At 40.0% G+C, this 288358-nt stretch overlaps 1 protein-coding gene across 7 annotated transcripts; it reads left to right on the plus strand.

Moving 5' to 3' along the window:
• Positions 1–36031: 36031 nt before the first annotated feature.
• Positions 36032–214562, plus strand: LOC126253642 (cyclin-dependent kinase 12). Of its 7 annotated transcripts, XM_049955141.1 has the most exons (15): positions 36032–36297; positions 58495–60181; positions 62658–64087; positions 68407–68688; positions 69211–69374; positions 73294–73490; positions 73604–73808; positions 76205–76476; positions 77271–77450; positions 77731–77772; positions 88300–88714; positions 96158–96296; positions 98464–98682; positions 205443–205599; positions 214429–214562. In XM_049955141.1, exons 2-15 carry the CDS (start codon positions 58500–58502, stop codon positions 214433–214435), a joined length of 5391 nt encoding a protein of 1796 aa, XP_049811098.1. In that variant the 5' UTR covers positions 36032–36297; positions 58495–58499; the 3' UTR covers positions 214436–214562. The 7 variants fall into 7 exon arrangements, with proteins under 7 accessions (XP_049811098.1, XP_049811100.1, XP_049811101.1 ...); XM_049955143.1 differs by lacking the exons at positions 205443–205599; positions 214429–214562 and adding an exon at positions 175109–175622 and having other exon boundaries at positions 36033–36297; XM_049955144.1 differs by lacking the exons at positions 205443–205599; positions 214429–214562 and adding an exon at positions 131460–131503 and having other exon boundaries at positions 36033–36297.
• The last annotated feature ends 73796 nt before the right edge of the window (positions 214563–288358 follow it).

The raw sequence follows: 288358 nt of genomic DNA on the forward strand, positions 1-288358 counted from the left end.
TTTACACAGATTCTGTTCATACATTTGTGTTGGTACTATTAGAAACTCATATCTGCTTTCCTAGTATCATTAATGCACTTTTCAGAAAATAAACACGTCCTCGGGCACGTCACCAGTTGTTTATAAGGCACACTGTGGACTGTCCGTACGTCTTGCTAAAAATCTTATAGTCACTTCTTGTGATGTAGTGGGAATCACCTGCTCGACCTTCAGCTTGTAGATCTACGAAGGAGGAAAGAGCATGAACACAATCTGGTGACCTACATTCCCTCCCAGTTCTACATGACACATCTCCCCCTATCCCCTCTTAACACAATTTACTCTTAATACAGCCCTACTGAATTCAGATGTGGTAGACACATTTAATATTTGTTTTTAACCCAGTTCATTTAAAGATAAACATTAATTTGGTACAATTAGAACAATATTTTTAACAATTTGTGATTTTTCCATCCCTTGAAATGCAGAAACTATTAGCCTTACAGAAAAATGAATAGGACAATCTCTGTAGGAAATTTAATATAGTTCACTTTTGTATAGGGAAAAATTTTGCGAGAAGCCATGGTTTTTGAGTTATTCGAGTGAAACATAAAGAAGTGACCTTTAAATGCACCCACGCTCCCACTCCAATGCTCACACCCTACCAGTCAGGTTTGTGACACTCCCCCCTAACACTGTGCAAAATTTGCGGTGACTACATGATTTCTTTCCGAGGTCGTTTTCAGTATTAATGGCACTCTGTTTACTGCTCATTAAGTATTCCAGAGAGGAGCTATCATGGCAATCCAATTTGATTAATTTATTAAATGTCATTGTCATGAGTGTGCAACTCCATTTGTATAAATGAACTCTTGGGCCAGTGCAGAACCAGAGGACATGAAATCATATGTGACAGGGTAAGAACTACATGGAGAAAATAAGTCATCACTTGTTGATACAGGTCTGGGAAGAAGACAGTATCTATCTCACATTAGCACAGCTGGAAGCTGAAACACAGAAGAGATAATAAGCCATTCAGATTGATCATCTCTGTAGCGATAAGCGAAAGGTTTTTGGAACTTGGGAAAAAGTCAGAGATAGTGACAAATAAGTGACAAGAAACACAGATGCAGAATTTTGGGAAAAAGTCAGAGACAGTAATGAATAAGTGACAAGATGCAGAATTATTAGAGAATACTGTACTATAAGTAATTCATAATATGTAGCTGACAAGGGAGTTCACAATTAGTCAGGCACAAGGAGCCATCACAGCAAAGTGGAAGATGAGGAGCTACTGAGGTGCCATTTTGGGGAGCAAATGACTTAGGTAATAGAGTCCAGAAATATTGAGTGTCTCTGTGTATCAGATAATGGTTAGAAGAACAATGGTAGTCAGCACTTGTTTCTGTAAGTTTATGTACATATGAGAGTAGACTGTAAAGTGTATGACCTCACAAAGAAATACATTTTTTCATCAAATTTATTTTTATTTTTCAACATTATCTCCTTGTAAGTCTACACACTTCTCCCAGTAATGCTCCCATCTCTTTAACCTGTCCAGATAATAGTGTGTTTCTTTATAGTTGTTTATGAAGGTGATTGCCTCTTCATTTGACAAAAATTTCCATACTCTGAGCTCAACTTTTAGCTGAGGTAATAAAAAAAAGTTGCTTGGGATTAGATCCGGTGAGCAGCTGAAACTGTAATTTGTGGATTTACACTACAGAAATCACTTAGGTTTGAGGCAGCGCATTGTCTTGGTGAAACAATTTTTTTTTTCTTTTGCCACTGTGATCATTTTTCCTCAATCTCTGCTTTCAGTTTGTCAAGTAATGTCACACAGTATGAGCCTATAATAGTTTTCCCTTTTTCTCTAGCACCATTTGGTGAACTTGAGCAATGTTATCATCAGTGGTTGCTGTTTTTGGCTGTCCCATCACAAATTAATTTACAAATTATGCTACATGCTAATCATTTATAAGTATTTTATAATAATAATAATTATTATTATTTGTTATTATTATTATTAAATATACAGATCTGAGCTAGTAATTCCTATCCACCACCTTTTACACATCACAATGATAGAAATTCTTCTATGATAGAAATTCTTCTATGGATTAGGACGGATTGTCAAGGAGAAACATTTTCAGTTTGTTTTCAAATTATTGTATGCTGTCTGTCAGAGACTTTATATCACCGGGTAAGTTGTCAAAAATTTTAGTTGCAGCAATGTGCACCTTGTTTCTGCTAAAGACAACCTTACTGTGCAATAATGAATGTCTTTTTTATGGTATTGTAATTATGTAGTACATCATTGTTTCTTTTGAACTGCGCTGGCCGAAGTGGCCGTGCAGTTAAAGGCGCTGCAGTCTGGAACCGCGAGACCGCTACGGTCGCAGGTTCGAATCCTGCCTCGGGCATGGATGTTTGTGATGTCCTTAGGTTAGTTAGGTTTAACTAGTTCTAAGTTCTAGGGGACTAATGACCTCAGCAGTTGAGTCCCATAGTGCTCAGAGCCATTTGAACCATTTTTTGAACTGCAGTGGATTATTTACAACAAACTTCAAGGGGGAGTAAATATACTGTGCACCTGTAGTCAGAATGCCCAACAGATGTGTACAAGATGATCATGGATGAGCACCACATATTATTCTTGCAGCACATTTTCAGGCAATGAAGACTTTCTTTCTTAGAGATGAGTCACCCCAGAATATTATACCATATGACATAACTGAATGAAAATAAGAAAAATATGTCAACCTACTGATTTCTCTCCACAAGATTTGCAATTTTTCTAAGTGCAAATGTGGCTGAACTAAATTGATTTAGGAGTTCCAAAATATGCTTTTTCTGATTTACATTCTCACCAGTATAGACACCCAAAAATTTTGAAATTTCCACCCTATTTATTATTTCCTCACCATGTGTTACACTTATCATTGGTATAGTATCTCTAGATGTATGGAACACAAGAACTGCCATAGTCAGACACAAGACCAGTTGAGAAAAATTTGGGGGGCAGAGTAACACCTTGGTTCACCAGGTCCGGGTGATACTACCTTATGGGGGTGGTATGGTAAAGACTTCAACAACAGTGAAGATGGAAATGGAGACCATCAGGATGGTGGAGCTGGTGGATGAAGCAATCCTGTGTTTCTGAGCCAACACCAAAATGGATAGAAGAGGAACCTCCTTTTTGTGGTTCTCAGTGGTTGTCGAGGTGGATGATATCATGCCAGATGGACCAGTTGTGAGAGCGCAACTCAGTGGCATTTTGAGTCAGTGACACGCTGTTGCAGTTGCAGTACTAGAACCTGCATGTCACATTTCATCTGAACTGTAGAGTCTAGACCAAAGATCATAGTGTGTGGGTCACTTCCTTGCAAGCTGTGATCCTGCTTGTGGGACTTTTTCCTGCTGTCACACCTTCAACTCAAGTCCAACGGTGATGGGTAAGGATAGTGGAGGGAGATTTTCAGATGAAACTGGAAGCCTCCAGTTCAGATCTGCATGTTGGCAGCAGATGTGTGATGATCGTCTTTCTGAGATCCCATGACTACTCAGGAATTTGGTCCTGCATCTGTGTTTGGGCAGGCCTCTTTAGGATTACTGCTGCCCACTCTGAATGGGGAAGGCCCTAGAAAATGTGATGAGAAGGATGTCCTTGTCACCAGGACTGCAAGATGCATTGATGACTGCTGGGCAGATCATAAGCTTCTTTACTGCTAAGCTTCTTTACTGCTGGTGGAGGATTTAGTCTGTCACAAACCAAAAGAATCCATCCACAATCTGCCCAGGCTGAAATTCAATACGTCTAAACTTCAAATTAAATCCACAGGTACAGATTACAAAACACAATCTGAAATAACCTGGCTAGTCATCCAGTCAGCGCTAACAGTGCTAATCAAGAATAGGCCACACTTCAGAAGGTCATTACCGAATCAGCTAAAGAAACAACTGGTTTTGTGAAGAAAAAAAGACATGACTGGTTTGATAAAAATAATGGAGAAATTATGCATCTGATCGATCAGTGCTAAACAGGAAGGCTATCTATCCTTACTTCATGATCCGTCTTCCAGTGCGAATAAATCACATATCATGGAACTTAATGGGAAATGCCCGGCACAAATCATGAAAATAAAGAATAACTGGTGGCAACAAAAAGCTGGAGAACCACAAAGATTATCTGACCTGCAAAACTTCTATGCAGGCATAAAGAAGATATATGGCTCACTCCGATCCTCTTCAGTAACACTGAAGACTGCTGACAATTTCATCACTTTAACTAAGAATTCGAAAATCTTAGAGCATTGGAAGGAACATTTCTCTGGGCTTCTAAATCATGGCTCCAGTGTTGCTGAGGACTTTCTTTGGATTATCGGTCAGCAAACCCAACAACCATGGATGTCACATCCAGAGGCTTTATCAAAGTACTCAATCAACTAAGACCATGAAAGACTCATGGTCCTGATAACATTCCTCTGGAACTGATACATAATGAAGGTAAACCCCTGAAGAATAGACTTTTTACACTGATCCTCTTAATTTAGAAAATTTGAGAAGTACCTGGTGACTTGAAGAATGCTACCATCATCACCACTTCAACAAGGGCAACAGTATTGTAAGTGGGAACTACCATGGTATATCACTATTGTCAGTTGTAAGTAAAATTCTTGCAAAGATTCTATTAAATCAGCTCCTGATTATTTCAGAGAGGATTTTGCCCAAATCTCAATGTTGTTTCCAGACCTCCAGAGGCACAACAGATATGACTTTTTGTGCAAGACAACTCCAAACAAAATGTGGAGAGCAACAAAAGCCGCTATATTTAGTTTTCTATGGCTTGGAAAAAGCCTTTTATACTTTCCCCAGATTACATTGTTTTAATTACTAAGTATAACTTTCTGCATTCTTTTGGGTAGGTGTCATTACCCATTGGTTGGATATACCATTAATTCCATAGAATTTCAGTTTGTCTAGGAGCACATAGTGGTCAACATAGTCAAATGGCTTAGATAGATCACACGATTGGATATTTGTGTGGAGTTTTCAGATAGTTCTTCATTATCAATATCTACATCATTTGCAAATAATCTGAGGTTACTATCAACAGTGTCTGTCAAGATATTAACGTGAATGACAAGCAAGGGTCCCAAGACATTTACAAGGGAAACACCTGAAATTACTTCTATGTAGCTGCTGACTTTCCATCCAAGATAAGATACTGCAATCTCCCAATGGAGAAATCCTCCACATAGTTACAAATTTAACTGATACCCCATGTGACCATACTTTTATTAACAAGTACTGGTGTGGTACTGCATCAAATGCTTTCTGAATGCTTTTTGGACGTAAAGAAATATGCTCAAATGTGTAAAAAGGTTGAGCTGGATTTCACTTGACTGATGTTTTTGGAATCTGTGCTGAGCAGCATGGTGGAGGTGAGTCCATATGAGATGCCTTATTACCAACATATACGTGGTAATATTCTATGGTGCCTACTGAGCATAGTTTTTTGTCTGAAGGATGTATGGTGTATTATAGGTAACAAAGGGGCCAATCCCACTACAAAATCTGTACTGAATCTGACAAGGATTCCAATGACACCTTATTTAATTTTTATAAAATCAGCTGTTTCTCAACACAACTGACTCTAATATGTACATGGCTTATCTTTACAGTGGTGTGAGAATTAATTGTGGAACTAATCCTGCTCCTTCTTTTGTAAAGGACTTTTTGAAAATGTTAAGCATTTATGGCTTTACATATGACCAGAATTTCATGAGGTTTTGGGAGAAGTCAGTCAATAAGAATCTTCTATGGTAGATATTCAAGGATTCACTCACTGCCCCTTTCACAACTAAACAGGATTCATTCAGCATCTCTTTTTTCTATTGCCCTATGCTTTCTTGCTTCCTTAGAAGCTTTTTTTACATGAAATGTATACCGTGGAGGGTCCCTCCTGCCATGAGCTGTTCTGCTACATACTAGTTCACTATGTAACATGATTGCTTATTTTGGGAATTATTATGAGAAAAGCAGTTCCACTGCAGCAGTATGTGACACAAGCACACAAGCACTGAGGTGCTGGTATGTGATTTCATAAACAAGCCTATATACATACCTCAAGGTAGCTAGGCTGAGCCATGCAATTTTGACTACATCACAGAAAAACAGTGCTACTACCAATGGCCAGAGAGGAGTGTCCACATTCTTCGGCCATGAAAGTGATGATCTGTACATGCTCGGAAACAAGGCATCTGCCCAACAAACATGCCATTAATCACTATAAATACCACGAGTCTAGCACAGTATGCGCAGTCTGGCAGTACCGTCAGTGACACCACGGCCAGACAAGTCTGGACCGTGTTATGGGCCAGTGAGCAGCCGATTTCGATCTGAGCAGCCATCTCCACCAGACTAGCTCTTGCGGCTATGTTTGCGCCAATGGAATTGGAGCAGTATAACACATGAGTTGACTCCAGGTTCTACACCAGCAGTTGAACTTCTGCCTTGGAGAGCAGCAGTTCACAGCCAGGGCAGTACCACTGCCATCCACTTGCAACAGGACAAGCTTCTCTTCCAGTAGGTGTAGACCTCTACGAGAATCAGGGCAGATGTTTGCATCACTGGCACTTCTTACTCACTGCCACACGATGCTAACTGGAGCATACACTGCTGAGCGAAGCAAGCAATGCCAGTAAAGTAGGACACTGATGTCAGACATCCAGCATACTACTTCTGCAGCTGATGGCAGCTGGCAGAACAAACAGCTGCAGGGAGAGTGTCTGTGGTATCAAAGAATTTCGAACATTGTAACAAAGTCCCAATTAAGATGTTTTGCCTTGTAGCCAAGTTGCTATAGCCAGCAACATTGCCTCAACACTCAACATCCCACCACTCCACCACCTCTACACCATATCAGCCCTGCTCTCCCCAGGTCGCTACAAATTGGTGTCAGAAGTATTTTGGTATCAGTAGACCTCGACTGGCAGCTGGTGCTACACAGTCTACCTCCATGCAGCATGGCTTTGCAACCACAGCACACAGTTTTGTCACACAGTGGGGTGAGTGAGCAGAATGTTGGTTTTTGTGGTTGTTTTTCCTGTTTCTGGGTAGATGGCATGGAGTCTAAGTGGGAGATCCACAGAAATTTAAGGGCTATGCTTGTATAGCCATTGGAACAGGCTGATATTTCTCACTTCCAAGGTAATACGAAGGAACAATATTTACAGTTGGTGAGATGTGGTCAGAATAATTTTCTAGGGCATTTTTCATCACATGCAGAATCAGTACTGGTAATTTGTGTTAATTTTCATAGGAATGACATATGGCTAGTCAGTGAACAGAGTCAAGATGATCAATGATAAGACATAAGATGTAAACGTTATATTGAGGTAAGCAACCTGTTATAAGTGTGTTCTCTGTTATGTGGTGCATATTGGAGATTTAGATTTCACAGTGACAGAGTCTCAGATACTGGTTGGGAGGCAGTTCAGGTGTTCGTTAATTAGGTAGTGCTACTGAGGGCATTTAATACAAACTTGAGTAATGAGCTTTCAGCTAGGAATGAACAGTTAGAATTAGCCAAGCAACCCAGCCCTTTACTAGATTTAGCCACCATCAGTTTGATCATGTCTTTCTCTGGAAAGTCAACAGCTAATGTAATGTCCTTTTTTGATGACCTGCAGTTAATAGTGAGAATTGTCAAAGGATGGTCAAAGGATCAGTTACTACTGGTGATGAAGTTACAATTGGTAGGGAAACCTGAGATGCATGTCAGATGTACGGAAGGACTAAATGGTGTGGAAACATTTGATAAATTGAAACAAGAGCTGCTACAAAAGTACAAGAAGCAAAAAAGTGCGAGATTTTTTTCACAAACAATTGAGTAGTCTGTCAAAGAAATTCAATAAGTCACTTGAGAATTTTGCAGATAGGATACTTAAGGTGAATGTGCTAACAAATCAATTAGGGGAGTGTGATAAGACAAAAAAAGTCATACTTCAGGAAGTGAAACAGAAAACATTGGATGCATTTTAAAGGGTTTGCTGGTTGATATGTCAAGAATAGTGAAAAAGGATACCACAAAGGATTTGTACTCTGCAGTCAGATTAGCCACAGAGTTTGATGAAACTGACAAAGCAACAGGAATGCAGGATAAGAGGGGAGTATTTTCTGTTAACATGAAGTGTTGCAGATCTGAGATGGCAAGATATGTGCAGAAGCAATGTCGCGAGTCCCAGTGTGATAGATGTGGTGTGGCTGGACACCACCAATGCAATTGTAGGGATCGTAAGGGGCTTACTGGACACAGGAGTGCATGTGTTGGTAGTAAATAGGGACCCCATGGGTCAGCGGTGTTTGAACCCCCCAAACTATAATTTTCATGGTGTTGGAGAGAGCAATGTGGAGTCTTTGGGTCCAGTAATAGTAAATTTTCAGATTGGGTGCAGAAATTTAAGCAGTGTCTAGAAGTAATGCCCCAGTTAAGTGAAAGTTACTGAATGGTCTTAGGGTTACATTTTCTGATAATACAGCATACCAAAATCAACCTTAGGTGATGTATAGTTGAACTTAGAGGAATAATGTTTCAGCTAGGGGATGCTGTTGCCAGTGAAGTAGTATTGCAAGATGCATCAGTCTTAAGGGGAGAACCACTTGAATTGTAGTCAACAACATTAAGGATTAATTTGCATGTTATTGTGCCACAAAACACAGGGAAGATGGTCTGGGTAAATGTGGAACCACAACAACCTATTAACGTATTGTGTTTGATAGGATCAACTGCAGAAAATGATGTATTAGATAAATCACACTGCTTTGTAAGGAGAAGTATTGTAAGCATACAGGAGAGGTGAGATGGGAAAGTAGTACCCACGATTTTGATAATTTTAGTGCTTACGGAGCAGAGCTGACCAAATGAATGCTGGTAGCTAATCTGAAAGTCCTGGATATGTTGACAGGGACTCAGTCAGAGTGCAACAGGGTAATATGCAGAAGTAGAGCACCTTAAGGATACAGACAGACTGGATATGCAGATGTTATGATTTGAGTTTGAGAATTTTTTTTTCGAGGGCCTTTACCTTTGACACCTATAACACATCTTACCCCTACAGGAAATGAGTCACCAGTACATCATACACCTTACTGCATACCTTAATATTTGCAACCAGTGTTGGAGAAATTGATTGATCAACTAGCCAGTAGAGTGATATACTACAGAGTAATAGTCAAAGGGGCAGCTGTGAGGGTTGTGCCAAAGAAGTCACCAGATCAGCGTAAGAGATATAGATTTTGTTGTGACTACAGACATCTGAACAGTAAAACTGTAACCAAACTGTATTGGATGCATGTCCAATACCGAACATCACTGTGACTACTGACAGCTAAGGGCAGTGCAAATACTTCTCTACCATGGATCTGAGGACAGGCTACCATCAGATAGAGAACCACCACAATACAGCACTCTCAATCCCTGGGCCCACTACCAATATCGTAGGATGCCATTTGGTTTGAAGAATGCTTTGGCAATGCTTCTGCATTTGTTAGATGGAGTGCTGAAGGGACTGACAAGCGGAAGGCCTCAGACACGGCCAACTGATTCGGCTCAAATTTGGCAGGTCGCTTGTGTACAACCTAAAACGAAGGAATCTAAGATATTTTGGGTCAACACCCCCGCGTTTTTGAGAAAACTGAGAAAATTACCCCTAAAGGTTATGACGAGCAATCGACTCAAAATTGGCGGGATCGATAGATAATTGTAAATAGAGCATTTTTAATCATTAGGTATGGGGTCCGAAAACACATAATTTTCCAGAAATCGAGGTAAGAAACTTTTACAACTGCCGCTTCTGTACCCACATGGTAAACGCTTTTCGCCGCCAGCACCGATACCGCAACGGCTAAGGTAACTGACTGGGAATTGGAGAACCTGGGTTCGAATCTCGAAGAATCCTAGTGGACGTTCTTCTTTTCTTTTGTATTTTCCCATATCTCAAATGATAAGGATAGGAGGGTTAATAAGGTAAGTAAATCAATAAGGAATGATAGTAATAAGGTGGGCAGATAAATTTCTCAAACCTCTTGGGATAGTAAACAACAAAAATGCTACTCCAGGTCACTTTACAATGGCTCTTCCAGTCACTGTTTCATGTCCTCACTTTTCTTCGAACAAATAGATGGATGGTACTTGTCATGTAATCATTCGAAACAAATGTACTCACGGCACCAAAACATCTAATGAATGCGATCTTTTGACAGCTACACTGTTCCTTCCAAAGAGTAGGTGGAAAACAAACTTGGTTAACATTTAAAAATATGTCTTTTTCGGGAATTAATTTTTATGCGTACCACGCATACAATATCATTGCCTCAAAAATCGGTGCTGAAAGTTGGTTATGAATTATGCGGTGAATAGTTATTGCATCTGTGCGAGTGTGCAATTCTCGCTAGGTTTCCAGAAGCACACTGCAATTCTGAAGCCTGGAAATAAAGTTTTTAACCTGGTGATAGATATAAACATCACACGGCTGGCACACAGGTGTGCAGTTTGACTGTATCACTTTTACTGTGCACATCGTTTGACCCTCGCCATCTATAAACATTGTGTCATACATTGTAGTATTAATATGTCCACACCAAGAATCCAAAATCAGACAAAACTTATCAGAAATGTATGGTTTTAAAACATTCTCAAGAAATGTTCTGTAAATCGCATTCGTCAGTTTCCCGGATTTGGAGCAGGTAATGTATCACCTCCTGCTTTGTCTTCATGGTATAGTACTTCATTATCAACTAAAGTCATTTCGTTCATCAGCTCCAAAAATCGCTCGACGATTGCCGCTCCTATCAATCTGGAATGCCAAGAAACGGAACTGCCTGCTTCCGGTAGTGCATTGATAATGCATCTGTCTTGCAACACTTTTACAAACCAAAACACAGCGTCGGTAACTTCCTGCTTGCCATTGCCTGTTACAGTCTCCCAACTACATATTACAGCACTAGTCGAAGGTTGTACATCCTCCATTATTCAGATTATGCACCTGAAAGATGTAACACGACAAACAATAGCGTTACTACGGCATAAACAGACGAGCTAATTACTACAAACTACATACAGTACTCTTCATATGTTACTTATGGAAGAACACTGTATTCATACGCAAAACGTATTTCATTCGGCACATTAACAATGGAAAAATCACTATATGTATCGGTGAGGTTCGCGGCAGCCTAATGATGGAAAACAACTCTTTCCGATTGACTTCTATAAGGCTTGTGCTGGACACCTTCACTCTTCCAGGTTCACGAAAAGGCAATCGGGGCAACATAACTCTCCCTGCTTGCATTCTGTCCCGTGCCTCACTGTAAACAAGTGTCGCGCGGTTGGCTATCTGTGATCCCTTGTGAGGAATTAGAAGCACTCTTACTCGGAGTTGTTTGTGTGTGACAAACCTTAAAAGTTTAATACTTTACTAACTCACGGCATTTGGGAAATTAGTTTGCCTACCTTATTATTGTCATTCCTTATTGATTTACTTACCTTATTAACCCTCCTATCCCTATCAATTGAGATATGGAAAAATACAAATGAAAAGAATAACATCGGCTAGGTTTATTCGAGATTCGTACCCGGTTTTTCCGAGTCCCAGCCAGTTACCTTGCCCGTTGCGCTATCATCGCTGTTGGCAAAAAGCGTTTACCATGTGGGTACAGAAGCGGCAGTTGTAGAAGTTTCTTACCTCGATTTCAGGAAAAGTTTGCGTTTGCGGACCCCATATGTGACGAAGAAAAATGCTCTATTTACAATTATCTATCGATCCCTCCAATTTTGAGTTGATTGCTCGTCATAACATTTAGGGGTGATTTTCTCAAAAACGCGGTGGTGTTGACCCAAAATATCTTAGATTCCTTCGTTTTAGGTTGTACACAAGCGACCTGCCAAATTTGAGCCAAATCGGTTGGCTGTGTCTGAGGCCTTCCCCTTGTGAGACCTCACCAGTGCATGGTATACCTAAATGTTATAATTGGTGTCATGAAGGATACGGCAGAATATACACATTTGTCAAAGGTTTATAGAAGGTTACAAGCTGAGCATGGAAAAATGTCACTTCACTTTAGAAGAAGTAGCACATTTGGGGCATGTGACTAGCAGTGAAGGAATTCAGACGGATCAGAGGTTGGTACAGGCAGTATGGGAATTTCCAATTCCTAGTAGTACTAAGGATTTATGACGTTCTTTGTGTTTAGCAAATTATTAAACAAAATTCATAAAAGTATTTGCAGATGTGGTGGGACCACTGTTAAGAAAGGGGGTGAAGTTCAATGAATGAAGGAATGCTAAAACATGTTTGAGGAGTTAAAGAGAACATTAACAACAAGTCAAGCACTAATTTTTCCGAATTCTCTGAAATAATTTGTCTTGTATGATGCTCCTAATCAAGTTGTGGGATGTGTTCTTAGTCAAATAGTAAATGGAGAGGAGCATCCAGTAGCATATGGCTCTAGGCATTTAAACAGAGTAGTATGATGTATGGAATCACATATTTCTTTATGGAAATAAGTTTCAAGTAGTAACTGACCATGCAACTCTTAGGTGGCTGCTGGGGCTTAAAGGCTCTTCTATTAGACTGATCAGATGGGCATTGAGACTGAGCGAGTTCACGTATGAAGTCTTAAACAAGCCTGGTAACAAGAACTACAGATGTGGATGGTTTAAAGCAAAAGTTACTGGTTATAGAGCCACTGGGTCATCGCCTTGCATACTGATGAGCAGCACAACACACTACAGCAGAATGTAAACTATATGCATCACAGTTGCAATTCACTGTGTGTGACGAGTTGTTGTGTAAGACAATGAGCTTGGGACTGCTTTGAAATTGAAAGAAGTGCGTGATCACATATTGTGGGGACATGAGGATTCTTGAACAGTGAATAGGAGAATAGTGGAATGCTACTGCGGGAAGTCAAAGAAAGAAGATGTGGATCGATATGTGAGATGATGTACACAATGCGCAGTTATAAGTCATAAGTTAATACTTTTGCAGGGATTACAAGAAGTGACGGAAAATTTCCAAATGATTGGGTTAGATATCCTTGGACCATTTAAGTGGACTCTAGCAAGGGTTGATTTGTGTTGACTACTGTTGATAATTTTTCCCAATATGTAGAAAAGGTTGCAATCTCTAACCAAAAAGGAGCAATCGTAGCACAAGAATTGGTTGACAGCTGGGTGCTCACATTTGGAGTGCCATAAATGATAATTGATCAATGGACAACGTTTACTCGGATTTGTTAAAGCAACTGTGTAATTTGTTAAAGGCTAGAAAGCTAAGTACTAGTCTCCTGCACCCACAGGCTAGTGCTCGGATAAAGAGGGTGCACTGCACTGTTGGCAGGATGTTGAGTCATTATGGGAACTCATACCATAATGATGGGACATGTATCTATCATTTGTTGTGGCCTTGAACAGTTCAGAGACCTATTTTGGATCAGGGTTGCCACCTTATGAGGTAGTTTAAATGAGGTGCAAGCAGTAGCTGTTGGACTGGGTAAGACCAAAGGTTGGCAAAGATGGGGAGTCTGTCAAGAATTTTGCTAAAGAATTAAGGACAATATGGAAGTATGCTCAGGTACCAAATGCCAGAGCTCTGGAATGTCACGATCAGTTTGGAAATTATGTGGACAGATTACCACAGTATAAAGTTAGTCAGTGGATGATGTTATCCCCGAGGAAAAGAATGAGAAGTTTGTACTTCTAGATATCAAGGGCCATATCATATAATTGAAACAACATCACCTTAACATCAAACTCCAATTACTGAATTGTAACATGGACGTTTATGTTGGGCACATAAAGCAGTTTCAAGGCGCTCCAGATGTGTTGAAGCAAATGTCGTCATTAGTCAAGGGTAAAATTACATACAGAGAATAGGAAGAAGGGGCAGTGCAAAAACATTTTGCAAACTGCAGCAGAGATTCAGTTTGGATTAAGGCATTTAGGGGTTAATGTAAAGCATAAATGATCAATGTATTGAGTGGTTGTGAGATAGAGAGAATGAGTTGACACTGAATACTTGGGCTGTGTTATGAGGCGAGTTGGTCAGAAGATGGATTTGTGGAGTTACAGGCAAATATAAAAGGTAAAGACGTGTTGAAAGGATGACAAGTGAGTACAGTAAGTTGCAGCAGATGTATGAACAATTGCAAGTGCAGATGCAGCAGATGATGGAAGTGGTACAGCACATGGATGGCAATGCAAAAAAAGGGTGATTAGAGGCAGTGCAAAGAATACTGAAAATTCTTTTTGGGACTATGGATATTGGTGACAAATGGGAACTAAATGGTAAAAGAGGAAGTGAGTGAACGTTGTGGTGAGGAGGAATAAAGCCATCATGGAATGGCACACTACACAGTTAACCAGTTTGAACAAGAGGTATTGAATAATGCACACACATTACAGAGATTAGCAATGTAGGTAACATAGCCTATGAAGAGGATGGTAAATAGAGTAAACCGAGATGTGGAAGACCTGGGGGGTACTCTAGATACACGAATGGCAGTAGTAACAGCTTGTGGTGTGCTTGGGTAGTGGTGACAGAGTTGCACAGTTTTACATTATCTACATCTACATCTACATTTATACTCCACAAGCCACCCAACGGTGTGTGGCGGAGGGCACTTTACGTGCCACTGTCATTACCTCCCTTTCTTGTTCCAGTCACGTATGGTTCGCGGGAAGAACGACTGCTGGAAAGCCTCCATGCGCGCTCGAATCTCTCTAATTTTACATTCGTGATCTCCTCGGGAGGTATAAGTAGGGGGAAGCAATATATTTGATACCTCATCCAAAAACGCATCCTCTCGAAACCTGGACAGCAAGCTACACCGTGATGCAGAGTGCCTCTCTTGCAGAGTCTGCCACTTGAGTTTGCTAAACATCTCTGTAATGCTATCACGCTTACCAAATAACCCTGTGACAAAATGCGTCGCTCTTCTTTGGATCTTCTCTATCTCCTCCGTCAACCCAACCTGGTACGGATCCCATACTGATGAGCAATACTCAAGTATAGGTCGAACGAGTGTTTTGTAAGCCACCTCCTTTGTTGATGGACTACATTTTCTAAGGACTCTCCCAGTGAATCTCAACCTGGTACCCACCTTATCAACAAGTAATTTTATATGATCATTCCACTTCAAATTGTTCCGCACGCATACTCCCAGATATTTTACAGAAGTAACTGCTACCAGTGTTTGCTCCACTATCATATAATCATACAATAAGGGATCCTTCTTTCTATGTATTCGCAATACATTACATTTGTCTATGTTAAGGGTCAGTTGCCACTCCCTGCATCAAGTGCCTATCCGCTGCAGATCTTCCTGCATTTCGCTGCAATTTTCTAATGCTGCAACTTCTCTGTATACTACAGCATCATCCGCGAAAAGCCGCATGGAACTTCCGACACTATCTACTAGGTCATTTATATATATTGTGAAAAGCAATGGTCCCATAACACTCCCCTGTGGAACGCCAGAGGTTACTTTAACGTCTGTAAACGCCTCTCCATTGAGAACAACATGCTGTGTTCTGTTTTCTAAAAACTCTTCAATCCAGCCACACTGCTGGTCTGATATTCCATAGGCTCTTACTTTGTTTATCAGGCGACACTGCGGAACTGTATCGAATGCCTTCCGGAAGTCAAGGAAAATGGCATCTACCTGGGAACCTGTTTCTAATAATTTTCTGGGTCTCATGAACAAATAAAGCAGGTTGGGTCTCACACGATCGTTGTTTCCAGAATCCATGTTGATTCCTACAGGGTAGATTCTGGGTTTCCAGAAACGACATGATACGCGAACAAAAAACATGTTCTAAAATTCTACAACAGATCGACATCAGATATATAGGTCTATAGTTTTGCGCATCTGCTCGATGACCCTTCTTGAAGACTGGGATTACCTGTGCTCTTTTCCAATCATTTGGAACCTTTCATTCCTCTAGAGACTTGCGATACAGGGCTATTAGAAGGGGGGCAAGTTCTTTCGTGTACTCTGTGTAGAATCGAATTGGTATCCTGTCAGGTCCAGTGGACTTTCCTCTGTTGAGTGATTCCAGTTGCTTTTCTATTCCTTGGACACTTATTTCGATGTCAGCCATTTTTTTGTTTGTGCGAGGATTTAGAGAAGGAACTGCAGTGCGGTCTTCCTCTGTGAAGCAGCTTTGGAAAAAGGTGTTTAGTATTTCAGCTTTATGCGTGTCATCCTCTGTTTCAATGCCATCATCATCCCAGAGTGTCTGGATATACTGTTTTGAGCCACTTATTGATTTAATATAAGACCAGAACTTCCTAGGATTTTCTGTCAAGTTGGTACATAGAATTTTACTTTTGAATTCACTGAACGCTTCACACATAGTCCTCCTGGTGCTAACTTTGACATCGTTTAGCTTTTCTTTGTCTGAGAGGTTTTGGCTGCATTTAAACTTGCAGTGAAGGTCTCTTTGCTTTCGCAATAGTTTCCTAACTTTGTTGTTGGACCACGGTGGGTTTTTCCCGTCCCTCACAGTTTTACACAGCATGTATCTGTCTAAAACGCATTTTACGATTGCCTTGAACTTTTTCCATAAACACTCAACATTGTCAGTGTCAGAACAGAAGTTTTGTTTTTGATCTGTTTGGTAGTCTGAAATCTGCTTTCTATTACTCTTGCTAAACAGATAAACCTTCCTCCCTTTTTTTATATTCCTATTTACTTCCATATTCAGGGATGCTGCAACAGCCTTATGATAACTGATTCCCTGTTCTGTGCTTACAGAGTTGAAAAGTTTGGGTCTGTTTGTTATCAGTAGGTCCAAGATGTTATCTCCACGAGTCGGCTCTCTGTTTAATTGCTCGACGAAATTTTCGGATAATGCACTCAGTATAATGCTAGTGTGGGCAGCTGTTTCCAGGTCTGATAATGCCGGATCAGTTCTTCGTAGGCTTGCGGAATGTGTAGAAGGAATTGTCACCACAATTAGAACTTGTTCCCAAGCCAGATGAATCAAACCTACCACTGTGTTACCCCATAGCAGTGGTTGAGATTAGAAGAGATCTAAAGTGATTGTACGTATTAGGTCAATTCTGGTTAGCAGTGAGTCAACCCAGTTCATGAGTTACACCCATACCTGTGACAGTGGTGGACCTTGGGGAAGTTTGTCCAACTTAAAACAAAAGAGATATTGCTGATTTCAGAGGATGGTGATAGTCATACGGTGATGTCACTAACCAAACTTCAACACTGTCAAAGGCGGAGGGTTACAATCTGCTCAACCCAGGTGGTGCATCCAGACACTGGCACACATGAGATTCAGATGTACTTAGGTAGGACAGAAGGTCAGGATTGCCCATTTGACTTCCTGCAAACTGCTACTTGCAGGAGCTAAACAGTTGGAATTACATGGGAGCTAATCAGTTGGAATTACATGGGAGTGGAATAATTATTAACAGAAAAGACTGTGACATGACAGGGCTGACCTGCCAGCCTCTGTTACAGGAGAATCTAAATTGAACATTACGCAGCTGTACTTGCACTGGCCAGAGAAGCCACTAGGGATACTTCCAGTAAGAAATCTGACTTGCCTAAATAAAACATATGAGCCTAACCAAATCCTATCCTTAAACCAGCTAATAGACATGGAAGAGGGATGGATTTCAGTTCGGAAAATATTTTCACACGTAGAGCAATATCGGAAGGAGTAGCAACACCACATGATCACAATTATGACTGTCACAGCAGAAGCACTGTGTTGATTCTGATTCAGATTTGTGTAGCCTTGATCTACCTCAGGCAGAGGGCTGCTTGTCAGTGTGACTCTCCAGTACATAAAATACCAATGCAGTGGTTAACTGTGCAAACATGAAATAGTACAAAGGGTGCAAGAAACTGAATAGTAGTGAGAGAAATTTGTTGTAATGTTAACGATTGTTTGTAACTAGGGGTGGGGGTGGGGGTACGGGGGGGGGGGGGGGGGGGCACTGAGTGATATTGGGACAAGTACTGTTGCTTATAGTATGAGACACCATAAGGGAGCGATTAGTGGATATTGATGTAAATTGTTATTAAATGTTTTTGAATGGTTAATGCTTATGTAGTAACTTAAACAAGAACAGAAGTTTTGTGTATTAATGTAAGGAAGGAGGGATGAGTCGATGAGCTGAGAATAGCAGAGTGAGTGTGGGAGCTCTGAACTTTGTAGCCCATGTTGCTTAATATTAAGAGGGAAACTGTAAATTGCTTATGTCATAATTGTGTATTTGAAGTCTTTTGTTGCAGACTGGTCATAGGTTCAAACCCGGGCTCCAGGTCTTTCCAAAGAGGGGAAGCACGTAATGGTATTGCTAATTCTGGGCATTACTGTGAGAAAAGCAGTGCCACTGTTGCAGTATGTGAGGTGAGCAGCCAAGCGCAGAGGCATTGGTATGTGATTTCATAAATGAGCCTGTTTGCCTACCACAAGATGGTCACGTCAAGCTGCGCAATCTTAGCGATGTCACAAAAAAGCAGTGCAACTACAAACCGGCCTGAGGGGAGTTCCCACACACTTGGGCTACAGAGCTGTTGCTCTGCGAAAGCTTGGAAGCAATGCATCAGCACAACAAACATGCCATTAACCACTATAAACACTCACTGACTCTAACACAGTTATGCACAGTCTTGCAGCATCCTCATGACACCATAGCCATGCAAGTCTCCACACATTATGGGCCAGTGAGCAGCTGATGCCGGTCTGGCAGCCATCTCCAGCAAACCAGCTCACAGGGTTAGGTCCACACCTGTGGACTCGGAGAAGTACAGTGGATGAGCCTTTTCCAGGCTTTACAGCAGCAGCAGCTGAACTTTTGCCTCGGAGGACAGTGGTTCACAGCCAGGGAGGTACAACCACCAGAGCCTTCTGCTGCTGATGATGCAGAGCACAGACCAAGCACCTGCAGGGGCGTGTCTGTGGCATCACAGCACTTTGATCATTGTAGCGCAAGAGTAAATAAAGATGTTTTGCCATGCAGCCAAATTTACTTAGCCTCTATAGATCAGGGGAGACTTACCAGACGGGATAAGAAGGAAAGACTGATTCTTGGGGACTACAATGGATGAGATTTCTGGGTGACTTTCCTCCAGTCCTTTTTCTTTCATGCATCTTCATTCCCCTTCAACTCTTCTGCCAGGGGAAGGAGCCACTGGCTCTGAAAGATTGTGAAGGTTAAGCCTTTTTGTGTATGTGTTCTCCTGCCACCACTTGGTGAGTAGTTTCTTTTATCTATCCATTTACATTATTTTGTCAATAATTGATTATTTTTGTTGTTTAACTACTTAGTACAGATTGTTTGGAAGCCCACTCATGATGGAAATACATTGTAGTTGTAATGTTCAGTCCAGAGACTGGTTTGATGCAGCTCTCCATGCTACTCTATCCTGTGCAAGCTTCTTCATCTCTCAGTACCTACTGCAACCTGCAACCTTCTAATTCTGAATCTGTTTAGTGTATTCCACTCTTGGTCTCCCTCTACGATTTTTACCCTCCCCCTCCAATACTAAATTGGTGATCCCTTGATGCCTCAGAATATGCCCTAACAACCGACCCCTTTTCTAGTCAAGCTGTGCCACAAATTACTCTTCTCTCCAGTTCTGTTCAATACCTCCTCATTAGTTATGTGATCTACCCATCTAATCTTCAGCATTCTTCTGTAGCACCACATTTCAAAAGCTTCAATATTCTCTTCTTGTCTAAACTATTTATCGTCCACGTTTCACTTCCATACATGGCTACATTCCATACAAATACTTTCAGAAACGTCTTCCTGACACTTAAAACTATACTCGATCTTAACAAATCTCTCTTCTTGAGAAACGCTTTCCTTGCCATTGCCAGTCTACATTTTATATCCTCTCTACTTTGATCATCATTAGTTATTTTGCTTCCCAAATAGCAAAACTCATTTACTACTTTAAGGGTCTCATTTCCTAATCTAATTCCCGCAGCGCAGCATCACCTGATTTAATTCAACTAAATTTCATAATCTTTGTTTTGTTTTTGTTGATGTTCATCTTATACCCTCCTTTCAAGACACTGTCCATTCCGTTCAGCTGCTCTTCCAGGTTCTTTGCTGTCTCTGACAGAATTACAATGTCATCGGCGAACGTCAATGTTTTTCTTTCTTCTCCATGGATTTTAATACCGACTCCGAATTTTTCTTTTGTTTCCTTTACTGCTTGCTCAATATACAGATTGAATAACATCGGGGAGAGGCTACAACCCTGACTCACCCCCTTCCCAACCACTGCTTCCCTTTCATGCCCCTCGACTCTTTATAACTGCCATCTGGTTTCTGTACAAATTGTAAATAGCCTTTCGCTCCCTGTATTTTACCCTTGCCACCTTCAGAATTTGAAAGAGAGTATTCCAGTCAACATCATCAAAAGATTTCTCTAAGTCTACAAATGCTAGAAACTTAGGTTTGCCTTTCCTTAATCTATTTTCTAAGATAAGTCATAGTGCCAGTATTGCTTCACGTGTTCCAACATTTCTATGGAATCCAAACTGATCTTTCCCAAGGTTGGCTTCTACCAGTTTTTCCATTCATCTGTAAAGAATTCGTGTTAGTATTTTGCAGCTGTGGCTTATTAAACTGATAGTTCAGTAATTTTTCACATCTGTCAACACCTGCTTTCTTTGGGATTGGAATTACTATATTATTCTTGAAGTTTGAGGGTATTTCGCCTGTCTCATACCTCTTGCTCACTAGATGGTAGAGTTCTGTTAGGCATGGCTCTCCCAAGGTTGTCAGTAGTTCTAATGGAATGTTATCTACTCCCAGGGCCTTGTTTCACTTAGGTCTTTCAGTGCTCTGTCAAACTCTTCACGCAGTATCATATCTCCTATTCCATCTTCATCTACATCCTCTTCCATTTCCATAATATAGTCCTCAAGAACATCGCCCTTGTATAGACCCTCTATATACTCCTTCCACCTTTCTGCTTTCCCTTCTTCGCTTAGAACTGGGTTTCCATGTGAGCTCTTGATATTAATGCAAGTCGTTCTCTTTTCTCCAAAGGTCTCTTTAATTTTCCCGTAGGCAGTATCTATCTTACCCCTAGTGATATGCGCCTCTACATCCTTACATTTGTCCTCTAGCCATCCCTGCTTAGCCATTTTGCACTTCCTGTCGATCTCATTTTTGAGACGTTTGTATTCCTCTTTGCCTGCTTCATTTACTGCATTTTGTATTTTCTCCTTTCATCAATTAAATTCAATATCTCTTGTGTTACCCAAGGATTTCTATTAGCCCTCATATTTTTACCTACTTGATCCTCTGCTGCCTTCAGTATTTCATCTCTCAAAGCTACCCATTCTTCTTCTACTGTATTTATTTCCCCCATCCTTGTCAATCGTTCCCTAATGCTCTCCCTGAAAATCTCTACAACCTCTGGTTCTTTCAGTGTATCCAGGCCCTATCTTCTCAATTTCCCACCTTTTTGCAGTTTCTTCAGTTTTAATCTACAGTTCATAACCGATAGATTGTGGTCAGAGTCCACATCTGCCCCTGGAAATGTCTTACAATTTAAAACCTGGTTCCTAAATCTCTGTCTTACCATTATATAATCTATCTGATACCTTTTAGTATCTCCAGGGTTCTTCCATGTATACAACCTTCTTTCATGATTCTTAAACCAAGTGTTAGCTATGATTAAGTTATGCTCTGTGCAAAATTCTATGAGGCGGCTTCTTCTTTCATTCCTTACTCCCATTCCGTATTCACCTACTATGTTTCCTTCTCTTCCTTTTCCTACTATCGAGTTCCAGTCACCCATGATTATTAAATTTTCGTCTCCCTTCACTATCTGAATAATTTCTTTTATCTCATCATACGTTTCACCAATCTCTTCGTCATCTGCGGCGCTAGTTGGCATATAAACTTGTACTACTGTGGTAGGCGTGGGCTTCGTATCTATCTTGGCCACAATAATGCATTCACTATGCTGTTTGTAGTAGCTTACATACATTCCTATTTTCCTATTCATTATTATACCTACTCCTGCATTACCCCTATTTGATTTTGTATTTATAACCCTGTATTCACCTGACCATAAGTCTTGTTCCTCCTACCACCGAACTTCACTAATTCCCACAACATCTAACTTTAACCTATCCATTTCCCTTTTTAAATTTTCTAACCTACCTGCCCAATTAAGGGATCTGACATTCCATGCTCCGATCTGTAGAATGCCAGTTTTCTTTCTCCTGATAATAACGTCCTCCTGAGTAGTCCCCACCCGGAGATCTGAATGGGGGACTATTTTACCTCCAGACTATTTTACCCAAGAGGATGCCATCGTCATTTAACCATTCAGTAAAGCTGCATGCCCTCAGGAAAAATTACAGCTGTAGTTTCCCCTTGCTTTCAGCCATTCTCAGTACCAGCACAGCAAGGCCGTTTAGGTTAGTGTTCAAGGCCCGATCAGTCATTCATCCAGACTCTTGCCCCTGCAACTACTGAAAAGGCTGCTGCCTCTCTTCAGGAACCACACGTGTGTCTGGTCTCTCAAGAGATACCCCTCCATTGTGGTTGCACCTACGGTACGGCTATCTCTGTCACTGAGGCACGCAAGCCTCCCCGACAACGGCAAGGTCCATGGTTCATGGGGAGGGATGGAAATATATTGTATCTAATAGCAACAAATTGGTCTCGGAAACTGACATACAGCCGGGAGAGTGGTGTGCTGACTACAGGCCCCTTCATATCCGCATCCAGTAATGCCTGTGGGCTGCGGATGACACAGCGTACCATTGGGCCTTCATGGCCTGTTCGGGAGGAGTCTTTTTTTTGTTTAATAACAACAAATTGCCACCCCCCTTGATGTTGTCCACAGCATAACTGGTATCTGTGACCATGAGGCAGCTGTAGCAACAATGATTTATGAAGTAAAAAAGGCTTACTAAAACAAGCTGAATGATTTATAGGTTCAGCAAACTAGATAAGGAGCCAGTAGTGTCGCATATCAGTTAGGAAACTGAAACATTTAGCTCTGGAGAGAAACAAGAAGAAGATCTGTGGTACAGATTTAGAATAAGAGCTGACCATGCACTTGATAGATATGTACACAGTACAGCAGTTCATGATGGGAAGGACACTCAATGGTGTACAATCATCATAAAGAAACATCTACAAAAACACAGGCTACTGCATAATAGGTGTAGAATCATAGCTAAGGGTTATAGATGGGTACCCGTGGAGGCCAATCAGTTGCTGATAGTGCCTGCACACGCTGTACATGGTACAGAAACAACTGGTTCTCCCGTAGCACTCTCCATACAGTGACGTGGTCAACGTTACCTTGTACAGCAGCAACTTCTCTGACACTGACATTAGGGTTATCGTCAACTGCACGAAGAATTGCCTTGTCCATTGCAGGTGTCCTCATCGTTCTAGGTCTTCCCCAGTCGCGAATCATAGGCTGGAATGTTCCGTGCTCCCTAAGATGCCGATCAATTGCTTCGAACGTCTTCCTGTTGGGACACGTTCGTTCTGGAAATCTGTCTTGATACAAACGTACCACGCCACAGCTATTGCCCTGTGTTAATCCATACATCAAATGGGCATCTGCCAACTCCGCATTTGTAAACATTGCACTGACTGCAAAATCACGTTCGTGATGAACACTAACCTGTTGATGCTACGTACTGATGTGCTTGATGCTAGTACTGTAGAGCAATGAGTCACATGTCAACACAAGCACCGAAGTCGACATTACCTTCCTTCAATTGGGCCAACTGGCGGTGAATCGAGGAAGCACAGTACATACTGACGAAACTAAAATGAGCTCTAACATGGAAATTAAGCATTTCCGGATACATGTCCACATAACATCTTTTCTTCATTTGTATGCGAGGAATGTTTCCTGAAAGTTTGACCATACCTTTTTGTAACACCCTGTATTAACGACCTTGCAAGACAACAGTAACCTCAGACTCTTGACAGATGATGCAGTTATCTGTAATAAACTACTTGCTGAAAAAAGCTGGATCTTGATAAGATTTTGAAGTGGTGCCAATAATAGCAATTTGCTATAAATGTTCAGGAACGTAAAATTTTACAATTCAAAAATGAGTATGCATAGTATCATATGGCTACTATATCAACAAGTCACAACTGGAATCTCAAAGCTCATACTAATGACGACAACTACATTCATCACTGCAAGCCATTGTGAAATGCATGGCTGAGGGTACATACCATTGTGTCAGTTTTCTTCCCATTCTATTCATGTGTGGAGCACAGGAAGAATGACTAATTGAATGCTTCTGTGCATGCTATAATTATTCTAATCTTGTCCTGAAAATCCCTATGTCAGTGATACGCAGGGGATTGTAATATAGTCCTAGAGTCATCAATAAAACTTGGTTCTTGAAACTTTGTCAGTAGACTTTCTTGGGATAGTGTACGTCATTCTTCATGAATCTGCCAGTTCAGTTTCTACAGCATCTCTGAGACACTCTCCCATGGATCAAACAAACCTGTGACCATTTGAACTCCCTTTCTCTGTATACATCCGATATCTCCTATTAATCCTATTTGGTACAAGCCCCACATACTTGGGCAACATTCTAGAAGGGGTCACATGAGTGATTTGTAAGCAATACCGCCCGCTGTATCCAAGACTGAGCCTGTGTCATTGTTTCACTTCATGTCCCCACCAAGTGTTACATCCAAGTATTTATATAAGTTGGCCGATTCTAACCGTGACTCTTTGGTATTATAATCATATGATAATACATGGTGAGTCACAGATAGGTGCAACAAAAAGACTGTCACAAAATAAGCTTTCGGCCAACAAGGCCTTTGCCAAAAATAGACAATAGACAGATACGCCCTCACAACCTTACACAAGCAACTCACTCACACATGGTCACAGTCTTGTCAGCTGCCAGAGACTGTGGTTTTTTTTTTTTTTTTTTTTTTTTTTTTTTTTTTTTTTTTTTTGTTGCGTGCTTGTGTGTGTGTGTGTGTGTGTTGTCTACTTTTGACAAAGGCCTTGTTGGCTGAAAGCTTATTGTGTAACAGTCTTTTCGTTGTGCCTATCTACGACTCAGCACCTCCGCTATATGCTGAGTAGCAACTATCCTTTTCATAATATTGTTACAGTCCATCCTGGATTTTCCATTGTTTTTTTATTGAATATGTAATACATTGTTGATATTCCCAAGTGGAGTTTCCACTGTTCTGTGCATTTTAGTTGCCCTTTGCACTTTGGTAACCATTGTCGCAAAACCGCGTCAGGGTCACCGATATCAATTTCAATATGGACATCCTCAAAGAAGTCAAGTCCATTTGTTGCTATTAGATCTAGTATATTTCCACCATGGGTGGGGTTCTGAACTGTTCGTTCTATGTAGTTTTCAGAGAAGGCATTTAGTAATTTAGGTATTCCGTATGCTCATACCTTTGTTAATATTCTGTAGTGGGGCACAATGTCAAATGCTTTTTGGAAATCTAGAAACATGGAACGTGCCTCTTGTTCTTCATCCATGATTTGCAGAGTATCATGTGAGAAAAGGGTATAGAGAATTTGACATGCTGATTTGTGGACAGAAGCTTTTCTGTCTCCAGGAAATTTGTCACATTTAGACTCAGAAGAAGTTCATGAATTCTGCAGCAAAATAATGTTAAGGATACAGGGTCCATTCTTTTGCTGTTTTTATATGCAAGAGTTACCTGTGCTTTATTCCAAACACTTGGGATTTTGTGTTGGGTGACAGATTCACTATAAGTGCAAGCTATGTAAAAGGCCAATGACATAGAGTATTCTTTATAAAAAAGAATTGGGATTCCATATGGATCTGGTGACTTACTAGTTTTCTGCTCTTTCAGATGCATCCTTAAGACAAGGATGCCTATTGCTATGTCCTCAATATGGGAATCTATCTGATGGTCAGTTGCAGTATGTCTGTATCATCCATGTGTGTGAACAATATTTTAAACTCAAAATTTAAAACTTCAGCTTTCCTTTTATTATGACACCAGACAGGTCTGTGAGTAACTGGATAGAAGCCTTCGATCTGCTTATTGATTTTATGTGGGACCAAAATTTTCTTGCATTCTCAGAAACTTTTTCTAAGGTATGATGGTGGTAGTACACTTCAGTATTGATCCTTTTATAGATGCATGAATCCCTACTAACTTTTGCCTGTCATCATTTGTGCATTTTCTTTTGAATATGAGTGCAACCATCTCTGCTTCCTCATAATTTTCTGAATTTTGTATTAAACCACGACGGATCTTTTCTGTCATTGCTCTTCTACTTGTCTCACATTTCTCCAGAGCCCGATTTATAGTTTGGTTAAACTTTGCCCATAATTCCTCTACATCCATCATACTGTAAGTAAATGATGTCCATTAATTCTCTGACTGGGATTCTAACAACTGATTATTCACTCTTTCTAGCAAAATTACTCTCCTTGTCTTCTTGGTTGATTCGTTAATATTAGTAACTATCATCACCATGATATTATTAATCTCAGTAGATATACTAACACTGTTGATAACGTCAGGCCTGTCTCTAGCTACAAGGTCTAAAATATTTCCATTGCATGTGGGCACTCAAACCAGCTGCTCAAGACAGTATTCAGAAAACGCATTCAGAAGTACTTCACAAGACTGCCTGTCCATATCCCCTGCAGTGCATCCGTAGATGTCCCAGTTCATACTCTGTAGCTTAAAGTCTCATCCAACTAATATTGCGCAATCTGTGTCTTTACATGCTACTTACCATAGATTTCCTTTGATTGATTCTAATACTGTTATAGCAGAATTGGGTGGCTGTTAAAAACATCCGACAGTAAACTTGATTTCATGTAGACCTGTTGTATGTGTCCAGATAACTTCACAGTCACACTCAAATTCTACCTCAATGGAGATAATATTTGTTGACAGCAATGAACGTTCCCACTCCAATGGTATCTAATCCGTCTTTCTTATATATGTACCATGAATTGCTAAATAATTCATTTCGGGGTAGGAAAAGACTTTTGATAGGTTGCTAGAAAAAATTACTCTACAGAAGTTTGTCCTTTATAGGGATTTGGTTAGTAAATAATATTTTTTCTACTTGTGAACCATAAACCTTGAAGTTGGTGGGGTGGCTTGCATGCCTCAGTGATACAAATAGCCATACCATAGGTGCAACCACAATGAAAGGCTATCTATTGTTAGGCTAAACAAACCCGTGGTTTCTGAAGAGGGGAAGCACCCTTTTCAGTAGCTGCACAGGCAAGTCTGAATGTTTGACTGATCTGGCCTTGTAACATCAACCAAAATGGCCTGGCTGTGCTGGTACTGGTGTAACTGTTCCCGAGAGTGTGCAGCTCTACTGTATGGTTAAGTGATATGGGCAACCTTCTGGGTAAAATATTCTGGATCTCAAGGAAGGGACTACTAAGGATGACATCATCATGAGGAGGAACAAAACTGGCATACAACTTATTGGACCATGGAATATTAGGTCACTTAATTGAATAGGTAGTTTAGAAAATTTAAAAAGGGACATGGATAGACTGAAGTTATAGTGACAGTGAATTTCGGTGGCAGGAGGAACAGGACTTCTGGTCAGGTGAATACAGGGTTATAAGTACAAACACAAATAGGGGTAATGCATGAGTATGTTTAATAATGAATAAGAAGATAGGAATGAGGGTAAGTTGCTATGAACAGCATAGTGAACACATTATTGTAGTCATGATAAACACAAAGTTCCCACCCACCACAGCAGTACAGGTTTATATGAAAACTAGAGAACTGAAAGATATTGAAGAAATAAATAATGAGATAAAAGAAATTATTTAGAAATTAAGGGAGGCGAAAATTTAATTTTGATGGGAGCTGGAATGGGACAGTACGCAAAGAAAGAGAACATATTTGTTCATATCAGTTTCAATGTGGACATTGTCAAAGAAGTCATGTCTATTTGTTGCCATCAGATCCAGCGAATTTCCTTCATGAGTGGTGTTCCGAGCTGTGTGTTCTAGGTAGTTTTCAGAGAAGGCATTTGGCAAGGTCTCACAGGATTTCTTATCATGCCCACCACTAACAATACTGTAATTTTCCCACTTGATTGTTGGATTATTAATGTCTCCACCAATGATCACAGCTTGATTGGAGAACTGAGGTTTCGTCTGAAGTTTTTGATAATGTCAGGAGATGAGTCTGGTGGGTAATGCAAGGATGCAGATGCCATTTTATGCCCACCCCTGATACTGAGTCTTGCGCAAACAATCTCACATGCAGCTCCAATTTCTATCTCATTGGATTTGAGTTTCTTGAATACTGCAACAGGTTTCAACCACCTCTCTGTACCTAGTATCATGTGAGCTTCACTGCTTTTCTCCCTATAGCGCAAATATAGGATGTACAGCCTAGCTTGACACAGAACCTTTGATGTCTCTGGTTCAGTTCTTCCACTTAACTCAGAACCAAAGGGCCATGATCAGGTCTGGGGATGATGCTGCAAATTGTGAGCTTCATTGAAACCCCTTCTGCAAGTCTGGTCTTCTGAACTTTCTCTGCCAGTCGCTGGAATGATCGAAGTATGACCTTGAAGCCAAGATGACATGAATCATTTGTTCCAATGTGCACCACAGTCTTGCAATTGGTTGTACCCTGTTCCATCAATAGCTGCCAGAATAGTCTCTTCAACATGTCACATGAAACCCCCAGGCGCACATACACTTAGTGCCTCTGGTGTCTTTTCCTATCCATTGCTGCCATTTCCCTAATGGGTGCCATCATTTGCTATATGTCTGAACTGCTTACAATTAATAAACCTCTACCCTTTGGCATTTGCCCCCTCTTGACAGCAGAGAAAACAGGTTTCCCCAGAAGATGTGAGTCCCACTGACTCAGCTTCAGTGAACGACAGCACCATGAACTTGTTGGTTAGGAGGATCCGTGTAACACCCTGATTCCTGGACCCCATCCATCCTGTATAGAACTACTAGATCAACAATTGAGACACTTCCTGCTGCCAAAAGGATGAGCAATGTCAGATCCCTCACTTCCTGCAGAGGAGACAGGATCCACAAGTAAGGATAGTGTCTGAGGTGCCTTTGGTACCTGTGCCACTGGTACATGACTCTCAGGAGTTCTTTGAACACACTGATTTGCAGCAGCTGCCAATTTTTTGATAGTAGTCAGGGTGATTTCCAATTGCTTACAAACATCAACCAACTCATTCTGTGTTCAAGAAGGGCCATCCACAGTGGGGCTGCATTTTGGCTGGTGCAATGTATTACAGGGCAGGGAGCAAATAATTTTAGACTAGGCCTGCTGATTATGAAACTTCCTGTCAGATTAAAACTGTGTGCCGGGCTGAGACTCGAACTCGGGACCTTTGTCTTTCACGGGCAAGTGCTCTACTGGTGGAAGTAAAGCTGTGAGGATGGGGCGTGAATCATGCTTGGGTAGCTCAGATGGTAGAGCACTTGCCCACGAAAGGCAAAGGTCCTGAGTTTGATTCTTGGTACGACACACAGTTTTAATCTGCCAGGAAGTTTCATGTTGGCACACATTTCGCTGCAGAGTGAAAATCTCATTCTGGAAACATCCCCCTGCTGATTATCTTTTAATCTGTTGAGCTAGAAAAATACTAATTGCCTATATGAACTGAACAAAGAACAAAACAAGATTTCTGTTAAGGCAACAGAAAAACCTATGGTAAAAATAAATAGTTTCCTAAAACTTTTTGATGTTAGTTATAGTTGTTAAACTCGAAAATGGAGTTAATGTATGAAAAATGTAGATCATACGTACCGTACCCATATTTAAGGGAAAACTATATGTAACACAATATGTTAGTTACTATATCTGCTACAGTAACTAAATCACAAACGCTGACTTACTAGAAATTAGATTATGCATAGGACAATGGTATCTTCTGGAAATTCTCAAAAATGCATGTTCATTTGCGTTGATGTACAATGAAATACCTGTTTGTAACAATCAGTAGGAATATAAAATGGAACAGATATGCTCCCAGTTGTGGGTAAAACATTTCAATTTATTGACAGAAAATGGGGGAAATGCAATTGGTCTACAAAGGAGATTGCTTACAAACCACTCGTCTGACAGGGGATATTGGATGTATTACGGATGATCACAGCTTTGTTTGACACATGGGAAATTGTCACAGAGAGGCTAAAGAAACTGACTTTGTAGATATTTGAAGATAGATGCAAACTATCCTGACGGAGCCTACTTACAAAGTTTCACTAACTTTCTTTGAACTATCAGGTCAAAGTAGATTCCAGAGGGTGCCGTTACCATTAATTTGCAGGTAGCCTCATTGCGCATACTGCTCATGAAACTGTAAATATCCCAATTGATTGTCAGATGACTGAAGTCTGCTTCAGTGATGACAGTATGATAGGGGCAGACATACTAATGAACTTGAGTTTTTCACTATAGTATTTGGTTAGATCAGTGGGAGAGACTGATGATTGATAGAAAGACATAATTAGAAGTTGTCCACTCTTGATACTGAGTCTTGTCGAAACAATATGGCATGCAGTATCAATTTTTATCTTGGTGGATTTGAGTTTCTTGCCTATAGTGAAAAATCAAACAGCTCCATTTCTGATTAGCCTATTCTTTTAATATCCACTTAGATTCATAACAAAATTACAGTTTTCAATTTCATAATGTACGGAAAGTTCTGACTGAGAATTTCGAATTATTTAGGAATAAAGGAGACGACTCACCAAAAGGCAGAAGCGCTGTGTCATCGACAGGTATACAAACAAAAGGGAAAGAGCTCGCTAGCTTTTGGAATAAAATTCCTTTTTCACGATTTTAGGAGAAACGTGCACAGAAACACACTCACACTCATGCATACTCCTGGCTCTCGACATTGTGCTCAGTCAGCTGCCAGCTCTTTACTGCCCCACAGTGAGTGTATTGGGGTGAGGTGGGGGTGCAGGGTGATTGGATGGTGGTACAAATTGGGGCAGGAATCCTGCCAGTCCCAATTCTTACCAACATCCAACTGTGACCTTCCCACACTCCATTCTAACCATCTCCTGGTCACCTTCCAGGAATTCCTAACTTCCAACCCGGCCTCACCATCCTTTCCCAGGTCCCTCCCTGAGAACAACAACGATTCTGCAGAAGAAAGGACTGCCCCATACAACCTAAAAGTGGCCAACATTATTGTGATGAACTGGAGTGACTACCTGGCAGAGGGCCTCTGTCACCTCCACCTGCAAGCTCTGCCAAAGTGACCCCATCCCAGAAGTCCAACGTAGCCTCCAATCACTGATGAAATCTTTAGGCCCTTCCCAGAACCTCTCCCCTAAATCCATCTCCCTATTCACCCCAACAGCCTGCACACCAACCTTCTACATGCTCCCCAAAATCCACAAACCAAACAATCCTGGGTGCCCCATTGTAGCTGATTACAGTGCCCCCAGTGAAAAAATATTGACCCTTGTTGACCAACATCTGCAACCAATTGTCTGAAACCTAGCCTCCCACACTGATGACACCAACCAATTCCTGCACCAGCTCTCCACTATGCACACCCTTACCTCCCGTGTTCCTACTCGTCACTGTACATGCAGCCTTCTTATACACCAACATCCCTAATGCCCATGGCATTTCTACGATTGAACACCACCTCTCCCAACACCCTGCAGATTCCAAACCCACCACTTCATTCCTCATACACCTAACCAAGTACTTCCTGTCCCATAACTACTTCACATTTGAAATTTGTGGCACAACCATGGGCACCTGCATGTCATGCTCTTATGCCAACCTCTTCATGGGCCAGTTAGAGGAAGCATTCATAGCTTCCCAAAACCCCAAACACCTGGTCTGGTTCATGTTTATTGATGACATCTTTATAATCTGACCCAAGGCCAGGACACTTTATCCTCATTCCTCCGCAATCTCAACACCATCTCTCCCATTCACTTCATCTGGTCATCCTCCACCCATCGTGCCACCTTCCCAGATGTCTATCTTCTTCTCTCAGATGGCTCCATCCATGTCAGTTCACATCAAACCCACCAATCACTAGCAGTACCTGCAGTTTGACAGCTGCCACCTCTTCCACACCAAAAAATCTCTCCCATACAGCGTGGCCACCTGACGGCATCTGCAGTGATGAGAACTCCCTTGCCCAGTATGCTGAAGGTGGCCTTTACAGACAGGCAATAACCTCCAAACCTAATACACAAAAAGATTTCCCATGCCATATATCCCCACATACACCTGATCCTCACATCTATCCCAAAAACCAGTCACAAAGCAGTGCCCCCCTTGTCACCGGACACTGCCCAGGACTGGAATGACAGAACTGTGTCCTTCGTCAGGGATTTGATTATCTATTATCATGCCCTGAAATGAGGGACACCATACCCAAGATAGTTCTGTCCCCTCCCAAAGTGGTGTTCTGCCACCCACCCAACCTCGACAACATCCTAGTCCATTCCTTTGCCACTCCCACCCCAAATCCCCTGCCATGAGGATCATATCCTTGTGGAAGACCCAGATGCGTGACCTGCGCAATCCACCCACCCAGCACCTCCTACTCCAGTCCCCGTCACAGGCTTATCCTACCCCATCGGAAACCAGACCACTTATGAAAGCAGCCATGTTATATACCAGCTGTGCTGCAACCTTTGTGCTGTGTTTTATATTGGTATGACAACCAACCAGTTGTCAACAATGATGAATGGTCACTGCCAAACTGTTACCAAACACAAGGTGGACCACCCAGTGGTAAAACATGCAGCAGAACACAACATGCGAGATTTCAATGGGTACTTCAGAACCTTTGCCATCTGGATCCTCCCCACCACCAACAGCTTTTCTGAGCTGCAAAAATGGGAGCTATCCTTATAGCACATCCTTACTCATGTAACCTCCCTGGCCTAAACCTAAGGTAACTCTGTGTGTGTGTTTTTCTCCTACAAGCATGAAAAGGAATTTCATTCCAAAAGCTAGCAAAGCTCTTTACCTTTTTTTGTGCATATGTCGACGACGCAGCACTTCTGCTTTTCAGCGAGACATCTCCTTTATTCCTAAATAATTCATAGTTTTCAATTTCAGGTTTCAGTCAGTTTGCTGTATTACATGAGCTCCACTGCTTTTTATTAACGCATTAACCATCAAAGACAATTTATTGCATTCTGCCAGTGAAGAAGTTATCAGTTTAGTCAAAAATCTAGCTCATTATCCATTATGATGTTTTTACTTTAGTAGATGTCAACTTAGTGCTGAATCAAATACTTTTGTAAGTCTAGAAACAGCAAAAGCATCTGGTTACTTCTGCCCGTAATTTCTAGACCATCATATAGGACATGAAATGTGGGACTATCATTTTTCACTGTTGGAGTTTACAGATTCCATCTTGGCTGCAATGGAGTTTGTCTTTTTGCTACAGGTAAGTCATTATGTTTGAACTGGGAATGTTCATAAAGTATGGTACTGATAGTTTAGGTAGCTATTTGTATGCTCCGTACATCATTTGTACAATTAATTGTTATGAAGTGGAACAAGTCATTTTGCATTCCCATGTAATATGATACAAATGTTCACTTTTTTTTTCCTTCAGTACTTTTGTTAACTAATTATTCTTGCCTGTCACCTTGAACACATTATAAAATTAGAAATTCTGCTATGGAATGGATGGAGGCATCAAGAAGAAACTTTTTCAGTTTGTTTTAAAACTTAACTTTGTTGTATGTCATACATTTTTTATCCCTGGGTAACTGATGAAAAATTTTGGTGGCAGCATTGTGCACCCCTTTTTGTGCTAAAGATGACCTTAATGTGGAGTAACAAATATAGGCTAATTTTTTTCTGATATTGTAATATATACATCATTGATCCTCTTGAACTATAGTAGATTATTTACAACAAACTTCCTGTGGGAATAAATACAATGGGAGGCAGTGATCTAAATGCCTACCTTACAGAGATGTCTTACAAAATGTTCATCGGTGAGCTCCATATATTATTCTTAATGTACATTTTTGAGCAATAAACACTTTCGTTCTTAAAGTTGATTCACCCCAGAAATATTACTGAATAAAAATACACAAAATATGTCAACACACTGATATGTCTCTCCCCAATATTTTCAATCATTCAATGTCCAAATGTGGCTAAATTAATTGTTACAAATTTTTACATTTCCATCCTAGTTATTATTTCCTCACCATGTGTTAATACTTGTATTTGGTGTACCACTATTACCTTTTTATGGGCAGAACCGAATATTTTGTATCTTTTTGAAATTGAGAGTGAGACTATTTACAGAAAACCACTCAATAACACTTTTAAGCACCTTATTTACCATTTCCTCTGTTTCCATATATATGTTTGGATTGATTACAGTCCTAGTGTCATCCACAAAAAAAGTAATCCTTCTTCTTCTATGTTAGATGGAAGGTTGTTTACATGTCTGAGAAACAATAGTGGACCTATGATTCAGACTTGTGGACACCGTAAGTGATTTCTCCACTCAAGAATCTCTCCTGCTTACATTGGTTGAATTTTTAGATGTAACTTTCAGCATTATATTAGTTAGATAAGACATTACCCTCTGGTTCACTAGTCAATCAATTCTATTCCACCCCAGTTTCTCTAGGATAGTATTTTATTTCACAGAGTCAATGATTTATGATACAGTAGTTAAGGATGCCTTTTTGCTGATGGATATGAAAAAACTGTTTTCCAACTAACAATAGTGATAAATTACAGTTAAAAACGGATGTCACACCCAGTGACCCTTGTCTCCACGTGCCCAATCTTCTACACCCGATGTTTTAGCTTAAGTAACAGGAACAGCTTTTAAGAAACACAGCAAACCTGTTATTGCTGTTAATGAATGTGAAGTTTATCACTAATACTTTACTTGCCTAACCAACTGGGTACATTTTTTGTGTTCTGGGTGCTACATCATGGATACCAAGTCACTAATAATTAAACTTCAGTTATGTGTTTGCTGGTAGCCATCTGTTTATCAGATCTTAGAGATTAATTCTAACAAGTGCCAATACTGGTTGCCAAAAACCATTAATATAGCAGTCAGGAAACAGAGTGTGTATTGTGTATCGCACTTTAGGAGTTCCGTACATCCTCCCCCACCTCTTATTCTCCCCTGTGACGTTTTTTCTGTAACTATTGACCTCTTGTAAAGGGTGAACTAATTTCTGGGGCTTTTCCTCATCAAGGGTTAATATAACTGTGTGATCTGAACAGCGATGGTTTTTCTTTCTTTTCAAGGATAGCAATTGAACATAAGAATTAAGTTACTCTACAGCATAAAATTTGTGCAGAGGCCTAAAGAAACCTACTAAGGCGTACAACTAGAATAATTCTAAATATGTAACCAACATATCTACATTATAGATGTTAGTTACGACGCAGCAAGGTCTACAATTAAAATAATTATCCCTGGACATTTACTATTTACCACTAGTGTGTTTTGTTGACGCTATTTTAACTGTGTATTTCGTCGTCATATGCACACGACGCATGAGTAATATACTTTAATGCCTACACTGATTTTTGCTACGGGCTGTAATAAAGTGCAAGATGCGCATTAAATTTTTCCAAAACATTTAATAATTATGGGCATCAATTCCCCATGTCTTCCGGCGTGCAAACACCCATGGAGGTAAGAATACCTCCATACAAACACCCACCCACATTGACTTGTTTCGTTTCCCCTACCCTACACTTCCTTCACGTTTATCCAGTGCATGCAACGTTTTTAATTGGTGTGAAAATGGACACAACACAAAGTTTTAATATTGAGAAAGATATTTTTAAATCGTAAAACATCGATAGGTCAACTGTGTGAGCAACACAGTTGGGTGAAATATGGCCACAAACATGCACTGTTCATTTTTCAGAAGACTTAGCTCTCGGTGCATTCACAAGGTTGGCAATAATGTTGACGTCACCAAAGTGACCAAATGGCTGTATCTAAGTTCACGTAGATGATGAAGCTGAAACATGAGTAAAGAATAATGTAAATTACGAACATAGCTCCAGAATCGAATAGCTGACTAGCAAGAAAAACTGACTTCAAAAGTCTAGATAATTTTGCATAAATAAAGAACGATACCTGAGAATATATATATATCTTCCTTTTTATCCTCAATTTACGTCGGGCTCAATGGACTGATGCCCTGTGTACTAATCGGATCGCCTTGATGAAGAATACGCAAATATGTACTGTCTGACTGAATAGTGCTACCCATCAGTTCTGGTGAGTACGCACCGTTCGCTTTACTTAATATATTTAATGATAGTTTCTGTGTAAATATCAATTTACGATACTAATTCCAGCGAATGTACCGTGTAACCACTTCTGAACAAGATGGCGGACAGGTAGTTCCTGAAATTATTTTGCTGCGTGTTTTGAAATCATTTTTAAAGTTTTCAGTTGTGATCACTATGTGACTGACATTTGTAAACACAAATTCTAAAATAAGTGTAGTGTTTTTGTGGCCGTAAACAGAAACGGTAAGGTTATGATGTCTTTGTGGGCTACATTGTGTATCTACAAATTAGGTTTTGTTTTCCTGGAATGATAAAACACCGTTGCACAGTGACGAAAAGTTGAACACCTAGCACTTCAGTTATGATGTGTTTTGTTTGCAGGTAAATGTCTTTTCGTATTTTTGGGCCTTGTGGAAGTCATTTCTAGTGTCATTGTGGTGAAACAGTTGTGCAGCGGTGCTGTTTCTATGGCAAGGGTAGATCACTGGCTGTATCTCCGGTGTAAAGAGATAAATTTTCTAAAAGGCGCCTTAAGAATGTTATCCGGATTCTAAATTACGATAAATTACTTTTGGTGCCAGTTGTCCGTTTCTCAGTGATGTCAGCTGGGTGTTTACGTTTGATTATACAGAAAACATTGAATGTTTTCTTGTATGGAAGAAATTTATTTCGTGTGAGTTTATTTTTATTAACTGTTACAGTTATGGACTACGTTTTATGGTTTGTAGAGTGTCATATTGACATGGTCAAATTATGGCAAAAGGTTTGTTGAGAATCAGCTGAGTGGTTATTCTTATTTGTATTGTTTTAGCCTCCAAATTGCGTCATTAGCTTTCTGAGTGTTTAGCCCACGCAGTTAACAATTATTTTTGGTATGCAGCCCTGTGAACTGATCCCTCAGTGTTTTTGAATCGTAGTGCATATTTTATACCCACAGTATATTTGAATGTTGTGTTGAAACTAGTTGCAGGATTGTGTTCTCAGGAAATGTTACAAACATATGAAGTGGCATTAGTTGTGCCTTTTTGCAAATTGATTATATATCCATCTTGTTCATTTAGTTATCTATAGGCCTAATTACTTAGCAGAATGGTAGCTGTACCTATATGAGCAGTGCAGTAGAGTGGGAGTATTCAAACTTAGTTATTAAGTCACCAGCAATTCATGGTGGAGGGAAATTACATAGTGTAACCTGACTCTTTTCTGAGAGCGAATAAATCTTTGCAAATTGAACGACTTTCAGGTGGTTTGGAATGTTACCGCCCATTGCCAGCCTTACCTATTACACAACACAACATACCGTAGCATTTTAGCAAGCACTGTTGATGCTGTTTATTCCAGTGTGCTGCCCTCTCTGTGAGAAAGAGGTGGGGGCTTGTTGGAAATACGGAAGCGTCCGATCCCGCCCGTCTGCTTTGACCCATGACGTCACAAATATGGCAGAAACAAAAACCAACACACACACTTTCCACAAGAAGCCTAATGACACTAACGGGACAAGCGCGGGAAATAGGCTGTTTTGGGTGGGGGGCAAACTAAATATAAACAAATTTAGATGCTTTGCGTAGCTACAACGTGTAAGTGAAGACAGCCATGCTCATTACCCACCTACCTCTCCAGGGGTCGTAACCCCTGCAACCCATAGAAGATACAGATGCTTCAGTAGCTGATTAGTGTTTTTTGTCTTAAAAAAAAAAATGTCACGGGATAGAACGAACAGATCAGAAAGATAAATATAATAAACTAAAACAGAAATTGGAGGAAACAGATAATTAAAATAAGTAATAAGTGTTTTTAAATAAAAAAAAATCTCACGAGATAGAACGAACAGATCAGAAAAGTAAATAAGATAAAACAGAACTGGAGACAGCCACACTCAAACCAAACTCCGCGCCGTCATGATGTCACACATGACAACACCCTTACATCACGGGTCAAAGCCGACGCGTAGGATCGGATGCTTCTGTCGACCCGGCTTGTTTCCCAACTCCTCTCATAGCAGCACACAAACCAGGGGACAATCATGTGCTTACACTTCCACCAACTACTGCAACAGTTTCAAGTTAGGTTTTGTGTATAGTAGTCATATTTCCGTAGTACAACAATGAAAATAATCAAATGTTAACAAACATGCAGATATTTAGAATTACTCACAGGTCCCTGCACATATTGCCCACATGACTTCTGGTCGATATCAGGGCCGTGTACAGATTCCTGCCTCTCCATTACATTCTTTCTGCACTTCTGTCTGAAGGAAAAAAAAAAAAAAAAAAGATTTTGCACCTGTGTGTAGTAAGATGATGTTGAACTCAAGAAGGTTAACATTTTACATCTCAAATCTTTGGCAGAGAGTTACCTAATATTAAGCAGTATACTACGAAAGTGTATGGCAGAGATGTGTTATTCTTGTTTCACCATTTCTTACTTTCTTTTATTTAGGTAAACCTATGCTGTTTGGTATTTTATTTAAGAAGGTGAGGCCACGACATTGGGATCACAGATTCACTTCAAACTGTGTACTCTTTTATTAGGCCATAAAAACAGTATAATGTGCAAGTAGTAAGGTGCACTACTCAGGCAATTCCAAGAAAATCACAAGGGAAGTTTTATGCTTCTTATTATGTAACTGGTCTATCTATGTGAAGGTGCCAGCAGTAAGAAGTCATTGTTATCAAGCGGTTACTGTTGGCGCATAGCGAAAGGCTTGTGGACGAGGCTATGGTTCAAATCCTGCCATCACTTAGTTTTTAATCAATATTTTTTTCCATCACTGGTCACATTATTGAATTTATATGAGTAACGTGCATTTTCATGAAGTCGTAGAGAATTTCATGTGTTATTTGACTATTTACTATTTCTAATAAAATTTTCAGGGTGGAGGGACAGGCTTGAAAAGCCAAGTCAAACCTCGATAAATAATTATGCGAACGACGCTATTCACAATCAGTAATACAGTAAGTAAAAATGTGCCAGACAACAAGACTAGTGTAAAATTCATTGTCAGATGTGCTCTCGATGTCACATGTTGCAGGATGGTATTTGTCATGAGCTAAAACATAAACTGAAAACTTCCTACAAATACACATCGTTTTTCTTTTGTTCTCATTATATTACATCTCAAATGTCATATAAATTAAATTAAATGACTAGTGATGAATGAAAAAGTAGATTAATAATTTTGAGTGGGAGTCGAACCATCACCTCAAACATGTATGTCTGACGAAGCTCGAACACTAATCACTTGATGCCTAATGAACTTTGATGTTCGACCACTATGCATCGATATATAAGGCACATAATAGACGTGTAAAAATTCTTGTGCGATTTTCTCTGAATTGTCAGAGTAGTGCACCTTACTACTTGTACATTATGTTGTTTTTAATGACCTACTAGAGGTGTGCAAAGTTTGAAGTAAATCTGTGAGCCCAACACTGTGGCCTCACCTTACAAGATGTATGCTTTAGGTGAACTTTTAAAGATGTTTGTTTTAATCACCCCTATTGTGTCTTTGACAACTCATTATATAGTTTAATTTCCTTGTGGAACACACTGATTTGAGTTTTTTTGATATGGTTAAGTTAGATTTGCCATTTGTTCCATGATAATAAATAGAACTGTCAGTGTAATAATTATTAGCATTAAAACCCCTAAGTCTTTAAACAGATTTTTACAGTGACTCCAATTACTGTTTTTGGTTGATATTCCTGTGTCCCTTTCTGTAATTTGAATGTTGTCACTGTATGATGTTTACTAGATTCCCCCAAAGAAACAATATTTCATGCAGTGATATCTGATTTCCTGGCCACAATGAACAGTTGATTGCAACTGTTATTTACAGTATTAGTTTTAATAATTTATTCATCCAAAGATCAATTCATAATGATATAGGATTTGTCAACTTAATACAGGGAGAAACATAAGCTAGATATACATACAGACTTACGACTATACATATGTTTTGTGATGAGAGGTCAGGTGATTTGCTGTAGTCTTATCTAAGGAAACATCATGGAATTTGCCTGAAATGATTTATGAAAATCATGAAAAGCCTAAATGTGGATGATCGAACTGAACATCTGCCTCCATTCTTCCAAATCACAGGCCAGTGTCATATTTTATGTATTCCTTCTTATATCGTTTGGCACAACACTGGGGGGCATGTCAAGTACGTTACAGAAATAATTCATACATATATGAAACAGATAAAAAGTAGGCTAGGGCAGAAAGTTGCCCATAGCCTTATCAATGGAAAAATCCCAACATTCACCTTAACAAGGCGGGAAAACCCAAGTCAGTATGGCTAAACAGGTATGAAACCTGCTTCTTCCAAGTGCGAGTTAAGTTCATTGACATCAGTTTCGCTACCTTGCTTGGGTACATGTATTCACAGTACGTTGGAGTGTACCTTGTGGATAAGTTTCTCTTCTTTGGGGTTGTATGATGGATCTTGTTTATTTTTATTATTTACAATGTTTCCTTCACTTGGAACTCCTACGCAAGTTGAAGAGTAGGAATGAAGATGTCTGTCATCAAATTCCTTCCTTTCTTCAGAAATTTCAGTGAGAGGCACAGAAAATGTACCTTCCAAACAGGTGATTACATAAAAGTATATTCTTTGTATAGAGGTGTGGGAATGCTTCCCAAACATACTTTACTTTTATGTCAACAGTACTAAGAAACTGAAGCTGTTGATGTGTCTATTTTATTGGGAAAGAACTAAATGAACCTGGACATTTTTTTCCTTTGTATGAGGCAAGCACAAAAAATAAGAGTACTCGATTTTTATATTTTTCGTAGAAAAGTGTATTTGAAAAAAATTACTGGATATTGTTGATACATTTGTTGACTATTTTTTCACATAATCACTCTCCCATTCAGTGCATGTGGTGAGCTTTGGTATGAGCTGCTTCTGCTCTCCTTGAAGAACTCTTCCACCAGTTCCTTCTTCCAATTTGAAACCACTTTTTGTACCTGCTCATCAATTTAAAATTTAATTCCACTGATGTGTGCTTTCAGGGAGGTGAAAAAACTGATAATCTGGAGGTGCCAAACTAGGGAAACATAGAGGGTGGTTCAGAACATCCCGACCAAATGAGTCTAAGGGTGCCGTGTTGGCTAAGGCTGTGTGAAGATGGGCATTGTTGTGCAACAAGCACACTCCTCTTTTGTTTTTAAGACTCCTTTTTAATTTTTTTAGGGTCTCAAAATAATGTTGTGCATTGATGTTCTCCTGAGGCAGAAATTCAAATGAAATCGGCCCCTAAACAGTAAGGTCATGATCCCCCCTCCCTAAAGATTGTGGTTGTGAATTTTTTGGCAGGTAGGGAATTGGTGTGATGCCACTGTGACAACTGTCTTTTCATATCAGATACATTTCGTCTCCAGTCATTCTAGAGCTCAGAAAATCCTTGCCCTGTAATTAAAGAAACTTGTTGGCACTATTGACCCAGTTTTTCTTGTACTGCTCTGTCAGCTGTTTTGGGACTCATCTTGTGCACTGTTTCCGGAATCCTAGCATCCTTTTAGTGTCTCATATAAGAGAGTTGTAGAGGCACTGCAGAAATTTCATCCGCTGACAATCAGCGGTTGTCACGAAGTGTTTCCTTGATTTTTTTTTTGCACAAACTCATCATTCAAAATGGGTCTTCCACTGCTCTGTTCGCCATGGACATTTGTTCTGATCCAGTAATCTCCCTGCACCATTTAAACACATTCATTATATATGAAAAAAATTGGTAGGTGTTATTTCTTCCATGAGTATGAAGCGGATCACAGCATGTGGCTTGCACTTGGCGGGATTCTTATTAACATTTTTCATGCAACTGGACACTGCAGTGAGAGTTTGTGTTCTACTTTGTTCATAGGATGCTGATTGTGGTCAGGGGATCCCCCTCTACCACTAAAGTGTTGCTAACTTTCAAAAAAACCACAGCTTGTTCTGGTCACAGTACACTGTCTTTTTGAACATGCTTTGTGTTAACTATTCATCTGAGATTTTTTTTTCTCCTAGGTGATCACCAAAAAGGAATTACCTACAAACTTATGCTAAAACTTAAACTCAACATAATGAATTAGAGCAATCAGAGAATTGTTTGATAAAGTATGTGTTAGCACTTTCTATGAATTGAATGACAAGGCACCTCATATTTTCACAGTGGTCTAAGAATATAGACATAATGTACTATAATTTACACAAAATTTCAGTAATGTCATTATTGACACATCACTGTTTTTAAAATGGTTGTCCGGTGAAGAGTTGGTTCATGGACTTCCCTTATTGTAGCTGAGCCCGTCTGTGAGCTCGTGCACTTTGTGTGTGCGCATATTGACTCCAAGGCAGAGAACTTGTAGTTACACTGGCTTGTAGAAGCATTAATTGTAACAAAAATGTATTTTAAAGCATTTTCACTTTTATACATCTTGCATAAATTATTCTCCCATTTTCAAACTAACTGGTAAAGGGAATATCATTTTGATCAATTGTATTGTCTTTATCTTTCATGTGTCACTGAAAAAATGTTTAGGAAATTAAATTCCCTTGTCTTTCTCTGTTAGTAACGAAAGAGAAATCAATAAAGTTATTGCAGAACATGCACTGTCCTCCTGCGTTCCCAATGCATAGCTGCACTCCCCTCACCCTTCCATCCTGGTTGCTGCTTTTCATTCCACTGCCATCTCAAGAAGTGGAATGCCTCTCCCCCCCACCCCCACACCCCCACCCCCACCTCCTCCCCATCTTCCATGGGGAGATAACTTCCAGGTTATGAACTATACGTCAGAATCTACATCTACATATGTACTCTGTAAGCCACAGTACAGTGCATGGTGGAGAGTACTGGATGGTGGAGAGTATCTTGTACCACTATTAGTTATTTTCTTTCCTGGTCCACTCGCAAATAGAGCAAGGGAAACATGACTCCATATGCCTTCATATGAGTCGTAATTTCTTTTATCTTCATGCTCCTCACGTCAAATGTACATTGGCATCAGTAGAACTGTTGTGCAGTCAGCTTCAAATGCTGGTCCTCTAAATTTTCTCAATAGTGTTTCTCAAAAAGAACGTCTCCTTCCTTCCAGGGATTTCCATTTGAATTCCGAAGCTTCTCCGTTGAGACATGCATGTTGATTGAATTTACTGGTAACAAAACTAGCAGACTGTCTGTGAATCGGAAAATAGCCACAGATTGCTGTTCACCGTGTCCATCAGATTATTTATGTGCATAGAGAATAATTGCAGTCCTATTACACTTTCCTCTGGGGGCACACTTGATGATACCCTTGTTCCTGATGAATACTTGCCGTCAAGGGCAGCATATTGTATTCATTAGTTAAGAAGGTTTTGAGCCCCACACGCACATCTGGGAACCTACTCATCTACTTCTATTGTCTATAAACCACTGTGAAATGCATGGCGGAGGGTACGTCCCTTGTACCAATTATTAGGTTTTCCTCCTGTTCCATTTGTGTATAGAGCATAGGAAGAATGACTGTTTGAATGCCTCTGTGCATGCTGTAATTATTCTAATCTTATCTTTACAATTCCTGTGTGAGCTATACAGGGGGGGGGGGGGGTGTGATATACTCCTAGTCATCTTTTACAGCCGGATCTTGAAATTTTGTCAGTGGTTTTTCTCAGGATAGTTTATGTCTGTATTCACAAGTCTGTCAGTGAAATTTCTTCAGTATGTCTGTAACACACTCCCAAGGATCAAACAAACCTGTGACTATTCATGCTACCCTTCTCTGTTTATGTTCCATATACAGCGTTACACCCAGGCATTTGTATGAGTTAACCGATTGCAATGCTGACCCATTGATATTATAGTCGTAGGATACTGCATTTTTTGTTTGTTTTGTAAAGCCCACAATTTTACATTTTCGAACATTTGAAGCAAGTTGCCTATCTGAAATCTTGGCAAGATCTGAGAGTATATTTACGCAGTTTCTTTCAGATGGTATTTCATTGTAGATAACTGCATCATCTGCAAAAAGAGTGAGGTTGCTATTAATATTGTCTGCAGAGTCATTAATACACAATGTGAAGAGCAAGGGTCCCAACACATTTCCATGGGGCACATCCGAACTCTCCATCCATGATAACATGCTGCATCCTCCCTGCCAAAAAGTCCTTACTCGAGTCAGAGATTTCACTTGAGACCTCATATGATCATACTTTTGACAATAACAGTAGTTGTGGTACTAGTCAAATGCTTTTCGGAAATTGAGAAATATTGCATCTATCTGACTGCCCTTATCCAAAACTTTCAGTATCTCATGTCAGAAAAGTGCGAGTTGGGTTTCACATGATCATTGTTTTTGGAATCCATGCTAATTGATGTGGGGGAGGTCTTTCTGTTAGAGATATCTCATTATGTTTGAGCTGAGAATATATTCTAAAATTCTACAACAAATCGATGTTAAGGATATTGAATGGTAGTCTTGTGAATCATTTCTATTAGCTGTCTTGTAGACAGGTGTGGCCAGTGCTTTTTTTCCAAGAACTACGATAGACGTTAGTTAGAAAAGGAGCTAACTCAGTCTCAAATTCATTATAGAATCTCATAGAGATTACAGTGGGCCGTGGAGCTTTGTTCGGTCTTAATGATTTTAGCTGTTTATGAACACCATTGATGCTAACACTGATTTCACTCATCTGTTCAGTGGTACAAGGGTTAAATTGGGGCAATTCACCAGGTTTACCTTCGTAAAGGAACATTTGAAAACAGAGTTAAGCATTTCAGCTCCTTCCTTGCTACCCTCAGTTTCAGTACCTGTCTCATTAGGGACAGGACTCATAACTTTTTTGATACTAATAGCCTTTAAATATGACCGAATTTCTTTGGGTTTTGTGAAAGATCATTTGACAGTATCCTGCTATGGTAGTCATCAAAGGCCTCACACATCACTCTTGTGACATCCAAACGAATTTCATTCAGCATCATTTTATCTATAGCCCTATGGTTTGTTTTTCACCTCTTATGCAGTAATCTTTGTTTCCTTAGAAGTTTATTTACAGTGACTTTATACTGTGGAGGGCCTCTGACATTATGAACTGTTCTACTGGGTATATTTCTATCCAGTGCATGGTCAACTATTCTTTTAAACTTGAACCATAGTTCCTCTCCATGCTCCTGTTCTGTGCTGAAAGATTCAAGTTCCTCATTGAGCTATGACACTACTGAGTTTTTATATAGTTTATTGAACATGTATAACTTTCAGCTTGTTTCAGTTGTTGTTTGTTCTTTGGTAATCATTGTTGCCCCCAAACAAATCATGGTCACTAGTACCAATTTCAATGTGGGCATCCTCCAAGATGTTAGGTCCATTTGTTGCCTTTTGATCCAGTACATTTCCACGATGAGTGGGATCCGAACGTGTTGTAGGTAGTTTTCAGAGAATGTGGTGCAGTGGGGCACTGTGTCTAATGCTTTTTGGAAATCTAGAAGCATGTAATCTGCCTCTTGCCCTTCGTCTGTGGTTTGCAGGATATTCCAAAATCCATGATAATTTTTGGACAGAAGCTTTTCTGTCTCAAGGAAATTTATTATATTCAAACTTAGCATGTGTTCAAGAATTCTGCAGCAAATCAATGTTAAGGACATGGAGTCAATTCCTGTACTATCTCAATATGAAGGAGTCACCTGTATTTTTTTCCAACCACTTGGGACTTTGCACTGGGTGAGAGATTCACTATAAATGGATGCTAAGTAATATGCTAGTTACATAGAGTATTCTTTATAAAACCAAATTGAGATTCCATCCAGACCTGGTAACTTCTTCGCCACTCTTTCAGTTGCATCTTTAAGACAAGGATGCCTATTACTATGTCCTCCATATGGGAGTCTGTGCAACAGTCAGTTGCAGAATGTTTGTATGATCCTCCTATGTGAACAATATCTTTAACGTGAAAATTAGAACTTCAAATTTCCGTCTATTGCCACACCGGCCTGGTCTAAGAGTGACTCGATAGAACTCTTCGACTGTTAAGCGATTTTCATAGGACCAAAATTTTCTTGCATTCTCAGCAAGATTTTTGCTACACACGTCTATCTTTTTACAGACACATGAATTTCTGCTAACTTTTTCCCTTCAACATTTGTGGGTTCTCTTTGGAACAAAGAGTGCAGCAGTCTTTACTTCCTCAGGGTTTTCTAAATTTTGTTGGTAAACCATGGTGGGTCTTTTCTGCCCTTAATCCACTTGCTTGGCACATACGAGGTCTGTTCAAAAAATTCCAACATTTGTAATTTCGTCCCAGTGGTGTGTTGGAGCGAAATATGGTGGCATCCCAGCACACGCGTTGTTTAATGTGTGTCATAAGTTCCATTGTTGTATTTCTCTTAGTTATTGTTCAGTGCTGTATAGAGTAGAATGTTTTGTTGCTCAGTTTGTGAATTTTGAGATGGAAGAATGGGAGGAGCAACACATCTGCATTAAATTTTGCGTGAAACTCAAGACAAGCTGTACAAACACACACCAAATGAGTGCAGGAAGCCTATGGTAATGAATGCTTAAGCCATTTTCTCAGTGCTGTGAATGGTTCACACAGTCTAAAAATGTCCGAACAGAATTTAAAGATCACCCCCATTCAGGACACCCGCCAGCATCTACCAATGACGCTCATGTCAGGAATGTCAACGAAACTGTTCATGTCATTCAAAGACTGACTATCCGAAAGATTGAAGGAGAATGTAACATTTCAGTTGGATCATGTCATGGAATCCCGACACAGCATCTTGGAATGCACTGTGTTGCTGCAAGTTTGTCCCATGGCTCATGAGTCAAGACCAGAAAGACTTTCACCTTGCAACCTGTGAAGAACTTTTGGACCCTGCAAATGAGAACAAGATGTTCCTTAATAGAATCAAAACTGGTGATGAGATGTGGGCCTACAGTTATAAAGTTGAGAAAAAGGTTCAGTCTTCATAATGGGTCGGGAAAGGCCAAACCAAAAAAAAAGCTCGTCAGGTCAGGTCAAATGTCACAGCCATGCTAATAGTTTTCTTTGAATTTAAAGTATAAAGTCATCATGAATTTGGGCCACAGGGACAAACTGTTAATTGATTGTACCGTTAGGACATGTTGTGACACCCGCGAGAAAATGTGAGAAGGAAATGGTGTGAAATGTGGTGAGATAATTCATATCTCTTGCATCTTGATAATGCACCCGCACATTCATCCCTGTTGGTGCAAGGCTATTGTGCAAAAAATGAAAGCACTGTGCTGCCTCATCCTCTTTACTCTCCAGACCTGTCCTCTGTGGCCTTTTTTTATTTCCAAAGTTGAAAGCCACACTGAAGGGATGAAGATTTGCATCAATAGGCAAGATAAAAGGAAATTCACAGTTGGTGCTTCGCGCAATCCAGAGGTGTACTAATACAGCTTTCGGAAATGGAAAAGATGTTGGGAGGGATGTATCAAATGTGGAGGAGTGTTTTTTGAAGAGAGCCTGCACAATAAGTAAAAGGCGAGCGTAGAAAAATTTTGTATTTTTCGAACAGACCTCGTACTTCTCCAGAGCTCAATTTACAATCTGATTAAACTTTGCTCATAATTCCTCTAAATTTGTCATACTGTAAATAAATTATGTTTCTTTGTTGTTTAAGTGGGATGCTAACAACTACTTATCTGCTCTTGCTAGCAACACTACTCTCATAGCCTTCTTGATTGATTTGTTAACTTCAGTAACCATTGACGCTGTGGTATTGTTAAATTTAATCTTTATAATGACTCTGTTGATAATGTCAGGCCTGTTTGTAGCTATGAGATCTAAAATATTTCTATTGCATGTGAGACTCAAACCAGCTGCTCAAGGCAGTTTCCAGAAAATGCTTTCAGAAGAACTTCACAAGACTGCCTGTCCGTAGCCCCTGCAGTGCCTCCGTAGATGTCCTAGGCTATACTTGATAGGTTAAAGTCTCCTCCAGCTAATATTGCATGATCTGTGTATTTAAATGCTACTGACCATAGATTTCCTTTAGTGAGTCTAAAACTGTTACGTCAGAATTGGGTGGCTGTTAAAAACATCCAACTGTTAAATTGGTTTCATGTACGCCTGTTGTACGTGTCCAGATAACTTCACACACTCAAATTCCACCTCAAAGGAGACAATATTTGTCAACTGCAATAAACGTTCCCCCTCCAATGTTATCTAATTTATCTTTCTGATACATGTTCCACAAGTTGCTAAATAATTCATGTGTGTGCAGGAAAAGGCTTTTGATAGTTTGCTAGAAACATATGACTCCACGGAAGTTTCTCCTTTATTGGGATTTGGATAGTAAATAACATTTTTGTCTACTTTTGAACCATAGACCTTGAAATTGGTGGGGTGGCTTGCGTGCCTCAGCGATACAAATAGCCATACCATAGGTTCAACCACAGTGAAAGGGCAGACTAGCTTGTTGTTTCTGAAAAGGGAAAGCAACCTTTTTCAGTAGTTGCCCGAGCAACAGTCTGAATGACTGACTGATGAATGGCCTGGCTGTAATATCAACATAAAATGGTCTGGCTGTGCTGGTACTGGTGTAACTTTCCCCGAAGGCGTGCAGCTCTACTACTGCATAATTAAGTTATGTTGGCACTCTTCTGGGTAAAATATTCTGGATCTCGAGGAAGGGACTACTAAGGATGACATTGTCATCAGGAGAAACAAAACTGGCATTCTTTGTATCAGGCCATGTAATGTTAAATCCCTTAATTAGTAACTACTTTAGAAAATTTAAAAAGGGAAATGGATGGATTGAAATTAGATATAGTGACAGCTAGTGAATTTCAGTGGCAGGAGGAATAAGACTTCTAGACAGGTGAATACAGGGTTATAAGTACAAAATCAAATAGGGGTAATGCATGAGAACGTTTAATACTGTGAGCAGCATAGTGAACACATTATCGTAGCCATGATAGACAATGAAGTCCCCACCCGCCACTGTAGTACAGGTTTATATGCCAACTAGAGAACTGAAAGAGATTCAAGAAATATGTGATGAGGTAAAAGAAATTATTCAGAAAATTAAGGGAGTCGAAAATTTAATTATGATGGGGAACTGGAATTCAACAGTAGGTAATGGAAGAGAAGAGAAAATAGTAGCGGAATACGGACTGGGGGAAGGAATGGAAGAGGAAGCAGCCTGGTAGAATTTTGCAGAGAGCACAATTTAATCATCGCAAACACTTGGCTTAAGAATCATGAAGAAGGTTGTATACACGGAAGAGACTTGGGAACACCAGAAGTTTTCAGACTGATTATATAATATGGTAAGGTAGAGATTTTGGCACCAGAAGTTTTCAGACTGGTTATATAATATGGTAAGGTAGAGATTTTGGAACCAAATTTTAAGTTGTAAGACATTTCCAGGGGAAGATGTGACCTTTGACCACAGTTTATTGGTTATGAACTGTAGATTAAAACTGAAGAAATTGCAGAAAGGTAGGAAATTATGGAAATGGACTCCTGATAACTTGGGGGAACCAGAGGTTGTAGAGTGTTTCAACAGGAGTATTAGGCAACGATTGATTAGAGCTGGGGAAAAGAATGCAGTAAAATACAAACGGGTAGTTTTGAGAGATGAAATATTGAAGGCAGCGGAGGATGAAATGGGTAAAAAGACAAGGCCAAGTAGAAATCCTTGTATAACACAGGAGAGATAGAATTTAATTGATGAAAGGAGAAAATATAAAAATGCAACAAATGAAGCAGGCAAAACAGAATACAAACGTCTAAAAAATTAGACTGGCCAGGATGTGCAAAATGGCTAAGCAGGAACGGCTAGAGGGCAAACATAAGGATTTAGAAGCAGATTTCACTAGGGGAAAGTTAGATATCACCTACAGGCAAATTAAAGAGGGCTTTTGAGAAAAAGCAGCTGTATGAATATCAAGAGCTCAGATGGAAAACTGACCTCTCAGTGTAATAAGCCATGGTTGAAAAATACTGACATGAATTATGTACAGACGAATGAAAAAAACTAGTAGAGGCCAACTTCCAACTTCGGGGAAGATCAGTTAGGATTCTGGAGAAATGTAGGAATATGAGGAAATACTATACCTACGACTTATCTTAGGAATTAGGCTAAGGAAAGACAAACCTATGTTTATAGCATTTGTAGATTCAGAGAAAGCGTTTGACCATGTTGACTGAAATACTCTCTTTGAAATTCTGAAGGTAGCAGGGGCAAAATACAGGGAGCAAAATGCTGTTCGCAGCGTGTAGAGAAACCAGACATCAGTCAAGAGACATGTAAAGGAAGCAGTCTTTGGGAAGGGAGTGAGACAGGGCTGTAGCTTGTCACCAAAGTTATTCAGTCTGTATATTGAGCAGGCAGTAAAGGAAACCAAAGAAAAATTTGGAGTGGGAATTAAAGTACAGGAAGAAGAAATAAAAACTTTGAGATTTGCTGACAACATTGTAATTCTGTCAGACAGCAAGGCACTTTCCATAAGTTGAATGGAATGAATGTCCTGAAAGGAACTCATCAGATGAACATCAGCAAAAGCAAAACTGAAATAATGGAAACCAACCGAATTAAATCAGGTGAGGCTAAGAGAATTCGATTAGGGAAGAGACACTTAAAGGAGTGGATGAGTTTCATTATTTGGGCAGCAGAATAACTGATAATGGCCGAATTATTGAGGATATAAGATGTAGACTGGCAATAAGTCTTGTCTGGAAGTACAGTGTGTACATGAAGCCCAGGAACACTTTCAGTTATCTACTGAATGAGAACCAAACTTTGTACAAATATCATACATGTAATTGTTGAATCCGGGGTACAAAGCATCCACATGAATGCATTGAATTTGAGCGTGATTCCCCAAAGGTAAATGTTTTTTGTGCCTTGTCACGTTGAAAACTGTATGGGCCATTATTCTTCTCTGAGAGCACTGTCACTGGATATTCCTACTTGGACATCTTGCAGCAATGGCTGATGCCTCAAATGCAGGTGGACTCTCCGTTCATCTTTCAGCAGGATGGGGCTCACCCCGTTTTCATCATGAAGTTTGTGGGTACCTGAACACGGAGCTGCCACATCGGCGCATTGGCTGTGCTACAGAAGGGGACAGCTGCTTCATGAAATGGCCTTCCCCATCACCAGATGTCGCGCCGTGTGACTTTTTTCTGTAGGGACACATGTGTGTACTCCCTCTACCACGTGATGTAGCAGAGCTCTGGTAGAGAATACGGGAAGCAACTGCCACAGTCGACAATGCCATGCTGGGATGGATATGGCAAGAATTTGATTACCGTATTGACGTCTGCCAGGTCACTCATGGTTTGCATATTGAATGTTTGTGTAAAAAAAAAAAAAAAAAAAACTTCCAGAGTTTCTCTTCAAAATGCAATATGTATGACATCTGTACAATGTTTAGTTCTTGTGCAATAAATAATTGAAAGTGTTCCCAGACTTCATGTACACCCTGTATTTATATATAGTCTTGCCATGTATGGTAGTGAAACATGGGCTATAAGCAGTTTAAAACAAGGAGAGAATAGAATCTTTCGATATGTCGTGCTACAGAAGAGTGCTGAAGATGGGAATGATAGGTAGACGAGTAGATCACATGACTAATGGGGAGGCGAAAAGAAATTTGTCTGTCGACCTGATTAGAAGAAGGGGTCAGTTGATAGGACACATTCTGAGAAATCGAGGAATTAGCAGTTTAGTATTGCAGGGAAGAGTGTGTGTGTGTGTGTGTGTGTGTGTGTGTGTGTGTGTGTGTGTGCATGCGCGCGCGCACGCACGCGCGTTTGTGGGGAGGGTGTTAAAAATTGCAGAGGGAGAACAAGAGATGACTGCAGTAAGTAGATTCCAGGATGTAAGTCGCTGTAATGATAAACCAGTCTTCGGACTGAAGACCACAACAACAGTTTTGATTTGCTTATTGTAGTTAAATGTGCAGTCCACAAACTTTTGACATGGAAATGTGAGCCTGACCTGTATTAAATTAAAGTGCTTGATTAATGGTCATTCCATAGCATGATTTTAAGATGATAGTCCACAGTTTTGTAACCAAATGCCTATATATTTCCCTGTCTCCACCTAGATGCACAATACAAAATCAAAAATATTAATAGGTTGAGTTCAGCTGCAGGTGGTGCACGTGACTATTCATGATGATTAATGATGTCATGAAGGTTACCTGACTGCGGAATTGAAATAAAAGCCACATATGCATGAATTAGCAGACAGTCCCGTGGTGGCAAGTCATCATTAGTTGTTCAGAAAAATTTGCTGCAGCATATGTCTTTGTAAGGCGACCCAGTAACAGAAGGCAAATCATGACAAACAGCAAACATGTTCAAGTAGTGAGGAGCCACATTTCCAAGCATAGTTGAAGATGTTTGCCTTGGAAAACTGTTATTCATTGTAGACATATCTACAAGCTGCTTAATGATGATACTATTATTAATATTATTATTACTATTGGTATTATTATTACTTAAATGAAGTGTATCCAGACCAGCCATCCTGATTAGATTTCCAAAATCATTCCAGGTATATATCAGGATAGTTTCTAACAACAGGCCATGGGTGTCACTTCACCAATTTCTTGCTTGTGATGACTAATTTAAACTAACATTTTATGCAACCATGTTATAGTAGTTGGTGTTAACACTTTGTACACATTTCTCTACCCAAGACTGCAGGCAGCCGTATGCTGTGAAACCATTAAAAGTAATTCTTGATGAATACAAATATCACTATAATTTACTAAGCATGATATTCTTGTTCACGGAGCATTACCAGAGTTAAGTCATGCTGGTTGATTATTTCACTATAATAAGTTGGCACATTTATTAAGTAATTGGATGTTTCCTGATATTTTAAATGTCTTAGTTTAATTTTAGAATAATTCCTCAAACCTTACTGTCAGCTCTAATGATCTTTCCTGTCCTTTTCTTTTTTACCAGAAGTGCTTCACGTGTAAAACACCTTGTTTTAATGTAGGCTAGAGTTGTTTGCGATATCAGTCCTAATTCATGATTTCCCAGTTCCTTGTGTTATTTGTCATATACCCTCTGTAATATGAGTACTGTTTGGAGTGTGATTCGTTGACTACCTAAAATTTTTTGTTGCTGCCATTGTTTTTTTTTTTAATTTCTTCTCTCTCCTTATTTATGAATATTTAAACAGTTATTGTTTATATTTTTAATGCATGTGAGGACATCTGATTGTGCCTCCATAGAGTATATAGGTGAACATTAATAAAACCAACAAATTGCAGGGACAGATTCCTGACTGGAAATGGAGGTAAAAGGTCCTATGAACATGTGTCTGGATTTGCATCGTTGCCATGTGGTAGATGGTTCTGATGAATGACAGTTTCCCTGACCACATGCCATGTGTTCCTTGTGCATTGCAGATTGTGTGTTTGATGCAGTTTACTTTAAGTAGCAGAATGGTCTGGTATTCATGTTGGGAACAAGCCTAGGCGAATTGTCATTTGACAGTGCCATGTACTATGGCAATAATGCATTTCTGGACACTTGTTCATAGGATCTTTTTCCCTCCATTTCCAGTCAGGAATCTGTCCCTGTAGTTTGTCGGTTTTATTAACGTCTGCACTGTATAGTGATGAAGTAATACAGTGCCGTAGTTGTTTTATTCAATTTAGTGTGTAATTTCCAGTTTAAATTGTTGATATATGATTGTATGTTGCTTATATGTAAGACCTGACATTGTCATGTTGCAGAGGTAAGCCATCTGATATATTTGTTACAACTTTTTAACTGTCTTGATTACAATAATATACAAATTTACAATTTATAAAAATATAAATAATGCATTAATTTACAATTTATGACCAATTGTAAAGTAATGTATTATTGCAATCAAGGCAATTAAGTTTTTTTTAAAAAAATATAGTGCTTAACTGAGTTTGCTGTTAATTCCATTGTCATATTTTTTGCCTTCGACTACATTACTTCCACTTTTGTGTTTGGTAAATATTTCTGCCATTTACGGTATGTCTAGTGGTGAAGTTATTAACATGTAATTTTTTGGACAGTATTTGTTTGTTTTTAATGCCCTCTGTTCTTCCATTTCAAACACTGTTGTTTGCCACGTTTTGGAATTCTAATCGTGTTTTGTGAATTCATCTGTTATTCAAGTTTGTTGATGAGAGGTTGTTACATAGTTGTATTGGCCTTCTCTTGTCCTAATATTTTCCATGGTGAGTAATCCATTGATGAACACTAATAACAGCGCTGTATATAATTCACTAAGCATGATATTCTTGACCACGGAGCATTACCATAGTTAAGTCATTTTGGGTACAGACTGGACTAACTGGAACATGCTCTGTGACATTGCAAGAAGTCTCCTTACACTGTAGATATCCTCGGGACAACTCCTGTTGAAGAATGGGACAGGCTTGGGCAGTATTGTCTCCACCATCTTGTGGAAAGCATGCAAAGGAGAATCCAAGCATATTACGATGCAGGGGCTGAAGTAACATAGTACTTTGGTGGCTTGTGGATGCTAGTATATTTCTGCCATGTTGCTTGTATGTAATGTCAGCAACAAAGTAAAAGCATGAAACCATGTGGTGCATTTTTTACACAGCAGAGTCACACCTAGTAAAAGTCAGATTCAAATCTTTCTCCAAAAAATCTTGGTGTCAGGGCCACAGTTGTAATGTAATTGAGCTTGAGACTTCTGAAGGCCTGATTATGCAGAGCATTATTGGTTGTTTTTGTAGAGGTAGTAGTAGCAGCAGCAGCAGCAGCAGTAGCAGTTTCTCTCCTTGAATCGTGTTCCAGTGTTGTCTGTGTTATGTAAAGTAAATAGATGGTTCACACATCCAGAATATAAACATGAACTGCTCAAAAAAAGTTCTGTACTGCTTGTATATACCGCAATTTGTGTGGGATTAGGCTCAAGGAGGGCAGAGAATGAAACAATAATGCTTACAAAAGCAAAGAAAAATAAATTACTATGAAATAAAAACAAAACAATAACCAAAATGAGCACAATCTGCAGAAAGTACTGATCTTTGAATATAAGTGAAATCAAAATCTGCTGATGGAAACATTTAATACTACGTTACTCCAGCCCTTGCATTGTAACATGCTTGGGTTCTCCTTTGCATGCTATCCACAAAATTGTGAAGCCTGTCCCATTCTTTGTCAGGAGTCATCCTGAGGTTCTCCATAGTGTAAGGAGATTTCTTGGTGTCGCAGTGCGTGTTCCAGTTAGTCCAGTCGATGCTCAGTTGGATTCATGTTAGCAGATACAACAGACCTTTCCATTCAGTTGGTTTTGCCTCATCAATAGTGGTTGAATGTTTTAATTATGCCACTGTACGAATTTGGCAGGCAATGTCTTGTGTCAGCAAACTACACACTGAACGTTGTACACAAGTCACATTGTCCCATTCATACTGGGAAACAAAGTGCACAATTTTACTGAATTGTTGTGAGGATTCAGGTTCACTTTTATTTCTGTTACACAGCAATTTCCTATGGTCAGAAGATTATTAATAAATGCGTTTTTGAAAAAAAAAAAAAAAAAAAAAAAAAAAAAAACAGAACAGTACAAACTATTCAATCTATGAGGGTGAGGGTGGTGCAATGAGAGGAAATTATATCTTAACCTTCTACTGACTTCATAATCATAGATTGGACTAAGATGGGTGCAGGCATCACTTGTACCTGTGTTGAACAAAACACCCTGATTTAGCATTTGCTTGAAGTGAATTAGGGTGCAAAGTAAGACTTTAAATCAGCATGGCAAGATGAGAATGAACCTTGCTCCTTTATCACTGTCAACTTGTTAAATTTGTGCATGATGTGGACCACACTGTCATATTATGCACTTTAAGATGATTAGTCTAATTACATTGAAACTTATGTTACTGTGGGGAAACTCTACATTCACATGATGTCAGTTAGTGTGTGTTTAAAAGTAGTTGCGACTTCTGACGTTTGGCTACTTGGAGGGGGACGTGACGCCGTTGGCTGGGTAACACCAATTGCAAGCTGGCTTTCCCTGCCACGCCGCCAGCTATTCGGCTGGTAAAGTGCCCCTGTTGCCACACTGTGTGTAAACAAACCCATGTGGTGTCACACATAAATGAATCGATGTTTGTCAGCTCTCATAGTAAAGTATTTCTGCTGTTGATGTGTTCTGTATTCGTCAGGTATTGTGAACACGTGTTTTGTGTTGGCAATGCAGTAATGACAACAGTTCTGTACATCTGAATACGAGATTTGCAGTAAAAGTGTCGTCCAAGAACATGTTCATTGGCCGGGAAGATAATGTTCTGCTGCAAGGGATTCCTTGGAATTCGACAATAGTAATGGATAAAACAACATACCACTCTGTTGTGATGCATAATGCTCCAACAATGCAGTGGATGAAAGTGGATGTTTTCTCTGGGCACAAAGAAATGTTCCATGAGACAAAAGTTTAACCTAGCATGTATAAACCGAAACTTCATCTACCGTGTCGACAAAGTGGCTAATAGGACAAAGTTTAATCAGGCTTCATCCGTATCATGCTCGTTTAAATCTGACAGAGTATATCGGCCTATGTGAAAACTAATGTGTCAAGAAACAGAAACAAGTTTACACTCAGTGAGATTGAAATGCTGATAAAAGGAGCCACTGCAAATGTTACACAACAGTGCTGGTCAGCCAATACGAAGAAGTTGGCTGAGGAGACGCTGATTTATTAAGGACTGTGACGAGTTTTGAAGAATATGTAACGTTTCCTGTTGTCATGTTAAAATCTGCTTCTCTTGTTAAAACACAGCCGAGTTTGGAAATATTCACCTCACTAACACTGTAATGCAGTTGAAATGGCAACAGAATCCTGAAATAGTGTATTATTAAACTAACAACAGAGTGCAAGTCAGGTCAATGTTTATGAAACAGAAAATTCTAAGTATAAAAGTAAAGATATAACTTCTTCACTTGTATCGTTACAAAACCCACAGCAGTTATCATTTCACCATGGCCTTCAATTACATTATTTATTTGGAAAAATCTGTAATCTCTTGAAAATTGCTGTAGATATGGAAATTCCGCATATTAATCGTTTGGCAAAACAGTCTCGTTTTAGTTATCATTTGCCGAAATCTTGTTTTGATATCACAAAACATTTATGAGATATGAGGAATTGATGAATATTTCATTCTAGTTTTTTCACGTAATGTTGGAGCGCTGTATGCACATTGAATTTTCTCAAGATTGGAAACAGACAGTGATATCCTGGCATGTTTAAAGAGTAATTCAATATATTATCTACATTTAATACACAGCAACGTGTAACCTAACATACATCAAACACAAATTCATAGAGGCATCCAGTTTTCACTGCAAACTAAGAATTTCTTGCAGTAATGTACCTACTAGCGAAATATCACAATAACTGTGACTATTAATGAAATGATATGTGGTTCTTCATGAAGCTGATGACTTAAACCGTAGGATGTGTGAGAATGAGAGTTTATTACCAAATAGTTCGTTTGAGAAAGAGTGCAGATCGGCCAGCTTGCTGTTAATGCAGTCGAGTGACCAGGCCAGGTTCCGCGCCGAGTGGGACTGGCATTATCCTGTGTTCATCTGCTGATGCGCGTTACACATGCTGGCAACTACGCTACCCTCCACTCTCTCCCTGCTGAACTATCAAAAGTCGCAACTTATTTTAAACACACTATAGGTTATACAGCATCTTTTGTACTTCAGCAGCAATATTTGTTTTCACACATGATCATTTATGTAATAATTGTTCTGCTGCATGTATTTTTATTGTTATGTTTTATTATTAGAATCGTTTCACACTCATCATCAGAGACTGTGTTTCTGGTCTATCCTCTCAAGCATTGTATATGCTTATTCAAAATAATAGATAACTTTTATATACATAGACAGGTAATGTAGAATCAATAGTTTTGCTACGAATTTATCGCATTATGGTTTTCATAGCATTTAAGTTACAAGTTTATCTTACTTTGTGGAGGAAGTTTATCTTATTTGATCCTTTTTACTTTTAAGTACTCATAAATTGGTTAAAAATTGTAATGGATTCACTTCTGCTGGCAAAAATTATCAATAGTAAAATCTTGCATATTTTCCTTGCTTAGTGCTCTATTGTGACCAGTGGAGTATCATTATTATGTAACCATGTTTAAATTTCTTAACTTGTACCATTATCACATTTTTTTCCCTTATTTTCAGCTGACATGCCCAGTGGTCGAACATTAGAACGCAATGGAAAGATTGGGGATCATAGAAGACATTCAAATGCATCATATACTAGGTCTGATGGCTCTGGGAGTGACATAGAAGGAGGAAATATGGAGAACACTGCAGACACAGTATCGCGTAACAAGCATTCAAAACATTACAGCAAAGCAAAAGTTTCAGTGAAGAAGAGTCATAAGAGACGACGTTCTCGTGAAAAATCAGTGTCTGTTGACAATACTATTTTGTCTGTGGCATCGTCTGTGGTAAAACCATTAGTGGAATATTCAGATGTATCATCAGAAGCTCTATCTGGACCAGAAGCCGGTGAAATTCAAAGTGACGATAGTGCTCGTGTCAGTTTAAGTGAAGGTGAAGTAAGTCCTCCCACTGGTAAGTCCTCCCACCGCCGCAAGCACAGCAGGAGGGGAAGTAAAGATGATGCTTCGAAATCTTATAAGCACCACTCGGAGCACAAAATCACACAGTCACACGCATCTCCCTCGAGACGGAGCCCCAGTAGAAAAGCTTCAACACCCCATTCACCTTCACCCCAGACACTTAAGAGTGTTAAAAGAAGGGACCACCAGCGTTCTCTTTCACCATTGGCAATGAAAGAATTGCGGCATTGTAAACGTCAAGAACAATCCCCTGTATTAGATAAACGTGTAGATGGTGTTAGAGACATTTCCCCCTCATCAGCGTTAGAAGTGTATAGAAAGATAAAAGATGAAATGCGCAGCTCAAGTGGTAGGCATCGATCTCCTAGTTCTACAAGAAAAAAAGAAAAGAGGCACAAACGTGATAAAGTTGATAAACGAAGAGGAAGCCGAAAATCAAGCAGGAGTCCAGCATCAAGCACTGGAAGGAAGAAAAAGAAGAAACGATACAGAAAATCTAGCCCTGAGGTGTTCCATCGTGAAAGGGTCCTTTCACACTCACCTACAAGAAGGGAAGGAAGCTTTGGCTCTCCTGATGAAGATCTAATACAGCGAAGGCAACCATCTTGGACACGACTGCCTCCAAATGAAATGGAAGGAGCTATATCACCTCCAAGGAAAGCAAAGAACACAGTGTGTTCACCTGAATCTCCTCCTTTTATTAGAAGTCCTACCAGTCCGCGGAATAAGGAATGCAGTGACATGGATATCGATCCATCAGATTCTGAACGTAGTCCATCCCGGCGGTCTGTAACGCCATCACATACGACACCAAGGGTAATGAGACGAGCTCGGACTCCTATCTCATCCCCACATACACCTCCCTTGCCACCAAAAGCATATGAGAAATTAGCATCTTCAAGGTTAGCAGATAGTGATAATACAAGTTGTAGGCAGTCCCCCAGCATAACTGATAGACGGTTGAACACTCATTCAAGATGCACTTTATCTCCAACGGAACGCTCACATACAAGATCGAAGCCAGTTATGATTGATGACGATGATAGACGTGAACATTGGCCTTCCCACTCCCATGCCAGTTCACCGAGAACTATGGGTCATTCCCGTACTCCAAGTCATCATCCTAGTCGTAGAAGTGTTAGTCCATCATACCACAAGAGAAGAAAATCTACACAAAGGGAGAGAGAGAAAACCAGATCTCATCGGCGAGAGAAGGATCGGGATCGTAGTTCCCACAAGACAAGGAGTCGAAGGTCTAGAAGCAGATCACCAATAGCAAGGTATGTGAATATAAATGTTAGTGTTCTTTACTTATTTAGGAGTACATTGTGTTGTTTAGTTTATGCCTGTGCGGGAAAAAGATTTAGAATTATTCAAAATTTAGATTTGTATTTGCATATAAAATGCTACGCAGTGTAAAGAAATTTTGTCTCAATATTTCAAGACTGATCAGAGACAGTGTAATTGAAAAAGTGAAAGGGAAAAATAAAAACAAGTAAGGAATAATGAACAGCACTTTAAAAAAAATTTTTTTTCTTCTGATGTGAGTCGGTTAGTCCCAGAATGAAATTCTGTGACACAAAATAAGCATCTGAAGTAAATGCATTTCATGACATTGAAGTCTCCAATATAGTAAATTACCATAATGGCAAATGTAATCAAGCAGAGCCTTTGTAATGTGTGGAGGATCTTATGTTTACAGATAAGCATGCTGTTCACATGATTTTGTAAGAATTTTGTGCAGTATATTACTTGTATATGCTAGTTGTCATGGACAGTAAAGCTCTTTGAATGCTGTGTGTTATAATAAGAAGGAAAATGTATGTGATTAGTTTTGCTCAGGTTTATTGCCAATGACCTGGTTTCAGATCGGGTCAGGATTGCTTAAACAAGTTGACCTTCAGGTAGATGGAAGATTTGGTGCTCTATCACAGTGTTAGAATTATCAGTAAACTTCACATTTTTGGAAAAGGATATATATATATATATGTGTGTGTGTGTGTGTGTGTTTATATATAAAAACATACATTGAACTTAAAATTCTTTACATAAATAACAGTATACTTAAGTAAGAATTAAAAGTTGTTACAGTATTTTAGCATTTTTCTGTTTTTATGAAAGAGAGTAAAATAGGTAAACAATGAGGTACTGAAAGAGAAAGTAAAAATGAAGAGTAATTCAGGCCCACATTGCTGCTCTCGGCCTATATCAGTTTCAACTTTTTGTCTTGGGGCTAGGATTGTAGACAGTTTCCTTGGTGCCATAATGGCACGCGCTTTCAAGAAACATTTTGTGATAAAGTCACTACAAAGCTTATGAAAGATGACAAAATTATTAGTTGGCATCTTCTTGTCTGAGGCTTCGAGTAAATCATTTTTGAATGACAAAATCCCTTCAGTTTTGAAATCCAGCCTGTCTCCTGTTGTCACAGTTTCAGATGATTCACAGATATGATATACAGTGTACTTTTTTGAAGAGTTAAGGGCAGAAGAGAGACGGTTGTTCAATAATTTGAAATGTGGGTTGTCGTTGAAGGCACTGTTAACTTCATGAAGCCTTAGGTATTTGGACCAATGCTTGTTTGCCCTGAGCAGGCTTTTAGATGTTTGCAGTGAATGTGGGTGTCAATCCTTTCGTATTTGAAGAGAGGATGGTTTCTTTACTTCATGTAATAAAGGTTAACATATTTCCTTAAAAGGCTTAGTGAAAGCTACGAATACTTAAATTTTATTACCCTAAGAAGTCACTGTAGCCAGTTCGGTCAGCAACAAATAAAAAATTGCCACTGAACATTCCCGTAATCATCTTTTGGTTTTGTCTGTGTTTCTTATCAGCATTGGAAGTAATATCTGCAGTTCTGTTTGTACATTTGACTCTCGTCTCTCATTATATCAAGTTGTTATGATTTTATTTTAGTTGACTTTGAAGCTGAAATAAAGCTTTCAGTAGTTCTTAGTTACATTGTTTAATATTTCATGATACTTTTGTAATCTGTTGAGGTACCTAAATGAGGTGAGGTTCCTGATTGGAACTACTGTTGTAGATAGAACACAATTCTTCTTAACTGAGCAGTAAGTAAATAAGAAGGAAATGACTATGAAGAGTAAACTAAATCATAATAATTAAGATACTGCAAATTGTAATAAATGGAGAGGAGAATGGTAAAGCAGAGAATAGAAATGTGGACAGGCAGAGACTGCGGGAGTGAAGTTCAGGGCATGAAGAAAGTTACCTGCAGTTACCAGATTGGGGTAAATTGTGTGTATGCTTCCAGATTACCAGAGCCACAGAAAACAAATTGTAGGTATGATTCTGCAACTATTTTGCTATGTAAGTAATTTCCATGTAGATTCATTAAGATATTTTTTATCCTATATGACATGTTTGTGTACAATCTTAGTTAGACGCTGTAAACAAAATAAAAAGAAATACAATGAGAGAAAATGTGCATACATTACTAGCATAGCTACCTTTGCCTTCCTACATGAGATGCCTGTTTATTGACATGGAACTTTGTTTAGGGAGTTGTATGTTTTGGTTGGTGGAACTACATTGTTTTTCTGTTGATAAAATTTACGCTTACTGTTGTATGTTTTGTGGCATGAACCAAAACATGTTAAGAAATAAAATATTGTGAAGCAGTGCAGGCAGATTTTTTTTAAATCTATTTTTATTTGCAGCATTGAACTTGATCTGACACAGGTGGAGCTTAAAGTGTTTGATTTTGTTGTTTCAGATGTCGCTTTGTTTTCACAGGGTACGTTGGACGCCGTCACGGTCACGCAGCCGCAGTATGCACCGACGACGGCGTCCTTCGAGGTCTCGATCACGTACTCCACCTCGTTTGCGCCGCTGGAGTCGTTCACCAAGCTACCACACACGTAATGTGCGTGGCTCTAAGAGACCACGCTCACGCTCACCGAGGCCTATGACGCCACCACGAAAATCGTACAAGACCAGGAGTCCAATGACGAAAAGCCCTAGGACTCCGAGAAGTCCTATTTCTTCATCTGGTGCAAGTGTGAAGGACCTGCGTGATGCAAAAATGAGTGAAACTAGCCTTTTTGCAGAACTTGTGAAAGACAAAAACACTCGTGAGTTAGCTATGAAGAGACTTGCACAGTTAAAGGAAAAGACTGCTAATAGGGACAGTGAAGTTGAAGAGATAATCATCTTGGACAAAGATGAATCAAGCACTGATACTGTAGAAATAACAAAATCTGTTTCCTCACAGAGCAACCAGACTGCACAGACTGCTCCAGTCACTCAGACTTCACAAACTTCTCAAGCGCAACAGATGACACAGTCAACTCTCTCAGTTGTGACATCACAAGTGTCTTTGCCACCACTGCCACAGCAGCAACAGCAGGTTCCTCATCAAACACAAATTCCTCCACAAGTCCAGATTACTCAGCTGCCACTACCAGTGCACACTCAGCTGCCAAATGTTCCTTATGTCCCTACAGCATCACAGTTAGATGTTAATACTATTCCTGTACCTTCAAATGATGCAGTAAAAATATCCCAGTTTCCACAGACTGACCCCATTCGTAACACCCCTACTGGTACACAGCAATCTGGAAATGCTAATGTTGGTCAGGCATTGCAGGATGCTGGCACAGGACTTGGCGGTAGTTTGGCAGTACTCCCTGCACAGAAAACTTCTGATGCCAATGTGCAGTCAGAGCAGCAGGCAGTGTGTCCTCCTTCAGATACTGTATCTCTTAATGTGGCACCTTCTGGTTATTTACCTCTCCACGGGCAGGAGCTTGCTGTTGTGACAGCTTCACCAAGAAACTCAACTGTGTTGCAGATTCCTACTCCTGCTGCCACTGCTCCTCCTTCAGTAAGTCATGCCACAAGTCAGCTGCCACAGGATCCTACCCAAGTTATTAAGGACCAGAAAGTGTTGAAGTTAGTGAATGAGGTTCCATTAGTGCAGACAAAGCCTGTCTCATCTGATGTCAGTAGCTCGGCCAGCGGAGCAGGGCAAGTAAGCAAACCTGTTATGGCGGATGTTGGTCAGACTCAACAAGCAAAACATAAGGATCTCACAAAACTTCCAATGCCACCTGGTATTAACCAAAGTGACTTTGAGAGTATTGATTCACCTCCAAGTAGATCACCTACTCCAGAGCCAGTGAAACAGAAGGCACTTGGAATAAAGGATTTGCCAATGCCACCAGGTATTTATTAATAATACTACATTTGAAATATTAATGATAAATAAAATGTCATGAAAATCTAATTAAATTGCCTTGTGAATCTAGACTACACATGTTAGAAATTATCATTGTTTCAGAAATCAAGGATTTCATAAATAGTGTGCAGTTGTTTCTTTTGATTTTATATCATATCAGATGCTCACAAACTCTTATAAATAATCTTTTTTAAATTATGACTTTAAAGTAATTGTGGATTTGTAAGTGGGATATTCTTTCCTATCAACATTTGTGTTAACATTATCATTGGCAACTTTTACTGTACTTTCATTGCGCGTACTTGCACGTCTCTCTCTCTCTTTCTCTGTCTGTCTGTGTGTGTGTGTGTGTGTGTGTGTGTGTGTGTGTGTGTGTGTCACAACAGCACATGCTCTGGTATTCTTGCAAGTAGCATTCGTTTACACGCTATAGGTCTAGATGCTTCACTAAATTAAAATTTACAGTTGTGACTAGAAAATGTCTGGTCCTACATTAACCTTACATCGGCTGCCCCAATTATACGTGTAGGAGGAACTTAGGTTTATATTGCCATTCTTTGAACAGAAGTCTTGAAGTATTGTATTTTTGTATCTGTATAGGAGCAGTGATTAATAATGTAATGAGGTTTACCAGATTTGTTTCAAAACATTTTTCACAAACATTTCACTTCTAAAACACGTGGCATTTTATTGAAACTGATGTCTTTCTAGTTGGAATTAACACACAGAGGTGTAAAACTCAAATATACGTTTCTCTCTATTATTGGCTTATCGTATCCATCCCTCTAAGTATTAGACACAGGCAATAGATTAGAACTACATTTGAACTGAAGCAGAGTTGTGCATTCTACATTATTTATATTTCTGTTTGTTTTTAACTTCCTTAGGAGAAATCCTATTTTTTGCAATTAATGTAGCATCCTATGTTGCCTTTGACAAGCAGTTTCTCTCAACTCAACAAGAGTTCTTCATAAGGCTAATAATTCTTTGTGGGCCAGCATTAGAATGAAGTACAGTTTTAGATAACTTTAAACAATTTCTCACAGGTCGCACATCAGTGCAAAATTCTCAGCCATTTCTCATCTGACTTAAGCTTAAAAAAGGTCTCTTTTTCATCCTTGAAAAAGGTCCTTAATTTCACACATTCTTTGAATGTCGAATCTTCAACAACATAAATTTTACATTGAGAGGTCTCTCTTAAAAATTCCAAAGTATCAGTATTAATAAAAAATGGTTTTAAAACATTGTTTTCATTTTCTTCAAAATCAAAACTTGTTAATGTGATGTATAACACACTGCAAGTAACTGGCTGCTTCTTGTTTTGATGTTTCGATATGTTGGTCATTTACTCATTTCAGGATGACTGAGAATGTCATAGAACTATAAAACTGGTCTTCTTTTCTTTGCTTCAGAGATGTTCCAAAGTACCACTTACTGTCAAATAAATCCGAAATAAGCAATATTGTTCACTATACAGCTGAGATGTGTGAATAATGTCATCCTCAAAACTGTTGCTGAGCATCTTTGATGGGCATCGTCCCACAAGGTGATGATGTACCATTTGATTAGTTCAAAGTTCTGCACTATTCACTTTACAGCTGTAGAGGAAATAGTTACAGGGTTGATATGTCTCTTAAAAATATCGTGTCATTCAACTTCCAGCCACCTGCTGTCTGTTGTGCAGCGTCAGTTACATGTTGCCACGATGAAGTTGGAATTTTATTTCCATGTTTTGACATACAGACATTTATTCTTTCCAGAATTTACGCATGCCTTTCGGCACAAAAACTGGTGATATTCGTGAATGATGAAGATGCCGTGCTTTTGATTTCTGCCGCAGTTGAAAAATATGTTTCACTATCATTACTGTAAAATGACAGAAGTTCTGCACAGCTACTTTCTTCATGAAAAAGTGATGAACTACAATTGGAAAGGTTTCAATGTGTCCTTTGTTGGAAACATCTAGAGAAACAATGATAATGAGAGTTGTTCAGCTTCTTAAACGTTTGCTCTTTACAATATGGGCCTATCACTAATTGAAATCAATTTCGTTACCTTGATGAGTCCACTTAAATATTTTTTGCAGCTTTTTGAATCAGGAAATAACAGTGAGGATAAATTGCTGCAGCATTCCACAGAAACATCACCATGAATATGTTTAACGGAATGAAACACAGTGCAGGAAACATTATAAGATTTCTTTGGTAAGCCATGAGTAAACCTTGCGTCACTCATTAGTAAACTCAGTTTACAGTTTCAACTTGTCATTTTATTAGTTTTGCCATCTGATGCCAAATCCTTTTGTAAAAATGCTCTACGAACAGTAAAATGCACATTAATGACAATCAGTTGTTTTGATCAACTTCTGAGTTGCTGCTGAATGTGAGGAAGTTCAGTGTAACAGCTGTTGAGCGTGGGTGTGTCAACGTAGTTCTCTTTGGTGTGAAGGAAGAAATTTTAACTTCATCTGCGTTTACAATAGTACCTTTTGATTTAACTCTCACACAGTGAACAAATTATATTATTATCGTTTTTGGTCTAATTGAGATTTTTATATATTCAGTTGAGCTTTTAGTTGAGAGTTGGGTTTTCACCAGGAAAACGGAGACAACCCTGCCTAAATTGGTGTATTTGACAACCTTGAATGTAACTCGTGTCGCTGTCTTCAGGGATAATGATGAAATGTTTATGGACATGTTTGTTTGACAATACAACTTCACATGTTGTCTAAACAAACCAGTGGATGGCTGAATTTATCGTAAATTTCCAACATCTCCCTCTCTGAATTTAAGTTTCCATCATCTTCCTCTACACTTGGATTTAGATTTGTTGTGGTTTCCTTAGAAAACTTAAGAAAAATGCTGGAATGTTTCCATTGAAATGGGCACAATAGGTTTCCTTTCCCATCCTTAGCTCATCTGAGCTTGTGATCTGTTTCTAATGACATTAAAATGTATTGTTAAAATACAACAATGGGTAGTCCAGGATGGAATAACATTAGTTTTACGAATAGGATAGATTGCTACTCATCATGTAGAGGAGGCACTGAGTCACACATGGGCACAACAAGTACGCAGTTTGGAGACCGTGGTCATGTGCGAGTGAGCTGTGCTTTCATGACTCTGTGTGTGAAAAATCCAGGGTGGAATGTAACAATATTATGAAAAGGACAGTTGCTACTCACCATATAGCGGAGATGCTGAGTCACAGATAGGCACAATAAAAAGACTGTCACAAATATAGCTTTCGGCCAGTAAGACCTTTGTCAAAATTAGACAACAGACAAACACTGCAGTCGTGTATGCGAGTTGCGTTTGCGTGTGTGTGTGTGTGTGTGTGTGTGTCTGTAGTCTAATTTTGACGAAGGCCTTACTGGCTGAAAGCTATATTTGTCACAGTTTTTTTATTGTGCCTATCTGTGACTCAGCATCTCCACTATGTGGGGAGTAGCAACTTTACTTTTCATAATATTGTTATTGTTAAAATCTGTTGCTCCTTTTCTTCCAATGTTTCCATTGTTTCTATTTCCAGTGACACACCTGTAATCACTTGTTTATTCTGATACCTTTTGAAATTGAATGCAATGTTTAGAATAATTTTTCTGGGAGTGTCTTTGCTAGCCTCCCTAGCTCAGTTCTGTGTGATAAGAGACTTGGAGTATTAAGGAACTGTTATTTCCTCATCTATTCAGAACATTTTAGAAATTGCTTCCTAAGAGTACATTTATCCATATCATCAGTGGAATATTTATTGTGAGGACTTTGTTTCTTCCTCTCATCTTCTTTCTTTTTTTGGGGGGAGATATTTAAATGATGTTGTGCATGGTACAGTGTCCACCCTCATCAACTTAACTTTAACTGTTTGCCAGGATGTTCCATTGATAGCTTCCTAAGTATGCAAGAGAACTGCTGTGAAGTTGGGAAGTATGGAGAGGTACTGACAGAGGAGAAGCCGTAAGAATGAAGAATGAGTTGTCAGTTCTGCCTCGATAGTTCAGTCAGTAAGACTATTGCCCATGAAAGACAAGATTCTGGGTAGGTTCCAGTCTGGCACACAGCTTAAATCTGCCAGGATCTTTCGAAGTAGCACTCACTCTCCCGCAGAGTAAAAAACTCGTTCTGTTTGCTTATAACTTTTTCCACAATTACTTTACATGTGCACCTCTTAGAACTGAGTGTCCAGTTCAAGTGACAGGATTGGTTCACACTTCAGTTCAGGTTGTGGCGTGAAGTACTCTTCTTTGTGTGATTTTTCAGATAAACTAAAACTCAGGGAAAGCATCTTGTAATAGATTTGTTTTCACAGTCGTTATGGACTCTGAAGACCTCAGCCCAGAGGAAGATGCACCAGCAACACCTCCACCACCCGTGATGGTAGAAAAGGTGAAGCCAAGCAAAACATTGCCGCGGCCCAAGCTGAAGCGTCCCAAAATTTTGCACCGCCGCCGAGTGAAGACTGCCAACACGACCATGTCAGCAACTGGTGGCAAAGATTGGGGTGAAAGATGTGTTGACGTATTTGAAGTAATGGCACAGATTGGTGAAGGGACATATGGCCAGGTGTACAAGGCAAGAGATAGGAGATCAGGTATGTTTGCTATTGTAATTTTCTGTGCTGAAATGTTAGTCCTGTAACAATATGTAGCTATTAATTGTAAGCTGTGAAATTATATTCTAGTTTGTGCATTTAAAAAAAATAATTGTTATCTTCCTCTTTTTGTCTGTCTTTCATGTGTAAGCCTGTTGCTGGTTGACTCTCCATTCTTACCAATGCTGATTTGTTATCTTGTAAATTTTTTTTAAATTTTTGTCCTCAAAATAACAAATTTGTTTTTCGTATGTGTGTGCCTTAAAACTGATTTATCTAAAATAGTGTAAAAACATTTAATTTGTCTACAACAAAAGAAAAAATGAAAAATGAAAATTGGCTAATGCTATACGTTATTTACTACGATTACAACATTTTGTGTATTTTAAGAAAAGTTTTGGACAAAAGGCAGCCGTGGAAATAAACAGATTACACAGACTTGTAGTATCGTGCACTGCTTAAAGAAAAATTTATTCCTATGTGATGAATACATATAGTGTATATATTTTTTTATTTTTATAGGTGACTTAGTTGCATTAAAGAAAGTGCGACTTGAGAACGAGAAAGAAGGTTTTCCTATCACAGCTGTCAGAGAAATTAAAATTTTACGTCAGCTCAATCATAAAAACATAGTTAATCTCAGAGAGATTGTTACTGACAAACAAGATGCCCTGGATTTCAGGAAGGTATATGCATGCAAATGTATTTAGAAGAATTTTTAAAAATATAGATACTCTGGGGTTTTCTTTTTAAAACTAATTTGTGATTGGGTAGTACTAAATCTGTCATTCAAAAGTAATCATCTTACATCTGTTTTAATGTCACTTTTCTCTTCCTCTGAATGAATGTTGCATGCTTTTAAGTAGTGTTATTTGTTTATCAGTGACACTCTGCATGAAATAATACTAATCTGTATTGTTCATTTTTTCCCTATGCTGATTTGTGTGAAATATTATTGCAAAATGCCACGATATATGCTATGAAAACAGGTACTATATTGTGCAGAATTCAGTAAATACTCACAAACATATATAATAAACTATTGGAACTCATAATTTATACACATACCCACAGTTGTGAGAGAACTACATTTTATTTTACTTCCAGCTTTGGTTTTTCAGACCATTTTCAGGCTCAAACCTAACACTGTCCTTTGTTCACTTTATGATTTCCAGACAGGTTCTCCAAGTCAGTCAGTGTCAAACATTCCTTAAATCCCATATGAACAAAAATACACTAGATATATTTAATGGGTGGCATGAATTACACATATTTAAAAATACGTTTGTAATTGTCCTGTACAACATATAATATCTAAAAGTAATGCTATTTAATCTGCTGTTATACACCAGTTGTGTTCTAGTTTTCATTCAGAAAGAAGTGCTACAGATCAGATAATATCACTCATGACCTGCATAGAAGAAGGCTTTCAAAAGAATTTTAAAAAATCACTTGGTTTATAGATGATGCAGTTTGGAGACGTGGCTACAAACTCATTAAAATAACCCCATACAGGAAAGAAGTCGAACTAATTAATAATATGATTGATGGATGGTCATCCCGGATCATGCTAGGCAACAGGATAAGCTCTTCAAAGATGCTAAGTGATGGACAACCTTGGGGATCTGTCCTTGCCCTACTCCTGTACATATCCAGTGTGATTGAAACTAGATCTCATAAGCTTGGATATGCTGATGACTGTTTGTAGGCAGTGAGACATATAAATTTTGAAGAAGCAGAAGCCATCTTAACATCTAATCTGGTGATAATGGGAACATACTTTCGGAGATGGAGACTAAAACTAAACGCCACCAAGAAAGAGATGACTTGCTTTCATTTGTGCAACAGCCCATTGAATGGGCAGCTCCTAGTGTATTTTGGTGACAGACTACTTCACAATCTACACCCTGAATGAATGTCTACGGGCTATGTTGGATTGGACACTGTCCTACAAGAAGCATCTGGAAAACACCACTGCGAAGATATGGGCTATGAACGTCATTCTACATAAGCTGTTTGGAACAACCCAGGGTTTCTGCTGTTGAAACCCTTTACAGTTCAGCACTTGGACTGATCTGCTGGGACTGATGACCATAGCTGTTAAGTCCCATAGTGCTCAGAGCCATTTGAACCATTTGAACTGATCTGCTCTACTGCGGAATTTGGTGCTCCTGTGTGGCTTAGTAGTGCACACACACAAACACTCTATGCACAACTGAACAATGCTGCGAGTATTATCAGTGGTACACTAAGATCAACCTCCCTGTTGGATGTCTGTGTATATTGAGCCACATTCCACCCTCTGGGTCTTGACGAAAAGTAGCTCTACTCCATGAGTTTAAACACATACAAGGCAACCTGCAACTCCTCCATCAAGACACAGTTTTTGTAGAAAGCAACTATCTTTGACCAAGAAAACCATCCATGAAAACAGCCATGGAGCTGTACACATCTCAGTTAAACTTAACAGGCTCATAGATATGAGATTGGGCAAAGGCTTGTCCTCCACATTGCCAGAACTTGCCCTGCATGAGAAAGAAGCACCTTTGCCTTTCACCACCCACACACAACATGGATAATGTTCAACAGAATATGCACCAATCGTGGCAGAAGCATTTACTCTCTTCACAGGTGGTTTAAGGCTTCATCTGTAAAATGAGATTTTGGAACAGGCATGCAAACTGTTCGTCACATTGCTATAGAATGTCCCAACAGGGCCTATCATGGATCTTTCAATGATTTCCTGATGTCAACGATTGGTGCAACTGACTATATTAAAAATGTAGATGTTTGTTTGTCAATTACTTGTTACTGTGTGTAGTATATTTAATATTGTGCTTAGAAACCATACAGTAAGTAAAAGAAATGAATAAATAGATATGTTTTGTCATGCCTCATGAATATTCAGGAGAGTGTGGAATGTTCATGAGGAGTGCCTGAACATTATTCACCCACAACAGCCACCTAGATAGCATGACTTCTTGACAGTGCGTGTTATGTTGGGCAATTACGAAGGTATTGTCAGATGTGTATGTAGTTCATATTGCCCACTAAAAGTATGCAGGGTAAAGTTTTTGTTCAAATGTGATTTTAAGGAACTTTTGGTATAGATTGACAGGATAGACATCCAGAATGAGATTTTCACTCTGCAGCGGAGTGTGCGCTGATATGAAACTTGCCCGCGAAAGGCAAAGGTCCCGAGTTCGAGTCTCGGTCGGGCACACAGTTTTAATCTGCCAGGAAGTTTCATATCAGCGCACACTCCGCTGCAGAGTGAAAATCTCATTCTGGAAACATCCCCCAGGCTGTGGCTAAGCCATGTCTCCGCAATATCCTTTCTTTCAGGAGTGCTAGTTCTGCATGGTTCGCAGGAGAGCTTCTGTAAAGTTTGGAAGGTAGGAGACGAGGTACTGGCAGAAGTAAAGCTGTGAGTACCGGGCGTGAGTCGTGCTTCGGTAGCTCAGTTGGTAGAGCACTTGCCCGCGAAAGGCAAAGGTCCCGAGTTCGAGTCTCGGTCGGGCACACAGTTTTAATCTGCCAGGAAGTTTCATTTCAGGATAGACATGTTTTCAGATCATAAAGTGAATATACTTATGTGCACTGTGGTGGTGATTTTGTACCTAAATATGATATGAAAGACTGCAGCAGTTTGGAAAGTAAATGGAACTCACCTAGCAACTGTCAGTGTGTCTGTATGAGTCTCATGCAGACTTGCAACCTGGCATAAATAAGTTGTATTGCTACACTGAAGTGTTATCAACTTCTATTAATAAACATTGATTGCAGTATAGCTTTAAGGACAGTTCTATGTCATCAATAACAACCTGTCTTGTTGTAGCCAAAGTTTTAAAATTGTGAATATTGGATGATATGAATTACATACAATTGTATAAATCAAACAATGGAAATCCAAGATGGAGTGTAACAATATTATGAGAAGGAAAGTTGCTATTCACCTTATAGCGGAGATGCTGAGTCGCAGATAGGCACAACAAAAAAGACTCTCACAATTATAGCTTTCGGCCATTGAGGCCTTTGTCAGCAATAGGCAGACGTGCACGCGCACGCACACACGCGCCCAACTGCAGTATCAGGCAACTGAAATCACACTGCAAGCAGCAGCACTGGTGGATGATGGGAGTGGCGACTGGGTAGGGGTAAGGAGGAGACTGGAGCAGGTAGGGGGAGGGATAGTATGGTGGGGGTGGTGGACAGCAAGATGCTGCAGGTTAGGCTGAGGGCGGGGTACAGGTGAGGAGGGTGAGGGGGGCGAAGTTGCGGAAAAGGAGAGAAATAAAAAGACTGGGTGTGGTGGTGGAATGATGGCTGTGTAGTGCTGGAATGGAAACGGGAGGGGCTGGATGGGTGAGGACAGTGACTAACAAAGGTTGAGGCCAGGAGGGTTACGGGCACTTTGGATGTATTGTTGTATAAAGTAGGATGTATGATAGTATAAGCTGAATTGTGGATGATTTTCAGAAATAAGTTTACTTCTCAGTTTGAATGCAAACCAGAAGTATTTGAGTGATTTTTGCGATTTAAATATTTTGTTAGAAATTTAAAATTTTATGCATATTTCATGGGAGTTTTGTCATTGCTTTTCAGGATAAGGGATCATTCTACCTCGTTTTTGAGTATATGGACCATGATTTAATGGGTCTTCTGGAGTCTGGCATGGTTGACTTTAATGAGGCCCATAATGCTTCCATAATGAAGCAACTACTCGATGGTCTGAATTACTGTCACAAGAAGAATTTCCTACACAGAGATATAAAGTGTAGCAACATTCTTATGAATAACAGGTAATTACATTAGCTAAAAGTACTTTGAGGAAGTAAAACTGTTGTCATGAAATGATTTAGATGAGAGGAAAAGTAATTTAGTTTGATTGTAGATAAATTATTTGTACTTTTAGGGGTGAAGTGAAGTTAGCAGACTTTGGTTTGGCAAGATTGTATAATGCTGATGATAGGAAAAGGCCCTACACAAATAAAGTTATTACACTGTGGTACAGACCGCCAGAGTTACTTCTGGGTGAAGAGCGATATGGACCTGCAATTGATGTATGGAGCTGTGGCTGTATTCTTGGTGAACTCTTTGCAAAGAAACCCATGTTTCAGGTATGATTATACAAATCGCATATTGGAATTGCCCGATGTTATGACTTAATTTTGAACATCAGTTTGCATGTTGTGAAATGTAGTTGTAAATGCTGAAATTTGTTTAATTATTGTATGCAATGGTGTATTGTCTAATTGTGTAATTTTTTCCTTAATGATTGAAGTTGCTTGTGGACACTTAATTACCTCAAAGTATGGTTGGTATTACAGTATACTTCTGATTATTCATGGTAACATGGTAATGTGAGGGAGAGGAGGCACAAATAATCGAAAAAAATGAATAATACGGATATTTTCAAACATCTATTCTTTGTTCGAAAGTTTATTCAAGTTCTGTGCATAGGTACCGTAGGTGTGTTTATTTCTTAAAATAGTCTGTGATATTGGTCTGCTTCTGAGAGGAGTTAACATTTCTTTGCGCAGTGTTTCAAATTTTTTTTCAGTAATGTCATTATACTGAACCCCATCCTCGGCCCATATGATTTAGAAGAGTATAGACACATTGCTATGTGGTACAATGACTGACAAGGTCACTGTCTTCATCCCCACTTTCACATTCCTCTTCTTTATTTTATTGTGAAGCAGCAGTTACAAATTCAGTGTTACTTACGTAGTGGAAGCTGGGTTCATCTGCATTGATCTTCAGCCACTTATTCAAATTTACTTCATTGACATATTCGGAGCCATTTAAACTGCCTGTCAGATTCATTATTTGTACAGTTGCTGTTATTCGTCACTAAAACCTTCAAAATCACTTTCTTGTACACCTGAAAGAATTTTCTCTCTGATCAAAATAGTGTATGTGGCTTGACTTCCTGCCAGGCATCAGAAATCCCTTATATGTCATCTAGAATTGTCAACTTCTTCCAGAATGCCACATAATTAATAATAATAATAATAATAATAATAATAATAATCCTTGGTCCATTGGCTGTATAATGGTAGTCATGTTATGAGCTAAAAACTTAGTTTTAATGCGATGACATCAGATAAGAGAATCCTCTTATCGAGATGTGAAGGAACATTATCAAGCAATGGACCGGCCAACTGTGGCAATCTTTTCTTTTCTAGAAATCACCAAACTTGTACTACAAAATGTTTGTTGAACTAGTTTTTGAAAATTTCAGTAGCCATTCGTGCTCTTTTTTATTTGTAATAACACACAGGGAGATCCTTAGCTGTGATATCCTTGAATACTTTGGGTTTATTTGGCTCTCCAATCACTAGTAGTTGCACCTTTTGGTTTCCAGAAGCATTAGCGGTGCACAAAATTGTAATGTGTTCTTTAGACGACTTATATCCAGGAACACAAACTTCGCTCTTAAAATCAAGAGTTCTCGTGGTAGACATTTCCGATACAGACCACTTTAGTCTGCATTATAAATTTGGTCTGGTTTGAAATTCTCTTGTTCCTAAAATTTCCGGAACCATTCCTGAAACTAATCGGCTGCCGCAACATTTGAACTAAGCCACTCTCCTTGCCCAGTAAGTTCGTGAAACTTGTGACTTTGTTTCACTCTGGATAACCGTCTAGCTGAGTGTTAAATTCTCCCTCTAATAACTTTAGACCTTCATGAAAAAAATTAGCGTTTGTGGCACACATTGCACTGAAACAATCACATTTCCTGACAAAAATCTTGTGTTCTGTGCTTATTCTCTGGAATGTTCTGAACGATCTGCATACCAGTGCAGTAATCGGCACTCAGTTTTGCAGCAGTTTCTCCCTTCTCAAGTCTTTCAGTTAAGTCTTGTTAAGTTTTATTTTAATCTCATCTCTTATTTTTTTCATTTCTCCTTCAGCACTTTTTACAGATTTCTCTCCACTTGCTTTGTGGACATGTACATGGCCATTAACATCAGAAAACAGAGTTTGTTTTCAATTTACACGGAACAAGGTGGCCGATAGCAATGAAGATGGTGCACTGTTGTCATTGTTTAAACAATGGAAATAGCCTTATTGTCATGCAGTAGGTTGTTTATTGCTTTTTGCTAAAGAAAAACATTCCACATTTTTTAAGATGTGTGAATAATCTGCAAACCAGATACTTTGCACATGAATAATCTGGAATCCACTGCATTTGCAAAAATGTTGAGAATTAGATGAGTAGTCAGTCTCAAACAATGAAAGCAAAAATTGTTTTCATATTGAGAGATAGGCAAAAGAACAGTGTTTCTTCATACTCAGTTTCCGCTTTCTTCAAGTCTCTCCTATCTCACTTTTTCCCTTTTAAAAGTAAGTGGTGTGAGGTACCCAGAGTTGTTACATATGTTGATTTCAGTTTGTAGGGTTTGAAATATTGACTTGTGTTGTTTAACTATGAATTATATAATTACAGGAAAAATGATGCAATATTTAATTTTTCATTTTTGATTAAATAGAATTTTTATGTGTGTAGGGGAATGTGGAGCTAATGCAGCTGGACATTATCTCTAGACTTTGTGGTACACCAACACCAGCTGTGTGGCCCTCTGTAATAAAATTACCATTGTGGCATACACTGAAGCCGAAAAAACCACACATGCGGCGGTTGCGTGAAGAGTATGAAATGTTTATGCCCGCATCGGCCCTTGATCTGCTAGATAAGATGCTTAGACTTGACCCTGAGAAGAGAATCACAGCTGAAGAGGCTCTCAAATCAACATGGCTGAAGAATGTGTGCCCTGAAAAGTGAGTTAAAATGTCTAATTTTGCATTTTAATTAATGTAACAAAATGTGAGATATATGCCTGATTTTTTCTCTCTCTCTCTCTCTCTCTCTCTCTCTCTCCCTCTCCCTCTCCCTCTCCCTCTCCCCCCTCCCCCCTTTCTTTCTTTGCTGTATTTTAATTCGTTGAATTAGAGGAGAAACTACAAATTTATGAAGGTTTGTGCATTCTGTTTTAACTGATTTCAGACAAGTATGGCTTACATTTTAAATTTTTTGTTATACCTGCCATACATTTTAACATTGATGATTTGTATAGCAGAGCAGTTAGCTCGTATTTTTCTGAGCACAGTGATGAGCTGGCCATGTATCTATATTTGTTTCCTTTTATATTTGTTCTTTGTGTTAAAGTATTTATTATGGGCAGCCCAAAGTTGGGTTTGTGTTCCAAGGAATAATTTTAATACACATTTTAAATAGCTATTTATTATTAATTACTTGTTATACCTATATTTTTCTCATAATATTTTGCTCTGAATATTAGAAATACCACCTTTAGGTCTTCAGAATCTATATACTCATTGTAATTGTCAGTTTGTATACACTGCACCCTGTGTTGATGCAGCAAAGATCCTCTTGAGTATTAGAAAAGTGTTCATACTGGATTGCTACTCTGTACGTAATAGCACAGCACTCTTCTATATATATTTTACCATTATTGACTGGGGAGCTGTCTGTTGATTCCCATGTTACAATTTTAGAATTAAAGGAATGTAAGTGATAAAATGTCATAACAGGGACTACAATTCTGTTTCAGAATGCCTGTGCCTGAACTACCTACGTGGCAAGATTGCCATGAATTGTGGAGCAAAAAGCGAAGACGACAGCTGCGTGAACAGCAAGAATCTCTTCAGAATTTGCCCCCTGGTAAACCTTCTACCTTGAAAGAAAAGACTTCGAGTAATAAATCTTTTGAGGAGAGCTTTGAAATGGGAGGGTAAGTATGGTTCAATGTCTGCGAACCCATTTTCTTTCCTGATATATTGTGGGCATTACATTTTGTCATGTTAAATGCAGTTGAAAGAAAAGAACTGTATACAACAATTGTAAAGTTGTCAAAGTGCTGTAATTTTGGATTTTAGTTTTCATTGCAAAATAGTAAAATTTTTTATTTTCAATGTTCATTTTGTCACCAAATTTATGATTTTCTTTTATTTAATTTTCTATTCAATTAGATGTTTGTTAAACTGAGAAACTGTTGGCTGATATGCTTACAGATCTGCCAACTGTACCCCTTCGAAGCAGGCAATGTCTGACAGGTAATTAAAATTGTAAATAACTTAACTGTGGGTTCTAATTAATGGCTGTAATGGGAAATACTTTCTGTTTTGTATGTGTGCTAATTTATGTAGGTTTGTGCAAGAGTTGTCCAGTTAATATGTGAATTGATTTCATTTCATAGTAAACTTTGTGGGTACAATGATTGAAATGGTATCTTTCTTTACAGTTTAGATAAAAATTATAGCATTATTTCCAACGATCTCAATAGCACTTTGAGCTGTTCATATTGTTCTTTGCATTGGTCCTAAGAAATTCTAATTGATAAAGTTCTAATTATATACTATCTTAATGTGAGCCAACACTTTTCACGTAATTTATTCTTTATGCATAGTTAACTCTTAAACAGTGGTATTGCCCAACAGAATAGATGCTGTGTTGACATGCACCACTCACATTAGTGCACTGATTGCAAATTATGGATGATGGCAAGCTTTATTCAATTCATTTGAATAGTTGTATAACATCTTTAATTCATTGGAGTTACAAGATTTTCAAACAGTTTAGTAGAGAGAAGCTTAACAGCTTAACATAATATTCCTGCTGTCTGAAGTCTTTTTGATCACAGGCATATACATTAACAACAACATTGTGTGATTTCATTTAATTGAAGGTATAGTTTCATCTGCTTACTACCCTGTGGGTGAAATTAACTGCAAGATTTGATTCAGCTGATTTCCTTGCTGATACGTACTACTGTCATAGGTCTGAAAAACATTGTAGTCAGCTCATCATTGTTCACCCAAGTTAAACTGTGCTTTCCTTGTCAACAGTGTGTAGTGTGCCCTTGTTGCATTCCCAAATTCTAGAGTTGTATGATCCACTTCAGGTCAGTTCCTGCCCTAGTCCACAGCGTGAACTTGTCAGTAACAACTACATTTAATTCGGTATAAATACTATTCTAAATAAATCTTTGTTACTGCTGTAAAGAAAGGTGCTGTTCAAAATGCAACTTAAATTAGAAAAGATAGAAACAATGTGCTTGCAGAACAGCACATTCAGACACTAACACATGTACAGGTTTTAGAAAACAGAAGTTCCTTTGATTGACAGTGAAAGGAAGAGGGTGTCTGCATGTGGACATACCACGAGAACAAGTTTGATACTGTTGCATGAAGTGACATGGACACTTACTGGCTTGTTCTATGTGTACATAGGCTTGTACATGGTTCTCACTCATTCATTACAGACATTCTGTCCCTATTTGATACAGATCATGTAACTGTCTCCAAATGTCTGCTGGTGTGTTGATATGTATGTTACATGTGCTGCAACATGTTGCATAGAAGTTATCTGAACTTTGCTTGATAATGACTAAAAATTCAAAGTTTTTTAACAGCATGTAAATTTGAAAGTTGTGGCGCTTATAATGGTCAGCATTTTCCTTTGAAAAATATATTGAGGCTCTGGACTCGTGTACAAACAAAATTATAAAGAGGATAGGCTGGAGAAAATTTGGCTGACAAAGGTCAGATGGAAATCTACCCAAGATGCAAGCTGGAGTGAGTCCTGCTGTGCCTGCCATGCCTGTAAATATCTGTTGTGGTCTGTACTTTCCTCTCTCTCTTTTTCTTGTTGGTTGCTTTTTTTCAAGACTGAGAAGTTGCAGGCTACATGTAATAATTTTTATAGGTCACTGGAAAAATCCGCATATACAGGGTGTTACAAAAAGGTACGGCCAAACTTTCAGGAAACATTCCTCACACACAAATAAAGAAAATATGTTATGTGGACATGTGTGCGGAAACGCTTAATTTCCATGTTAGAGCTCATTTTAGTTTCGTCAGTATGTACTGTACTTCCTCGATTCACCGCCAGTTGGTCCTATTGAAGGAAGGTAATGTTGACTTCGGTGCTTGTGTTGACATGCGACTCATTGCTCTACGTTTGGGCAGGCATTGTTGGTGATGTCTTGATTGGGCCCCATGTTCTTCCACCTACGCTCAATGGAGCACGATATCATGATTTCATACGGGATACTCTACCTGTGCTGCTAGAACATGTGCCTTTACAAGTACGACACAACATGTGGTTCGTGCAGGATGGAGCTCCTGCACATTTCAGTCGAAGTGTTCGTACGCTTCTCAACAACAGATTCGGTGACCGATGGATTGGTAGAGGCGGACCATTTCCATGGCCTTCACGCTCTCCTGACCTCAACCCTCTTGACTTTCATTTATGGGGGTATTTGAAAGCTCTTGTCTACGTAACCCCGGTACCGAATGTAGAGACTCTTCGTGCTCGTATTGTGGACGGCTGTGATACAATACGCCATTCTTCAGGGCTGCATCAGGGATTCCATGCGACAGAGGGTGGATGCATGTATCCTCGCTAACAGAGGACATTTTGAACATTTCGTGTAACAAAGTGTTTGAAGTCACTCTGGTACGTTCTGTTGCTGTGTGTTTCCATTCCATGATTAATGGAAAGTAAGCGTTTCCGGACACATGTCCACATAACGTATTTTCTTTCTTTGTGTGTGAGGAATGTTTCCTGAAAGTTTGGCCGTACCTCTTTGTAACACCCTGTATAAAATAGATGCGAATTGTGCCTCAAAATGTGAAAGCATGAAATTAACGAATAGATATTGTTTCATAGGGAATTGTATGCAGAGGAACTTTATTATAAGAGAGACCTCGAAATAGATTTGTTTTCCACATGTTAATGTAGAAACCAGTTTTTGGTTACTGGTATTGTACATCATCATCTGGCGAACCCAGTTTGGAAAGATAATGTGTGTATGAAACTCTTTGCAAAACAAAAAGTGCATGAATGCAACAGTGTATCAATGTGTTTGGTACTCTGGTGTCATGCTAGTTATGGGCAGATGAATGGTCTATTTGTTATTCAAGCTAACTAAGCTGACACTCACTGTGGTGTCTGATGGGAATGACTGAAATTGGGAAATACGTTTATGGTTGCTTCCATCAGCCACTGTGCTGAGTGCCAGCTTACTTTGTGCAAATAGTAAGATATGTGCTGTGTAAGGCAACATAGTAGTCAGCTATAGGACCTAGCTTGTAACATTTTATAACAAAGAAACATGCACTTCCATTTTTTAGCTAAAATCCAAACAGTGGTGTAATTCGGACACTTTCAATGTGGCAAATTATGTTGTGGATATTTCAAACAGTGGATGTTCTGTGTACCACTAGAGGTCAGGCCTAAATTATCTTGTTAATAATACTCTGCCAACCTAAACAGTCAGTTGTGCAGTAGCTGATCTTGAGTGCTTTGTGTTGTGTTTTCCTCGTTGTATTCCTTTCTTAATTTGAAATGAGTGAAGTGACTAATCCTGGTCCATCACGGATTTCGATTACAGCCCTTACAACACCAGCGTAGATCAATGTTCGCTGTGACAATTAGTCAGTTCTGCTTTTGCAAACATGGGGTGTAGGCTCCTACCCTGCAAGAGGGAGCAGGGCTTGTTTCCCTTTACCAATCCTCTCCTCCCTGGCAGTCAGAAGTGTAGTTTATGTTCACAGCCGGCTGCCACTACATAGTGTATACACTGTGCACTTGAGTGATTGGAAAACAAAATCCGTCAGATTTCTTGACTGCACTGAAATTCATCCCTTAGTGTTCAGATAGAGCTACTTTTGGTTCTACTTCTGTGCTAAGTGCCTCGTCATTTCCATCTGTAGTGTTGTCAAGCATGGGTTGCATGGCTAGGAATGCCCACCGCAGGTTTTGTAATCATCGAATTGTGCAGGAAAAGACAAATATTGTCGAGAAACTCTTTAAATAAAGAATGTATTTAGTTCAACACAACAAACACTTGTTGTAAGGTTAAACACAGCCAATGAAGAAAATGGAACAAACACTTGTTATAAGATTAAGCACAGCCAATGAACAAAATGGATGCCATTTTGAAGAAAAAAGCACTTTTTTAACAGTCTATTGACAAGAATGGATGCTATATTTTGCAGTAATCAGACTAATTCATGGTGATTTGTTATTCTTCAGATGAAATCAGTGCCAATATTCACTGGACACTACTTGCACATGTAGATGGAACTAAGTGTACTGTCAGTCTTGCCTCATATTGTATTACTTTGTTTTGTTCAAATGCATAACTTACGGTAGTAATTTATATTGGCAGATTGACTTCTTGTTTTATCAAGCAATTGATTTGTTGGTTCTAGTTAGTTTAAGAGGAATATAAATTCAAATGGTGATGGTGAGAAAATTCTTATAATTTTTGCTATAAAGCCTCAATTTTACTTATGAATTTTGCTATAAAGCCAAGTTGTTGCAGTTGGCAAGAAGTATTGTTGGGAATATGAAGATGGTTTGATAAGTTTGGTGAAAAAGCAAGAAAAAATGTTTGTTTCGTAAACAATTCACCTTGCTTTTTGACATTGTCTCCTTTGACGGATATATACTTGGTCCAGTGATCCTCCAGCTGGAAAAATAGGTTCTGTGAAACTTTGCAAAATACTCCTTGATGGAAACTATCACGTTTGGCGAATAGGGTGGATGAGGAACTGATTCAAAGTTCATTTCATGCACTTGTTATCGCTGATGTGTGGGATGGTGTATTATCCTGATGAAAGTGCACTTTTTTGATCTTCTTTCAAACAATGCAAGTTTCAGATGAACCAACGAAGAAGCATAATATGGCCCAGTTGTGGTTCTAAAAAACAATAGCCATCACCTTACCAGCTGACAAAATGGCTCCTTCAGTGCACTTTCAACACCTTTTACCTATTGTTTTTACTGATGCTTTGGCTCTAGTGTGCAAAATCAATGCAAAATGTCTTGAGGATTGCAATTAAACATCACCATAGGTTGTGCTGAAATGTGTCTGATTTGGTTTTGTGTGACTGAGTAATGCTGCACCCACTTTGCAAATTGCTTTTTCATAGCCAGTTGTCTGTACAGGATACTATGCATTTCTCAGTTGAAATGCCAACTGTCTCAACAATCTCACAAATTTTTATTTGTGGTTTTACATTACCATATCATGGATTTTGTCAGCGGTTTCCTTTGTGGTGACCTTAATTTGACAGCAAGAGTGCATTTCATCTTTGGTAATTTTGTGCCCATGTTTAAATTCATTAACCCAAAAGTAAATTGTCTTAATTGATGGTGCAGTGTCTGTGAGAACTTCATCCAGTTCTGTTTTGATTTGTGCGGTAGTCCAACGTTTCAAATGAAAATGTTGAATAACAGTGCAAAACTTGGTTTGGTCTTCTTTCCTGAAAATATACTTACATATCAAACCATCCTCATATAATTACACAGCAATTTGCTTTGACTTTGGCTTTTGAAACCCAAGATGAATAAATAGTGGAAATGCAGTTTGTCCTTTTAAGTTTAAGTTTTTATTTGGTAAGCCAATTTAGTAAACAGCCAGCAATATAAAATAACAACAAGAAGAAGCAAGTCACATATCAAAAATCTGTTACTTTTTCCTTAATATTTAGAATTTGGGTACAAAACACTTTCACAGACACTCTTGTCAAAAATTGTTAATACATTAAATTTCAGGCATGCAGCTGTATGAATTTACATGGCTGCATGCGAAAAATTTAATGGCTTATTCATTAAACCATGAAAAATGGAAAGCGCACAATTCTGTTGTTGATCACCTGTTTCCATGAAATGTTTAAATTGGCTTCTACATTTTATGAAATCGATATTTGTTTCTTTGTAATTTTAGAATTGTCCATAGTATATTGTGTTTTTATGTGATAAATTCCCTTGTTTTTATTTCTTACTGAATTTTCATTAATCTTCTGTATACTCAATTTAAGTTTTAAATTATATGTGTTGTTAATAATTGAGTGGTCCTTGTCTCCCTCTTCTGCCCAGCATTCTGATCTGTTTCTGAAATCTTGAAAGGTCACAGTGGATTCTGTCAGGACTAAAATGATTTAAAATGTTAATGCAAACAATTTTCCAAATTGGAATGCTGTTTAACTGATTCATAAGTATGGTGTATTTATATTCAAATAAAAAAATCTCCTTTGTATGAGAAATGGAGCTAATTGTATGTGCACATCCATCTGTACCCATGTCAGTTATTGGTTGACCTCCATGATAAGGCCAAGAAAAGGCAATGTGCAATATGTCCATAAATTTTGAAATTTATTTCATGTGTTATATATGAGTGTAGGATGGACGTGTCCCTATTTATAAAGTAATGTGAAAGGAAAGACTGTGCTCTAAGAGCCAATGAACTCTGAAAAGACAGAATGAAGCTACTTTTTATTCAGCTGAATATTAATTTCATTCTGGTCTTCTTCACTAAATAACAAGATACTGAATTATGTATAAGAATGATATATGAGATACTCAGACAATGGAAACTTTAGGTAGTAAATAGATAGATTGCTACTTGTGGTAAAGATGACATGTTAAGTTGCGGACAGGCAAAATTATAAAAGACACTTACACATAAGCTTTCGGCCACAGCCTTTGTCAGAAAAAGAGAAACACACACCTTTCATTCACAAAGCAAGCACATCTCGTGCTCGCATGACCGCCCGAGCTGCCAGAGTTGGCAGTCACGTGTAAGTGTCTTTTAATTGTCCCTGTCTGCAACTTAATGTGTCATCTTTATGGTAAGCAGCAATTTTTTTTCTTACATTGTTAAATAATATATTTCGTGTTCTGAAATTATATGAACTATTTTGTATTGTAATTTAATTCATTAATGAGTACGAAAAGGTTGAAAAATCAGCCAATGAGTCATTGAGTCGAGCCTGTAAACAAGCTTATAGGTAAGTACATTGGTTGTGCTGGCAGATAGAACATATCTACAGAGCAAATTATCTTTATTTTCTTACTTCCGACAATCTCTTGCATAGTTTCCCCATCACATGTAAGAAGTTATTGTTAACAATAAAGAGATTAATATTCACAATAGGAAGCACATCCCCTCTATTTGTAAGACCGATGTTCCAGTTGTTATATACCTGTATCAAAGTCCAGTCCAGTAAAGAGCACCGAATTCTGTTGGGCTTCCCCCTCCCCACCACCCTCCAATTTTGGCCAGCTGTGAACCGTGTAGGACTTTTAGGCTTCTTTGCCTTTGTTTTTCTTTCTTCCTAGAACCTCTTCATTCTTTTCACTCCCTTTTAGTGGTTTCACATTTGTGCTATTGGCTTCGCTTCGGAATTCTTCTCATTTTGGATCATCTTTAAGTATAATACCATTTTCTTGTGCATCTCTTTTGACCTCTTTTTGTCCAGTTACAGGTGCACTTTAATGATGTGATGTTACTGAAGCAGTTTTCATCCATTCTTTCTAGGTGTCCATAAAATTTCACATTATTTCCATGATATTTTCAGTGTATTTGTAGAGCTCCTTGTTTTTCTTATTCTTCCAAGTTCCACCAGTAGTTTTCAGAGGTACGAGAATATCTTGAGAATCTTCTTCCGACCGTGCGTTTTTACTTAAAATAAGACACTCTGAAGCAGTGTCCTTATATAACTGAATTATAGTGACTGCTTTTTGTCCTTGTAGGATCCTGTTTTTTATTGTACATGTTCTGTTTCAGTTTGTAAAGCAAGTTTCTTCCTTTGCCTGCTTCTTTATCCAGTCCGTTAGTTCGGATCCATTTGCCTAAGTATTTGAAGCCCTCTGTTCGTTTGATCTTCCTGTATTGAACTTCCAAATATTCCTTCCATTGTTGTTTGTTTCATATATTCCGTTGTTTCTTAAGAGGCATTGACACCTGCTTTTACTGTGCTTTCATGCAAGATCTCCCATATTCTTTGTGCATCCTTGTGGTTTCAAACTAAATGGGCAAGACTATAACATCTCATTTCCAGATTGTTTCCTTTCTTTCCAAGGTGTACACTGAGGTGAGAAAAATCATGGGATAGTGATATGCATGTATACAGATGGTGGTAGTATCGCATACACAAGGTATAAAGGGGCAGTGCATTGGTGGAGCTCTTATTTGTACTCAGGTGATTCATGTGAAGTGGTTTCCAATGTGGATTATGACCACATGACAGAAATTAACGAACACTCTGAACACAGAATGGTAGTTGGCATGGGACATTCCATTTGAGAAATCATTAGGAAATTAAATATTCTGAGATCCACAGTGTCAAGAGTGTGCCAAGAATACCAAATTTCAGGTATTAGCTCTCACTATGAACAATGCAGTGACTAATGGCCTTCACCTAACGAAGGAGAGCAGTGGTATTTTCATAGAGTTATCAGTGCTAATAGACAAGCTTCACTGCATGAAATGACTGCAGAAATCAATGTCGGATGTATGACGAACGTATCTATTAGGACAGTGTGGCCTAATCTGACATAATGGGCTAAGGCAGCAGACAACCAATATGAGTGTCTTTGCTAACAGCACATCGCCTGCACTGTGTTTCATGGGCTCGGGACCATATCGGTTGGACCCTAGATGGCTGGATAACTGTGGTGTGGTAAGATGAGCCCTGATTTTAGTTGGTCTGATGATAGGGTTAGAGTGCGTTCCAGACCCCACAAAGCAATGGACCCAAGTTGTCATCAAGACTTTGTGCAAGCTGGTGGTGGCTCCATAATAGTGTGGGTTGTGGTCCTCTGGTCCAACTGAACCAATCATTGACTGGAAACAGTTATCTTTGGGTACTTTGAGACCATTTGCAGTCATTCATGGACTTCATGTTTCCAAATAATGATGGAATTTTTCTGGGTGACAATACGCCATCCTACCAGGCAATTGGTTTGAACAACTTTCTGGACCATTCAAGCGAATGATTTGACCATCCAGATCGCCCGACATGATTCCCGTTGAACATTTACGGGACATAATTGAGAGGTCAGCTTTTACAGAAAATCCTTCATTAGCAACATTTTTGCAATTATAGTTGGCTATATAGGTAGCCATGGCTCAGTAATTCTGCAGGATCCTTCCAGCGACTTGTTGAGTCTATGCCATATCGAGTTGCTGCACTATGCCGGACAAAAGGTGGTCAGACACAATATTAGGAGGTATCCCATGACTTTTGTCATCTTAGTGTATTCTATTTTCTCGTTGCGTGACCCTGTCTTTATTTCAAAAGGCGCAGAGATTTTTGCGAAAAATTTAACTTTTGAAATGGTGAACATCAAGGATTGTTTTACAGTTTACCTTGTTTATGTAGCAGTTCTGAATTCCTCTAAAATCATAAATAAAGTTTGCTTGTCAGTGGAATCATATGCTTTCTTGACGCTGACGAAAATCACTGTTGTATCCTGACCCTTACTTCTTATTGCTCTAGTTCTCAGAATACTCTTGAGGTTTGAATATCTGTTCCACCCATGACCAGCCTTTTCGGAAACAAGCTTGATATTCTCCAATGAAGTAATCAGGCTGTTTTTCAATTATTCTTGGCAGGATTTTGGAGGGTTGTGAAAGAAAGGAGATCCCTCATAATTGTTCATATCTGTTCAGTTGCCTTTCTCGGAGGTGGCGTGTATGAACACACATTTCCAGTCTTATGGTATCTTTTCAGTTTTCTGTATTTCTTCTTTAAGGCAGTACACCATCTGCAGTAATGTGTCCTCCAGTCTTCCACATTTCTGCCACAGTACCATCTTCATATGGTGCCTTATTACTTTTGAGCTCCTTGATTACCTGCTTGGTTTCACGAAGGCTTGATGGTGTGGATTCTGAATTATTGTTGATTGTTTCCCAAGGCTGTTCAAAGTTTAGCAGCACTTTGAGGAAATTTTGCCAAGAACTCAGTTTTATTTGCCATTGATACCTATGCTACAACCCATTTGCCTGAAATACAGACATGGAGGTCGATATCCCTGTAGCTCCACTTTGAAGAGTCTATAAAACTCACTGATGTTGCTCCTTTTGAGCGTTTGCTCCACCTTACTTTAATCACGCTTCTTCTTTTCTCCTATTACAATCTTGGCTGTTTCGTTCCTTTCATTCCTGAAGTTCAGGCACTGATGACTGCATAGTTGAGTGCCCCACAAACCAAACATCATCATTCTAGAAGTACTACTGTTTTCCGCAGTCTTGTTAAGAGTCCCACCACTTTTAGAATTTTAATATCCTTTCTGAGCTTTGTAGAAAGTGATTTTTTTATCCCTGGAGCCATCATTCCTCTTGAAGTGTTGCAGAAAAATGAAGTCTGCACAAAATTTTGATCGATACAAACTTTGTTGGACCAATACAAACTTTGTTGGACCAATACAAACTTCGTTGGACCAATACAAACCTTGTTGGATCAATACAAACTTTGTTGGATCAATACAAACTTCGTGTGGCTCTAAATTTACATGTGATACATTGTATACCCTACTACCACACATCTATACTATTTTTATGTACATTATGGTGCAAATTTGCATTTCTTGTCACATAAACAGCCATTTTGCATAATAATGTGAGTATTCTGAATTATTATAAAAATCATTGCAATTGATCAGTAAAATTGTGAAATTTGCTAAAAAAAGTATGGACTTAATATAGCATGCATTTTGTTTGATAAAGGTAACTAATGAACAGTTTGATTATAAGTTAAAACCGTTTTTGTTTCTTCCGATTGCAGTTCTTCAAAGGCGTTGAAGAAAGAAGCTGCCGTCTTTTCATCACGTGGTGTAGAAGATGCTTACAACCAGGCAGTGTTTTCTACAGCAATGGCAATGTCTGCTGCAGGGAATACATCTCCATATCTGCAGAATGTCTCAGGGCCTAATAGTCCCTTAGTTGGACGACCTATACCTCGTCTTGGTGGTGGAATTGGAGAATCCTCATTAACACCACCTCCAAATTCAAATATGGCAGCACTTGGGTGTATGTCATCTAATCACTCGGAAGGTTCTCATACTCCTCAGGCAATTGATGACCACCCCAGTATGGAAACAATGTCCCTTCAAAAACAGCTGTCAGTGCTGTCACATGCATTGGTTAATAAACTGCCAGTACATGTTGGGCAGCTGTTGTCTCTCCATGCAGAGAAAGAGGTAAGTTCAGAGCATTTTTTATGCCAATTTGCAGTAATCTTTTACTATAAGTAATTTTTTGACATAAGTGCAGAATGGTTTGTTACAGCCTGTTGCATCTAGCAAAATAAGGAAGTGATATTTTCTGTGTTGAAACCTGCAGCCATTTGTAGTTATTGTTTCTGGGTACTCCTATTCTTGTAAACTCACCACTCTGAAAAAAGTGCAGTTAGATGTCACTATTTTGCTGCGGACTGTGCTTCTAGTGGCACATTAAGGTACACAATATTGGCAGTAAGTTATAATGGCGTGTTTGCAAGATATTAAAGTCTCCTGCGGCTAGTGAGTCCCCATATCTGTTCCCAATTGAACATGTGTGGAACCAGCCCAGACGTCAACTCCCTCGCGATACCACTAAGATATCAAGGACTAGTTAACAATTATGGGCCAGCTTGACTCAGGATATGATAAATCAATTTTATGACACCCTTCCCAACCGAATTAGTGCATGCACCCAGGCCAGAGGGAATGCAGCATCATACTGATGAATGGGTTCATACTGCCAAGCTGTCAGTTTGACTTCATTTTGTAATCATTGCAATGACACCGCTCCCCCTCTCAGCTTGTGAAATCTTGTTTCATTTTCTGCTCCCCTTCTGGGTGCCTCACCTTTTTTTGTCAGGCAGTAGATGTCACAATAGAACACACAGTTACCTGGCTGTTTTCACAGTAACTTGGCTGTTATCACAGTAATTATCCTATGCAGTATCCAGGAAACAAACAGTTTTCTGCAAAATCTGCCACTACTTCATCAGGTTTTAGATTTTCTTTCAATACTATCAGGTATTTAGAAAGTGATATTCGGGCACAAAATGATTGCCTGGAAAATACACAATTCTTTCTGGAAATTTTTCAACAAAATCTTCACTTAACAGTTGCTGTACATTTAGTATAGCTTGATCAGTGCTTCCCTCAGGATATGCATCCCCATACACTGAAGAAACATATGTTTCTATTTTTGCCTTTCTCTCTCTCTCTCTCTCTCTCTCTCTCTGTGTGTGTGTGTGTGTGTGTGTGTGTGTGTGTGTAGTGCAGCATGCAGTCTTTTGAGTCTCTACTGCAGGCTGTGCAATCCACAAACAGATTTGTGCTTTCCTTGGGCAATATTAGCAGATAGCATCAATTTTATATTTCTGTGAGCAATGCACACACAAACTGAATGCATTCCAGCAGAACGAATAGTGAGACAACATTTTGTTTTTAAGTCACAAATAAGTAAATCTGATCTCTGCATCAAACTTGATATGTGCAACAAACAGTTACTTTAAATTGAGCAAGAATAATCTCTTCTGCTTTTTAATTTTTTTGGCATCAATTCTTAAAGGTACACAATTCTTCATGCCAGGCCAAAGTTAGTAAAAAAACTGATTGTGCTGTTTTTTATTTCCTGAGAAAAAGCACTGCCTGTCTTATCCTTTGGTATTGACTGAAACAATCTGCCCACTCACCATTGTTATCACTTGATTCATTTTACATGTTGCGTAGGTTTCTGAATCTCATACACTCACTTTCTTAACCTTCAGTGGTGACGCCCAAAACACGTTAAGCATTAACTTTTCTGTATCAGCATTCATTTTGACATCTTCATCTTCCTTGTCAGATGAAGATGATTGTGAAACATGCACCAACTTTATGTTCAGTTTTTTGTGACACAGTGTGCAAAAATTTAAGCTAAAGGCAACAGTATCGGAAAACTTATCAGCTGCAGTGGTTTTCCAGCCTCAAACCTTATTGAACGTGTGTGGTAATTGTGGTCTTCAATCCGAAAACTCGATTGACTGGTTTGCCGCACTTCTCGTTGCTACTCTGTTCATTGCAATTCTTCGAATAACTAATGCAAGTTACGTTGTACGGAATTTGCTTCCTGTATTCATCTCTTGGTGTCCCTCTACAGTTTATAGGTTCAATACTTCGTTCCAATAATAAATTGGCGATCCCTTGCTGTCTCAGAATGTGTCGAATCAACTGATCCCTGCTTCTAGTCAGATTTTGCCTCAAATTTGTCTCCCCCCCAATTCAGTTGAGCACCTCCTGATTCCAGAATGAGATTTTCACTCTGCAGCGGAGTGTGCGCTGATATGAAACTTCCTGGCAGATTAAAATGGGCGTGAGTCGTGCTTCGGTAGCTCAGATGGTAGAGCACTTGCCCGCTAAAGGCAAAGGTCCCGAGTTCACGTCTCGGTCGGGCACATAGTTTTAATCTGCCAGGAAGTTTCACCTCCTGATTAGTTATGTAATCTACCATTTAGTTGTCAGCATTCTTCTGTAGCACGACATTTCAAAAGCTTCTGTTTTTGTTTTGTATCAACTATGTATTGTCCATGTTTGTCTTTCACACATGGCTGCACTCTGCCAAATACTTTCAGAAAAGCCTTCCTAACACTTAAATCTATTATTGATGTCAACAAATTTCTTTTCTTCAGAAAAGCTTTTCTTGCCATTGCCACTCTATACATTTTGTGTATCCTCTCTACTTCAGCCATTATCAGTTTTTTGCTGCCTGGATAACAAAACTCGTCCACTCCTTTAAGTCTCTCATTCCCCAATCTAACTCCCTCAGCATCACCTGATTTAATTCGATTGCTTTCCAGCTTTGCTTTTGCTGATGTTCATCTGATGTGCTCCTCTCAGGACACCTTCCATTCCATTCAACTGATCTTCCAAGTCCCCTGCTGGATGTGGCAGAATTACATTGTCATCAGCAAGCCTTAAAGTTTTTATTTCTTTTCCTTGAACTTTAATTCCTACTCCAAATTTTTCTATGGCTTCTCAATGTACAGATTGAATAACTTCAGTGATAGGCTACAACCCTGTCTCATACCCTTCTCAAACAGTTTCCATTTCATGTCCCTTGACTGACATCTGGTTTCTCTATATACAAGTTGCAAATAGCCTTTTGTCCCCCCCCCCCCCCCCCCCCCCTCCTAGGACCTACTTCCATCCAGGTGCATCTGATCTAGTGCGGACTTCAGATTGAGCATGTAACATAGTGCAGACTGAAAATGGAGCAGCTAAGTGCCTAACACCATCCAGGCACAAACACTGGACCTGATCCACAAAAGGACCGTTCTCAGATCATCTGAATAAGACATTGAGTCACTCTGTTGAAATATCATGTGAGAATGACGAGTCCAACTGGTGGAATACTTGATTATTCAACATGTCACCTCAAGTAATGCATATCAAGAAATACATTCTGTAAATGTTGGAATCTACATACCGTATTTTAACAAAACCTGAGGTGAGAAGGAGAGAGCAATTCAGTATTACAGTCTGAGTGCTTGACTGTGGGCACAGATTAGTAAGGCTGGACAGACAATTCACACTTAAGTTGTCAGAGTGCTAGTCTCTAGCCTATGCGATCATACTGTTTTGGTCAAGTGCTGATGATTGGGTGGCAAAATGGCTTGTATACGCCTTGAATGTGTGTAATAGGTAGGGACTAGAAAATGTGGTATCTATTTTTTGCTAAGTACGCTTCTATTTCTGAAGAAATTTGCATTTACTTTTTGTTTGTAAATGATTAGATGCACAAATTTCAAAGGTTGTCATGCTACATGAGTGAAGACAAACAATGCCTTAGTTCGTTGAATCTGACTTTTAAAAAAAATGTTGATTGGGAACTTTTATACTGGAATGTTTGCTTTTGCGAAAACTTTCACCTTTTTCTTCCGAAATGGCATTTGGTTTCTTCACTTGGCTGTATTTAAGCTTAAAAAAATGATTGTTCTATTGAAAAGCAGCAGCATTTTCCCCACCCTTCAGTGTAGAAGTAGAACCGAATGTACGGTAACTCTTAGTCGAAAAACCTTGCAGATTTTGTTTTCAGTTGCTATAGTGCAGATTGTGAGCAATATAGGCTGTAGTGGCAGAGGGCCCCGAGCATAAACTAACTATTAATTTTGACTGCCAGAGGGGAGATGAGTGGTGCGTGGAAACAAGCCCCACTTCCCTCTTTCAGGGCAGCAGCTTACATCAGAACTGATGTGTTGTCATAGGGATTACCGATCTCTTCTGTCGTCGTAAGGATCACAGTCGAAATCCATGATGGACTAGGATTAGTCGCTTCACATATTTCGGAATAAGAGAAGAAAAGAATGTGTGACAAACAACACAAAGCTATTGGGAATGGCTACTGCGCGATAGCTTTTTGAGATTAGCAGAGTATGGTTAACGACGTAGTTCAGGCCTGATCACTAGCGGTATTCGATGCAAACACAGTTCAAAACATCCTCCACCTAATTTGTCATGTTAAAACTGCCCGCCTTATATCATCTTTTGAGCTTTAGTTAGCAAACAAATGTATGTATTTCTTAGTTAGAAAATTCTAGGTCCCATGGCTGATTAGTTGTCTCTTAAATAAATCATGCAGTCACTCACAATTGGCATGACAATAGATCATTGAGCACATTGGGTTGCCTATACTACTTGTACCTTTCCACAGCCGATATGATGGGTGCCTGTGCAACATGAGGCTGCGTTGGATCTGCTTTTTATATAATGTGTAGAAGTTCAAGAAGAAATCTTAATTTAAATTCCTTAAATGAAACACACCAGTGACAGCCAGTGATTTAACCACTTTTAAAGTAAATTGTTCCCCTAAATCTCAGAATGCATTGGAGTCTTTCCATTGCCATCAACATCCTTTTCACCTTGGAGGCTATTAGTGACAATGTATATGATTGTTTGGGGTATGAGGGTTGCAAGCTGAAGACTGATGCTGTTAACTCGTAGTGTATACTTGTTGAAAGGAAAGTTAAAGCAGGGTGGAACTCGTAGGTAGTGTGTATCTTGTGGCGCACCAAATAAAATTAAGAGTGCTCATGCACAACAGACCTACTGTGAAGTGTCGAACGATAATGTTGATGAGATACAACGTTTTAACCTACCATCCAGTGGCGGAGCAAAAGGGGAAGGGGGAGGGGTTAAGGAGGTCTATCATCCCTTGGGTGTCACTTGCAGAAGGGTACCAAATGATCTCCACAAGATTTTTTCAGAAAATATGTTGTTATTAGAGTAAATTCTGTAAATTATATCACAGTTATGTGTTTCTGGAGAGGGCACAGTAAAGAGTGTTGTACACGAGGTGCTGTGTGAGTATGGCAGTAAAGTGTTGTGCCCCGGGCACCAATTTTTTTTTTTTGGGGGGGGGGGGGGCAGTTATGTTTGTTACACCGTTGGTGCCATCCTTTCAGGCAAATGACACTTTGCCACAGAGATTCTGTAATTTCGTTGTTATTGATGAGACCAAGCTTCCAGACATTGTGATTTGAGTTGATAGTCTGGACTCATTAACACTTTGTGACCTTTACCTTTTGTTGTGTCCATGATGTGAAATCCCTAGCATTTTCAGTCTTTCATTATCATAATTATGTTTGCAAAAATATAAACATATTGGGGGAAAATTCTTCTTCGAAATAAAAGCAAAATCAATAATATTTGTTCTAAGTACTGCGAACAGACTTCATTTAAATTTGGCTGAAAATTTCAAATTTAGAAAGCCTATGCAAGAACTTAATTGCTACATTGTCAGGTAAAAGTATAACTTCCAAGAATATAAATGTATGTTTTGTTCATTTTTCAGCTTTTTAATTGCCTGTTTAGTTGAATAATGCTAACTACATATAATGAAAGGTATTCTACCCTCTGCTGAGAGGCTGAGGCTACTGGAAAGACACAAGAAAGATCCATATATGCTAGGTTTTCGAAAATAATTGTATGTATAAATATTAAAAACTATTAATTCGGTATGAGAGGGCAGTAAAAGACTGACAAATGTGATGTATACCAAATACAAGTAGAATCTAAAACTTTGAAGAAAAAAAAAAAAAAAGAAAAGAAAAGCCTGGCAGTGGGAATGATCAGAGTGTAGGATAGTTGTAATATTGTTTGGGTCCTAAGTTTTAAAGAGTCACTCTGCCAATAGAGGAAGAACAGCAATTTCTGCTCATCACATCACAGAAATTGAATGGGAATTGAAGAAATGCTCCAGCTACCAATACTTTTCAAGGGTAGTCATTGAACAAAATACCCTAATTTTGTTTTCAGAAGGGAAATCTGGTGTTGCAAGAGAGTGAAGTTTGTAATAGTGATTTCTAATGGACCGCTTCTTAAAGAAACCACACGAGTGAGCACCATTGGGCTTCAATATATATGTATAAAGAATATTGCTGGCATGAGCTGATCCCTTACTTGCCCAATATGATAAAAAGCTATTGGTACAAAGATACAGGAATTTGTACAAAAGTTGGTGGGTAGTACTTCATACGTGGAAATTATTCTTGAGAAATATGTTGGAAGGAGTGAGATTTATTCTGAAATATTTTCTGCTTTTAGCTTTCACTTCATTGTACAGGGTGCAGTAAATAAAAGTGGCCTGGAGAACAGTTGCAGGGTACAAGGAAACATAGCAGAGGAAAGGAAAAACAGCACCAACCTGACTATAGCAGATTTTGAAAGAGGCCATCATTCATCTCTTGGCACTTTTGTGCCCTCGTCAGCAGGCGGATTCAAGCTGGAGTGCTGCAATTGCTGCAGTCTCATCCGAAATGTTCTGGTGCAGCTCTTGAAGACAATGAGGATTGTTGAGATATACCTTAGATGTGCGGGCTCCCCACATACACTAATCAACACTTATCAGGTGACCTGAGTGGTCAGCTAGAGCTGCAACGAGAGTAACCTCTGTTAACAAATCTCTTGAGCGTGAAGATTGTGTTAATGTTCTCCAGGGTTTGTCTAGTTATATGGGCAGTTGCCCCATCCTCTTGGAAATAACAGGGTATGGTTATATGCATACATTCACACACAATAATATCCATTCACTGGGCCACTTTTATTTGCCCTATCCTGGATATAGGGGGACAAGTTCGTGACAAAATTTCAGAGAAATTTAGAGAACATCATGTCACATAAGGTACACAAATAGAAATTCAAGGATATTAACAACAAATAAAATAGCGGGCAGTTAATCACAGGCAGGTTGTGTGTGTGTGTGTGGGGGGGGGGGGGAGGTGGTATTTAAAATGATTTAGGGCAACCACTGGAAATTTGAAGGTGAAGCGAGTACGTGCATCATTATCAGCAAGCAAGGCAAAACAGTACAGCCCCTACTTCTCTGTTACGTCAGCGTTAAGATAATATGTGTAAAAAGGAGACATATCTAAACTGATTGTCAGTGGAAGCAATGAGTAACACCAGCAGTTTTATGTGCCCAAATTGTTGCCTTAGGTAATACAATTTTTTTCCCAAATGGCCTTTCTGTTAGCGAGGTATTAAAGTTCCATCGCATATTCTTCAAAACACACATAATTGCATTATAATTTGTACTTTTGATTCGTAAAAATGTAGCAGTTGTTTTAGAAAGAAAAATTTGTAACCGTTTGACTGATAATATGTACTTTGCAGTCTGATCCACAGTCACAACAGCTGATCCAGAAACTTCACATGGAGCTGAGGGGAGCTGTTGGTGGTAAATACAATAGTCAAGCGTTCCAGATCAGTTCTATGAGGCTGGATCCAAAACAGCTAATATTTAATCCACCAGGTAAGTGCATATATTCTGCTGGTGTAAGCATTCATAAAACTGATCAAATATAGCATCACAAAAGATGATATAAACATACTTTGGATTTACTCTGAAGAGCCAGAACATTATGGCCACTGAGCAACTATCGATTTAAACACGTCCAGGTGATAGCAGCATCACCTGGTGTGGAATGACTGTTAGTCAGACACACACGTAATGCGTGTAATATCAGTGAGCATGCTGTCCATGTGTAGAATGGAGGCGGCACACAATCTATCTGTTTGACTGAGGGCAGATTGCGATGGCCCAGTCGCACGAATGTCGGCTGTTCTAGGAGTGCTGCAGTGAATGTCTTCAAAACATGGAAGAACCAAGGTGAAACCATGTTCTGACATTGTGGGGTTGCACGGCCAACTTTTCTTTACAGATGTCGGACATCATAGGCGAGGCAGACTGGTAGAACAGGACACGTGGTGAACTGTGGTGGAAGTAACATCAGACTTTAATGCTGGGCAGAATACAAGTGTGTCAGAATACACAGTGCACCGAACACTCCTAACAATGGGCCTCCACAGCTGACAAGTCTTTCATGTTCCAATGTTAATACCACGACTTTGCCAACTAGGACTGAAATGGGCACGTGACCATCAGCACTGGATGTTGGCGCAGTGGCAGTGTGTTGCATGGTCTTATGAATCCTGATACCTTCTTCAATGCACCGATGGGAGGGCGCGAATCCGTCTTGTTCCAGGGGAACAGCTCCTTGACATGTGTACTGCGGCACAGGGACAAGCTGGTGGTGGCTCCTTTATGCTTTGGGACAATTCACGTGGGCGTCCATGGGTCCAGTAGAGCTCGCACAAGGCATAATGAAGGCCAAGGAGTATTGTACACTGGTTGGAGACTACGTACACCGCTTCATGACGATCATGTTTCCTGATGGCAGTGGCATTTTTCAGCTAGATAATGCACCCTGTTACAAGGCTATAATTGTGATGGAGTGGTTCGAGGAACACAGTGGTGAGTTCCAATTGTTTTGCTGGTCCCCCAACTCGCCAGATCTGAATCCGAACGAACACATCTGGGATATCATTGCACATGGAATTACAGCTCGTCACCCCCCCCCCCCTTTTTCCCTAAAATTTACGGGAATTAGGTGACTTGCATGTGCAGATGTGGTGCCAACTCCCTCCAGTGACCTACCAAGGCCTCATTGCTTCCATGCCACGACACGTTGCTGCTGTTATCTGTGCCAAAGGTGGACATACCGGCTATTAGGTAAGTGGTTATAATGTTCTGGCTGACAAGTGTAGATTTCATTTTGTGGTATACGTTCAGAGTTAGTTCTGTAGTATGCTTTATTAGGTGAGATATTAGGAAAGTAAAAAGATATTTTAGAAGTACACTTCAGTGTAAAGTATTTTAATTGAGACAAATATTTTTGGTCCATAACAAATTACTTATTGAAATTTTTTACTTAGTTAAACTTCCTATCTCGCATGCAGTTACTGCTGCAAAAATTTTGTTGGTCATAATAGTTAGAGATATATGGCACACACAAATTTGACTGTTCTGTAACAGTTTGTGACTTGTCAGATAAACAATGTTACATCCACGGCATCTTTCTTTAAATATGGAAACTACTTCCTTCGTTGTTCTTGTTTGCACATTAAGTATCTTATTTGATGTGGATTTTTTCCCCTCTGCATACAACTTTCAGAAGAATGATATTATTGTAGATTTGGCCTACCATGACTGGGAATATTAATTAACACATACAAATAATATTAATCAGTCACTGTTCGTATTTTTCATGTGTTCGAGATACCTAACTTAGTGTTAATTTGTAATGGTTCTGCAGCACCCCACGAAGCCGCAAAGCGTGTTTTGAAGGAAATATGAACATACTGAATTATTTATTTATTGGAAGAGTGCCATTCGATATATACCAGGAAGATAAAATTTTGGGTTTAGCAAATCCAATTTTCTCTTTTTAAGCTGTTCTTAAGAAATTTGTTAGCCCATTGTAAGAAATATGTTGTAATCGGAAGGGGAGGGGGGAAGAGTTTACTTTCAACTGTAGTTTCACTTTTGCCAGCATGTACTTCTGATTCAAAATGTCTACTATGCACAAGAAAGGAAACAGTCACATTTTTGTGTTCCAAGATTTTTTCTTCTTTTCCAGGTGGAAACTTGTGGTCAGTGGGTGGAAAGGCAGACGGCAGTTTCGATGCACATGCTGTGTATGCTGGTGATAACGCTGTTAGTAGTGGCAGTCGGAATTGGGGTGGTGTGACACCCCTTGCTACTGAAGGTGTCCGCACTGCATTAGCAACTTTGTTTAGTCGTCATGGGTTGTCAGGTGCTGCTGGAATACTCATGAAATCTATGGCCAAGGACTCAGGTACAGTACCCCCTCAGTCTCGAACATTTCATCCAGGTTTTAGTGAGTCAGAACAGGGTCATCCCATCGCTACAACGTACAGTGCAGATATAAGTGGTGATACAGGAAACCTTCATACAGACAGTTTGCGAAATGTGGGTTCAAATGTTCCTGGGAGAGGTAGAAGTCGTGGAGGTAGGGGTATGTATCGTGGTGGGCCCAGAGGGTCAGTAATTCGTAGCCCTCAAGACTCCCACACTCCTGTATTTACAACGCCGCCGCCACCTTTACACAGGCCTCCTCTGCCCTGGGGTACAGGACGAGGAGCACCTTTCCCTTGGAGAGGACCACATCCAGGAAGATAGTATCGGAGAAATTCCCGAGTGGTTCTTGGGGTAAAAGCTCGGACATATCAGGTTTTCTGTACTTGAAATGTGTGGAATTCACTGACATAGAAGATATTACATAGCTATTTTTATCAGATGGTGATGCTAATGCTCATTTTTCATTAATTCCTTGGTGCTATCAGTATTTTATGTGGAGTCTCTGACTTCCCTTTTGTATTGCAGGAATGTGTGGTATGTAGCACATTGTCTGGTTAAGATTTGCCATAATTCAGTTTCATTAATATTATTCTTACCCATCACAGAAACGTAGAATGGTAATCATACCCTGGAAACAAAGGCTGTGTTTGTTAGTGTACTAGTACAAATATGATTTGTAGTTTTCATCAGATGTGTAATGTCTCATCTTCCAGTCACCATTCACAACACTGAAGGTGTGGCTTCATAGAATACATTGGAAAGCTTATTAAAACCCAGAACTTACATTGTGATAAACAGTGTCACATCATTGAAATGTATATTTTGTGATTATTGTTCAAATATAATGAATTGATTCGTAGAGCAGTTGGCATTGCTAATATTTTTGTTCCATTTTGATCATCACTTGTGTCGCCGTGCCTTACTTTTTCTTTATGATTTTAAATCATGAAAGTGACATGTTATCACACTTGCCCTTCAGTTGCTCGAAGGCTAGCATTACTCCTGAATATGATAAGTGTACTTAGTTTCCGCTATATAACATGCATCTTTATTTATGGCCGATGTTTGATCTTTTATTATAATTTCTTGTTTACATTGAATTGTCTCAGCTTTTCTTGGGTACAGGAAGTAGCAGTGAGTACTTCTTCCTCTGTCATATTTTTTAGTAGTCTGTTCAAAAAAACAGAGGGAGAGCTATGCTGCAATACACTTTCTATGTTAGCTGGAAAGTTCATATTTGTTTTATTGTTATTTTCATAATGGTAATGGAGTTTGTGCTAAGCATTCTCTGTAGCGAACTGAATGTTTTATATGGTTGTGGCCACATACAATAGTCCAGTCCCTGCCTTTGGTGGTCTACAAATGACGATTGATGTAGTTGAGGTTCATGATACTGAATCATGTAAGTTAAAAATATTGCTCTTTCAGATCTGTCAAACAGTCTTTGGATACATATTGTTTGGCAACAAGAGCATTATTCTTATTTGTCTACCAAAGATGAACTGTTGTGTTGATTCACTATATAGCGTGTATACAAGATGCTGATGTGTAAATATATTGTCAGGTGATTATACATCTGATATTTGTCAGCAGATTGTGGACTTAATCTGGTAACAACAGATTTGTACAGTGTACACATTAAGAAAGTTGTTTAATATTATATGTTATATGTTTCTCTTCCTTTTATACCTTTTTTAATGATATGCTTAATTTTTTAAGCAAATCATAGATGTAAAGTGTATATATCATATTGAATGTGACAGTAAGTCATAAATGCATTCCAGTTAAAATTTTGAGAAATGCTGTTTGTGCCTTGTGCAACATTTTTGAGAAATATTCGAATACTGGATATAAGTGAGCGATAAAAATAAACTATTATTTATTTCATCAAGGCTCAGTAAATGTTGCCTTGTTGCTTTGTAATATAAAATTTAATAAATAAATACAATTTAATGTTCTGTATAGTACAAATCCAATGTTGTTATTTGTATAGTAGGCATAGCAGTGTTTTTGTTGAATTTACTGCATGTTTGTGTTGCCCTGTAAACCCTGTTCCTTGTTAATAAAGGTTTCATTTCCATTTTTAAACATGTTTTGTCAGTGCGTATGCTTGATTAGTTTTTATAGAGAAGAAAAGAGAGTCTGATTAATGTGGCCATTTTGATATTTGCCAAAAATGGAAAGGAAATCTAATTATCATTGTTAGGCTACTGTGATTTTGATTTTAAACTTGAGTGGTGGTGATGTAAGAGGTCAATGGTGTCATTGATGTGTTTTTCGTAAGTACTGAAGAATCAGTAGTTATTGACTACCACTGGCAAACAGCATTGCTTGCGCTCCCCCCTCCTCCTTGCAAAAACATTGTCCTAAGTTTTTAAACTCCCCCCCCCCCCTCGAAAAATAAATAAATAAATAAATAAATTGAGTGAATGTCCATAATGTGTGCTGCAGAATTCCTGCTTTCTCATAAAAAACTTTATTATATTTCAGATTTCTTCAACAGTAGGGATGGCATTTGATTGTGTAATATGCAGGCGTGAGCTTGGGAATGTAGTGTGTATCTCAGTTACATAAATGATGATGTAATATATTAAACAAGTAACACAGTTCTTTACATTGTGTATGAAATGAATAGGATTCTATTTTATCCACAGGAAAATAATTTGATTGGTCAGTTGTTGATAAACTATATCAAATCTCAACAGTGATTTTATAATGTATACATGGTACTGTATTTATTTGTTTTTTAAGTGTGGAGAAGAAATATTTGTTTGTTTTTTTAACAAACAACTTTTCCATCAAACCATTCATACTTTGCGTATAGTTAGTAATTGTTTCTCTGTCAGCAGTACTTGTGCTGTTCATCTTCTGTCACTGACATTTCATTCTAAAACTAGGAGAAAGTATTATGCACCTGCGGAATAAAATTAAACCATGAAAGGAAGGTTTGTAAATCGCGTAATGTTTCACTTAATCATAACTCTATTACCAACAGGAACATAATGTTTGAATAACTTAGCTCATAACTGTGTTGGTACCAGATACAATCCAAGCATAGTGCAAAATTTTCACTAGCAGTGCTAGCCATGGTACAATTGGATGCCCTTCTTGCGCACTTTTCTTCAAATGTAGGCAGTTTTTCGTATATTGTGATCATGCAGTAATTTTTCAAAAATCATTGCCATTTGCATTTTTTAAAATTGTTTGTGCATTTCTGCTTTTGTAGTTACGTTCAGAAGATGGTGGGAGGGCCTCACCTTGCAAAAAGTTTTGTTTGAACAACTTCAGTTTTATCGGTAATGGGGGAAACGGCTTGAGTGGGGATGAGTGTGTCAGTTTTACACAGAGCAAGTCTTATTTCAATATATGGATGGCCATGATGACTCATCATTTTTATTCAAGTGATGAGTACACATCGAGAATTATGAAAGGCAACTTCTTGGTGGATTGGTGTTTTGTAGACATGAATTACATCCCATTTATTGACAAATTTATGTCAGTAATTCACACACAATAATTTTTGTGTGTCCCAATGTTTGATGTCAAAAATGATGTGGGCATTTTTCAGTGAATTACTTGCAGCAATAGCGATTTCAAAATATGACGGTGGAACTGATCACATTTTGTTACTTGCTTTGAGTTAGTGTGTAGATTTCAAGTACACTGCTGACTAGAAAAAAGGCAGTATCCAGAGAATTTGGTCAGTTGTCAATGGGAGATATGTACATGGGAGATATGTACATGATTTAGATTACAATCCTTTGCGACAGGTAGAATGGCCACCAGAGTGCGTTACTGTTGTTATCAGGTGTGTTATGATACGTAAAGGGAGTGAACATCGATAGATAGTGAGTGCCGCTGTGAAAGATATGAATATGCCATGTACTCATTGGAGACCTTCAGTGAGGACGAGTGTGTCAATTTTACAGAGAGAAGTTCTTTCTTCAAAATATTGGTTGGCCATGATGGCTCATCCTTTTTATTAAAGTGAAAACTGAGCAGAGTTGGAAAGGTGTCTCATCGTAGGTATCTGTTTGGCCAGCTGATTGAAATGTGCAATATCCAGATTTATGGAGCATTCTGAAGTGACAGTGACCCAATGTAGGACTGCATGGGAACGTTGTAACACTCATACTGCTTGTCGACCACGTCTAACCACCACAAGTGAGGTTTGTTATATTTTGCATCAAGCAATTTTGCAATGGTCTCCCTACAACATTCTCTGTTGTCCCACATCATTGGTTGGAGACTAGCAGCAGCCGAGCTAGTGAATTCCATCCATGTATAGGCTGCCGTTAACATCACAATAGAAACAACAGCATTTGGAATGGTACCAGAACTGGAAAGCATGAACTGCTTATGGATGGCATAGCATTGTGTTCAGTGATGAATCATGTTTCTGTACTACCCCAGATGTCCATTATTGACAAGTGCAGTGATGATGTGGGGTGTAGTCCCATTCTTCCAATGTCTCGGAGAGGCACACTAGGGTTACTCCTGGCATCATGGTGTGGGGAGCTGTTGGGTATGACTTAAGGTCAAGGCCGGTAGGACAGCACAGTAGCGTATCACAGACATTATGCTTCCTGATGGATTACCTGTCATGTGACAGCATTGTAGTGTCATTTTTCAACAAGGCGATGTTCATCCACATGTTGCACCTGTGTCTATGAATTTTCTGCATGATGTTGATTTACTCTTGTGGTCATGAGATCCCTAGATGTGTTCCAGAAAGAACATGTGTGGGACCAGATCAGACACCAACTCTGCCCCAGTATCAATACATGATTCAGGATATCAAGATTCAGTTATAACAGTTGTAGTCCAGCTTTCCTCAGGAGAATATACAATGGTTTATGACACTCTTCCTGCATTTGGGCCAGAGGCGGTGGAGCCAGTTTCTTTGTAAATTTGACTCAGTGTTGTAATCATGAAGTGTCATTTGGTTTCCTCCTCTCCTTCTGGATACTTTCTGACCCCCCCCCCCCTCCCATACACTCCCTCCCAAGGCAGTGTATGATGATGACTTCTAAGTACATGTACACTAAATATTTTTCAATATAAATGAAACTGCATTTTTTCGATTCATTTCACTCTGTTTGCTCTCTGAAATTATGTTTTTAATTATATGCACTTCAGAAGTTGCTGTGGCATAATATGTTAGCAGCAGGTTGTAACATAATGAAGTTCTTACGAAAAAATAATTTCTGCTGTGTAAAGGTTGTAGATCTGATGTCTTCACAGCCAAGGTAATGCTATAGTAATTTTGAATTGGAAACATTGTCGAGGCATAGTAAGAAAGAAATCTATACAACAATAATTGAGGCTGCCATTACCATATTACCAAAGGCTATATGCAATAGCAAGTCAACACTTGCATCCAAAGGGTGCTGACTAATTTTCAGATCCTGAAGAATTTTACAAACAAGATTATAAAAACGAAGATTGGTAGAATTTGTCAGGTTAGCAACAGAGATGTAAGAAACTGAGAATGAAGTAAACGTGACCGAAAGATGACGACAAGAACCCCCACCCCACCCCTCTCTCTCTCTCTCTCTCTCTCTCTCTCTCTCTCTCTCTCTCACACACACACACACACACACACACACACACACACACGTTCACTTTCTTGGATTCCTCTGTGTTAGACGTCGCAGCCCAGCAAGAAAAGTGATGCTGGTTGAAAAACCACATATTTAGTTTGTCACTGAAAAATGTGTGTTTAAGTCTCACAGTGTGCACAAAAAATGTGATAGAATTTACTTCCAACAATACTTATCTGAAATTCAAAGGGAGCTTGCATTATTTCAGTATAAGTTTCATAGAATTAATTCTTTAAATCGAGTGTTCTCTGTACTGAAATTTTGAATTGTGTCACTGTTCTTGCTGGGCTATGGTATAATGTTTTATTCTTTTGGATCTCATTGTTTCGTGGTTTTTATTTAGTAACTTCTGGACTTGATATTTCGCCTCTGACTCTGGATACTGGACAGTTGTGACCGAATATTGTGAAGTTTCCTTTCCTCCATCTCCTAATCCTTAAACCTGTTGATTTATATTCCTTGTGTATGACAGTGATGTTCTTCATTTTAGTAAATTATGTGTGTAAGAGTTTGATGTAAAAGTTCAACTGACATGCACACCAAGCAAGTAAAGCAATGGCTTAGCTTTTATACTCCATCTTTGTGTAAAAGTTCAGCTGACCTATCATGAATTTTAATGCTTTATAATACTCAAAGTGGAGGCTAAAACAAGATGTGAGAAGTGCAACACAGGTGAATGAGACATGTGAAGGGTATCATGAATTTTATCACTTAACAACACTCAAGATGGGAGATAAAACAAGATGTGAGAAATGCAGTACGGGTAAATGAGACATGAGAAGGGTAGCTAAAACAGAAAATATCAAAAGTCTCAGCTAAGCCTTTATGATTCTCCATGAGCCATATTTCCATCTCCTCACAGATGTGGTTGTCCTCATGTCATTTATAGTATTGTCATAGCACTCTTGAGGTACGGGCACTAACTGAATTCTAGTGGATTCTTTCACTTATCTCAAAATGAAAAATCACAAACCATAAACCTGGAAGAGTAAGAGGGCCAAGTCAATGACACACAAATGTCATTTCTGCTGTTGTATGGTTGTGCAACGAGTAAGATCGATTGTATGAATATTTAGATTTAACACGTTGATGTGATAATGAAAAATGTGGGGTGTAATACAAACATTAGTTTGAGAAAAGACACCTACTCTATATGGGCATTCCAATCTGAGCTGCCAGAGATGATGGTGTGTGTGATGTCTCCTTGCTTGTGTGAATGAATGTGTGGATGTTTTCTTTTCTGAAGAAGGCTTTGGCTGAAAACTAAATTTTAACAGTCTATTCATTATATCTGTCTGTAACTCAAAGTGTCATCTTTACAGTGAGTAGCAATCTATCCTTTTCCTTATACTGTTGATATTCCAACCTGGAGTTTCCATTATTCAAATACTGTTCAACTACTGTATAGTAGATCTACTGATGGGGCTGTAATGTTTGCCTCCTTGTTTATGTGCCTATGTATTATTCTATGCTTCTTCTATATTGAATATGTCTGTGATGAGCACCATCAAATTCTATCCATAGCTTTTAAGTCTTAGTTTAAAACTTTGGACTCTTTGTGATGGTTTTGTCTATAATATCTTTTGTAAGTATTATTTGATAATTCTGCTTGGTTTGCTGTTTGAGTGTATGAGAGATCAAACTTCTTGATTAATTCTGTGAAGAACTAAAAAGTGATTCCCATTTTAGTGATTTTACTGTATCTCATATTTTTAATTGTTACTACAAAATTCTGGAATGTGTTTGCCGTTTCTCCTACTGGGATAAATAGTCTTTCATCTCAGTTTATTTCTTCACTACAGTCATCCTTTTCTAATGAGCGACAGTGTACTATGTTTTACATGTGCACATCTCTTTGACTTTCCTCCCTTTCCCTCAGCTGTATATGTAGACAGTGAAACAGCTTAGTAAGAAATTTCCACAGAAATAAAGTTAATGTAATGTATTGTAAAACGTAAAGTAATGAGTCTTTGTGTTCACTGTATTTCCTCCTTATGAGTTTGTTATGCTCTGAAAGGTAAAATGAGTTGTTGGGTTCACTGTACCTTCTTCACCATTTGTACATTTACAAGAAAAGTGCTTATTGTTAAGTTTTCAGTTGGAGAACTATGTCAAACAGCCATTCATATTGCTTCTCCCAAAAATGTTTAAAACGCTATAAATATGGATCAGGTGAACAATAATGCCCATTAGTCAACATGTCTTATTTTGCAAGGAAAGACCTTAAGGGTTCTACATGGAGATGGTGATTACTGAAGTCACTAGACTATTACAAACTAGTGACAGTTCACGATTATGCTAAATCTGTAAAATCCTTGTGTTTGTCTGTTTGTCATTGGACACACTAATCTGCAGAACTACTAGATGAGTTTGCGTGGGGTTTTTGCAGGTAACCTGAGCATAGTCTGAAGCACTGGATAGGCTTTACTTCACCAAAAGTTGATCATTTAAGAAAGAAGATAACATGATTTAAACTTTTAGTAAAAGTTCCTTGTCTGTCTGTCTGAACATGCTAATCTCCAAAACGACTGAGACTGTTTTTTACGGGGTTTTCACTGGCAATTTCAGTGTAGCTAGGGGCACCGTAAAGGCTATATTTCATCAAAATCAGATCACGGGTAAAAAGGTATTCATACATATTATAAAAATGTATTTATATATATTCCACATCTCCTCCAAAACCAATGATTCCAGTTTCAGTCAAAACCTTGGTACATGCATAATTTATTGTCTGTAAAGAATTGCTATTAATTGGGTGGGGTATGTGAAAAAGAAGTGTAGCCCATGACACATAAATATTCAGATTTTGTTCATCCATTGTTTGAGAATGAGAGAACTTAGTGACTTTTCAACAAATTTTATACATAATTTCAAACCTTTAAAAACTTTTTCTTACATATCCGCCCCTCCCCTCCCATTCCCGCCCCTTCCCCTCCCATTCCCGCCCCTTCCCCTCCCATTCCCGCCCCTTCCCTTCCTCCCCCTCCCCTTCCCTTCTCCCCCTTCCCGTCCCTCCCCTTCCCTTCCCTTCCCTTCCCTCCCCTCGACTTCCCACGCAATGATGAAAGGGAAAAAGTTTATCACTTATCTGAATTGTCGCTGTTCATTTTCACATCTGGCTGGGTGTTTTTGCTGCTGCAATGTATTACTTCTTTGGTACTAACTATATTTGCAACACATTTTGTACACAATGTTCAAGTACAAGGATGGTTTGGTGAATCTGGTAAATTTCCATGAAAGGATGGAATATTTTTGTTGTGGATTCAAGGTTGGTAATGTTAATTATTCCAAGGATCGTATAAAAAATTTCGGCAATTTACAGCATACAGTTCATTGTTAAGATTAGTCTGAATTGGTAAGTGTGTTGACTGCAATTGCCAATGGAGAACATGGAATTTAGTGCTGTTATTAAACATTTCCATATGAAAAATTGGGACCACATTGACCAAAATAGAATTGGATGAAGTTCAAATGGAAAGTGCACCATCATTGAAGACCATTTGCTTTTGGATTAATGAATACAAACATGGACGGACAACCGTGAGAGACGAAGCACGCTCTGATCGTCAAATTGAGGTCACCACAAAGGAAACCATTGACAAAATCCATTGTATGATAATGAAAGGCCACAAATAAAAATTCGTGAGATTACTGGGACTGTAGGGATCCCAAATGAGCGAGTACATAATACCCTGCACAGAGAATTGGCTATGAAGGAGCTGTGTGCGAAATGGGTGCCTTAATTGCTCACAGTCAATTAAAAGCCATTTGGGACAACATTTCAGCACTATCTCTAATGATGTTTAATCACAGTCAGCAAGACTTTTTGTGCTGATTTTACACACTGAAATCAAAACAATGGTCAAAAGCTGGTGAAAGTACATTGAAGTATCAAAAGACAATTTTTCAGCTGGTAAGGTGGTAGCACCTGTTTTTTGGGATTTCCAAAGAATAATCCTCATAGGCTATGTGGAAAAAGACAGAACCATAACTGGACAGTAACATGCTTTCTTGCTTCTTCGTTTTACACTTGGGTGTGCTGAAAAAGGCCAATGTTGGCATGCTAAATAGTGGTCATTCACCAGGATAATGCACCATCCCACACATCAGCGATAACAATGGCGAAAGTGTGTGAATTGGGCTTTGAAGTGGCTCCTCATTACACTATTCAGCAGACTTAGCCCAAGTGACTTCTTCCTGTTCCATAATTTTGAAACATTAGCTTGCTGGGAAGAAATCTTCATCAAATGAGGAAATGATTTTTCAGTCAATAAGTATTTTTTAGAGTTTGAGAGAGACTATTTTTCCGATGGGATGAAAATGCTGGAGGATGGCTGGACCAAGTGTGTGTCACTCAGTGGAAATTGTGGCAAAAGGAAGGTGAGTTGTTTGCAAATTAAACATTTTTATTTTTGGTTTTTACCAGACTTACCAAATCACTCTCGTACACCACTGAATGTACCTGCAAAATTATATCTGTGTACAGCACATAGTTCAGGATATATGATGTCATAAACACTGAAAATGTGAAAAACTGCTGCATCATGCGTGGCGTTTAAATTTATCATCACTAACCCATAGAACTGATTTTGATGAAATTTGGTAAGGAGGTAGCTTGAACTCTAAGGAAGATTATAGGTTACTTTAGAAAATGTGTAGTACAAGATACTTATTGATTTGAAGAATATTATACAATTTACGGAAAAGTAATTACTCTTTGATAAAGCTACTCTGACTTTTTTATTTTATCGAATTTTTTTTAAAATGCCTTTCTTGGTTGGTACATGCTATATGATTTAGAGTAATGAATGCGATGCTTATGCAGTCTAGTAGTTTACACAGTACTTCCACACTACTTGTTGTATGGTGTATTGCTGCATGCTATTCAGGGTGTCCCATTTATCTTGACCACCCTAAATAACTGTTCATGCAGACGCAAATTACAAAATGTTCTTTAGCCGTAAGGGGGACTAAGTGACATCCTGTAATTTCTTTTTATCTTTTTTTTTTCCGGTAATTCATTTCCTCTCCTAAAGATCTATTCAAAAATGTATCAGTGTACCATTCACTGAAACACAATGTTATTAATTACATAACACAACATTGATGTTGACACTCCCAGCGCTTAGTGCAGGTACTCGGGGTAATGGAACACATCCATGTGCTGAAGTTGACATAGGACAATTGTAAACATAAGTAGAATGCACACCCGTCATTCCATCAACCATTGTCAGTTGAAGAGTTGTGAGAGTAGCATGTTTAGTACAGTAGTTTAGTCCTTTCAAATATTGTTGTGTAGAGTTGGCTTACAGTAAAGGCTGCCCTTCCTACAAACTGCATCGACATAACGTTTCTTTTATTGTTGTTGTTGAAGGTAGGCAAAATGTTACATAGGCAGCGGAACTGTACAGAGAGCGGTATCCTGACAAGAACCCACCTTCCCAACGGATGTTTTCTTGTCTTGTTGCGATGCTTCAGGAAACTGGAAGTTTCAACCCCCTACAATGCAATCATCGTAGCACTCGAACAGATGAAGCTGACAAAGTTACTGTTCTCGCTTCCGTTGCTATCAATCCACATGTGAGCACATGACAGCTTGAACACGGGATTGGCATTCCTAAAACCAGTATACATTGTATGCTTACATGTCATCGGTTCCATCCTTATAATGTACACTTACATCCAGAATTGCATGGGAATGATTTCCAGAATTGTGTACAGTTCTGTCAGTGGGCGCAGCAGCAAATCCTCGCCAACTCGAACTACTTCTCCAATGTTCTATTTACTGATGAATGTTCCTTCTCAAACAAAGGACAGGTAAATACAAGGAACATGCATTATTGGTCCAGCGACAACCCACACTGTCTTAGATAGGTGGAATATCAGCGTCAATGGAGAGTTAACATCTGGTGTGGGATGCTTGGTACTACAATTATTGGCCCTTATTTCATCAATGGTAGTCTAAACGGCACAGCGTATGCCAACTTACTCAGACGAATTCTTCGTCCTCTCCTGGATGAAGTGCCACTAAGAACTGCACGTTGTGTTCTAAACCGAAGGTATCCTGCCAGATGGATTGGTCGAGGAGGAACAGTTACCTGGCCAGCTAGGTTTCCGGATTTAAATCCTTTTGACTTTTTTCTTTGGGGATGCATTAAAGAGTCTATCGTAATATCCCAACAACTCCAGAAGACATGCAGGAATGTATCGTGCTTGCTTGTAATTCTCTTCAGCAGGCAACACTGGAAGCAGTAAATAATTCTTTCATTCAACGAGTACACCAGTGTATCTGTGTCCAGGGTCACCACTTTGAGCACCTCTGAATGTTCTACTTCTGGGAAATGGTACAGGAGAGTCAAAGTCAATTTTGTTTTGTGTCTTTTCTTCGTTTTCATTTGTTTTCTGACAACTCTAGCAAGTAGAAAAGTTTTTGATCCTGGGCTGGAAGTCAATGTTATGTTATGTAATTAATAACGTTGTGTTTCAGTGAATGAATGGTACACTGTGATACATTTTTGAATAGGTCTTAGGAGAGGAAACGAATTAAGAATAAAAAAAATACAGGGTGCCATTTAAAAAAGTCATACCGCTGTTCATATCTTTGTAAAAAAACAATGCTACAACGAAGACAATCATGCTTATTGATGTCCCCCTGACAGCTAAAGAACATTTGCTTGAAACATTTTGTAATTTCCATTTGGACAAACAGTTATTTCGGGTGGTCAAGATAAATGGGACACCCTGTATAGCTGCTATGTGCACCATCCAGTATTTGAGAATGAGAGAACTTAGTGAGATGCAGCAATCTTTACACATAATTTTGAACCTTTACGAAACTTTTTTATGCTGACAATCCCTACAATATGGTGAAAGGAAAAACGTTTATTGCTTACATTTTCACTGTTCAAGCAGTAAACTGTAACATCAGGCATGATGTTATGACATTTACATTTAGTGCTTCTTTGGTACTAATGCTATTCACAACTCCTTTAGCAGACGACAGTATCCACATATGCTGCTGAACGTGTGTACAAAATTATACCATTGTACGACACACAGTTTAGGAGATATGAAGGCTGCAGGAGATGGACAGAGAGAAGGGGAGGAAGAGATGGACAGAGAGAAGGGGAGGAGCAGATGGACTAATAAAATTAAAATATATATATATATACCAGGGCAACATTGGGTGCTCAGCTAGTTAGAAAGAAAATCAGCTTCATGGAAGGGTAATAGAAGGGTAATATGACAGCACCTAAGGTAATAGCAAAATCATTGTATTGCAGTATACATAACAACACAAATACACACAGTGTATTAATGGATGGGACAAGTACAAAGTTTATGACTGTTGACTGACCAGATGAAAGACAAGTACAAGATATTTCTTACTTTGATTTTACATTGTGAACTCTCTTGCGTGTGACAAAGTTTCTTTAATGCTACTATTCTTCAAATGTATTCTAGATGACACTTGACTGCACCTCTAGGCACTCTTGAACTTGGATAATGACTGTGTCCTTTTATTCTTCAAGACTGCATGTATAAAGGATCTGCCCATATTAAAAGGAAAATTAGTTCTCTAAGTGTGCTTTTGGCCTGTGGCACAGGTTGATGATTTGGTGGTAACAGGGCAGCTTCAAAGAGTCTTTCTTAGTTAGAGTAGTACAGTGGTGGGCCTGTACTTCCATGTCCTGCTTTTGATAACTTTGATGACAATTTCATCATTACAGCTTTTTACTAGTGGATGTGCACGCTACGTATCAGTCGGTCATACTCACTGGTGCAGTTGCCGTCAGCTACATAACAAAACACTAGACCGTGAGCAACTGCACATGATGGAAAAAGCCATCTGAGTCATGGGGTTAAGGAGGAGGTTGGGGAGGGGGAGGGATAGCAGGGTATAGGTGGGTGATGGCGAAGTGCTGCTTGTGGTACCATGCAAGCATGTGGTAGGGACGGGGGCGGCAGCTAGGTGCAGTCAAGAGGTTAGGGGGGTGGAAGTGGGTGTGTGAAAAATAAATGTAGAGTAGGAGTAAAAGGACTGTGGGTATGTTGGTGGAATAGAAGTCTTTGTAGTGCTGGAGTGGGAGCAGAGAAAGGGGTAAGCAGGTGTAGGAAAGGGAGAAACGAAAGTTGAGGCAAGGGGGTAACATAGGATATATTGCAGGGAGAGTTCCCACCTGTGCAGTTCACAAAAGCTGGTGTTGGTGGGAAGCATGTAGATTGCACAGGCTGTGAAGCAGTCAGTGAAGTGAAGAACGTTTAACCTCCCAACAAGCAGCACTTCACTGTCCCCTACACTTACCGTGCTATCCTTCCCCCTACTTGTGCCAGCCTCATTCCTTATCCCATCAAGCACAGTTGCTCGCATTCTGGTCTCAGTGGCCAGAGATATAGTGGTCAAGTGTGTGTGAGTTGTGCTTGCACGAATGTACAGGGTATTTCTAATTAAAGTTAAACTTTCAAACTGCTGTAAAATAACACCACTGGTCAGAATGACGTGAAATTGCAACAGAATATTATCGGAGAAGGGGGAAAATGTATGGCAGAAGAAAAATAAATAGTTACAAAATGTAGCAATAGATGGTGCTGCAAGCATCGTAATTTAATTGTGGTCAACAACAAATGAATCATACAACGATGCCTAAGGTGTACGTTTAACATTAAACAAACTGTACTATTCAGTGTGCATGCAAGGTCACATCACATCGGATGGGAAAATTGGTTTTTAATTGTCGTGAGGCCAAAAACCGCGTAAAAAGCATCAATCAAATTCAAATTGGATTATTAATTTCTGTGTGACAGGTGCAAAACACGTTCAATGTCCACCGTTTTCCGCAACAAGTTGAAACTGAGAAACAGCACATTCCACAACTGATCGAAATGTTTCCAGGGTCACGTTCAGAATGTGTTGCGCAATGCGTACCTTCAACGCAGCTAAGTTTGCAATCAGAACAATGAACACAGTATCTTACAGACAGCCCCACAAACAGAAGTCACACGAATTAAGATCAGGTGATCGGGATGGCCAAGCTGTTGGGAAATTGCGGCTGATAATTCTAGCATTTCTGAAATGGCACTTCAACAGTTGCTTAACTGGATTTGCAATGTGCGGAGATGTGCCATCTTGCATAAAAGTGATCCTATCCACACATCCACGATGTTGGAGAGCTAAACAGTGATGGTATAGGTAACAGGACCAGAAGCACCCGTCTCATCAAAAAAATATGGCTCTATGATAAATGATGCCATGACCTGTACCACACAGTGACCTTTTTAGGATGAAGTGGTACTGGTTGATTTGCGTGTGGATTTTCCGTTGCCCATATTCGACAGTTCTGTGTACTGACATATGCTGTCAGATGGAAGTGTGCTTTGTCTGTCCACAAACTCTTCCATGGCCAATCATTGTCCACTTCCATGTGAGCAAGCATTTCTAAAGCAAAGGTCTCTCGTGCTGGCTGGTCAACAGGAAGCAACTTGTGCACATGGGTAATTTTGAATGGATAGCAAAGAAGGATGTTTCGTAGTTTTATACCCACCATGCTCATGGGTATGCCCACTGTTCGGGCAATTCTCCATACACTACACGTTTGCACACCACCACTTGTCTCCTCCTGCATTGCTGTGGCCACTGCTTCCTCTGACATCGAACCAATTTGTTTCCTCCCACTACTAGGTTGCACACCAAAACAACCTGTCTTTTTGAATTTCTGAATCAATTTCTCAAGACCCACGGCAGTCATCGGACCAATGCCTTTTTTCAAACCCTTCAGTGTCTGGAACTTCTGCAGAGCAATGCGTGCACAGTCATAATTCTTGTAATACAGCTTTACAAGCAGAGCATGATCCTGCATTGGAACAGTCATGGTGAAATTCACAGACGCGAAAGGAACAAAAGCCATGTACGTGGCGTGTTTATACCAACTTCAATGGTTTGTACGCATGAGAGGTGTTCTCATTTATGTATTCTGATACATACAGCACCATCTATTGATCAGTTTTCACACTATTTTTTTCTGCTGCCATGCGTTTTCCCCCTTCTCCGATAATATTCCGTTGCAATTTGATGTCACTCTGACCAGTCGTGTTACTTCTACAGCATTCTCAAAGTTTAACTTTAATTATAATCAGCCTATACATCTCTCTCTCTCCATCCCTCTCTCTCTCTCTCTCTCTCTCTCTCTCCCCCTCCCTCCCTCCCTCCCTCCCTCCCCCTCCCTCTCTCTGCGTGCGTGTGTGTGTGTGTGTGTGTGTGTGTGTGTGTGTGTGTGTGTGTGTGTGTGCGTGTGTGCGTGCGTGCGTGCGTGGGGGGGGGGGGCACTGAGGTGCAGATAGGAACAACAAAAAGACCGTCAGAAAGTGAGCTTTCGACCAACAATGCCTTTGTCAAAAATAGAGAAGAAGAATAGAAGTTGTCCATGTGGCCAAAGGCTCACATGCTTCGCAGTCTGTCTGCAGCTCATCATCTCCTCTATATAGTTAGTAGTAGCAATCTACACTTTTCATAATATTGTTATTATTGCGTCCTGAAGTTTCTATGTGAAATTTAAGGAGAGGAGTTGAACCTGATTGCTTTATATAAGGAGAACTTGGATGAAAATGAGACAGATGAGGGAAAAAGCAAATAAACTGTGATGTCAAAAGTAATCGCCATAGCTGTTATTACATTTATCCCACTGTGGGAAAAGATGATCAGTTCCTTAATGCAAAAATGTTTGTTGTTGCGTATGGAATCATGATTGTACCCAGGCATGTACCTCTTCGGCCAAAGCAAAACAATTGTCACAAGTATCTTTCTTCAGGGCTCTAAAAATGTGCGAAATGCAAGGGGAGAGACTGAGACCGTATGGGGAATGGGTAAGGGTTTCCCAGCAAAACTTCTGCAGGGTAGTCGAAACAGCCCTGGTGACGTGGGCTCATCTTCTCACAAAGTGGTATAAATTTACTAACAGTTATGGTGATTACTTTTAAAATAGTAAACAGTTTATATACTTTTTTCTATGACTGCCTCTTACACTTAGTCATGTCCACTGAAAAATTTGGTGTCCTGGGTGTAAATTTAAAATAATGCAGTAGTCCAGAGGACATGTGAGTAATGAAATACAGCTTGCCTTTATTTGTGTATCAATGTGATAATATTTAATAACTTTCAGATGTCTTGACCACGCTTCCAAAATTGCCTTATGTGTTTCAACATTTCAGCATTTGCAAAGGCTATAAAGTACAGTACGTAATTGGTATTGAAGGTGTAAAGTGTGTTACATTTCACCGTTGATTAGAGATATAATACAGAATGTAGATTTTTTTTTTAGCTTGCCAATGTTATGTCAATTATAGGAAATTGTTCAGTAGATACATTGTATCTTATCAGTATTCTTAATCATGAATACAAACTACCACGAAGGAACACATTAGAAACCAAGGGGCTAAACAGCTAGGTGACACTGGATATGGTACACACTGCATTTGTTTGTTCACTATTACATTTTTCATTATTACACTTTATAAAACAAATTCAACTGTAAACAGTTAATGGAAATCACGTAAGCGTTTTACAAAGAGGTATTTTTTTTACAAACGAGTGTGTAACAGTGTTTTTGAACTGTCGAAAATAATACAGTGGAAGAGGCTGCTGGGCGGCGCAAGGGTATGTGAGGCAAATTGTATCTTAACAAGCATAATTCTTGACAACTTAACAGTGCCGAAGTTAATAGCATCAGTAAAAATTCATAAATACTATTGTATGATAAGTTACAAACTATAGAAATATCATTTGAGGCACCTAGCACTCACTTTTGCAGAACAGACGATGCCCATGCATTGCCATTGCCACTGATGGAAGGAAGTTAATAAGTGCCCTATAGGAAATCCAAACAATTTGAGAAGGTGCAATCTTGGAATGCCTTACATCCGTGTCATCAATAGTATGATGTCCATGGCAGATTGCCTTAGCTAATTGAAACTCCTTACCCCCCTAATCCCCATGTGTCAGTTTAACTAAAACACATCCAGATTTACAATCATGTGAATACCAGTGCAGTTTTACTGCTAATGGTACATTGGTAATTGTGCTACCCTACATAACTTGTTCCCATTTACGTATATTACATGTTACAATCTTTTCTAGGGTCCAAGATAGCTCCTACAGGAATAGGTATAACTATATCATGTAGTATAAGCTGTAATTGTAAGTATGATAAAGTGATAAAAAATAAAGAAATTTGAGTGACATTAAGAATTGACACATTTAAAATATGTTCATAGATCTGTGGTTCTATGACCATGAAATTGTTTTTCTGTAAATAACAAGCCTTATGAAATTCCATGAGGCAAGTAAAAGGGGGAGAGTGGCGAGCAATGGAAAAATCTTTTATAACTGTTTGTAGTCCTGTGATTACACCTGTTTTATAAAATGACAACTTTAATTGAAATAAGGTGAAAGTATTGTGCAGCAACAAAAGTAGTTCTTTTGTAGAGGGTTTTCAATTTGTGCTGTGTAGTGTCAAGCACTAAGTAATAATTTAATCAGTGGAAACTCCAGGTTGGAATATCAAAAATATTAGGAAAAGGATAGATTTCTGCTCACAATAAAGGTGACCCCTTGAGTTGCAGACAGGCATGATCTGGATGAAGCTGCCGGTGATAGTGGCCATGAGTGAGTGAGGTGTGTTTGCTTCTGTAAATGTGTGTGTTTTCTTTGCTGAAGAAGGCTTTCGTTGAAAGCTGTAATGTGTAACAGTCTTTCCATTGTTCCTGTCTTGTATGTTTAATAGCAATATATCCTTTTTCTAGTGTTGTTAAGTAATAACTTATGAATATTCTATCGACCTGTGACCAATATGATGCGTGACACTATATGTTTATGAATATTTAAGCTTTTACTCATCTTAGGAAAAAAGCAAAATACTGGGGGAAGCCACACAAAGATACACAGCCTTGGGGGTTAAACACAGAATAGTACAACATTTATCACTAAAAGAATACTGTGCAGTAGTGAACTGTTGTGTGTTACCATTTACCAATGTCATAGGATGAAGGCAGAAATATATATCCTAGAGACTTAGTAGACAGTGATGCACTAGAGTTCACCACTACACAGTATTCTTTTTGTGATAAATGCTGCACCATTGTGTATTTTACCTGCAAGGTTGTGCATCTTTGTGCAGCTTCACCCAGTGTTTTCCTTTTTTAAATAAGATGAGTAAAAGCTTAATTAATCACTACACGTACAGTGACATATGCTCAAATTGGTCTGTAGCTGATACAATATTTGTAAGTTATTACTTAGCACTTATGCTTGTTAACATTCGACTTGCCTCATGTACCCCAGCACCACCTAATGGCCTTTTCCACTGTGTTATTTTCGACTTAAAAAAAAGAGGGGGGGGGGACTAGAGAGAGAGAGAGAGAGAGAGAGAGAGAGAGAGAGAGTTACACATTGTTTTATAAAGAAAGATACATTTTTATAAAACATTTTAAAGTGATTTCCATGAGTTGTTTACAGGTGAAATTGTTTTATACAGTGTAATGATGAAAAATGTAGTTGTGAACAAACAAATGAAGCATTTGCCATGTATCCAGCACTGCCTAACAGTGTAGTCCTCTTGGACTCTAAGATATTCCTTGGTATCAGATTGCACTCATTGTTAAGAATGTTGATGAGATACAATATATTTGTTGAACAATTTTCTCTGTTAACAAAACACTGGCAAGCTAAAAAAACATATTCTACTCACTGTACTACCTGTATGTCTCTAATCAATGGTGAAATGTAACATTTTCATATATTTTGATACCAGTTTTGTTTTGCATTTTATAGCCTTTGAAAATGCTGGAATGTTGAAATGTGGAAGGTGATTTTGGAAACAATAAAAAGTGTGCTCAAGACATGTGAAAGTTATGAGAGTTCATCCAAATGGCCACTTTGTCTCATAGCATCTGCATGCTGTTAGCAGACGTGATAAAAAGTATCAATTTGCTCTTTACATAATAGGACTGTAAATACGAGGGCGGTTCAGAAAGTAACCTCCGATTGGTCACAGTGCGGGTTGTGGGGGGAGTAGCGACGCCATCTGTGCGTTCACGCACTCAACAGGTCAGTCGGCATCAAGCCGTGGTCGAGTGAACGTCGTACCTGCGCTAGTTTAGTTTTTGTGGCAGTTTGAAATGTGTGCTGCAATAGAAAACCCCGCCAAATGTGAAGTGCGTGCTGTCATAAGGTTTTTTACAGCCAAAGGATATTCTGCAGCAGCTATTCATCGTGAGCTTTGTGCCGTGTACGGACCAAGAGTTATGAGTGAAGGAGTTGTCCGTGAATGGGTACGTTTATTTAAAAGTGGACGAGAAAACGTTCATGATGAAGAGAGGAGTGGTAGACCATCATTGGTGACTGACGAACTCGTTCAGACAGTTGATGCAAAAGTTCGTGAAAATCGACGTTTCTCAATGTCGGAGTTGTCTACTGGTTTTCCACAGATTTCTAAGACTCTCTTGTACGAGATAGTGACAGCAAGATTGGGTTACCGTAAGTTCTGTGCACGATGGGTGCCCAAAATTCTTACCGACCACCACAAAACTCAAAGAATGGCCTCTGCATTAGACTTTCTGTCACGTTATGAGGACGAAGGAGAACCATTGTTAAACAGAATCGTGACCGGATTAAGTACGTGAAGCCTGAGACAACAGAACAATGAAAGATGTGGGCACATTCAAATTCGCCTACCAAACCAAGAAAAGCCTCGCAAGATTTTTCTGCCAGAAAACTGATGGCAACGGTGTTTTGGGATGCCAAAGGGGTGTTGTTGGTTGAATTCATGGAATGTGGTACGACCATTAATCAAGACGTGTACTGTGAAACAATAAAAAAGTTACGACGGGCTATACAGAACAAACGCCGTGGTATGCTGACTTCCGGTATCGTTTTTTTGCACGATAACGCCCGTCCTCACTCTGCTCGCAGAACAACGGCCCTTCTTGAGTCCTTCAAGTGGGACGTTATCAACCATCCACCTTACAGCCCAGACCTGGCGCCAAGTGATTATCACCTCTTCATGCATTTGAAGAAATGGCTCGGGTCACAGCGGTTTGATGACGACGAAGAGCTCAAAGATGCAGTCACAGGCTGGCTCCAGGCACAAGCGGGTGATTTTTATGCAGAAGGAATTTCAAAGCTTGTGAAGAGATACGATAAGTGCCTCAATCGCTATGGAGACTATGTAGAAAAATAGTGCAAAGATGTAGTTGTAAGATGTATATATTAAAATATTTTTATTTAACTTGGTGTATTTTTTTAAATCAACCGGAGGTTACTTTCTGAACGGCCCTCGTATATTGGTGTTAGTCTGTTACTATGAGTTGGATGGTGCAGTTGATAAGAGATTGGGCTCGTATATGTCAGCAATGTAGATTTAGTTTTTGTTAGACTGATTAAGATCTATCTTGGGATTTTGTTTCTGTAAAGGATAGGGGAGACTTCTCTTCTCTCCATGTCCTATGCAGAGTTATGTCTCTAATGACGTTTCCAGTGATGGACTGTCAAACCCAATCTTCCTTGCCTTTTACATTATTGCTTTGCTTTATACCCGGTGTACGTAAAGTCCGGGAACATTTTCAATTATTTATTGCACAAGAACCAAACATTGTATAGATATCATACATATGTCATTTTTAAGAGAAACCCCAAAAGTTTTTTTTTCACGTATACCGCCACAGCGTAGTTTGGTAATTTGCCTATAGTTAGTGCTAGTTGCAAACATGTCGAGTTCAGGTGAGGAGAGAGCTTTCTGTGTGTTGGGAGCTCGACATAAACAAGTGGGCTAAAGCTGTTCAATGGATGTTCAGAACAAAGTATGGTAAGAAGCCACTAACAAGTAGGGCCATTTACCACTGGCATAACAAATTTGCTTTGACAAGTGGCTTGTGCCCGGCAAAGAGAAGCGGACGTCTCAGTGTGAGTGAAGTGAATGTGGAGCATGTATGAGAGACATTCATAAGGAGTCCAAAGAAATCGGTTCTTCGTGCATCCTGAGAACTTGAAATAGCTCCAATGACAGAGTGGAAAGTCGTGCGATAGAAGCTGTCTATGAAACCATTCAAATTGGAGCTAGAGCAGAAGCTCAATGACAACGCACCTGAACTCGCCATGTTTGTAACTGATGCTGACTATAGGCAAATTAACAAACTACGCTGTGGCAATATACTCGGAAAAAAAATACTTTCAGGGTTTCTCTTCAAAATGACATATGTATGATATCTGTACAGTGTGTGGTTCTTGTGCAATAAATAATTGAGTGTGTTCCTGGACTTTATGTACACCCTGTACCTCTTTTTATTTGGTAAAGTGATAAATTAGTGTTATGAGCGTGCAGAGATTGTGTTCATGTCAGTGTAAGAGGTACAAAAACTGAATATTACCCTTTTTTGTCATGCTTCATCCAAATAAGTAATTTGTATAATTTTTATATTTTGATTCTACAATTCCTCATTGTAAAATTTTAGGCTTATTGTTTAAATCAGACTGAAATTCAATTTCTCAGTCTTTCCTGAGGTCAAGAGTAGCTATTAGGATAGAGCCATGTATTTTTCATCTAATAGTGTGGTAGAGAAAATTAAACTCTTTCATGTGAGAATCATACTTGAAGAATTTAAAGAGCACAGTGTTACCCGACGATACCTTCATGAAAGTTTAGTAAAATTTGAAAGGGGAGACAAAAAAGCCCTGAGTGTGTCTTCTTCTGTTTGACCTAATAAGGACTGTGACCTTTGCTTTTTGTGGGCAAGTGCTCTACCAGCCTCACAGATTATTTCTGCCAGCTTCTCTTTTCTACCTTCCTAATGTAACAGAAGCTCCGTTCCAGAAGAAAGGATAACGTGTAGAACTGGATTAGCCATAGCTGAGGGAACTGTTTCCAGAATGAATCCCCACTCCACAGTGGAGTGCAGTGAGTTGAAACTTCTAGGCAGATGTAAACTGTGTGTCAGATTGATACTCAAACCTAGGACCTTTGCCTTTCGTGGGCAAGTGCTGTATTGATTGAACTATCCAAGACAGACTCATGACCCGCCCTCACATCCTGGTCCGTAATGCATTTTTAATGTTATTTCTTTAATGTAGTTTGAAGGTACTTTTACACTATCTGATCAAAAGTGTCTGGACCCTTATTAGTGGACATTAATGTGGGGTGTGTTCACCCTTCACCTATGATGGCTTGAACTCTGCTGTGAGTACAGTCAGTGAGGAGTCTGAATGTCTATGGAAAAATGGCAGCTCATTATGTCTCAAGAGCTGAAACCAGAGAAGGTAGTGATGATGTTTGATGCAGGGTTTGAGCAAAGTACAAGTCATAACTCATTCCAAATGTGTTCCATTGGGTTTTTGGTCATGATTCTGGGCTGGGCACACTGTTTCAGGAATGTTATTGTCCACAAACCATTTCCCCACAGATGCTGCTTTATGACAGGTGCATTGTCATGCTGATAAAAATAATTGTCATCTCGAAACTGGTACTATACTGTAAGCCAGTACATAATGCTGTGTAATGTCTTCATATCCATCTGCATTTAGCATTTTATTAAGTGCTATAAGAGAACCACAACCTAACTTTGAAAACCATCCCATACAGTAACACGATCTCCTCTGTACTTCACTGTCGCTTATACACACGATGGCAGGTTGTGTACTTCAAGCATTTGCCAAACCCAATCCCTTCCGTTAGATTGCCATGGGTTATAGCATAATTCATCACCCCAAATCAATCGTTTCCAGTCATTCACTGTCTAGTGGTGTCACTCTTTACATTACCTCAAGCATCACTTGCCACTGACTACAGCAATATGTGACTTGTGAGGAGATGCTTGTCAGTTGTAACCTGTTCTTTTTAATGCAGTCACTGTGCTAGCTGGACAACTAGTAACACTTTGGAACTCGTAAGTGGTTCCTTCCATTGATATCATGTTTTGTTTTTGCAACCACACTGTGCGTTGCTTGATGGTACCTTTTCAGTACATGAGGTCAGCCTGCTCTTGATTTTTGTTGTGCTTGTTCCTTCACATTTCCACTTCACAATCACAACACCAACAACAGTTGATGTGGGCAGCTTTAGGATTTAAATATCCGTGATGGCTTTGTTACTCATGTGACATTTAATGATGATAATCCACAGTAAAAGTCATTGAGCTCTCCTGACCGAATCATCATGCTGTAACTGGTTCTTTACTGGCAATACAGTATTCACCACTTCCTTTTATACTGACAGGTTGACCCCTCATAACATGTAGTGGTCATTTCTGCATTACATGTGCGTTTCCAGACATTTTTGATCAGCTAGTGTGTTTATAACCCCTTCCATTAACATTAGATTTTAGCAGCATATAGCTATGTTCTGCGTTAGGAGGTGTAGTACATCCCAACACTTTTGGTTTGTACTTGCTAAGATATCTGCTTACGGCCTTGCTGCAATGGTAACTCCGGTTCCTGTCAGATCACTGAAGCTGTCGAGCTGGGCTAGCACTTGGTGGGTGACCAATCGGTCTGCAGAGTGCTGTTGGCAAGTGGGGTGCACTCAACCCCTGTGAGGCAAACTGAGGACTGTGAGGCAAACTGAGGAGCTACTTGATTGAGAAGTAATGGCTCTGGTCTCGTAAACTGACATACAACGGGGAGAGCGATGTACTGATGACGTGCTCCTCCATATCCACATGCAGTGATGCCTGTGGGCTGAGGATGACATGATGGTCGGTCAGTACCATTGGGCCTTCATGTGGGCGGAGTTTAGTTTAGTTTTAAGATATCTGCTTTACAAACTATCATGTTTGTTCTTGTAACATCAGTTATCTGTGTCATCTGGCTTTCTGTGCATATTGACAGATTATGCTTCCCTGATTGGATCATGGAGTGGGCTTTTTCAATTATTTCTTGATATTGTACATGGAAATTTTATAAACAAAAGTTAACATGTAACATAACACTATGGAAAGTGCTCAGAGTGTGACAGAAAATATTTTATTCTGTGGAATGGCTTTGCGCAAAGCTTGAAGGTTGACTTCAAAAAACGAAATGCAGGGCTGAAGTGTACAGCAAATGCATTGCACTCTGGCAGAAAAGTAGGCAAATTTATGTCATATGCTATGGAAAGTTACTTTGCTGGTGTAGTGTTCTGTGCTCATTAAGTGCAGCTCAGCAGCTCCTTGTGCTGTATAAACAAAACTGAAATTCTCATTTTTAATTTTTTTCCTTTGGAAGGGAAGAGGAATATCTGATTACAATAGAAAAAAAGTTAATATAGAACATATCTTTTGTAATGTCAGCACTTCAAATAATTTGCAAGTGGATTAAAGACGTTAAAACGATTTTTTTAGAGTAATCTATTGAGATATTAACCTAATTATGATTTTTAAAAACAGTGGTGCTTGAAAGTAGTAATGTAGTATTGTATCACTCGTCAATATTGGTAGTGAAACTATTCTGAAAATAGGCAGGAAATTTTATAAACGTAAGTAAACATGTAAACATAACTTAATAGAATGTAAAGTGCTCAGTTTGTATAATCTTGCTGTTCACATTTACCACGACAGGAGTAGTTTGTTCTGTGCAATGGCCTTGGGAAAAACTTGGAGGTTGAGTTCAAAAAATGAAATACAGGACTGAAGTGTACAACAAATGTGCTGCACTCTTGCAGAAAACAAGGGAAGAAGGATGGAAATAAAAGGAGCGGTACCAAGAGGAAGTGAGAAATTTTGTGAACGAAAAGCAATTGCAAGTCATTAGAAGAAGACACAGGTCACACTCGTCTACAAGATGGGTAGCAGAAGCAAGCCACACTACTACTATCCAGTTTCATTGATTTCCATCTGTAGTAGAGTCCTAGAACATATTCAAAGCATAAAATAATGATTGACAACCTCCATAGTAACCAGCAGGGGTTCCGAAAAAAAAAAATTGATTAGGCGAGACCCAGTTTGTGCTTTTGTCACATGATGTCTTCAAAGCTGATGCAGTATTTGTTGACTCCCAAAAGCGTGTAACTCAGTTCCACACCACTGATTATGGTTTTATGTCATATCAAACTAACTTTATTACTGAATTGTGACGATTCTTTGGTTGGGAGGAAACAGCATATTATCTGAGATAGAGTGTCACTAACAGAAGCAGAATTAACTTAAGGTACACCGAGGAAAGTGGGTTGGAACCCTTGTTGTTTGTTTTGTATACTAATTTTCTGTCAGGCAATATTAACAACTACTTTAATAACGAAGAACTGAAAATAGGTGCATAAATGCTCAGTCAGATCTTGATGAGATTTCAAAGTGGTGCAGAGATTGGCAACTTGTTTTAAATGTTCAGAAATGTTAAGTTGTGCACTTGAGTGTAACAATTTGTAGGAATGTGAAATGGAACAATCACACAGTCTCGGTCATAGGTAAGGCAGACAGCAACTAAGAGACTTTGATTCATTGGCAGGATAATGAGAAAGTGTAGTCAGTTTGCAAAGGAGAATGATTACAAATCACATGTACGTCCCATCTTCGGACATTGCTCAAGTATGTGGAACCCGTATGAAAAAGGATAATGAATGTGTATGAAGTCGATCAGCACAGATGATCACAGGTTTGTTTCACTCATGGGAAAACGCAAATAAAATGCTGAAAAACTTGTTTACTGATACTTGAAAGATAAACACTAATTAAATGAAAAATCGGGAGATGCTCTTTAGCCTAGTACCTCTTTCTTTGGGACTGTAAAGACAAGGTGATATTAAATGCAGCATTCACAGCAACTTGTAAGCAGCCATTCTTCCCACCCCAGATATTTCATTACAATGGGAATAAACCCTGACATCTGGTACAATGTTTAGTACTCTCTGTCATGCACTTCATAGTGATTTGCAGAGTATGTATGTAGATGTAGAGTTAACGGTGAGAGGTCAGTATGAATGGGATAGGGTGAGACTTACACGTCATTAGAGCTTGTAAATAATGTTATCCAATTTACCAATAACTCAGAGTCCTTATCTAAAAACATGGTGCTAGAACATTTCCAGTACCTGTTAACCCCAACTGCACACCCTTCAGCTGGCTTTCCATATCCCACCTGTTTTAGCTGCTCCTCAGTATTGGCTTTTGCAATTAATGTTTAAGACCTCAGTATCTGCGCTCTTGATTTTTTAGTGTGGAACTGGAAGACTGGAAACTAGTATAATAGATTAAGGGAGAGCCACTTTGAAATGTTGCATCATTTTGATGAACTCAAGGACTGGAAATGCAAGAACTTTGTTAGCTGAATTTGTCACAAATACAAGATCATATGCAGCATATGGTGTGCTTGCCACATCTGTGATTAGTATATACAGTAATGAACATTTAAAGCATTTGGTGCAAAAAATGATTTCCATAGCAAATTCCTGAATTATCATAAATGCCATGTACGACTTTCACATGAATATGCAGTTTGAATTTTTGTTACAATGTTTTAATCTTCAGTACAAAGGGCAAAGCAGTTTTCTGCTATGTTTTTGGCAACTCTGTGTAAAAGAGGCAGAACTTCCGTTTCCTGCAGGACTGTGGTGTAAGATGGGACTTCCTCCCCTACTCCCCAACAACGAAATGTTGTACTTCTGTTGGTATCTGAGCTCGTTTTCTCTTTAGTTGAAGAAAATAATTTTTACCCCACAGTTTGTTTTTACATAATTGCCACAGAATTTAGAATGTCATTTTAATTTGGTGATTTGATTACAGCCTACATATACTACCACTGCTGTGTTGAGCTAAAGCTTATGTTTTTAAATAAGCAAGTGGTTGCTGTGGAAATGGAGATGAAAAATTCTGCCCTTCTTTGTTTCTAATCAATCATATTTCTCTAATATCAGCGGACTGTAGCATTTGTATGCCTTGAATTAGTTTGCACACTGGCCAGTAGTTGTGAATGGCAAGGAACAAGGGAAGACGTGCTCCTCAGGCCAGTCTTATACATTTTAAGCAGTGTTGTTGGGTACATTACCACCATGAATGATGGACTCTTCTGCATAGAACAGTGGCAGAGTGACAGTGTTTTCATACACTTTTCAGTTACCTTCCATTTCATTGTGGCTGTGGGACCCCCTAGGACCCCTAGGAGAGCTGTAATCTGACTACTCCAAAGCTTAACAGAACCTCCATGATACTTCTTAGTGTGAAGAAGTTTTAGATTATACACTTCTAATATCTCCATTCGTAAATACGCATGTCCTGTGACAGAGATGTAGACTCTTTGGTCCACATTATGAGAGCAGTTCAGTGAGGATACTTGTTTGAAGACAAATGTCCTTGCTAACTCAAGTTGGTGTTACCATATTGTGCTGCCAACTGGTAAACAATCTTGAAACAAAAATGACACTACTTCATAGGTCAAATTTGGCTGCCATTTCCATAAATTGTGGAAAGTGCTTTTGGCTGAGATGGAAAAACTGCAGAACCATACAGTGATTTGTTTTTAAATATGAAAAATGGCAAGATAAAAGTGAATTTGAATGCTGATTATTTTGGCCTTTGTCCTCCAATGCAAATGAGTGGACATGGTTTGTGCGGATGTATTTACTGAAGAAAGCATTGAAACAGTCCTCAAAACAATTCTTACTGATTTTTTGGGGGAAAAAAGAGCATGAAATACCAAAGGCCATAGATTTGTCAATTGGAATGTCAGCTAACATTTCACTTGATCAGTTGGCTATAAACTGGGTACCACTATCGCTGAATATCAACCACAATGGGATGTAGGTTTCAACATCAAAGTTATGTTTGGAGCAATGTAACTGAGGTCTGGAAAACATTTTATGGTTGTGTTGTCACCATCAACAAGACCAATATTCATCATTATAACTCATAAATCTAGCAACAGTGAAAAGGATTTGCCCCAAAGATAGTGCAGATTGTCCCATTTGCCAGAAAAGTTACAGTGATAACTTTTGGGCTGTAAAGTGCATCATACTCTATGGATTTCATAGAAAAAGGGTAACAATCACTGGACAATAATACTGTGAGGCATTATACTGCTTTAACAAGAAATGGAAGAAAATGCTGCCCTGTTTGGTGAAGAAAAAAGTGCTGTTTTGCTGCTAGAATGTGGCAACACATTCATCTAAATTTGTTGCCACAATACTGTGTGAACTGCATTATGAACTGCTGTTGCATTTACCTTATTTGCCCAGCCTGGCTGCCCTGCAGTTCCGTCTTGTTTCCACATGAAGAAAGGGCCCACAGGTTAAAAAGTAAGATTAGAGGTTTTAAAAATATGATTGAGACATTAGAGAAAATGTATGAAGCTAAAAGAAGAGACTGTTGGAAAATAATGTCTTCTTTGGAGGAGGGGGGTTGGGGGGGGGGGGGGGTTCAGTCATATCTTTGTTCCCAACATAGGTGCTTGTTGAATTATTGAATCGCCCGCCCTTTGTACGTGCTTCCAATCATCCAGTGGTCAGCAGTCTAAGAGTTTTTGGTTCTTATACCCCCCCCCCCCTCCCCACCATGAACGATGGACCTTGCCATTGGTGGGGAAGCTTGCGTGCCTCAACGATACAGATAGCTGTACCGTAGGTGCAACCACAACGGAGGGGTATCTATTGAGAGGCCAGACAAACGTTTGGTTCCTGAAGAGGGGCAGCAGCCTTTTCAGTAGTTGCAGGGGCAACAGTCTGGATGATTGACTGATCTGGCCCTGTAATCCTAACCAAAACGGCCTTGCTGTTTTGGTACTGCGAACGGCTGAAAGCAAGGGGAAACTACAGCCGTAATTTTTCCCGAGGGCATGCAGCTTTACTGTATGATTAAATGATGATGCCGTCCTCTAGGGTAAAATATTCTGGAGGTAAAATAGTCCTCCATTCGGATCTCTGGGCGGGGACTACTCAAGAGGACATCGTTATCAAGAGAAAGAAAACTGGCGCTCTACAGATCGGAGTGTGGAATGTCAGATCCCGTAATCGGGCAGGTAGGTTAGAAAATTTAAAAAGGGAAATGGATAGGTTAAAGTTAGATATAACGGGAATTAGTGAAGTTCGGTAGCAGGAGGAACAAGACTTTTGGTCAGGTGAATACAGGGTTATAAATACAAAATCAAATAGGGGTAATGCAGGAGTAGGTTTAATAATGAATAGGAATGCACGTAAGCTACTACAAACAGCATAGTGAACGCATTATTGTGGCCAAGATAGATACTAAGCCCACGCCTACCACAGTAGTACAAGTTTATATGCCAACTAGCTCCGCAGATGATGAAGAGATTGATGAAATGTATGATGAGATAAAAGAAATTATTCAGGTAGTGAAGGGAGAAGAAAATTTAATAGTCATGGGTGACTGGAACTCGATAGTAGAAAAAGGAAGAGAAGGAAACGTAGTAGGTGAATACAGAATGGGAGTAAGGAATGAAAGAGGAAGCCGCCTGGTAGAATTTTGCACAGAGCATAACTTAATCATAGCTAACCCTTGGTTCAAGAATCATAAAAGAAGGTTGTATACATGGAAGAAGCCTGGAGATACTGACAGGTTTCAGATAGATTATATAATGGTAAGACAGAGATTTAGGAACCAGGTTTTAAATTGTAGGTCATTTCCAGGGGCAGATGTGGACTCTGACCACAATCTATTGGTTATGAACTGCAGAGGTTGTACAGAGTTTCAGGGAGAGCATAAGGGAACAATTGACAGGAATGGGGGAAAGAAATACAGTGGAAGAAGAATGGGTAGCTTTGAGGGATGAAGTAGTGACGGCAGCAGAGGATCAAGTAGGTAAAAAGACGAGGGCTAGTAGAAATCCTTGGGTGACAGAAGAAATATTGAATTTAATTGATGAAAGGAGAAAATATAAAAATGCAGTAAATGAAGCAGGCAAAAAGGAATACAAACGTCTCAAAAATGAGATCGTCAGGAAGTGCAAAATGGCTAAGCAGGGATGGCTAGAGGACAAATGTAAGGATGTAGAGGCTTATCTCATGAGGGGTAAGATAGATACTGCCTACAGGAAAATGAAAGAGACCTTTGGAGAAAAGAGAACCACTTGCATGAATATCAAGAGCTCAGATGGAAACCCAGTTCTAAGCAAAGAAGGGAAAGCAGAAAGGTGGAAGGAGTATATAGAGGGTCTATACAGGGGCGGTGTTCTTGAGGACAATATTATGGAAATGGAAGAGGAGGTAGATGAAGATGAAATGGGAGATATGATACTGTGTGAACAGTTTGATAGAGCACTGAAAGACCTGAGTCAAAACAAGGCCCCGGGAGTAGACAACATTACGTTAGAACTACTGACAGCCTTGGGAGAGCCAGTCCTGACAAAACTCTACCATCTGGTGAGCAAGATGTATGAGACAGGCGAAATTCCCTCAGACTTCAAGAAGAATATAATAATTCCAATCCCAAAGAAAGCAGGTGTTTCCATAGAAATGTTGGAACACATGAAGCAATATTGACCTTACACCTTATCTTAGAAGAAAGATTAAGGAAAGGCAAACCTACATTTCTAGCATTTGTCGACTTAGAGAAAGCTTTTGACAATGTTGACTGGAATACTCTCTTTCAAATTCTGAAGGTGGCAGGGTTAAAATACAGGGAGCGAAAGGCTATTTACAATTTGTACAGAAACCAGATGGCAGTTATAAGAGTTGAGGCACATGAAAGGGAAGCAGTGGTTGGGAAGGGAGTTGAACGGAATGGACAGTGTCTTGAAAGGAGGGTATAAGATGAACATCAACAAAAGCAAAATGAGGATAATGGAATTAAGTCGGGTGATGCTGCGGGAGTTAGATTAGGAAATGAGACGCTTAAAGTAGTAAATGAGTTTTGCTATTTGGGGAGCAAAATAACTGATGATGGTTGAAATAGAGAGGATATAAAATGTAGACTGGCAGTGGCAAGGAAAGCGTTTTTGAAGAAGAGAAATTTGTTAACATTGAGTATTGATTTAAGTGTCAGGAAGTCGTTTCTGAAAGTATTTGTATGGAGTGTAGCCACGTTTGGAAGTGAAACATGGATGATAAATAGTTTAGACAAGAAGAGAATAGAAGCTTACGAAATGTGGTGCTACAGAAGAATGCTGGAGATTAGATGGGTAGATCACATAACTAATGGGGAGGTATTGAGTAGAATTGGGGAGAAGAGGAGTTTGTGGCACAACTTGACTAGAAGAAGGGATCGGTTGGTAGGACATGTTCTGAGGCATCAAGGGATCACCAATTTAGTACTTGAGGGCAGCATGGAGGGTAAAAATGGTAGAGGGAGACCAAGAGATGAATACACTAAGCAGATTCAGAAGGATGTAGGCTGCAGTAGGTACTGGGAGATGAAGAGGCTTGCACAGGATAGAGTAGTGTGGAGAGCTGCATCAAACCAGTCTCAGGACTGAAGACCACAACAACAACAACCATATAAAACCTTTTTTTTTCCATTTGCCTTGTTGAGAAGATATTCACAAATGCTGAGTTTTCTATGACAGTGCATTTGTGCAATTAAAGCTTTGCTGTTTCCAATGACACTGTGTTGTCTAGAAGTGTATGAAGAAAAGTAATCATGGCAGTAATAACAGTTCTTATTAAAATGTTCCTCTCTCTAGCATTGAGTTTAGTATTTCTTCTACTGAAGATTTTGATGTTTTGCCACCTGTGGCTTTTATTGTCGTGGTCACAGCTGTGACAGACTTGGGTACCCCTTCCAGATATGTGACTTGTCACTGATGCACCAGTCAAGTGGGAATCAAAAATCGATGCTGATTGAAAGACGGAAAAATCTGACATGACGATATGTTAATAGAGCGTTACAATGATTGTGGATGTATGGCAATTCAGGACACTCTCGGAGGTATAACAGAGGAGAGAAGCAAATCACAAACTCTGTAAACTAGGGATAAGATGGAAACAAGCTCTGAAATTATAACAATATGAGTTAGTTTGGATATCTACTCACCATATAGAGGAGATGTACAGGCACATTTAAAAAGTAAAGTAGGTTGTAGGACTCTATCTGAGAGTGTTTCAGATGTAGAAAACATGCACAGGCATCCGTGTCCCCCACCCCTCCACCCCCCCAAATCCACCAAGCTATGAGGGTAGTCATGAAGTATTAATTTTTTTTCTTGATAAAATACAATAATGAAACTGATTTTTTTTGTTTTGTTTATTTGCAGTACATATCTGCAGTCCTGGTACACATTGAATTTTCCATTCTACAGTACCATAGCACACTGCTAGAGGAATCAAAATAAAGTGGCTCATTGACAAAGTAAAGTATTGTGTGGCAATTCATTTTCTGTATTTTAATGGGAACAGTGCTACATTAATCCATTCTGAGTGAGTGGGAGTGTACAGCAACAATACAACATCATACGACACAGTGATTTGATGGTGTAGACATTTACGTCCACTGTCATCAAACAAGTCTGAAAGGCAAGGAACAAAATGGCACATCATCTTGTTATGAAGAAATGAGAATTGCAGGAGAGGTGGAGGCCCTGATGCTTGAAGACCAGTGTATCACAGTTGGGACAATAGTGAAAATCATTCGTAGGTCAGTTTCATTGTACATGAATTTTTGAAAATGATGAAGTTTGCCACCCTCTGTATCTGCAACTGCTTGCACCCGTTCAGAAATTCTGTTGAATCAAGGCAGCAAGGGAAAAGTAACTGTGTCAGGTCAGTCCAGATGACTTCCTTATCTACTTAGTCACCGTAGATGAGTGCCGAGTGTATCACTATGACTTTGAGACAAGAAGGACTAACTTTGATGCAACATGTTTTTGTTTGACCTCTACCAGTAACATATCTCAAAGACCATTTTTGAGAGTTATTTCAGAATTATCCCCATGTCATTTTTTACTTGTACTGACAGAGACTGTCTCATAAGAGTTTTACTAGGTTGCTCAGAGAATGAAAAAATAAAAGTCAATTAATTATTATTTTACGATCTATATTATCTCTTACAGTTATATCCTATTATGTAAGTCACTAAGCCATATAATCAAATGGACCAGTTAATTCGAATAGTGTTTGCTGCATACGCCTATTACAAAATAAACTACTAATTAAAGTATATTAAATCTGTATTCATTATCTGATTACCAGTGTAAACATTATTGCTGTTGCTGGTGGTGTAACTATTATCACTATAATTACAACTATTACCATTATATGTCTCTCATTAGTTTATTCGTTATGGATACCATTTCCTTGTAGAAAAACATATTTAAAAACATTTAGGTATATGTGTCACCACTAGACCCAACAGAAAGCTACATGAGTCAACAGCTACAGTCAATTGCTTACATAAGGCTTGGGTTGGCATGTTAGTGCAATTTCCCATTGGCCTATATTTTATGTTGTGCCATCACAGAACCTCTTTTCTGGAAAGTTTCACTCTTACTCAATATAGACTCCTGTAAATAGTTCTATTCGGTGGTCAGTGAGCTCACATATCCTCTCTGCAAAGTATTGACTGACAGTAAATGTAAATCACTATGAAATGATTGCAATGTCATCCCTAGCCTTCCCCCCTTGTTACAACAGTATTGTTGTCCAGGTGAAACCAGTTTGCTACTTTGAAATCTAGCATCCCTACTGTGACTTGTTGCATCTTCATAGAGAGGAAAGTGCTATACTCTGTGTTCTGAATTATCCACGATATAGCTATTGTTTGTCTGTCTTTCATTATTTTATTCAAGTGATCATATATAGGCTGCTTCCAATCAGTTAGTGGCTTAAACAGTTTGACAGGTTAAAGAAGCTAAATGTTCATTTCTCCTGACTGTTCTGCAGAAATATGTATGGTTTTCCACCCCTTTATTAAACATGCCATTCTGTCTACCACAGTTACAATATGCAATATCTTTTTATTTTTTAAATTTTTTTATATACATATATCTGTATGAGTCTCCAACCCAAGTATTTTATGCACTTGTGTTTGATTGACATTCTTGAATCAATAGAAGGAGCATCTTTCCTTGATCTTCGTATGTGACAGATGTATTGTCAATGTGAAAGCTACATTGGTGTAATAAAGATAGCACATGCTAACTTAAAAAGTGCTGAAGATGCAAGCTATGGGCCCAGATAGTAGCCCTGTACCACACAGCATATCCCAGTATAGATCGTTGGCATGACTGCAGTCATCTAAGAGTACACTGGAACCTTCGATCACTGTCTTCCTTTCTTCATGTTCAATACCTGCTTTTAATCCCAGTTGTTATGGATGCCACTCACACCAGTAATATTCCGAGATTGATTGCATGAGTGTTTTATAAACCATCTCCTTTATAGATTGATTGCATTTTCAGGTAGGAAATCTTCCTGCAATATGTCCTTTGTTCCTGCAATTCCTCTTGCCTCGTCCTTTGCTAGTCCCTGCCCTCCACATACTACCCTCTTCCCTGATCCCTCTCCAACACTACACAGCCTTCTGTTCTGCCAATGCACTGACAGTCTTTTTTTCTCTCCTGTTACTCTTCCACTCCTCCCCACCCTCTTCCAAACCATACTTCCTGACTGCACCTCGCAGCCCTACTCTGTCCCCTCCACGTCTCTGCATGTTCTCCAAAGTAACAGTACACCTTACCCCTCCCCTGCCGTGCTATCCTTACCCCACTACCCATGCCAAATTGCTACTCCCATCAGGTGCAGTTTCAGTCTGTAGTCTGGCTACAGTGGCTGAAGACAAAGGTTGTGCGTGAGTTTTGTTGGTTAAATGTGTTTGTGTTTAATATCTCAGAAGAAGGCCTTTTGGACAAAAGCTTAAATGCCTAGTATTATTTTTGTTGTGCCTGTCTGCAACTCTGTGTCTCCTCTATAAGCTGACCTGCAATCTATCCTTTTCATAACATTGTTGTTATTCCATCCTGTACTTTCCATTGTTTAGTTGGTACACCTGTGTAGTTGTAATAGTTGATTAATTCCAGTTGTCACTCATTGATATTGTACTCATAGGATACTATGTTCTGTATTTTGTGAAGTGCATTTTTGAATATTTAGAACAAGTTGCCAATTTTTACTCCACTTTGAAGTCTTATCAAGATCTGTATTAGTGCAGGATTTTTAAGACAGTATTTCATTATTGATAACTGCATCATCTGTAAAAAGCGTGAGGTTAATGTTAATGTAGAATATAAACAGCAACGGTTCCAACACACTTTCGGTGTGCAGCCTGAAATTTGATGTGCTTCTGCCAGTGGCTTTTTATCAAAGATAATATGCTGCATCTTCCCTATGAAAAACTTTAGCCTGGTCACAAATTTTATTTGATACCTCATATGATAGTAGTTCTGTAATAAGCATTAGTGAGGTTCTGAGTCAATTACTTTTGCAGAGATTGGACCTATCCATTTTCTAGCAGCTCAATAATTGTAATTATTTATTTTCTTTTGTTACATTGGCGTGGAGTAGGGGTGGGGGGTGATCACTACATCATTCTTTGAGACAATTATTAAGTAGTATCACTATTCTTATTTTATGCTCGTAGTGAGGTCTTACAAGAATTGTGTCATGTATGTAAATAATATTTCCTTCCTATATAATGATTCCAGTTTCCTTTGAGATATCAGTGTCTAGACTACTAGTTTTTTTATGATGTTAATCACATGAACCAGATGGAATGGAGCAAATTATTACAGATTTAAATATTTTATTTGTTATCTTGCTGTTGTTGACTTCATCCCAGAGAATGAGGGTCAATTTTGTGTCACTAGCAACTTAAACGTTGCACACACATCTTGGAATCTTCATGAATCTGTTACACACTGTGCATCATCAGTAATCAATCCTAGTACTGCAGTTTTGCTGTTCCTTTATGACAGTTATACAACTGCATTGAATTATACATTCAATATGTGCTGGTTTGTTCTTACGGTTCATGTAATACTACTGAGCTGTGTTACTTGCAGTGTGAATTCCGTACATAGGAAACACTGTTCTAAAGAGAACAAGAACACTGAGATGAACTGGAGAGTGTAAAATAAAGTAAACAAATTCTCATGTTGCTGGATGGAACATAGTTACTGAGTGAGGTGACATAGAGGTTAGCACAGTGGACTCGCTTTTGGGAGAACAATGATCCAAATCCATGTCTGACCATTCACATTTAGATTAGGTATGATTCCCCCCAAATTGCCCCAGGTGAATGGTGGGTTTCTTCTTTTGATGAGGTGCAGCCAATTTCCTTCCCCATCCTTGACAAAGTCCTAGCTTTTATTCCTCTCTAATGACCTTAAAGTCAACAATATGTTCCTTCCTTCCTTGAACCTAGTTTCATTGTGCAAATTTTTCCTTAACTGTTTCATGTGGAACTTCATGTCATTTAATGTTCTGACACAGTGCTGTGTTAGGTACCATACTTTTTGTGATTTTGTTATTTGCAAATTATGCTTTCATTGAGAATTGTACAAAATGAATTTTTCTGTGATAAGTTAGCCTAGCTGTAGAAGTCTCTGACTGAAGTGTCCCTACAAATGTAGAGAATATCTTGTGATGTTGCAGTTTAGCAGGTGAATAAGGCAGCTAACCAGTTGCAAAAAATGGTGGTTTTCAACTAACCTTAACCGTGGTTTCAATGGATTTAAACCTGTCTTCTTCAGAAATTACCCCATGTATTACAATGAAAACATAATGGACCAATATTATGTGACATACAAAAGCTACTATCTGCAACAAGTGTAGGCATGTCACAAACAACATGATATATGCCAACATAGGAAAACTAGTACTTACAAACTTCACATTACCAAACAGTCAGTCAGTAAAGCGATGTAACATTTCCACATGAAATGTGTCGGCAATGTTCTGTACATATACTTGTAAAAGTTAAGGCCCTTAAAATCAAGGGCTTGTCATATCAGTAAAATCAATCACATAAAATGCCAGACCCTGTTGAGAGCTATATACTGACTGAGGGAGAATGGAGAGTGTGGATACCAGGAAATAAATCATGAGCTGCATGTGCCGATAACATGTATGTTTGGCAGCATAACCAGCCAATAAGCATAAGCACATGAAGTTACTAACAGAATTAAAGAAATACACAATACCAATAAACAAGTGTAGAATAAAATGTTGAAAAAGACAAATACATAATAAAATATACTAGCACACATTAAGACCCTTGTAGGACCATTAGTACATTATTGTACAAAAATAATAATGCCTGTGCGTAAGTAAGTTATTACAAGCATAACGACAGTAAACAGATTAATATGACCTGTCGTAAATCATTGTACAGGAAGTAATAACACCAGTGCATAAGCACACTATTACACATAATTTACCGAGCGAGGTGGCGCAGTGGTTAGACACTGGACTCGCATTCGGGAGGACGACGGTTCAATCCCGCGTCCGGCCATCCTGATTTACATTTTCCGTGATTTCCCTAAATCGCTCCAGGCAAATGCCGGGATGGTTCCTTTGAAAGGGCACGGCCAACTTCCTTCCCCATCCTTCCCTAATCCGATGAGGCTGATAACCACACTGTCTGGTCTCCTTCCCCAAAACAACCCGCCCCCCTCCCCTCAACACATAATTACAGTAAAGAGCAAAAACTCATAGGTCCCTGTATAGTGAAAAATGTAGAGTAAATGGACTGCTTGCAAAGGCTACCAGCAGTCATATGAAGTGTTTTTTTTAATATAAATACAGCATTGGTTTGAAGCCATTAAATAGTTGTCTACAGGTGAGCTGCAACTGATCATTTAGTAAATTCCCATCTCTGCACTCTAGATGTTTATAGATATTTAGTTCTCCCCAAAGATCCATCCTGCACCCTTTGACCTCTGTGAAGATTAGCTGTCTTTTTCCACACTGGCTGTTTATGCCCCCAAGCATAAATGTTCATCGGCACTTTTGCCTCAGGATTTGTTCCCTGGTATCTCTGCTCTCCACTCTCCCTCACTTAACAAATAGCTCTTAACATGTCTGGCATTTTATATGATTGATTTTACTGATGTGACAAGCCCTTGATTTCAAGGGCCAACACCTGTTGTAGGTAGTGGTTTCTGTATGACACATAATATTGGTCCATGGTTTTTTTTATTGTAATTTATTGTGTTGCACTGTATGCAGGTTTGCTCTTCTGGAGATTACAGGTGTAAATTCTTTGAAACCATAGTTAAAGTTAATTGAAAATCACAATTTATTACAACTGGTTGGCTGTCTTGTTTACTTACTGTTCTGGAATCATTGCTGAAGTATAGCTTTGTTCAAAATATTGAAGTTCCTTCCTGTCGAGGTATCTAAAGCTGTTTCTAAATATAGGGACATCAAACTGAAAATAGTAGAAACACGTACGACCATTGACTTCAATAAACTGTGTTTGAAGTCAGACATAATTCCTGATTACATGAAATTGTACATAGATGTGAAGCAGTGTAACAAAGAGCCTTCCATCAAAAGGAAACTAGTGCAGCAAGTCATTTCTGATAAGACAGTACAACTTCATAGAAAGAAAGACAATTTAAATAGTGAAGCCTATTGTTTGCATTTTTTTTATTTAAATATTTTAAGGAACTTTATAAATTTCAAATTGATTGTATCTGGGATAGTATTAATGACAACAACATAGATAAAATTAGGGCTAGACATGAAAAGAAATTTTAAAAGTCTAGTAATAATAGTGCCAATGCAGTTAACAATGATGTGAAGCATCAGTTTTACTACAGAGTGCTTAATAAAACAGACATTACTTTTGCACAGGCTGAGAACAATTTGTTAAATAAAAGGCTTGAGTACAATCTAATTTTCCAGCTTAAGAAGTTGGGTTGAAATCTCTTAAAACTGGATAAGATCGATCAGGTCAAAATTGCACTTGAATGCAATAACATAATAGATAAAGAACTCACAGTGCAGTCTGATGTCTACTGTTCTGAACAGGGATAAGTAAGAAGTACTAACTGTAAGCTGAAAGAAAACTATGCTTTAATTTCCAAAGGTGATAAAGGCGATACTGTTGTCATTGCTCATAAAGAAAGAGTATATTGACAAAACTGTAAAGTTTTTTGAGTATAATGACATCATTGAGGCTACTGTAGATCCAACCGTGGACTTTTAAAAAGAGATTTGGCAAGATTTATATAGTACAGAGAGTTTGTTTTCACAGAGTTTCAAAAATGTGGCTTATAAATGTGAATCTGAAGCCGCCTCTGCTCAGAAGTCAGTTGAAGTTACATAAACAAGATCACGCAATTCATCGTGTGGTGAATGGAATAGGTAGTGCCCATCACAAACGTTGGCTAGGCATCTTCATTATAAAATTAAATATTTGTTTGTATTTGAGCAAAACTTTTCTGTTAAAAACAGTAAAGATTTATTTGACAGAATTCAAATAATACAGTGCACAGCTGATATTAGGTTGGTCTCTTAATTTTGTCATTCTGTATATGAATGTTCCTGTCGATACAGCTATACCCCTTGTTGAGAGGAACCTACTAAAACATTAAAAAAAAAAAAAAAAATAGAATACAGACTGCTAAACTCATCTGTTTACTGAAAGTTGCTGTCAAATATAATTACTTCACATTTGACTGAAAAATGTATATTCAACCTAACTATTTGGATATGGGGAGTCCACTTGCTGGTGTTTTGGCTGATGTCTTCGTCAGCACGCTTGAAAGAACATTCTTCATTGCCAATTCGGCACTACATAAAAAAATTTTGTTTTTATGCGAAATACGTTGATGATATTCTCGTCACATTTGACAGTAATGGTGGTGAGCTGGAGATACTTTTCAGTACATAGAACAACTTCCATCCTGCTTCATAAAAGAACTTCAGAATGAAAAAGGGGAACTAAATTTTCTTGATTTAACAATTTTTGTAGTATATGATTCCTTCAAAATATAAACTTCTTCTATAACCAAACTTATTCAGACAATAAAATCCCCATGGATCCAAAAGCTCATAAACTAGCATTTTTTCATTCCACCCTACACCATTTATAACTACTCCTTTGTTACCTGCCAGTCAGCTAAATGAATTAAATGTCATTAAATTGATTTCAGTCAATAACGGGTATGACCAGAGCATGGTAGGTTACATCTTCAGAGAGAAAACCTCTCAAAAATGTTCAACATTGTGCAAAGACCTTTCCTCCCACACTAAGAAATTCATATGCACTCCCTTCTGAGGAAATGTTTCGTAGAGGGTTAAATGTCTTCTAGCTGTAATGTCTCTTTCCTTGCAGACAATAGTTTGCAGAGAATTCTTTTGCATACAGTGGAAAATACTGGTGGCTTGTTTTCCAATTCAGGTGTCTATAAATTAACCTGCAACAATTGCCCATGCTATTACATTGGTCAGACAGGCAGAGCTGTGAAGTCAATATAAAAAGAGCATCTGTTAGGAAAGAAAGGAGCAAACATACATAACTCTATGTTTGCTGAACATCTACTAATTGCCAACCACACTCCAAAAAATTCGGGAGACACAGCTATAGTTCACAGAAAAGTCAAAGGGTGCAGGAGGGACCTTCAGGAAGAACTAGAGATCTACAGACGTCTAGAGTGCAGAGATGAGAATTTACTAAATGATCAGCTGCAGCTTGTCTGTAGACAACTTTTTGATGGGTTCAAAACCATGCTGTTTGCAAAAAAAAAAAAAATCTTCATATGACAGCTGGTAGCCTTTGCGAGTGGTTCATTTCCTCAGAATTCTATTATTCAATTTTGTGCATACAGGTTCATTTCTCAGTTTATGTTGTACTAGGATACTGATGCCACCCACTCTTGTTATGTTTGTTACTGTACAGGGACCTCCAAGTTTTCCTCTTTACTGTCATTATATTTAATAGTGTGCTTATGCACTGGCATTATTACTTTCTGTATGATGATGTACTGAGGTCATATTAATCTGTTTGCTGTCACTATGCTTGGAATAACCTACTTCTGCACAGACATTATTATTTTTGTACGATAATGTACTGATGGTACTATGAGGATCTTAATGTATGCTAGTATATTTTATTTTGTGTTTGTATTTTTCAACATTTAATTCTATACTCCTTTATCACATTGTGTATTTCTGTAATACTGTTGGTAAATTTAATGCTCTTATGCTTACTGGCTGTTTATGCTGCCAAGCATAATGTTATCGACACACATGCCTCACAATTTGTTTACTGACATCCACACTCTCCGCTCTCCCTCAGTCAGCATATAGGTCTTTACGTGGTCTAGCATTTTATGTGATTGATTTTACTGATATGACAAGCCCTTCATTTTAAGAGCCTTAACTTTTACTTGTACAGATCATTGCTGACACATTTCATGTGGAGATGTTACATCACTTTACTGACTGACTGTGTGCTAATGTGAAGTTTGTAAGTACTAGTTTTCCTAAGTTGGTATATATCACGTTGTTTGTGACATACATACACTTGTTGTAGGTATTAGTTTCTAAATGACGTGTAATATTGGTCCATGATGTTTTGATTGTAATTTATGGTGTCATAATGTATGCAGGTTTGTTGTCCTTCTGAAGAAGATGAGTTTAAATCTATTGAAACCATAGTTAAAGGTAATTGAAAACAACAGATTATTGCAACTGATTGGCTGTCATATTCACCTGCTCTTCTGCAACCGTTGCTGAAGTACAACCATGTTGAAAATATTGTTGCAGTTTTCTACTTTTGCATTTTTGCTGGATTTTCCTTTACTTCCTTTTTACTGTAGATTTCCTTTTTGTTTGGTTTGAAATTGCATAATTTATTTCATTCATGTTTGTTTAAATTTACCCAGTTTTTGGCCCTGTATATTAAAGTTACGTACTATTCAGTGAGTCATTAGCAGAAAATGCGTTGGTTGATACAACATAGTGGCAACCAGAACAGGGAGAAAAATATTATTTTGCAGTATTTATGATGAAGTGTAATAAATATTGTTGTGATGCCACATTTGCAATAATTATTTGTTTTTGGTTTACATTATTTATCTTTTGCTGGTTACAGCATCAGATTTTCTTGCTCTTTTTTTATTTAGGTTTTTTTTTTTTTTTCCCCTCGGTGATAATACTGCATCCTTTCAAGTGTAAGGTTAGGATCTTTTGTGTAGTTAATGATTCTTGAGAAGCAAAGAAGTTGTTCAATTTATGATGAGAATGATGTGTATTTCGATCTTCACCTGTTGACTGAACTACACAGGCATTTTGCTAGAATGAATAATGAAAAACAACTCCAGGAGCTGTTGAGAACTTTATTGATTCCTGTAGCGGATTTGGCTTTTATATTAAGACAATGCCAATGGTTCTGAAAACTGCCATAATTATTATAGGCATAAAAACATTGCATATAACATAAGACAGAGAACAAGGCTCACATTATGAACAGTTTAAGTACATATAAAGTATAAAACTTACATTATGCTGTAGAGAAGCCACATCCAAATGAGAAAAGTGCAAGTCATGTGAGAAACATGAGCATTACTGATAACTTTGTTTAGAGTTACTCTGCAAATTGTTTGTAAATATGATCTGTAAGTAGTCCATGTGGACACAAACTATGCCAATTCCCTCTGCAGTTTCCAAAAGTTCAACTTTTGCATACTAGAGGATATAATTTTGCACTTGGCTGCCCTATCCAGTGCTACTATTTTTACAATTTTATATTATATCTAAAAAGAACTATATGTTGCCTTTATAATGAAAAATATAAATTGCTACCCACCAAACAATGGAAAATCCTGGATGGAATGTAACAATATTATGAAAGTGGCAGTTGCTACTCATCATATAGCACAGGTGCTGAGTCACTGATAGGTACAACAAAAACACATGACTACAGACTACAAACAGCAGTACATGATGGGAGAGGCAACTGGATTGGGGTAAGGAAGAGGCTAGGGCGGGGAGGGGAAGGGTAGCAGGCTAAGGGTGGAGGACAGAAAAGTGCTGCTGGGGGAGTGTGCAGGAACGAGATGGAGAAAGGATAGGGCAGCTAGGTGCAGTCAGGAGGTTAGATGGAGGGTGGGGGGAGAGAGGAGTGGGGGTGGGAGTAGTGGAAAAAGGAGAAAAGTAAAAAGACTGGGTGCATTGGTTGAATAGAGGGCTGTGGAGTGCTGGATTGGGAACAGGGAAGGGGCTAGATGGGTAAGGACAATGACTAGTGAAGGTTGAGGCCAGGAGGGTTATGGTAAAGTAGGATATATTGCAGGGAGCTTTCCCATCTGCACAATTCAGAAAAGCTCATGTTGTTGGGAAGGATCCAGATGGCACAGGCTGTGAAGCAGTCATTGAAATGAAGAATGTTGTGTTGGGAAATGTGTTCAGCAACAGGGTTGTCCTGTTGTTTTTTGGCCACGGTTTGTCAGTGGCCATTCATATGGACAGGCAAATTGTTGGTTGTCTTGTCCACGTAGAATTTAGGACAGTGGTTGTAGCTTAGCTTGTAGGTCACATGGCTCAACTGGAGCAGTTTATTATTAATTGTAAAAAGAGCTGTGGAACCAGCACATGGAGAAACTAATTTTTAGGATGAGTTAGCATCACCTTGCAAACAGAAATGAAAATACACTGAAGAGAGCAGGTGCTGATTGAATTGGTATATGATCATTACGTTTTGCTGATGATATTAAATTTACTTTGCCATATTTTAGCCCACTCTTAGCACTAAATGCAGTGTGTATGTGGCTGTTACTAACACTTATTAAATTACAAAATAGGTAGAATGCCTTGTCATTACTTACCTTTGGGAAGTGAAATTCCAGGTACTGCTGATAGAGACAATAAAAAATGGAAAATATTGATCAACAATGTACCTTCCTTTCACTAATATTAAGTAGTATATATTGACGTGTAAGTAATTCTTTTGTTTCCTGTAAATGGCACAGTTTTCTCTCCATTTAAGCCTAATACCATAATATGAGTACATCCAATAATTGCTGTGGCTAAAGACTGATTACATAATACAAAATGAATGTGGTTTCTGTGCTATCATCTTCTTCATATCTGTGAGGTGTATTTAAGGCACAAATGGTAAATGGTTCAGAATTATTTAACGTGGATATAGTGGAACTGAAGAACTGTTCCTTATTTGGCTGTCCACCGACCTTCCTTTTGGCAGAATGTAATATTTACAATTCTAAAAAGGGCAAATGCTTACAGGTGTGAATATTACTGATCTGTCAGAGTAATAACTTGTGGTTGCAAAATATTGATACAAGTTATTGGAGAAGAATGGAAAACTTGTAGAAGTGAACCTTGGGTAGATCAATTTGGGTTCTGGAGTATGTAGGATTACATGAGGGAATACTGATTATACAACGTATCTTACAAGATATACTGAAGAAAGGCAAACCTATGTTTATAGCATTTGTAAACTTAGGGAAAGCTTTTGACAATGTTGACTGGCATACTGCCTTTGAAATTCTGTAGGTGTCAGAAATAAAATACAGGGAGTGAAAAATTATGTGCTATCTGTACAGAAACCAGACTACCATTATAAGTTGAAGGATGTGAAAGGGTAGTGTTGGTTCCACTGGGGGCATGACAGGTTTGTAAGTTATTCCTGATGTTATTCAGTTTGTACATTGAGCAAGCAGTAAAAGAATGATGAGTTATTTGAAAAGCAATTGAAGTTCAGGTAGGAGAAATAGAATTTTTGATCTCGAGAATCGGAAAACTACTTCAACTGTAACAGTATCCTTTTTCCTGATTCCAATAAGCAGCAAAACTGTAATTTCCAAGGTGCATATTCACAGCTGTAGTTGCCATAACTATACAGTCTTTTGCAAAATCTTTGATGTTTAATAGTGACATTGTAATTACGTCAGAGATGGCGAAGGATATGGAATATCCTTTGAACAGAAAGGGTAGTGTCTTGGAAAGAGTTTATGAAATGAAATTAAGTATAACAAGGATTACAGCATGTAGTCAAATTAAATCACACTTTACTGAGGGCATTAGATTGGAAAACTGAGAGACCAAAAGTATTAGATGATTTTCGTTGTCTGGGCAGCAAGATAAGTGAAAATGGCCAATGCAGAGATGATGTACGGTGCAGACTGACAGTAACAAGAAAAGCAGTCTTCAAAAAGAGACATAAAATATAAAATTAGAAGTCAGAAAGTCTCTTTTGAAGACTTCAGCCTTGTATATAAGTGAAAATTGGCTTGTTAATAGTCCATACAAGAAAGAATGAAAGTTGTTGAAATGTGCTAAAGCAGGATGCTGAAGATTAAATGAGTAGATTGGATAATTAATGAAGAGGTTATGAATCAATCTGGAGAGAAGGAAAATTGTGGACCAACCTAACTAAAGCAAGGGATTGGTTGATATAACACATGCTGAGGCATCAGGGAATCATCAGCTGTTCAACTCTTTGACTGCTGTTGACTAATTAACTTGTCATGTTCTGATGCTCTCCGGGTGCTGTTGACAAGTTTAAGTACAGCCTCTGGGCTTTCCTTCAGCGCTATTGACAGGTTAATGCTGGCTTACTTGCTAAAGACGAGCACAGATGCACCACTGTTGCGATACCTGCATGTTATGGACAAGTTTAAGCAAACAGTGGAATTTCTGCCCAGTATCTCAGTGGCTTTGTGCAGTTCTGCCAGATAAGTTGTGTACAGGTACTTTATCTCTTTTGATCGCATTTTAATGCATTACGTCTTTCTGTTCATCAAGTTTGCCATTACAGTGTTTTCCTCATAGTCGATTCTACAAAGAAACTGACAAGGCCTCGTGGTTGTACTGAGGTAGACATCACATAAATGTTCATGAAGAGTGACAATGAGGATGAGTTATTTGATATCAGCATCAGTGACAACTGCTCCACAGATTTTGAAAGCAACAATCCTAAGCTGTCTATATCATTTTTTGTAGCACTATAGTCTTATGTCTCAACAAGAGATGTAATTGATAATTCTTCCGAATCTGAAGAATCGGAACATGATTGTGAAATGCCAAGAAAGACAGTTAGTCTACATTTAGCATTTCATATTCTCTCTACTTCAACCCTCATCATTGTTTTACTTCCAAAGTAGCAAAAGTCATTTCCTAATATAATCCCCTCAGCATCACCTGATTTAATTCCTTGCTTAAACATGATTTCATTCTTGCCACAAACTGTTCTTAATTATATACAAAACAACAAAATCCCACAAAAACAATTCTTCCTCTTTCCAGACAAGTTACGTATAATATTATTGTTGGGATCTGTAGCCTGTGTTGCCATGCTGGTTTTGTGGGTTTCTTCTGTGTGTTGGTTGGTTCTGATCTCTGCCTAGTGTGTATATTTAGTGTAGTGAGTGCTCCTATATAAACCAGTAGTTGTAACTCTTCCATAGTTGTAATTTCATTTATTTTGTTGTGTATTATTGTGTTGATAGTTGTTATTGTTGTTTCGACTTGCGGGTTATTTGGTGGTCTATGCAAGAATGGTCTAATGTCTGTATTTTTGTCTTTGTGTTCTATATATGTCAGCTGAAATTTTTCTTCTATATCTAACATGTGTGTCATTTCGTGTTCTATTTGTGCTTGTTCTGGTGGCTGTCTTAAGATTTCGTTTTCCTCCGATTGTTTAATTGATGTGTGTTGTTCTTTGTTTGTTTGCTCTGGGATGTTTGAGTCCATTACTGTATTTTCTTCTTCTTCTGATTGCACATTATTTTGTTCCAGTATTTGTTGTACTTGTTGTTTGATGTTTTCTAATTCCGACTGGGGTATCCTGTTATTTCTGATTATTACACGGATCCGAGCAGCTAGTCGTTGTTCTGTTAAAAATTTTAATTCTGGGTTTCTGGTAATAAATGTTGTGTATACTTGTGATCTGTATCCAGTTGTGTTGGTTCCTAAGTTTGTTGCTTGGTAATAACAGAACATGAGGTGTCGGTTAACTTCATCTGACCATCTCATCCTCTGTCTTTGTTTTCCTTCTAGGGTGGTTGCAGGAAGCATATCCTGCAAAACACTTCTATTTGCATTTAAATCATTTTCCATGTGGCTAGCAGTGTCGTTACCATTGTGGACGGGCATAGGGTTCAAGCGTCGTCCCTGACTATGACAGTGCTTGTCCGAGGCTTCATTAGTTCTGTCCTGAACCAACTAATCACACTAAAAGGGGGGTAAGCCCTATTAGTGGTTTGTTCTTTTCGTCGCCTTTTACGACTGGCAGAACATACCAGAGGCCTATTCTTTTCCCGGGCCTCCACGGGTTTTATTATTGGTTCTTTCTTTTCTCAGACGTTATGTCTGGTCAAAAATGGAAAGTGACGCGGACCTTGATCAAGCGTGACTTCCTTTTAACTGTACGGTATATGTTATATTGCATTTAGGAACTTTCGGGTAATTGAACATGTATCAATAATTACGGATTTCTGTAGTTGTATATATAAGTTTGGATGTAGCTGTATTGCATTGATGTACTGGTGGATATTGTGTGGTATGACTCCTGTAGTTGATAGTATAATTGGTATAATGTCAACATTATCCTGATGCCACATGTCCTTGACTTCCTCAGCCAGTTGGATGTATTTTTCAATTTTTTCTCCTGTTTTCTTTTGTATATTTGTTGTATTGGGTATGGATATTTTGATTAGTTGTGTTAATTTCTTCCTTTTATTGGTGAGTATGATGTCAGGTTTGTTATGTGGTGTTGTTTTATCTGTTATAATGGTTCTGTTCCAGTATAATTTGTATTCATCATTCTCCAGTACATTTTGTGGTGCATACTTGTATGTGGGAACGTGTTGTTTTATAAGTTTATGTTGTAAGGCAAGCTGTTGATGTATTATTTTTGCTACATTGTTATGTCTTCTGGGGTATTCTGTATTTGCTAGTATTGTACATCCCCTTGTGATGTGATCTACTGTTTCTATTTGTTGTTTGCAAAGTCTGCATTTATCTGTTGTGGTATTGGGATCTTTAATAATATGCTTGCTGTAATATCTGGTGTTTATTGTTTGATCCTGTATTGCAATCATGAATCCTTCTGTCTCACTGTATATATTGCCTTTTCTTAGCCATGTGTTGGATGCGTGGCTGTGTTAGATGATACGGGTGCTTGCCATGTAGTGTTTTCTTTTTCCGATTTACTTTCTTCGTATCTGTTGATGTTATGTGATCTAAAGGGTTGTAGAAGTGGTTATGAAATTGCAGTGGTGTAGCCGATGTATTTATATGAGTGATTGCTTTGTGTATTTTGCTAGTTTCTGCTTGTTCTAGAAAGAATTTTCTTAAATTGTCTACCTGTCCATAATGTGGGTTTTTTATATCGATAAATCCCCTTCCTCCTTCCTTTCTGCTTAATGTGAATCGTTCTGTTGCTGAATGTATGTGGTGTATTCTATATTTGTGGCATTGTGATTGTGTAAGTGTATTGAGTGCTTCTAGGTCTGTGTTACTCCATTTCACTACTCCATGTGAGTAGGTCAATATTGGTATAGCATAAGTATTTATAGCTTTTGTCTTGTTTCTTGCTGTCAATTCTGTTTTCAGTATTTTTGTTAGTCTTTGTCTATATTTTTCTTTTAGTTCTTCTTTAATATTTGTATTATCTATTCCTATTTTTTGTCTGTATCCTAGATATTTATAGGCATCTGTTTTTTCCATCGCTTCTATGCAGTCGCTGTGGTTATCCAATATGTAATCTTCTTGTTTAGTGTGTTTTCCCTTGACTATGCTATTTTTCTTACATTTGTCTGTTCCAAAAGCCATATTTATATCATTGCTGAATACGTCTGTTGTCTTTAGTAATTGGTTGAGTTGTTGATTTGTTGCTGCCAATAGTTTTACATGTATAGCAAATGTGTGATTTTGTGTGGGTATGTTCCAGTGATATTGTATCCATAATTTGTATTATTTAGCATGTTGGATAGTGGGTACAGAGCAAGGCAGAATCAGAAAGGACTTAATGAGTCACCTCTGCATCTATTATTAGTTGCTGTTTACATCCTCGTGCTCCTTTGCAACAGCTGTTTTGTTCTTCATTTATAATTTTGTTCTGTGTTGTGTGTGTCATTAATTTCTGTGTAATGACTGAAGTTAATATTTTGTATATTGTTGGTAGGCATGTTATGGGGCGATATTTAGCTGGGTTTGCTGTGTCTGCTTGATCTTTAGGTTTCAGATAAGTTATTATCTTGTGTAAGTGTATCAGGGAATGTGTATGGGTCTGCAATGTAACTGTTAAATAATTTATGATATGAATATAACAGAGGGAAACATTCCACGTGGAAAAAATATATCTAAAAAGAAAGAAAGTGATGAGACTTACCAAACAAAAGTGCTGGTAGGTCGATAGACACACAAACAAACACAAACATACAAACAAAATTCTAGCTTTCGCAACAAACGGTTGCTTCGTCAGGAAAGAGGGAAGGAGAGGGAAAGATGAAAGGAAGTGGGTTTTAAGGGAGAGGGTAAGGAGTCATTCCAATCCTGGGAGCGGAAAGACTTACCTTAGGGGGAAAAAAGGACGGGTATACACTCGCACACACACACACATATCCATCCGCATATACACAGACACAAGCATTTTTTGAAAAATGTCTGCTTGTGTCTGTGTATATGCGGATGGATATGTGTGTGTGTGCGAGTGTATACCCGTCCTTTTTTCCCCCTAAGGTAAGTCTTTCCGCTCCCGGGATTGGAATGACTCCTTACCCTCTCCCTTAAAACCCACTTCCTTTCATCTTTCCCTCTCCTTCCCTCTTTCCTGACGAAGCAACCGTTTGTTGCGAAAGCTAGAATTTTGTGTGTATGTTTGTGTTTGTTTGTGTGTCTATCGACCTGCCAGCGCTTTTGTTTGGTAAGTCTCATCACTTTCTTTCTTTTTAGATATGTTAAATAATTTAGTTAGATGTGAATGTGTTGAGGTGAACTTCTTTAGCCAGTAATTTGCTATTTTATCTTTTCCAGGGGCTTTCCAATTATGAGTAGAATTAATTGCTTGGGTGACTTCATGTTGCAAAATTATCACTTCAGGCATTTGTAGTATCATCTTGTATGTGTCTGTTTCTGCTTGTATCCACCATGCATATCTGTTATGTTGTACTGGGTTTGACCATATGTTGCTCCAGAAGTGTTCCATGTCTGTTACGTTTGGTGGATTGTCTATTTTAATGTGTGTGTTATCTATTGTCTGGTAAAATTTCTTTTGGTTTGTGTTGAATGTTTGGTTTTGTTTCCTTCTATTTTCACTTTTTTTGTATCTTCTAAGTCGTTTGGCCAATGCTTGTAATTTCTGCTTCTTTTCATCTAATTGCTCTATCGCTTCTTGTTGTGAGATTTTACCTAACCTTTTTCGTTTTTTTTTTCCCCGACATTTCATTTCTTATAAATTGTGTTAGCTGTCCGATGTCTTTTCTCAGTTTTTCTATTCTGATCTGTAGCCTGTGTTGCCATGCTGGTTTTGTGGGTTTCTTCTGTGTGTTGGTTGGTTCTGATCTCTGCCTAGTGTGTATATTTAGTGTAGTGAGTGCTCCTGTATAAACCAGTAGTTGTAACTCTTCCATAGTTGTGTTTTCATTTATTTTGTTGTGTATGATTGTGTTGATAGTTGTTATTGTTGTTTCGACTTGTGGGTTATTTGGCGGTCTATGCAAGAATGGTCTAATGTCTGTATTTGTGTCTTTGTATTCTATATGTGTCAGCTGAAATTTTTCTTCTATATCTAACATGTGTGTCACTTCGTGTTCTATTTGTGCTTGTTCTGGTGGCTGTCTTAAGATTTCGTTTTCCTCTGATTGTTTAATTGATGCGTGTTGTTCTTTGTTTGTTTGCTCTGGGATGTTTGAGTCCATTGCTGTATTTTCTTCTTCTTCTTCTTCTGATTGGACATTATTTTGTTCCAGTATTTGTTGTTCTTGTTGTTTGATGTTTTCTAATTCTGACTGGGGTATCCTGTTATTTTTTATTATTACACGGATCTGATCAGCTAGTCGTTGTTCTGTTAAAAATTTTAATTCTGGGTATCTGGTAATAAATGTTGTGTATACTTGTGATCTGTATCTAGTTGTATTGGTTCCTAAGTTTGTTGCTTGGTAATAACAGAGCATGAGGTGTCGATTAAATTCATCTGACCATCTCATCCTGTCTTTGTTTTCCTTCTAGGGTGGTTGCAGGAAGCATATCCTGCAAAACACCTCTATTTGGATTTAAATCATTTTCCAGTTGGCTATCAGTGTCGTTACCATTGTGGGCGGGCATAGGGTTCAAGCGTCCAACTAATCACACTAAAAGGGGGGTTGGCCCTATTAGTGGTTTGTTCTTTTCGCCGCCTTTATTATTATTATTATTATTATTATTATTATTATTGACAGCAGATGCTATTAATTTCACATTCTGATTATTATCTGTATTAAAAAATTTTTGAACACTCAGAATGTATACCTATGAGTCACCACTGGTCCCAAGGTCAGCACCTTCTTTCTTTTTAATTGGAGTTATTCCATTCTTCCTGCAGTCTCAGGGTATTTCGCCTGTCTCATACATCTTCCACACTGGCAGAATGTAGATGAGTAATGATAAGAAAAACATTTCTGAATATGAGAAATTTGTTAACATCAAATATAAGTTTAAATGTTAAGAAGCCTTTAATGAAGGTGTTTGTCTGGAATGTATCCTTGTATGGAAGTGAAACACAGATGATAAGCAGCTGAAACAAGAAGAGAATAGAAGCCTTTGAAAAGTGGTGCTACAGAATAATGCTGAAGATTAAATGGGTAAATGTAATGAGGAGGCACTGAATGGAATTGGGGAGAAAAGGTATTTGTGGCACAACTTGACTAAAATAAGATGTCAGTTAATAGGAGATGTTTCGGGCCAGTAAGGAATTGACATTTGAGGGAAGTGTTGGGAGTAAAAATTGTAGTAGGAGACCAAGGGAAGAATAGAGTAAGTGGGTCCAAACAGCTGTAGGTGCTGTAGTTATTCAGAGATTGTAGTAGTTTTCACAGTATAGATTAGCATGAAGAGCTGCAGTATACCAGTATTTGGACCAAAGACCACAGCAACAACAACAACAACAACAACAACAATGAAGAAAACACACTGTAGTGACAAATTTGACTGGAAATAAAATGGCTTTTGTCCACTTTATCACACATTTGATGATTCACCTTCAGCACACAAGTGCCAACAATGGGGTGATCCAAGTATTTTGTCATTCCTCATGCTATTTTAACATAGGATATGATGAAATTTGTGATCGATAAAAACCTATCAGTTTTATTTGTTCATCAAGAAAACTACTCCAAAATCAGTGCATTATTGGCTATCAAAGATAGATATAGGATATGAAGAAATGTATTATTTCATTGTTATTTGTCATCTCATGCATACTGTGAAATTGCTAAAATTAATGAAAATTGCTCCAGGGATGTTCCTATGAACACTTCAGTTTACAATGAAATTATGTGCAGATACCATTTTGTTTTATTTTTGAGAAAGTTACATTTCAATGACAACTCTGTCGATAACACAAGAGACTGATTATTTAAAAACAGGACCACGGTCGGTAAAGTTTGTGTGGGATTCTGTTGTGCATTTAATCCACATCAGAAGCTCTGCAATGGCCAAAGCCTTTTGTCATCCAAAGGACGTTTATCTTTCAAATAAGTCATTCCATCAAAATGTTTGATGTTTGGAATGAAAATGCTTTTGCTGTGTGACAGTCACACTAGCAATGCCTTAGATTTCATAGTTTGTACACGGGCAACAGAAACTGGGTTCTACAGTTAGGTTAAAAGTTATGAAACTCTGCCATTGATGGCCTTTATCGACTTTATCCCTCATGTGCAACAAACCAGCATAGTCTGTACACTAGTGGAAAGTAACCAATGATGTGTGATCTAAAAGCATCCAATAAACTAAATTCATTATTTCTTCATTTATTAGAGTGAGGAATACATACAGTACAGTATGTATTATGAACATTTACATATGATGGCACACTAAACTACTGATGTATACTATGTATACTGAAAGTGACATGTAACTTTTCGAATGGGTCACCAAAACTGGATCAGAAAGTACTGAAGGAAAATATTCCTTTATATGTATATGGATTTGTAACAACCATAAATTTTCAGAGCAGCTTAAAAGCAAAAAACTGATTTTCACACCTGGAGTAACATTCATCTCAGTGGTGACGAATTTTAGAGTGACAGGAGGAGACATCGTACAAAGCACTCCAGAAATATTCAGCACTGGGTGAGGCAGGTTGTTCATGTAACCCTGCCCAAGATAGAATCCCAAATGTACGCTACATAGTATGGGTAGATGCAATAGGCAATAATGATACAGGCACTTCTGCAGTTGTTAAAGGGCTAACAAAAGAAGTTTGTGGATAATAGGGGGGTAGTAAAAATTGTAGAGGGAGACAAAGGTTTGACTGTGGTAGGCAGGTTCAAATGGATGTAAGCCACAGTAATTGTGCATAGATGAAGAGGCTTATGCAGAATAGATTTATTCGAAGAGTTGCACAAAACCAGTCCTTGGACTGAAAGCCACAAGAACAATATGGAAAGTAAGTATGATACACACATGCTGGTAAATTTCGTCCCTCATCCCAGTAGTCCAATGTTTACATTGATACATTACTGTAGAACATCCTTTCCGTTGTATAGGTGACCATTAATACTTGTTAATGTGCTATAGATGTGTATCAAGGTATCTTTGTTTGAGGAGTTTCCTAAAACAGAAGTAACACATGTTAGGTAGATATGTAACATCAGGTACAAATAGAAGCATAATGTAAACTATCTCTGACAGACTTTATTCCACAGGAAGAAATACTGACATAGGACACCATTACTTGCATTTTCCAGTATAACCATTATGTCTGGCAAAACATTTGTTAATTATTGTGTCCCGCATAGATGGAATCTGAGATGCAAGGGAAATTCTGAACATTCTGACCTAACACAAAAATGATATGTTGTGAAGTTTCTGAAAACTAGGTTTAATTCCTTACATGTGACAACTGTCCAGACATTGAAATCTTAAGACTGTCATGAGACATAGACAAAATTGACTCAAGACTCTGATCAGGTGCTTTTTTAAGGTGTTTAACCCCAATGTAAGCAGAAGACGAATTAGATTTAGCATTAAAGGTTCTCCCGCCAGCTTTGTTTTTTCAATGGTTGGGCCAATGTTAAAGTGCAGTTGTATAGCCAATGTATGTGATCAGCATGCAACTTGCCCAAAAACATGTGCTACTAAATAGATTTCACAAAAAATTGACACTTATGGACTCTTTTGTGATTACCAACAGGACATTGAATAATCATTACTCAGGCATGTTTTGACTAATTTAAAACTAATTTCAAAGAGATTCTCTGATATTCTATAGCAACGGACAAAATGTGGGTTTAACATCATATGTTTTAGAGATGAAGGAACAATCAAAATGATTAATAACAAAAAGAGAAAGTGGCTAAAGAAAGCAATAGGAGTACCATCTGAAGCAAAAGTCATTGTTTGCTTGCTAGTATTCTTGTGGTTTGAATTCACAGACTATGGGTGGTAATGATAGGAGTATAGTGCACAAGTTGAAGCATGCTGTTTGTGCCAAACACTTATACCTTGAAAAGATGAAAGTTCTCGTGCATCACAATGGTACAGCCATACTCAAATTTTGAATTACTGCTGCATAACTACACAAAATTAATTTGAAGTACTTCCAAATTCACTATACTTGCCAGATTTGCCTCCAATGGATTACTTTTTGTTACCAAACCTAAAGAAATGGCTTAGCTCAACCTGACCCATATTTTTCCCAGTTGTACAAATCTTATTTTATTGTAGGCACTAAAATGTAGGAAAGTCATTGGATTAACAGTATTAATTTACAAGGTGGTGGTGGTAGAAAATAACATGATTCCACATTCAATAGGATTATGTCTGGTAAAGTAATTTGAGTTTTAAATCAACCTTTTAAGTTGAGAACTACTTTACTTTTTATCTGTTTTTTATTTCGTGTTGATGTTAATTATATTGTGAAGTGTCCTGGGTGTTTTTGTTGATTTTTATGTTATAGCTATATGATTCTTATTGCTATTGATAATGCACTACACTTTTGGTTGCTTTCCATATGCATTTTATGTCATTTTATTTGAACTGTTTTACATAGAATTACCATAATTTTCAGTATTAATTTGTTCAATTAGTTTGCCTTGTTTTACATATGGAAAGTGCTTTGTTATTACATACTAATCCCTAAAATATGGAAGTAGTATTTGTTTCGTATCATTAACATCTAAACTTGTACTCCTCACGCATCTCCTGGTGTCTGGCAGAGGGTTCATCTTGGAACACTACGAGGTGCATTCAAGTTCTAAGGCCTCCGATTTTTTTTCTAATTAACTACTCACCCGAAATCGATGAAACTGGCATTACTTCTCGACGTAATCGCCCTGCAGACGTACACATTTTTCACAATGCTGACGCCATGATTCCATGGCAGCGGCGAAGGCTTCTTTAGGAGTCTGTTTTGACCACTGGAAAATCTCTGAGACAATAGCAGCACAGCTGGTGAATGTGCGGCCACGGAGAGTGTCTTTCATTGTTGGAAAAAGCCAAAAGTCACTAGGAGCCCGGTCAGGTGAGTAAGGAGCATGAGGAATCACTTCAAAGTTGTTATCATGAAGAAACTGTTGCGTAACGTTAGCTCGATGTGCGGGTGCATTGTCTTGGTGAAACAGCACATGCGCAGCCCTTCCCGGACATTTTTGTTGCAGTGCAGGAAGGAATTTGTTCTTAAAAACATTTTCATAGGATGCACCTGTTACCATAGTGCCCTTTGGAATGCAATGGGTAAGGATTACGCCCTCGCTGTCCCAGAACATGGACACCGTCATTTTTTCAGTACTGGCGGTTACCCGAAATTTTTTTGGTGGCGGTGAATCTGTGTGCTTCCATTGAGCCGACTGGCGCTTTGTTTCTGGATTGAAAAATGGCATCCACGTCTCATCCATTGTCACAACTGACGAAAAGAAACTCCCATTCATGCTGCTGTTGCGTGTCAACATTGCTTGGCAACATGCCACACGGGCAGCCATGTGGTCGTCCGTCAGCATTCGTGGCACCCACCTGGATGACACTTTTCGCATTTTCAGGTCATCATGCAGGATTGTGTGCACCGAACCCACAGAAATGCCAACTCTGGAGGTGATCTGTTCAACAGTCATTCAGCAATCCCCCAAAACAATTCTCTCCACTTTCTCGATCATGTCGTCAGACCGGCTTTTGCGAGCCCGAGGTTGTTTCGGTTTGTTGTCACACGATATTCTGCCTTCATTAAACTGTCGCACCCACGAACGCGCTTTCGATACATCCATAACTCCATCACCACATGTCTCCTTCAACTGTCGATGAGTTTCAATTGGTTTCACACCACGCAAATTCAGAAAACAAATGATTGCACGCTGTTCAAGTAAGAAAAACGTCGCCATTTTAAGTATATAAAACAGTTCTCATTCTCACCGCTGGCGGTAAACTTCCATCTGCCGTATGGTGCTGCCATCTCTGGGACGTATTGACAATGAACGCGGCCTCATTTTAAAACAATGCGCATGTTTCTATCTCCTTCCAGTCCGGAGAAAAAAAATCGGAGGCCTTAGAACTTGAATGCACATCGTATAATTTTCATCCCTTCTTTCCCAGTTATGAATGGTGCACTGTGGCAAGCATCTTTGTGAGCTTTAATTTATCAGATTTTGCAGTCATGATTGTTTAATAAGATGTATATGTCACAGCAAATAATATGTTGCTTAATTATCCTTGATATCTGCATTTTCATGATTTTATTGATAAACAACTCTGTGACACACAACGCAACACTTTGCTTATAGTTTCCTGCAGCAGAGTGTGCACTGATTTGAACCTCCTTGTTATATTAGAACATCAATAGATTCTGCCCATGCCTGGATAATTACAAATTACGCAGCTGCTAGTGACGACAGCAACAAAATCCATCACTTGTGGGGGAAGGAAAGAGTACATCCCACGCTGGTCAGAAAAATGTGAGAAACTATTGGATGACTTTAAAACAACTGAAGACAATGAAGTTGCTGAATCAACCACTTAAATCAACAATGGAGAAATACCTTGAAGGAGACAGTACACATTCCAGTCATGAACAATGGGATTTATTACAGAAACATGGAGGAGCAAAGCAGATGAAAACTGGAGCTACTATACTGAAGAGTCAAAGAAACTGGTACACCTGCCTAATATTGTGCAGGGCCACTGTGAGCACGCAGAAGTGCCACAGCATGATATGGCATGAACTTGACTAATGTCTGAAGTAGTGCTGGAGGCAATTGATACCATGAATCCTGCAGTACTGTCCATAAATCCATAAGAGTATGAGGAGGTGGAGATCTCTTCTGAACAGCACATTGCAAGCCATCCCAGATATGCTCAATAATCCAGAATGAGATTTTCACTCTGCAGCGGAGTGTGCGCTGATATGAAACTTCCTGGCAGATTAAAACTGTGTGCCCGACCGAGACTCGAACTCGGGACCTTTGCCTTTCGCGGGCAAGTGCTCTACCAACTGAGCTACCGAAGCACGACTCACGCCCGGTACTCACAGCTTTACTTCTGCCAGTACCTCGTCTCCTACCTTCCAAACTTTACAGCAGCTCTCCTGCGAACCTTGCAGAACTAGCACTACTGAAAGAAAGGATATTGCGGAGACATGGCTTAGCCACAGCCTGGGGGATGTATCCAGAATGAGATTTTCACTCTGCAGCGGAGTGTGCGCTGATATGAAACTTCCTGGCAGATTAAAACCGGGCGTGAGTCGTGCTTCGGTAGCTCAGTTGGTTGAGCACTTGCCCGCGAAAGGCAAAGGTCCAGAGTTCGAGTCTCGGTCGGGCACACAGTTTTAATCTGCCAGGAAGTTACATGCTCAATAATGTTCATGTATGGGCAGTCTGGTAGACAGCAGAAGTGTTTAAACTGAGAAGATTATTACTGGAGCTACTCTGTAGCAATACTGGATGTGTGGGGTGTCACGTCATTCTGCTGGAACTGCCCATGTCTGTCGGAAAGCACAATGGACATGAATGGATGCAGGCGATCAGACAGGATGCTTACGTACATGTCACCTGTCAGAGTCGTATCTAAATGTCTCAGGGGTCCCATATCACTCCAGCTTCATATGCCCCACACCATTACAGACCCTCCACCAGCTTGAACAGTCCCCTGCTGACACACAGGGTCCATGAGGTTGTCTCCATACAATTTGAAATGAGACTCATCTGATCACGCAACATGTTTCCAGTCATGAACAGTCCAATGTCAGTGTTGAAAGGCCCAGGCTAAACATAAAGCTTTGTGTCATGCAGTCATCAAGGATACACAAGTGGGTCTTCAGCTCTGAAAGCCCATATTGGTTCGCATGCTGACTCTTGTTGATTGCCACGCACTGAAATCTGCAGCAATTTGTGGAGGAGTTGCACTTCTGTCACATTGAACGATTCGCTTCAGTCATCATTGGTCGCGTTCTTGCAGGGCCATTTTCTGGCCACAGCAATGTCGGAGATTTGATGTTTTACCAGATTCCTGACATTCACAATACACCCGTGAAATGGTTGTACATGAACATCCCCACTTCATCGCTACCTCGGAGATGCTGTGTCCCATCACTCATGCGCCAACTGAAACACCACATTCAAACTCACTTTAAAATCTTGATAACCTTCCATTGTAGCAGCAGTAACCGATCTAACAACTGCACCAGACACTTGTTGTCTTGTATAGGCGTTTCTGACCGCAGCACCATGTTCTGCCTATTTACATGTCTCTGTATTTTAATATGCAAGGCTATATCAGTTTCTTTGGCACTTCAGCATAGCATCTTGCCATGCCAGATTGCTTCCATACTTAAGAAAAAATCAAAAATAAAACATAGTAGTTGAGAAAAGAAGGAAATGTCTAGAAAGCTGAATGACTATTTAGAAAATTTGCATTGGCAAAGTCTTGTATGTTGAAATAACATACCCTCAGTGTCTTTAATTGCACATTCAATTTATATTGGTGACACAGACATTGCTCTGAAACAAGTGAAAAACCATAAGACCCCAGATGTATGTGGTGTACTACTGGAATTTTTGAAAAATTGGATCCAACCAAAATCTGGTTGGCCAGATTCTTCATGGAAATAGTTGACTCTGTAAAACTACCAAAGCTATTGATGGAGGTAACGGTGTTTGCAATAATTAAACCAGAGAAAACAGCAGGAGATCTGAAGCACTTTATACCTATCTCTTTACTGTGTACAACCTACAAATTGTTTGAGAGGATATTGGCTTTGAGATTAATGCCACTTATCAAAAAGGTGCTGTCGGTGGAACAAACTAGTTTGAGGAAAAATGGGAATTGCAATGAATGAGTATTGACACTGACTACATACATAGAAAGAGGCACCGAGCGATGTGGCACACTGGTTAGCACATGACTTGGATTCGGGAGGGCGATGGTCCCAATCCACATCCAGCTATCCTGATTTCCCTAACTGGCTGAGGCAAATGCCGGGATGGTTCTTTTGACGGCACAGCGGATTTCCCAAATCCGGTGGGACCAGTGACCTTGCTGTTTGGTTCACTCCCCCAAATCGACCAACCAAATGAAAGAGGTATCCAAGATGCAATGAAGACAGGACTAATGCAAGTAATTTTGCTGGATCTGTTGCAAGCGTATGATTGTCCGCATCCAAAATCTTTTATGTAAACTCGCAGAAGTCACCAAATCCAAGCAAAAACTGAAGATCATGAAATCTGTGCTAGTGGAGAGAACTTACAGAGTCCATCTGAAAAAAATAAGCAATGTTAGAACACTTAACAACTGCCTACCTCATGGTTCAGTGCTCACTCCCTTACTTTTCAACTTCAGTCACATATATTTGCCTATGCCAGTTATTTAGCAATTGCCACACAATCACAGTCATTCAAGCAGCTAGAAGCTATTCTTGAATAATGATATACACACTCTTCATGAGTATTATATCAAATAGCGCTTGAAACCAAATCCTTCCAAATTTGTATCACTGTGCATCTCAACAATAAAGAAACTAACCAGAAGTTGAGGATTAAACTCGGGGAAGAGCCAACTAAACATGAAAATACCCCTAAATAGCTGGGAGTTAAACTTGACTCTACACTTTCCTACAGGCACCACCTAGAAGTAGTGAAGCAAAAACTGCAACCAGAAAAACTATGCTAGCCAAACTCACAGGCAGCTCATGAGGAAGCAATGCCTGCACACTGTGCACATCAGCATTGGCAGTGGTATCCAGTACTGCAGAATACTGCATCTTAGTATGAGCAATGAGTGCTCACACAAAAAAATTGGATGTGAACTCAGTGAATTGATGAGGATCATAAGTGGTTCACTTAAAATGCCCGCACAACTGGGATACCACTGCTAGCCAATATCCAGTCACCAAACACTGGATGCAAAGGTGCAATAAAACAGGAATGGTAGAAGATACCAAACCAATGTGATGTCCCAGTTCATTATCATTTACACACCAAGAATCAGCTGCAGTTGAGGATACGAAAATGGATCCCTTATTGCTGATGTGACCGAACAAGTTCCTGGTTTTGACCTTCCAAGAGACTCTGAACAATATTAGACAGATTAAGAAGTCGAATGGGTTGCTGTAAAAGCTTCATGACAAAGTGGAATCTTGCAAATGATTCTTTCTGTGAGTTCAGTGAACTTTAAACTGTGGATCATATTTTAATTTATGTAATGTATGGTTTCAAAGAAGGAGGAATTACAAATATCCATATTGTCCTTGGAGAAGCCCTCCAATGGCCGAGTAATCTCAAGTGTTTTATTTGACTGTAGTGTATATAGTGTATATCTTATTAATAGACCTTTTCTTAAAATAGTTCTTTTAGATTCACGAAGTTTTGTGGTTTTCAGTTCAGATATGCTATCTGTGTGCAGTGTGTATAATGTATTTTCCCTTCCCTTAGGATTATTCCTGTGACTCTCAGATTTCCATCTGCTTTTTCTACAAATAACTTTATGTGGTGTACAGTTTAAATTACTTCGTATGCTCATAGATAGCTTGCACTTGTTGCTATGACTGCCTATGATTTAATCGAACAACAGTGCATCCTTGTGGCTGTCTACATACAATGCATTACATTTGTTTGTGTTACTAAATTGCATGACTTTCCAGCAAGTGTCTATCCTCTGTAGTTTCTGCTGCATACTGGTACAATTTTCAGGACTTACAACTTGCTTGGTACATATGGACTGTCTGAAAACTGTCTCTTATAACTCCCGACATTATGCACCAGGTGATTTTCCCCTATTGTGAACACAGTAATGGTCCTATAACACTCCTATGAGGCATAACCAAACCTAAGTCTCCATCTCATCATTTCTCCCCACTGAGAATTTCATGCTGAGTTCTGATTGATATAAAGTCTTCACTCACATATTCCATAAGTATTCATTTCTTTCATTAACCAACAGTACAGATTCTGTTGAATGCTCCTGTAATTCAAGGAACACAGCAGCAACCTGAGCACTGCTACCTACTAAAGACGAACAGAGTCAGCCAAGTCTTACTCAGGTACTGCTTGCAGAATTTTCGTACAAAGTATATTTGCAGTGTTTCAAATGTTTTTAAAGGTTTTTAAAAAACTAACTCCAACCAAAGTGTGGTTGCCAAATTTATGTGACAGATGTGGACATAAAATGTATCCCATTTTTCAACACTTATAACTGATCTATATCTATAGTTATGTGCATCAATCCAATCATTTAGTTGGAAAATGGGAATAACTTGCGTCATTCTCCAGTTGCTTTGATTGCCTTGTCACTCCAGTGACCTACGACCTCCTAGTAGGAAAGAAAGTTCTTTTAGTTGGTCTGTATAGATTCAAACAAGTATCTTATATTGTCTAGGTGTCTTTTCCCCTTTTGAGTGTTTTAAGTTGATTTTCGATTTCATGGTCACTTATCTTAGTAACAGTAACTCTGGAAAATCTAGGATGGAATAACAAGAAGATGTAAAGAATAAATAACTACTCACCACATATAGGAGGTGCTGATATTCAGACAGGCACATTGAGAAAAGACTCTTAGACATCATTAGCTATCAGACATGGACACCCCCCTGCCACATGCACACAGGGTCACTGAAGTCTCTGAAGATGAAGGCCTGACTGTAACTGCATCTGAAGTAAGCAGCAATCTCGCTGGGGTGGGTAGCATGGGTCCAGAAGAGGCATAGGGCATGTAGGGTGAGGGATATAAGGGTAGGAGTGGGGGAAGGTGCTAGTGATGTCTGTGGGAGTATTAAGGGATGTGATGGGGACCAGGATAGTAGGCTGTTAAGTGTAGTTTTGGGATGCTGTGCCAAACTGGTGGGGAGGGTGGGTGGGAGGGGACAAAGGTGTGAGGAGAGTAGTAGAGGAGGGAAAATGACTATGCTAGTGTTCTTGTAGGATAGGAGGCATGTGTAGGACTGGAGTGGAAGCAGGGAAGGGGATAAACTGGTGGAGGATAGGGCTTAAGCCTTCACTACTCATTTGCTCAAATTATCATGTCATCCTCTATGAATTCTTCTACTGAATAGTAGCATTTCTCCCACAGAATCTGCTGTAGCCTTACTTTTAGACTCTCTGGCTTCATATTATATATATTTTTGCCCATTAGCTTGTTATATATTGTCATCCCCATATACTGTGGAGTTTGTGCATATAATTTCAAATGGTGTGTGGACAACATAAAATTATTTTTATTTCTTGTGTTGTATGTGTGGTTAAAATGATTTTCCTCAAATAATTTTTGTCTGCTGTGTACAAAGATTATAATTTCATAAATGTATATGGAGGGAACTGTTAGGATTTGCAGGTTCCGAAATAATGGGCGACAAGATTCTGTTTGTTGTGCACTACACATGTATCTTATAATTTTCTTTTGCAGTTTCAGTATTCGAGATACACTACTTGAATTTCCGCAGAAAATGATACCATACCTAATGACAGATTCAAAATAACTATTGGTATGCTATTTTTCGTGTACTCATGTCAGTAGAGTTTGCTAGTATTTGCATTGCAAATGCAAAGCTGCTTAGTTTATTTGATAGGAACTCAATATGTGTACTCCAGTTTAAGTTGTTGTCCACATTTATTCCTAGGAATTTGACTGTGTTAACTTTTTCCATAGGATGATTGTGATGATGTATTTTAAGATCCACACATTTAAAATGTTTGGTTTTTGAAATGTACCATATTGGTTTTTGCAATGTTCAGTTTCAAGCCATTTAACTGGAACCAGTTTTCTAGTGTACCCATTGTGCTCACAATGGAGCACTGAATGTTTTCTGCATCATCTTCAATTAGAACAGAAGTGTCATCCACAAACAGAACTGACGGGGAATTTATATTTATGGGCAAGTCATTTACATAGAATAGGAATAGGATTGGCCCCAAAATGGAGCCTTGAGGCACACCTTGTGATACTGTACTCCATTTAGAATAATAATTCACTGCATTTGATGTGACACTTACCCTTTGCTTTCTGTTGTGCAAGTATTATGTGAGCCATTTCAGAGCTTTGTCCTTAATCCCATATTTGTTTAATTTGTAGATAAGCAAGTCATGGTTCACCTAGTCAAATGCTTTTGAAAGATCGCAGAAGATACCTGTGACTTTACTCCTCTGATCCAATGATTTGCATATCTTCTCAATAAAGTTATTTACTGCATCCAGTGTGTTTTTTCTTTGTTGGAATCCAAATTGGTTACTTACAATAATATCATTTTTTACGATAAAATTTTTGATCTGATTTGCAGCTACTTTCTCTAACACTTTTGACAGGATTGGGAGAATAGAAACAGGGCGATAGTTTCCCATATCTTCCTTGACCCTTTCTTGAACAGAGGTCTCACTTCGGCATATTTTAACACATCAAGAAAGCACCCCTGTTCAAAAGACTGGTTGATTATTGTAGCTAATGGGGGTGCTATTGTGTCATATACTGCTTTAATCACTTTACTTGGTGTCCCATCCCACCCAGCAGAATTTTTATTTTTTAATGACAATATAACATTTTTCACATCCTTTATTGTGACTTTTTTAAAATCTGTGAGATACTCAGCTTCTTGGTCGAGTCCAAAGGGATTTATTTTACTCTGATATCGTGCTACATCAACTTCTGACTTTGCTACATTTATGAAGAATTCATTTAAACTCTCTGATATTTGAGCTGGGTTTACAACAACGTTATCATCTACTTTAATCTTAATTATTTCATTACTACTGACTTTAACACCTAACTCTGATTTGACAACAGACCACACTGCCTTTGTCTTACTACTATGTTGTAAAATAAACTTATTGTTTGCCATTTGTTTTGCTGCCTTTACAACTTTTTTGAATGTGGATTTATAATCTGTTTTTGTTATATTTCAGTTCATTATGTAGTTGCCTCTTTCTGGCACTAGAAATTTTTATACCCTGAATTATCCATTTAATCTTCCTAGTCATTTTGTTACATTTGGTTTTAAGTGTAAAAGTTTAATTAAATATTTCAAGAAAGGTACCAAGAAATTTGTTAAAGTTAGTACTATTTGAGATACAGCTGTCATAAGGCCATTCAACCTCTCTTAACTGTGTGACATTCAAAAGGAGAGTCATAGTACAATCTTGTCCTATGAAACCAATTACCTCTCTTAAAATTCTCAACACTCACAGTAACTGATGCTGTAACTGGCTTAGTCAGGGAATGTTAACTGAATCAGAGAATCCAGGACCTTATGCACCTAGAAACATTAACTTAAAATTATTTTTCAAACTATTCAAGTTAATCTTCAGATATTTCCCCTGCTAAACATTCTAGTTATGCCCTTTTTCAGTCTATGGCTGGTAAGATGAAATTTCTTGATATTAGCAAAGCATGGTTAAGAAAGTTACACACACTGTTTTCCAAGTTTCCCTGATTACTTCTTTTTTAAAGGCAGATAACAATGAAAGCGACCGATTACTGTGTTTAATCCTCTTTTGTTTTTAATGTTACCCTGATTATGTCAGTAATGAGTAATTACCTCATTAAATGTGGCAAAGTTCTTTAGGGCAATAAATATACTGCAAAAACCGGTCTTAGCCTATCATTACAGTATGTATGTCACTCGGAACTTAAGATTTTACTTCTGTTTTCATCCATATTTCTGCTTCCAGTACTACTTGGCCATTATTAACATTAATAAGTGAGGTAAATTCTGAGACCTTACCACGGATGTTTCTACAGTTTTTTAGTAATGGGCTGGTGATGCTTAAGTACACTTAATATAACAGAGAAGTCAATCTGTAAAAGACTTTACGTCATTTCTACCTCAGAAAGGTAAAATAGTGCAGTTCATGAACCAAAACAAAAAAGTAGTACTCTATGACTTGAATATCAACGAGTCTCATTGGAATTGGCCAACTCATATAAGGACCTGGTGTAATAATTTGTAGGGATATGAAATAAAGTGATCATATAGGCTCACTTATAGGTGACAGAATACTATGGAAATGCAATCCATCAACAAAGGAGATTGTTTAACCGGGACCAGACCACTGTCTGATTTGTTGCAAACTGTGATCACTTTCATTTGGTGTTATATGAGGTTACTACTGAAAATAAATTCTTAGTTACAAGATAAATGATGAAAAATGTCATTTGGGAATATTTTGAAACAGACAGCAACAATAATCAGTTTTTCAATTGTTTTTTGAGCTGAGTTCAAAATTATTGTGGTCGAGATGGAAAAAAAGCAGGTATGTACCAAAGCTTTAGCTTGTCTTTTATTCTTTTGTTTTGAACTGTTTGATTACATTGATAAAAAAGGTGTTTATTCACAGATATGATGATTAATATGATTAAGTAGGTCCTATTTATTGAATACTTATTTTAAATAAATTTGTTGGGGATGTGCTGATGTTTTTGTGAAACTTAATCATAAAAAACCATTTAAACTAATAGAAAATATATAACCTACCATAAACCCAGAAAAACAATTTTTTTGTCTAAGAGGTACTTTGGCTATGAAAAATTATTGCAAAATGAAACATCTAGATGAATTGCAAGAAATGAATAAGACACAGCCACTTCTGTGCCTACACCATCTTTATCCATCCATGGTACAAATTCGTGTTCAGCATCAACAGAAAAGTAATTGACTGCATCAGAATTGCTTCAAAGGAAATTGCTTTAGGATGTAAATGATGCAAAATCCAATGAATATTGTTATTTAATAGCAGAAATTATTGCACCAACAATGAGCAATTATATATAACAGAAAGGACAAGATTCACAAGACTCGTAGAACAAGTTTTACCCCGCTATGAAAATCCAAGTCATACATTCATTTCTTAAGAAACTGTTCCTGACATCTACAACACAATTTATGAAAAAATCAAAAGAATCATTTCAAATGCTCTGATGTTTTCTGTAACTTCTGATATGGGGACCTGTTTGCATAACAATTCCAGTTTCTTGAGTTTCACTGCTCATTGGTTTCTTCTGAATTCCAGCTTTAACACAGGGGTCTTGCAGTGAAGCCTTTTCTAGGTTGTCATACAGAATAATATCTAACAAGGGTGCTCAATACACTTGCAGATCACTGTGATATTGACCGCAGCAAAATATATTAACTCATTCATGACAATGGCACTAACACAGTGAAAGGTGTTAGGATGGCTGAGTAAGATTCTACTGTTTCATCCATTTGCTTCAGAAGGTTGTATCGAAATCATTTAATATCCAGTGTGAAGTAGCAGGAATAGTCACTACTGTCAGACATTTTATAATGCACTTGAGGTGTTTGAGCTTAGGTAAAGAAAAATTGTTGGTGGTTCAAAAGGAGCTAAATTTACTAGAGCATCAATTGGTGCAAGATATCAGCACATTATGGAATTCCACATTTTTTATGGTGGAGTGTGTGCTGGAACAAAAATGTACTTTCCCTCTCTATGTAGCTTACCATGGTACACATACTAATTTGATGTCTCCAGTGGTGTTTGATGAAGCATTACATTTAGCTTTTGAAAACTTTGAAGAAGTAACAAAATAAGTTCTGACCTCTCCTAAGTATCTAAAGTAATACCATATGTTGCGGCATTAAATAAGTATGTAGATAAGATTGAGATGACGTGAAGAACTTGTGACTTATCACACCGGAGAGCATTGTTGAAAGGTGAATTAAAATGTTATTTCAGTCTATTAAGTGAAGATCCAAATCAGTTGATTGCAATCTTTCTAGACTCAAGATTAAAGACAGACTATTTGGGGATTCTTGCAGCCAAAAGAGCTCAACAGAAGATTCTATTGGAATTCTATGAAGAATCTTTCACCAATAGAAGTACACCTCCAATGCCTGCTAAAAGAAGCATAGAGGTGAGACTGAATAAATGTGACTTGCAAAGCTCATGACATGTTTGGGACTGGTTTAGTGAGGTGACAAGTGAAAATAATCAGTGTGATGGTCAAGAAACAAACACGACTACAAGCAAGGTTGACTATCATCTGAAGACAGTTCAGATCAGCCACAATCACAACCCTTGTATTTGATTGTCTGCTAATGCAATGGATTACCTAAACTGGACAAAGTTTGTTCAAATTTATCTTTCAGCACCTTGCAGTCCTGTACGAAGCAAAAGACTTTTCTCTGAAGTTAATCTTGTTTATGAAAACAAGCAAAAGCGCTTATTACATCTTAATGGCAGAGAAATTGGTGTTCATTCACCAAAATTTGCCCTTAGTTCATTATGAGTACTAATTTATTTTTTGTTAAAGTGAATAATAAATTGTGTTTTGATTAGAAGATAGTGTGGTTTTATTTGTGTTTAGAGTATCTTGTAGAGTCTTGTTCCACAAGGTAGTTAGGGAGAGGATGTTGTTATGGGTGGCCGGTATCCTCTGTCTATAACACCAATGCACACATGGATTAATATGGTTCTTTATTTATATGAAGCTGCTACTTAACTTGAATAGAGTCCATGTTGTGGTACACCCTCATCAGTAATAATCCTCTTGCAGACAATATCGGTAATCTTGTTATTACATATTTTAGTCTCACTGCTAGTCCCACTATAATCATTAATCTGGTCGCTATGTGCTGTCGTAGCCTGTGGTGCGCTCTGTGACTATATTGACAGACACCAACTGGAAGAGTGAGTCGATTGAGGCCCTCTGGTCAGCAGTGGTGGCCTAAATACAAGCTGTCGAGAGAGCTTTGGCAGCGTGTTGCTTGTTGGTGTGTCTCTGGCCTCTCTCATGATACGAATGCTTGATCCAGCGCCTGCTACTGATCTTCGCACTACATCTTTGCTGGCAACAGGTTACGCCGGCACATTCCTCGCCAAAATACTGCACCATTGTTGTGTAGAAAGGATGTGAACGACAACAGGTGGGGGGTGGGGGGGATGGAAAGGATGCTGGACATTGAGATGAGCTGGGAGCTGTGGCTGTGGAGGATGGCATACTTCTGACCATCCCGAGACAACAGGTAAACCCTTTGGAAAACTGCTACCAGGGCGTATGTCCAGGCCTGAGGGCTTGTGTGGGGGTGATGATGGCGACGGTGGATCCACATCCAATGGGTCAGTGAGCAGGGATGGTGGGGGTGAGGGCGTATTGTCCTCGTGGATGCCCTGGTGGTACCGGCGGGTGGCTGTGAAGGCAGTGCAGTCCTGTGAGGCCATAAATCTGAGGGAAGAAAAGCAGCAGAATCACGGGGAAAATGACATGCAAGAATTTGGTTCTGGTGGCGACACTGCACACCATCGGCACCTGCAATCAAATACATAAAAGAGCCAATGCGTTCCTGGATCACGCCTCTTTCCCAGCGCCCATGGTTTCCATAAACCCTGAAAAGAACAAGACCGCATGAAGCAAAACGATACTTGTGGAACATTGGCAGCACAGGATGCTGAGGTAGGTGTAGCAAGTGTAGAAGTGTCCGATGGTGGCGGTCGTGCAGAAGTTCCACCAGTGATGGTACGTCGTTTGGGCGGGAGCAATAGGAGGCGAGAAAGAGTTGCAGCACCTGTTCCCATGTGTGGGTGATGCGAAGCTTGGGCATTTGTTGTTTAAAAGTGTGCGCAATGCGTTCTGCTTCTCCGTTGGACTGTGAGTGAAACGGAGCACTTGTTAGATGGTGAATGCCATATCATTCACAAAACTGTTCAATGTCACATGAAGTGAACTGTGGTCATTGTCTGACACAAGTACTTACACGAAACCTTCTATCCAAAATATGGAGGACGACATTTGAATTGTGCTAAGTGATGTAGTAGCAGCCATAGCCACTGCAAATGGGAACTTGGCTGAAAGAGTCTACCACTATGAGCCAATCAGTGTTCCAAAATGGTTCTGCAAAGTCAATGTGCGCTCATTGCTATAACGATTGGTCCTAGGCCAAGCTGCGAATGTCTGTGGTGGAGCAGACTGGTTTTCCACGCATGCATGACACTGTGACATCATCTGTTCAATATGGGTGTCCATGCCCTGCCAAGTACAGTGCTGGCGCACTAACTGTTTAGTGTGCTCAATTCCCTAATGTCCATGATGGAGCAATCCCAATACATCCTTTTGCAACACTCTGGGAATAAGGACACGCGATTCTCCACCATTATTTTGAACTAGACTCACACCTTGTTGTACTGAAAGATTATGCCAGTGAGCAAAATATTGGCACACTATGGAGTTCTCAATACTGTTCAATGAGGAGGCCAAGATGTGTTAATGTAATGCAACAGAATCTTGAGATCTGGGTCTGCTTCCATAGCCTGTGCAATTTTTCTGTTGTGCAAGGGAAAAGATTCCAGCAATTCAGAGTCCTGTGCATCAATTTGGCAAAAAGATGCGGCAGATGCATCAAAATCAGAGTCTGGGCCAATCGAAGGTGCGAGAGGGTGTCTCCATTGCCATGCTTGGCCGTAGGTCTGTACACAATTTCATACTGATGCTGTGAAAGCAAGAAAGCACAACATTGCAATTTTGGAACAGTGCATGTAGGAACCGACTTTGGTGGATGAAACAATGACTGGAAAGGCTTGTGATCTGTCACTAATAAGAACTTGCAACCATACAAATAGTGATGGAATTTTCTCACACCATACATAGTAGTGAGAACTTCTTTTTCAGAGTGCCGAGTTTGAATTAACAACTCTTTGAGGCAAAAGCAATCGATCTCTCCTGTGCACCAATTCTGTGTGAAAGCACAGCACCGATTCCTTAGGAAGAAGCATTGACTTGCTAAACTAAATGCACTAAACATCTGTTGCTGAGCAGGGCATTTTTGACACACACTAAAGGCACATTTTTGTGATGCAAGCAACGCAATGGAGCTGCGATCTGTGAGGCATTTGGTTCTGAACCGAATGTAGTATGTCACCTTGCCTAGTACTGACTGTAGTTCAGACACATTGTGAGGAACAAGCAGGTCACAGATTGCAAGCAGATGAGATTGGGAGGGGTGCACTATCTGACTGTTTATCACATGTAGTTCAGTTTGAAAAGAGTCATACTTTTCTAGACGATACTAGGGTCCTGCTTCTGACAACACTCAAAAAATAGTATGCAAATTGGCAATGTGTTCCTCTGGTGCATGACCTGAGACGACAATAACGATGAGGTAGTTTGAACAAAATGGCACTTTTGCAGTCAGCTTTTCCAAGCCCATTGAAAAATGGCAGGTGCAGAGGCACTGCCAGAGGGCAAATGCAAATACTTAAACAGTCCCAAGTGTGTATTTATGACAAACACTTCCTGTGATTCTTCATCCAACGGAATTTGCAAGTAGGCATCACACAAATCTGTCTTAGAAAAATAGCATCCTTCACCAAGCCTGTCCATGAGTTCCTCAGGGCGAGGTAATGTATAAGTGTCAACCACTTTTTGTGGGTTGACTGCAGACTTGAAGTCAACACAAATGTGAATGCAATCAGAAGGCTTAGGCAACAAAACGAGACACTTGCCCATTATAAAGCTTGAATGGGAGCAATTACATCATTATCTGCAATTGTTTCAATTCACTGGATACTTTGCCGCTTAATGCAATGGTATTGGGGTGAGCCCGGAAAAACTTGGGCTGTGCAATGTTTTTCAATGTAATATGCATTACAAAGTTAGTAGCTTTTCCTATTCCTTCTGAATATAGTCCAGGAAATTCTTTGATCAAGCTAGCTGCACTGCCTTTTTATATAAAATCAGATACTGAAAGTACATTGTCGTGGATGCGAAGTCCAAACAAATCAAAGGCATCTGAATGGAACATGTTCTCACTGTCTCTTGATTTCAACACAAGAAAGTTCACTGACCTAGTGTGAGATTTGTAAGTGGCAGGCAAACTACACCATCCAAGCACTGGGATTTCCTGTCTGTTGTAAGCAGTGAGGCACTTGCTAGATTTAGAAAGGCATGGTGAATCTAACTGTTCATATGTGGCACAATTAAGCAAAGTTACTGAGGCACCTGTGTCTAACTGAAAGTTCACATGACGGCCAGCAATCCTTAGTGAGAGAAATAGTTTGTTAGAACATCATTGCACAGCACTAGGGTGAGAAGGAGGCACAACCTTAATTTTAATTTTGTCAGAATCTGTTGTAGGTTTTGGAAACAAAGTATTCACTGCATGTGCATGATCTTGTTTTTTCTCGGAGCAGGCAAAATTGACATTTTGGTGCTGTTGCAAACAAATTGTTTGGACATGGCCTTTTTTTCCACATTAACACGTTGCATTATGTAATGGGCAATCCTCTCTTTTATGGCAAGCAAAACATCTAGAGCAAGACTTCACTAAATTCACAGGCTTGTTTACATGTCTATGTGGCTGTCTGCACGGCTACATACATGCTTGTTGTTGTGGCTACTTGGGGCGGTCGTGAACAAGATGCAACTCAACCTGACAAATCGAGACCTGGTCAAACTTACCAGCTGATATGGCACCTGTATCATATTGCTCTAAGATTCGCAATACTTGGGGAAGTGATAGATCAGAGTACTTGAAGATCTGTTCCTGTATTCTAATATGAGGGACATTGAATGTTATTGCATCCCATATCATTAAATCACTGTAAAAGTTGCTGCAACTACACTTGAATTTACACTTCCTGGTCATGCCCATTAATTCAATGTGCCATGGTCAGTATGTCTATTCTGGCTTTTTCTGCAAATGAAAGAACTGATATCTAGCTGCAGCTACTTGGACTTGCTCTTCACAATATTTAGTTACTGCAGTGATTACTTGGTCGTAGCTGAGTTCATTGGAAGGAAGTATTGTAGCTTTACAGTGTCTTAAACACAATGGACTTGACAATGTGCTTGGAACTGAGTCAGGTATTTGAGCCATTCTTCTGCTGATTCCTTAAATTGCTGGAATGGTGGTGTACCAGTCGGTGGCACCTGTTGGGCTGGTCGGTTGGTCAGTTGTGGTTATGTGGCAGATGAAGCTTGAGCAGCCAGTAGTTATACTGTTGTCAGTAGGGTAGCAATTTGTTGGTTAGATCCATCACACTGGCCGTCTGCAGCTGAGACATGGGGGCAGGGGATGGAGGGGGCAGGGAATTCACGGATTATGCAAGTGCATTATATAAAAAAGCAAACAAAGTACTGTTGTAGCCTGTGATGGGCTCTGCAACTATACTGACAGGTGCCAAGTGGAAGAGTGAGTTAATTGAGGTCCTCTGTTCAGTGGTGGTGGCCTAATTAGTGCTGTCAAAAGGGCTTTGGCGGCGTGTTGCTTGTCGGTGTGTCTGGCCTCTCTCATGATAGGAGCACTTGATCCAGTGCCTGCTGTTGATCTCCGCACTACATCTTTGCTGACCAGTGTGTTGGCGACAGCTTACACAAGATGAATCTTACATGTGACTTGAATGAAGTCAACTTTGCAAAATTTTCATAATTTATTGTAAATCCAGTATCCACTGGATATTCACCTACCACCTGGTATCTGGCCAGATAGTAAAATTAGCCTGGGTATGGCAGATACTAGATAGTTGTTGGGTGTACATTTCATCCCTAAATACGACTAATGGCTGATATTAAACTTATGCAGCACAAATGATCATAGGTTTGTTTGTTTTTATGAAATAGTGTCATGGAGATGCTGGATAAACTGAATGTCCAGATGCTTGAAGACAGATACAAACTATCTCGTGAAAGCCTACTTACACAGTTTTAAGAACCAATTTTAAATGAATAATCAAGCAATACACTGCAACCATCTATGTATCACTTCCATGGGGGCTAGTAAAGAGAAGATTTGACTAATTATAGTGTGTACCGAGGCGTTGAAGCAAACAATCTTTCCGCATTCTGCACACTAGTGGAATGGGAAGAAGTGCTAGTAACAGGTAGGGTGGGAAGCACTGTTTACAGCTTACAGTGGTTTGCAGAGTTTAAATATTGATATTGAAGCTTCCCTTTCAATTCTATAACTGATAGCAAATGAATAGAGCTTTTGATAACGTCAGGTTGAAATTTCTACAAAAGGTGACACTCTTGCCAGTCTTGACCAAATGCATGGAAGTGTACCAGAGTTCAGTGATTCTCAATACTTTTAGTGTGATCCTGTTGGTGTCTTTGCGTATTAAGTGCTTCTGAAACACTGTGCATAGAATTAGTGTTAGTGCATAGAACAAGTGTTGATGAAGTTCAATGAGACATTCTCAGATATATTTTGAGAGTGAAAACCCCCAGAAAGGAAGATGTATGGGTTCATGTTTCCATCAGGTTCATAGTTCCAACTTGTCACAAATTTTAAACCAATAGATACTTCTGAAAGAATCAAGTAGCGGTGTCTCACTTTACTGTGTGTAAGTTTGAACACAAGGAATCAAGAAACTTCAAAGGTGTGTATGTGTGTGTGTGTGTGTGTGGGGGGGGGGGGGGGGGGGGGAACTCACTGCATTCATAGCTTTCAGTAAGCCGTACATGCATCCTAGTTTGTGCCAACCAAGTGGTATATGTATGTCAGGGAGCTCAGTGTTCATCAGGTGGGTTCAAGTTTGGCCACAGATCTTACAACTATTATAAACACTCAGAGTGCCTCAGCTGAACCACAGAGAGTATCAAGCACCTACCACAGAAAAGGATGACTAAAATTAGTAATGGGGCTCATTTCACAAGACAAAATGTGTTTCTGGTTTTAAAAGGAAAGCAGCGTGGTTTTATTTTGATAGCTGAAACTGATAAATCAATTCAGGTGGAAGTACTAATAAAATTAGAAAAAGAAGGGTGAATTAAAGGTAGAAGTTGAGATGCACTACTCGCTCAATTCTATCAAGGGCATATTCGCATAGCGTGATATAATGGAAATGGGTACCTTGTAAATTAAAGAAGAATGGGCATCAGAGGGAATAGTCAACATGAGAGAAATGACATGAAGGAATAATGAAGAGTGGCAGAAGACAATCGTTCTCCTTGTAACTTTCTATACTCAGTCACAACCTGAGTATGTCACAACAGGCTCCCTGTGTCTTATCAATATGCCTTATTTATGCAGAGATATGGTGTTGTGAAACTAAATTTCAAAGCTATGCTGCCGGGCAATGTGAATGTGTGGTGCACATTGACAAAAGTTGTTAATGAAGCTAATCAATTTTGGCACATTCCAACTTTTTTACCATGAAACTATAAGTTGCGTGTGTTTTCAGGATAGCTTTATGCCATGAATAGGTGCTGATGGGATATAAATAATATCATTTTAAGAATGTAGTATGAGATGCTTCAATATTTGAGTAATTTTTGTTCGTGATATGAACATCGAAGAATTGATGGGTGTCACAGCTATTGAGCGAAATGCATTTAAAAGAAAATACGTACACAAATCAACTAAGAAAAGGTAAAAATCTGGCCATGGGACTGGTGATGTGTACATCCCAAAATTTACATGGTTTACTTTATTGGATTTAGTATTGAGCAAAACTGTTGCAGAAGGAAAAGCTATACAACTTTGGTAAGCTGAACTCCGTATTTAATATTATTTTATTTGATTTTCTGAGATAAATTAATGTCTATTAATTTCTTAAATGCTGCCATAGCATTGACCTGCCTTCAAGAAAATAGTTAGCAAACCATTCTCTTCTTAATCTGGCCTGCTTCAAATACTCAATCCTGCCAGATTGCAGCTCCACATAGTCAGTCCCTCTGGGTTTATGCTCCTCCTTGTGCCCAACTTGTGGTCTTTACTGTAGTCATCTTCTTCATATATTAACTGTAGCTGTACATGCCACAGTGGAGATGTTTTGCGCCAGCAGTTATGAATCACAAATGTAGCTCTACCGTTTTATGTCATTTATGTATGGCTGAAATGGTACTGGCTTTTTATGCAAGCACACTGTAGAAATCAAAACTATGAATTAATTTTTCACATGATATGCTTGTAAGTCAGTGGACCATGCTTTGAGGAAGGCTCCGTGAAATAAGGAGTTAAAGGAAATGTATCAACACCAAGTAGCATTGTATATTTTGGACTGTGTAGCTGATTTTAGAATACTGCTGCATAAATGCTACCTCCGGAAAGCCTTAAAAGCTTCACCTATTTTAACATACAAGGAGCAGTAATTATTGTCTTATACAGCAAGGGGAACAATGTTAAATGTGCCCTTGTAGCTGTGGAGTTTTGAAACAGTTTTTGATGGAGACTTTCATCACAACATGTTTCCCAGCAACTATAGTGAAACTTGAAAAGTGTAACTGGATGTTGAAGCCCTTAATTAAAATCCTTCTCAGTTTGACATATCTGTAAGGAAAAGCAGATTTCATATCACAGTTCTGTGGTTCATAATAATGCTACTTAGATCTCATGCAGTATGCTTCAGCTTAATTCATGACAACCAAATTCTTTTCCTTCCAGGATGCAGGAGTGAATCCTACTTGTTGAGAAACAAACTGGCATGGTTTGGAGGATGCAGTAATTTTACAAAAATCACCCACAGTGAGAACTGTAGGTGAAGGTACTGAAGCTGGACTTGTGCTGTCCAGCAGCAGATCATCTTTAATGTCACAAAGCTCTCTTGCAAAGAGGAAGCAATCTATGAAAATAAAGATTACTTTTTGCATTTGGAAAATCAGTAGATGCTCTTAGAGCAGGCCTGAGGAAACATACAAAGCAGCCAGCTCCACTAAGAGTGTTGCTGTGCAAATGGGGAATCTGTCCTTTAATACAATGTGGAACTAATGGTAGAAATACAAAATATTATCTCTGCAAAGCAAAAAGCTTTCATGCCTGTAAGAGGGAGAAATGGAGCTTCTGGCCTGGAAGACTTTCATGCTGAAAAGGTGGCAGATGTGTTACAGTAACATATGATTATGGTGGTGTACTGTGAAACTGTTTTGTAAGAACTGCAAGCACTTTATGTTGCATCTATTACATTATATTTTTGTTCTGTATCCTATTCAAGTGAAAAGTAAATAAAAACTTGGAAGTTGAAAATGTTTATATGTGTTCCGCTTTGTATATTACACTATCTTCTTTCCTTTTACTTGTTGATCTATGTAAGAAAATACGTGAAATGTTTTGATGCCATTCATAGATGGTTGAAATTGCTGTAGTCTTCTGACATTTCAACGAGGTTGCTAGCACTCAACATGCCGTCTCTCTAACCAGTCACTAATTCAAACATATTTCTGTGTCTTCTTCTTTTTCTTTTGGTTTGATTTCAAGGAGAGAAGCATTGTCTCTGCCATTGCTAGTTTAGATGGCAAAATCTTCATCTCGTAGCTGAGAGTGGTGCTTTGGTATTCACAAAAAGTGAAAACTGAAGGGTACACTAATGTGTAGACAGCCACATACAAAACTAGTTTTGCATTGCTGGTTTCTCGAATCTAGTTTCACAATTTAGTGTCTCTTTGTAATTTATGCTTTACATCCAAAAACCTATATGGTGTTACAAATGCCATTATTTTAGCCCTATATCAAAGATTTGTAAAAAAAAATTAATGTGTAGAAAATATGGAATGGCTGTCTATTAACCTGCCTCTGGCTGCCCACCTCCAGCCATGCACATCAACTGCTCTGCCACCCACTCTGGCGACAAGACTGCCTAATATTCAACAAGGAGAAAAAAATTCAAGAAATAAAAGTGACAAAAATGGATGCCATGTGCAGACAACCAGTAACCTCCATTGTTTTCCATCTATTTTGCTTGTTTGATGAAGAAGCCTGTCCCTAAAGTAGAAATTTTGATGAGAAACAATACCCATTGAAGTAGGAACAAATGACTGTACATGGATCTACAGTTTTACTTGCAAAAGTAAACAAGGTAAGGAAACAGCAACCCATGCAGTTACAATAAAAGAAAAAAAGTCAAATTTAAAATTATGTTTAGAGAAAACAATGTGAATATGAAGTGCCTTCCAACAAACACATTGCCCATCATCCATGAAGCAGAAAGAGACTTGGGAACGGGCATAAAATGTTAATTATAGGCAGTCCCAGGTATCATAAGTATGATATTGACACAACTGACTAATGAGGACATCATGAGCCTAGATGCCTTGACATCAGAACTGCTGAGCCCCTCCATGTCCCCCCATCAGTTGGTGGCTGTGCACCCCAATACAAAGTTGGTCAAAAATTAAAAACGCAGTGCTAAAACAGATTCTATCAATCAGTGGAATATTAAGGGGGAGGATATTGAGACTACTCGTAGAGGAAGAACATTTCTGTGTATGTTTTTAAGATATTCCTTCCTGAAAGACTGATGCTTCTCTACTTGGAGGCTATAGTTTCCATAGAATAGGTGATGTTACCAGTGATACACCAAAAAACGTGTGGTTGGCGAGATCTGTTTGTTCATCAAGGATACGTATCTCTCCTCACTTATGCCCTTAACCACAACACTGCAAATAGTGCTGTCACAATTCATGCTCATGATAACAAACCAGTGAGTTTTATGTACTGCTTGCCACCCAAGCTTTTCAACAGTGTCCATCAGAAAACTTACTGCTGAGCTCCTCATGTCTTCCTTCTTTTTGAAGACTCTAATGTCTGTAATGCGCTATGGGATTCTATCATTATCTGTCCCAGGTGTCAAGTGACTGAGGCTTTCACACAAACTTAGCACATCTTGGTGATGAACATGATCATTGATTTATTTTTGTACAGCTGCACGGTCAGCTAAAGTCATAGACCTCTCATTTTGCTCACCTACTTTTGCAGATACTGTTCAGCAGAATGTGAATCACACAACCTGTATTGAAGTAACTACTTTTCCATTTGGATCCATCTGCTAGACAGAGCAGATTCTGCAAGCAAGGTGCTGAAATTGATACTTCATAGGCAGTTACTTGTTTTCAGACAACATGAAGTGTCTACACCTTGGCAGATTACATCACAATTGCTATCCACAGGCAGTTGACATTTACAGTGATCTGTACCAAAGTCATCAGAAAAACCTCTGAGATGGCCTACCCATTGGTAGAATGACAAGTGTCATTCTGCAGTAAGGGACAGGTGAGCTGCTATGCGAAGTTTCAGGCAGTGCCAACATTGCTGAAAACCTCTCAACATTTCGGGTGTCAAGGGTGAAACTGAGGAGAATAATTAAGAGGATAAGAAGAGGTCATTGTAAGCATTCTCAAATGCTGTCAGCAGGTCCAAATTGCAAGAAAACTCCAGTAAGCAATGAGGAATATTTGCAGGTGACATTTGAGACTACCTATAGCAGCTGTAGAAGATTAGAGGTTGTCTCCTCATATCAGGGAACATCACCCAGTCAATGGTTGACTTTTATAAGCTTTCTGTCACTATCTGGTGACACACTAAGGAGTGATTGTGATTCTTGTTCCACTAACATTGTAGAACTGCCCCTTCTTCCTGTGGGAACTGGATTCTGTATAGTCCACAGCTTGTCATATTGTGACCTGTGATGATCCGTTAACATACGGCATACTAAAGCAGTTGAACCAATGGTTGGAGCAAATCCTCTTTCAGCTTTTAAATATATTTGATTGACAAAAATATTTCTCAGCTCTTGGAAAGAAGTCAGTTTTGATCTTACAATTAGGAAAGGACAGTACTTGCTTCAGAAGTCATAAGAATCTCTCTTATGAATTATATATGAAACCCAATAGTGGTGCATGGTCAATAGGTGCATAATATGGGTTCATGTAATTCTACCACTATAATGTCATTTTCACTGAGTGTTTAGGAAGTATCGCTCCACCATTAGTAACTTGACACTGCTAGAAGTGGTAATTCAATAGGCTTTTGATGGAAGAAACATATTTATCTTTATTATTTGACGTGGAAAAGTCTACGGTAGTACTTGTAGGCATGACAGTCTGCTGCAGCTCCATGAATACAGTTTCCATGGACATCTGCCCACATTCATGTGGCCATTTCTATTGGAAAGATTCTATGTTCTAGAGTCATGACTATCCTAACTAAACACTTTAAGAAGAACTGTATCCCATAAGAGCAGGTTTTAAGTGTAACCATGTTCTTCCGTATGATAAACAGTATTACATTCATGGGAAGAAGTCCTGTACAGTGCTCCTTAGTACTAGATGATTTCTCCATTTTCTGCGCATCCTCTAGCCTCCTGGTACACTAACTTCAAATAACTTGTGGAAATGCAGGTGGGTAATGTCCTCAACAACAGCCAGTGTTTCAACGGCTGAGCACCCCATCATTTTGTAGACATAAATGCTATGACAGTTTGATGTACAGAGCATTTTAAATCCTAAGTTGTTGAGGTTGCACCTGCCCAAAAACCAAAATACAGCATATGCAGAAAGACAATAAATACTGCAAACAACTAGTGCTATCATATAACCAAAGATGAGCAATGCTAGACATTATCAGTAGTGAAATAGAAATCAGCAACAGGTGAGCAAGTAGTGCTAACTCTGTCCCTCTATTGTTTAACCAGGTAGACAGCAGGATTCCAACCAGAATGTAGGTAAACGCCCCCATCTTTATTTATAAGGTCACTTGCTATTTTAATGTCAGCCGTTCACTTAATGACACTATCCCAGTAAATTGAATTGCACACCAGACACTCTGTGTTGTTATATTCCATAGGATAACTGGTACGAAGGGAGTGTTCTACAGTCCCAGATTTGTTTGGCTGTCGTAAAAACGTGTGATGCTTGTGCTTTATATAATGGCTCTGCATGGTCCTACTAGTATGACCAATGTATGGCAAGCCACAATTGCAGGGGATACATTAGACACTCATCTTAGGCAAACGAAAGTCATCCTACACAGACCCTAAAAGGGCTGTAATCTCAAATAGTTGTTGAAAACACATTTCCAGTTGTGTTTCCTCATTATACTACCAATCCTGTTGGAAATACTGTCTAGATAAGGAAGAAAAGCTGTAAACTTCAAAGCCACTTCATTATTCTCATCACTCACCCAATTCACAGTTTGTCAATAGCACAAATAATATTTGATCTGTCTCAAATTATACATTTTCTGGTGAAAGGTAACATCAAATTAGGCTGATACAGCTGACAAACTTTCAGGAGCTGAGATGATATGGAACCTGTGAACTGGAATATGAAGTATCATTTCATGCTGAGCCAAATAACAACTGTCAGCCTGAATACACAAATTGGTGTGAGATGGTTCCTATAAACAAATTGTTTCAGCATACCATCATCTCTCCTCCTGACCAACACATCAAAGAATGGAAGGCAATCATCTTTTACAGCTCCATAGTGAAGTGAATATTCAGGATGACAGAATTGAGAAGTTTTAAAAATTGTGCACATTCTCACCACCAAAAGGCCAAAAACAGAAGTGTCATCTACATATCTAAAAACAGCAGGTAGGTATTGACCCCATTGACTCCAGGGCACATTCTTTGAAATTTCCCATAAAAAGATGGACAACAATAGATGACAAAGAGCTCCTTGCAAAACATTCTGGCCACTGAATAAAACATTTGTGAAAGACAATACATATTAAAAGAGGTTATTTAGTTAACACCAAATCTACTCTTAGTTAACCATAATGAGTCCAACAGAGGAACACAAGAGAAGGTTCAAATGGTTCAAATGGCTCTGAGCACTATGGGACTTAACATCTGAGGTCATCAGTCCCCTAGAACTTAGAACTACTTAAACCTGACTAACCTAAGGACAACACACACATCCATGCCCGAGGCAGGATTCGAACCTGCGACCGTAGAGTCGCGTGGTTCCAGAATGAAGCACTTAGAACCACTTGGCCATTCTGGTCGGCACAAGAGAAGGGGAAGACCACATCAAAACTAAGTAAATCAATAGAATGAATTGCCAAATTCTGAATACAATGTGCACTCTGATCTACTAGTGGGCCTAACAATGTTTTGCTACATTATATGTTGGAGAAACTATTTTACTGAATAGGCCTAAGAGGGAGCATTTTCTTACGGATCTCTGGAATGCTGTGTAATCTGAGGTGGACCACAAAATAAGAGTTAAGACTTATGATAGTATCATGTGGCAAGGAAGGGTTTTAGTCTTCCTCTAAATCCTTTGTGTTGGATGAGCACTTGAGTCTGAGATATTGTAGATCATATAGTAAACACTGCATTTTCTGAGCATAATCCCACTTCTCCAACACAACTCTAGCATTGTACTTGCCTGCAGATAGGCTAATACTCAGATCCAACCTGAGAAATGCAAAGCAGATCTCCAAGCTGCCATTGAGATTAAACTAACAAGTGTCTTTATAAACAGAGGTGAAGGTTTTTGCCTAAATTCTGCTTAATCCTGCTCTCTCTCAAGTTAAATATTGAAGGGACAGGTAGAGATACCTGCTCATCTGTTGCTGGCTAATGTTTAATTATCAATAATGTCTGATGTTGATCATCCTCGGTTGTGTAGTGTATCTAGATGGTTACGGTGTGAGTTATCATCTTGTATACGCTATAGTTTGATTTCCCCACTGGCACAGCCTCACGCACTGAATTTTTTAACTGACATGCGAAGTGAATTCTCATTGCAACTGAAAATGATGGTGTGTTATGTCAGAGTACTGATGATTGTCAAGGATGTTACCCGACTGCTTTCCCATATTCATTTAAACATTCAGTATGCTGAAAGAAGTTTAAGATTCACATATAGAACCTTATTTGTTGAATTACCCAACTACCTGTTCAACATTTACTCAACAACTGTTCACAGGCATTCTGGCTGTTTGAGATCAATGTGAGGCAGATCCTTGATATTCCACAGTCCGATGGAATTGTAGTCAAAAGTCAGGGGTGCAGTTAGTGATCCCTCTTTATACAGGATGACACAAAAAACTGGAACATTTCCAAAGTCCAATAAGACTAGAAGTGATGGAGAAAATAAATTGTATTCATAGTAACTGAAATCTTACAACTTTGCCATTTACGAATCATTGATGGCATTTATGATTTTTTAAAAATTACGTCCTCCTTTATGAATACATACGTGAAATCTCTTGTTGAGACTTCTCATTGACCGCTGCAACATCTCAGCTGAGATACTGTGAATTGCATCCCAAGTTCTCTGTTTTAACTCATCAAGGGTTCTTGGTTGATTCGTATAGACTTTGTTCTTGAGGTAGCCCCACAAGAAAACATCAATAACTGATAAATCTGGCAATCTAGAGGCCAGGGAATGCTACCAAACCATGAGATCACACGGCTGCCGAACAATTCTTGCACGTGTGCCATTGATTTCCGTGCAGTGTGTGATGTCACTCCGTCCTGTTGAAACCAGTCTTTTTGAATGTTTGGAAAGTTGTTCAATGCATGTGTAGCAAAAGTTCGTAACATCTCCATGTAACGATTGGCATTGACAGTTATTTTGTTTCCCTGTTCATTTGTGAAAAAAATATAGCTCAATAATCCCATGTGATGAAACACCACACCATACTGTCACTTTACTAGCGTGTAAAAGGATGCTCATGAACATCATTAGGATCTGTGTTTGCCCAGTAAAGGTAGTTCTGTTTATTCACATACCCTGTGAGATGAAAATGTGCCTTATCTGACATCCAAAACTTGTTTAGATATTTGTCATCATTGTTTACTTTTGTTATCATTTGTTGACAGAATCCTAATCGTAACCAGTAATTGTTGTCCTTCAATTGTTGCATCATCTGTAGTTTTTATGGATGAAATTTTAAATCGAGATGAAGAATTCTGCAAACACTCTCCTGGGACATTCCAACCACTGCTGCTTGCTTATGAACTGAACGCCATGGGCTGCGTAAGACAGACTCGTGCACAACATCAATGTTCACTGGAGAACACACACTTCTTGGTAATCTTGTTGGTTTCTTCTTGAGGACAGATCCAGTCTCTTCAGAGTTCTTAATCCAACATTTTATCATGTGCTTCGACAGAACAATGTCGTGACGTCCTAAATTATAAAAACTTCGAAACTCCCTCAGTGTTGTTAACAAACTATCATTGTTTTTATAAAACATTTTTATGGCTAACGCACGCTGTTTTCCGTTCCATTGATCCATGATTACTGAAATGGCGGACTGTTTACTCACTAACTGTCATGATCCTTCAGTGCTGCCACCTGCTCATGGCTGCCACTACTCATTTCAAACATTTCCATTATTCTGTGTCACCCTGTACTAAATTGGTCCAGATTAATATCGAAACTGATGAGATGCATGAAGGCTTGAACCCAAAATTCCATTTCTTAGAATAAATTTTATCAGGTTTTAAACTGACACCCATATTTTATTTGTGTTTGCGTTAAGGGGTTTAAGCAGGGAACCTTTATCAGCTGCTCAGTCTTGGCCCTGAATGTCCTTGAGTTAAGGCTCCTTCGACAGTTTTATGTATGTATTATGCCGAAATGTTTCCCATTGGGGGCCTGATAAGCTAAGATGATTTGTGATAAGAAACTCATCATCTACTTAGGTTAATGAAGTATTCTTCTTATCATTAGACAGTTGCATACAGAAGACAGTATGCTCCAAATAATCACACTCATTCTCTTGCAAAGGCAGGAGTAATTGGTAATTTTCTTGTGGGTACTACTGCACACAGGATTACAGAGAAGTTAGCTTGCTGATGTGGCTGCCTAGGTGGTATGCTCTCTCCTACCTGCTCCTTGTTCATTATCCCTGCAAATGGTTGAGTAAAAAATTGGTCGAATTGTTGGAAGAAAGCATGCATCACATCCATCTAACAAGAAGGTAGCAGAAGTGATCAACAAACTGTTGTTTATATTATTGTCGTCCATCTGTTGTAAAATCTTAGAACATATCCTAATCTCAAATGTAATTAGGTGTCTCTAAAAGCATGACCCCCTCAAGGTCAACAAGCACTGATTACAAATACATCAGTTATGCGAAATCCATTTTGTGCTTTTTTTGCATATCCTGAAAGCCATTGATTGTGCCAGTCATGTATATGCAATATTTCTTGACCTTTGAAAAGCAGTTGACTCAATACCACACCTACACTAATTAGCAAAAGTATGATCGTATGGGGTATTAAGCAAAATTTGAGACTGGATTAAAGATTTCTTGGTAGAGAAGATTCAACATGTTATCTTAGATGGAGAGTCATTAAAATGTAACTTCAGGTGTGTTTGTTTGGCCTTCTTTCCAAAATATTGCAAAGTAGATTTTAATGCATGAAAGTGTGGTTGCATCATCCATTGTTTTTAAGTGATCACTCAGCCACAGTAATCTTCTTTCTTTCTTCAAATGTTTTTGTTCTGCAATTTTGTGATGGTTTAATTTGTTTTGTGTATTGTGTTTAAGAACTCCTGTTTGTCAGTATATTTTATTAGCTGTGGTTTTTTGTTGTTGTTCGGTTTGAGATTTATTTTCTTGATTAATTTTATCCGCTGTCATCTATTTATTTTATGTAAGGGCAGTAATGACCCAGCAATTTCTATCCCATTGGGTGTGAAGTTTTTATCTGTTGTGACAAATACATCATCTCTCTCCCCCATTAGCCTATCATTTTGCTATACACTTAGATTTCCCCAAAATCTTGTTGCTATCAATTTGTTGTATTAGCCAATCTTCCACTCCTTGTGTTATGTGAACTCCATTACTTTCTAAGCATTTGATCACTAAGATTTCACTAGTCTCATCTGTGGGCTCATTTCTTTGGATTTCACAATAATACTTCAGACTCGCCTACAGCTATTTTTATCTGGACTGTATGGAGAGTCACTTAATCTAAAAAACCACTTGTGAACTCCCTTGACATGCTGTCAGCTGGAACCCCATAGTTCATAAATCTTTGGCACAAGTCCATAAAGTTGCAGCCTGGCTTGTCACAGAACGTTCAAAGTATCTGGTTTGAGGTTTCCATGCAATGTGGAACTAGAGGGCCATAATCAATTCTATAAAAAATCCTGCAGATGTATCTTTGAAATACCACGAATGAGCTGGTCATCTCAACCTTTTCTGCCGGTCACTGGACTGATTCAGCTATGACCTTGGAGCCCAGATGGTTAATGGTTTCCTCAGTATGTAGCTGGTTGCACTCTGTTCCCTCAGTGGCTGCTGGAACACAGCCCCAAGTGTACACACTTGATGCAGAAGATGATCTGTCTAACCCTTGCTTACATATCCCAGTGGGAGCCATTATTTGTCATATGTTAAAACTGAAGATGAGTAACAGATCACTACCTTTTTGCACTAGCTGATGGAAAACACAGTAGGCTGCCCAACAGGTCAAGTGTGTGACATGGGCTTATGTTTTTACTGCTCCTGTTAGCACATTTCATGAAACTAAATATCACACAGGACTAGCCTGGACCCAATGTATCGAACGGGTGCATAAAATTCCACTTTCAAAAACATTTATCAGTTGCTGCTCAGAGTAATGTGAAATATGATGAGCAGCATTTGTTTGGACTGGCTCAATCCACACATTATTAAAAACTAAATTGCAAATACCTGCAGAAATACAATTCTGAGAACATCAGAGCTTCTTTGCCAGTCTCTACCTTTCATCAGCTGTCACTCCAGGAGGAAATCCTGCCTTAATTCTGTGCACAATCCCACCAGAGAAAGTTGCTGTTACTACTTTGTGAGCTGTATTCATGATTGTGTTGACCTATTCACCTCACAGACCATTGCAGTCTTTGCCGTAATTGTGCCAGGGTATTTTTATGATGCACTACCGGCCAGGCCAGTTTGACTAATTTTTTTTTTAAAGGAAGCATTTCTCTCCCATCCTTCTCCTTTGTGCTGATTTGTGACAGGGAGAGCCTGGCCTCCCAAGGGAGAGGTGAGATTTCCAGGATTATATGTACACACATACATTGTGAACTTTAATCCAATTTCTTTCATGATTCATTTCAGCAGCTGTTTTCTTCTCAGAAATGGGAGTCTTTTGAGTGTAATGGTTAAAACACTTTACTCGCCCTGGTAAGTAGTGAGTCTAGCTTCTTATCCAGTTACCCTGATTCAGGTTACTCATAGTTTCTCAAAATCATTTCAGGCAAATACCAAGAGGGTATTTAAAAAAAGGCTAGGCCTTGAGTAGCATTATGATGATAACCTCCCCCCCCCCCCCCCCCTCTCTCTCTCTCTCTCTCTCTCTCTCTCTCTCTCTCAAGGCTTGTGTCAGGACCTTGAAGATATTTCTCCCATTCTATTTCATTCTTCATGTTGTCCCCTTGTTCCATCTGAAAAAAAGCTGACACAGCATCTTATCACAAAGAATTAGATGATCAGCTCAAGAAAATGGAAAAAAAGTTAGAATTGTCCATCACACATTTTGGGGATAGGATTTTACCATAAAAATCATTAATCTATGACAGTTTAACTGTAGGATGACAGTTGTTTATTATTAAAAAATGGCAATTTTTTACTATTCAGTATTCTCTATTCTGTGTTATCTAAATAACCCTTGGCTTTGTAGTATGAATTATTTCAAAGGTTTGCTCTGACTAACTTTATAAATATGTGGGTTTTAGCTATCTCTTTATTCTCTTTAATTGTACAATTTTATTCGTGTGCAGAAAATGCTGGTTTGTGTTTTCTCTTTACTCTTGGTAAGGGCAACTTTAGTCTGTCTCTTATTCAATGATCATGAATGCAGCTGCTTGTGAAGTAATTGCTGATGTTCTTCTTTATGTGCTAACCAGTTTGATAAATGCACTTACATGACACAACTACAATGTCCAGCTATTTAAAGAACTTCTTGCAGGGAGCTTGCTTACTATCTTTAGCTGTTATTGTTATAACGTCAAGTTGAACAAATATATTTCAGAACGACACAACACATATAAATCACAGAGTATGTTAACAAGCAAGACGTGTACATGTTAGCATTCAAATGAGCACTGAGTCCCAGTCTAGCGGCCGCTGCTCGGCTGGCCGCTTAGGTGGCGCAGCTGCTGCATGGCTGGCAGACAGCGCCGCATGTAGAGGACGCGCGTAACTGCGCGGCGGCGCTTTGAATGATCGGCGAGTCACAACACTTTTCCCCCCTTTGAAATTGTTGCACTGATCTTGATGGAGGTGTCCTGGAGATGGCTAACATCTATAGGCGTCGTCTGACTCGCCGTAAAGTCTCGAGGAGGAGGCTTCCCGTACAGATGGAAGTTTCCCCGATGATAATGGATCGAGATGACAGGAGACGTAGGGGTCGAATCTGCTGGGGCCCCATGCACCAATCTGCCCGTTGTGGCAAGTCCAGTTGATATGACAGGAGACATGGGCGACGTGTCGGCGTCCGTTGGAGGAGGGGGTGAGTAGATTTGCTCTGACAGAGGATGGTCATCCGGTTCCTGCATGGGGACGTCTCCTGGTGGCGTCCGTTCTTGTGCTGGCATCACGATGACAGTGAGAGGGCTGCGTTGTGAGTATTGAGAGATGCCAAGATCCCGAGCGTCAGGTAGAGCCGAAGGTGGTGTAGCGGCATTTGGAACAGACGTTGCCGGCACACGAGGCCGAAGCTGGTCCGAATGACGCACTGCAACACCCGTGTCCATCTGTATTTCATACAGGCGTCTGCCACGGTGTCGTAAGATGCGGCCCGGGCTCCATTTTGGCTGCCTGCCATATCCCCGTACCCAGACGAGGTCGTCGGCGGTGAACCGGCCAAGTGAAAGCACATGCGGCCGTGAGGTGCAAGGCCGCAGAAGATGAAGTAGCGTGCGGGGCTGTCGGCCATGTAAGAGCTCAGCTGGGCTGTGGTCGCCCATGGGGGTGAAACGGTAAGACGCCAGAAACTGGAGAAGCACATCATCAGCAGCAGAAGAAGTCAGAAGTTTCCGCATCTGAGCCTTAAATGTGCGGACCAGTCGTTCAGCCTCACCGTTGGATTGTGGATGGAGCGGCGGGGCCGTGACATGCATAACGCCGTGACGAGCACAAAAATCCGCAAATTTGGAAGAGGCAAATTGCGGACCATTATCAGTAACAAGAGTAGAGGGGAGGCCTTCCAAAGAAAAAATGCGGGCGAGAGCACTGGTGGTTGCCGCGGTGGTAGGCGACGTGCAACGGACAATGAAAGGAAAGTTGGAGTAGGCGTCAATTACGAGGAGCCAATAAGTACCTAAAAAGGGTCCCGCAAAGTCAGCATGAATGCGCTCCCAGGGCTTCTCAGGCGAAGGCCGTGGTGACAAAGAAGACTTCGGGGCAGCGGCCTGTGACGCACAAGGGCCGCAGGCAGCGGCCATGTGTGCTCTTTCAGAGTCGATGCCAGGCCAGTACACATGACAGCGCGCCAGAGATTTTGTGCGAGACAAACCCCAGTGCCCTTGGTGAAGGAGGCGCTAGACCGAAGCACGCAAAGACGCAGGTACCACAACACGCGGCGAAGCATCGTCAGTGGAAAGGAGGATAACACCATCGCTAGCCGTGAGGTGGTAGCGCAAAGCGTAGTAGTTCTGCAACGACTCAGAAGTCTTAGCGGACGGGCGATCTGGCCAACCCTTCTGAATACAGCGTAAAACCCGGGAGAGGGTAGTGTCAGAACCCGTAGCAGCCGCCAGCCTGTCCCCAGTGATGGCACACTGGACTCGCATTCGGGAGGACGACGGTTCAATCCCGTCTCCGGCCATCCTGATTTAGGTTTTCCGTGATTTCCCTAAATCGTTTCAGGCAAATGCCGGGATGGTTCCTTTGATAGGTCACGGCCGATTTCCTTCCCAATCCTTCCCTAACCCGAGCTTGCGCTCCGTCTCTAATGACCTCGTTGTCGACGGGACGTTAAACACTAACCACCACCATCCCCAGTGATGGGGAACCCGTCCACAACCCGCTGCTCGGCAACATCCAGGTGGAAACACAAAAGTTCGTCCCTATCGAATGCCTGATCAGGACCCATGGGAAGGCGAGACAGAGCATCAGCATTTGCATGTTGAGCCGTTGGCCGGAAATGAATCTCATAATTGAAATGAGACAAATAAAGAGCCCAACACTGGAGGCAGTGTGCAGCCTTGTCGGGAAGTGACGTTGATGGATGAAACAAGGAAACAAGTGGTTTGTGATCCATAACAAGATGAAATTTTGAGCCATAGAGAAAAACACCAAACTTATGAAGAGCATAAATAATGGCCAAAGCTTCTTTTTCAATTTGAGAATACTTTTGTTGAGCATTCGTGAGCGTTTTGGAGGCATAAGCAATGGGTGGTTCCGAACCGTCAGAAAAACGGTGCGCAAGGACTGCACCGGCCCCGTATTGAGAGGCATCTGTGGCAAGAACAAGATGTTGGCCAGGTCGATAAGTATCCAGGCACGGGGCCTGTTTCAGCATAGTCTTCAATTTCTGGAAAGCCGCATCGCATGACGCGGACCAGTGAAAAGGCACATTTTTATGCAACAGGCGATGCAACGGCTGAGCCACCGAAGCCGCAGACGGTAAAAACTTGTGATAGTATGCTATTTTCCCCAAGAAGGCCTGCAGTTCCTTAACAGATGTAGGGCGAGGAAGGGCATCGATCACAGCGACAGTTTGCTGAAGCGGACGGATACCATCCCGAGATAGTTGAAACCCCAAGTAGGTGATAGATGCCTGAAAAAATTGTGATTTCTGAAGATTACACTTAAGACCGGCAGTCTGTAAGACAGGAAAAAGTGTGTGGAGATTTTGAAGATGTTCTTCAGTGGTGGAGCCAGTGACAACAATATCGTACATGTAATTGATACACCCAGGGACAGGGAGCAATAATTGTTCCAAGAAATACTGAGAGAGAGCAGGGGTGCTAGCAACCCCGAATGGCAAGTGTTGGTATTGATAGAGGCCGAAAGGCGCGTTAAGGACCAGAAACTGCTGGGAAGCAGTGTCGAGACAAAGTTGATGATAAGCTTCTGACAGGTCAATTTTAGAAAAATACTGGCCTCCAGCAAGTTTAGTGAACAGTTCTTCAGGACGGGGCATAGGGTAAGTGTCGATGAGGCATTGAGCATTTACAGTGGCTTTGAAATCGCCACAGAGACGAATATCACCATTTGGCTTAGCAACGACAACGACAGGAGAGGACCACTCACTGGAAGTGACAGGAAGCAAGACCCCTGAAGTAGTGAGACAATCCAACTCCCATTTTACCCGATCACGAAGGGCCACAGTAATGGGCCGAGCCCGAAAAAACTTAGGCCGAGCAGTGGGTTTGAGCGTGATATGAGCTTCAAAGTCGTTTGCATGGCCTAACCCAGGAGAAAAAAGGGACAAAAACGTCGTCGACAAGGAATCCAGTTGAGCATAAGGAATAGCATCAGAGACAATATTGACAGAGTCATCTATGGAAAACCCAAAAACGCGAAAGGCATCGAAACCAAAATGATTTTCTGCGTTGCTCTGGTCGACCACAAATATGGGAACAGTGCGAACGATGTATTTGTAAGATACCTCAGCATTAAACTGTCCCAAGAGAGAAATCTTCTGTTTATTGTACGTCCGTAATTGCCGAGTGACAGGGGACAGGAGTGGAGAACCCAACTGAAGATACGTCTGCGAATTAATTATAGTGGCAGCAGAACCGGTATCCACTTGCATGTGAACATCTCGACCAAGGATTTGGACAGTGAGGAATAACTTCCCTGAAAGGGAAGAAGTGCAATTGACAGACAACACTGAATCAGAATCAGCATAATGTTCATGAACATCATGTATGCGGTCGGATTTGCAAGCGGAAGACACATGACCTTTCTTTTTGCAATTGTGACACACAGCCCAACGTTGGGGACAATCCTCGCGTGAATGTTTCGTAAAACACAGTGGACATGAAGGAAGTTGCCGGGGGTTTTGCTGCAGTTTCTTAGCGGGTTGTTTATGGTTAGGCCGAGGCTGCACGTGGGAGCGCACTGCGGCCACGTCGGCCGCATCTAGAGTCGGATTTGCCAACTGAAGGGCACGTTGCCGAACTTCTTTGTCGGGCGCCGACCGGATAATAGCATCCCGTACCATGGAATCGGATAGGATTCTTTGTGAACATCAGTAACAAATTGACACTTTCGACTGAGGCCATGAAGTTCAGCAGCCCAAGCATGATAGGATTGGTTCGGTTATTTTTGACAACGATAAAAGGCAACACGAGAGGCTACCACATGCGTTTGCTTTTGAAAATAGACAGACAGAAGTGAGCACATTTCAGCAAAGGACAAAGACGCAGGATCCTTCAAAGGAGCCAATTGCGACAACAACCAATACATTTGAGGTGAAATCCAGGAAAGGAACAGAGACTTACATGGTTGTTCGTCCGTGACATGAAATGCCAAGAAGTGCTGTCGAAGACGTTTTTCATAATCAGACCAGTCTTCCGCCGTCTTGTCATAAGGAGGAAAAGGAGGTATAGCCAACGACGAGATACGCTCTGCATTTGATGCCGCGACGAAATCGTGAATCGCCGCTGTTAGAAGCATTTGCTGTTCAAGGAGATCTTGCAATAGTTGCTCGACAGTAGCCATGGAAACCTGTGGGTCAATGGTGAAAAGGAAAAATCCACTACCTCGTCACCAATTGTTATAACGTCAAGTTTAACAAATATATTTCAGAACAACACAACACATATAAGTCACAGAGTAAGTTAACAGGCAAGACATGTGTACACGTTAGCATTCGAATGAGCACTGAGTCCCAGTCTAGTGGCCGCTGCTCGGCTGGCCGCTTAGGTGGCGCAGTTGCTGCATGGCTGGCAGACAGCGCCGCATGTAGAGGGCGCGCGTAATTGCGCGGCGGTGCTTTGAATGATCGGCGAGTCACAACAATTATTCTAGTGGTCCTTTTTTGTAGTTTCAAGACTGTGTCCATCTTTTGTGTTTGGGACCACCAAAAAATGATTCTACAGCTAAAGATGGAGTGCATATAAAAACAGTATGTAACTATAAGACATTGTAAATTACGCACTGATGACATGACTCTTAGCATGTTGATAACATTTTCTTGGCTAGTGCACTTGTGTGTTCATTTCACTTCAGGTGACAATCAGTATTAATTTCCAAAACCTGCGTGTTTGCTCTATAATCTATAAAATTTTCACCCACATTTAATTTTCCAGTATTATTGTCTCCTTTTAAGGAGAAATTCATGCTGTTTTTTTATATTCGGTGCAAGTTAAATGCATGATGACCAATTATAAATGTCCTTAAAGGTTTCATTTGCTTTCTGTACTAGGAGTTATGGTGTTTTTATCTGTGATTACCATATTGCTGTCATGAGCAAAAAGAATTTTTTCCCCATGTCTAACATGGTCTTGAAATTCACTGATCTACACTGATGAAAAAAATTGCAAACCAAGAAAGAATTATGTGATGTAAATTAAAGTTTACTGGTGTGTTTCTACTTCTGAAAGATGATGTCTCTCCAAATTTTGCACCAATCACATAGGAGTGGTGCTAGTGGTGTTAGTATGAGGATGCAAATCAGATTTACTTTAAATACATGGCCTAATGGCCATAAGCATTAGTTACCTTTGAGATTGGACATCTCAAGAATGCCTTTAAGGTGACAAAGACACCATTATCAACACCTCACTGAGTTTGAACAAAGTTGTGCAATAGGGCTGTGAGAAGCTGGATGTTCCTTCCGCGATACTGCAGAAAGACTTGGTAGGAATGTAGCAACTGTACATGACTGCTGGCAGTGATAGTTATGACACTGGTCCTAAAAAGACCAGGCTCTGGAGAGCCATTTGGCACTACCGACAGGAAAGACCGTTGTGTTTGTCAAAGGGCTATGGCACATTTTACTGCTTCTGCAGCAGCAATTTCAGCTACAGTTGGCACCACAATGACACAACGAATTGCTACTAATTGGTTTCTTCAAGGACACCTCCGAGCCAGATACATTCCACTGACCTCATACCACCACCATTTGCGACTTCAGTAGAGACAAGTGAGAGATTATTGTAGGGCAAGTTGGAGGTTTGTTGTGTTTTTTTATGAAAGATGTTCTGCCTTGGTGCCAGTGATGGCCATGTGTTGGTTAGAAAGAGACCAGCTGAGGTCCTGCTTTCACCCTCTCTAAATGCTAGATACACTGGGCCTACACCTGGAGTTATGGTCTGGAGTATGATTTTGTGTGACAGCAGGAGCACTCTCATGGTTATCTCATGCACCCTGACTGCAAATTTGTACATTAGTCTGGTGATTCGACCTGTTGTGTTGCCATTCATAAGTGGCATTCCAGGGGGTGTCATCAGAATGACACTCACCCATTACTGCTGTTGTAATCTACAGAGTGTGGACATGTGGTCTTGGTCTCCTGGATTGCCAGATCTGTTTCCAGTTGAGCACATATGGAACATCATCAGACAACTCCAGTGTCATCCACTTACACTGTTAACTGTCCCTATATTGACCAATGAAGTACAACAGGCATGGAACTCCATCCCACAAACTGACTTCTGGCACCTGTACAACACAATACATGTACATTTGTATGCTTGCTTTGGACATTCTGGCAGTTGCACTGGTTATTAATGTACCAGCATTTCACATTTATAATGACTTACCTTGTTCATACATTAACCTGTGATCTTGCAATGTTAAGACAAATGTATTCCCAAAATTTCATTACTCTACAGTAATTATTTTTTGTTGTTGCAAATTTTTTTCCATCAGTGTGTATCAGAAACAATATTGGTCCTCAAATGCTTCCGTGACTGACTCCCTGGTTTATATATTTGGAATCTGATAAATGTTTCACTAAAAATTTTGTTTTCTTTGAACCCCCTGCAACCTCTACCCTTTGTATCCTGTTTTTCATGCATGATGAGAACCAGTCATTGACAGTTCCTCTCATTCCTAATGATTCTAGTTTTTTTAAATATAATTTTATGGTTGTTGATATCAAAGGCCTTTGATGGATCTAAAAACATATCTATGATACATGCATCCTTGTCTAGTGCATTAACCCTCATGCATGCACTCCTATATATAAAATGTGCCAGTCACAAATAACATTGTTTTGCACCATTCCATTGCAAGCCCACACCCATTCTTTCATTATTGCTTCAGTGTAACACAGTGATAAATTGTGTTGTCTTATGTCCAAGTGAGCTGCATTAATATAAAATAAACAGCAAGCTAGGTGAGAAAAAATTTATGATTAGTAGAAGAAAATGACCCAGATTACGAGATAGTAGCACATTCCTACTATGAGGCTGTTGTCTATAAGACAATTAGCAATTGAATAAGTGGCCAGCTGAGATCTGATGTAACTCTGCTGTTCAGTGCTTTGAGTGGGTTGTAATTGTCTGGTAACACCTATCCATGGCAAGAGAGTGATGTAATGAAAGTTTATTTTATTATTGCTTAATTAAACATCATGTAAGTTTATTTTATATTTTTTAATTAAACAAAGATTTAACTGTGATTGCACACATACATGTTTATCATGGTAACATAAAGACAGTTATTCTTTACATGTGTACAAAGTGCACCATGTGACTGCTCATTTTATGAAAAACAGTGCACCTTCTTGAAGGTTAAGTACCAGTTAGTAAAATCTGCTGTGGCTGATCCTGTACACTGTGTTTGTTGAGGAGATTATATTTATCTATTAATCTGTCTGTTATAATGAATTATATTATTTTTGAGAATGATGACAGTAGAGAAATGGGCTTATAGTTTTCTAAATCATCTGTTTCTTTGGTGGAGGCATAACTCTTGACTGTTCCTGGGATTCCAAAAATGTTACCTGAGCAGAAACATTCTATTGTTAAGCCAGTTAACAGGGCTTGTACACTGCCTATGAATACTCTTAAGTACATAGACAGGCAGTTCACCTATGCCTGCTGACATCTTATTCTGTAATTTTTGAACTGTTTTCCAGACTTCATACTCTGTGGTGGCTAACATCAATTTTTCACTTGCCCCATAAGCTTTTACTGGAACAACATTTGATTTTGAGAATTTTTTTAATAGTTCCTCTAATATGTAACATATGTCTGAAAAATATTTATTCACAAAATTTGCTAGTTTCTGTGAATCATTTATCAACTATCTTGTCTTTTATCTGCAAGTTATTGTGATTCTGTTTCTGTTATCCTATTTCTTGTTTGACAATCTTCCAAGCTGATGATGTATGAACACCTGTTCACCAAATGCTGCTCATAGTATCTGAAGATAGCCTTTGAAGGCTGAAACCGATTGTAATGATATAATTGAAAATGATCGTTATTAAATTCCGCTAGGACTGAGATTTTTGTTACCCTTGTTGTGCTATTGAACATCTATGACATGCCAGAACTGTGAAGCACGTTTATGATATGGCTACTGGTTTTATCTGTGATAGTTAAGTTTATATATTTGTGTCTCTGTACAAGATTATCTTGATTTTGGGCATTGAGACTATGTCGAGAGCCTGACTTAATTTATTACACAAAGGTGTTTATATTTCTGCTAGGTGATCATTACACACAAAGAACAATTATTATTTTTTGTAAATGCCAATATCTATTAGTTCACTACTATGAAAAGTCCTAGATGGAATAACCAAAATATTATGAAAAGGATATATTGCTACTCATCATGTAGAGGAGGCACTGACTCGCAGACAGGTACAGTGGAAAAGAATACTAGAAATAATTTTAGTTTTTGGACAAAGTCCTTCTTCAGAAGTAGAACTCTCACACATTCACACGACAATAATATACACACATATGACACTGTCTCTAAGCACTAAGGCCCGACTATCACTGCATCTGATGTGAGCAGCAATACGGGTGGGGTGGGAAGTGGGGGTAAGGAGGAGACATGGAGGGGGGGGGGATATGGGAGTGGCAGGACTGTCTATTACTTTCACTATCCACCCCAGCCAGATTGATGCTCACATCAGATGCAGTGGTAGGCAGGCCTTAGTGCCCAGAGACAATGGTCATATGTGTATGAGTTGTTGTTGTTGTTGTTGTTGTTGTGTGACTGTGTGAGAGTTTTATTTCTGAAGAATGATTGTCTTAAAGCTGAATTTATTTCTTATATTCTCTTTCATTGTGGCTGCCTGTGAATCAGTGCATTCCCTATATGGTGAATAGCGATATATCCTTTCCATAATATTGTGGTTAGTTCAATTCCTGGTTTTTCAAAATGTGTCTCATCATTAACTATAGTAAAATAATGTATGAATTTAAACCATTTTCCCTTTTTTTATATATGTTTATGATTCTCCTTTCTTTAAAGAAGCCTTACAATAAGAGCTTGTTCTCTCATATGAGGATAATGTTATATGTTGGAACTTTGTACAGCTTCACTATTTTAAACTTTCAGGAAACTCTCCTTCACTAAAAGAATCTAGGACATGTGGGATTTCTTTTTGAAGGTTGGAGCTATCTACTGGTCTGAACGTATCTGTTTCTTATAAAGCTGCTGTTGTCACTGAACGTAAAATCCTTTGGGTTGATAGACAATGCCATTTTTCTCTTAATATGATACTGGTAAAAACCAAACAGAGTTCTAATGTCTATGAAGTATTTCATCAAGGTATAACTGAAAATATGATACCAATATATGATTTTTTGAGAAGCAGTAATAAAAAAATAACTTTTATATGGTAAGGAGACATACCTGTACACAGTGTGTTCACCACTGCCCTGAAATCACTGCATATTTCATGGTATCCACCTGATTTGCAATGCAACATTAAAGGGAGCTGCCCATACACTAAATGAACACTTCTACTTTGCCTAGTGATAGAACTCCTCATGACAGCATATATAATGACAGCATATATAATATGAATTTGGAATCATTTTTCTGCATTCAAAGTCTGGCTTGAACCGTAAATGAAATTGTGCTTACATTAATACATTAGATTCTCCTTTGAACAGTGCAGATACCAACTGTATGCAAGTGTATTGTCTGTCATTCACTGCTTAAATCACTGTTGTTCCAGAATTCTATTGAAAGGAGATCAGTTAGATTGACTGTGAACCACAAATGTGTACCGTAGGGTATTCTCACAGTGTGTACCACGTGTTTTACATCCACATGTGTGTGTGACATGAATTGTTGACTATTTGAAGCACTACTGTAACAGTCTGATGGTACTTGTGTGGCACAACCACAAGGAGCACAAGAGGCATAACAAGAAGTACACTCTGCATGTTGCTTTATGCATTCAGAGCAGTATAATGATGTGCAAGAGAAACTAGATGCTGTGACATGTAGATTGCAAAACATGTGATAAACGCTTTATTCTGACACAATTTTGGTACATGTTTTCTGATCAATCAAGCATCTAGAGTACTTTCTCAACTGCTGAATGGGCCCCTTCTGCCTGTAACTTGCGCCATGCAAATCACTGCGTTTACTCTTTTCAGCGGTTCTACGACCCTGTGGCCTCCATTCTATTTTGCAACCGCTGGTAAGTATAACTTACTGTCAACAGGCCCGCGCCTGGTTGTAACTTGTGCATGCAGAAATATTGCACCGAATCTAACTTTTTCCTATCTTAAACAGTGGTGCCACTACATTATTCCCCTCCTTCAGAAAGACTTGGTCCCCGGGTCATACTCTAATGGGTGGGCACATACTTATGACATATTTACTTCTACTATAACAAAACTTAGATGTGGTCTAATCCTCTTAAAACACATGACATGAGACAAAACGTAAAAATTCCTTACTCGATGACCACTCCACTTAATGCTTGATCAACCCCTTACCTACCCGTCTTATACTCTCGGTATCCAATCCACTGGGATTTGGACTGCTGTCGGTTCCCTGTTGGAATTGGCTCTCCGCCTAATCTGAATGAAAGCAACACACAACGGAGTTAAGGCTGTGATGGCACTTGGCTCAGAGGTGCTCAAAACGATCGTTACTTGTCATTGCCTTTCCCTATATTGAGCAACATGCTGCACAAGCTGTTCGGCTGAAAAGAACTGGTTTACAGATCTCGACAGACCTGACTCCAGAGTTTGATTTAACAAGGTCAGATTCTGCCTTGGCATAAACTCTTAAGTTGCTTCTGGCCACTACAGCTGTGGCTGTGTGACATTCCCTGAAATTGACGCTGGCAGATGGAAGGTTGGTCCTATTATGTTACATGCAGCTCCTCACTTCACTGGATACGGGTGGACCATGTAACTTTGAAACCTCGCGTTTTTCCCCATAACTGGGAATTGAACCAAAATATACACACGTGCGTCATTGGTTGTTACCTTTACTGTTCCAACATGGTAGAAAAATGGCAAATTTTGCTCACTGGGCTCCATTATTAAATATAACCCTGATGGTAGCTCCTTCTGCACCTTGCACAACCTGCGTAAATATTGGTCCAGCGGTAACAAATAGGTACTAATCTGGCCTTGCCATGCGTGATGCGCTGCTTCTCGCAGATTCATTATCGCTCCCTATACATCCCACACACTGTCAGCTACCTCCTGCAGAAGTCTAGTTAACACCGCCCGGCTTTTCTACTTTTGTAAGGTGGCAAAAGTAGAAGTCATAGGTTATGACCTTGCAGTATGGCAAGAATTACCGGACACTGACAATGATTGTAAATTGTATTGGACACAGCCACAATTTAATATGTACGATGGTCTTCTGTGCAGGGAAACGAAGTTATGGCCAAGGGTAGTAGTGCCAGTGAAGCTGAGAGATGAGGTTTTAAAAGAAGCACATTCTCAGTGCATCTGCATTACCATGTTTCTTCCCAGGCTTGTGCACCACCTTGTAGTCAAATTCACTAAGCCTCACAGCCCACCTAGTGAGTCTAGTGGATGGATCCTTCAACCTCAACAACCACTTTAATGCAGCATGATCTGTCACTACCCAAAATCTTCTCCCATATAAATAACACTTAAAATATGTGATGCCATAGATGATGCTAAGCATCTCCCTCTCTGTTGTTGAGTAATTCCTCTCTGCTGCATTCAACTGCCTAGACGCGCAGGCTACAGGATGTTCATTCCCATCCATTTCCTGACTAAGAACACACTCTAATGCTTGATTCAATGCATCACACGCTAGAATAAATTCCTTTTCAAAATCTGGAAACACAAGAATCATACTTGATGTTAACACTTCTTTCAGTTTGTCAAATGCTTTCTGATACTCTTCTGTCCACTCAAATTTCACACCCTGCCATAACAATCACATCAATGGCTGTGCTAAATCTGCAAAACCCTTCACGAACTTTCGATAGAAATTTCAATTTCCAATGAATGATTGCACTTCCTTAACTGTTTTCAGCTCCCAAAAATCCCTTACAGACTGTACCAACCTCAGATCTGTTCACACCCCATCCTTACTGATAATATGACCTAAATATTTCACTTCTTCCGATGCAAAATGACACTTCTCCAGGCTCACCATCAAACGAGCTGCTCTTAACCTCATAAAGACTTCCCTTAACTGCTGTCTGTGCTGCTCCATACTACTTGAAAACACTGTAATGTCATCCAAATAGACAAGACCCTCAACACACTGTCTAGCAACCTCTGAAATGTTGCCGGAGTGTTTTTCAAACCGAATGGAATTCTAATGTACTGGTAATGGCCTCCAGGAGTAGAGAAAGCAGTTTTTGGACGATACTCTGGAGCTACCTCTAACTGATGATAACCACTTGTCAAATCCATCGTAGAAAAGTACTGGAACTGTCCTAAGTGATCCAAAGTCTCCGATGTGTTTGGAATGGGGTATCTGTCTGTTACTGTCTTATTATTGAGGTATCGGTAGTCACAACATAACCTGTATTTCTTAGTTCCATCCGTAGATTTTTTAGGCACAATGACAATGCCTGATCCCCAGCAACTATTACTATCCTCCCTAATATCGTCTGAAAGCTGCTGATCAATGAAATCCTCCACAATCGGCTGCAAATACCTCGGTATTCTGTATGGTTTACAGCAAACAGGTGCTTCATTCCCTGTTGGTATCCTATGTTGAACTAATGGAGTTGCTGGTAACGGTGCTTGTGGAAAAAACAAATCCTTAAATTCTCAAAACAGTTCTTCCATATGCTCTTTTTCTCCTCCTTTAAAATGCTTAACTTTGGTACGCAACGAAGTTCTATCAGCAGTTAGTGGTTGATCACTATGCCTACCTCTCAAACACCAGTCTTCACCATCTGGTACATTCAAATTCATTACTAAAACTCCTTTTCCCAAATTCGCATATACAGCGCTAAAATTATCCACATTCATGGGGACTACTCACCCACCGTTTCCCTCTTGTATGCATACAATACTACATTTCACAAAACAACTTAATGGATCCAAAACTTCATTATCCTCCAATGGTTCAATAACACATACTGCACCCATTGGTAGATTTGACTCTATACTTACCCAAAGCGAATTCCCGGTGCCACTAGACACACACTCATGTGAATTAAGCCTTAATGCTAATGTAAGCGGTTCAGTTGGTTTGTTCATTACGTTGAATGCCCCTCGTGACAGCTCTGCATTGACAACAGTTTCCCCTTGCTGACATAATATTCCACCAAGTTCCTCAGTTCACTGTCCAAGGTCAATTTTGGCATGATGTTGATGCAAGAAATCTACTCCTATGATCATGTCTAGCCCACGCTTACCCATGGAACTACCTCCATGCATGCATCAAATCGAACTTTCCCTATGCGAAAATCAACTGGCACTGACCCCAAAGGTGTGAACTCCTTATCCCCCACTCCGCGCAACCTATAACGTGGTGGGTTCAACTTCTTTCATCCCATTAAATTCTCAGTAGCCACTGACACTTGCGCCCCTGTGTCCAAGAAAATCTTAAACTTTTTAGTTCCTATGGATCCTACCACTGAACATTTCACCTCTGCATACTTATTTCTAACTTTGAAATTAAGCAGGAGCTCCCTTAGGTGGGTCTTGGGCCCCCTCTGCCATTTAACGATTGTCCACCTCTACTAACTCCACGCTGCTGATTTCCACCCCTTCCTCTATTCCTTGGTGACTGGGTACATTGCCTCTGCACATGTCCCGTACGACCACACTCATAACATTTTATACCTACTGTAAACACTGTTTGTCTATCACATACCCCCGTTGTCACGTCTATTTCCTCACAATAAATTGCCAGCTGAATGGCCGAATGCAAGTCTTTCAGAGTCCCTTCACACACTTTCCGCACCATATGCACTGGTAACCCCCTCAAAAATACAAGTGCCCTTTGCATGGCCTCCTGCAACAGAATACAATTCACTTCATCGCTCTGACCCAACTTGTAAGTATACTCATTAATTTCTCTTATTCTGTCTGCAAATTTCTCTACTGTCTCCCCCTGTATCTTCGTCATTGTACTCAGCCTCTCCCTAAAGTACGAATTGCTATTCTATTTCTTGTACCTGTGTAAAAGCCCCTCATTCAACTGCTTAAACTGTCCTGCGTTCCTTAAGGCCTGAGAACACCTTACATATGTCTTCGCTTCACCCATTAATCTAATCTTTGCTACATGTAAGAACTGTCCATCAGACCAGCCATTCATCACAGCTGAAGTTTCCAAGTCTTCCACAAATGAATGCACATCCTCAGGTACCTTGCCAGAAAATGGAATAATCAAACTCATGGCAGCTGGATCAATTTTCTGCTGCGGAACCCTAGGCAACAATGACTGATCAGATGAAGTTTCCCTCTCACTCCTATAAGTTAATTCACTTCTCAACTGCATATTGTCTGCTGTCAATTGTGCTACCTTTTCCAACAAAATCTCTACCACTTCTGGTTCCGACAAACTTTGTGTCCCTGACTCTGCCATTGTGTTGCTTTCATTCCCAGTTAGTCCCATTTAAACCCATAAAATCCCACAGAAACAAAACATTTAACTACAAAAATGAACTGACTTCCTACAGCTCATATCTCATCCTACGTTTTATGCGATGATGTAATAGGAGGAGATAAATAAAACATCATATTCAACCCAATGCAAAAGTAATTAAATGCCACGAAAAAAAAAAAAAATCTTATTGCCCCAAACACACTAACACTTATTCTGACAATGCAAAGAAAGAAAACATTCAACACTCAAAAAGAAAAATTGGTCAATGCTCACCACAAATTGTTACTGTAATGCAGGTGGTGGGCTCAAACGTCCTACTGTACAGACAACACCTGCTATTCTGACACCAAATGTAGCTGTCACTGCTAAATGTAGATGTTGGCATGCAGTGGACGAATGTTGGACGTGGATGGAAACTGTCAGGAAGCGCCATATTAAAACTTGGCCATGATCTTAAATTGTTTCATTATTCCCAGATACAGTGCCGTGTTCCTCTCTGTCCTGCGATGCCGAGGACGCCACTTCGCTGTGTGCAAAACAGCTTGGCATGGAAGGGCTACCTCAGCAACCCGTGCAACGTACTGCAGTGTGCTGGCTGTGTACAGCCGCAGTGTTTTGACGACATCAGGATGGGCTGGCAGCCAACTCAGAGGCCTTCATCCCCGTTGCCTGCTGGCTGGCTATGGACCCTGCATTGGCCTCAGAGAGTCGAACCAGTGACCCGCTGTGGACTGGACTGCTGGTGCCCCATCTGCTGCTGCATATAGCTGGTGGTGTGACAAGCCCTCCCATCCAGGAGAACTGCCACATTTGAATCCCCCTCATTAGAAAACCGGCACCTATTTATAAGCGGCTGTGCGCCTCTGTTTTGCTAATGTGCTGCTCCGAGTCATGTACTCATAACACCTAGGTTGGGCCAGTGGGCCCCTTCTGCTTGTAGCTTGAGCCGTGAAAACTGCTGTGTTTACTCTTTTCAATGGTTCTATGGCCCTGTGGCCTCCATTCTACTTCGCAACAGCTGGTAAGCATAACTTACTGTCAACAGGTCCGTGCCTGACTGTAACTTGTGCGCGCAGAAATATTGCACTGAATCTAACTTTTTCCTATCTTAAATGGTGGTGCCATTACACAGGGATCAATATTAAGTGAAGAATCTACAGAGATTCCTCTTCCTTCTACATTTGACTCCTATCGGGCATACACAGAGGCAGTTTAGCAGTCATTCTTCCCATGCTCCATACAAGGTAGGAATGGGAAGAAACCCTGAAATTGCGGAGGGTGTATGTAAATGTAAATCAAGTGTATTCTGTAGGAGACAATCTCTTACAACACTATTTGAGTACTAATGACTCATTCTGAGCTGGAACAGATGAAATGGCAATGTTGACTCCTTGCGGCGAGGCACCTAATATTAAAAGGATTGACCTGGTTGATTCTAACAATTAAAGAAATAAACATGTTCTGACACTACATGTGTCATCCAGTCAAACAACTGATCTAAAATATTTTTGAGTTCAACAGCAGTTAAAATGCTTCTGAACCATTCTAGACCTTGATTTAATCACTATGGTGGTCAATGTGTCTGACTTGTGCCACCACAAGATGTTGCCTGAACTGTGTGAATAATTATTTCAGCCCTTTGGAATGGACAAGGGTCAATGGTGTGCATTACGAGGATGGTTTGAAAAGTTCTCGGGATCACCACGAGTTGTCAGCGCTAGCACAGCGAATTGTTCATGTGATATTCATTGGACTGTTGCCTGTAATCACATGCCATGTTAGTGCTCTTGGAAAAGAGTTATGGCAGTGACCTGGCTCTGTTGTTGTTCCCGCTTAGTGATTTGTGAAGATGAAAAGAATCGAGATTCGAGCAGTGATTAAGTACTTTGAAAAGAAAGGTATGAAAGCAAAGGACATTCATGCAGATTTCCAAAATATGCTGAGGGACTCTGCTCCTTCACATTCAACTGTTGCTAAGTGGACAAATGAATTAAAATTTGTCCAGGAGAGCTTACATGATGATTCGCACAGTAGTCGGCCAAGATTTGTCACTACTCCAGTAATCATTGCAGAAGTGCGCAAAATGATCATGGAGGATAGCTGATCGAAAGTGCGTGAAATTACTCACGCTTGCCAGATGTCATCTGAAAAGGTATATCACATTTTAACTGAAGAATTAGAAATGAAAAAATTATCTGCAAGTTGGGTGCCGCGACTCTTGACGCTGGATCAAAAATGCATGAGAATGGACATATCAGAACACTGGCCCATTTTAGAAGAAATTGACAAGATTTTTTGCACCGGTTTGTGACCACAGATGAAACTTGGGTGTGCTACTATACCCCAGAGACAAAACAACAGTCAAAGCAGTGGAAACATGCTGATTCTCCACCACCAAAGAGAGATAAAGACAATTCATTCAGCAGGAAGGTAATGGTATCAGTGTTCTGGGATGTGAACGGGATCCTGTTTGTAGATTATCTCCCCACTGGGCAAAAGATTACTGGAGAATACTGTGCTAACCTCCTGGACAAATTGCAACAAAAGATACTTGAAAAAAGACCAGGTTTAGCAAGGAAGAAAGTCATCTTCCATCAAGACAATGCACACCTGCACATATGTGCCATTGCCATGGCAAAATTACATGAACTCAAGCATGAATTGTTGCCACACCCACCTCATTCATATGATATGGCTCCGCCAGACTTCCATTTCATCTCAAAACTGAACATTTTCCTTGGTGAATGAAGATTCACTTCAAATAAAGAATTGATAGCTGCAGTTGACAACTATTTTGCAGTCCTGGAGTGAACATTGTTGGACCTAGTGCATTAATCTACAAGGAGACTACATTGAAAAATAAAAAAAGTTTCAGTGATGTAAGTACTTTTTTCTATTCTGTTCCGAGAACTTTTCAAACCACACTCTTGCATAAAAAGTCGTTCAGTAAGCTACTATTGCAGTTAAGTAGTTGTCTGTTCTGCAGCTGTTGTTACTTAATTTTTTCTGTGGCAGATGAAGCTGATGGGGGATCTTATTTTTTAATTTGGGAAAGAAATCTTCCATTGTAGAAAAATACCATTATTGCAAGGAAGGGAGATTAAGGTTCAATACTCTGTCAAGAACAAAGTTGTTTGTGGTGATTGTGTTGCTGCCTTCACCTTCTTGCATAAGCTCCTAAATACAACACCTTATCTAAAACCTTTAATTATCATAACAATATTTTGGTATTTGCCTGTATTTATCACAACTATGATGATTTTTAGGCCCCTCCTACCATAGTGACGTCTTCTATGGTAAAGTGGCCTCGTAATTACATAAATTTCAAGGAAACTGTGAAAAAACACATACATTATATCAGATAGGACATTATGGAGGCATCAATGTTTGTCCTCAATTTACAAGTTTCTCAGCTATGTAGGAGGACACAGTCCACTACAAAGGCCAAAGACTGTCATGAGGACACAGTCCATTACAAAGGCAAAATGATTGTGATGGGCATTAGTGTGAGTACCCTTTGCGTGGCACAATATATTTATGTTTTATCATCTGAACTGAAGTTTTTCTGGCAGTCGGTTGCAGAATTTGTTTTGTTGGTCCATATTACATTTGAAAATATCATGAATATGAATTTATGGTACATTTGATCCACTTTCTCTGACTTAAGGGAAAGATCCTCCTCCTTCTTTTTCTTTGCCTTTGTCTGCATCTATGCAGGGTTGGCATGGTTACTATGGATTGACGTGGTTAATTTAAGGGGTGGCTGGATGTTTTTTCTTACAGGAAAGATTCTTATGGGAGTGATTCAACACAGATTATTAATTATAATTGTAAGTTCCAATGTATTGACCTATAGTATTCATTAGTGTGTGAGCTGAGAGCCAAATTTAAATATATATTGTCATGTAACTGTAGCATTTTGCAATTTATGTGAATGTCTGTTAGTAATCCTTGATGGCTGCATTTGAACTGATTACTTCCTAAATGTGTTGAAATAGTCGAAATGATTACATCTTATGAAGGATTGTTGAAGGGCAGTCATTACGCTTCAATTATGTATCACCTCGAAAAAATGAAGTTATGTGATCAACTATTTCTTTGTTTGCAGGTATGTTTCTGCAGTGCTGGCACACAGTCAAATCCCCATGTGACAATACAATAGCATGTTGCTTGGGGAGTCATGAAAATGCTGCATGCCATTCATTAAACACAGTACTATCTGTGAATTCCTTTTTGACAGCAGTGGAATGTTGCAACAGTGCCAGGTCAGTCCCCTATGGCTGAAGAAGCTATTTTTTCAAGGTGATAATTAATGAAATTTGACAAAAGATGGACCAATAAGCTTAAAAATAATGGTACTTCTGTATGTAATCAAATGATATTACTTCATGTATAAACTGTTGCCTCACTTATACAGAAATGTTGTGCGACCTTCAAGGGGTTGTAGAGGGTGACATGAGCAACAGATTGCAGATGAGAACTGGAGTCTGGAAACATCAGCCAATGATGCTACAGAATGTCGAAGTTGTAGGTGACGGCACCTGCCACTAAGCCACCCCTTCTACAGACAATGTGTCTTTGTATGCTGACGGACTGTAGACAGAACATTTCGCAGTGTTGATTGTTATTCAGTGATCATGACTGATTGCCATGATCTCCAGTGCAGAAACTGAAGATAGCTGCTGCATAGAAAGGCCTTATCTTCCATGAAAGCAATGCTCTGTTGCCTCAGTGAGTGAGGGTTTCAGACATGGGTTTCCATCTGTAGTCTGTTTTTGTCCTGGGACCCTCTAAAATCTCTAATGTTTTTTCAGTATACAGGAGAAAAATAAACTGCAGATGGAAACCTGTGTCCAAAATCATCATCCACCAAGGTAACAGAGCTTAATATTCATAGGAGAGAAGGCCTGCCTATGCAGCAGCTAGGTCCATCTTCTCCACTGGCAATCGTGACAATCAGTTGCAATCACTGAATAGCAAACTACGTGGAAAGACGTTTCATCTATGGTTCAGCAGCATGCAAAGTTATGTTTGCTCCTGAAGGGACATCCTAGTGGCAGTGACAGCATCTATAGCTTTGATGCATATACAAAAGCCTTTCAGAATTACACATAAACTGAATTTTATGGTTTGCATTTAATTTGGTGTATCCTTTCTGAGAATGATGGTTGTTGCCATGTAACAGCAGTGAGTTAAGAAATGTTTTGATATTTGTGTGTATGAGTTGAAATAAGAAAAAAGGACTTTTTGAAATCTCCTTTATATTATCTTTTCATGTGTATGTTACTTAGTTTTGTTTACAGTCCTGCTATGATCTAATAACTATCTCTGTAATTACCAGTTGGATAGAAAGAAGTAATGCCTGTGTTGTCTTGTTAGAGATTTCATGATCACATCCATTACGATGAAGACATAATTAATCATTGAAAAATGGCAATGTCAGCAATTCATCTCTAAACTGTTAGTGGGGAAGTTTAAAGTATATCAGAATGATTGGCTCATTCTGTCACATGTATAATCCCAGGTTTTATTTTCTTTCACTATATATTCTATCTTCTTGACCATGGAGTTATGCTTGTTCATCCAAAGACACATATGTAAGACCATCTTGTAAATCACCATAAAATTTTTACACACAAAACCTATAACAGTAGATACACACTAAAATGATCCATAAACTATGTTATTGTGCTAGTGGATGTTAGCTGCAGTGTCCATTCATTACAAAACTCCATCACCAGCCTCAATAGTATTTTCTCCATGCCAGCCACTTAAAAATCAAAACTGAGCCACAGTCTTGCCAGTTAATGTTTTGGAAGAGTGTTTCTTTTTTAGTTTATATAGGGGACTACGTAGTAGATGAATTGAAGGAATTCTACTGTCTTGTACACAAAAATTCACATTAGAGACTATCAGACTACAACAGGAAAGACATAATTTCTTAAAAAAAAGAAAAAAAAACCTTCTAATATCTAACATGGGCCTTAATTTGAGATAGATATTTCTGAAGCACACCCTGTTAGAAGACTGGACAACATTATTCACTTTTACTTTGATACTGTTAAGGCTTCCTCAAAGCCAAGAAGATTGTTTCATTTTGGAACATATTTCAATATGTATTTGAAATACAGACCCATATCATTGAGATTATAACCACTACAGTTGTGCAACTAGCCTTTTAGATGGCTATAAGAAGGTTTCCACAACTAACTTACTGAAAGCACAATCAGTTTCCCATTTAATTTGTGTGCTGCATTAGAGAAACAGAGAATGAAGCTCGATGTAGTTACAAGAATGCTAATGCAACATACAGTTCTGATGTTCCTAGCTGGTTCAGCTCACATCATCTTCACCAAAAGTGATGAGAGTGCCACTCATCATTGAAGAAGTTACTTAGCCTGCTTTCAGAGTAGTAATAGTGGAAAGTACTTGCATGTAGGAGGCACAACAAATTGAATAATTGTTCTCTTCTTTGTAGAAATAGTGTGTCGCCTTAATCAGCATGTGATATTGTAGTGATTTGAGAATTTCTGTGTAAATTCTAGAACCACTCAGCCTTCTACCGTCTCGAACACACAATATTCTGGATATGAGTGTGGGATGGTAGAATCCTACCTACTGTGCATCACATGTTTGTGTGTGCAGGTTTAATATCAGTCGCAGGAAGAAAGTAGACGCGGCGGTCGGATGGCACCGACAAGTACCTGTCGGGCAATCCATAGCTGTTTTAGTGAGTGTGTAAGGAAGAACCATGCAGCTCTGTGCTTACTGTGTCATTGACTATTGTTATTGAAACAAGAACTGTTGAAAAAAGTACACTTGTAGACTCTTGACACAACCTTGTTAGAGGCAAGACTCATTTTATGATCCATGTTAAGAAAGGTCATGGTATCCAAACTAACTTTCTTTTAACTGCAATTCAATATGTTTCTAACGTCTGACTGTACAAGAGACTTGCAGGAAGTTATATATTCATGTGGAAAGTGAAATTTTTATTTTGTATGGAGGTCAAATACATCATTAGTTGACGAAAAGTAAAGTTTGTAAGTCTACTTATTTCGTAAGTGGAAAGTGTCTAAAAATTCCTGTATCTAGTGTTATTCAACGGAGAAGAAGTCAAGAGGGTTTCCAGCAGCTGGCTATTCAGTAAAGAAGAGTGGCTGCAAATACCAAGTACGTCATCTCGTAAAGAAATGGAAGGTGGTTTGGGGGAATAAGCCAATATAACCGAGATCCACACTCACTTTAAGTCATCAGAATTTTAGAATATGTACAGATGATTTTATATTCCTGCTACTGACCATTGCAACTTCTCACCTTCCTTGTTTGTGTCCATGCTGAGTCCCACAGTAGCCGACACAACAGTAATATCACAGTCTTTCAATGGGCTCAACCACTGGAATCACAAGAACTGTAAATATCTTCAGCTTACTGGCAATGTCAGTGAGATCTCATGTTCATTGATAACTGAAAGCCTCAAACTCTCCTTCCTGACCATTAATCTGTGCACAGAATTTACAGCAGTGATAACATACAATGCCACTGTAAGGACAAAATATGCAAAATAAAAAATTCATGACACATGGCTGTTCCTCAGTTTGCATCTGAGATGCTAGGCATTATCGTTTCAGTACATGACCACAAGGTGCTGGTAAAGATCTTTTACAAGAACAATGACTGTGCACCAATAGCTGTCCAGAAGTTCTGGATACTCAAAGTATGAAAAAAAGTGTTGGTCTGATGTCTGCCAAGGGCCTGGACAAAATGATTATGAAATTTGAAAAGGCAGGTTCTTTTGAAGTGCAGTGTGACAGGTGGAGGGAAACAGTTGATCCAAAGAGAGCAACAGGTGAGACTGCATCATTGCAGGAGGGGTTGAGAAGTGGTGTGCTACCATGCGGTGCAGGGAATTGACCAAACTTTGGACATGCCCTTGAGCACAGAGCCTAGAATTCTATGAAATATCATGCATTACTAGCCATACAAAATTGCCCATGTTCAGGAGTTGCTTCATGATGACGTGCCAATAGGACAAATGTTTGCTCTAGAATTTCTTACTCACATGGAAGTGGACAATGAATGGCCATGGAACATTCTGTGCACAGACAAAGCCCATTTCCACCTCCAAGGACATGTCAATACACAGAACACTGAAACTGGGCAACAGAAAAGCTACTTGGACATCAAACAGTACCAGTTCATTCTGCAAAAGTAACTGCATGGCACATCGTTTATTGTAGAGCCATATTTTTTTGGGGGGGATAGATCCTGTGGGTTGAGATGGTTTGTCCCATTACTTGTCATGATACTAACTCATACTGGTTACACACTCCCTCCCTCCTGAAATACAATCTTAGTAGTTCAAAGCCTCTCTGTCTTCATTTATTCACAGAGAAATGTCAGATATCCCCGATATGGTCAGCATTGTGCTCTTCCTTCAGAGGTGCCAACATTGAATTAAAATTTCTCAAAGAATATTTCCGATAATATAAATGACTATTTTTATTGGCAGGACTAAACCTCATTCGAAAATGTCTTCGTAAATAGATTTATTTCTTCCTTTGTTGTAAATATATTCCACTTTCTGTTAAATATATGTATATCAGGTTCCTTTTATCTACCTAGATGAGAAATGACTGTTTTTTAGATTTTTAATAAATTGTCTTCACCGTGTAAGAATAGGCTTTCGCCGTAGTAAAACAATGGCACATCGACTTGATAAAATTCACATGACCACTGACATTAGTTAATAGTTCTCCAGTGCAACACCAAACTCCATCACTTTTGGATAGTTTCTTCTTAAATACTGATCAGTGACTGACAAGTTAATGTAATATTTATTGGGTTCTGTCTCGGGTTCTTCGGCCGACGTTCATCTAATGATTTTTCTGACGTTTCGCCAGCACGAGTGGCTGGCATTGTCAAAGCTTCACCCTCCATTGCCGGTGGTGAACTGGAGGCGAGCTAGCGGCCGCAGACTATATGTACCTGGCGCGCCAACGTCCGAGGGCTTCTCCGCGGTCATTTCCGGTGCGGTTCTCCTCTTGCTACCTGCGACGGTCGTTCGCTGCAGTACGGGAAGCCAGGATCCGTTTACCTTAAGGCTTTCCTCTTTCTTGTTGAAACTGTTCGCGTATTTTTGGATTTCTACAGCTTCTCTGAACAAGCGCGTGTGATAGTGCTTCTCTACAGCCAGAACTTCCGTGTCGGCGAATTTTATTACGTGGTCGGTCTCATTCAGTGCGTGCTCTGCCACGGCCGATTTCTCCACCTGCCCCAACCTGCAATGTCGCTTATGCTCTTTGATCCTGGTGTTAATGGATCGTCCAGTCATTCCGACATAAACTTTTCCGCATGTGCAAGGTATACGGTATATTCCCGACATTGCAAGTGGGTCTCTTTTCTCCTTCGCCGATCTAAGACACTCTTTGATCTTCCTTGTCGGTTTGAAAATCGTCTTTACGTCGTGTTTGCGCAATATACGGCCGATTCTGTCCGTCACTCTGGGAATGTATGGCAGAAAGGCCGCACCCGACATTTCTTTTTCTGGTTCCTTACTTCGCCGAGTGTTTGGCTCTGTTACACTTCTAATGTAATTTGTGGAGTACCCATTGCTCCTCAGAACAGTTTCCAGGTGTTGCATTTCTCGTTTGAGGTGTTGAGGCTCACATATTCGTCCTGCAGGATGAGCAAAACATGTAGGGCAAGACTACACTAAATTCACAGGCTTCTTTACATGTCTATGTGGCTGTCCGCATGGTTGCAAATGTGCTTGTTGTTGTGGCTGCTTTGGGGCAGTCGTGAACAAGACATAACTCAACCTGACAAATCGGGACCTGGTCAAACTTACCAGCTGGTATGGCACCCAAATCATGGACAGGCTTGGTGTAGAACATTACTTTTCTAAGATAGATTTGCATGCTGCCTACTTGCAAATCCCATTGGATGAAGAATCACAGAAAGTGTTTGTTGTAAATTCACACTTCAGACTGTTCAAGTATTTTCATTTGCCCTTCAGCAGTGCTTGAGCACATGCCATTTTTCAACATTACTTGGAACAGCTGATTGCAATAATGCCATTTTGTTCAGACTATCTTGACTATATTGTTGTCTAAGGTCATACATCAGAGGAGCACATTGCCAATTTGCATTCTCTTTTTTGAGTATCGTCAGAAGCAGGACTCAAGCATAGTCTTAAACAGTGTGACTTTTTTCAAATTGAACTACAGTACATTAAGTTATGTTATCAACAGTCAGGGTGTGCTGCCTGTTCCTTGCAAATGTGGTTGAGGTGCAGTCGGTTCTAGGCAAGATGACATACTACATTTTGTTCATACCAAATTCTGCACAGATCGCAGCTTCATTGCATTGCTTGTTTCACAAAAATGTGCCTTTTGTGTGGAGTAAAGACTGTCAAGATGCCTTTCAGAAACTCAAAAATGCTTTGCTTAGTGACAGACGATTTGTGCATTTTGATCCTGCGAAGTTGACGCTTCTTCCTACAGAATCGGCGCTGTTCTTTCACACGGAATTGGTGCACAAGACAGATCTATTCCTTTTGCCTCAAAGTTGCTCATTCAAACTCAGTGCAATTATTATCAAATTGAAAAAGAAGCTCTCGCTATTGTGTATGGTGTGACAAAATTTTGTCACTATTTTTATGGTCGCAAGTTCCATTTAGTGAAAGATCACAAGCCTTTGGAGTCTTTTTTTCATCCATCAAAGCTGGTTCATACATGCATCACTTAAAAACTGCGGTGTTGGGCTTTGTTGCTTTCACATTATCAGTATGAAATTGTGTACAGATCTATGTCAAAGCATGGCAATGCAGATGCCCTATCTCACCTTCGATTGGCCCAGACTCTGATTTTGATGCATCTGCCGCATCTGGTTGCCAAATAGATGTGCAGGACTCTGAATTGCTGGAATCTATTCCCTTGTACTACAGAAAAATAGCACAAGCCACAAAAACAGACCCAGGTCTCAAAATTTTATTGAATTACATTTGCATGTCTTGGCCTCGTTCATTGAACGGTATCCAGAACACAGTTGTGTGCCAATATTTTGCACGCCGGCATAGCCTTTCTGTTAAACAGCGTATGATTCTAGTTCAAAATGACAGTGGACAATCCTGTGTGCTTATTCCCAGAGTATTGCAAAAGGGTGTGTTGCAGTTGCTCCATCAAGGACATTGGGGAATTGCTTGCACTAAACAGTTAGCGCTCCGGCATTGTACTGGGCAGGGCATTGATGCCCACATTGAACAGATCATGTCACACTGTCGTGCATGCGTGGAGAACCAATCTGCTCCACCACAGACATTCTCAGCTTGTCCTAAAACTCAATTGCCATGGCAATGAGAGCAAATTGACTTTGCAAGACTATTTTGGAACACTCGTTGGCTCATAGTGATAGACTCTTTTAGCAAGTTTCCATTTGCAGTGCCTATGAACTCTACCATGTCATGTAGCACCATTGACCTCCATATTTTGCATTGAAGATTTGCCAGAAGTACTTGTGTCGGACAACGGACCGTAGTTCACTACAAGTGATTTTGAATAATTTTGTAAATGCAATGGCATTCGTCATCTATCAAGTGCTCCATTTCACCCACAGTCCAACGCAGAAGCAGAACACTTTGTAAGCACTTTCGAGCAACACATGGCCAAGCTTCACGGCACCCACACATGGGAACAGATGCTGCAACTCTTTCTCATCTCCTATCACTCTCACCCATGAGATGGACCATCACTGGCGGAACTTCTGCATGGGTGCTGCCATCGGATGCTTCTACTCGTGCTACACCCACCACAGCATCCGGTGCTGCCAGTGGTCTGCAAGTATCGCCTTACGCCATGCAATCTTGTTTTTTTCAGGGTTTTTGGCATCTGTGGATGCTGGGAAAGAGGTATGATTCCGAAGCTCATTGGATCTTATATGTGCTTAATTGCAGGTCCCAATGGTTTGCAGTGCCGCCACCAGAACCAAATTCACACATGCCCTTTGCCCCAGATTCTGCTGCTTTTCTTCCCTCAGATTCACTTCTTTATGGGATTGCACAGCCTTGGCAGCTGCCCACTGGTGCAACCAGGGCACCCCAGGAGGAGTGGACGGATGATGCGCCATCACCCCTGCCGTCCCCAGTCGCCAATGCGATGGAGCTGGACCAGCTATTGCCATTGCCGTCGCCGTTGCCATCGCCATCATCACCTCAGCACATGCCCTCAGGACTGGACATGTGCTGTGGCAGCAGTTTTCCAAAGGATGTTCCTGTTGCCTCACAAGCCAGATGGCAGGATACAGTTGGGAGTACACCTTCCTCCACAGTCATGGTTCCCGGCCCATCTTTGTGCCCATGGTCCTCCCTCCATCCCAGTTGTTGTTTGCAGCTTCACTACACAACAGTGCAGCATTTCAGAGGAAAGGGGGGGGGGGCAGGGGGAGGTATGTGCTGGTGAGCGCTGGCAACACACACCATGTGGCATAGAGGTTGCGAGAAGATCAATACAGTTTTGTTAGTGGTGGGCATGATAGTACTTCCTGTGAAACATTAACCCTGTGGTGCATGGTGTCAACTGTAGTGGATGGCTACTATTGGCCACTTTTACCTACACTGTGACCATGTTTTTAAGTCTTCAATGCATGCAGTCCACTCCAGTGGACACTCTCCACCTGCTGCTGCCATCAGTAGTGCGGTAGTGTAACTATTAGAGCGTCTTCTTACATCCAAACATCACAGGTGAACAAGATGGCTTCTAGGAAGCATGGCTGTGGACCAGCGTGTAGTATTTCAGCAAAAGATTTCTATGGGTGTTCATGCAGGGTAAGAAAATTTGTAATGAATCTAGATAGATACTGCTCCATTTCTAAATAATCAAAGATCGCCGAAACATATTTTTACCATTACTATGACATCATGCAATAATGGCATTGGTCATGAGCTGTCTTACAATGTGACATAGTAACTCAGCACTCTGAAACATTTAGTTTGTTTCTTATTTTACAGTTTTTAGTATACTTTCTTAGTTTAGCATAGATATTATAATTTATGGCACAAGAAATCCTATAATTAGTCCCAAAATTCTGAATTTCAGGAAGTAACCGAAGATTTGCCATCTGATTCAGATTGCACACTGGCCGACAAAACTGACAATGAAATTGGGAAACCACAGTTATCGAGAAACTTAATTGTGGAAACAAGTTCTAGCTCTGACGACAATGGTTCTGATTCTGATGATAGTGAGAGTGAAACTCCATGTGATGCTACAAGTTCTGAGCCAGTAAAAAGAACACAGCTGTCAAACTACAAGTGGCAGCAGATCGACAGTAGTTCTGTACCAGTACCAAAATATACAGGTGCGGAAAAATAAATATAACTGGAGACAGTCCTATTGATTTCTTCACAGAAATAATTTCTCATGAAATGTTGGAACCAATTGTGTTTCAAACTAATCTGTATGCTCTTCAGAATAGCAAATTGAATCTAGGACTGACAATTCCTGAACTGAAAACATTCCTAGGTGTGAACATAGTGATGACATATACCAAGTACCCTCATACCCGATCATACTGGTGATCAGATGAAGCCTAAGGATGGATTTAGTAGCCAACTCTTTACCAGTCAAGCAGTGTGATAATATACTGCATTTTCTTCATTTTGTGGATAATAGTGCAGTCGATCAAAGCAACACTGATCGTCTGAACAAAATCTGTCCATTTCTGGAGTGTCTGCAAAAAAAGGTTCTTCATGCTACACAAGCTGAGGAGCATCAGTGTATTGATGATCAGGGTTGGAGCAATATCAAACAGTATGTTGCTAACAAGCCGCAAATGGGGACTGAAAGTCTGGGTGAGAGCTGGTTCTTCTGATTATGTGAACCATTTTGAAATATACCAAGATGGATCTGGTGCAAGGCAGCCAGTTAGTGAGTTTGGAGCTTGTGCTGATGTGGTTCTACGACTTTGTGATGATATCAAGTACAAGAACCACAAAGTATTTTTCAACAACCTTATTTACATGTGTCCCACTACTCCAGGAGCTAAAAAAAAAAAAAAAAAAAAAAAAGGCATTTGGGGCACTGGGACATGCGGAGCAAGACATGATGAAGGGTGCACGAGGGAACTGTGTATCTGTTATGTGTAAAGAGGGAATAACCATTACAAAATGGTTTGACAATAAGTGTGTTCATATTGCTTCTACCTGTGCTGGTGCACAGCCCATATCACAAGTTCAGCGCTGGAGCAAAAAGGAGAACAACACCATCAGTGTACCTCAACCATTCAGCGTCACTTGTTACAATCGTCATATGGTAGGTGAAAACATCATGGACAAGTGTCTAGCATTATATCCACATTGTTGACGAAACAGGTGGTGGTACCTGAGTGTCTTTTTCCATTTTATTGATGTGGCCATTGTGAACTCTTGGTTGCTATATAGGCAGGCAAGTAATGACACCCGTCTCCTTGATTTCAAGGCATCAATGGCACGATCACTCATAAACCTGGGAAAACATGAAGAGTAGTCACCAGTAAGGAGAGGAAGGCCTGTTTCTACTCCAAGATTCCAGAAAAAGAGACCAGTTTGTAAAGCAGCAGAAGAGGTGAGATTTCATCAAGGGGGTCATTAGCTGAAACGTTTGGCCATAAAAAATGCAAACAGATGTCATAGTCAATTGTGCAAAAGGAAAACTAAGTACGTTTGCACTAAATGTAAGGAACCTCTGTGTCCAAATTGTTTTGAGAGTTTCCATACAAAAAGAAATAATTAACAGACACAGACCCGGGAGTTCTTAAGTGCATAGTGTCCACTCCAGTGGACATCTTGGTATTTTTTTTTTTTTTTTTTTTTTTTTTTTTGTAAATAGCAAATTTGAATAAAACTTTGTATTTTGTGATAATAGGCATTGTTCTTTACTATATAAATCCCATTTCAAAAACTTTTTCTCACTTGATAATAATTCATGCATCACAGGGTTAATAACTGCCTTCTCTGAAAACTAACTAGAACAGATAGTTAGTCCCCCACTCATGATGGAAATTTATTGGATCTAATGGCAAGAAATAGACTTGACCTCTTTGAGGATGTCCACACTGTATCAGTGACCATGACACAGTTGTGGCAGCATTGCTTACCAAAGTACAAAGGACAACTAAAACAAGAACTAAGACATATATGTTCAGCAAACCAGATGAAAGGTCAGTAGTGTCATATCTCAGTGAGCAACTTGAAACTTTCAGCACAGGACCGGAGTATGTAGAGGAACTATGGCTCAAGCTGAAAAGAGTAGTTGACCATGCACTGGGTTGATATGTACCCAGCAGAATAGTTCATAATGGGAGGGAAAATATAATAAATGTAAAACAAAGCATAGGAGTATGGATAGAGAGATGCTGAATGAAACATGTTTGGCAGTCGGGAGAGCAATGTGTCATGCCTTCAGTGACTATCATAGCAGAATATTGTCAAATGTTGTTTCACAAAACCCAAAGAAATTTTGGTTGTTTTTAAATGTTGGTAGTGGCACAAAATTTAGTGTCCAGTCCTAGTGAATGAGACAGGAAGTGAAACTGAGGGCAGCAAAGTAAAAGCGGAAATGCATAACTCCATTTTCAAATGTTCCTTTACAGAGGAAAACCCAGGAGAATATCCAAATTTAATCCTCACAGCACTGAAAACATGAATGAAATAAGTATTAATGTCAATGATTTAGAGAAATAATTGAAATTGTTAAAACTGAACAAAGCTCCTGGGACCAATAGAATCCCTACCAGATTCTTTACCGAAGTGGCAGCTGAGTTAGCCCCTTTTCTAACTATAATCTGTTGTAGATCCCTCAAACAAAAAATCATGCCCAGTTCCAGGAAGAAAGCACAGGTCACACCTGTCTAAAAGAAAGGTAGTAGAAGTGATTCACAAAAGTACCATCCAGTAACCTTGACTTGGTTTGATGTAGAATCTTAGAACATTCTAGTTTAAACATAATGAGGAGTCGTGAACAGAATGACCTTCTCAATGCCAATTGGCATGGATTCCAAAACCTTCAATCACCTAAACCCATCTGGCACTTTTCTCACATGACATTCTGAAAGCTTTGCATCAAGGCAGTCAGGTAGATGCAGTAGTTCTTGATTTCCGAAAAGCATTTGACACAGTGCCACACCTATGCTTATTGTCAAAAGTATGATCATATAGGATATCAAGTGAAATTTGTGACTGGATTAACGACTTTTTAGTAGGTAGGACACAGCATATTATCTTGGATGGAGAGTCATTGTCAGATGTAGAAGTAACTTCAGGTGTGCCCCAGGGAAGGGTGTTGGGATGCTTGCTGTTCATGTTCTATGTTAATGACCTTGCAGACTATATTAACAGTAACCCCATACTTTTGGCAGATGATACAGTTATCTGTAATGAAGTACTATCTCAGAGAAGCTGCATAAATATTCAGTCAGATCTTGATGAGATTTCAAAGTGATGCAAAGACTGGCAACTTGCTTTAAATGTTCAGGAATGAAAAATTGTGCTCTTTACAAAATGAAAAAAAAACATAGTATCCTGTGACTATAATATCACTGAGTTACTGTTGCAATTGGCCAACTCATACAAATACCTGGGTGTAACACTTCGTAGGGTTATGAAGTGGAATGATCACATAGACTCAGTCAAGCGGAAAGCAAGTGGTAGAGTTTGGTTTATTGGTAGAATACTGGACAAGTGCAATAAGTCCAAAAGGAGACTGCTTACAAATTACTCATACAACCAATTCTAGAATATTGCTCAAGTGTGTGGGACCTTTGGCAGATGAGACTAACAAGAGATATTGCATGTATACGAAGAAGGGCAGCATGAATGGTCACAGGTTTGTATAGTACTATCCCTTACACATCACTCACATAGGGGTCATGAGAATAAGATTATAATAATTACTACATGCACAGAGGCATTCAAACAATCATTCTTTCGGTGCTACATACATGGATGGAAGGGAAGAAACCGTAATAACGGGTTAAATGGGACATACCCTCTGCCATGCATCTCATTGTGCTTTGCAGAGTATGGATGTAGATGTAGATGTAGAATTTGAAATCATTACCTGGTTTTTGGCAAACAAGTGTGTCAGGATAAAGTCATTTGTCTGAAATGAACCTAACTGTACAGGCCTTCTTTTCCATTCTCAAATGATGATGATGTTAAAATTAAATAAAATCAGTGACAAAGAGCAGGCTTATTGTATGCCCATATTAATGTAGTCTTGAATGAATTTGCATGACCTGTTTGTAGAACTTATACATGCCTTCTCAAAGAATTTCTTGCTTAGTACTTTGACTTTGTCTATAAACAGAATATAGATGCTGTGGTACCATTTTCTTTTTTCCTTGATTACTTGTTTCATGATGCAAACATTATCTGACAGATCTACTCTTTTGACATCCACTGTGTTCTTCTTGTAAGACATTACTGATCAACAGAAAGAAGTGAGATGTGAGTATTTGTTATGAAGCTCATATCCAGAGCTCAAAAGGCAATCCTGATGTAGTAATTAAGATTGATCCTACTTCATTTCTTTCAGTTGCTAATTTTAGTAATTAAAATTTGTTGATTAATCTCTTTGTAAGTATTAAAGGAAAAAATTCACTGAAATTAATCACGTAACAGGTTTTAGTACGTGTTTGCCATTCTTTTCCAAGTTTTTGTCAGTAAGTGGACTGAAAAAATTTTAATATCCTGACTTAACTTTTGGTCATGTACTACATTTATCAGTGACATTGTGTCCATTGATGGCGGAAAAGAATATGAATTACTGTTAAAAAAATAAAGAGATTGATGCTATTTCCAGAAAGGCACTCTTAATTATTTTAAAGGCATTATTGACCATTTTAAACTTAGAAATAACTCCTGTGATAGGACTTAGGGCACTACACATCCATAAAAATGGTCAAAGGTCACGATACAGGGTCAGTTTTTGGTTTGATGGAATTATTAGAACCATGAAAAACAAAGAAGTTTTATTTATATGTAATCAAAGAATTAATTATATGATTATAATAGAGGGAAACATTCCACGCAGGAAAAATATATCTAAAAACAAAGATGATGTGACTTACCAAATGAAAGTGCTGGCAGGTCGGCAGACACACAAACAAACACACAAACAAACACAGAAACACAAACATACACACAAAATACTAGCTTTCACAACCAACGGTTGCTTCGTCAGGAAAGAGGGAAGGAGAGGGAAAGATGAAAGGATGTGGGTTTTAAGGGAGAGGGTAAGGAGTCATTCCAATCCCGGGAGCGGAAAGACTTACCTTGGGGGAAAAAAGGACAGGTATACACTTGCACACACACACATATCCATCTGCGGATGGTTGCGTTGCGAAAGCTAGAATTTTGTGTGTATGTTTGTGTTTGTTTGTGTGTCTGTCGACCTGCCAGCACTTTCATTTGGTAAGTCACATCATCTTTGTTTTTATATATATATATATATAATAGAGGGAAACATTCCACGTGGGAAAAATATATCTAAAAACAAAGATGATGTGACTTACTGACATATGTCTGCTTGTGTCTGTATATGTGTGGATGGATATGTGTGTGTGTGCGAGTGTATACCCATCCTTTTTTCCCCCTAAGGTAAGTCTTTCCGCTCCCGGGATTGGAATGACTCCTTACCCTCTCCCTTAAAACCCACATCCTTTCGTCTTTCCCTCTCCTTCCCTCTTTCCTGATGAGGCAACAGTTTGTTGCGAAAGCTTGAATTTTGTGTGTATGTTTGTGTTTGTTTGTGTGTCTGTCGACCTGCAAGCACTTTCATTTGGTAAGTCACATCATCTTTGTTTTTGGATATATTTTTCCTACGTGGAATGTTTCCCTCTATTTTATATATATATATATATATATATATATATATATATATATATATATATATACAAAGATGATGTGACTTACCAAATGAAAGTGCTGGCAGGTCGACAGACACACAAACAAACACAAACATACACACAAAATTCAAGTTTTCGCAACAAACTGTTGCCTCATCAGGAAATAGGGAAGGAGAGGGAAGACGAAAGGATGTGGGTTTTAAGGGAGAGGGTAAGGAGTCATTCCAATCCCGGGAGCGGAAAGACTTACCTTAGGGGGAAAAAAGGATGGGTATACACTCGCACACACACACATATCCATCCACACATATACAGACACAAGCAGACATATATATATATATATATATATATATATATATATATATATATATATATATATATATATATATATTGATTGTTCCCCCTGTCGTAGTAAGCCTTCACAGTATTTCGGATGGTATTTGTCATTGAACTAGGGGAAGCAGAGAAATGACCTTCACCAAACATTTTGGATTTGTGCCATTTTCCTGCACACTGATATTCCTGCCAAATATCGATGTTACATCGGACTTAGTTTACATTTATCTCATCACAATAAGTTTTTCTTTTTTTTTCATTTGTACAATAACACTGTGTGAAATATTAGGCTGACAACTGGTTATATACAAGACTTTATCTCTTTATGTATAAAATACAGCAAAAAAATGTGATTTCAACCATCACACATGTAAGCTGACTATAGTGTGGATACAGACCTTACACTTCTCCAGTCAGCAGCAGCTTTTCCTCCTCAAGTGTATCTGCAATGGACCCTGACCACTAATTCTTCAGTTTCTTGGAAACTACAAGGGTAAGTCAATTATTAGCTGCAATTTAGCTATATTTTTTTTGCTTAGTTTGGTAGTACTGTTGTTTTACATTGATGACGCATGCTTTGTTTATTTGTTGCTATATCTTTGCAATTTTCAAGCTGCTAGGTTAGTTTCATTATCTCTGCCATGCTGTTAATCGTGGCTGCTCCGCTGTCTATTTGCACCAAAGAAGAGCAATGTTCAGTGATACGTTTTTTGTGGTCAGAAGGCATATCAGGGGCCAAAATTCATCGAAGACTTTCAGTACAGTACTGGAACAGTGTTTTGCCACAACAAAGTGTCATGAATGGGCTATTGATGAAGTGGCACATCATCTGCAAATTAGTCACGGTTCTGCCAATGAAATCATCCACAACAGACTTGGGTTTCATAAAATTTGTGCAAGATAGGTCCCAAAACACCTCACACAGTTGCATAAACAAACATGCTTGGACATCTACAAAAAACATTTGGATCGCTATGCTAATGAAGGGGACAACTTCTTAGACAGGATCATTACCAGTGACAAAGCATGGATCCATCATTACAAGCCAGAGAGTAAATGGCAGAGTATGGAATGGAAACATCCAAATTTGCGATGCAAGAAAAAGTTCATGACCCACCAGTCTGCAGGAAAACTGATGCTTAAGGTTTTTTTGGGATGCACAATGTCCCGTACTGGAACATTATGGTAAAAGGGGCATAACAATAAACAGTGTACATTACAGTGAGATGCTCTCTGCCAGGCTAAAGCCTACAATTTGAAGCAAACATCGAGGATTGCTGTCAAAAGGTGTTGCGTTGTTGCACGACAATGACTGTCTGCATAACTGCTGCCCACACTGCTGAAACACTCCAGAAACTCAAATTTGAAGTACTGGATCATCCTCCATATAGTCCCAATCTTGCCCCTTCTGACTATCACTTGTTTGGTCCACTCAAACAGGCATTAAGGGGCCATCAATTTGCCTCAGATGAAGCAGTGAAAGAAGCGGTGCATTCCTGGCTCGCAGCTCAACTGAGAACCTTCTTTTATGAGGGCATCAGGAAGCTTGTACAACGATGGACCAAGTGCATTGAAACACAAGGAGACCATGTTGAAAAATGATGTGCTTGTAAGTTTCCTATTTGACTAGAATAAAATTTTATAACTGCTTTGCGGATAATAATTGCCTTACCCTCGTATTAGGTTGCAGGTTTTTATAAATAAATTGTCCATATTTAAGAGTCAAAATGGTTCCACCAGGTTCCAAATGAATCCTGTCATGAAGTTTGAATTCAATTGTTTTGAAAATGGTAGTGTATTGACTAAAACCCATTCATAAGAGTTACTTTTGAAAGGCCACCAATCAGTATTCCAAAGATTCTCAAAGTCAGTGGGTAGCAGGATGTAGCCTCTCCTTGTAAGCTGAACTGACCCAGAAGATAATGCCATAGTACAGTATAAGTGAAAGTATGCAAAGTATGCTAGCAATTCTCCACGGAAGTCAGCATAATTTTAGAGGTTTGTAAATACAAAGCAGGCAGAGCTGAGCATTTTAGCTAACTTATCCATTGCTGTTGCCACATCACTTTGCTTTAAAGTGCCAAAGAAACTGGTATAGGCATTTGTATTCAAATACAGAGGTATGTAAACAGGCAGAAGACAGTGCTGCAGTTGGCAGTGTCTATATAAGACAACAAGTGTCTGGTGCAGTTGTTAGATCAGTTACTGCTACTACAGTGACAGGTTATCAAGATTTAAGTGAGTTTGAACATGGTGTTATAATCGACTCATGAGCGATGGGACATGGCATTTCTGATGTAGCAATTAAGTGGGGATTTTCCCATATGATCATTTCACGAGTGTACTATGAGTACCAGGAATCTGATAAAACATCAGATCTCCAATATCGCTGTGGCTGGAAAAAGATCCTGCAAGAACAGGACCAATGATGACTGAAACAATCTTTCAACGTGACAGAAGTGCAACCCTTCCAGAAGTTGCTGCACATTTCAATGCTGGGCCATCAACAAGTGTCAATGTGCGAACCATTCAATGAAACATCATTGATATGGACTTTCAGTGCTGAAGGCCTACTTGTGTACCCTGGATGACCTCACAACACAAAGCTTTACACCCCACCTGGGTTTGTCAACACCGACATAGGACTGTTGATGACTGGAAACATGTTGCCTGGTTCGACGAGAGGACATGTATTGGTTTGGAGACAACCTTATGAATCCATGGACCCTGCGTGTTAGCAAGAGACTGTTCGAGCTTGTGGAGGCTCTGTAATGGTATTGGGTGTGTGCAGTTGAAGTTATATGGGACCCCTGATATGTCTAGATATGACTCTGATAGGTGACATGTATGTAAGCATCCTGTCTGATCACCTGCATCCACTCATGTCCATTGTGCATTTTGACAGACTTGGAAAATTCCAGCATGACAGTGTGACACCCAACATGTCCAGAATTGCTGCAGAGTGGCTCCAGGACCACTCTTCTGAGTTTAAACACTTCAGCTGGCCGCTTAACTCCCTAGAAATGAACTTTATTGAGCATATCTGGGATGCCTTGCAATGTGCTGTTCAGAAGAGATCTCCACTTCCTCATGCTCTTACAGATTTATGGATAGTCCTGCAGGATTCACGCAATTCCCTCCAGCACTACTCCAGACATAAGTCACTAATACAAATTCTGTGTATTACCAATCTGTATGTCTAGGAACTTTACATGTGGAGCATCATACTGTGCGCATCCATTAATCTCTGCACTTCTGGTACCTGCAAGTCATTTTTACTTGTTTGGAACTGCACTGCATAATGCCATACATGATTAAGTGTCAAGCAGTTGTTGTTAGCCTGATAAGTTATTCTCCCAGCTATGTCTGGTATGGGAGTATTTGGGACTTATCAGTCTGTGCACGACAGTGTATGGTGCCAATATGTTCTAAGAAACCGTGCGTGAAAGTGTAGTTTTTTCAGATGGTCATATCTTGGTTTCTATTGATCAGAGACAAGGGTTCAAGTGTGTCGGATAGCGCTGGGCCTAACAACCATTTGTACACCTATTGGAAGAAAAGGAGTACTGTAGCTATCCTACAGGACTGGGTCAACAATAAACATTACACACTGCCTCCAGCCCAGGCAAATTGAACAAGTTGGTTGGTTCTTTTGCATTAGGTGTGACCTAGGATGGACCTTAGGTGGTTTATAGAAGAACCATTTGTTCATGGGCAGTTCCTAAGAAAACCCCGAAAAACCATGATTTTTCAGATACCAAAAGTACAAATTGTGTGGATGGCCACTTCTGTAATTTCTATTCATGATAGATTGTCGAAATATTTACCATACATTCTTAAGATGATGTTGTTAAGGAAATGTAAAATTTATTATGATATCATTATCTGTTACCAAGATCAACAGGTTTAAAGTTATTGTACTTGTGCAGAAAATTGCAGAAACTGGTTGTTAGCTATTTTTGCAGTATGTAGCCAAGTTATTGAAACAACTCACCACAGAAAATGGCTCAAATTTTAAATGTAAATTCCTTAGACACTCATCTGGAAATGCCATTTCCTCGTTTCCAAAAATCTGTATCTGTTATCAAGATACAACTGAAAAACCATGATTTTTTGCTTATTAAAAGTACCAATCATGGGGAAAGTCACTTCTATAATTTTTATTCATGGCAAATTGTCAGGACTTCTACCAAGTGTTTTTAAGGCAATGTTCTCAGGGAACCGTAAAACTTTTTGTGATATCATTATCCATTACTGAGCTCCAGCAGTTCAAAGTTACCATACTTAGGCACACAAAATATGCATTTAATATCCAGTGTGAGAAATAAATGTAGTTTTAACCGACATAGTGTATGCATGACAAGGGTTATAGGGTCACTGCCAGGGTTCTGAGGCTACAAAGCTACATTTTTTCACACCTATACAAATATTCTCAAAGTGGTATTGCAGTGACAGAAAATGGGCTAAAATGGGCTTAGCCTGAAAGGAACTTAAAATGGCTGTCAAGAAGTATGTAAAACTGGAAAAACCACAAATTCACTTAAATATTTCTAATAACATTTTTGCCCTTTTAAGAAACAAATAATAAGCCAGACATTTTCAGTAAATTGTGGTTGATGAGCAAAGTATACAGAAAAAAAGGGAAGCAAATGATGTTAACCTTATGTTATGCATACTTATTTGTTGTTTATATGCATCAAAGAATGAAAATCAAGCATTGGAAAAGCTGGGATGGAATGTAACAATATTGTGAAAAGGAAAGTTGCTACTCACCATATAGCAGAGATGCTGAGTCACAGATAGATATAACAAAAAGACTGTCACAAATAAAGCTTTTGTCCATTAAGGCCTTTGTCAACACTAGACGACACACGCACGCGCGCGCGCGCGCGCGCACACACACACACACACACACACACACACACACACACACAGACAGATATGCAACTCACACACATGATGACTGCAGTATCAGGCTGCATGAGACTGCAGTCGTGTGTGTGTTGGCCTTCACCAAATCTTTTACTTTTCTAGTCAGGTAGTTAGCTATGTTAAATTCCTCCTGATGCTTCTTAATACTCCAGCTTTTATGTAAAATGGCAAAAATTTCCATCTGTTTACTTTGAGATGTGCAGGTACTAAATTTCCCTTTCAGCTCAATGATAATCTCTGATTATGAATGATCATCTAACTCTTCTTCATCAGAATACAGCAACAGTACTTTTCTTTGGATTGCTGAAGTTACTTTTATTAATTTTTTTGTAGGATACTTTGCCTCACTTAGTTAATTTTTTGTAACTGCCAATTCATCAACAGACTGCAAAGAAGCATTCAAAATTTCTAGGTCTGCACTTGCAGCAATGTCTTTTTCATCACTACAGCTTAACACCTTTTCACTCATTTGTTTGACCTCAGAACACACTAGATCATATGTACTAGACTTATCAGAAACTTCTACTTGTGAAATTGTTTCCAGCACTTTTCACATACTTTCTAACTTACTGTTAGGAAAGGCTTTCTTTCTATCATCTTTTGGAAATAGTACACAAGTTTCTCTTTGGTTATTGTGTCTCATTTTGCTAAAAGGATTACTGGACAGTGGTGAAATTTTAGGCATTTTATGTCATTCTGAAATGAAGTCAGATTTTTATGAAACATTTTCAAGGTTCAATGTGTCGGCTTCCTGTAATTGAAAATGAAAATCCTGACAATATACCACAGAGTGTCATGAATACATTAAGTAACTTGGAAACATGATTCAGTCTAAATGGCTTAAGGCTAAACATTTCAAAAACCCACAGGATGAGTTTTAAAACCAAACAGCCAAAAACTGAAGAAATCTCTGTCACTCACAACAATCAAAAAATGGAAGAACTTGACTCAGTCAGGTTCCTAGGAATAAATTTAGACTGAAGAGTTGGAATTCTCGTATAGATTATCTAGCAAATAAATTAAACAGCCTTGCATATGCAGTGGAAATTTCAACCTGTGCCACTGATATGGACACCAGGAAAATAGCATATATAGCTACTTTGAATCTGTAAATCTGTCATTCGATATAGCATAATTTTTTGGGGAAACTTGGGAAACGTTATACGAATTTTAAAGTTACAAAAAAGAATCAATCGCAACTTGTGCACTGCACAGCCGAGGGCATCATGTCAGCCATAATTTAAAGATCTAAAAATATTAACTGTCTCCTCTTTATACTTCTTTGAGGTGGTTCTTTTCCTACCCAGCAGAGCTGATAAAAAATTGAACACTCATACAACACAAGACATAAAGAAAACTTTATGCTCATCTCACGTCACATAAAACTGCATGGCCAGACTCCTCAGTATATATCCATGAAAATTCACAACACAATAAAAGGGTGTGACATAATGAATATGAAGATGAATACTTTAAAAAGCAAGTTGCATTATTTTCTAATTGAACGATGCTACTACTCTGTGGAAGATTTCATGAAGGACGAAGTGTTAATTTGAGTTGGATCTTTGAAATGGAATAAAAATTTGTGATAGTTATAATTGATGTAAATACTGTAAGTCTGACAAATTTTAAATAAGTAAATTCTTCACAAAGTATTCTTGTAAGTGTGACAAAATTTTAAATAAGCTAATTGTAACCTTGACATGTCTCCTGTGCGTCAGACATATGTTCTGAAATTGTGTACTTTATGAGATGAATAACACGCAATTCACATATATTTCTAACAACAGATTTATGTAAGTTTAATATTCTAATCATTTTGCTCGTGTTACCTCAAAAAATAGCTGTGGTAAACTACTTCTCTGGTCTCGATGCTAGTTGAATATGACAGAACCTTCATTTCACAAGCTGCAACATATAGCAAATTGAACAGTGACCCAAATATAGAATAAATTTAATTTGCTTTATGTCTATGGTCGCAAATTTTTTGTCATCAGGCTGCCAGTTTCGGTCTATAATGACCATCTTCAGATCTGTTTTATAAAAACATGTCCTAATATGCTGGAGCCATGACAGTGCATTAGGACATGTTTTTATAAAACAGATCTGAAGAGGGCCATTATAGACTGAAACTGGTAGACTGATGAGAAAGAACCTTGAATGCAAAGGTCAGGCTGTTTAATTTATATGTTAAGTATGTCATATGTGCAGACCAGGATAAAGTTTGGTCCAGATGCATTCCTAAAAGCTTAACTCAGCCTGCTTCTTCCAGTTCTTGGTTTCTGTGATTAATGTGGGTTTCAATTACCTTAGAGTTTTTAGTGTTAAACTGCAGTAAATGTGTTTTTCCAATATTCAGTTTCAATCCATTTAGTTGGTATCACTTTTCTAAACTATCTAGTGGATTTGTGACAATTGAGGGAATTTATTCCGAGTCATTACTTTTGACAATGGCAGAAGTATCATTGGCGAATAAAACTGAGTGTGAATTTACATCAAGGGACAAGTTGTTTATACACTGAAGACCCAAAGAAACTGGTACACCTGCCTAATATCGTGTAGTGTTCCGCAAGCAGGCAGAAGTGCTGCAACACAATGTGGCATGGACTCGACTAATGTCTGAAGTAGTGCTGGAGGGAATTGACACCATAAATCCTGCCTGGCTGTCCGTAAATCCATAAGAGTATGAGGGGCTAGAGATCTCTTCTGAACTGCACCTTGCAAGGCATTCCAGATATGCTCAATAATGTTCGTGTCTGGGGAGTTTGGTGGCCAGCGGAAGTGTTTAAACTCAGGAGAGTATGCCTGGAGCCACTTTGTAGCAATTCTGAATGTGTGGGGTGGTGCATTGTCCTGCTGGAATCCCCCCAAGTCTATTGGAATGCACAATGGGCAGGAGTAGATGCAGGTGGTCAGACAGGATGCTTATGTACGTGTCACCTGCCAGGGGTGTATCTAGACATATCAGGGGTCCCATATCACTCCAACTGCACATGCCCCACACCATTACAGAGCCTCCACCAGCTTGAACAGTCCCCTGCTGACATGCAGGGTTTATGGATTCATGAGGTTGTCTGCATATCCATACATGTCCATCCGCTTGATACAATTTGAAACCAGACTTGTCCAAACAGGCAAATTGTTTCCAGCCATTGACAATCCAATGTTGGTGTTGATGGGCACAAGTGAGACATGAAGTGTTGTGTCGTGCAGTCATCAAGGGTACCTTCGTGGGCCTTCAGCTCTGAAAGCCCTTACTGATGACGTTTAATTGAATCGTTCACACGTTGAGACTTGTTGATGGCCTAGCATTGAAATCTGCAGAAATTTGCGGAAGGGTTGCACTTCTGTCATGTTGAATGATTCTCTTCAGTCATTGTTGGTTCTGTTCTTGCAGGGTCTCTTTTGGGCCACAGTGATGTCAGAGATGTGATGTTTTACTGGATTCCTGACATTCATGGTACACTCGTTTCCCATCACTCATGTGCCGACTATAACACCACATTGAAACTCACTTAAATCTTGATAATCTGCCATTGTAGCAGCAGTAACTGATCTAACAATTGCACCAGAACTTGTTGTCATATATATGCATTGCCGACTGCAGTGCTGTATTCTGCATATTTGCATATCTCTGTATTTGAATATGCATGCCTGTATCAGTTTCTTTGACACTTCAGTATATAAAGTAGAAATAAAGTTGGGCCCAGAATTGAATCTTGTGGGACACCTTGTGAAATAATCATCCATTTAAATAAGGAATTTCCATTGCTTGATGATACAGCTACCCTGTGTTTTCTGTTTGTGAAACATGACCTAAACCACTCTAAAGCACATCCCCTAGTTCCATATCTTTCCATTTTATACAGGAGTGAGTGATGGCTTATACAGATGCTTTTGTGAGGTCACAGAAAGATCCTGCAACCTTTCCCGACTTGTCTAAGGCAGAAATGATTTTTTGTCACAAACTCATTAATGGCCTCTATTGTGCTTTTACCTTTCTGAAAGCTATATTGAATATCTGAAATTATATTTGCTGTTTCCATAAAATTTCAGAAAAAAGCAAACATAATTTCAGACAATTGAAATGGCTTTCATAAAGACAAAAGCACAATAGAGGCCATTAATGAGTTTATGGTTCAATGTGTAGAAGGAGGGATGTCCCTAAGCAGATCGACAAGGCATTCTTTTGTGTTAGCAGAAGAACCAACACCGTGTTACGAGTGGAGGCCGAAGTGCATGTGTTTTAGCTCAAGCAGGCTGGCGTGAGGAGAGAAGAACGATACTGACGTGAGGTCTGGAACATGACAAGGAACGAGAATTCAGAAAGCGGACATAATTAGTTTGATACTTAACTTTAATCCATTAATGATGAACGTTGCTCTTGACGGTACATGAGTCACCATATTATCTGTTCAGAAGACATTCTTGGAGATAGTATGTATAGTAACTGAATATGGCACCTTGCTAGGTCGTAGCAAATGACGTAGCTGAAGGCTAAGTTAAACTGTTGTCTCTGCAATTGAGAGCATCTGTAGACAGTAAACCTTTGCTAGCAAAGTCAGCTGTACAATTGGGGTGAGTGCTAGGAAGTCTCTCTAGACTAGACCTGCCGTGTGGTGGCGCTCGCTCTGCAATCACTGATAGTGGCGACATGTGGGTCCAACATATACTAACGGACCGCGGCCGATTTAAAGGCTACCACCTCGCAAGTGTGGTGTGTGGCAGTGACACCATACATTCCATTCACATAGACACATGAACACAGTAGCCAGTACGCTGTATTGTCGACTGGCTGTGCCCAGACGTACACCTGACTACAATTTCAGTGATGAAAGACAAACTTGATTGTCGGCATGGAGTGTTGGTGCTCATGGCACCATTAAAAAATATTCAAGAATTATGACCAAGGTAAATACGAAAACAGGTTTTACAAAGACACTTGCTGTGCCTGTTATGAACATTAGTGATGTGTCAGACTGATTAAATGCTCACATGGTGCAGAATAATTAAAGAACCAATGAAATCCCCTGTGACATAAAACAGAAATTATTATGAAAAATAAACAAAAAAAAACTGTGTCCAATGATGATAATGCATTTCTCACATGAGTAGGTCTAACTTGTTTGGAAAAATTTGTATTTTTTGCACATCCACTATGAATTGTTCAAAGACATTTCTGATTCCACTGTACAATTGAATTCTGGCCCATGCTGAACACATGATGCCTGAATGAATGACAACCCAGTTGATTCAAAATGTCTTGTAGCAGTCCAGCCATGTAACTTATTGTCTGGGTCAGATCCTTTTAATTACAACCATTTGGCAACAACTGATATCACATGTAATCTGTCCATGAGTCCACATACTATTCTACATTAACAAATTGTTTTCAGATTCTTTTGCAAATGAACAGTGAAATCAATTTGTAATCACCTCATGAAAAAAAAGTTGAACAATTGTTTACCTGTATCTCTTTTATGAACATTGAAAATGAAAAGTACGAAAGTAATGTGGTATACGAATGCTAAGAGAAATTTTATTACCTTAGATATAATTTTCTTTTATTTACATTAACTGTTGTTGTTGCTCTAGTCTTCAGACCAAAGAATGACTTGCTGCAGCTCCCCATGCTACTCTTCCCTGTGTGAGCCTCTTCATCTCTGAATAATTATTGCAACCTACATCTTTCTGAATCTGCTTACTGTCTTCATCTCTTGGCCTTCCTCTACTATTTTTACCACCTACGCTTCTCTCCAATACTAAATTGGTTATCACTTGATGTCTCAGAATGTGTCATATCAACTTTTGGCTAAGTTGTGCCACAAATTTTTTGTCTTCTCAATTCAGTTCAGTATTTCCTCATTAGTAACATGATCGACCCATCTAATCTTTCAAAAGCTTCTATTCTCTTTTTATCTAAACTGTTTACTGTCCATGTTTCACTTCCATTCATGGCTACACTCAAAACAAGTACTTTCAGGAAAGACTTCCTAACACTTAAATCTGAATTTGATGTTAACCAATTTCTCTTCTTCAGAAATGCTTTTGTTGGCATTGCCAATCTACATTTTATATCCTCTCTACTTCGGCCATCATCAGTTATTTTGCTGCCCAAATAATAAAACTCACCTACTACTCTAAGTGTGTCATCTCCTAATCTGAGTCCCATAGCATCTCCTGATTAATATGACTACATTCCATTATCTTTGTTTTGCTTCTGTTGATGTTCATCTTATATCCTCTTTTCAGACACTATCCATCTGTTCAACTGCTCTTCCAAGTCTTTTTCTGTCTCTGACAAGATTACAATGTGATCGACAAACCTCAGAGTTTTTATATCTTCTCCCTGGACTTCAGTTCCCACTCAAAATTTTTCTTTAGTTTCCTTTACTGCTTGTTCAGTGTATGTATTGCATAACATTGGAGATGGGCTATAACTCTGTCTCACTCCATTTACAACCACTGCCTTCCTTTCATGCCTCTCGACTCTTATAACTATTGTCTGGTTTCTGTACAAGTTGTACATACTCTTTCACTCCCTGTATTTTACCCCTGCTACCTATAGAATTTCAAAGAGTGTATTCCACTTAACATTGGCAAAAGCTTTCTATAAGCCTACAAATGCTACAAATGTAGGTTTGCCTTTCCTTAACCTATCTTCTAAGATGAGTTATAGGGTCAGTACTTCCTCATGTGTTCCTTCATTTCTCCAGAATCCAAAATGATCTGCCTGAAGGTTGCTTCTATGAGTTTATCCATTCTTCTGTAAAAAAAAAAAAAAAAAAAAAAAAAAAAAAAAAAAAAAAAAAAAAAAAAAACTGTGTTAATATTTTGCAACCATGTCTTATTAAACTGATTGTTCAGTAACTTTCACATCTGTCAGCAACTGCATTCTTTGGAATAGGAATTAGTAAATTCTTCTTGAAGTCTGAGAGTATTTTTCTCTCTTATACATCTCGCACACCAGACAGATAAGTTTTGTCATGGTTGGCTCTCCCAAGGACATCAGTACTTCTGATGGAAGATCATCTTTTCCTGTGGCCTTGCTTCGACTTAGATCTTTCAGAGCTTTGTAAGATTCTTCTCGCAGTATCATATCACCCCTCTCTTCTTCATCCGTGTCCACTTCCCTTTCTAAAATGTTGCTTTCAAGTTCATCTCCCTCATATAGACCCTCTACATACTCCTTCCACGTTTCAGCTTTTCCTTCTTTGCTTAGGACTGGTTTTCCGCCTGAACTCTTGATATTCATTCAGCTGCTTTGCTTTTCCCAAAAGGCCTCCTTAATTTTCTTGTAGGTGGTATCTGTATTTCCCTAAGTGAAGTTTGCTTCTAAATTCTTACATGTGTCCTCTAACTATTCCTGCTTAGAAATTTTACACATCCTATTGATCTCATTTTTTAAACATTTGTATTCCTTTTCAACTGTTTCATTTACGGTGTTTTTAAATTTTATCCTTTCATCAGTTAAATTAAATATCTCCTGTACTATCCAAGGATTTTTACTAGGCCTTGTCTTTTTACCTACTTGATCATCTGCTGCCTTTAGTATTTCATGTCTTAAGGCTACCCATTCTTCCTCTACTGTATTCCTTCACCCCCTCTAGTCAACTGTTGCCCTCTAAAGCTCTCAACAACCTCTGGTTGTTTCAATGTATTCAGTTCCCATCTCCTTAATTTCCTACTTCTTTCCAATTTCTTCAGTTTTAATCTACAGTTCATAACCAATAAATTGTGGTCAGTGTCCACATCTACCCCTGGAAATTTAAAATCTGTTTCCTAAATCTATGTCTAAGAACCAATCTGAAATCTTCCTGCATCTTCAGGTCTCTTCCACATAGACAATCTTCTTTTATGATTCTTAAACCAAGTGTTAGCAATGATTAAATTATGCTCTGTGCAAAATTATACCAGATTGCTTCCTCTTTCATTCCCCCCCCCCCCCCTCCTCCTCCTTTCAACCATTCTCAGTACCAGCAGAGCATGGCAATTTTGGTTGATATTACAAGGCCAGATCAATCAGTCATGCACATTGTTACCCATGAAACTACGGAAAATGCTGCTGCCCATCTTGAGGAACTGCACATTTGTCTTGCCTCTTAACAGATACCCCCCTGTTGTGGTTATACTTATAGTATGGCTATCTGTATCACTGAGGCACACAATCCACCTCACCATCGACAAAGTCCATGGTTCATGGGAGGGTACATCAACTATGCAGATCTATTCATATATTGAATGTGTTAAACCCAAAAATGGAGAAAGGGCACTATTTGTGAATATAACTGAACTGTTTCAACAATAGACAGTGACTAACTGTGTACTCAGCTAAATGAATGTGGATATCAAGTGATGATTCATTGAACAGTGTCATCAAGTTGCAGAAAAGGAAACAGTGCCAACGCCATTAAAGACAGCTGTATAATAGATCAATATGTAAAAAACATGTAAACTTAACAAGTCTCTAATAATGTTAAAAATGTATGTAGAATGTACAGAATCAGTAACAGAAATTTCATTCTCATTTTGTTTAAAAAACAATTCCTAAATGTTGGTAAGCTTCCTCTTCACTTTTCCTCTTTGGTCTTCTCTGCCTGAGCAACTGGCATAAGATGCTGTCATATTTTTCTTTGTATAAATGAGGCTTATAATATTTATGTGAAGGTCACAACATTTCTATTAATGTTATCATTATCCCTTGTCCTAACCCTGGCTTTTAAATGTTTTTGCAGCCATTTTTAATGGTGAGGGTTGAGTTAAGTTGGATGTTACTAATATGGTGAACTTATTGGCTGTCATTGCTGCAGCCTTGAATGCACAATGTGTGGTCAGTAAAATAACCTGCATTTACTCTAAATTTATGGTATATAGTGTGATACCTTTTAAAGAAGTATTGCAGTTCAAGCAGATTCTGGCATTGAATTACTGATATTTATTCTCACAGCCATGCATCACCCTGTTAGTAAAGAGCCAACAGTCACTGATTACACCAACTTCCACCTCAACTTCCATCATTAAGATAATTTCACCTTACCTTCTCTCGCTAGTAATCGAATACAATAACCTTCAAGAGAAAGAGGAATTATAAGCTAAAAAGTTCAGTCAATGGTATAGGAGAGCAGTAACTGCACATGGAATCACTGTTTGCTTCTCTTCCCAGGACAGTATGTTTGCAAGTTTTGCAGGTATGTGTTTTGCCTGGTATAGTCTCCTAGCTCTTTCCAGATCCTTCAGTTTCACAAAGCATTGCTTGGTGACCATCAGATACTGTTTTCACTCATTCTGATGATGATCAATGGCGACTGATACTGATTAACAGTATAAAACATTTTATGGATTGCATCAAAGGAACTTCTTTGGCAGTGTGGACATTATTATGTCAGCCAGATGATGCAGTCTGTAGTGTAATGTGGACATGAACAGTTGTTTGGGTCAAAGCTATTCCAAGATGTATCAGAACACATAATAGAAAAGAGATTGTAATTGTATTGGCTAACACTGCCTTCAGAAGGAAAGGAAAATTTTTGTGTAGCGTTTTATGTATTACTTTAGAAAATGATAGCATCAATACAGTATTGAAAATGTTGCCTTTTACAGTGCTAATATAGGCACCAGTGACATCATAAGCAGTAGCAGGAATATGTTTTATTTCATTTATTTGTTCATTTATCTTGACACAGTTAGGTTCATCATGACTCTCTTACATTAACTAAACAGCACACATATTTAATGTTACAGGTATTATGACAATCGTATAATCAGAGTTTTTACATTTAATATGAAATCCAACATCTACAAATAACTATGACTTTATTTGTGGAAACAGTGATAGAAACAACAGAAACCTGGGATAAAGCCATAATATACTGTACAGTATCTACATAGATCTTCAAACAAATAACTGTATCTAGGTGTTGGAAGAAAGCACACGTCACACCCATGTACAATAAGGGTAGCAGAAGTGATCCACAAATGTGCCACTTAATATCCTTAACTTCTGTTTACTATATATGAGCTACCTCAAAATTACTACAACATAGAACATTCAGTTTGATAGTTGAAGGAGCCAGATGCATACACTGAGAAATAACACATGTATACTCTTTTACAAAATTTTATTTTATCATACAAGTCTAATTAAAATGACCAGTTTAAAAAATTAAAAGCAACAATAAAGACTACCATGGGATACAATTATTTTACTTTAAGAGATGTAAAATATAAACATAAGTTAGATACAATTCCTTTGTGGACTCCAATTGAATATAACAGCTTCAAATACCCACCCAATCCAGCCTCCCAAAATGCTGTGGGCTGTCTCAAACAGGCTAATTAAATCACACATATAAGAATCTAAAACACACATAAGAAATAATTACAATATGTGCCTTAAAATGAAACCAGCCATTACATGCTGTACACTACGGTATCATACTTACACTTATTATCGGAAACATGGTCATATGGGGCACCAGATGAAATTTGTAACTGGACTGAGGATTTCTTGGTGGACAAGATACGGCATGCAGTATTGTATGGAGAGTCATTGACAGAAGTAGAACTAACTTCAGTCACTCCTGGACGTTTTTAACACCACTGCTGATAATGTTGTGTATTAATTTAACTTTCAGACAATATTAATAGTAGCCTCAGACTTTTCACAAATGATATAGTTATCTATAATGAAGCCCTCACCCTTCCACCCTCGCTCTCAGGTAGATTTAAAACTTTATAGCTTTATATGTCAGTCCATTATGATGTGCCTATCATTTCATTAATGGTTATAGTTATTGTGATATTGACATGGAAGTACGACAGTGAGCGGAATTCGAAAAAGTGTACAAGGAAAAATAGGGGTCGCTATGATTTTCCGTTAGGTGCGTATTTCACAATATGTTGTTGCATATGAAATTTAACCAACATACTGAATTTTTCGTTAGACTTGGGTGGAAGTCAATATCTGTCACCAGTATCGAGAAAACAGAATGTTTCAAAAGGTATGCAAAGCATTCAAGGATGTGAAGTTTTTGGACAGTAATTCCGAAGAGAGAAACCATTTTACTCGACATGGAATGCACAGGAACCGGCTAGGAAAACGTGTACTCGCTAAAGTATTATTAGCAGAATCATTCAAACTATTTGAAAACACCACTCCTCCAATCATTCTAAAAGCACCTGTGCCCATTGAAACTGTACCATTGGAAGAAATACAGACAGTGTCGTCAAAATACTCCTTCAAACCTAATGGAACAGCTGAAGGGAAGACTTCATATGCAGCAGCACCTGTATGTGAATCAACACAAACAGGTCTTTTATACAAAAGCAAGACAGCACCAGCAGTTACAACTCAAGTGGGAAACGTTAGTCCACTGCCAACTTGTGAAGCAGCAGCATTTAAGGAGGAAGAACAGTCATCAATAGCAGAAACAGCAACACCAACCCCCACAGGATCAAGTGTACAAGCTGACAGTGTAGAAACCTCACCAACAGGAGATCCACCCTCTATGGCAAAAAGGAGCACAGTAGTGACTGCAGCTGCTCCACATAGGATGTGCCTGAGATCAAGAAAGTTCTCAGCTGCAAATGGGGATTTTTTATGGTACTGGGGCAGAAGGGGGAAGGTTCCAATCAGAATGTAAGTAATGTAGTTAATAACAACAAATGTGGGTGTTACCAGCACAACAGCTCCCTCTTCCCTGCAGAAAACTGTTCCTGTAATACTGGTATGTCAAAAGAAATAAAACTCAGTCCCAACAATGGCAGCACCACAACCAATCATGTAATTAAAAATAAGCTCAAAATTTTTCACCAAAATATTCAAAGCCTGCTCTGTAAGTTAGACCAATTTATTTTAAATATTGATGAACCAACAGGCGCAAATTGTGCTCATATTCTCTGTCTGACAGAACACCATATCACTTTTGGCATCGAAATGCTCAATTAAACCAAACTATGTTTTAGCTACTTCATTTTGTAGAAAGCATATGTGCAAAGGTGGGGCAGTTATTTATGTGAAAAACAGCCTGTCCTTTAATACAATAGATGTAGAGAAATATTGTGTAGAGAAAGACTTTGAGGCATGTGTCACAGAAATAGTAGAAGCTAACAAGAAACTGGTAATCGTACCATCTGGTAATTTTAAAGTATTCATGAAACAATTAGATTCTGTGCTATTGTATCTCACAAGAAAAAAATAGGGACATTATAGTGACTGGAGATTTTAATATTGATTTCCTAGAAAGCTCATCTTCTAAGACAGAGTTTGCAAATTTAATGCATACCTACAACCTTGTCTTCACTGTCAGTTTTCCCACAAGAACTACTGCCACTTCCAGCACTCTAATAGACAATATCTTTGTAGATATGAGTAAAACTAATCACATCAAAGTTGAAAAAGTCATAAATGGTCTCTCTGATCATGATGGGCAAACACTATTGACAACTTTAATACAAATCAGAACAAAGCTAGTGCACAGTGGAAAACCATTAGAAACATGAATGAGGAAAATATCCAAAAATTCAAATTATGCATTCGGGAGACTGACTGGAGGTATGTTTATCTTGCAAATGATGTTAATACAAAATATAATTTATTTACTGATGAATTATCAGGTATATTTGAAAATGTCTTTCCAAAAAAGGTCTGTAGACAACAGAACAGGCAATCAAACAAAAAACCATGGCTCACCAAGGGCATAAAAATATCATGCCAGAGAAAAAGAGAACTGTATATAATATCTAGACAATCCAATAATCCCCTCCAGATGAAATATTGTAGGACATACTGCAAAATCTTAACTAAAGTCATTAAAAAATCTAAAAGTATGTGCATGCAATCTGAAATTAACTGTTCAAACAATAAGATCAGAACGATTTGGAATGTAATAAAGAGGGAAACAGGTATTGCACCATCTGACAATGAAAAAACTGCTGTCCTAAAAATTAACAATTTGGAAATAACTGATAGTAAACAGATAGCAGACACATTTAACAACCACTTTCTAAGTGTCACCTCTGAAATAGGTTGCAGTGGAGACCTAAGGGAAGCTTTGGATATTCTGAAACTTAACCTCCCACAATGTTTTAATGATATAAATGTAACACCCATAACTGTTAATGAAGTAAAAAAAATAATTTACTCATTGAAAAGTAAAGGATCTTCAGGTATAGATAACATCTCTAATAAACTGTTGAAAGCCTGCAGTAATGATGTAAGTGTAGTACTTGCTCACATTTGCAACACGTCTTTTTATGAGGGAGTTGTTCCAGAGAGAATGAAATATGCCATTGTGAGACCTCTTTTCAAGTCTGGCGATGCTACAGATGTAAAAAATTATCGTCCTGTCTCTCTCGTAACAACATTTTCAAAGGTTCTTGAAAAGGCAGTGTATAACAGGATTGTGGCACATCTTGATAAACTTAATATTATTAACCACAGACAGTTTGGTTTTCAAAAAGGGGTTTCCACAGAGCGTGCCATATATTCACTCACAAATGATGTCTTGGAGTCTATTAATAGTAAGAAGTCACCACTTGGTGTCTTCTGTGATATTTCCAAGACCTTTGATTGTGTATACCACAAGATACTCTTGGAGAAGGCCTATCATTACGGAATCAAAGGGCCTATAGGTAACTGGCTAAAGTCATAACAAAAGGTGGTTCTAAATGGCTGCAACAAAGGATCTCCTAATCTAGTGGATTCTGAATGGGGCAAAATTCAGCATGGAGTTCCCCAAGGATCTGTCCTTGGGCCCTTGCTGTTTTAAATATATGTTAATGATTTACCCCTGTCCATTAGTAAAAATTGTGAATTCACAAAGTTTACTGATGATACAAGCATTGCCGTAGATGGTAAGTGTACTGCTGATCTGGAGACTGATGTTAATGATATACTCAGAGAAGTTACAGCTTGGTTTTCAATTAATTCTCTTTCAGTTAATATTAAAAAACTAATTTTATACAGTTCCACACAAAAAATAAAACTCTAGAAAATATAGTAATTGCTCATGACAACCAGGAACTAGTACAGGTGCAATCCACTAAATTCCTGGGGGTTCACATTGACAGTAGGCTCAACTGGGAACAGCATGTGTCCCTTACTCTAAAAAGGCTTTCATCAGCAACTTTTGCTCTAAGAATAATTACTCATTTTGGGGACATCAACATTTTAAAATCATCTTACTTTGGGTACTTTCACTCATTAATGAGTTACGGAATAATATTCTGGGGTAATTCACCAGCCTCAAAAAAAATCTTAACTGCTCAGAAGAGAGCAGTCAGAATCCTCCACGAACCTCATGTAGAAAAATTTTTACACAGTTAGGTATTCTGACCACAACATGTCAGTACATATACTCTCTGATGAATGTAGTTAATAAAGACTATGCTCAGTATGAAACAAATTGTTCATACCATAACTACAATACTAGAGGTAAAGATGATCTACATGTTGAACTAAAAAATTTAACACTTGTACAGAAGGGAGTAAAGTATGCTGCTGTAAAGACTTCTAATGCATTGCATAATTATGTTAAATGTACAAGAGAAAATGAAACGCTGTTCAAAGGTATGTAAAAAAAATACCTGCTCGACCATCCACTGTACTCGTTAGATGAATTCTTTTCCAGAAGTAATGCCCTCCCTTAATAATAGATGTATTTAGTCTCTTAGTTATTAAATGGATGATACAAAGTAATGCCCTCCCTTAATAATAGATGTATTTAGTCTCTTAGTTATTAAATGGATGATACAATATTATGTTAATCTTATAGTGTTAATGTTATAGTTATAATGTTATATTGAGAATTGCTATGCTAGTTTAATGACAGCTTGTAAATGAGAAAAAGTGATACTTATAATTTCTATATCATTATATTATATTACTATTCTGTAGCATTAATTGTATTTGTACAATTGTATTGACACGTTCCACATCCAGGCGAATCACTCGCATGTACGGATCTATGGAATACGCATAAAAAAAAAATTACACATATTTGTGATCGCGCCACACTAGTGATAAGGCCAGTTTTTCATAAAGGGTTTGAGATACCGAAATAAGATTTTGGCGAATGATAACACGCAAATAGGAGAGTATTTTGGTATATCGTTATTACGCAAATCTTCATTACCTAGCGTGGTATTCCACTAACTACAGACTTTTTCGATAAGAGAGTGTAATTTTTAAGGGTCATCAATAGCTGTCGAAACGAGAAATGCTATGGGTTTTGGAACAACATAAGTGAAGATATTACACGTTTATTTGGTACCGAGGATGTGCAATTTGATAAGCTACTGACCTTACTTTTCCGCAGTTACTCACTTAATAAATTTAATAAACCAGTGTTTCCAAAGTCTCTGACAGCTGCGTCTGCACAACATATTAGTGAGGTGAGAAACTACAGACTCCGCTGTGTTTTGGCAAAAGAAGCAGATTTTAACATGGCAACAAGAGATGTGTGGTTTTACTCAAAATTCACCATTCGTGACACTCCTTTGAAAGTTACAAGTGGTTAACAAGCCAGAGGAAAATAGATCGCCGCATTTTTGCGAAATTCCTTTTAGGTACTAACCAAAGCAGAGGTGACATCTTTTTGAATCGTCACGATGCAAGTGTGGTTGTGGAGGAGCCCCGCTCAATATTTGTTAAAAAAAAAATGTGAGCGTAAGCTTCATTTTAGACCTACAGGGCCTGCCCGCAGTTCCCAACACTACCGCCCTCCCCACCCATGCCCTGCCCTCTGCTCATCTACCGGCCACTGTATTCTGCGCGGACTCTACCACGATACTACAAATATCAGGGAGTACCTGAGAGTGTCCTTAAAGCTTGCAAATACAAATTTGATAAAATAAGCAACATTTCTAAAATGTTACCACTCTAATTAGTATGTGACAAAAATAATGCCAATAACTCTTAACATGTAAGTCATTCCGTAGTCCTTACCCAAAACTAATTTTTTTTTTTTGCACATAAGAGATTTTTCAAGAACATCTCGACTCCCAAATCTCTGTGAAAATGTGAAGTATTCAATCTCGATAAAAGAGTATTCAGTCATCTGTTAACCATAGTTCACTAAGCGAGTGGTTTAGCATAAACTGATTAATGATCTAACCAGAAACAAAAACCATGATTACGAGCGTCAAGTGCTCCATCGAAACGTCACCATTAATTTCACTGTATTCACGACTCATGTTCATCTATGTGCAGTTCGAAAACCACGTATCGTACTTGTTATCCAACACAAAATGACATTAAAAATGAATGTTTCCGTGAACAGCTAGTCGTGGATGTGTTTGAACTTTAAAAGACATGACGAACTGTTTTATTCTGAATATGGACTGAAACACAAAACTTACTCAGCAAAATATTCGCGGCTGACCGAGACTCAACCACAGCACTAATCACCATTGTTGACTAGTCATAAAGAGATGTGATATATAATATTTTAGCCAATATCAGTCAGAAAATCCGAACTTGAAGTGAAATAACGAAAATCGTTGAACTGGACCGGGACTCCTATCTGGTCTCTGTTTACAAACTACAAAAGATGTTAAATATAGATTCATTCTCAGGTAACCAGCTTGAAATGACGTATGTGTGGGACGGCGATTCAAACCCAGCAACTAATATAAGCACAATGGAATGATAGATATCGAATTTTCTCAGCACTAAGGCCTCGCCAAGCAGTTGCCGGCACGGTAACTCAGTGTGTTCGGTCAGAGGGTTAGTTGCCCTCTGTAATAAAAAACTGAGTCAATGGATCAACGACGAACTGAAACGGGTGTCTTGCGACGTCCGCACCGAGCAGATACAGTTAGCGATCTGGCGGCGCTGTCCACGCCGCGGCAGTTGGCAGCGGCGCCACACAGGCAGCTATCATCACGGAGCGGCTGATAACTGTAAAAAATACTGTATCTAAACGAAGCAAAACTACGTCAACTTCTGTCGTTAATTTTCGGTAGTGTTCTCTTCTTCTTTTAAAAAAATTAAAAACTATTTCTTTCGGTTTTGTACGTTTTCGTCACTGTAAAATACTTCTCATTCGATTCTGAGGAAACAAATTGGCACAAAAAGTTGATATATGCGTATCTTATAATTTCACATTATAGCTTGACGATGAAGAGTCAATTTTGTCGATGTTGGTCACAGTTACTGTGATATCTACTTTCCAAGCACTTAGTAGCATAAATAAATTTTGAAGGGTTTGCAGTGAAAAAATATGGTCGCTGGCTACTTTACATTTCGTTCGTTTTAGGTGATACGTTGCTGTGAACTAAATGTAGCTAATATATCAAAATTGTTTTTAAAGTTAGGAAGAGAAAAAAATGGTTCAAATGGCTCTGAGCACTATGGGACTTAACATCTGTGGTCATCAGTCCCCTAGAACTTAGAACTACTTAAACCTAACTAACCTAAGGACATCACACACATCCATGCCCGAGGCAGGATTCGAACCTGCGACTGTAGCGGTCACGCGGTTCCAGACTGTAGCGCCAGAACCGCACGGCCACAACGGCCGGCTTAGGAAGAGAGCCACATCTGAGTACAGTATGTAGAAAATACACTAGCGCCAAAGAAACTGGTATAGACATGCATATTCAAATACAGAGATATGTAAACAGGCAGAATGAAATTCATACTCCGCTCCAAATGCAACACCGCCCCTGGTCACGCCAGCATCACCTACCACCACCTCAAGGAGTCCGCCCGCCCTCCTTCTGGCTGTCCTTGCTGCCTTGTATAACGTCCTCCTCTCCACCGGCTTTTATGCTGACCTGTGGAAGACTTCATGCGCCCTGCTGTTCCTTAAAACTAACAAACCCACCTCTGACACCTCTTCCTATCATCCCATATGTCTCACCTCTGTGTTCAGTAAGGTCTTCGAGTCCATGCTCTCTCGCTGTATTCATCACTACCTTTACCAGCACCAACCCGTTCCCTTACCTAGTGTGATTTCCGATCCTCCTCAGCCAACGACTAGCTCTTTACTCTTTAACCCTACCAATCTTCTTCCCCTTCAATTTAACTCCTGTCACTCCACTAATTTTGTTTTCCTCGATCTCCAGAATGCCTATGATTGTGTCTGGCATCCGTGGCTCCTCTTTAAACTCCATACCTACGTCGTCCATCTTGTTGCTTTCTTCCTCTCCCGTCATTTCTCCTATGTCACTATACACAATACCATCTCCCATACTTTCCATCCCACTGCATGCGTGCCCCAAGACTCCATTCTTTCCCCTCTCCTCTATCTCCTGTACACCGCAGATATGCCTAAACCTTCCCCACCTGTTGACCTCCTCCAGCTTGCTGATGACACCGCCTTTCTGGCTCTTTATCCTACCCTTCAACAGTCCCAAAGTACCCTTCAAACCTACCTTACCAGTGGTTCCTTCTCATCAACCCTTCTGAGACCCAGGCAATCATCATACGTTGTACCACCCGCTCCTTCTGGCTCCACAATTTTTACCTCTTTATTCATGGTCAACCTATCCACCTCACTCCTATCTTGAAATACCTTGGCCTCATCCTTGACCAACACCTCACTTGGAATCTCCATCTCTTTATGATCCAACACAAAACCCACAATAAACTCCACCTCCTGGAACTCTTGTCTCGCTGGACATGGGGACTGCATCCTGCCATCATTCTCTCACCTACAAATTCTTGATACATCCCATATTTTGTTATGCTAGCATTGCCTGGATTTCTGCCATGCCCAGATTCTATAAAGCTCTCCAAATCCTTGAATAGCATGGACGCCGCCTCACTTTCCATATCTGCCTCCTGTCCTCCATACAGATCCTCTATGGCCTCAACCTTGAACACATCTGCACCCTGTACATTGTCCACAGAGTCGATCCCCCCATTCCCTGGTGTCTTCTGTCCTCTCTACTCCCAGCCCATTTGCCGCTCCTATACCGTGGTGTTCCACCCTCTCTCCATCTCTGCACCCTCTGTTTGCTTCCAAACGCAACTTCAAGCACCTGCTGCTCCTGGATAATGTGCTGCTCCTGGATAATGAGCTTTGCTCTGATATCTACCCCTCCTACGAATTCTAACCCCACCTTCCCCTCCTCCCTCCTCAGGACTCTCTCTCTCCTCCTCTTCCCTTCCCCTGAGCGATTTTTTCCTCCCTCCTCCACCCCTTCCCTTTCGAGTGCACTCCTGCATCTCTCTTGACTTGCCTTCCATCTTCCATACTGCCCGTCTCCCGCACCTTGGTGTGCCTCCAACCCCCTAGCTTTTTCTCCCACCATCTCCAGCCCCCTCCCCCTCTACCACTCCTGTCCTCTATTTTCCTTCCTCTCAGGACTCCTCTCCCGTGGCAGGTCTCTGCTGACAGTTTTTACTTTTTGTCATGTGTGCTCCATCTCATGCAGTGGTTTTTAAGTGTTGTCATTCTGGGGTATTTTAATACTGTGGGCATCCTTCAACTTGAACGTGTGACTTCAGTGGTTTTTACATGCTACGCAAATCGCAAACTGGTCTCGACCCAAAACTATTGCAGAGGGTGCAAGGTATGATGAGAAAGGAAATAGAGTATTCTTTGAGGTGTTGACAGGTACTACTGTCGGTACTAGGGGATGTGTTTGTTTTATGTGAAGTGCTTGTTTTACGTCCTATTCTGTGATTGGGGTGTTTAGTTTTGTTTCTGGTATGTTGTTTAAGTACTGGAAGCTGGGAGCCAGGGGTGGGACTGTGTTATCTATGCGTTTGGGTACAGTAAGGAGTGGGGGGCAGTCAGTGGGAGGATTGTCAGGGAAGGCGAAGCTGTCTGGGAGATAGGTTGCAAAGTGATTGGCTTAGTTCAGGTCGTCAGGTAAGGGATCGTTTTCGTGGAGGATCAGGTTGTGAGGGAAGGGATGGGTGCCAGTAAGTTAGTGGAATGCTTTCCAGTACTTGGAAGATTTAACTGGGACTGTCGTATTGAGTCTTGAGCATGTCTAGCGCCGGTCCTGGTGTTTTTTGACATTGAGCAAATTTCTAAAGGGTCACTGTATTTGTCGGTGTCTTGTGAATGTATTCCAGGCACGAATCCATAGGAACGAGCAATTCACAGGGAAGGAGTATAGCTTGTGGTGGGAGAGTGGGGTGATGAGGATATATAGCTTTAGTAGGGATATCGGCAGAGCTAGCATCTGACAAGGTGTGCTGTCGTAAAGCTGTGGCATGTGGTATGGGGTATCGTTAGGTTGCTGGAAGGTTGGGGGGGTGGCTTCCTATCTGGGTATCTACGGATTCCCGGTAAGCATTCCAGCTGGCACAGGAGTAGTTGTGGACAAGTTTTTGATGGAAATTGGGATGGGGTGCATGAGGATAGGGTAGTGTGTAGGATATGGCGAGGAGGACAAGTAGGTGGTCCGTTCCTATTGGATTGAGGACCCCTGGGATGAGGTGACCAAGGAGGTTGGATGACAGTAGGAAGACATCCTGGGTGGTGTTTCTTTCAGGATAGGTGTGCCGAAGTAGGTGGATTATGTCACCTTGGAAGCAGTTACCAAACTGAAGACAGTGATATTGTTCTGAATGGGGTCTACTGTGGCTGCTGAGGTCGGCAGCAATAATATAGGCAGAGTGAATAAGGTTGATGTGGGTGAGGAAGTCATAAGGAATGGGGCTGGTAAATCAGGTGTATATTGTGCAACAGGTGACAGAGTTCTGAAGAAGACACTAAAGATAAGATGTTCAATGAGATTACTGATTACGGGTTGTGGCTGAACGGCGATGTTCCTGTGATGGCCAATTGCTACTCCACCTCTGGCCAGGGAAAGAGGCTTGTTCTGTGATGGTATCTAGCAGTTTTACTTGTATCTCTGCTCAGGTTGTTGGTTTTGTCTGTTTGCACTTTGCTGGGTTCAAATGGCTCTGAGCACTATGGGACTTAACTTCTGAGATCATCAGTCCCCTAGAACTTAGAACTACTTAAATCTAACTAACCTAAGGACAGCACACACATCCATGCCCGAGGTGGGATTCGAACCTGCGATCGTAACGGTCGCGCGGTTCCAGTCTGTAACGCCTAGAACCGTTCGGCCACTCCGGCCGGCGCACTTTGCTGGGGGTGGGCCAGTAATTACATATCTGTTACAAATCGCCATGGTTGAAAAGCAACAGTTTTCACAACTTTACAGTATCTGGCTGCCATTTAAGTCACAACTAGGAGTCACAAGTAGCAAATGGCAAATAAAAATAGCATTTAACATTGGACGCTGTGTGTCATCCGTTGGCCTAAGCTTGTTCTTCTTCCTAACGGCACTATATCATGTTATCAAGTCTGGTCAGTAACATGTCGAAACTAAAAGTCGCAACAGGCAACTAGAAGTAGCGTGGTGTGGCATCTGTTGACTGAAGTTCATATTTCGTCCTAAGAACCTTGTGTCTCATATTATGGGTGTATCACACAATTATGGTCGAAGAAATAAACCAAGAAGCTCGTTGGATTTGAGAAAATTTTACTCTTGGTGTTTCATCTGGCAACAGCACTGATACGTTTGGCTAGTGTGCGGAGACCCATCTCTCTTAAAATCGTGGATGTGGAAACAGATTGATTGTAAGTATAGCCCAAAGTCTAGGGCAGATTGAAAGGCGATAATTTGGTTGATAGTCGGTGAATGCAAAACGGAGGTTGTGGTAACAGATTGATCTATAGTGAACCCTGATGTTTATGTAGCACCATATTTAAACACAATTAATACACTTTTCATTAGAAAAACTAAAACTGAAAGATAAATGAGAAAATGAGGATCAGATAATAGACAAGACTCCGAGGAGGTTTTTGATACGTATTCTACATATAAGATGATCAGCCAGAACATTACGACCACGTAACTAATAGCTGGTCCACTTTGGCACGAATAACAGCGGGGACGTGTCGAGGCATGAAAGGTCCCTGGAGGGAGTTGGCACCACATCTGCACACACAAGTCACCTAATTCCCGTAAATTCCGAGTAGGGGGGCGATGAGCTCCTACTCCATGTTCAGTCACATTCCAGATGTGTTCGATTGGGTTCAAATCTGGCGAATTGGGGGGGGGGGGGGGGAGGGGGGCAACACATCAACTGGAACTAGCCACACTGTTCCTTGAATCACTTCATCACACTCCTGGCGTTGTGACATGACGCATTAACTTGTTGAAAAATGCCACTGCCGTCGGTAAACATGATTGACATGAAGGGGTGTACAAGGTCTGCAACCGGTGCACGATACTCTTTGGCCATCATGATGCCTTGCACTATCTCCACTGGATCCATGAATGTTCCCCAGAGCGCAATGGAGCCGCCACCAGGCTGTGTACTTCCCGCAGTACAGGTGTTAAGGAGCTATTCCCCTGGAAGAGGACGGATTTTCACCCTTCCATCGGGGTGATGAAGAAGATATCGGGAATGATCGAACCGTGCAGCGCTCTGCTACTGTGCCAACGTCCAGTGCCGATGGTCACGTGCCCATTTCAGTCGTAGTTGCCGATGTTGTAGTGTTAACATTGGCACATGCATGAGTCGTGGGCTGCGGAGACCCATCGTTAGGAGCGTTCGCTGCACTGTGTGTTCAGACACACTTGTAACTGCCCACAATTAAAGTCTGATGTTAGTTCCGCCACCTGTCCTGTATTACCAATCTGCCCAGCCTACGACGTCTGTCATCTGTAACGAAGGGTGGCCGCCCAAAGCCACGACGTCTAAACATGATTTCACCTTGGTTCCGTCGCGTGTTGAAGACACTCACCACAGCACTCTTAGAACGCCCGAAAAAGTTTCCGAAATGGCGAACCTCCGCGTCAACGCAATCTGCCCTCAGTCTAACTCAGACGGGTCGCACGCTTTCCTTGTTCTGCACTCTACATGCACTGTGAGTGTGTCTGAGTAGCAGTCATTCCTCGCCAGGTCACGCTGCTATAGTCTGGACGGATTTATACCGATAGTAGATCGGTGGTCATAATGTTCTGGCTGATCAGTGCACTCTGTACATGAACTACGAAAAATGCAAGGGAGGTCTACTACATCACTTTTATCAAATGTTTAACTGTAGTATATTCACAAGATGGAAAGTTTCTGAACACTATAGTACACTGGTCAACTTCTGTTTGTATCTTCAAGTATTGCACCTAAACTGTTCCATATGTCAACTTTGAACTCGAAGATATGTACTTTCCAGTCTTTTGATTTGTATATCGTCAATCTTAAAACACATAACCAAATCTTTCGCAGGAAACTTTGGTGTATGGGACGGCTTTATCAAGGGCAGATGGAAGTTTCATTATTTAGTCACAGTGTATTTCATATTTATTTATCATCGCTTTCAAATCGCATGATGACGTGAATGACACACTGTTGAAGTATTCAGTTTGCATACTTTATAGGTGCGAATACATCGCTTGGTTGCATCGACACAGTTCATCTGGCCAGATATACTAGCTAGCAGATTGGCCCTATACTTACCAGTGCCTGTTTATTGTTGCTTGCAACTAATTTCATTGCAACATTTTAGGCGATACATCGCATTTTAACGTTCATAGAGTGCGGACAGCTTTTTTGAAAGTGTGAAGTCACAGTTACTGAAAAGTTGGATAGGCTTCATAGAAATAGCTTCCCCAGTATTTCTACGTTTTAGTCCAATCCTACACAACGTGCACGTTACTACTGCAGCATAGCCGATCCTTTGCATGATCATTAAATCGCATTCCCAAAACTCCTTAATCTTGGTACAAAACAACAAAGTTATTACTGCTACATAGACCATTCGTCACATCATCTGTTATTTCATTGTCACACAGCCATTCGATTTCATGTACATTCCATCACATAACCTAAGATCTTCTTTTTTTTTTTTTCTTTATTGATTTTCAATTCCCCCCCAAGGGGGTGGGCTGGCAGCAGCTTACTACGCTGCTCTACAGCCTACAGACTTTTGTTTAAAAAAGGAAGAAGAAAGAAACAAGGAAAAACAGGCGATAAAATGGTGATTTAAAGTGTAAAATGGCGTAAAAATGCGGAAAGTTAAAACACAAAGCAAAAGGGGTTGGCAATGTTGATAAAATACACAGGAATCAGACAAGTAACATAGTAGACACACAAGTAAAAAACATGGCGACAGTCTGGTTTCTGTTCGCAAGAGATAAAAAAATGCACACCCAGCGATAGTATGATGGCTGTTTGCAACACTTCCCAAAAGACACAACACGGAGCACTCACTGGAAAAACACTGCACGAAAAAGGCGGCACAAAGATGGCACTCCCGATCCAAGGCAGATGGGGGGGGGGGGACCTGGAGTAGGGGGAAAAACAAGGAGGGAGAAGAGGAAAAAACGAAAAGGGGGGGGGAACCAAGAAGGGAGAGGACTAAGAAAGGGGGAGAAGGGCAGACGGGAGACGGAATGAGAGGAGGCAGAGGAGGGAAATGTAAAAGGACTCGGGGGAGAGAAGGGGGCAAAGAGAGGGGAGGTGTGGAAGAAAGTGGATGGAAGGGGGGAACTTAAGATCTTTTTTTTTTTTCTTTATTGTTATTTTAAACATGTACAACAGGCAGGCTGTCAGCAGCATTCTACGCCGATCTTCAGCCAGAGGATACACAAAGAGAAGAAACACTGAGAAGACACATAAGTTACAGAACGGTGGGCAATAAAACAGTAGACACATAAAGACAAACACGGAGCCGTTCACACTCGACAATAATCCACACTGCAAACTGTTGATACGACGCACAAACACTGAAGAAGACGATGGCACTGGTGAACGATGGAGTGTGACGGTGAACACTGAACACTAAACATGACGGCACACACGAAACACTGATGATGGTGATGGCGGTGATCTCCGGCGCGCGAATGTCCACTTAGCGTGTGCAAGTCCGGGGACCTGCCAAGAGGGGAACAGGGGTGAGTTGGGGGAGAGGGGAGAAAAGGGATGCCAATGGCTGAGGAGACGGGGGGGGGGGCAGGAGGAGATGGACAGGTGAGGGGAAGCCCAGGGGAGGAGGGGGGAGAAAGGGAGGAGGGAGGGTGCCCAGAGGAGCAAGCACAGGAGGAGGGCGGAGGATCAAAGTTGGTAGGAGGGGTAGATGGAGGGGAGGAGGGCATCATCAGGGAGGGGGAGCTGGCGGAAGCCACCTTGGGAGAGGGTAAGGAGGGTGGAGAGATGGAGACTGGGACGTGCGAATACAGGCGTGGCAGCGGGCGGGTGTGGGAGAGGATCGGGGAGACGAGCGGGTGAGGAGGACGTTCAAGGATTTGGAGGGATCTATAAAAGGTAGGGGGGGGGGGGGGGCGGAGATCCAAGCTGGAGTGGTCCAGACCCCACGTATGGCTGGAGAGCTTAAGATTGACAGTGGTAAGTTCTTATTGACAAGGTATCACACAGTTTAGCTGGGTACAGATATTGTACCTTTTCGGAGAATAATATAATAAGTATCAAACTATTGTATTTAACAGACTCATACCTTTGGAATACAAATTGTCATATACTTCACCTATTCGTTTCTACTGCGCTTCTAAGCTCAATTTTCTTTGCGGTATCAGCACCAGGTTTTAAGTGGCGGCGCACAGCGGTGGAGAGGCGAGCTACTGTTGGCGAACGCTGCTAAGTAAAATGTGGCGTGTCTGCGAGACGGTCACCAGAAGTTTCGCTACGAGTTGCGTGTAATGCGTGAGTTGAATCCGGCTATGGGGCAGAAGAGCATGATTATCAAGTTTATTCTTACAATCGTCTTGAGCATATTTTCCTAAATTAACGGAATCATCAAATTTCAGCCAAGTGTGATTAAACTGTAGTTAATTTTGGAACTTAACTTCGTGAAAAGTTAGCGAATCTACGTGCTTGTTGTCACCCTCTAATAGTTGTCAAGTTGTCAACTTCTGCCACGGCATGTGTACTAATTCGGTAATGCATTTGAGACCCATTAAAACATTTCTGAGTGTGTTCACGAAAGAGGAGGCAATAATCCATGCTTCAAACAATGCCGCTACCCTTTGGGCTACTTCGTTTCTGAGAGTGTACTGCCTATAACAAACAATCCATCGTACTGCGTTCGCCCATTATTGATCAATTGGCATTTCTTTAACATTGCGCTAACTATTATCTTGTGTTTCTTACTGAGTTTAGAATGGTGTCGGTGGATTCATAGAATCGTCTTTCATATGGAGCTGCTTTCGCAGCAGATTAATTTTTTTACGTAATCACGCGATTTTCTGTTTCTTACGCTATCAATCGTTTTTTTAAATGAAATCACCGCTGTGTCTGGGATTGATCCGCTCCATATATTTTCCTAGACAGAAAAAAAGCGCTGGCACACATCGTAAATTGTTCTGGTTTACAGTCTTTTGTGCTAAAACTTGTCTTTCGTGAGCATTTACTGGCGATTTTGTTTCCTATAATATTTTGGACGAACGAAGAAATGCTCCAGTCGGAGCACAAAAAACGCAAATATGTTCTTCGTTAAAAGATGCTGACAGAGAAGTGGGGAACACGCTGCCTCAATCCTCATTTTGCTTTTCTCATCAAAAATTTTGGTATGCGAACATATTTGCACTCTATTAACAGAGAACATTCTAAACTTATATCCAACCCCTCTTTGCAGTTAAGTCTCCATATACAGCTCCTCCATCACACTGTCACTCTCTATGCACGTCTCTCTTCCACTGTCTCATTTCTCCCCCGCCGCCCCTCCCCCCAATTGATTTACGGTACATCCTACTGCCACTGTCTCCTCTCATACTCTGTCTCCAACATACCTCGTCAGCTCAAAACTTCTGGGGGCCCAACTTAGTTTTTTCCGCAATAACCAAGTGTTTAAACTTTCGGTCCAAATATGCTCTGTACCTACGTGTTCAAGTTCGCTGGTCTGGGTGAATCCAGACCCTCCAAACCTGTACATGATCTCCGTTCATCTGTATTTTTCATTTCCACTGCGTCTTCTCTCTTTTGCTCCGAAAGCTTCTACCTCCATCATCTCTCTTTCTCTTTCAGTGCCACTTTCTCTCATCATCACTGTCTCATCTCTCTTGCTCTCCTACTGGAACTATCTCTTGTCTCTTTGACCGTCACCATGTATCTGCCGCTCTCTTGCAGCACAAAAATGCGAAAATGTTCATTTGCCAAAATTTTTGGTGACTAAGGCGGAATGAGGACTTAGGCAGCTGGAGCTGGTTCTCCACTTTTCAATCAGTCTTTTAAGGAGGTACATAATCGCCATTTTGTTCTCTGACAGGAGCATTTTTACGCTGGTTGCCTTCTCTTCCCTATCACAACCGGTCGTGCTGCTTATATAAAACGAGTTCTGTAGGTCGTAAAGTTTCCCGAGCATAATTATATACATCGGCACATTTATATACATTGATACATATACACCAGCAATAAGTACGCGTAATGTAAGGTTAACACAAAATACACTCCTGGAAATTGAAATAAGAACACCGTGAATTCATTGTCCCAGGAAGGGGAAACTTTATTGACACATTCCTGGGGTCAGATACATCACATGATCACACTGACAGAACCACAGGCACATAGACACAGGCAACAGAGCATGCACAATGTCGGCACTAGTACAGTGTATATCCACCTTTCGCAGCAATGCAGGCTGCTATTCTCCCATGGAGACGATCGTAGAGATGCTGGATGTAGTCCTGTGGAACGGCTTGCCATACCATTTCCACCTGGCGCCTCAGTTGGACCAGCGTTCGTGCTGGACGTGCAGACCGCGTGAGACGACGCTTCATCCAGTCCCAAACATGCTCAATGGGGGACAGATCCGGAGATCTTGCTGGCCAGGGTAGTTGACTTACACCTTCTAGAGCACGTTGGGTGGCACGGGATACATGCGGACGTGCATTGTCCTGTTGGAACAGCAAGTTCCCTTGCCGGTCTAGGAATGGTAGAACGATGGGTTCGATGACGGTTTGGATGTACCGTGCACTATTCAGTGTCCCCTCGACGATCACCAGTGGTGTACGGCCAGTGTAGGAGATCGCTCCCCACACCATGATGCCGGGTGTTGGCCCTGTGTGCCTCGGTCGTATGCAGTCCTGATTGTGGCGCTCACCTGCACGGCGCCAAACACGCATACGACCATCATTGGCACCAACGCAGAAGCGACTCTCATCGCTGAAGACGACACGTCTCCATTCGTCCCTCCATTCACGCCTGTCGCGACACCACTGGAGGCGGGCTGCACGATGTTGGGGCGTGAGCGGAAGACGGCCTAACGGTGTGCGGGACCGTAGCCCAGCTTCATGGAGACGGTTGCGAATGGTCCTCGCCGATACCCCAGGAGCAACAGTGTCCCTAATTTGCTGGGAAGTGGCGGTGCGGTCCCCTACGGCACTGCGTAGGATCCTACGGTCTTGGCGTGCATCCGTGCGTCGCTGCGGTCCGGTCCCAGGTCGACGGGCACGTGCACCTTCCGCCGACCACTGGCGACAACATCGATGTACTGTGGAGACCTCACGCCCCACGTGTTGAGCAATTCGGCGGTACGTCCACCCGGCCTCCCGCATGCCCACTATACGCCCTCGCTCAAAGTCCGTCAATTGCACATACGGTTCACGTCCACGCTGTCGCGGCATGCTACCAGTGTTAAAGACTGCGATGGAGCTCCGTATGCCACGGCAAACTGGCTGACACTGACGGCGGCGGTGCACAAATGCTGCGCAGCTAGCGCCATTCGACGGCCAACACCGCGGTTCCTGGTGTGTCCGCTGTGCCGTGCGTGTGATCATTGCTTGTACAGCCCTCTTGCAGTGTCCGGGGCAAGTATGGTGGGTCTGACACACCGGTGTCAATGTGTTCTTTTTTCCATTTCCAGGAGTGTAGATTGCTTTACATTTTTTCTGGTACTTTGCTCATCGATCACACTTCGTCGAAAATGCCCGGCGTATGATTTATATCTTAAAAGAGTAAAAATGTTATTAGAAATATTTTATTGAATTTGAAATCTGTCCAGTTTTACGTAAATGTCGGCAGTCATTTTAAGTTCTTTTCAGGAATGCTTTTAGCTCATTTTTTGTCACTGCGGTATGACTTTGAGCCCATTATACAGAGACAAACAGCGAATCATAAAGTTTTAATGGTGAAAAAATGCTGACTAAAACATAGACGCCTCAGACAGGATTTTACATGCATATTTTACATACCTAAGTATGGTAACTTTGAACCCCTGGATCTCAGTGACGGATGACTGATTGGCTACCGAAAAATGTTTGAAGGTTCCCTAAAACACCATGTTACGAACATGTAAAAATTTCGACGAGTTGCTATGAATGGAAATGATAAAAGTGACCATCCGCAGAACTAGTACTTTAGTTACCCAAAAATCTTGATTTTTCGGGTGCATCTTGATAACGGATACAGATTTTCGAAAACGGAAAAATGGTGTTTCTAGATAAACGTCTAAAGAATTTAGAGATAAAATTTGAAGTATTGTCTATGGTTTTTTATTTAGATAATTGCCGCTCACAATACTAAAACCGTTAAAAACCTATTTTGGCATTTTCCGCATAAGTACAGTGACTCCGAACCTCCGGATCTCGGTAATGCATAATGATACCGAAAGAGGTGTCGAAGTTGTCCAAGAATATCATCTTGAGAACATATGGCGAAAATTTCGACGATCTGTTACGAATAGAAATTACAGAAGTTGCCATTCCCACTTTTCGTACTGTAACGTTACGCCGTTTAAAAGTCTGTGCGTGTTTGGGAATATATTGTGGGAGGCGGAGACGGTGAAAGCGATTGTGCCGTTAGTGGTGGTCACGGCGAACATAAAGTACAAGTGATGAGTTGATTTCCACTAGTCACGCCGCCCAGGAAGCAGATGCCGACCTTGGTTACCGAAGGGAAGGTGTTGAGGCCGCGCCACGACATGTAGAAGCGGTAGTGGCGGAAGCTAAATAAGAATGCAGGAAAACAGCAAAGTAAAGTGGAGATGAGATAAACTATTCTGTAGGGTTGAGACCATAGAACTTGGACAGAGACACGTTTCCGATCTGCAAAGGGATAAAAAGCAATTACACGAGACAGGAAAAAAATAGGGAAACGTGCTGACATGTTGGAGGAGCGTGTCGGCCAACTCGAAGACTATATTGATTCGAAATTGGAAGAGGTCACGAATCGATTACATATCAGGAACCGTAAATTTGTAACACAAGAGGTACAAAAGGCACCGCAGGTCCAAACAGCACACATATAGTATCAATAGCGGAATCCACGGAAGTACAGTTGTTGCCTACACACACAGAACAGCAGGACAAAACCAATCATTTGAGGAACAAAGAAGCAGAGGAGTGGTAGGGGAACATTGTGCTAGGTGAAACAGATGGAGCTGTTCGCTAGGGAACGAAACGGGCGCTGTTAGCGCAGGTGGTTGGGGCCAAGCCGTGAATAAGGTGGCTCACCAAGTTGGCATTGTAAAAACAGCAGTTAGGAGGCGCAAACGTTAGCGGTATCGGCCTGTATCAGCTGCGGACAGACAGACAGAAAGAATGCGTCACAAAGAAAGCAAGTTCTACACGTTAGAATATCCATTCCAAGACTTCAAGGGAAATGGCTCATCGATACTTCCGGTGGCCTTGGTTCGACAATTGCTTTCCTCTGAGATGGTCAGCACCTCGTCGGCTAGATTTTTTGACGAATCACCTTGACACAGAGGCACTAAATAGACTCTTCCAATTATTAAGAAATATTCGACGTTTGCGGCGTTCAGAGAGAAATTTTAACGATATATTGGTCAAGCACGACACATCCCAAGCTTAAGGAAGAATTACCGGTTCTAAAAGAGACGGATTTCTTTACCCAGTCTATTTGTCTGACGATTTGGAAAATACGTATCTAGGCGGATCTTTCTCTCTACAGAAATCATATGGTTACGCGATGACAACAAATATCGTTCGGCCTTAGGTGGTCAAAAGAAAGAGCGTGAGTGGATGGCAGGTATAGTTGGAGGATATGAGGGGCATAGAATGTAATGAGAGGGAACGCGAAGGAGATTTTGAACACATCGGAACGGACCAAGAACGTGGCCAAATAAACAGTTTATTTGTGAAAAATAATGAACAAAGGGAGCACTATTGTGGGGGACACGAAGAAAAAGATAATAGAAAACACACACAATGGGAACGCAAGTGCTCAGTTGCGGACGGCAGACACCGTCAGGAGCCCATCAAAGGCGCGGAATTGTTGAACTGTTGAATGATTTTAGAGAAGGGACAGCAGCATGGTGTTTTTTATTTAGGATTAGGTACAATAAGTCATTAGAATAAGTGTTACAGATTATTCGAGTTTACTTCTGATATTGCGTACAGCAAGGGAGAATCTAAATTTGCTGAGGTTGTTGTGTTAAGAGTCAAGTAGAATGTAAGAAGGTTAATCATGATCGTGATTTATAGTGCAAGTTTTCCAGCTTCTTTCATTCCGGGGAACCTGTTCTTCTGCTCGCCTGTTTAATTTTAACGTAAGTGTATACGGTGTAAGAATGTCCATAATATGATGTCAGAGCTGTATTAGTTGCCGCCTGGCAATCGCAAGGTATGTTGTTAATTCTGATGTGAGGATAGAGATATGTAAATGCTATTTAACATACTAATTATAGATTCCTACGATATATAAGCGCGACATTTTAGGAATGTATGAGGGTGCAGTCGGATAAAGTGTAATCACCATAGGTATTGCGACATACGATCTAATAGAATACGGTCGCATGATATGTTTTTAGTTGTTCACCAGTGAAAGTAGGTACAACAAATGGTAAATTATGCAATAGAGGGACGAAAGACATTGCCCATTGAGCATGCCACACTATCAAACAGCAAGGATAATACACTACTGGCCATTAAAATTGCTACACCAAGAAGAAATGCAGATGATAAACGGGTAGTCATTGGACAAATATATTATACTAGAACTGACATGTGATTACATTTTCACGCAATTTGGGTGCATAGATCCTGAGAAATCAGTACCCAGAACAACCACCTCTGGCCGTAATAACAGCGTTGATACGCCTGGGCATTGAGTCAAACACAGCTTGGATGGCGTGTACAGGTACAGTTGCCCATGCAGCTTCAACATGATACCACAGTTCATCAAGAGTAGTGACTGGCGTATTGTGACGAGCCAGTTGCTCTGCCACCATTGACCAGACGTTTACAGTTGGTGAAAGATCTGGAGAATGTGCTGGCCAGGGCAGCAGTTCAAAATTTTCTGTGTCCAGAAAGGCCCGTACAGGACCTGCAACATGCGGTCGTGCATTATCCTGCTGAAATGTAGGGTTTGCGCAGGGATCGAATGAAGGGTAGAGCCACGGGTCGTAACACACCTGAAATGTAACGTCCACTGTTCAAAGTGCCGTCAATGCGAACAAGAGGTGACCGAGATGTGTAACCAATGGCACCCCATACCATCAGGCCCGGTGATACGCCAGTGTGGCGATGACGAATACACGCTTCCAATGTGCGTTCACCGCGATGTAGTAAAACACGGATGAGACCATCATGATGCTGTAAACAGAACATAGATTCATCCGAAAAAATGACGTTTTGCCATTCGTACATCCAGGTCCGTCGTTGACTACATCATAGCAGACGCTCCTGTCTGTGATGCAGCGTCAAGGGTAACTGCAGCCATGGTCTCCGAGCTGATAGTCCATGCTGCTGCAAACGTCGTCGAGCTGTTCGTGCAGATGGTTGTTGTCTTGCAAACGTCCCCATCTGTTGACTCAGGGATCTAGTCGTGGCTGTACGATCCGTTACAGCCATGCGGATAAGATGCCTGTCATCTCGACTGCTAGTGATACGAGGCCGTTGGGATCCAGCAGGGCGTTAGTTATTACCCTCCTGAACCCACCGATTCCATATTCTGCTAACAGTCATTGGATCTCGACCAACGCGAGCAGCAATGTCGCGATATGATAAACCGCAATCGCGATAGGCTACAATCCAACCATTATCAAAGTCGGAAACGTGATGGTACGAATTTCTCCTCCATACACGAGGCATCACATCAACGCTTCACCAAACAACGCCGGTCAACTGCTGTTTGTGTATGAGAAATCGGTTGGAAACTTTCCTCGTGTCAGCATTTGCAATCGCAGCATCTTCTTCCTGTCGGTTAAATTTCGCGTCTGTAGCACGTCATCTTCGTGGTGTACCAATTTTAATGGCCAGTAGTGTATTAGTGAGGACGTGAGTACACTTATGAAGATACATACGGTCTTAGACATAAAAACTGACCACCAGCTGGCCGCCACAGAGACTAAGTCCGAGTCGTTTACTTAATGTGGCCAATAAAACCGACCGCCCCTGACAACGCCAAGTCCAGCCATCTCCACAACCTGGCAACACTGTAAGATGCGGAAGTATCAGGAGCAAGTGTTTGCTACTTCTGAGGTGATATTGTGTTGTGTGAGCCCGTGGTCTAGTGGTAATCGTCGCGCATTCTAAACTTGTAGTCGCGAGTTCGCGTCCGACTGTATATCCTCTTTCTTTCTTTCTTTCTTTTTTTTTTTTTATCACATTTCGGCCCTCATCTAAAGTTGTGTGTGATTGAACATCGAATATAATTAGCTGCACATTCCACCCACCAGTAATAACAAATACTTCCAGAAACAATTCCGCAGGACAGTTCGTGGCTGCGTAGCGATCAGAACAGATAACGTTCGAGAGTTTCCCCGCGCTGCAGCGGCTACCGGGCACCGCCTGAAATCGGGCGCCGTCCAGGTGATGGTGGCGCGACGCTGTCAGTGTATGTATCAACTGTCATTTTCGAATCTGAAGTTCTAGTTATCATTTTGCAGCTAAGCATTGGATTTTGCAACCTTGAAAATCGTGGTTAAGCGTTGTAAAATTGGGTGGCAAGTGGAAAAAGGTGTAACATCTGCAACACAGTATTTACTTTTGGTATAATGGAGGGGTGAATGCAAAGGAGGCAGCTCGAAAGATATGAACTGTGTGCGGAGCGAGTGCTTTTGGGAAAAATACTCCAGAAAAAGATATTCTTGTTTCAACAAAGATATTTCTGGCATGAATGATTTTCCACATTAAGGAAGTCTCGACTGCTCATGTGATGGATTACCATTTAACCATCAACAAGTGGGGTTCAGAATTCCGGTGTAGGAGTACTGCATGCTCTAATTCGAAACAACAAAAATCAATGAAGCGACTATTATTGCAGTTTTTCTCGAATGTCATCAGGTTGCTCATTGAGCATTCCTATGCAATACTGTTACTGCTGACGAGTTATGATGCCTTTATTGTTAACTTTCTAAGAAGAAATGAAAGGCTGAGCCCTGCCTAAAGACGTTGAGACGCCCTGCTAAATCTGCAGGACAGGACAGGTAGTTTAAATTGTGGAAACGTGCCAAAATAAGCGACTGTCAATTACACTCGAACATACAACCTTTTATTTGATCAAACATTACAAGGGCCAAGAAGTTTTTTTTTAAAAAAAAAAAAAAAAGATTTAGTTTTGGAACTTAACTAGCGGCTGAATGCGCCATACATCTCATACCTTAAGGGAAAGACGACTTTAATTTAAAAACGGCTGAAAGCCAATAACTTAAAGCTCAACCAAAATCAGAAATTTAAAAGGCAATGCCTTCCTTATCTTAAAACAGTTCCTTAATTAGGTTGAAGGTCCAAAGAATCTGACGCCTTAAGAGCAGATAACTTAAATTCAAAATCGACTGAAGGCTTGACACTTAAGACTCAATAACATTAATTTTAAAAAGGCTTTACGTAAAACAGTTCTTAAATTAGGCTGAAGGCCCAAACCATCTAAAGTGCGCGTCATTTATGTTGGCGGCCGAGTTTAGGTTCGTTTTGCGCATCTGACGTCAAAAAATACAGTCAGCCAATGAACAGAGAACGACATTGCCAGATCTCGACTGCAGAGCAGAGCACGGACAAGTGTCTTCAGTTTTAGAAACGTTCAGTCATAAACAAAGTAATAGAACAAAAGCAATGTCTTGATAGCAGACTTTGTTTTTTGAAAGTTTGGAAAATCCATTCTTTATACCAATTGCTTCATTTTCTATTAATTAATTAAACCAAACAAGCAATAAGACACTTAATTCAGACGATAGCAAGGAAAGGTGTTTGTATCAATTTCACGAACCGCTTTTTCGCAACAAAGAACAGCGGTAATTGTTTATTTCCTATTGTACTTCGACGAAGTGCGAGTAATTCATAGGCATACCAACAGTGTTTGTCAGAATTTTGCGTGACCTGTTAGAGTCCTTATGGAGAAACGTGAAAGGTAAAGAGTTCTAATCTTGTGCGATGCTAAATATTTTCTTTATTTAAAAACAATATCGAAGTGTCTTAATTCACGAATTTTATTCGTTTGAATGCAATTTTTTGAAATTTCTAGTGCTTTGTCTCTTCATTAACCCTTTCGCTGCTGCAGTCACGTGCTCCCCGCATTCCGCGCTGTGCGCGATTTTGTCATCACTACACTGCTCGCCTGTGCAGACACATGGTATTCCCACTGCTTTGACACACTTATCATTCGATTTCACAAAAACTATTTGGCCCAAAAATTAGATTTTTACACATCTTCTTGACTGATACCTTCCCCCCATAAATGACTTAATTTTGTTTCGATGTTCAACCCAGTTATTGTGCAGCATTGAATGTAGTAAACCATTGCACGAAATTTTGAAGAGTTTGCAGAGGTAAAAGTCCATAGGGTATACTTTCCGTATGGTCGATTTTAGTTGCCACAATGTTGAGAATGAAATGTGGACAAGGTACCTAAATTCCATATAAAATTTACTGTATAACAATATCTCATTTAATTTAAGTACCACATAGGTGTCATATGTAATATTGAGAAATATTCCATCTTTCGCGACTGTAATAAAAGTTTTATTTACACCGGGCGCGTTTGGCTTTATTTTAAAGCACTTCAGTCAGTCAAAGGAAGTGGGGGGAAGGTATCAATCAAGAAGATGTGTAAAAATCTAATTTTTGGGCCAAATAGTTTTTGTGGAATCGAATGATAAGTGTGTCAAAGCAGTCGGTAACACCATGTGTCAGCACAGCCGAGCAGTGCAGTGACAAAATCGCGCACAGCGCGGAATGCGGGGAGCACGTCTCTGTAGCAGCGAAAGGGTTAATGCGGCCGTGGTGGCTTTACTTCATAAACTGCGCGCTCCCCCCCAAACGTAAGCTTGCGAACCATACTACACTATGGCGCTGTTTCTCTTGGCGCGTGCGTCGTGTGCAACTGGCAACGCAGCAATCTCCTGTGTCTGGGCGGGCATGCGCGAGCCGCCAAGATAAAAGAATTCAACTATAACACCTTAAGAGCAGAACAACTTTAATTCAGAATTGGCTGAAGGCCCCAAGAATCTGACATTTTAAGAGCAAAACAACTTAAATTCAAAATCGGCTGAAGGCCCAACACTTAAGACTCAATAACATTAATTTTAAAAATGCCAAAGGCTTTACGTAAAACAGTTCTTAAATTAGGCTGAAGGCCCAAACCATCTGACAGCTTAAGGGCAATACAACCTTAATCTAAAAATCGGCTAGAAGCCATAGAAGTATAAACTACAAGAACAAACAAGAAAAGGCAGTACACCCAAGGGCGCCCAGAAGTTCCAAGGGTCAGTCTGGAATTCAAACACTAACGCTTGCTTAGGTGAGACAGGCAGTCGGGCCAACCATTGTTGTTCCAACGACAACCCAACCGAGAGACAGTAAATGGACCCACCAACAAGATAACCTCCACTTTACCCGACCAGCACACAACAGGGAGTTCAATGGAACAACGTAGAAGGTATTGGCGCCCACAACCAATTATACGTTGAGCTGTCCAACTAAACACAGTGCTGGACAGTGACAATACGATGAGGAAAATACACTGCCTGAATTTACGTCAACAGCCAGGGCAGGTAACCGGAACGTTAACGGCCACAAGGCAGTAGATTCCGCTGGTGCACTTCAATTCAAATAACCAAGTACAGTTAAACTCCACCAGAGGGTGGCTAAAATTTGCCAACTTGAAAATACATGTTGTTGCTCGCGAGAACATCCTAAAGGCCGACAAGGAACACAATGTGAACAGTAGTGACTTGCTGGTAGATTACGTCAAAACTCAACTTTCATGCCCAGGATTGGTGAGCCACGGACCTCGTAGCAATGGGAACAGCACCACACACTCCGACACCGCATAGAGGCCGCCAGCGGGTCCGGCCAAACTATGCATCTGGGGATTTTCTCGCTCTTCTACGCCAATCGACCAACTGCCAGGCCCGGAAATGGTGAAAGGACCAAATATACGTCGGCCGATGAGACGACCAACCGAACGACCAACCAACAGTCATCCCGCTCCAATCTCCCTCCGACGGACAGTGCATGTGTGTCGCCAGTGGTCGGCGAGCACTGGCTGTCCGTGCCTTACCGGCGCTCCGTCGAGACTTCACTGCTGCTGCGTCCCGAATGCACTGCTGGTCCATCTCCAACTGACTCAAGACACACGACGACCCGGAAATACTATCGGTCGCTCCAGAGATGGTACGACAGTGCACTTATCGATACGCGCTGCTGCTGCCGCTCACGGGCAAGTAAGGCAGGAAGTTAGTGACGGCAGTAAATGGAATAAGAAAACGAGGCGGCAGTGCCGTAATAGAAGATGACAAACAATAAATGGGATAAACGCGAGCCGTGCACTGCTCAGACGTAAACTCGAGCAAAGAGTAGTGTGAACATAATGTTTTCCATCTGATAGCTCCAAAAGCGAGTTTTGCACTACATATTCTTCACCAAGGGTGTGTCCATCACAGCTGGAATTCGTTGCCAACAATTGAGACACTTTTCGTCCGCAGTGTAAGAAAATCGACTGACAAAACTACATCACGTGTGCTACTGCATGATAACGCACTCTGTTGACTCGAGAAACAAAACTATCTAGGAGATTGATAGGGAAATCATCTCTCAGGCACTTGTCCCTGTGATCGTATACTCGTAAAATTTTAGCCTTCCCGCTCTTGATCGTTCAACCGTCAAGGCATTTCATTTCTAGACGAAAATGCTCTTCAAACTACATTGGTTTAATGATATCGTTAGAACCAGTAGTTTTCTACAGGCGTAGAATTTGTAAACTACTTTAGCACTGTCAGATTGTTTTCGATATTGTGAAATAATATACTCTTGCTGATTAATTTCTCTTTTGTGATTACTGTTGTGGTCAATAAACTAATGAAAACGCAATTAAAATTTTCACTGTACTAATGCAAATTAAATTCAACTTACTACAAAAACATCACGACGGCAGTCTATCTTAATAAAGTATCAAGTGTCTTTAAGACGATTGTGCCCATTTAACACGAATTTGTAAGATATTACCGACTTTTGACTTCTGTACGCTCTGTATTTACTTCAAGTCATGTATCATACTCAAGTATGTATGAAAATGTGGCAGTTCATAGATAAAATTATGTATTCACAACAACAACAAATATGTAGCAGAAAGCAAAAGTGGCATTATGAGTTTTGCAGTACTATAAGGTTTTCGCTCTGACACTAACGGGTACTGAAAGTGGCAAGACGAATTTTGCTCGTGCGTTGTTTTGCGATTCCCTTATTGAGTTTCTATCTGCCTTCTTGTAGCTTCTTGAGTCTCGAAAGGCGAACGAAAGCAGCTTGCACCTGATAGGCAAGCATGTTAGCTTGGAGCTAGCAAAGAGGTGCAGCATATGTTCCTTATTGGCACAGTAGCCGCTATGACAGATAAACCGCAACATAAGTGACGAGAATAGTTTCTCGCCTGGAACGACTTTCGTGGGCTCAAAAGCATTAACTGATATCCTTATATCACATCTCAAGAGAAAATCACTCACGTTATTCAGCTGAAATGACACGATAATATCAAGTCAATTTAGCAGGATCTGCTGCTTACATCTAATACTTTCTCCTCTTTGGAGAAGTGTGAGTGGGAGTTTGTAGCCTTTCGGCTTTTACTCCCCTATGTACTTGTGTGTATGATTATTTCTGTATTTTTTGGTGTCTGTGAAATGTGATGTTTGTTCTGTGTGAGTCTGGTACTTGCCTGAGGTTTGGCGAGATAATTGTAGTAGTTTGGGTAGGAGAAGGATTTGGGAATGGATATTGGGATTTTTCTCTTCGACTTAGTCGTCGAAGATCGTCATAGGGCGCTTATGCTTATCGCGGGACATGTCATACCGACCTAGGGAGTGGATGAGTGCATTTCCGGATCTGGAAGAACCCTCATAGAAGGCCCTTGCCAGATCCTGAAAACGCTCCCTCAGGAGTGGGATTTCGGCTGCGGCGTGCAGGTCGTCTGTGGGGAATCCATAAGGTAGACGCAGTGCCCTTCTGAGGGCGCGGTTCTGCAGCCTCTGGAGTTTGTCCAGGTGCTGCTTTGCCGCGTATCCCCAGACAGGGCACGCATACTCCATTACCGGCCGGATCAGGGCCTGAATTTAGCAGGATAGTTCTGTGCCATCAAGGAACTAACTCGTCGGTCACAGAGTTGCCAAGGATATTCTGCGCTGTTGCCAGGTTTCAGTTATACTACCAGGAAGGATACCAGTTGATGTGGTCTGTGAGTGATCTCGGAAGTGACTATAGCTTTGTCTCAAAGTTATGGGCGGCAAGAGCCGGACTATCCTCATTATATGTGAATGAGTCTTATTCGCATTTCTGTAACTAGGTTTAGGAGCTAGAGTGTAATTACCTGTAATACATCGATGCACTGAGTGCAAACGAAATGGCATAAATTAATAACTGCGGCAATTATTTGTGTTTTACTGTCTTAATCGGACCGAAACCTTGAAAGTGTATTCACCAGAGGCGATTCACAATTTTGTAGCTTCCCCAATGGTTGAGTTAGCAACGTATCCTTGCTATATAGTATTGCTATTGCGATTACTGTCATTGGCACACCCGCCAGGAGACAGGCATGAACTGGCTTCTTATTGTCAGCTTTTCTGACGGATATTCTGCCGTGACTCGAAACGTGGTCTTAAGGTGAATTCGAATATTCCATAACGTGAAACTGTGATGTTTCTATCCTATCAGCTCTAACATTCAAAAAATAGTTACATTAAGCGTCAGGAAAGCGCCTGTGAACCAACAATTAATACTGCAGTCGTAATTAGTGGAATCTGACAAACTCCATCTGTCATCTGGCAATTGTGAAAAACTATTTTTTTCCTCTGCACAGCACCACAGTATGAACTCAAGGGTTTCGTAGGATTCCTGTACTTAATTTCTTTGTGATCGTTTTCAATGATAGTAGAGGCGGAGTAAAACCATATGACATGAAATATATTTTTCCAGCGAGATTTGAATCTTTGGCTACATTTGCAGTAGCACATTCAGCGAGGTATCAAGAATGTGAGCTTTCACTCATTGCTAAGGCAGAAAGAAGCAGGTTTCTCACAAAGTAAACGATGAGAGATACTGTAATTAACGCATAAATAAAATATCTCGCAAACGTAAATTTTACAAATCGCTGTTACTTATTAAACACGAATGGTTCAGAAAATTATAGCTATATCTAGTGAAATTAGTTGTTAATGCAGCTCCAGTCCGTCACTATTACTGCGTTGCCAAACATTTTCCGAATAGCACTGAAGATAGAATTATGTGTGTGTGTGTGTGTGTGTGTGTGTGTGTGTGTGTGGTGTCTGTTCTTTCGGACATGTCCCAACGAACAGACACTACGAATCGAAACAGAGAACGTTGTTATTCAATTAAATATCGAAGGACAGATGTCCAGGCTGTCACAAGCCTTTAAAACACAGATGAAAATTTGTGCCTGCCCAAGTTCTAACCCGGATTCGTGGTGTCTTTTCTTTCGGCCATATCCGAAAGAACAGACACTACACATATATGCATATACAGGGTGTTTCGGGAGGTGCAGTAGAAATTTTAGCAGTTGGTAGTATAGGCGAAGTGCATAAAAAATTCCTTGTTAATGTGCCCACTTTTTATTGAGTACAGAGATACAGCTGTTAGTACGCAACCCTAACAAACTCAAAGCAAAGGCAAATGTGGACGTTCAAAGTTGATTTTAAAAAATTCCCCCACCAACTTCAATGCACTTTCGACTTCTCTTGATAACACCACGTGCAGCTCTTCTGAGGTCGTCTTTGCGTTCTTTTATGAGGGCTGCACTATTCATAATCCGAACGATCAAATTGGCCTTCGGTTTACTTTTTCTTTGTTGACTTCGCCTTTCAACTACCCCATAGGCAAAAATCCAAAGGGATAAGGTCCTGGGACCTTGGTGGTCAAGAAAAGTGCCCATATCTACTGATCCATCTTCCGGGAAATGTTAGGTTTGGATGATGTGTCACCTGACGACTAGAATTTGCAAGAGCCCCGTCATGCTGGAGGCATATACGCATTCTTGTAGCCAAAGGAACCTCTTCCAATAACGCTGGAACCTCATTTTCAAGGAAGTGTAGACGACGGGGTCCTGTAAGGATCAACACACGAAACGAAAATGCGTTGAACCCAGCTGTATGTACTCAAGAAAAATTGGACACATTTATTTGGCATTTTTTCTGCAATTTTTCTATTCGACCACCTCCTAAAAAATTTACTATTCCTCCTGAAACATACTGTATAATTATTCACGTCTCGACGGGCCATCGAAAGTTTTCAGTGCTAGCCGCACGTCATCGTCGAAGCTTCCCGGGAATACATCGTGGTTGCGAGCGAGTGGAACAATGGATGGGTGGACACTGCGTATATGGTATGCGGCAAAGAAGGGAATTTGCGTCTGACGAGGAGCGTGTGTGGACAGGTCCTGCAGGAAGGTTGGCCGTTGTGTCACGATAGTGCAATGGTCAGCGAGTCTGCCTAGTAATCAGCAGGTTCATGTGCGAACCCCGGTCGGGAACAAATTTTCATCTGCCGCCGTTGCCGTATTTCAACGCCCTGTGACAGTGTGGACATCTGTCCTTCGATATTTAAGATGCAATTGTTTGTTGAGGCAGTACAGGTTATTTGCAAACATTTGTCTTGCCATCAATGTAACGGGGCTTCAACGCTATCCATTCCTTAGTCACTGCTTTGTGATGACGCTAACCCGTGACATGTACATGCGAATCAGATTGTAGCGCATATTTAGTCAAATAACGAATGGTCAGTATACAACTATTTGCGAACACTAGAAGCAGGATTGCAGCTAGCTGATCACTTAACCAAGTGCAACGGAGTACCTGTTAAGTGAGTCATTTCAGCTGCATAGCGGACGGTAATATTTGTCAATGAATTCACTGCAGAATTAATGTAATACCCGCACGGTGATCTGCACTCATACTGTATCATTAGCAGCTCATGAATAGAGTACTATGTTCGTTAAAGCAGTTTGACAGTATAACATCACCGCATCCACTGACAACCTGTACCATTATCATCAGACAGTTGTTACTCGCAGTAATTACAAGTTGATAATTTTTGTCAAGAATACTGGAAAGCACCTTATGAATGTGAAGTTCCCATTACGCCTAGGACAGAGAGAATCCTAAATAACAGTAAGATGTCACCCAGCGAAGGGAAGAGTCCACGTATTGTCTCGAGTTACTGCAGTTTGATATTAATGTAGTTCCCGATGGTTTCACACTAACGGGTTCTTATAGCTATTGAAATACTCATTTGGGAATTATCAAAGTGTAATTGCTAGAACACTCAACTACCTTAATAACACCTCATTTTGGATTGAATATGACTCGGAAAGCGACGTTCATTTGACACTTCCGTCCGTCTCCTGACGACTTAACTGAATGAAGTCTGAAGTGCACTCACAGTCGGTGCCTGCCGCATGAATACTGTATAAGTGTAGTGGCCGCTGGCGGTCATTGCTGAATACAGACATGTGAAAATATCTTCATTGCTTTAGGGGAACCCGTTATTGCTGCATTTTTCCATACCGTAATTTGCACAACAAGATAAAGGTGAATAACTTGATACCCGCAAGCCCTTAAACAAGAATCTGCGAGCGGTAGTAATGCATGAAAGGAAACAGACTGTTGGACAAAAGAATGGAGAGCTTCCTGCTTTTTACGTTTCCGATAGGGCCTACGATAAGAATCTGGTGTCATATTATGCTTCAGAACCCTAAACTGTTTATTTTTTCACTTCATACTAAAACAAAAGCTATGGCATGAGAAGAGGAAATGACTTATATGCTGCTCAGAAACTTTAGTTTTTTGTGTTTATTTACGCAATTCATACCAAAACAAGGGCGTTGATCTGAGAGGAGGAAATGAAGTGCACGCTTGTGTGTAACAACTGCGTGCATGAACGCTCTGCAGTGAATTTTTGTGTGTCGGATAAATTTTGATATCACCTAACAATACTTTGTGAGAAGGTTCCCATTTTCTTGGGATTCAAATAGAGTGGATATTTCATCACTGGTTAATAATCTGATGACTAATGACATGATACCTGTTCCAATTCCTCCATGACAACCTGTGAGTAGAGTCTCACGTTGGTTACAATAAGAACATGCAGGCAGTGATGTCCGCTCACTGCAGTCAGAGCCAGGCTGATTTCTTTCTGCTTACGGCGAAGCGTCTGCTGCAGTGTCCACGCTCAGCCAACATAAACAAATCGCGGCGGCATTGGGCACTATTACACTACTGGCCATTAAAATTGCTGCACCAATAAGAAATGCAGATGATAAACGGGTATTCATTGGACAAATATATTATACTAGAACTGACATGTGATTACATTTTCACTCAATTTGGGTGCATAGATCCTGAGAAATCAGTACCCAGAACAACCACCTCTGGCCGTAATAACGGCCTTGATACGCCTGGACGTTGAGTCAAACACAGCTTGGATGGCGTGTACAGGTACAGCTGCCCATGCAGCTTCAACACGATACCACAGTTCATCAAGAGCAGTGACAGGCATATTGTGACGAGCCGGTTGCTCGGCCACCATTGACCAGACGTTTTCAATTGGTGAGAGATCTGGAGAATGTGCTGGCTTGGACAGAAGTCGAACATTTTCTGTATCCAGAAAGGCCCGTACAGGACCTGCAACATGCGGATGCGGTCGTGCATTATCTTGCTGAAATGTAGGGTTTCGCAGGGTCGAATGAAGGGTAGAGCCACGTATCGTAACACACCTGAAATGTAACGCCCACTGTTCAAAGTGCCGTCAATGCGAATAAGAGGTGACCGAGACGTGTAACCAATGGCACCCCATACCATCACGCTGGGTGATACGCGCGTCCAGTGTGAGTTCACCGCGATTTCGCCAAACACCGATGCGACCATCATGATGCTGTAAACAGAACATGGATTCATCTGAAAAAATGACGTTTTGCCATTCGTGCATCCAGGTCCGTCGTTGACTACACCATAGTCTCAGAGCTGATAGTCCATGCTGCTGCAAACGTCGTCGAGCTGTTCGTGCAGATGGTTGTTGTCTTGCAAACGTCCCCATCTGTTGACTCAGGGATCTAGACGTGACTGTACGATCCGTTACAGCCATGCGGATAAGATGCCTGTCATCTCGACTGCTAGTGATACGAGGCCGTTGGGATCCAGCAGGGCGTTAGTTATTACCATCCTGAACCCACCGATTCCATATTCTGCTAACAGTCATTGGATCTCGACCAACGCGAGCAGCAAGGTCGCGATACGATAAACCGCAATCGCGATAGCCTACAATCCGACCTTTATCAAAGTCGGAAACGTGATGGTACGCATTTCTCCTCCTTACACGAGGCATCACAACAACGTTTCACCAGGCAACGCCGGTCAACTGCTGTTTGTGTATGAGAAATCGGTTGGAAACGTTCCTCATGTCAGCACGTTGTAGGTGTCACCACCGGCGCCAACCTTGCGTAAATGCTCTGAAAAGCGAATCATTTGCATATCACAGCATCTTCTTCCCGTCGGTTAAATTTCGCGTCTGCAGCACGTCATCTTTGTGGTGTAGCAATTTTAATGGCCGGTAGTGTAATTACTGCGCTAGTCGCGAGCCCCGACAACAAGAGCGCACTGTCTCTGCTAATGATATTATGGAGTTAATACATCTTACTTACTTTACGTAATATGTAGGACATGGGTTGGGTAAAAATTCAATTTGTAACGTTCTATCGCGTTATTTATTGTTCTTTGTCTCTCTGATGTTAATAGTATTGATTCAGATTGTGCGTGAACGAGAAAACACACACACACACACACACACACACACACATACACACACACACACACACACACACACACACACACACACACACACACACACACACACACAATCATTGATGCCAGTGAAGGTGGCGACTGCTGTCTGTTGAACAACACATGCATGAGTTAGTTCCTCAGTTGGCGTCGAGTGGATGAGATTTTTCAGGAGGAGACTAAAAGTAAATGGACTTGTATGCTAAAAAGCTGCAACAAACCAAAGCTTGACTGATTATCAGATGATTGTCCACGTAGGTTTTGTGGACGAGTACCTTTGGTAACCAACCCACTCACCATCATTACGTAAGATTTCTCGAAGGCGTCGGGGCATTGATTCCAGTAAGGTCCTCGATAGTGTAGCGTGATGGTTTTCCTCCCACCATTCGTTTTCTATATTCGTCCAAACGTCGCTTGCATTTGTAGGTCAAAAGGGGAATAACCTCGTTACCTCTGCCCACATATTCTCTACTGGGTTGACGTCCGGTGATCGCGGAACAGATGCAAAAGCCTTATCCTCTCTTGGCCCTGAAACCAATCTTCCACTGCTCTGCTCTGACGGATGGGGCTGTGGTCATTTAAATAAATTAACCCGGTACTTCATATATTTATATTTAAATAACCTATTTGTAATAAGCACATTGTTTTAGTATTTTCTCCAGTGTGTAAGATTCAGGCCCAGTTATAGATAGGTGATTTAGATTCAACAGTCCAATTAGGAATGTGGTGTACCGAGTCTATCATATAATGAGAGTCGTAGTCGAAAATCTACATTAAAACTGACTGGCTGAATCCGATTAGAGCGACCTGGTATCGAACTGAAATTACAGAAATCGGATAATTTGAAAGTCTGTATTGCAGCAATACTGCACACATAAATTCCTTTGATGGAGTAACTGGTAGCAACTGTGTAAGTAAAAGTGAGCAAAATGTCTACTAGCTTGACTGTAACGTAATTATAACCCACCAGGTGCAAGCTGCTTTCGTTCACCTTTCGAGACTCGCTGAAATCCAGATTTCTAATTCTTTTGTAGCAGAGCTACAAGCAGGCAGATTGAAACTCAATAAGAGAATCGTAAGACAACGCACGAGCAAAATTCGTCTTGCCACTTTCAGTACCCCTTAGTGTCAGAGCGAAAACCTTATGGTACTGCAAAATTTATAATGCCACTTTTGTTTTCTGCTACATATTTTTTGTTGTTGTGAATACATAATTTTATCTATGAACTGCCCCATTTCCTACATACTTAAGTATAATACATGACTTGAAGTAAATACAGACATTACCGAAGTCAAAAGTCTGTAATATCCTACTAATTCGCGTTAAAATAGGCACAATCGACTTAAAGACAATGTTTATTAAGATAGGCTGCCGCCGTGATATTTCTGTAGTAAGTTGAATTTAATTTGTATTAGTACAGTGAAAATTTTAATAGCGTTTTCCATTAGTTTATTGAAGACAACAGTAATCATGAAAGAGAAATCAATCAGCAAGAGTATATTATTTCACAATATCTAAAACAATCTGACAATGCTAAAGTAGTTTACAAATTCTACGCCTGTAGAAACCTACTGGTTCTAACGATGTCATTAAGCCAGTGTAGGTTGAAGAGAATTTTCGTCTAGAAATGAAATGCCTTGACGGTTGAACGTCAAGAGCGGGAAAGCTAAAATTTTACGAGTATACGATCACAAGGACAAATGCCTGAGAGATGACTTCCCCATCAATACAAGTGCCTGAGATATGACTTCCCTATCAATATCCTGGATAGTTTTGTTTCTCGAGTCAACAGAGTGCGTTATCATGCAGTGGCACACGTGATGTAGTTTTGTCAGTCGATTTTCTTACACTGCGGCCGAAAGGTGTCTCAGTTCTTGGCAACAAATTCCAGCTGTGATGGACACACCCTTGGTGAAGAATATGTAGTGCAAAACACGCTTTTGGAGCTATCAGATGGAAAACATTATGCTCACACTACTCTTTGCTCGAGTTTACGTCCTTTGGTAGGGCTCAGCCTTTCATTTCTTCTTATGGAGTTAACGATAAAGGCATCATAACTCGACACCAGTAACAGTATTGCATAGGAATGCTCAGTGAGCGACGTGAAGACGTTCCAGCAAAACTGCAATAATAGTCACTCCACTGACTTTTGTTGTTTAGAATTAGAGCATGCAGTACTCCTACAATGGAATTCTGAAGCCCGCCTGTTGATGGTTAAATGGTAATCCATCACTTATATCAATAGTGGAGACTTTCTTAGAGTCGAAAATCATTCCTTCCGGAACAATCTTTGCTGAAACAAGAATATTTTTTCTGGCGTATTTTCCCAAAAGCACTTGCTCCACACACAGTTCAAATCTTTAGAGCTGCCTCCTTTGCATTCACCCCTCTATTATACTAAAAGGAAATACTATGTTGCAGAAGTTACACCTTTTTCCACTTGCGACCCAACTTTACAACGCTAAACCGTGGTTTATGTTTTTCAAGTATGCAAAATCCAGTGCTTAGCTGCAAGATGATAACTAGAACGTCGCTTTCCGAGACAGTTGATACATACACTGACAGCGTCGCGCCACCATCACCTGGGCGGCGCCCGATTTCAGGCGGCGGGTGTCGTCTGGCCGGTGGCCGGTAGCCGCTGCAGCGCGGGGAAACGCTCGAGTGTAAGCTGTTCTGATCGCTACACAGCCACGAGCAGTCCTGCGGAATTGTTTCTGAAAGTATTTGTTATTACTGGTGGGTAGAATGTGAAGCGAATTATCTTCGATGTTCAATCAGACTCACAACTTTCAATGAGGGCCGAAATGTGGTAAAAAAGAAAGAAAGAAAGAAGCAAAAAGGAAGAAGATATAGAGTAGGACGCGGAATCGCGACTGTAAGTTTAGAATGTACGACGATTACCACTAGACCACGGGCTCACACGACACGATACCATCTCGGAAGTAGGTAACACTTCCTTCTGATACTTCCGCATCTTACAGTGTTGCCAGATTGTGGAGATGTCTGGACTTCGTGCAGGACTTAGGGTTGTCAGGGGCGGTCGGCTTTATTGGCCACCGTAAGTGAACGTCTCTGTGGCGGCCGGCCGTGGTCAGTTTTTATGTCTTCCATGTAAGAATATTTGCATCTGGGAAAGCTTCAAGGCCACCATAATCACAATGATTGCCCCACACAACTGCAAGTGTAAGCCATGTACTACCTCGAAACACAGCTTGTACATCACATGTAAAGTTCAAGCGGAGTCCTCGAAATACATTTGGACCTCCAATTAATTGTTGTTTATTGAACTGTCTAGAAAGATCAATATCTATCGCCTTCAAAGCACGATAGACAGGAACGCTGCGCCGCCAGCGACGATGGTATCCACGTCGCCGAGGCATTGCTGTGGCGCGTTAATACAGGATTTGAATGCGCGCCACGGTTCGAATTGCGCGCCACAGCCTGCTAGCCAATCAGAAGCCGCGCAGCGGCCAGCGAAGCGAGTAAGTCCCGCTCAAGGTCACCCGCCTAGCGAGCAACCAACAGGCGCTCAGCCACAATGTTTTAAGTGAATATTGTTTTTAATTCTTTAAAAAAAAACAATCTCACGGGATAGATAAGGATGGTTCTCGGGTAGGACAAACTTTATTGTCTGTAATATAACATACAGTCACCATTAATCTTTATTTTACAATTTCCATTACCAACTTTAGCCCAGATAAACAGGTATTCATCTGCATTCAATTTCTTCTTCCTTCTAGTACTCAACACAAATGGCATACTTGGAACAAGTGTACCATACGGCTGTTTAGCCAAAAGTCCTGTTGTCTCTGCTATACTCCACGTCTTACATGTAAGAATATTTGCATCTGGAAATGCTTCAAGGCCACCATAATCGCAATGATTGCCCCACACAACTGCAAATGTAAGCCATGTACTACCTCCAAACAGGCTTGTACATCACATGTAAAATTCAAACGTAGTCCACGAAATACGTTTGGACCTCCAATTAGTTGTTGTTTATTAAACTGTCCAGCAAGATCAATGTCTATCGCCTTCAAAGAACGATAAAGAGGAACGCTGCGCCGCCAGCGACGACGGTAACCACGTCGCCCAGGCATTGCTGTGGCAGGGACTTAGTCGCTGCTCTGGCCGCTGCGCGGCTTCTGATTGGCTGGGTAGCCTGTGGCGCTCGATTCAAACCGCCTGGGCAACACGCTCCCTAGTATTACTAGGAGCGTGTTGCTGGAAAATTCACTTCCGGTCGCTTGCGCAACACTCTGATAAGGCGCGCTGGCGCCGGCCTGGCGCGCATGGACCGGACGTTGACGTCACGATAAGGACTGCTGGCTGCAGCTGCGCCGCAGCACTTAGCGTCATTCGCTCTCCGAACGTCGAGGAGTGCGGACGCATAGCCCTGGGTGTCTCGCTGGGCGTTGGCTTGCTACGTTTACCTGTATTAAGGTGCCACAGCAATGCCTCGGCGACGTGGGTACCATCGTCGCTGGCGGCGCAGCGTTCCTGTCTATCGTGCTTTGAAGGCGATAGATATTGATCTTTCTGGACAGTGCAATAAACAACAACTAACTGGAGGTCCAAACGTATTTCGTGGACTACGTTTGAATTTTACATGTGATGTACAAGCTGTGTTTGGAGGTAGTACATGGCTTACACTTGCAGTTGTGTGGGGCAATCATTGTGATTATGGTGGCCTTGAAGCTTTCCCAGATGCAAATATTCTTACATGGAAGACGTGGAGTATAGCAGAGACAACAGGACTTTTGGCTAAACAGCCGTATGGTACACTTGTTCCCAGTATGCCATTTGTGTTGAGTACTAGAAGAAAGAAGAAATTGAATGCAGATGAATATCTGTTTATCTGGGCTAAAGTTGGTAATGGATGTTGACGTTGACGCGCATGGACCGCGCATGTGACATTCAGATGAAAATAGTGCCCAACTACATCTACTTTTACATCTACACCTACATCTATACTCTGCAAACAACCATGAGGTGCATGGCAGAGGGTACATCACATAGTAACAGCTATTAGCGTTTCTTCCTGTTCCATTCACATACTGAACACGGAGAGAATGATTGTCTGAATGCCTCTGTGCTTGCAGTAGTTATTCTAATCTTATCTTCACGATCCCTGCGTGTGCGATACCTAGCGGTTGTATATATCCTTAGAGTAAACATTTACAGCTGGTTCTTGAAACTTTGTTAACAGACTTTCTCGGGATACTTTACGTCTGTCTTCAAGAATCTTTTAGTTCAGTTCCTTCAGTACCTCTGTAACTCTCTCCCATGGATTAAACAAACTTGTGACCATTCATGCTGCCTTTCTCTGTATACGTTCAATATCTCCTATTAATCTTATCTCGTACTAGTCCCACACACTTGAGCAATATGCTATGATGGGTCGCACTAGTGATCTCTTTTGTGGACTGTTTGCACTTCTCCAGTATATATCAATAAACCGAAGTCTACCACCTGCTTTATCCATGACTGAACCTACGTAATCATTCCATTTCATATCCCTACAAAGTGTCACCTAGGTGTTTGTATGAGCTGGCCGATTTCAGCAGTGACTCATTGAAATTATAGTCATAGGGTATTACGTTTTATCGTTTTGTGAGGTGCACAGTTTTACATTTCTCAACATTTAGAGCAAGTTGCCAATCTCTGCACCACGTTGAAACCTTATCAAGATCTGAGTGAATATTTATGCAGCTTCTCTCAGATAGTACTTCATTACAGATAACTGCAACACCTGCAAAAAGCCTGATTTAACTGTTAATATTGTCTGCTAGGTCATTAATATACAACATGAACAGCAAGGGTCCCAACACACTTCCCTGGAGCACACCCAAAGTTACTTCTACACCTGGTCATGACTCTCCATCCAAGATAACATGCTGTGTCCTCCCTACCAAAAAGTTCTCAATCCAGTCACAAATTTCACTTGATATCCCATACGATCCTACTTTTGACAAAGAGCATAGGCGGAGTACCAAGTCAAATGCTTTTAGAAAATCGAAACGCTGCATCTACCTGGTGCCTTGATCCAAAGCTTTCGATATATCATGTGAGAAAAGTGCGAGTTGGGTTCCACAGGATCAGAGATTTCGAAATCCATCCTGGTTTGCATTAAGAAGGTCATTCTGTTCAAGATACCTTACTATAGTTGAGCTCAGAATATGTTATAAGATTCTACAACAAATCGATGACAGGGATATAAGACGGTAGTTTTATGGACCACTTCTGCTACTCTTCCTGTAGACAGGTGTGACCTGTGCCTTTTTCCAAGAACTGAGGACGATATTTTGTTCGAGGGATCTGCGATAGATTATAGTAGAAGATGGGCTAACTCAGCCACAAATTCAGTATAGAATATGACAGGGATTCCATCGGGGCCTGGAACTTTGTTCAATTTTAACTATTTCAGATGTCTCTCAATACCACTGACACTAATACTTATTTCATACACCTTTTCAGTGGTACGAGGATTAATTTGGGCAGTTCTCCTGGGTTTTCCTTTGTAAAGGAACATTTGGAAACGGAGTTAAGTATTTCAGCTTTTGCTTTGCTATCCTCAATTTCGGTTCCTGTCTCATTCGCTAGGGACTGGACAGTAACCTTGGCGTCACTAACAGCCTTTCCATACAAGCAGAATTTCTTTGGATTTTGTGAAGTGACATTTGACAATAGTCTGACAGCATCAAGCAGTGCTCTCTTGACAGCAAAAGCGTTTCATTTAGCATCTCTATCTATAGCCCTACGCTTGTTTTACAGCTACGAGGGTGAGTCAAATGAAAACCTTAAATATACTTTTTAATATTATTTATTGTGCAGAAGTGGTACAAAGCTGTATGACTTTTCAACATAATCTCCCCCACGCTCAATGCAATTCCCCCAGCGCTTACAAATTGCATAAATTCCTTTAGAAAAAAATTCTTTTGGTAGTCTGTGTAAACACTTATGTACTGCGTGGCGTACCTCTTCATCAGAACGGAACTTCTTTCCCTCATTGCGTCTTTGAGTGGTCCAAACATATGGAAATCACTTGGGGCAAGGTCTAATGAGTATGGTGGATGAGGAAGACACTCAAAATGCAGGTCTGTGATTGTTGCAGCTGTTGTACAGGCAGTGTGGGGCCTTGCATTGTCATGTAGCAGACGGACACCTGCTGACAGCAATCCACGTCGCTTTGATTTGATTGCAGGCCGCAGATGTTTTTTTTTAGGAGATTGTGTATGATGCAGTGATGACAGTGGTCCCTCTAGGCACGTAATGCTCTAAAACGGCGCCTTTTTCGTCCCAAAAAAGAGTCAGTATAACCTTCCCTGATGATGGTTCTGTTCGAAACTTCGCATCAACAGGTCGCTCTCTCATTTCAGGAGTCAGCTGCCGTGGCACCCATCTTGCAAACACTTTGTGAAACTGGAGCACATCATGCACAATGTGGTGTGCTGACCCATGACTAATCTGTAAACATGCTTGAATCTCATTCAGTGTCACTCAGCGGTTTCCCTTTACTATGGCTTCAACTGCTGCAATGTTCTGTGAAGTCCAAACTCGTTGTGCCTGACCTGGACGAGTAGCATCTTCCACTGAAGTCACACCATTTCGAACTTCCTACTCCATTCGTAGACTTGCTGCTGTGACAAACATGCATCACCGTACTGAACCTTCATTCGCCGATGAATTTCAAAATGTTTCACACCTTCACTAGGCAAAAACTGAATAACAGAACGCTGTTCTTCCCTGGTGCAAGTAGCAAGTGGGGCGGCCATCTTTATACTGATACTGCGGCAGTATGTGTGCATCTGCACTATGCTGCCACCTACAGGCCATTCTGCACACTGTTTGTAGCACGCTTACCAACTTACAGGATAACGGCGCGAAATTTCGATTTGTTATTACAAATTTAAAGTTTTCATTTGACACACCCTCGTAGTATGCAGTAATCTGTGTTTCCTTAGACGTTTCTTTACAGATACTGTGTACCACGCAAGTTCCTTCCCATTATGAATTATTCTACTGGGCACATATCTATCCAATGCGTTGTCAGCTATTCTTTCAAATTTGAGCCAGAGTTCCGCTACATGCTGCTGACCTGTGCTGAAAGTTTCAAGTCCCTCATTAAAATATGACATTACTGATTTTTTATTTAGTTTGCTGAACATATATATAGCTTTCTGCTCGTTTTAGTTGTCCTTTGTACTTTGGTAACCATCGCTGCCACAACCGCGTCATGGTCACTGATACCACTTTCGATGGGGACATCCTCAAAGAGGTCGGTATATTTGTTGCCATTAGATCAGGTATATTTCCATCATGAGCAAAGTTCCTAACCATCTGTTCTAGGGAGTGTTCGGAGAAGGCACTTCGTAAAGTTCCACAGGATATCTTATCACGCCCACTACTAATAAGACTGTAATTTTCCTAATTAATTGTTTGATGATTAAAGTCCCCAGTGATGATTAAAGTATGATTGGGTAACTTATGTACAAGTGAAATGACGGAATCTCCGAAGTTTTCGGTTACATCAAAAGATAAGTCTAGTGTGCGACAGGAGGATTCAGTTATCATTTTAAGCCCACCCCTGATACTGAGTCTTGCCCAAACAATCTCACATGCAGCTTCAATTTCTACGTCGGTGGATTTGAGTTTTTTTTGTCTTCTGCAACAAATACACCACCGCAATTTTCCATTTCTCTATCCTTACTATATAGGCTTAAAATTTTCCCAGAAATCTCACTGCTATCAATTTCAGGTTTCAACCAGCTTTCTGTACCTAGTATTATGTGAGCGTAAATGCTTTTCAGGAGTGCTTCAAACACTGGTACTTTGTTGAAAATGCTTCGGCAGTTTACCATTAGGATATTAATACTCTCACCTGTGGGAGGAGGCATTTCTTTCGACCACACACTGATACTTCTGGTTATCTTACAGCTACCGTTATCTGTATTGGATGGAGAGTCGCCTAATCTAAAAACCCCTTGTGATCACCCCACACACAGTGAGCTACATGAGTAGTAGTCTATGATGTGTAGTGCACACCTGACCTGTTTAGGGGGACCCAGAGCTCTCAATCCTATGGTACAAGTCCAGGAAGTCGCAGCCTACTTTGGCACAGAATCCTCGAAGGCTCTGATTCAATCATCGAGTAAAACTGAAGTGATATCAGGTGTTCCCCAAGGAAGCGTCCTGGGACATCTGCTGTTCCTGATCTATATAAATGACCTGGGTGACAATCTGAGTAGTTCTCTTGGGTTGTTCGCAGATGATGCTGTAATTTACCGTCTAGTAAGGTCATCCGAAGACCAGTATCAGTTGCAAAGCGATTTAGAAAAGATTGCTGTATGGTGTGCCAGGTGGTAGTTGACGCTAAATAACGAAAAGTGTGAGGTGATCCACATGAGTTCCGAAAGAAATCCGTTGGAATTTGATTACTCGATAAATAGTACAATTCTCAAGGCTGTCAATTCAACTAAGTACTTGGGTGTAAAAATTACGAACAACTTCGGTTAGAAAGACCACATAGACAATATTGTGGGGAAGGCGAGCCAAAGGTTGCGTTTCATTGGCAGGACACTTAGAAGATGCAACAACTCCACTAAAGAGACAGCTTACACTACACTCGTTCGTCCTCTGTTAGAATATTGCTGCGCGGTGTGGGGTACTTACCAGGTGGGATTGACGGAGGACATCGAAAGGGTGCAAAAAAGGGCAGCTCGTTTTGTATTATCACGTAATAGGGGAGAGAGTGTGGCAGATATAATACGCGAGTTGGGATGGAAGTCATTAAAGCAAAGACGTTTTTCGTCGCGGCGAGATCTATTTACGAAATTTCAGTCACCAACTTTCTCTTCCGAATGCGAAAATATTTTGTTGAGCCCAACCTACATAGGTAGGAATGATCATCAAATTAAAATAAGAGAAATCAGAGCTCGAACAGAAAGGTTTAGGTGTTCGTTTTTCCCGCGCGCTGTTCGGGAGTGGAATGGTAGAGAGATAGTATGATTGTGGTTCGATGAACCCTCTGCCAAGCACTTAAATGTGAATTGCACAGTAATCATGTAGATGTAGATGTAGAATCCTTGCACTCGACTCAGAACCAAAGGGCCACGATCAGTTCTGGGACAATGTTCCAAATAGTGAGCTTCGTTTACACTCAGTGCGCAACGCCCGCATTCCAGTCGTTGGAATGACCCAAGAATAACCTCGGAGCCCAGACGACAGGCTCATTTGTTGCAATGTGCGCCATAATCTGCAATTGGTAGCACCTTGTTCCCTCAATGGCTGCCGGAATAGCCTCTTCAACATGTTGAATGTGGACCCAGGCATCCACACTGAGTGCACGTGGTGTCCTTTCCTGTCCCTTGCTGCCATTTGCCTAATGGGTAGCCATACGTTTTAATTACCGACAATTAATAGACCACTACCCTTTTGCATTTGCCTCCTCCTAACACCAAACTAAAACGGTTTCCCCAAACCAGGTGAAGTGAGTCCCACTGGCTCATCTTCAGTTTCAGTGAAAGACAGCAGCTTAGACTTGTTGGTTGGGGGATCGACACAACATCTTGAATCGTCCCTGGTCCCCATCGACCATGTACAGGCCTCTAATTATTGAGTTGCCATAAGAGGCAGTACTTGTTCATAAAATTACAAGTACCATTCATTAAGATCCATATGACAATAGTAGTAGTAAGACATCTAAAAGGGTCTTTGTTTTCATCAGTGTACTTGGGAGCATTTGTATCTTTTACGTCAGGAAATTTTTCCATAGGTAAATTTGGATACATGATGCCATCATGGCGAGATATTTGTATGTTATGTTTATAATTGTAGTAGGTTTACTTTTCGTACTGGATCTGGTATCGAGGACTGTGCTATGCCGAGCGGGGTAGCCGCGCGGCGTGGGGCGTCTTGTCACGGTCCGGGCAGCTCTCCCCGTCGGAGGTTCGAGTCCTCCCTCGGGCATGGGTGTGAGTGTTGCCCTTAGCGTAAGTTAGTTTAAGTTGGATTAAGTAGTGCGTAAGCTTAGGGACCGATGACCTCAGCAGTTTGGTCCCATAAGATCTTACCAAAAATTTTTACTGTGGTATGACTGTTTTCGCTTTCGACGCAGGCATAAATGGAGATATGTCAGGTTTGTAGTGAATCAGCTGGAGTATCACAGAAGAAAGAGAGGACACAGACATGGTTTCCCAATCACAACAAGGTCCTACCGCAACCCAGGACGACAAAACGGTAGATGTCTACATGGAATGCTCGTGCAATAAAAGTGGACTGAGTACTGGTCTTGCTGGTGCTGCATTATAGGAAATGAACGTTTTTACCTACAGTAGTCGTCACCCAAAGTGTCTACATTGCAGTGATGCAGAGCCACCGGTCTTCCTTATCGAAGATCTATGGCTTAGCCAGTCTTTAGGACAAATGGCTCTGAGCACTATTGGACTTAACTTCTGAGGTCATCAGTCCCCTAGAACTTAGAACTAATTAAACCTAACTAACCTCTAAGGACATCACGCACATCCATGCCCGAGGCAGGATTCGAACCTGCGACCGTAGCGGTCACGCGGTTCCGGACTGTAGCGCCTAGAACCGCTCGGCCACCCCGGCCGGCAGTCTTTAGGACAACGCAGTACTGTGTTAAATGCTCGTTACCCATTACCATATTTTGTTCTCCTGGCGAGAATAACTCAAATGCTATCTGTCATCAAACTCAGTATCGATCAGCTTTCTTTCTTTCTTTCTTTCACTTACGCCTTTTCCCGCAGTTTTCGCAGGGTCGGCATGGTTACAACGGATTTGGCATGGTTAATGGAAAGGGGTGGCCGGATGTCCTTCCTGCCGCCACGCCATACCCCCCAGGACGGAATCAGTGTACCCCAGATGTCTGCGTCTAGTGTAAGTCAGGAAAGAGTGCGAACGTTTTCAAATGTCTGTGAATCGTGTGACTGAGGCGGAACTTGGGGACCAGACCGGTATTTAACTAGTGGGATGTGGAAAACCGCCTAAAAACCACATCCAGGCTGGCCGGCATACCGACCCTCGTCGTTAATCCGCCGGGCGGATTCGATCCGGGGCCGGCGCGCCTACCCGAGTCCAGGAAGTAGCGTATTAACGCTCTCGGCTACCCTGGCGGGTACTCAGTATCGATCAGCATCCCCTATTAAAGCAAACCCTTGGGTAGCAAGGACCTACGTGTTCACGTTACTCCACAAACAATTTCTGTTCAGCTCAGTGAAGCAGTTAACCAATTTGATGTAGAAAACAGCCGAAGTTGCAAGATTCCGTATCTGTATTAGGTTGATGACTAGTTTCAGGTTATCTGAACCCCTATTTTCACATAATCCTTTGAGAAGGGAAGTTGAAATTATAATTTATCCAATAAACTGTAAAATCGATTGGATATTAGAAAATACAGAGCATATCGTACCGGGATACACGTACCAAACAGATAAAATGGTTGTTCCGTAAAATTTCGGGCATGTAGCCGCATAGGTTTCTCTTCTTCTTCTTCTTCTTCTTCTTCTAATATATCGGATCTATACCGTCCAGGAATCTTCAGAGTGAGCCGAGGTGACTGACGCTCCAGCACTTGCTCCGTCGTTTTAAATCCGATGAGCTGCGCCACTGCGCACCCGGCCACAGATACCAAGGCGCCAGAGACGTTGATCAGAGGCAAAGAGGCATAACATATGCATGCAATTAGATCTATGGTTGCGCGATCGATCCAAATGGTGGTATCGATGTATCTGCTAATAACTGGTTCGCAACAATTCGTGTAGACACGTCTGGGCTCAAAAGCCCTCTTATCTGTGTTGTGGCTGTTGTACGGTCTGCCACTACTGTCCTTACAATACGACGATCCTGGCGGGTGTCTGTGCTGCGCGGACGTCCAGAACTTCGTCTCCGGTTGTGAGAATGTTCATGTGACCTCTGGTACCAGCATCGTTGCACAACTGACGCAGCAGTCCAACTTGTGTGGCAATTCTCCGAAAGGACCATATCGCCACTCGGAAGACCACAATTTTACCCCTTTCAAACTGGCTCATTTGGCTGTTAAGAAGCACGAGTGCGTCTCTACCGCATGGTTGTCTGTTGCATCACTTGTGTGCACCAGACTGAGCCTTCTGTCTGAGCGTTCCCTGTTAAAGGGTAGACACAGGTTGCGCCCTGGTAGCTATGCCACTACGCTATCTGTTGACGGAGACGTTGAAACCATTATCAGTTCATCTACTATTCCCCAGGTGGCATATGCCGTCATCGGGTCAAAATCGACGTCGGCCTTCTAGGTCTACAATTTTTTTCCAACAGTGTGTGTCCTTGTACAGTATGCTCTGTATCCTGTAATATGCCCTCAAATTTTGTAACAGTCTATTGCATAACTTGTAATTTTAACTTTCCGTCTCACAAGATGATTTGAAAATTGCTCCAGATAACCCAAAACTAGTCATCAATTAAATAAAAAAACTGAATCTTGTAACTTTGGCTGTTTTCTGCATCAAACTGGTTAACTCAGATTGTCTTTTCGTTATTAATTCAGCATGCTGAAAATCCATGAACAACGTACAATCATTTAGAGTCGAGTTGACAGTATGCTCCATCAGTACTGTCAACAGTTCATTTAGAAAGGACCAAAGACCGTTTGTTCCTCGGCACATGCACATGTAGCCATGCACATGTTGCCACAAAGTCAGCACTAAGAGAAAAAGGAGCCACAATCCTGTCTGCATTGGTCACAAGACGTATCACCTAGCATCGCTGACCCCTCTCTGAACCATGCCTGTGTACACTAGGAGATAATCCACATCACAAGCGACGATTAGCTGCAGTCGCAACGAACTGATCCACGGTTCTCATCCCTGAATGTTGTGCGTGATCCACGGTTCTCACCCCTGAATGTTGTGTGATGATGAATTCAACCCCCCGCCCCTCACACACACAAAGTGAACGCAAGACATTATCGTGTGACGATTTTACGTGATTTTAGCATCATATCAGGTTCACCTTCAGTGATATGTTTTCTTTCGACAGACTTTAATGTTTGTTGTTTATATATTTGTTCTTATCACGTATTTTCTTTCTTGTATTAATATATAACATACACGTCATAATTTTTTCACATTTTTTTTTGACGAGGCACTTAAAGCCGAGAGTCATTGTTATCATTATCACACTAGGATCAGTACAAGGACTGTGTTCTCAACAGATCATATTCTTTGCTTAATTGCAGTACTCTGTTTTGTGTTGTCTAGGATTTCTAATAATACAGACATATCAATTCTCTCATAATAGAAAACATGAATATCTCTAAGGTTAATTGTGATTTGAATATGTATGTTTTATGTCTTTCTTTAACATTCGCGTTGTGGAACCTTACTGAAACTCTCATATATATATCTATTGTCGGACGTCTCAGTGAATACACAGGCTGTTTCAAAAAGGATGACTTGGTTTCAAAACTCCATATTTATTAATAAAAAAAACATACTACACACATACTCACAAAACCTTTACGTTTTAGCTATGCTATTACAAATGCTCTATGTGTCTACCAGTAGCAGCATAAATGATATCTAGACGATAGCTAAATTCGTCATAAATCAAACAATGGAAAATCCAGGATGGAATGTAACAATATTAGGAAAAGTAAAATTGCTACTCGCCGTACAGCAGTGTACAGTGGAGGCCGTTACTGAATGGATTTAATAGTATAAAGTTTGATTTTTATTTTTACATGATGTTCGCCAGTGCCTTCTGCCTGGCGGCTAGTTGCAGCGTATCAGTCACGTTGCACAAAACCGGACAGAGCAACTTTGAAACCCAGGTGTTGAACCATCAGCAGCTAAACTGACGTGTTGCTGACGAGGTAACGCTACCGAACTGCGCCTCTACAGCTTGGTTGTCCAATAGGGACGGTTGGAGGCGGTCACGTGGGAGTGGAACCGCGGCCAGCCGCCGGGAGTGGACATGCCGTCCGCTCTCTTCTGCTGGCAGCTTCCGACCCGACCAGACGCTCTCCTCTCCTGCTCTCTTGGGCAGCAGCCCATTCAATTTCGGCGGCTTCTCTAGGCCTGCCTTTCCTTTGTACGACATTAAACAACCATGCGCTTAAAATACTGTATGTTTGATTTGTCACCTCAACGGGTGCCCACTGCTTTCCCTTCCTCACCTATCGTGACACAATAACAGCGGATATGCTGAATCGCAGATAGGGATAGCAAAAAGACACTCGCAATTATAGCTTTCTGCCATTTAGGCCTTCGTCAACAATAGACAGACATATGCACACACGCACACACTCACGTAAACGCAAATCACCACATGACTGCAGTCTCAGGCAACAGAAATCACACTGTTACATTCGTCATAAACTTTACACAATGTATCTGCTTTTACAGAAGTTATGGCGACTGTTATTCTTTCCGCCGGCCGGTGTGGCTGAGCGGTTCTAGGCGATTCAGTCTGGAACCGCGCGACCGCTACGACGCAGGTTCGAATCCTGCCTCAAGCATAGATGTGTGTGCTGTCCTTAGGTTAGTTAGGTTTAAGTAGTTCTAAGTTCTAGGGGACTGATGACTTCAGATGTTAAGTCCCATAGTGCTCAGAGCCATTTGAACCATTTGTTATTCTTTCCTTCTCTTCTACTATGTCACGAGGTAAAGGGGAGATGAACACACTTTCCTTCACATATCCCCACAAGAAAAAGTCACATGGGATCATGTCTCATGAGGCCAAGAACATAGGGTACTGTCTCGAGGTCCAGCGTTTAGACTGAGTGTCATTGAGAAACTGCTGTGTTAGTGTGGTGGAGGTCCATCCTGTTGGGAAATGAAGTCAGCAGAATCCTCCTGAAATTGTGGAATAAGGCAATTCTGTAGCATTTGAAGACAGATAATTCCAGTTAACGCGTTTTTCTCAAAAAAGAAGGGCCATACACTTTTCCACGAGACATGGTAAAAAAAAAAAAAAAAAAAAAAGAATCTCTTCCGTGCTCAATACTCACAAGACGGTTTTGGAGTGTACGTTGTGTCTGTTTATTTTACCGCTAACGTGAAATGTTGCTTCATCACTGAAAATTAGGTGTAGTAAAAGTGTTTCATCTTCCATGTCTCCTGGCAGAACATCGCTGAAGTCAACCTGTTTCCTTTTATCACCAAGTTGAAGAGCTTGCACTAATTGTGGTCTGATGGTTTATAGGACAAACGTCAACTTAACCGTTGCCAGACAGTGGTACGAGACATTCCCATTTCTCTGCTTACGTGGCGAGTAGACTTTAGGGGATTCCGCGCAAACGTTTGCCGAATTCTTTCCACCACGTCATCCGAAGTGGAAGATCGACCTGGACTCATACCTTTGCACAAGCATCTTGTCTCTTCACATTGGCGATACCAAAGATGAATGTTTTTGATTGCGGGCAGATCAGTGTCAAAACGCCGACGAAAAGCACGCTGGAACGAAATCACTGGCTCACTCTTTGCAAACTAGAGCACACAAGTCGCCATCTTACTTCTGACTGACTGAAAACTGAGAAGAACCATTGACTGATATCTAACGGCGGTTTTCTGAAACTCTAGGCTACGCCCATTCAAGCAACAAACAGTTCCTTGACAGCACATTCCATTTTTCTTAATTATTATCGTCCAAAATCAGGTCATTCATCTTTAGGATATTTCTGAATTTTGAGAACAATTTTCCTATTTAAGTAATGACTTACGTTTTTTGCCTACATGTGTTTTCCTGTCTTTTTGGCCCAACTATATGGACAGTTGGTAGACTTTAGGCATTAGCGGGTCTTCCGTCACTGAATATTGTATTCTGTCATGTAGTGAAGGGACAAGGAACCACATTTTGTGAAGGGCGGTGTAACAAAATAACTTACTGTAATTTAACTACAACTCTGGCCTTAACGAACAGGAGTTTGATTCTTTGAGCTGCTGGTAATACAATCGTTGTTGATTTTGTGTACATTCACTGCGCGTCAAGGATTGTCTTGAGCATCCAGGCAAGCATTAAAGTGGAAAAATGTTAGGATGGTTTTCTTACGGTCGTGTGTGTTTGCTTAGTTTAGCGATTTGAGAATTATTCACATTTTGTGGTTGGCAGATTTATTCTTTGTTGTTCCCTGTTGGTAGCAATTGACTTTACCTGTCATTTAGGCAATACGGACGTTCTGCCCGAATATGACTCATTGTTGTTTGTAAATTTTGTTTGTTTTTGCCCTTCTACCAATCTTAAGAGGATCATCTCCGGTGCAAAATTTTGAGGCGAGCAGGATGTTATGAAAAGCAGCAAGCCATTTGGCTAGTTCTTGTCATTCACTGTTACAACCAGTTTCAATTAGAGGATAATGAGGAGGGAGGATCTAGCAATAATTAATTTTGAAAAGCAAAAAGTGGCTGCATGAGAGTTGCATGGCCAGGTGGGCCCGTTCGACTCTGACCTGGAAAAGCATGGCTGTGGAACGAGAGAAAGAACCTGTATCAGCAGGAGGGCGGTGTTCTGTCATGTTAAGAATAACGCCGTCAGATTATTCGTCTCCAGCTATCGCAAAAACATGGGGAGGCCGCAGAATTAGCGGATAGTCTCGGGCACAGTTCTTAACTTTCTTAGGACCGGGGAAGCGAGGCTAGCTGCTGGTCATAAAAATAGTGGTTAAAATAAACGTGACAACAAGAGGCAAATCACACAGAGGAAAGGTTTTAGAGA

Source organism: Schistocerca nitens, chromosome 4 (assembly GCF_023898315.1).
Source record: "Schistocerca nitens isolate TAMUIC-IGC-003100 chromosome 4, iqSchNite1.1, whole genome shotgun sequence".
Taxonomy (NCBI): Eukaryota; Metazoa; Arthropoda; class Insecta; order Orthoptera; family Acrididae; genus Schistocerca; species Schistocerca nitens.

Excerpts from the sequence above, each read along its gene's own strand:
- LOC126253642 (XM_049955138.1), top strand. The coding sequence starts at position 58,500 with ATGCCCAGTGGTCGAACATTAGAACGCAATGGAAAGATTGGGGATCAT. Across the intron at positions 64,088-68,406 it reads GGATTTGCCAATGCCACCAG|TCGTTATGGACTCTGAAGAC; the intron begins GTATTTATTAAT and ends TTGTTTTCACAG. Across the intron at positions 77,773-88,299 it reads AAGCAGGCAATGTCTGACAG|TTCTTCAAAGGCGTTGAAGA; the intron begins GTAATTAAAATT and ends TTCCGATTGCAG.